At 33.4% G+C, this 234,770-nt stretch overlaps 25 protein-coding genes, 1 non-coding gene and 1 pseudogene across 43 annotated transcripts; 16 read left to right on the top strand and 11 right to left on the bottom strand.

The window, feature by feature from the left end:
* The first annotated feature begins 6,606 nt into the window (after positions 1-6,606).
* On the top strand, positions 6,607-10,249 carry LOC101210906 (39S ribosomal protein L47, mitochondrial). Its single transcript, XM_004138073.3, has 4 exons — positions 6,607-6,798; positions 7,768-7,946; positions 9,410-9,567; positions 9,754-10,249. Exons 2-4 carry the CDS (start codon positions 7,781-7,783, stop codon positions 9,859-9,861), a joined length of 432 nt encoding a protein of 143 aa, XP_004138121.1. The 5' UTR covers positions 6,607-6,798; positions 7,768-7,780; the 3' UTR covers positions 9,862-10,249.
* A 667-nt stretch (positions 10,250-10,916) lies between these two features.
* Positions 10,917-18,305, top strand: LOC101210258. The gene is made up of 5 exons (XM_011659954.2): positions 10,917-11,400; positions 11,546-11,747; positions 12,753-13,124; positions 13,200-17,571; positions 17,762-18,305. Exons 2-4 carry the CDS (start codon positions 11,616-11,618, stop codon positions 17,541-17,543), a joined length of 4,848 nt encoding a protein of 1,615 aa, XP_011658256.1. The 5' UTR covers positions 10,917-11,400; positions 11,546-11,615; the 3' UTR covers positions 17,544-17,571; positions 17,762-18,305.
* Positions 18,306-18,694: 389 nt separating this feature from the next.
* Positions 18,695-22,146, bottom strand: LOC101210663 (rac-like GTP-binding protein ARAC8). The gene is made up of 8 exons (XM_004138072.3): positions 21,516-22,146; positions 21,042-21,129; positions 20,820-20,929; positions 20,622-20,685; positions 19,591-19,655; positions 19,426-19,491; positions 19,131-19,225; positions 18,695-19,050 (listed from the first exon to the last, which is right to left on the bottom strand). The coding sequence occupies exons 1-8, from the start codon at positions 21,618-21,620 to the stop codon at positions 19,011-19,013; spliced, it is 633 nt and encodes a 210-aa protein (XP_004138120.1). The 5' UTR covers positions 21,621-22,146; the 3' UTR covers positions 18,695-19,010.
* Positions 22,147-25,641: 3,495 nt separating this feature from the next.
* On the bottom strand, positions 25,642-27,786 carry LOC101210170 (annotated as a pseudogene). The gene has a single exon (XR_969918.2). The product of XR_969918.2 is annotated as an aminoacylase-1 pseudogene (transcript).
* A 491-nt stretch (positions 27,787-28,277) lies between these two features.
* On the top strand, positions 28,278-32,347 carry LOC101210421 (ubiquitin-conjugating enzyme E2 4). Of its 2 annotated transcripts, none has more exons than XM_031880388.1 (7): positions 28,278-28,727; positions 29,834-29,905; positions 30,314-30,393; positions 31,004-31,118; positions 31,224-31,276; positions 31,542-31,670; positions 31,984-32,347. In XM_031880388.1, the coding sequence occupies exons 2-7, from the start codon at positions 29,862-29,864 to the stop codon at positions 32,079-32,081; spliced, it is 519 nt and encodes a 172-aa protein (XP_031736248.1). In that variant the 5' UTR covers positions 28,278-28,727; positions 29,834-29,861; the 3' UTR covers positions 32,082-32,347. The 2 variants fall into 2 exon arrangements, with proteins under 2 accessions (XP_031736248.1, XP_004138119.1); XM_004138071.3 differs by having other exon boundaries at positions 28,290-28,727; positions 31,936-32,347.
* Positions 32,348-33,065: 718 nt separating this feature from the next.
* Positions 33,066-37,393, top strand: LOC101209921 (RNA-dependent RNA polymerase 2-like). The gene is made up of 4 exons (NM_001280679.1): positions 33,066-33,599; positions 33,969-35,869; positions 36,377-36,527; positions 36,626-37,393. Exons 1-4 carry the CDS (start codon positions 33,066-33,068, stop codon positions 37,391-37,393), a joined length of 3,354 nt encoding a protein of 1,117 aa, NP_001267608.1.
* A 526-nt stretch (positions 37,394-37,919) lies between these two features.
* On the bottom strand, positions 37,920-38,875 carry LOC105435925 (hypothetical protein). The gene has a single exon (XM_011659685.2). The coding sequence runs from the start codon at positions 38,760-38,762 to the stop codon at positions 38,235-38,237; it is 528 nt and encodes a 175-aa protein (XP_011657987.1). The 5' UTR covers positions 38,763-38,875; the 3' UTR covers positions 37,920-38,234.
* A 2,703-nt stretch (positions 38,876-41,578) lies between these two features.
* Positions 41,579-46,329, bottom strand: LOC101209676 (probable alpha,alpha-trehalose-phosphate synthase [UDP-forming] 10). The gene is made up of 5 exons (XM_004138068.3): positions 45,961-46,329; positions 45,770-45,856; positions 42,858-44,949; positions 42,479-42,752; positions 41,579-42,374 (listed from the first exon to the last, which is right to left on the bottom strand). The coding sequence occupies exons 3-5, from the start codon at positions 44,825-44,827 to the stop codon at positions 42,051-42,053; spliced, it is 2,568 nt and encodes an 855-aa protein (XP_004138116.1). The 5' UTR covers positions 44,828-44,949; positions 45,770-45,856; positions 45,961-46,329; the 3' UTR covers positions 41,579-42,050.
* Positions 46,330-56,264: 9,935 nt separating this feature from the next.
* Positions 56,265-60,876, bottom strand: LOC101210007 (spermidine synthase 2). 3 transcript variants are annotated; one of them, XR_004214871.1, is made up of 9 exons: positions 60,540-60,876; positions 59,174-59,250; positions 58,385-58,507; positions 58,153-58,257; positions 58,002-58,074; positions 57,840-57,911; positions 57,114-57,309; positions 56,859-56,956; positions 56,265-56,631 (listed from the first exon to the last, which is right to left on the bottom strand). XR_004214871.1 is itself a non-coding variant. In XM_011659551.2 (9 exons), exons 1-9 carry the CDS (start codon positions 60,781-60,783, stop codon positions 56,563-56,565), a joined length of 1,092 nt encoding a protein of 363 aa, XP_011657853.1. In that variant the 5' UTR covers positions 60,784-60,875; the 3' UTR covers positions 56,265-56,562. The 3 variants fall into 3 exon arrangements, 2 of the variants coding, with proteins under 2 accessions (XP_011657853.1, XP_031737628.1); XM_011659551.2 differs by having other exon boundaries at positions 56,859-56,991; positions 60,540-60,875; XM_031881768.1 differs by lacking the exon at positions 57,840-57,911 and having other exon boundaries at positions 56,859-56,991; positions 60,540-60,875.
* Positions 60,877-64,370: 3,494 nt separating this feature from the next.
* LOC101209760 (probable cyclic nucleotide-gated ion channel 16) lies at positions 64,371-68,081 on the top strand. Its single transcript, XM_004138236.3, has 6 exons — positions 64,371-64,864; positions 65,004-65,216; positions 65,444-65,757; positions 66,124-66,235; positions 66,325-66,561; positions 67,023-68,081. Exons 1-6 carry the CDS (start codon positions 64,436-64,438, stop codon positions 67,824-67,826), a joined length of 2,109 nt encoding a protein of 702 aa, XP_004138284.1. The 5' UTR covers positions 64,371-64,435; the 3' UTR covers positions 67,827-68,081.
* A 3,120-nt stretch (positions 68,082-71,201) lies between these two features.
* LOC101209430 (aldehyde dehydrogenase family 2 member B4, mitochondrial) lies at positions 71,202-74,717 on the top strand. The gene is made up of 11 exons (XM_004138067.3): positions 71,202-71,638; positions 71,925-72,062; positions 72,313-72,455; positions 72,554-72,707; positions 72,800-73,029; positions 73,148-73,237; positions 73,413-73,586; positions 73,667-73,804; positions 73,896-74,033; positions 74,125-74,186; positions 74,273-74,717. The coding sequence occupies exons 1-11, from the start codon at positions 71,533-71,535 to the stop codon at positions 74,544-74,546; spliced, it is 1,647 nt and encodes a 548-aa protein (XP_004138115.1). The 5' UTR covers positions 71,202-71,532; the 3' UTR covers positions 74,547-74,717.
* A 1,681-nt stretch (positions 74,718-76,398) lies between these two features.
* Positions 76,399-80,262, bottom strand: LOC101209182 (serine/threonine-protein kinase STY13). Its single transcript, XM_004138066.3, has 6 exons — positions 79,588-80,262; positions 78,683-78,804; positions 77,668-77,864; positions 77,384-77,558; positions 77,043-77,177; positions 76,399-76,906 (listed from the first exon to the last, which is right to left on the bottom strand). Exons 1-6 carry the CDS (start codon positions 79,889-79,891, stop codon positions 76,700-76,702), a joined length of 1,140 nt encoding a protein of 379 aa, XP_004138114.1. The 5' UTR covers positions 79,892-80,262; the 3' UTR covers positions 76,399-76,699.
* Positions 80,263-85,953: 5,691 nt separating this feature from the next.
* LOC101209517 (polygalacturonase 1 beta-like protein 3) lies at positions 85,954-88,262 on the bottom strand. Its single transcript, XM_004138235.3, has one exon. It carries the CDS (start codon positions 88,162-88,164, stop codon positions 86,227-86,229), a length of 1,938 nt encoding a protein of 645 aa, XP_004138283.1. The 5' UTR covers positions 88,165-88,262; the 3' UTR covers positions 85,954-86,226.
* Positions 88,263-95,040: 6,778 nt separating this feature from the next.
* LOC101208939 (E3 ubiquitin-protein ligase SIS3) lies at positions 95,041-99,226 on the top strand. The gene is made up of 10 exons (XM_004138065.3): positions 95,041-95,312; positions 95,442-95,480; positions 95,734-95,800; positions 95,911-95,984; positions 96,763-96,901; positions 96,993-97,085; positions 97,263-97,328; positions 97,853-97,972; positions 98,327-98,440; positions 98,635-99,226. The coding sequence occupies exons 1-10, from the start codon at positions 95,284-95,286 to the stop codon at positions 99,025-99,027; spliced, it is 1,134 nt and encodes a 377-aa protein (XP_004138113.1). The 5' UTR covers positions 95,041-95,283; the 3' UTR covers positions 99,028-99,226.
* Positions 99,227-102,418: 3,192 nt separating this feature from the next.
* On the top strand, positions 102,419-107,947 carry LOC101209272 (protein EXECUTER 2, chloroplastic). The gene is made up of 11 exons (XM_011659180.2): positions 102,419-102,991; positions 103,565-103,681; positions 103,763-103,828; positions 104,318-104,424; positions 104,505-104,586; positions 105,024-105,722; positions 106,087-106,213; positions 106,405-106,574; positions 106,705-106,779; positions 107,263-107,355; positions 107,440-107,947. Exons 1-11 carry the CDS (start codon positions 102,656-102,658, stop codon positions 107,539-107,541), a joined length of 1,974 nt encoding a protein of 657 aa, XP_011657482.1. The 5' UTR covers positions 102,419-102,655; the 3' UTR covers positions 107,542-107,947.
* Positions 107,948-110,438: 2,491 nt separating this feature from the next.
* Positions 110,439-113,292, top strand: LOC101208694 (CASP-like protein 4A2). The gene is made up of 3 exons (XM_031890180.1): positions 110,439-111,191; positions 112,180-112,315; positions 112,866-113,292. The coding sequence occupies exons 1-3, from the start codon at positions 110,521-110,523 to the stop codon at positions 113,058-113,060; spliced, it is 1,002 nt and encodes a 333-aa protein (XP_031746040.1). The 5' UTR covers positions 110,439-110,520; the 3' UTR covers positions 113,061-113,292.
* A 1,889-nt stretch (positions 113,293-115,181) lies between these two features.
* On the top strand, positions 115,182-115,261 carry TRNAL-UAG. The gene has a single exon. It is a non-coding gene; the product is annotated as a tRNA-Leu (tRNA).
* A 6,175-nt stretch (positions 115,262-121,436) lies between these two features.
* Positions 121,437-125,250, top strand: LOC101208453 (protein KINESIN LIGHT CHAIN-RELATED 3). Of its 4 annotated transcripts, none has more exons than XM_004138063.3 (3): positions 121,437-121,827; positions 122,341-124,380; positions 124,725-125,250. In XM_004138063.3, exons 2-3 carry the CDS (start codon positions 122,381-122,383, stop codon positions 124,933-124,935), a joined length of 2,211 nt encoding a protein of 736 aa, XP_004138111.1. In that variant the 5' UTR covers positions 121,437-121,827; positions 122,341-122,380; the 3' UTR covers positions 124,936-125,250. The 4 variants fall into 4 exon arrangements, with proteins under 4 accessions (XP_004138111.1, XP_031746038.1, XP_031746036.1 ...); XM_031890178.1 differs by having other exon boundaries at positions 121,445-121,827; positions 122,345-124,380; XM_031890176.1 differs by having other exon boundaries at positions 121,445-121,849; positions 122,345-124,380.
* Positions 125,251-126,043: 793 nt separating this feature from the next.
* Positions 126,044-129,950, top strand: LOC101208208 (putative exosome complex component rrp40). 2 transcript variants are annotated; one of them, XM_004138062.3, is made up of 9 exons: positions 126,055-126,341; positions 126,437-126,511; positions 126,656-126,742; positions 126,912-126,968; positions 127,977-128,069; positions 128,188-128,260; positions 128,471-128,546; positions 128,639-128,729; positions 129,566-129,950. In XM_004138062.3, exons 1-9 carry the CDS (start codon positions 126,291-126,293, stop codon positions 129,692-129,694), a joined length of 732 nt encoding a protein of 243 aa, XP_004138110.1. In that variant the 5' UTR covers positions 126,055-126,290; the 3' UTR covers positions 129,695-129,950. The 2 variants fall into 2 exon arrangements, with proteins under 2 accessions (XP_031746041.1, XP_004138110.1); XM_031890181.1 differs by lacking the exon at positions 126,912-126,968 and having other exon boundaries at positions 126,044-126,341.
* An 894-nt stretch (positions 129,951-130,844) lies between these two features.
* LOC101207964 (peroxisomal membrane protein PEX14) lies at positions 130,845-135,404 on the top strand. 2 transcript variants are annotated; one of them, XM_004138061.3, is made up of 12 exons: positions 130,845-131,117; positions 131,279-131,523; positions 131,669-131,711; positions 131,859-132,049; positions 132,255-132,441; positions 132,536-132,625; positions 132,981-133,048; positions 133,176-133,218; positions 133,310-133,368; positions 133,780-133,824; positions 134,238-134,306; positions 134,715-135,404. In XM_004138061.3, the coding sequence occupies exons 1-12, from the start codon at positions 131,060-131,062 to the stop codon at positions 135,180-135,182; spliced, it is 1,566 nt and encodes a 521-aa protein (XP_004138109.1). In that variant the 5' UTR covers positions 130,845-131,059; the 3' UTR covers positions 135,183-135,404. The 2 variants fall into 2 exon arrangements, with proteins under 2 accessions (XP_004138109.1, XP_031746039.1); XM_031890179.1 differs by lacking the exon at positions 134,238-134,306.
* Positions 135,405-139,224: 3,820 nt separating this feature from the next.
* LOC101207716 (1-deoxy-D-xylulose 5-phosphate reductoisomerase, chloroplastic) lies at positions 139,225-146,668 on the top strand. Of its 4 annotated transcripts, none has more exons than XM_031883817.1 (13): positions 139,225-139,548; positions 140,205-140,377; positions 140,571-140,657; positions 140,976-141,101; positions 141,187-141,249; positions 141,528-141,677; positions 141,884-141,951; positions 142,362-142,473; positions 142,578-142,682; positions 142,771-142,892; positions 142,986-143,132; positions 143,251-143,443; positions 146,523-146,668. In XM_031883817.1, exons 1-12 carry the CDS (start codon positions 139,461-139,463, stop codon positions 143,417-143,419), a joined length of 1,410 nt encoding a protein of 469 aa, XP_031739677.1. In that variant the 5' UTR covers positions 139,225-139,460; the 3' UTR covers positions 143,420-143,443; positions 146,523-146,668. The 4 variants fall into 4 exon arrangements, with proteins under 4 accessions (XP_031739677.1, XP_011657140.1, XP_004138108.1 ...); XM_011658838.2 differs by lacking the exon at positions 146,523-146,668 and adding an exon at positions 145,927-146,294; XM_004138060.3 differs by lacking the exon at positions 146,523-146,668 and having other exon boundaries at positions 143,251-143,774.
* LOC105435813 lies at positions 144,425-150,258 on the bottom strand. The gene is made up of 3 exons (XM_031883820.1): positions 148,990-150,258; positions 148,311-148,375; positions 144,425-145,735 (listed from the first exon to the last, which is right to left on the bottom strand). Exon 1 carries the CDS (start codon positions 149,985-149,987, stop codon positions 149,100-149,102), a length of 888 nt encoding a protein of 295 aa, XP_031739680.1. The 5' UTR covers positions 149,988-150,258; the 3' UTR covers positions 144,425-145,735; positions 148,311-148,375; positions 148,990-149,099.
* A 4,272-nt stretch (positions 150,259-154,530) lies between these two features.
* On the top strand, positions 154,531-156,368 carry LOC101207325 (prohibitin-3, mitochondrial). 4 transcript variants are annotated; one of them, XM_011658711.2, is made up of 2 exons: positions 154,531-155,491; positions 156,049-156,368. In XM_011658711.2, exon 1 carries the CDS (start codon positions 154,644-154,646, stop codon positions 155,481-155,483), a length of 840 nt encoding a protein of 279 aa, XP_011657013.1. In that variant the 5' UTR covers positions 154,531-154,643; the 3' UTR covers positions 155,484-155,491; positions 156,049-156,368. The 4 variants fall into 4 exon arrangements, with proteins under 4 accessions (XP_011657013.1, XP_031735964.1, XP_011657055.1 ...); XM_031880104.1 differs by having other exon boundaries at positions 156,028-156,368; XM_011658753.2 differs by having other exon boundaries at positions 154,531-155,496; positions 156,028-156,368.
* Positions 156,369-157,375: 1,007 nt separating this feature from the next.
* LOC101208785 (serine/threonine-protein kinase ATM) lies at positions 157,376-221,795 on the bottom strand. 3 transcript variants are annotated; one of them, XM_011658584.2, is made up of 79 exons: positions 221,524-221,791; positions 221,072-221,180; positions 220,836-220,979; positions 219,562-219,723; positions 219,220-219,415; positions 218,926-219,082; positions 218,699-218,838; positions 218,497-218,584; positions 217,683-217,786; positions 217,492-217,590; positions 213,814-213,870; positions 213,554-213,623; positions 211,574-211,648; positions 209,351-209,392; positions 209,148-209,218; positions 207,993-208,041; positions 206,779-206,850; positions 204,476-204,601; positions 204,306-204,392; positions 204,033-204,220; positions 201,920-202,520; positions 201,769-201,840; positions 201,506-201,664; positions 199,394-199,519; positions 198,765-198,892; positions 196,447-196,603; positions 195,330-195,376; positions 195,185-195,248; positions 193,723-193,797; positions 193,017-193,136; positions 191,048-191,233; positions 190,200-190,321; positions 190,021-190,090; positions 189,669-189,796; positions 188,875-189,016; positions 188,660-188,800; positions 188,169-188,267; positions 188,002-188,048; positions 187,482-187,659; positions 187,174-187,395; positions 184,254-184,325; positions 183,400-183,469; positions 182,802-182,919; positions 182,569-182,692; positions 181,555-181,689; positions 180,293-180,403; positions 180,169-180,216; positions 179,961-180,065; positions 179,706-179,792; positions 178,675-178,989; positions 177,558-177,673; positions 176,008-176,074; positions 175,860-175,934; positions 174,652-174,768; positions 173,093-173,257; positions 172,908-173,006; positions 172,608-172,759; positions 172,276-172,477; positions 172,135-172,182; positions 165,241-165,324; positions 164,342-164,425; positions 164,169-164,249; positions 163,893-163,982; positions 163,753-163,815; positions 163,289-163,429; positions 163,142-163,198; positions 162,947-163,006; positions 162,068-162,162; positions 161,843-161,951; positions 161,686-161,775; positions 160,796-160,875; positions 160,641-160,719; positions 159,809-159,855; positions 159,632-159,731; positions 158,937-159,068; positions 158,692-158,826; positions 158,536-158,601; positions 157,982-158,125; positions 157,376-157,812 (listed from the first exon to the last, which is right to left on the bottom strand). In XM_011658584.2, the coding sequence occupies exons 1-79, from the start codon at positions 221,590-221,592 to the stop codon at positions 157,735-157,737; spliced, it is 9,030 nt and encodes a 3,009-aa protein (XP_011656886.1). In that variant the 5' UTR covers positions 221,593-221,791; the 3' UTR covers positions 157,376-157,734. The 3 variants fall into 3 exon arrangements, 2 of the variants coding, with proteins under 2 accessions (XP_011656886.1, XP_031735963.1); XM_031880103.1 differs by having other exon boundaries at positions 160,641-160,713; XR_004214017.1 differs by lacking the exons at positions 157,376-157,812; positions 157,982-158,125; positions 158,536-158,601; ... (10 more) ...; positions 163,142-163,198; positions 163,289-163,429 and having other exon boundaries at positions 163,764-163,815; positions 164,169-164,236; positions 221,524-221,795.
* On the bottom strand, positions 215,023-217,483 carry LOC116401691. The gene is made up of 2 exons (XM_031880105.1): positions 216,039-217,483; positions 215,023-215,832 (listed from the first exon to the last, which is right to left on the bottom strand). Exons 1-2 carry the CDS (start codon positions 216,090-216,092, stop codon positions 215,377-215,379), a joined length of 510 nt encoding a protein of 169 aa, XP_031735965.1. The 5' UTR covers positions 216,093-217,483; the 3' UTR covers positions 215,023-215,376.
* Positions 221,796-225,063: 3,268 nt separating the features above from the next.
* LOC101208546 (transcription factor MYB98) lies at positions 225,064-227,434 on the top strand. The gene is made up of 3 exons (XM_031881002.1): positions 225,064-225,671; positions 225,790-225,922; positions 226,721-227,434. The coding sequence occupies exons 1-3, from the start codon at positions 225,064-225,066 to the stop codon at positions 227,399-227,401; spliced, it is 1,422 nt and encodes a 473-aa protein (XP_031736862.1). The 3' UTR covers positions 227,402-227,434.
* Positions 227,435-228,366: 932 nt separating this feature from the next.
* Positions 228,367-234,454, bottom strand: LOC101208306. Its single transcript, XM_004138230.3, has 5 exons — positions 232,242-234,454; positions 230,856-231,851; positions 229,991-230,216; positions 229,710-229,852; positions 228,367-228,817 (listed from the first exon to the last, which is right to left on the bottom strand). Exons 1-5 carry the CDS (start codon positions 233,907-233,909, stop codon positions 228,497-228,499), a joined length of 3,354 nt encoding a protein of 1,117 aa, XP_004138278.1. The 5' UTR covers positions 233,910-234,454; the 3' UTR covers positions 228,367-228,496.
* Positions 234,455-234,770: the final 316 nt, after the last annotated feature.

Here is a 234,770-nt window from a genome sequence, read left to right as displayed (position 1 = left end):
CTATCCGAATTTTATTCATGGAGTATAAATAAAATGCAATGCATTATTAGAATTTAGAATATGAATTTCATATAAATAATCACCCATTCAATGTCTATTCAATAATTCTTTAGATCATATAAAAAAACAATATAGTTGGACCATAATTTTTGCCTTCTAGTAGATGAATTGTTATTTTCAAAGTGGTCAACATTATAAACCACAAATCAATCATCTATATGTATATATCAGTTCAATTCTCTCTTGATTTTTGTTTGCTTGGAAAGTATAATTTTAAAACTAAATCAAAGGAGATATTTAAATAGCAAAATTTAGAGACTATTTACGGTGATGATCGTAGATATATTATAGTGATAGAATACTATATTATAACCTGTAGATATTTTAATTTATTTTACTATTTTTAAAAATGTTCCAATAATAATAATTTGCATAAAAGAAAAGAGAAATTGCATAATTTTTGTTCTTCAAAATTATATATATATATATATATATAAAATAGAAAATGGGTGTAGTGAGTAGTGGTATGGCAATGCTCAACTGACACAGCGGGGTACGCTAGTACGGTGAAAGACCAATCAAGAACATTCATTACCCAACCAATGTTGTGTTATTTTGTTGTTTCATATTTTCCTTCTCTTTTTTTTCATTTCTATTTCTTTTTTTCTTTTTGGAAAATGAAAAAGAAAAGAAAAGCATATTTAAATCGATTTTGATGCATTCAACTTTTAATAGCTTTTATTAGATAAAATTTTGATTTACATTTTGTATCCGTTTAAATCACCAATATTGCTTAAATTTTGTAGGAGTTTACAAGTATAGCAAAAAAAAAAAAAAAAAAATGATAATAAAGTTTATGTCACTACATTTTCAAAATTGCAAAAATAGTAAATTTTAAAAATGATTACCGTCATATTTGACAAAAAGATGTATTATGAGCTTTTTTTTTTTTTTTTTTTGGTCATCTAACGTAACATATCTATTCTTTTTTATTATCGTCCTTTGTTTAGATTAAAAAAAACATCGTGGAATTAATAATTTTATAGATGAAACTTTTATATTTTTGAAAATGAATCAATTTAAAATGTTAATATTTTAAGAAGCCTACACACGTATAAGAATTTTGCAAATAGAAGTGTTATAAAATGATTCATTTGTAACAATTTCAAAATTGTTGAGAAGTGTGTAAATTGATACATTTGTAAACGTCTATAACATAAATCAATATAAACATTAGTTTAAGGTTGAACTTGATAAATTAAATACATGGTAGGTTTTATTTTAGCCTATTTAGACTAATTTTGTTCGTATATTGATAAAAAGTTTATTTTATAGGTATATAACGACCATTTTTTTTAAATTGGTTCAATTACAACTATGCATCTACCAACGTTGAAATTATAGCTAACAATTTCAAAATTAGGTGTTAAAACGAGTATTTTTTAGTTCAATAATATAATAGTATGACTATTTTTCATAGTTAATAATCTTCATATCAACTCAATCGTCGACATGCCAACAAACTTCGTAATTAGAGAGAACAGTCAGATTTTCACTTAAAATGGAGAAGCTAAATTTAATCCCTCCATCATAGCTTGGGATGGATTTTAATATTTTAGTATTTAAGTTTAATAGAACAAAAGAGTAGTTTGTTGGTCATAAAGTTCATCACATTTATGAAAGTAATTAACAGCCTTTTAACTTGTATTTATACATATAAATTAAAAAGTATGTTTAATTACAATAATTGAAAAGATAAATTAAGTGTTAAAGTGACACGTGTCACTGTTTGATTTGGCAGGGAGGAAAAATAAAATAAAATAAAATAAAGACAAAAGTAGGACTAGAAAAGTGATTCTAACAATGTCTTTATGGTTTTCAATGGAAACTTCTTTTTTAATTTATCCTTTTGCCATATTTGATATTCCCCTAAATTTTTGTTCCTTTTAATTAATTTCTTATTGTTATTATTATTCTTTTAAGGAATTCAATAACTTTAGCAAACCACTTCCACTTGTCATGAACGTAGAATGATTTTGGTTCTGATTTCGACTCACGCCTTTTGTATGTTTTATTGTTTATTTTACGATGTGTTGTTTCAGCTTTATAGATTATAAGAACAAGAGAGGATGAGCTTTTAAATTTGGATTGTTGATATTCTTTCTATACCAGTGGTATTTAACCTTTCCAAAAAGTATGAATATCGAAAAAAAAGAAACAAAAAGGAAATAATGCATAAGAAAAATGTTATGTTTGGAGTTGTAATGAATTAAGTCTTTGTGGATTTTAAATACTATGTTATTGCTGGCTCTTAAATAGATACATACAAATTAAATTATTACGAGTAGTGATATTTAATGAGTTTGAACATAACACTTTGATGTTTAGATTTAAGCACTTGCTCGTAACATATGGTTTATATCTAACAATAGTCGATGAACACACAAATTTTGATAGTTAAAACTGAACGTTAGACTTTAAAGACAATAATAAAATTATAAGAATAAATTACTAAACAACTTTTACGATTCAAATAAGAGATGATGTCATTATTACCTAAAAGGACAAATGGAAAAGAGATGCAATTATTTGAGCCACTTGCCCATGAGCTTGTGGTCAAAATGAAATCATAATCACTTCCAAAATTTAAATAAAAATAATATATTTTTCTAATGAAACGGAAATGATTGTCTAATACTAGCAATTCTCCATCTAACAACTTCTTCATACTTGGTATCCCGTATAGCCTGATTCATTTTATGAGAGTCTGATTTAAAAGATAAATAAAGCTTGAACGATTATCTTAAAAGAACGAACAAAGAAACTTGTTATAACCACGATGTTATAAACTAACTGAAACGTTAGAGTAATGTGACAAAACATCACACATGTGCATTCTATCTCTTAGATCAAGATAAAAATGCACCGCTAGAGTTGGTCATACTGTCTAGTGTCATCTCTTTTTTCCAAATGAACGTTCAAACAACGGATCACATGTTTTCTATATGTACCATTCAAGTTGTACTAAACAAATTCAAAGAGTGAGTTGATATAATGATCACTCTAGTAAATGAAAATGGTCAAATGTTGCAAATATAATAAGTTTGAATTATGTACCCTATGGTCTAATATTTAGATAAAAAGAAAAGTAAAGGTGAAATTATTAATTTTCAAATAAAGACAATGAATAACGAGGTTCTCCAAACACAGTGAAACGAGCAAATGTATTATTATTATTATTTAAACTAAGGCATAATACCACATAAATCATCCAGCAGCAATAAACACCACAAAGATCGACCCCTATTAAGAACGCAGACAAAATAGCAGAAGTATATACCTCTTCTCGAGACTTTGATGACCTAAAAGGAATATGGCAAAGTTGTATACTAATTAAAACGTTCATAAACCCTTCCTAAACTTAGACGGTTAAATCCATAACATTTACTAATAGGGTCTAATTATTTGTGTTGAACTTGAAATAACCTAAAGAGAATGGAGTAGCAAATAAGTTTCCAACTTCCACATGACCATTGTTTGAATTATAGGAGCTTGAGAATTAAATATTACTTAAGACAAATTGATTGGCTCTACAAACCACTTTTGTCAATATGTGTAAAAGCTTCCCTTTGAGAATATACACATCACCTCTTTCTTAATAAATACTTTACCTACTTAACTTTGTCCTTTTCTTTATTATTATTATTGTCATTTGCCTTTTTTTCTTTTTGTGACCCCACTCCCAATTCCAATTTAATATTGTAATTATTTCAAAATTGATTTTACTTTGTGGACTTTCAAATCAAAATCACATCTTAAATTATGAGTTTTAAGATTAGGATCAAGATTTTCCAAATTTTCATTAGTGTTGTAATTAGTGTCATCATAATGATGTAATTATCTTGTCTTTCTGTCTATCTTAGGAGAGTTGAGAATGATCAAAATTATTATCTAAATTATAGTATTGTTTAGTTAATTAAAAAAGAAAAAGAAAGATATATGCATAATAATAATAAGTGTTGCCATCTGTTTGATTTTTCTCATTATCTTATTTTTATACGATGTTATTATAACTATCTTTTGTGATGACTCGATGAGTTAGTGTATTTTATCTTTTCACATCTCTTTCAAGAAATCATGCAAAGCACAAACAATTCTAGAATATGAAAAACTAAATCAAATTGCATTCTTGAACCAACTTAAGTAAACATTAATTATAAAAATCGACTTAGATATAGAATTCCAGCCTCTCTAAAGTTGATAGAACACTTACTTGTCAAGATTCAATTCGATCTAATCCGTTTGAGTTGAATCTTCTTACATCTTTATTAAGCGGTTGGTCGAAGATCCAGATTAGGTATGTTTTAGTTTAGAAAAAAAAAACCAAACAGACAAACATTACAACAAATTCCAAAGGCTTGAAACAGATCAATGGCTAGTTTTCACTGTTTCACAATTGAAATCTAAATTGACTATAGTTATTGAGTTAGAAAACCGTGTTGGATCGACCGATGGAAACCCTAATTAGAAGTTTGAAGTGAATGATGAGTGTAATGTATAGATGGGGAAGTAGAGGAAATAATGGGAGAAGAAATGAAAGAATAAAAAAAATGAAAAAGGTGGGAGTGGAAGTAGCTTTCAAATTCATAGAAGAAGAAAGGGCACAGAGCCCAAAGCCAAAAATCCCACCTAAAGGAAAAGAAAAGGGACCATTCTACTTTTGCAAATTCTGTGCCTCTTTTTTAGGGCTCATTCTTTTCCACTTTTGCCCTTTTTTCTAATCCAAAAGTTCATTCCTTTGCCTTTGCCTTTCCCCCCTTTACTTTAGTGGGATAGGGGATATACTCCCAAATATTTTTAGGGTTTTCAAGGAATCTAACTTTACCTTCAAATTCCATCCCTTTTTTTTTCTTCCTTTCCTTTCATATCTACTCCTAAATCCTTTGGATAAGTATGATGTAGTGAGAAATTGAGTCGGTTGGCAAAAACTAACTCATTGGAAGGTAGTTAGTCGAGAAGATGAGAGACTCGATTGACATTGGTTTGGAAAGATCCTAATCAATGTTTTAAGAAAATCGACTGAACAATGGATGGCTGGTTTGCACTTCTCTTTGTTTTTTGGAGTTCTACAAATATTTAAACATGTTTGGTAATGATTTTGTTTTCCAAAAAGAGTTTTTTTAAAAAAATTTATAACTATAATTTTGTTTTTCTTTTTAGTATATAATAAGCGTTATTTTTTTAAAAAATAAAAAATAAAAAATAATAGAGATTTAGAAGTGGAATAAATGATTATAAGTTTAATTTTGGAAATTAAAAAAAAAATCAAACGATTATCTAACACAACCTTAACTATATTTTTAAAACTTTAACAATTTTTTTTAAAGAGAGAAATTCGTAAAAGCTCACCTCGAAAAGAAAAAGAAACCCGTAAGTCACCAACAATGACATCCAAATTTCAACTTGAAAAGTCGAAAGTCCAAATTAGACCCGACATCCTCCAAAATGGAATATCATTAAAACCAACATAATTTGAAAAACGAGCAACAACCGAATTAAAACTACTTTGGTCTGTAACTTTACAAAAAGTTTCAACTATACATCTTGTAAACGGTCAAACTTTGAATTATGATTCAATCTAGTAATTGTTGTTGACAACATTAAAAAAAATAAAATAATAAAACGTGACCATATCTAAAACTATTGAAAAACCTAAAGTCTTACACTGCATTTTATTAACCCAAAAACAAAATAGAAACCGAGTTTGAGTTACAGTAATTTGTACAACCTTCCATCTTAGAGATTAGAGGTTCGATTCTCCATCTCTATAATTATCGTAAAAGAAACATGAAAGCATTACCTAAAACGTAATGATGTAACTACAACTTTTCAAATCTCAATTGTTTGTTTATCATATTGTAGAAGAAAACTTTGAATTGATGAAATTTTGGGAATGAATAAACGAAGAAAGGTGTTTATTTGAGAAGGAAAGCCGAACTCATGTGAGAAGGAAATGGGCCTACATAATATGAGAAGGAAAGCCCACTAGCTGCAACAACTAATTTACAAGTAAAGCCCATTGAGTTTTACCAAAAAGGCCTACATCAACTCAAATTTATGGGCCTCATGGATCTTGGTGGGGTTGGATATATCGGGAAAACAAACCCTTCTAATCAAAGGTAATTATAACTCATGACTAAGAATATAACAAAATCATGCTTACGATAGACGTTGGTTGGTAGATATTTACGTATTGTAATGTTAATCCTACATTTTAAACTTTGTTATAGTTTTAATCTCTAATCAGTCATTTCTTTCACGCATTGTGAAATTGACAAAAATATAAAGGAAAACTATATATAAAGATTTTTTTTACAATAGTTAAATTTTTAGTCAAATTTTAAAAACTTAAAATACTAAAATTATTTACAAAATGTAGCCAAATACGTTTCATTATCTAAATCCTTATTTAAGTTTTTTTCTTCTTTTTTTTTTTTGCAATATTTTTAAAAAATAATTTCATTTAAGTTCTAAATTTCCAATTTCCAATTTTATGACAAATTTCAAATTTAGGTAAAAACTGATTAATTTTCCTAATAAAAAGCTGTCGGCGTCTCACCCTCTCGTCTCAAGTCCCTCACGCTTCGTAGACTTCCGTCGCCACTGCTTCCTCGTTCGCCGCGGGAGCTCAGATCGTTGCAGCTTGGCGGAGACAGGCCTTGTGTGAGCTTACCTGCTCCTTCTGTGTTCAGCCCGTCGTTCGGTTCAGTAGTACGACCACTACCTGCAGAATTAGAGGTGAGTGACCTAGTTTTCGTGTTGTTTTGGGGTCGAAGTAGTTTTTCTTTTTTTGTTCTTCAGCGTCTGTTACTGATGGTTAAGCCTCTGATGCTTTTTGGTTGATGATTAAACCCCTTTCCAGTTTGTGATTACTGATTACTGATTACGGACTTATTTGCTCTTCTCTACTGAGATTAGATATGCATTTTTTATTTTATGCGAGATTCATCGTTGCATAACTGTAACTTTTAGGACCTTTGTGTCGTTTATTCGAAATGGAACGATCTGAATTTGTATCGTTATTTTTCTTGTTCCATTTCGCTCATCCTTTTGGTGATTCTTTTGGTAGAAAAAATGAAGGTCGAATAATTTGTGAAATTATTTTCTCAGAAAGAGCAGGAGAGAGTAATTGGAATGTGTGAGAGAGCTGGGTCCAGTAGGATATGTTGTTTTGTGGTTATTAGTTCTCTTGGTCTCTATGTATCAATCTTAGATTCGGGTCATGATAATTAGTTGCATTGCATGCATGACTTGTTACTTGTTAAATGAGAGGCGGGGCTTAAGAGCTAGTGTTGAGACTCTTGTTTTGGTCACTCTATTTCAAATCAATCGATTATAAGGTTTTTATTGGAAATGAGCAAAACTAAAACAATGTTTGATAACCATTTTGGTTTTTCCAAATCAAACCTGTAACATTTCTTTCATGAATTGGTTTCTGTATTTTGTTTTCTAGATTTTAATAGTGTTTTACAAAATCAAAACGAAAATTTCAAAAGTTTACATTGGACCACAACTAAGAAATTGTGAGAAAACAAGTACAATGTTCAAAAACCAAATGGATATCAGGTGAGGCCTAAACTTGTACACAATTTCTTTAATGGTCTAGAATCATAAATTTATGGCTGGCATTTCATCTTCAGATTATTTACTTTTGTTGTTTTTGAAAAGTATTTAGTCTCACAGTTTCTAGTCTTTCAATTCAAGCAGCATTAGTGCAGCCATGTTTTTGACACGAGTGTTTGGGAGAACATTTCTAGCTGCTGCTAGATCAGAAACTTCTTCTGCCACAGCTGCTGCTGCTGCCACAGCTAGGACGGGCTATAACCCGCTTGAGGAGTTTTTCGAGGCAGATAGAAGTCCAGATGATGGCAAACCTGTTGTATATGGTATACTCTTACATTGCCGTGGAACTTTTGGTCTTCTTTAACAACCCATAAATTTGTATATTGGTTCATTCATTCTGTAGAATTTCAAGGTACTGTTCTTCTGGGTACGCAAATTTATACCCCGTATCTGGTCTGATGTAGTAAAATTTGAAACTTGAAGTCATGGAGGGTTCCCCAACTCATGAAAATGAATACAAATTGATCAGATACAGCCACTGCACTAAAAGAAAATACCCTCATTGTCAGGCATAGGGTTGGAATGCATCTTTTAAGATAACAAAGATTTGAATTGGTTAGAGTACTTAAATTGGTCACTGTGGAATATGGATTCTTCTGCTTCATTGATAAAATATCACAAATGTCATATGTTTTATATTTCTGAATTTCATACGTCATAATAGGTGAAATGTGTAATTACCAATACATTAGTTGTAGACCTACGAAGTCTTAACTCTTTGGATACACCAAATTACACCAAAAAAATATAGATTTAATTTTATTATAGTTTCACTAGTGTAGGTTCTTCCTTCCTCGATTACTTTGATAACGTGGCTGTTTATAAAGATACCTGAGCGGTTGCAAGGTGAAGATAGGATCAAGGACATTAAATAGGTGTAGGCAGCCATAATTATGTCTGGTCTATCTTCTATACCTGTCAGTGCTTTCTTATTGCTGAAATGGTGTTATGTGTGCCATGTGATCATTCCTTTAAAGTTTTATGTGCGCTTTTGGGCTTTTTAGAAATTGTTCTCTTTATCGCTGCACATGCGATGCAAATTTTATGTTAATGTTTTAGCATGGTATCTGTTTGTGCGGTGCGATTAATCTTTTTGAACAAATTTAGCTTGCTCGTTGTCAAGAGGCTATTTTGTTTAAGGATTTTAGGTGCATATTTTTCTCATATAAGTACAGACTTGATCTTTGTATAAAGTTGCTACTTCTTAGGAATAAAGAAGTCTCTTGAAAAATCCAAAATCGAAGTATGATCTATGATGTAATAGAAAATTTTATGAGATTTGAACACTCTCCTGGTGGCCACCCACCTATACTATAAAGGATAGGAATATCCTTAAAGTTGTTTGACTCTAACTTTATAGTCTTAGTCTCTTAGACAGTTATGTGAGACCCAAATACTCATCTTCCCAGTTTGGTGACCACCCCATATGAGATGATATTAGTATTCAAAGAATTTTGCAATATATAATTCTGTAGGATGATTTCGTTGACATACATATTGTTCTGGATGCTTGCAAATACAAAAAGTCTGTGTTGCCATGATTGAAATCTATATAATAAGCAGCCGTGGGCCAAAGGACAAAACTCATCTTTTTTGCAAAATGGAAGGAGAGAAAAGCCCCTTCGTTAGAAGTTAGAAAAAAAATCTTGTAGAATTTTATGGCTGGAATTTTTCGCTTTGTTCAAAATACCTTATTGAGATTCTCATTGTAATTATATACTGTTAGGTCGAAGTTGGAAGGCTTCGGAACTACGGCTCAAGTCTTGGGACGATCTTAATAAACTATGGTATGTTCTTTTGAAGGAGAAGAATATGTTGATGACACAACGCCAGATGCTGAATGCACAAAATCTAAAGTTTCCTAATCCAGAACGCATTCCCAAGGTAGAAGTAGACACAGATTTAGTATTATTTTCAAATTGTAAATATAAGTTCAATTTGCTTTCTCTTTTATATTGGATCTGTTTCCTTCTCCTCCTTCAGTCGTGTAATCTTAAGCCTGACAATGGCTCTCCTTCCACTACTTTTCTATTCTAATGTTAATGCCCGTTGTTGATACTTGTAATTTAGGTGAGGAAGTCAATGTGTCGAATCAAGCACGTACTTACCGAGAGAGCCATCGACGAACCAGATCCTCGGAGATCTGCAGAGATGAAGAGGATGATAAACGCTCTGTGATGACCGCAAGTGTTTCAAAATTTAGTACGCCGTAGATCTTATCATCTCAGAGACCAAAGGATAAAGAGTTAGCAAGATAATATGCACGTCTAATGCAAAGTCAGTTCAAATTCATTCTGTAATAGAAGATCTCATTAGAACCCTAGAAGAAACTGTTTTGATGATTTCTAATCTTGTTTTTATCTTTACACTAATCAAAAGTTTGAAGATTTTGTTTATTTGTGCCAAGATAAAAAAAAAAAAAAAAACATTGGCCAAGTTTATTCTTAGAAGATTTGGAACACACGTGTGTATGTGTGAGGAACAAGTTGAAAATGAAAAAGTTGACAAAAGAAAAAAAAGAAAGAAAAAGAAAAGGATGCTTTGATTTGGTGTTGGGAAAATGAAAGTATTGTCATGAATGTTAGGAGGACCATAAACAACACAAAGGTAGAATGTGTGTTGATGCTTTGGCTTTGATAATCCTATGCAGCTGCTCATTCCAATTCTATTCCCTACACAAGGGGGCAAACCCACATGATTGGATTAGACAATGTTGCTTTCCCCCCCCATCCCCCATTAGCTTCTTAATCAAGATTGCTTACTCATGAGGAGAAAAAAACAGAGGGACCCCTCCTTTACCTCTTCTTCTCTCCCCCACTTTCTAGTACTGCCACATGGCATGATCTCATTGAAACACACCACGTGGCGCAATCTCATTGGAAGGAAGTAAAAAAGAGGAATGATTTCCAATTGTATTACATTTGAAAATAGTAATGTGGGTTGGAATTGGAACAGGTGAAGACAACCTTAACCTCAAAAAAAAAAAAAAAAAATTTACAAAAATGGATTTTGCTGACAGATAGAGGGCCAAAGCGTCACCGGCTGGGTAAGCTAATCACTCCCCGGAGGGAAAAAAAAAAAGCCCGAAACGGAAAGGAAAGAGTAGGACCCATTTAATGACGAAATGAAGCCCTCTTGGATTGAATGTCAGACTCAAAGCCACCAAAATTAAAAAAAAGAAAATAAAAGAATAAAAAAACCCAGTTGAGTAATTAAAATGAAAAGTCAAAATTGAAGAAATGAAAATTAAAAAGAAAAAAAAAAAGAAAAAAAAAGAGAGAAAAGCATTTAGGGGCACGTTCTACAAAATCACTTGGGGCCATTGCATCACCGCCATGTTTATTTATCATTTACTAAGACCGAACGGCCCGATCTGCCCAAGAACTGCCCAAAACTGCCCGAAGGTCTCGGGTTGTATAGGGAAGTACCAAGTACAACATTTCCTTTCTGCCGTCTGGCTCTTTCTTTCTCTCTCACAAAACTCCACCCCCCTCTCCTCCCTAAAAAAAAAAAAAAGAGGGAAAAAAAGAAAAAAAACCTTCCTTCTTCTCTTCTGTGTGCGCGTTCGATTTTCTCACTCTAGATTCTCGCACTTCTCTCTCTCTCTCTCTATTTCTCTCTCTAGGTTTGAAAGGCGGCTCGAAAATCTTTTAATCATCTCTTTGCGTGTGGGTTGGATCTGGATTTTAATTCGATCACTCTTCAGTTTTAGATAAGGTAAACCCTAGAATTCGTGGTACGCCGGTGAACGGGATTTTTATGCAGAAATCCCTTCTTGTGTTTTTTTATTATGGATTGATCTAGGGTTTTTTCTCCGGTTAAGTCGATACGTTTGAATTGGGTTTCCTCTGTCCAATTTTAGGGTTAGGATTGATGGTACTCGTTCGGCGTGAAGGTGGGATCGTGCCTGGAATTGGGGAAAATGCTAGGCTATGCATGGGCGTCGAGGTGAGGACTGGAAACGGATTCGGCACATGTGGACAGTCCCCACACCTGCTACTCAGATCCTAGAAGCAGATGGTTCTTCGTCATCGTCTTCGTCTGCACCTAATTCCTTTTGCAAGGTTATGTTTTTTTTTCTTTTTTTTTTTGTTTCATTTTTTCATTTTTCTGTTTCGTTTTCTTCTGATTGTTTGTTTGTTTTTTTTCTTCTTTACATAACGCTTCGTGGTTGTTTTAGACGAAATGGAAAGGCTGAAGATATGTTTTGTTGCGTCAATGTTGGAGGGGGAAGGGGAGGGGGGAATTGTTTTTAGTTCTTATGGAGGAATTTAGTGAATTGTCTCCAAAGCATTGGATGAGGTTTGGAATATTTGTTTTTATTGTAGGAATTTGGCTTTTCTTTATCCCGTTGAGGATCTTGGCATTGGATGAGCGGTCTGTAGGCTTCAGGAAAGGTCTCATATTCAGTACAGAAAACTATATGGCTTTTTTCTGCTTGGCATTACCAAATGCTATTGTAGATTCTTGCCTATTAGGGGATCGGGGTTTATGTCGTTTGTGACCAGCTAATGAAATATCTTTTATTTTTTCTCCATCCCCGTCAACGGATGTTTTTCTTTTGAGTCGTCTGTTTTGGGTTTGTTACCTAGTCTCTTGGTGTGTTTGCCTCACTAGGGAAGGATGGTTACGAAACTCACTTCAGGTCCTCGGGGGTTTCTTAATTACCTTGCTATTTTGAAATTGGATTTGTATATGGGGATTGAGTATGACATCTTATTGACTAGTTTGAATGAAGAAGCAATTCAATGTGTCTAAACTAAATATTTATATGAAAATACTGTTTGAACATACATTTGTTGATATAAGTGAATTCACGTCTGCTGATGTATGGGTGACCTCATTTTTTGCTGTTTATTCTCATGGAGAAACATTTTATTTTTAGAAGGTGCAAGAAATTTTCCCCTCCTGGTTTTTTCTTGGAGCTGTGAGAATACATCATGTGGTTTAATTATCGTGTAGCTTCTTGTAATCTTGCTCAGATTTGTTAGTTCCTCTTTAATTTTCTAGTTCTTATTGATAGTCACTTATCTTTTGACACCTAACAGTCCTCTACTCTCTTTGAACAGGGTGGACGTAGGATTAGTGTTGGTGATTGTGCTCTTTTCAAACCCCCCCAAGATTCCCCTCCTTTTATTGGCATAATCCGGTGGTTGTCGGCTGGTAAGGAGAATAAGTTGAAGTTAGGTGTAAATTGGCTTTATCGATCTTCTGAACTAAGGCTCGGCAAAGGCATCCTTTTGGAAGCTGCGCCGAACGAAGTCTTCTATTCCTTTCATAAGGATGAAATTCCTGCTGCATCTTTACTCCATCCGTGTAAAGTTGCATTCCTTCCAAAGGACGTTGAACTTCCATCAGGGATTTCGTCGTTTGTGTGTCGAAGAGTGTATGACATAACAAATAAGTGTTTATGGTGGCTAACTGATCAGGATTATATTCATGTAAGTTCTTGATGCTTTTGTCATTTCTCTCCCCTAAATACTGTAATTTTTGGCTAATCTTATTCTTTTTGTCAGGAACGTCAAGAAGAAGTAGATCAATTGTTATACAAGACAAGATTAGAAATGCATGCTTCAGTGCAACCCGGTGGCCGATCACCTAAGCCCACAAGTGGTCCTACATCGACATCTCAGTTAAAAGCTAATTCAGATAGTGTTCAAACCACTGCCTTTCCTTCTCACACAAAAGGCAAGAAAAGAGAAAGGAGTGACCAAGGATTAGAATCTGTCAAACGAGAACGTATCATCAAAGCTGATGAAGGGGATTCTGCTAACTGCAGATTGGAAAATATTTTGAAGTCAGAGATTGCAAAATTTGCTGAAAAAGGAGGCCTAGTTGATTCTGAAGCCGTCGAGAAATTGGTGCAGCTTATGCTGACGGATAGAAATGACAAAAAAATTGATTTGGCTGGCAGATCAGCACTTGCAGGTGTTATAGCTGCTACAGATAAGGTTGAGTGCCTTAGTCAGTTTGTGCACCTTAAGGGTTTACCTGTACTTGATGAATGGCTTCAAGAGGTTCACAAGGGAAAAATTGGCAGTGGTGGTAGCCCCAAGGATAGCGACAAATCAGTTGAGGAATTTCTCCTGGTTTTGCTTCGTGCCCTTGATAAACTGCCTGTAAATCTTCCTGCTTTACAAATGTGCAACATTGGAAAGTCTGTGAATCATTTACGCTCGCATAAGAATTTGGAAATTCAGAAGAAAGCAAGGAGCTTAGTGGACACATGGAAAAAACGTGTTGAAGCTGAAATGAACATTAATGATGCGAAGTCTGGTTCAAACCAAGCTGTTGCATGGAGTGCAAGAACTCGTCCATCTGATGTTTCTCATGGAGGGAGAAATCAGGATGCATCCTCTGAAGTGGCCATGAAGAGCTCGGTTTCTCAGTTTTCTACGTCCAAATCTGCTTCAGTTAAGCTTGCCCAGGATGATAGTGTTACAAGATCTGCATCTGCCTCTCCTGGTTCTATGAAACCAGTTTTATCACCTGCAACAGCAAGCATTAACTCGAAAGATGGTTCTTCCAGAAATCCGGGTGTTTGTGGCACAACCGATCATGTTCAAACTATTGCCAGGGATGAAAAGAGTAGCAGTTCCAGTCAGTCACACAACAATAGTCAATCATGTTCTAGCGAACATGGTAAAAGTGGTGGTTTAGGGAAAGAGGATGCAAGAAGCTCTACTGCTGGTTCAATGAGTGTGAATAAGATCTCGGGTGGTGGATCTCGCCAGCGCAAGTCAGTTAATGGATTTCCTGGTCCTGTTCTCTCAGGGGGTCAACGTGATGTAGGGTCGGGTAAAAGTTCTTTGCATAGAAACACAGTTTTGGAGAGATCATCACAATCTGGAATGACCTTTGAAAAGGCATCTGATGGCCTTATTGGTGAGGGGAACAGTCCTAAATTGATAGTGAAGATCACCAATCGTGGCCGGAGTCCTGCACAGAGTGCTAGTGGAGGATCTTTTGAAGATCCTTCAACAATAAATAGCAGGGCGTCTTCTCCTCCACTTTCAGAGAAACATGATCAACTTGATCACAGTAAGAGCGATACTTGTCAACCTAATATTACTGGAGATGTGAATGCAGAGCCCTGGCAGAATAGTGATGTAAAGGATATGGTGATTGGCGCTGATGGTGACGATGGATCTCCTACTGCTGTAAATGGTGAAGAGCGCTGTCGAGCTGCAGAAGATGTAACAGTTTCAAAGGCTACTCCATTATCATTGGCGAATGATCATAAGAATGGAAAGTTACATGAGGCTTCTTTCAGCTCCATAAATGCTTTAATTGAGAGCTGCATTAAATGCTCTGAACCTAGTATGCCTACCTCACTCACGGATAATGTTGGAATGAACTTACTCGCAAGTGTAGCAGCAGTTGAAATGTCGAAGTCTGATTTTGTTTTGCCGTCCGATACACAAGGAAATCTCACTGCAACGGACCGTTCTTCTAGAGGTAGTGATTGTAAGATCAAGGCATCTTGTCCTGAAGAGGATGCTAGAGATATAGATGGTACCGAGCAGGGTGTAATCACCAGTTCCTTGGGAGGTAAAAATGTGGAAGGAAGGTCTGGTTCACAATCTGAAGAGAAAGTTGTTGGAGATCTGAATGGTCATTTAAAATCTCCTGGTGTAAACTTGCAGCAAACTGCTGCGCCGTTGGCAGATGGGTGTATGAAAATAAACGACCCTGGAGGTCCTGCCTCTCCTGCTAGGGTACCAGAGAAGGGCTTTGAGAGCAAGGGGGTTAAACCAGTTAAGGGCAGAAAGACAGCTGATGTAGTTGATGGAGATAGCAGCCCAGAATCAAAACCAAAACCGAGCAGTTCTTTTCCTGATGGTGGCATGGTTGGTGATGGTATCTCGAATCGGGAAGTTGAAATGGATGTTCTCGATGAGTCTTTGCATCGGCGGCAAGAAGTTGAGGGCAATACAAATAATAGACTGAATGGTATTAATACAGCAGATCAAAGGTTATCTTCCAAGTTGAACAGTGATTCTGCTAAATTAAGGAATGACGGACTACTTCAGGCTTCAGGCTCTTCAAGTGATCTGGTTTCTGTAAATGCAAGTGGGATGAAGGGCGAGAAGGATGATGAAACCACAGCTGATGTCAAACTTGAAAAACATCAAAGTGATTTAGATTCCATGCCTTCTGAGTCCCGAGGTTTAGGTGTCTTGTGTTCAGCTACCAACCATGAGGATGAGCATGTGGAGGAGAATTTGGAGCCTAAAGAGAACACAGAGAGAAGTGGAGGGCAGACACATCATGGGCAGTCTATTATTTCTCCTGTTCACGAAACGGAGCACCCTAAGCCATCCAAGAGATCCAAATTAGCTGGTGTTGAATCAGAAGAGGCAGAGGAGTCTACATCCACTGCTGCAGATGCTGGTTCCATGTCTGCTGTGGGGGTGTCAGATATGGATGCTAAGTTGGAATTTGATTTGAATGAAGGCTTTAATGTAGATGATGGAAAATGCAGTGAGCCAAGCAGCTTCACACCGTCTGGTTGTTTAACAACTGTTCAGTTAATTAGTCCGTTGCCCCTTACAGTATCTAATGTGGCGAACAACCTTCCTGCTTCAATTACAGTTGCAGCTGCGGCGAAAGGAGGTTTCGTACCACCTGATGATCTATTGAGGAGCAAAGGGGAACTTGGTTGGAAAGGATCAGCAGCCACAAGTGCTTTTCGACCTGCTGAACCTAGAAAAGTTCTAGAAATGCCTCTAGGTCTTGCAACCACTCCACTTGCTGATGTTTCAGCCAGCAAAATTTCTCGACCCCCATTGGATATTGATTTGAACATTCCCGATGAAAGGATTCTTGAGGACATGAATGCTCAGATGTCTACTCAGGAGGTGGCTTCTAAGTCTGACCTGGGACATGGTATAGGCACCACACAAGGACGTTGTTCTGGAGGACTAGATCTTGACTTGAACCGAGTTGATGATGCTCCTGATCCAAGCAACTTCTCCTTGAACAATTGTCGTAGAATAGAGGCTCCTCTTAGTGTTAAATCATCTACTGTTCCTCTCAGTGACAAGGTGAATTTTCGTAGGGACTTTGATTTAAATGGTCCTATTGTCGATGAGGCCACTACTGAACCATCGATATTTCCTCAGCATGCCAGAAGCAGTATGCCAGCCCAGCCATCAGTTTCTGGCCTTTGGATGAACAATGCAGAAATGGGAAATTTCCCATCATGGTTTCCTCCCGGGAATGCCTATTCAGCTGTTGCAATTCCATCGATTTTGCCTGATAGAGCAGAACAGTCGTTTCCAGTTGTTGCAACAAATGGACCACCCAGGATTTTGGGACCCACAAGTGGTAGCAGTCCATATAGCCCTGATGTCTTTAGAGGGCCAGTATTATCATCTTCTCCGGCAGTGCCGTTTCCTTCTGCACCTTTTCAATATCCTGTCCTGTCTTTTGGAAATAGCTTTCCTCTATCTTCAGCCACGTTTTCAGGTAATGCAACAGCATACGTTGATTCATCATCCGCTAGCAGGCTTTGCTTCCCAGCAGTCCCTTCACAATTTTTAGGTCCTCCTGGTACAGTTTCAACCCCATATCCAAGACCTTATGTTGTCAGTCACTCAGATGGCGGCAACAATACTAGTTCTGATAGTAGTCGAAAGTGGGGAAGACAAGGTTTAGATCTAAATGCCGGTCCTGTAGTTCCAGACATTGAAGGAAGAGAGGAATCGTCATCCTTGGTACCAAGGCAACTATCTGTTGCTAGTTCGCAGGCCACAGCCGAAGAGCATATGAGGGTTTACCAGCCAGCAATTGGCATAATGAAAAGAAAGGAGCCAGAGGGAGGATGGGATGGGTACAAACAGTCATCATGGTCGTAGGAAGATCCCTGTTGAATCCTGATAGCTGGTGAGTTCTTGTTTATGTCTGTCTTATATCACTTGTGACTTCAGGCTTCAACCTCCACCCTGTGTCTGAAAGAGGTAGGGTGGGGGTGGGTATTTCCCATTTTTAACTTGAATATATATCTATATACATATATTTGTATTTCAGGATTTATCTTCTAATTTAAAAAATTGTTAATTACATGTTTTTTCAGTGGTTAGAGGGATTTGCATTGAGCTGACTTCCACTGGTTGTCATCTAACTTTGTGTGCTTTTCGGAGGAGGTGGTGAGTAGTATCTCATGTTCTTCATGGTCTCCAATCCCACACCTTTTCTCTGTATCAGTTGTAACTTTATTAGAAAAAAAATGAAAAAAAAGAATGTCTGGGGCCTTTCAAAGCTTCTTCTTGTCACTTGAATTTGTTCTGGGTGGCTGCAGATAATTTCTTCTTTGTAGATATTTAACTGTTGGGAAAGCATGCACTATCTGTTGCCCAGACACTTTGATAATTGGTGCCGATACAGGTGTTTTCCAGTGCATCAATTTAAATATACTGTTGAACTCAAAACCACCGCTCTTTCCATCCTTTTTGCTGCACAGCTCTCTCTCACCACATATGAACCGGTGAATTGCTTTGCTTTGGTTTGAGCATATTTATAATCTTCATTTTTTCCCTTCAGGATGAAAGCAGTGGGTGCAAACCTGATTCTGACTCATCATGCATCATTTCAATTCATTTAATTTCCCTTCCCTTTCATCTCTCTCTCTCTCTCTCTCTCTCTCTCTCGTTTCTACCTTCTGTTTTTGCTAAATAATCAATGTGTTCCCTCATTTTCCTATGCCGGAACTAGCACTCTTTAAATCTTCATGGAGTTTTTGTAGTACTTCTCCTTCTCTCTTTAGTTCTTTCCATCGTTTCGCTAAGTGGTTTACCTTTAACTAACACTTGGGTTCAATTTTGTTTTGTTTGACATGGTTGTGAAATGTTCAGGCGCCCCAGGTGGTAGAATTTTGTTGGTTTTCTATTTCCAATTAATGTTTTTCTTTCTTTCTTAGGAAAAACTGTAAATGCATTCTAATTCAACAACACATTTCCATGTTGAACTGTAAATTCCCCCCTTTTCCCACTGACTTGAATCCAACACATAACACATTCTTTTTTCTGATTATTTTCCTTTTGGAATAGTGTTTGTTAAAAATGAATGTAACATCTTTGAGTTATAATCCTACAGAGTATGCCAAATGGAGAAAGAGAAACCATGAGTTTACGCCATTTCCTTCCCCCCAAAATAATTGTATACAAACAGAAGCACTAAAAACAAACTATAAAACTGAATACAAATCAGACGTAGTAAAAAAGAAAACGAAAAACAGTTTCTAATATTACAAGCAAATTTTCTCCTAGTTTCGCTTCATTTTTCTCCCCCAAACAACCCTCTGTTGTTTTATTATAAAGCTCCTCTCAACTTTGCCTCGTAAGGTTTCTTCCACAGAACACATTTCTGCATACAAAAACACCCAAAGCATAAGTTGATTGTGTGCATTTATTCAATTATTTAGAGGGTTCTACAAGAAAACTCACAAGAGACACCCACGGTGTGGCCGTTTCTTCTCTTTTTGTTTCTGTGGTGGCTTGATAACCACCTTGATTGCTGCATCAAAAACTGATTTCACATTCTGCAACGGAAATTAAACAATCAAAGGGGATAAAAACTACTAGTGAATTCCATACTAGAACTAAATTATATGAATTCTATATCTACACATTTATGTTGGGAGATGAAACTTTCTATTAGCATTTTTTATGACTCATTACCACAACTTTAACAAGAAGAATTTGCTATATGGAACGTAAAAAAATGTTGTGAATGAAGGACCTGCTGGGTTTTTGAGCTGCATTCGACGTAATATGTCGCACCTATCTGTTTACGGAGTTCCTCACCCTGATTTATTGAACCATCAATACTAGGAGTTAAAATTCATCTTAACCATCAGGCCTACTTTCACCTCCTTTTAGCATATAAAAAATGGAAAACAATCACCTGCAAAGTGGTTACGGGCACCAATCCAGGATGATCAGCCAAATAGAATTTGTCCTCTCGAAGATCTAGGAAACGAGAATAATCATAAGTTAAATAAATCATAGCATCTACAGTATAGGAACAGTAAATCATTTAGATCATAACAGAAAAATGGATGTTTGCGTCAAATTGTAGTAAAGTTGCTTTAGAACCGAGTTGGGTTTCGCGTGGAAAGCGATTATTTCGGCTATGGAGGAAGGGAATGTCAAAAGAGAAGAAACACATTGTCCAAACATTGAGCTGGGGAGTTAGGCAACCTGGTCAAGCTGACTATTTGGGGTTCATTTGGAGAATGAGTCTGGTCTCAAAAGGAATCAACCAATCAAGTAAAAAACAGGCCCTGCTTCAATTCTCATCAGTGGCTCGTAAAAGAGCAATTTTCCAAAAATCCGAGTACCTCTCTTCTCATGCTTTGCTGCACCTATTAGTGTCTAGTTGTATTATTATTTGGCTTCCTGCAAAACCTTTAACTCTTCTGCAAGTACATAGTGCTGGTCCTCTCAATAATTCAAACAATAAAAGCACCTTTTCATAAATATATATTGGTATCTGCCCTATCTCACGAGTGAACGAGCGAACGAAAGGACTTCGTACATCCTAACACGAGCGCCTATAGACCATGAAGTTTCTTCTCTAATTAAGTAGCAATTCAGGGCCTCAATCCAAACTCAGATCTATAACGACAAGGTCCCGCCCTTTGGAAACAGTACAAACAAAAACAACAGTGGTTTCTCTAGTTATGGACTTCCCTGTTTGCAAGCATTCCTACTTTAGAAAATCTCTTTCCTTCCAAATCCCACCTTCTTTTCAACAAATTCAAAAGGAAGAATAATAATAAAAAAAGGATTAGGGAGATACTATTTGCTTTGGTTATATCTATAATGTACTTCATCTTAACTGCTTATATTAAAGAAAGAATGGAAAAAATAAAAAAAGAAACAAATGCAACTAATATATCTTGAGTCAACAACAATCAGAAATAGATGGCCTACCCAATTTGGTGCCAACCAACACCACCGGGACTCCAGGTGCATAATGTTGAAGCTCCGGAATCCACTGACCAAGGAACCAAACCATTAGAAATTACAAGTACCAAAACATGAAGATGATGGAGATTTCACACATTTATCACGTCGACTTGTTAAAGAAAAGGAGAAAAAAGAAAAAAGAAAAAGCTTATATTGCTTCACCTTCTTAAGTACGTTTTCGTAACTCGCTCGGCTAACTAACGAAAAAGCAAGGATGAAAACATCAGCTCCTCTGTAGCTTAATGGCCTTAATCTATTGTAATCTTCTTGACCTATATGACATTACAACCAAAATCCAAGTTTTCATAGTCTAGAATTTCTATGAACAGTTAATACATACAACTTCAAGGGTTGTTCTAAGGTAAAAAAGGGGTTATGTTATACCTGCGGTATCCCACAGGCCTAAATTGACCGTGGTGCCTTCAACCACAACATTTGCACTGAAGTTATCAAACACAGTGGGTATATAATCCTGTTAAACACAAATGATTATGTTTTCTGTTGAAAAAACACAAGCAATTATGATAACAACACTAATGCCAAACAAAAAAAACCTCTCCAAGCAAGGAGAGGAAGCAAGAACCATTATCAATTAGACTAAAATCTAAAGATTAGAATCACCTATGTACAAGAAAATAAAAGAACCCTTCAAGAAAGGAAAGAGAGGAATTGGAATTTGGAAACAGAAATCATGAGATGTACAGAAAAAAAATAAAATAAAACACATCAATAGCAACAGAGAAGATCAGAAAATGGAACTACAGAACAAAAACAACACAGAAAAGGTAAGAAACATTAATTAAAAAACGTTAAAATTGAGAGACCCAGATGAATTTTTTGATTAAAAGAAGAACATACAGTGGGGAATTTATTACTGGTATAACATATGAGCATGCAGGTCTTCCCAACAGCTCCATCTCCAACCGTAACGCACTTGATGAACCTTGAAGCACTGGAAGCCATTGAACAAAAAAAACAAACAAAATCCAGATGGGAAGAACAACCTCTTGACTCTAAAACCGTTTAGAAAAGGAAATTGCTACACACACAAAGAAAAATCAAACAAACAAAATGGGTTTTTTCGTTTGGTGTTTATGGAATCGTTTATGGGTATTAATTGAAGAAGAAAAGAGAGAAAAAGAGAGAAATGAGAGAAAAGAGAAAGAGGGTTGCAGCAAGGCAAAGTATGGTAAATCACATGATTCTCACTAATTCACTCTTTCCTCTCCGCTCTCTTCTTTTCAGTTTTAGCTGTGAATTTGGGGGTTGGGATTTCATGACGAGTTTATATCGCAATTCACATAATCACATCAGATCGTATCAGTTTTTCATTATTATTTACCTGTTTCTTTCCCTCCCTTTGTTTAGGTGTGAGAGTTTTTTCAGAAAAAAAAAAAGTCATAATTTTTATATATTTCTTCGAATTATTTCCATCAAACAAGAAATCCCCTTTTGGTTTTCATTACCCAATCAAAAAAAATTCTGCTTCCTACAATTCCACCCAATTCCCCCCCCCCCAAAAAAAAAACCCATTTCTTTCTATCCAAACAGAATGCTTTTTAGCCATAAGAAAATGCCATTCAAGATGTAAAAATTGAATCTTTATCTTCTTTTTCATTCTGTTTAACTTATATGAACCTGAATTTTAATGTAAAATGCAATTGGGTGTTGAAATCTATTTTTAAAATAGATAAAAGTTCAAATCTTGAAATGTGACATTTTATTTTCATTTCTTTGTAATTACACACAATACATTAATATTAAATTTGGCTCAAAAAGAAAGGAAAAGAAACAAAAAAAAAAGTTAAAGTGAAATGGTGGAAAAGTCTAAGGACCACAGCACAAAATTTCTAAATTTCTAAAAGGACTTTAATTTAATTTAATTTTTTTATTAAAAAAAAATCTTTTTTTCAAAAGAAGGAAAAGGAAAGGGCAATATGGTCCAAGTCAGCTCCAAAGCTAATATAGTTTATTGTTTTAGTTTTGACTTAAAAAAAGTTCATTAATAAAGCTTATTAGTTATTACTAATTACTTCAATTTATTATTATTCTTTTTTCTAATTCAACGATCGTCCTCATAGAAAATCAAACTATCCATTTTTTAAATGCATGTTTTGATTCTAACTTAAAGGAAAGATATAAAATCTTTAACGAACTCAAAATTTTGTTTCTTTTTACTTTTCTTAATTTACATCTCTATCTTTTTAAGAACGATCATAGCTAAATTGACATAAAACATGTACTATCAACCTTAGGGTAGACGTTAGATTTCTCCCTCTCATATTCTCAAAAGAAAAAGAGAATCAAATATGTTATAGAAATAAAAATAAAGTGAAACAAAATAAATTAATTTAGATAGAAAAACCATTTTTCAAGGTTAAAAAACAAATCATAGTCTTTTTTTTTTAACTAGAAGAAGAATAAATTATTTCACTTAATAAAATCACAAATACAAAAAGAAAAATACAAAAAAAGAAAAGAATATGATATTTTTTCATCAAATAAAAATCAACCCATAATTTCTTTTCCTCATTTTAATTGACAAAAATAACAATATAAAATCTTTGCTATAAAAAGAATCAAATCCATGCATAACATTACATTATAGTATATAGTACACATCATAGGTAAATATTAAATCCCCAATCATGTAATAAGTCAAAATACAACTATATATATGTATACATATATATATATATGTATGTATACATATATATATATATATGTATATATATATATATATATATATATATATATATATATATATATATATATATATATATATATATATATATAAATTGGTTGAAGAAAGAATAGAAGAAAAAAGAAGAAAAAAGGAAAATAGGGATGTAAGCTATTTTGTATTATTAGAATTAAAATTTGAAGGCTAAAAAGAGAAGTCTAAGAAATTTTTTTTTGGAATTATTGGAGACTTTCGGTTGAAGGAATAAGTAAAGATTAAGTAAACATAATAACTACGAACCAACCGAAATTTAAAAAAAAAAAAAAGAATAAAAATTAATTCATTAATTAATCAATTAATTTAATTTTAAGAAAACACTAAACCTTAAGGATTAATCATTGTAAGTGTGGCCCTTTGGATGAGTTGTGATGCCTAAGTTTTCATTTTTATTTTCATCTAATCATTGTGAGTGGAAAACACTAATATTATAACTATTTTCATTTACCAAATAGATTCTATCAATAATAGATACTGATATACTTTTATCTTATTTATAGTTGACATTCATAAGATAATTGATAGAAGTTTAGCTATCAGTGATATTGATATAAATCTATCGATATCTATTATTTATGGGTGATCATCGATTGATCGGAATAGTAAGTCTTTTGATAAAAACCGACTTTGAATCATACTCAATTAAGTAAAGTGTCAAACTGATCTCGACGACAATGAGTAAGGGTTGATTGGTTGGTTTAACACTTAAAATACTTTTTGAAAATTCTCGATTTGAAATTTTTTGAGATCGACCCTGATCGACCCTCTCGTTTTCCTACCAACTGACTTCGGTTTGATCGGTCAACTTGGTTTCTCGATCTATCATATTCATCCCTACTATTCTTGATAGAATTTAAAATTTTGTTATATTTTTGTAAATATTTTCAACACCTTTGTCATTTATAGTGATTTCTCTTTAAACAATCATTTTGATTGTTTTTTTAATTCAACAATATACGGATTTAAAAATTAAATATTTTATAAGTGTCGACTTATTAGCTCGAGCCAAAAAACAAATTAAGAAAATTGTAGTTTACAAAAATTGAAGTTAAAAAGCACATATAAAGTAGTGATTGTTGTGTGGTTATTGCCACTAAATATTTGATGGTAGGTATAAAATTATAATAATTGCAACTAATCAAAGTCTAAATTATAAAAACTTAACCATTACTAAACAAATAAGTGTACACTGATTACGTTTTGTGAAGAAAATTAGTAGCAAATATTATAGGGCCAATTTCAAAACCCTAAATTGGTTGTTGTTGAATATGGACGAATGGGTTTCGATTTAGTTTTGGTTCAATGTTTCGTTACATTTTAAATTGTTTTTAGTTTCTTAGAACGTGTACATATCTACATAGAAAGGAAGATATATACAAGACGGTTTAAGTTTTTAATATTTACAATAGAAAGATATCGATTTGTTTATGAGTCGATATATACTTATTATTTTAAATTATTCCACTAAGACGTATGATATGAAATCGATGCTTATTAATGTTAGAACGAGTTTAAAAATTGATCAAACTTTTTGGAGAGAATTGATTTGTTTCTCTTTATGACAACGAGAGCACCACGATATGGTTGCACTTCAAAATTTATCATTCCTACTAATCAAGAGAGATATTTCCCTTATACATTTAACAACAATGCTTGCCATTGTCCATTTGATTTATTAGAATAAATGAACCCCTTCCGATGGGTTTGCATCTAACTTTCATTTTCATGATAGAAATAAATTGTGTTAATACGAACATTTGAAAGGTTAATGATTCCGAAGGGTATTTAGTGACTTGTAATAGGAAGAGTTTGCAATGTAATTCAAAATCCATGTTTAGATAGAGTATTTTGGACATGATTTGTAATACATAATTCATTACTCTTTTCATGCTTCACGATCCAATATTAATTCGATTACTCACACTTAAAGTAAAGGAATCTATGTACCATTTAAGTTCTCACTCTGAGTATGTTTGGAATGAAGCTTTCAAGTGTTACACTTTCGCTTTTGTAAGCACTTGGAAAATATTCTATGAACAATCAATCGTTTTTGTGTACATGGGCAGGATCAAACCGAACGACTTCATGGTACTGTTCATTGAAAAAATTAGTTGTTTGTTTACTACTGCAGCCTGGCCTCCATTCATTTTGTTTGGTTTATCAATACAATTTTAAAGGTAACTTTGAACAACTCTTGTAATGAATGAGTTGTTCCTTAACCACAAAGCTATTTAACAAACTCCATCAAAAGAAACTTCAAGGTTTGATTCTCCATAACAATGATGGGTGGAGGAGTATTTAAGTTCCTCAACCATAACAGTCTTATTCAACAATATAAACTCAAACTCAATGAAAATATGGTACAAAGTTTCATATATCATTGAGATTTATCATTTATACGACTCTTTTTCCGTGAAAGTATCCGAAGACCCATGAAATGAAAAGCATTCTAAACAACTATTTAAAGTTTAAAGACCAAATAGACACGAACAGTGAATTGGGTCGGGTTGGGAAGAAAGCTTACTTTTGCATAAAGCTATGCCTTTGAGATTGTCCTTCTGAATGGATACTTTACAGTGTTGATTCCCATGAGAATTCTGAAGGATGAGCAATGCTTATTATTGGGAAGAAACATCCTCTTGGAAGGAACTCAAAGCACTGATTAAGGATTCATAAACCTTGATTCCCCTTATGAACACAGAATCACTCAAGAACTCATTGTGATCATGCAATAAGATTGGAGTGTTAATCATTGGAGAGAAACCAAGAACAGGAATCCTCATCTGTCTCATGAATCGAGCATCCGTAGTTGTAGCCAAGATTTCGGGCTTAGAAAGCTTCCCTCCAGCGTCGGAAATGGCTGCCTTGAAAACAGCCCACCATGGATTTGAAGCATTTGTCATCGTCATTAATGGACTTCCCAAGTAATCTCTTATGGGCCCTTTCTCAAGTATCTGATAAGTCATGTTCCGCCGTGCCGGAGCCCATTCCTCAGCTATTCTTCTTCTCATAGCATCTGGGTCGGCGGTCGGCGGTAATCTGAGATCAAACCCAGCCTCCGCCTCTGACGGTTGCATGTTCATCACAAATCCTGTGGGGGAAGGAGTTCCGGCATTGACAAAAACAGGATTCACAGAGATGACTTCTGAATTAGCAGCTTCACCTGCTTTAACTATTTCAAATTGGCTCTCTCTGAATCTAGTCATAATCTCAACGCTCTTCATCAAATTCTCCATTGCGCTGTTATCGTACATTCTAGATCCATGGCCAGGGCTTCCTTTAGCCTTGATTATCAACGACCATGGCGATCTATCGGCGTAAAAAACCCTAAACTCATCTCCCGGTGAAGCTTGTCCTTCATCCATCATAAACCCCACATTCAACTCCTTGAACTCCTTCGACTGAACGAACTTCGCAGCTCCATCGGAACCCCCAATCTCCTCATCCGGTACATACGAGATATGAATCGTACGAACAGGGACGAAATCCCGATTTCTGAGATTCCGAATGGCTTCCAAATACTGGATGGCGATACACTTGTCATCTTGAGAACCACGGGCGAAGATTTTACCATCAGAGGTTCGGACAGCGGAGAATGGAGGATGAACCCACTTAGAAGGCTCGGCGGGGACAGAGTCCATATGAGAGTTGAGTAAAATCGAAGGCAAAGAAGGGTCTAATCCATACCAGGTCACAAGAAGAAGAGGCTTACCTGTAACGAACTCGAGTATCTGCGTATGGAGACCGATTTCTTGTGCTTGAGATCTGAGGAAGGCGACAGCTGAGGCGTAATCGGGATCTGGATGAGCGGTTTTGATTCTGAGGTAGCGTTGAAAGCGAGAGACCGGAGAATCTTGATCGGGTTCATCATCAACGTACTGTGATTGGCTGAAAGAGAGAGGAAATGAGAGTAGAAGAAGAAGAAGATAAAGAGTGACTGAAAAGAGACGATAGTGAAGATGGAAGTTCGACATAGTCAAGTAGTCTCAGTAAGTGGGAGAGCTGCCGATCGGAAAGATAGCCGCCGATCGAACCTAGGGTCGGAAGAAAAAAACAATCTTGAACAGTCTCGAAATACAACAGAACACACCAATTCTTTTTTAACTCTTAGCTAAATTATATAAAACTTTATACATTCTTTGAATCATACCCTAAATTAATCATATAAAACTTTGTGTATATGTATATATATTTGTGTATTTGGTTTGTTCTTCCCTATTCATCTTAACTCTAGAGGCTTGATGATACAAGTTATATTTGGATTTGTAATATACTAATCTAAGGATTTGTCATAGAGGGTTGTAAACTGTAATCTAAGCTTGATATGTGGTTGGATTTGACCGTTATGATTAGCTTCTGTATTTCTTTCATTTCCAAAGATATGTTAGCTGTGAAAGATTTTATGTAAAAGAAATTCAAGAATACCTTTTAACTTTTGCTTTTTTCTTTGTAAGTTTTTGTGATCTTTGTAATATTACTTTTGAAACACTGTGGTGATAAACTTGAGGAATGTCCAATCACAATTTGGTCACTGTGGCATCATTTCAAGATTCCATTTTTTATCAAACATTTTTTCATGAATGTTAACATTCAAAATAGCTTTTAAATGAAACGGGTAAAAAAAGGTGAATTGCAAAAAACCACTTATTTCACTCTCAAACTTATAGAAGTATTGAAACCAAACTCTTAAAAATACGTTGTGAATTTAATAGTCAATTTTTAACCTTTGTACAAATTTTAAAAGCTTGAGTTTTACCGTGAAAAGTTTGAGAGCTACACTTGGGTCCTTTATTTTTGCAAATTAAGAAAAGAAAAAAGGGTGTAATTTTTATTCAAAATTGATCTAGAGTACACATGCAAATGCATAGACAGATAGCAAAATGAATCATGGGAATGTAGCTTTGTTCCATGAAAATTGAAATTATGGCTCATTGGGAAAACACAATGCGGTCATAATGGGTAAAGTGAAGAATACGGTGATGGATGGAAGCTTTGAACAGGACGGCCATGGATAGGATCAAGCAACAAGAAAATGGGAAATCCCCCATTTTCATTCTCAAGATCTTGATTCTCTTCTCTTATTCTAACGATAACCATAACCCCACAAACACAAACACAAACCTTTACCTTTGCCACGTAGCTGACTCCTTTTTCCAACATCTGCGTCTCATTTCCTCCTTCCCCCATTTCCCCATTCTTTGCTCTCTCTCTCTATATATTCTCTCTTCCCCTTTCCTTCTTTTCGTTCGGTTCACGGGACTCTCCATTACCCATTTGTTCAATTCAGCCACCGTCCTGTGAAACGGGCTAATTTCTTTGCTTCTTCTAAGGTACGTTTATTTGATTTTCTCTTAATTTTTGGGTTTCATGTATCTTTATTCCATAGATCTTCATGTTTCTTTCTTTTGATCGTTGCTCAGACTCTTGATTCTTCTCTTTGTGTTGCTTAACTAGTGACCGGTTCTTGTTTGGTACTTTGATGAATAGATGAAACTTATTGAAATGATGAGGAAAAATGAGATCTTGCAAATTGGGTTTGTTAGTGGTGGATATAGCTTTCATGTGGAGACTTTAGCTGTTTGGTGTGGATCGTATTCATACCCACTAGACATTTCTTTGTCTGATCATATTCTTATCACCCACCAGACCTTTTGTATTTGATTTTATTAGTTTCTTATTAGGTAGTTGAATTCAGATTCCAATTCTTTGTTCCTGATCATGGTTAGTTGCATGCTTAGTATGGCTTTTTTTGTTTAGTGGTGAGTGATTATGAATCAGAACAATGTGGTAATTGTTGAGCAGTTTGTTGAATCTTCATTTTCACATTTTTGGTGATTGATGTTTGAAGACATGAACTTCCGAGGCAGGCTTATTTTGGATTAGAGATGCAATATCTGAACGATATCAGCTCATGGATACTCTCTACTATTTATTGTTAGTGATGCAATCAAATCGATATGAGTGAAGACTTGCAAATCTTGAATATTTTCATTTATCATTCCTTCGGTGTTATTTCTAATTGGAAACTATCATTTTGGGTGTAGCTTGTAGAAATACATAGAAATATGACAATCTGATAAAGAGCTTTAAGCCTGTGTATCAACTTCCTAGGCCATAACGATGCTCATACTCTGTCAAAATGGAAAATGAAAACAAAATATCATATTAATATAAGTTCGACTTTAGATAAGTAGAACCTTACATGTTTGTCTGTATTAGTGGTGGGGGATTCATTCGCTGCTAATGGTTACGCATTCGCTTTAGTATTTTGAAATTTATTCGTAATCATTTCCGTCCCCTTTAAAAGATTTCAATCTTTGGCTAATGGAAAACTTGGTTGCAGCTGCCCCAAGTCTTTTTCACTTAATTTTTTTTCACATCTAAAAAGTGTATGCATTAGTAACTTCTAATGTTCGAGAATATGAGTCCGTTGCAGATTTTGGAAGCGCAGCAGCTTATTCACGATGTCTTCTCCAAGCAAAAGGAGAGAAATGGATGTCATGAAATTGTAAGATAGACACCCTTGTTATTTATAATTTTGGTTGTTCTATGTAATCTTTATGAACGGCTGTTATGAGCCTTCCAACAACCAAGAAAATGTTATTTTGAGAATGAAAAGTATATACTAGAGAGAGCCTCAGAGGAAAGTAACATGTGTTAATAATGCCCACACAGATCTTCTACTCCATATACTTCGTCGCCCATATTCTTAGGCATGCTGGCTTAGAACTGGCCCAATATTTGGGTGGTTTTAGGTTTGAGTTTGACTATTGTTCCCAATTACACCTGCCAACCATTGTAATATTGTATGATTATCTCTGCAATTTGATCACTAACTCATCTAATGATGGTGGCCATAAATTTCTTTCTGTTGTTTTATCTTGTGGTTCATTTGACATGGGCTTATGTTGTCCAGGATGATGAGTGACTACAATGTGGAGATGATAAATGATGGACTCAGTGAATTCAATGTGGAGTTCCATGGTCCCAAAGAAAGTATTGCTCGACTTTCACCTCTGTCCAATATGCATTTCATAGTCGTTGATGGAATAGCAATTATTCGTTTGTGGGTGTGTATTGAGCATTATTGGATTGCAAATGAACAATTTAGCAAACTTGCCGGCAGTCTAAAGCCAATTCTTTTATCTTGTTTGGAGTCTCCTGAAAATTTATCCTTGAAGTGAGTTGTTTCTACTGCTTTCTTGTGTAATTTATGGACACTTGATGCTGTTTACTGTTTCACTTAACATTGGTGAGTAAGAGCTGCAGCCTGTTCCTAAAGAGTTTTAATCCATGAAGAAAACTGTGCTTTTGGCTGTTCAAAAGATTGTGAAAGTACTTCAGCATGTGGTTTAGTTACTATTCGGATTCCACTTAGCTCTAAAAGGTATAAAGTTTGGATCATAGATGACTTCAAACTCTAACTAGAAATGAACTTTTTGGTTTTATTCACAAGGAAATGTGAACTGGAAACATAATATGCATCTAGTTTAGCTGCATGTTTTCATTTCATGAACTATTTTTCACCACATTTGGGTCTTGAGCTGCAATAAGTTAATTATCTTTCAATAAGTATTTTCTTAATCAAGTTTCATTATCCTTGCAGGCTTATATGAAGCTGGCGTTTGGAAAATCCGTGTTGAGCTACCTGATGCGTATCCTTATAAGTCTCCTTCAATTGGTTTTGTGAACAAGATATTCCACCCAAATGTTGATGAACTGTAAGAACGTGTACTTTTCATTTTTAAACCATCAAATGAAATGGATTGAATGAATGGTTCACCTGTTCATAGCATAAGTATTTAACGTGCAACTTTTACTTGCAGATCGGGTTCTGTGTGCTTGGATGTGATTAATCAGTCTTGGAGTCCGATGTTTGGTAATAATCTCCCACCCCCATCCTCACTAAATACTAAATCTTTGTTGACATTGTACTAGATTCCATGGCATTTTCTGCTCGAGTTCTGTGATAAGATGTTATTGCATAGTTTTTTATGTGTTTGGAAATATAATTTAATATCCATGGGACCATATATTGTATCGAGAACTCTCAAATTAGAGGACTAAACACAAACACTTTACTACATATGTTTGGGTTTGCATAAGTTGTTTATTTTTACCCCTTTCTGTTGTTTATTTTGCAGATCTCTTAAACGTTTTTGAGGTTTTTCTTCCCCAGCTTCTCCTTTATCCCAATCCTTCAGATCCCCTTAATGGTGACGCCGCATCACTTATGATGAAGGACCCGAAGCAGTATGATGAGAAAGTTAAAGGTAAATATTTCTCTTTGAACAACTTCTCTAACTCAACTTTCTCCATTTAATTTAGAATGAATTTTCCCTCTGAAAACCATCAAAGTTGGAATCCTAATTCCCTATGTGAGTGGATACACTTCCTTGTAAACTTTGTCAACTACCATTTCTCCCAATCTAAATTACAAATGTTAGTCTGCTTCTTAAAGTGTTAAGATGACAGATTTTTGCCCTTTTTTGTCCTAACAATCACTTTCTTAAATGATAACTTAACATCGGCACACAGAATATTGCGAACGATATGCGAAGAAGGATAACGACATTAAATGCACAGGAGAAGATGAGAGTGAAGAGGATGAAATCAGTGATAACGAAAGTGGTTCAAGCGGCAAAGACGACGACGACGACGTTGCTGGACATGCTGATCCCTAACTGGAAACAAGGAATTATTATATCATTTAGCAGCAACAACTGAATTTACATCTTTGTTTTATTTTTCTATATTTTTACTGGTTGTGAACATCATATTGAAAAAAAATTACCCAACAAAGTCTTAGATGATTCATAGATTGTGATGGCAGTGTGTTTGTATTGAATGACATGAAATTTACAAGCCGTCCAGTAGGGGGCATAAAGCAAGGTGACAATATTTTATGAGTTAATGAAATAGATTACATCAAAATGAAATTGTTTCTCAATGACTGCCCAATTCATAACTCTGTTTCTGCTGTTTCTTCTGTTTGTTCATCTGTAAAGTCAGTAACAATATGAGAAGAAGCTTCATGGCTAGTTTTTCTTCTATTTTACTACAACTCTGAGAGGTTTTTGGTTTTTTGTTTTGGATTACAAGTTCTAGGATTTCCTTTTAATATAATATGTATGTCACATGTACCGTTCAGAAAATTATGATACTAATGCTGTCGATAGGAGTGCATTAATGCTGTCGATAGGAGTGCATTTGTATCAGATTATACCTACAAAGTTTAAGAGATCATTTAGAAATACTCAATGATAGACCTAAATCTAAAAGTTGATAGAGATACATATGTTCCTAACATGAAATTGTGGATCCATCACATTGTGATAGCTAATAGTAACAATATAGTAATGGAAAGAACGGCTAATGCCATCATTGTCGTACAAAAGAAGATATATTTTCACTAACTAACTAGGACGTTATGAGTTGGACATTGTGATTTTCATTTAATTTATTTATGAAAGTTTGAGTATAATTGTAAATAATACATTTTTGCAATTTGCACATTTAATTAATTAAATTAGAAAAAATAGAAGAAAAGAAAAAAACTTGAAGAGAGAAGAAAGCTATTGACTGACACTCCCCCGACTCCCTTCCTTTCTTCCTTCTAAGAATCTCTTCACTTTACTAAGCCTCATCGGCGGGAACATCTTCCGCCAATGGCTCAGCCGGAGAGATCCACTTTAAGGGTCTCAAACGTGCCGGAATCCGCCATAGCTCAAGACCTCTTAAACTTTCTTAACTCCAAATTAGGCCCTGACTCCGTTTTCGCCATCGAAATCTTCACCGAGCGGAAGAACTGGAAGTCGCGCGGCTCCGGTCGCGTACAGTTCACCACACTGGAAGCGAAAGCCAAAGCCATGTCCCTATCTGTTCAAAACAGCCTCGTCTTCGGCACCCAAAACCTTAGATTCTCTTTGATCAACGATGACATTGTTGTGAGGCCAGTACATGCCACAAACAGGACAGAGAATGGGGTTTTGCATGTGGGTTTTATGCTGAAAGAGGAACGGATGAGTGTTTTGGAATCTTGGGAGGGTGTGAAAGCTTGGATTATGCCGGAGAGGAGAAGGATTGAATTCTGGATATGGCATGAACAAGAGTGTTATAAGCTTGAAGTTATGTTTGAGGAAATTCTGGAAACTACTGGGCATTGTTTGGGAGAAGAGAAATTGAATGCACTTCTCTTAAAGGTAAATTTCAACAACGCCTAAGCTGATTATTTGATTTCTATGCTCGTGTTTTTTATTGTTCCATCTTTAGGGAGAGTAAGAATAGGGTGTTTCATCTGTGAATAGTGTGGATAGGTACTCTGGTATGGTTCCATTTTTCACTTCTGGCTTCGGTTCCAAAGACTTCTTTCGGAAAGCAATTGTTTCTTTAGGAAGAAAATGTTTCTTCAAAAGGGGTTTTGTCTATTGAATGAAGGAGAAGAGAGAAATAAGCGAGGAATGAGAGAAACTTTTGGGTGAAAGCTTATCATTCTAAACTAGCTAGCTATCTACTTAGATATTGCCCTGAAAATATCTTATGATGAATCAAATTGTTGTTTCCTCTTGCAGCTCAAATATGCGCCAAGAATATATAAAAAGATTTCTGGATCAAATATGGCTTCCAGATTCAGCAGTACTCGCTACCGTCTTTGCATAGAAGATTATGACTATCTTTGGGTTCGAACAACAGAGTTTTCTCCTATGAGATCAGTAGGTCAGTCAACTTCCTTTTGTTGGGAAGTTGAAGAAGATTTGCAGGCTTCAGATATTTTTTCCTGTTTCCCATTTTACAAAGAAACCCAGAAAGATATTGTTTTAGAGGACGGCGAGGAATTTTGCTCTACCTCAGAGATTGTGCCTCTGATTAAATCTGGATTAGGTTCTAATCTAGCCTATGAGGTTGAATATCAGCTCAATTCTTTAGTTCATATGCAAAAAATTAGCCTTTCTGCAGCCAACCAGGATCTGATTGACTTCCTTTGCACTTTAGATATCGATACTGCTTTGAATGTACTTCAAAGGTTACACCAGCTGAAGTTCGTTTGTTATGATCCCTTGTCGTTTCTAAAGACCCAATTACATGTTTACAAAAGGAACTGCAAAAGTCTTCCTCCGTCATCTCAGAAGAGGTTGTCGAATAACGTGATGAATTGTTATAGAGTCCTTGTCACTCCATCAAGAATTTATTGTTTGGGACCTGAGCTTGAAACTTCAAATTATGTTGTAAAAAACTTTTCATCATATGCTTCAGATTTTATGAGGGTTACTTTTGTTGAAGAGGACTGGAGTAAGCTTCCTGCAGGTGCTGTTACCACAAGTATACAGCGTGGCATACTCTCGAAACCTTATAGAACTGAGATCTATCATCGAATAATGACTGTTCTTCGAGATGGAATTGTTATTGGAGCCAAAAGGTTTGAGTTCTTGGCGTTCTCAGCTAGTCAGCTCCGATCAAATTCTGTTTGGATGTTTGCTTCCAGTGACAATTTGAAAGCAGAAGAAATTAGACAGTGGATGGGATGCTTTGAAAAGATTCGTAGTATCTCCAAATGTGCAGCTAGGATGGGTCAATTGTTCAGTTCCTCCACTCAAACTCTTGTTGTTCCTACACGAGATGTTGAGATTATACCTGATATTGAAGTGAATACTGACGGTATTGACTACTGCTTCTCGGATGGTATAGGAAAGATTTCACTTTCATTCGCAAGGCAAGTAGCTGATAAGTGTGGAGTGAATCACATCCCTTCAGCATTTCAAATTCGATACGGTGGATACAAAGGTGTCATTGCTGTTGATCGTAATTCCTTCCGTAAACTATCTTTGCGTGACAGCATGCTTAAATTTGAATCGAAGAACAAGATGCTCAACGTTACCAAGTGCTGTGACTCCATGCCCTGCTATTTGAATCGAGAGATTGCCACTCTTTTGTCAACTTTGGGAGTGAAGGATGAAAGCTTCGAGGCATTGCAGCAAGAACAACTACATCTTCTGAAGAGAATGCTGACTGATAAAGATGTTGCCTTGAATGTCTTAGAAAATTTTCATGGGGCCGATTCTAATAACATTCTGGTGCAGATGTTAAACCACGGTTATGAGCCAAATATCGAGCCTTATCTCTCAATGATGCTTCAAGCACACTATTGGAACTTGTTTTCTGATTTAAGAAGCAGATGTAGAATATTTGTTCCAAAGGGCAGGATCCTCCTGGGCTGCTTGGATGAAACTGGTATTTTAAATTATGGTCAAGTGTATGCCTGCATAACCTTGACCAAATCGGAGCTTCAGAGCAGGAATCAGAACTACTTTCATACGATAGATGAAACAAAATCTATACTGCTTGGAAAGGTAGTTGTTACAAAAAATCCATGTCTTCACCCAGGAGATGTGAGGGTTCTTGAAGCCATTTTCCATGTAGAACTAGAGGAGAAGGGATTGGTGGACTGTCTTATATTTCCTCAGAAAGGAGCAAGGTATGTTTCTGTAGACTGAAGTTGTTGTCTAGTTCATCTTGTGGATTAGCTCTATAGATATTATCTTCTATCAGTATGATATGCGGGCAGTTATAAGTATAACTTGGAAACATCCTTTTCTTTAATAATGACCCGTCTTGATGCCATTTTTTATAGGAATTTTAGTTCTTTAAGTTAGTTGTTCAGGAACCAACATACCTCAATGGTAATTGACATCTACTCCTTCCTTTAAGATCAGAGGTTCAATTTGTTCTAAAAGGATATCTGCATGTTTATTTCTTGCAGTTAATAATTGCATTTCTAAATGAATGACTGACATGGAGCAAGTGTTGGAAATGTTTGCTCCCACTTTAAAGTTTGTTGTTTTGAATTGATTTTCTAAGTACTAGGTAGGATCTAACTGGTTGTTTTTCTAATAGTTTCAATATTTTAAAAGGCAGTAGAGTTCTAAAGCTAAAGCATTAGTCAGGGCTGGAATTTTACTCGATACTTGAGTTTTTTTTGCAGGCCACATACTAATGAATGTTCGGGCGGTGATCTTGATGGAGATTTATATTTCATAAGTTGGGATGAGAATCTGATTCCTCCCAAAACTGAAGCACCTATGGACTATACAGGACGAAGACCACGTATAATGGATCACGATGTAAAACTAGAGGTATTTTTAATTATCAAATAATAAAATTATACCATTTTAAACTTAAAAATGTGATTAACATTTGTCCTCTCGATTCGTTGGATTGTTGAAATTTGCAGGAAATTCAAAAGTTTTTTGTTGATTATATGATCAACGACACATTAGGTGCCATTTCTACTGCTCATTTAGTTCATGCTGACCGTGAACCGAAAAAAGCCCTAAGCGCAAAATGTTTAGAGCTGGCAGCACTGCATTCCATGGCAGTCGATTTTGCAAAAACCGGAGCACCAGCAGAGATGCCTCGAGTTTTAAAACCGAGGGAGTTCCCAGATTTCATGGAGAGATTTGATAAGCCAATGTACATATCCAGTAATGTATTAGGTAAACTCTACAGGGCTGCTGTTAAGTCCATTGAGCAAGAAAGGTCAAGACTAGTATGGTCAGAAGAGGCTGCTAGAGCAATTTACGATTATGATCTTGAAGTCGATGGCTTCGAAGCATTCCTTGAAATAGCTGAAACTTACAAAGAAATGTACATCGAAAAAATGAGCATTTTGATGAACTACTACGGTGCAGAGTATGAAGATGAGATATTGATGGGCGATCTTCGAAGTCGAGCATCTTATCTACAACGTGACAATCGCAAGTACGGCGATATGAAGGATCGGATTTTGCTTTCGGTAAAGAACCTACGTAAGGAAGTCAAAGAATGGTTCGAGAATAGCTGCGACCCACTCAATCGCAGGATGATGGCTTCTGCATGGTATCATGTAACTTATCATCCTTCTTACTTCAAAGAAGACATGTTCTACTTTAGCTTCCCATGGGCTGTATCTGATGTTTTACTCAACATAAAGGCAATGAACTCCAAAAGACATCAAGCATAAAAGGAACTGCTAGCTCTAGCTGTGCGTTGTTAGCCAAACATGTCATTTATTCCTTTACCTGTTTTAACACTGACTAACCCTAATCCATGTTACTCACTACCCATTTTCAAGCCTCTATGAAGGTAGAAACTATCTTGAAGCAAACAACCATTGTCATAACTTTCTATTTTCTTGTTTATATTCTGGGTGGGTGGTTGAGTTAACTTACGTAGACATAGACTAGTTGCAAAGAACAATTCACTTGACCTAAAATGTAGCCTTGTTTATCAAACTCATGGTTTCTTTGTGGGGATTTTCCTATTTACTTCACATGGAGAAGATTGTGAAAAGACAGGCCACCCATATAAAGCAACTTTCTCTAAGTATTGTGCCTCCACAAAAACCCAATCTCATTGCAGAACAGTAGAAAGAAAGAAAGAGAATTTTCAGAAAAGTGTTATTAACCATTTTCCAATTCATACAAGGACAATACATATACAAACATTATATGACCTTTTTATTTAACCCCCACATAAAACAAAGCAAGTCCCCCAATCAGTATTATTATATACTATTAGGATATAATTTAATGTAAAAGAATAGTTTTTTAAAGAAAAAGACCCACTCTTATCGTATTGTACATTGATCCTGATGTGCCACCAATACCATAAGGAAGAAAGAGAAAGGAAAGTCCAAAATTAACTCAAACATGTATTTACTTTTGAGAATTAAAAAAGAAAACAAGAAAAATCTAACGGAGGAGGTGGTGGTGGCGGCGGTGGCGGCGGTGATGTCAGCCAGCCCAAATGTGTGGACAATAACAACACTAAACACGGCGTATTTTATTAAACACAGCGCACCTTTACGCGACGGCAGAAACATTCTTAGTTCCTCCCGTCTTCAACGGCGCCGGAATCGAAGCATAACGAGCAGAGAAGTTTCGATAACCATTGAAATCATCTATATCATCATCCAATTCACCAATCTGTCTCGAACCTTCATCGAAATTCATAGCGTAACTCAAGGGATCATATTGAAATTTCCCAGCCCTAACACCACTTCCACCACCACCACCACTACCACAACCACCACAACCACCACTCCGATTCCGATTAAATCGACGAATGAAAGTCTTCCATCTCGGTCCAGCAACAATCTCCGACCACTCACGGAGCTTCAAAAGAACCCTAACCCCTCTGGTCCACCACCGTCCCTCGTTATGAACTTGCGATGCCCTAATCCGCTCCCACCACGATGGTCCAACAGTGGCTACACGACGGGATCCAAAACACGATAGCCGAAAACAACCGCACCGGGCAGTCGGCAACAAAGAATTGGATTTATCAGCGTCACAACAAGGAGACTCTTCTTCTACATCAGTAAACGCCATAATCGGATTTCACTATGAGTTATTCTCATTACCAACTTTATACACCAAAAAGCAAAAATGAAACAGAAAACCATCTATGACCTGTGTGACTGGCTACTTCCGGTTCCCCCAAACGGGATCTCATCCAAATTCCACCGGGAGTTACCGGTCATTTGAGTCTATCTAGTGGCGTAAGACGTTCGAGCTGTTCTTTGGAGGGAAGCGCGGGTTTTGTTCCGCTGTTTCGGGTTTTACCGTAACGGTGGGACCCTTCCATCGCTGTAACCAATCAAACTAAATTACGGTGGGTCCCACGTTCTATATATATTTATATATTTTTTTTTTGACTCTTTGGTCAAATCTATTGTCCGTACATAGAGATTTGGGATTTTAAATGGCCGACATGTCGTCCTCCTCCTCCTTGCTAGCTTAGCTTGGTTGAAACGATTTGACGTTTTGTAGTTACAAAAGGTTTTTGGTTATATTGATGTATTTTAATTTACCTAGATGTAGAAATTGATCATGTAATGTAACAGGAGACATGCGCAATCAAAAAATGATCAAATTTTACTTTAGATGCAACTAAAGAATTTAGAGTTAGCATCCAAAATCTATCATAATTAAATGAAATTAGAGTTAGAAGAAAACTTACCCTTGAAGTTTTTCGTTTCTTGTAATCTCTTCACGAATTTGAATTGAAATGTTTAACAGCTATTCTTCGGACTAAGAACCAAATTGTGAAACCCAAAAGGCGGAGGGAATATAAAAGTATGGAAATTTGAGAAGGGAATTACGATGGAGATTTGGGAGAGAAAAAAACATTTGGTATAATTTTGTAAGAAGAAAAAAAACCAATATTTCAAAAATTCTTTCAATTTTGAAAAATTGAAAAATGACACCTAATTAGTTCATTCAAATTCGACACCTCACTTTCCACCGTAAAAGTAATCACCATTGTATTTTCTCTTAGTGCACTTGATATCGATTAAGTTAAATTTTTGTTTTTTTTTTCTCCTTATAATTTAATTTTAAAGTTATGGACAATTTATTGAATTTAGATTTTAAAATATAAACTTGAATGCTTTGATTTTTTTAAATGAGTTTCAAAAATAAACTCACTCTAAACCTTAAACATGAAAATAATAATCAAATGTGATTTAGAAAATGACATATTTAATATGATATGTCTATGATCCTTTCAAAAAGGAATGTTACATCTTTGTTTTCTTTTAAAAGAATGTTAATCATTTTCACTTCTTTTAGAAAAAAAAATGTTATAAAAAGAAACTATGAGGTAAGATGACGAAATAGGAATTTCATTAATATTTTTCAAATGTCAAAAGTTAGATCTCTTCTACTTTATAACTATTTGATTTTGCAATTAAAGATATCTACAATAACTAAAAGTATCTTTAATATGTTTAATGTTCGAATCAAGTATAAGAAATTTAATTAAGAAATCAAATATTTAGTAGAAAACGATTATAGTTTTCAAAAGCCTAAAACCAAAATGTGTTAGAATCTCAAAAACATTTTTTAAAAAAGAAATATATTAACCAAATGAACTCTAAGTTCGTAACCGAACTTAGAATACTATGGTGATTAGTGAATCTTTGAACTTTAAAAAATATTTTAACCTAACACGTATTGAAACACTCGATCTACTTTTAAGTAAATTATAAATAAACCTTCGAAGTAGTAATAAATTTAGAAGAAAGAAGAAAGAAAGAAAAGAAGAAGAGGATGATATTAATGGATTGAAAACAAAAGAAAAGAAAGGTGAGAAAGTTACTCAAAGCATATAGAAAGCAAAGGATCACCAACTTTGAAGGCTCCACACCAGAAGGCAGGCCTTGTGTTGTGTTGTAGTTTTTAAACAAACAACAAGAAGAAGAAAAAACACCTTCAACTAACAAATCATTACATTCTTATTATATAATTCAAACACATTATTATTATTTTTAGTTCATTTATATCAAATGAATACTACAAAGATAATAATAATGCACTTCAATTATGAACCAAATTGGTGGTTGTTAGAGTGTTAATCCCACTTCCACAACCACTTTCCTAAAACCAAAAATATTTTTCTTATCTTCAAAGATACTTCTGATATTTATGTTCACTTTGAATTACTTCTGATATCATTCCAACCATGCAATGCATGAACCAATGCCACATGATCCAAGTTTCTGGTATCACTGTATTGACATGTATTATATGAACGAATGAATTTTTCGTACTACGGTAGTATTAGATATTTTAGAGTTGGTGCTTTCAACGAATATGCAAACAGAGAATAATCAGAATTTATTTTGAGAGCAGATAGGATTGATCGATCAAGCAATGCTTCACAAATAAAAGGAAGAATAAAAATTATTCAATCTAGATTACAAATTCATTCGAATAAATGATGATGTTCATACCTAAGATCCAAAAGCCATCTTGTTCTCATCAATGGAGGAGAGTCGGAATTCCACCTGCTCTGTTATTCTCTTGGAAAAGGGGAAATGGAAAACAATGGCCCTAGAAGGCGTAAGCATATTGAGAAGGAGAAGAAGATGATGATGTTCCGTAACGGAGACGCCTTGCCTCCTTTGCTAAAGGAATGGAGAAAGAGATACAGAGAAGGAATTAACTGAACTCGATTTCCAAGTGGTTTCTAAGCACTTCAAAAATGGCAACATGGAGAGGGAACAAATGTCATTTAACAAAAGATCAACAAGAATTTCTTATACAGTGTTTGCTTCAATAAAGTTGGCTGGGAATTCTTTGGTCTAAACTATGAAATGAAAGTAAAAAGAAAGGTAAGCCTAAAAGAATAATGAATCATTAAATTGAACTAAAGAAAGCATTTGTAAGAACATGAACACCTTGGTAAAAAGAATGGTTATCCTGTAAGAACTAAACAAGTTCAATTGTACAAACCTATGTGGCTAATTGTAATTTGTATCTAAAACCTGTTCACTATATCTGTCAAAAACGAAAAATAAAAAGAACAAAAAGAACAAAAGAAAGAAAAAAAGAAACTAGAAACAAGAACAAAAAGAACAACTTTATACCATTCCTAGGTTGCAATGGATCTTGTTCTGCAGACTCTTGAATCCGGGAGAAGAGAAGAACGAAAGAAGTTATTTACACGACCAAACCAACTTGTTCTAGCCGCAATTATCTTCCTGAAGTCAATCCATTGGCAACAGAGACTGTGGGAAAGTGAAGGATGGAATAAGGGAATCAACTGAAAGAAGCATTCCCATCATGAAAACACTTGCTCGATCAAGTGCAGAACGACAGATTGGATCTTCTGCATCAAATATCATCCTCAAACAAAACACGAGTTTCAAAACTCGGCCTCAGTTTACGGGTAGAAGGGGTGGCCAGGCTTTGAAGCAGGGTCAAAACATCGGTGGTATCATCTAAATAGTATTTGGCTTTGCTAGGCTTTTGCCCCACAGTACAGGCAAATATCTTTGGGGGGCCAGCAAGTGATGAGCTATAGCTTTTGCTCGATATGCTCTCGAACATGTCTTCGTCTGATCGATCATCTCCAATGCACAGCACAAAGTCAGGTGCTTTATTAGAATTTATCATTGTGGAAAGAACTCTTTCAGCAACTAGTCCTTTAGTCACACCCTGCAAACAATAACGTAGTAGTAGTGATGAAGACAATAGCTCAGCCTCCATGAGAACCAAAACGGTAAAAAGCTGAGGAAGAAGTGACAAGAAGTAGTAGATACCTGAGGTTTAACTTCAACGATCTGCTGACCTCTTTTAACAACAACGGGTTCATTGGCAAGGACATTTTCAAGGTGGTCCAAAAGCTCCATGGCCTGACATGAACCGAAATAAGGGTCAGCATCTTGATGGTGCCATACCAATGCGCTGTCTTTGGTCTCTATGTATGAGCCATCTGTTGCCTCAGTGTATAGTTTCATCACAGGTTCTGCAATCCTTTTCCAATCGAAGTTTTCAGCTAATGGACTAACTTCCCAATCAGAGTCCCTCTTCCACCTACAGATCAATCAAGAATGCATATGAGAATCAAACCTATTTGATTTGACAATGCTGTATGGATAACAAAGCTGGGGAAGTAATTAGTAAGTTTAAATTTGATACCTCAAGTAGAATCCATGTTCGGCAGCAATACCTAGATTCTTACAAGAAGCGAACCATGCACCAAGAGAATCTTTCCCCCTGCCACTAACAATGAAAACGGTGTTCTTTGAATCCATGCAAAGGTTGTTGATGATAGAAATAACTTCAGGTGATGGAGACTTAATCAACGAAGTTTCAGAAACCACAGTCCCATCATAATCCAAAAATATTGCCCTCCTAGAGGCACTCCTATAAGCAGAGCCAATGTGTTCAATAGAAAGCTTCCTGAAACTTGGAGAAAGTGACAAGATTCTAAACCCTAAACCAAAACCAATGCCCCAGCAACGTTTACTGTAATGTTCTCGGCATGCTCGCTCCAAATCTTGTGAGAAGCTGCGAGCCCAGTAAGCAACATCGTGAGAGCTAACGTATCGGTAATGCTTTTCGTGCCTCAGTTGCTTCTCTAAAGCAGGCATGGAGACAGCTGCATAAAGTGCATCAGCTACAGCATCAAAATCCCAGGGATTTACCCTGACAGCACCACTTAGAGATGGTGAACAACCTATAAATTCCGATACCACAATTGTGCTGGTACGAGGTGAATCCGGGGAGACTTCCAAGACTTCATCCATTTTTGAAGTTCCTTGTCGACAAACAATGTACTCATAGGGAACTAAGTTCATACCATCCCTGAGAGCATTTACAATGCAGCACTCTGCTAATACATAATATGCGATCTTCTCATGAGGAGAAATGGGTTGATCAATCAAGATTACAGGTTCATATCCTGGAGAACCGAAAACCTTGTTAATCCTTTTGGTGATTTCATAAGTTTCCCGTTTTGCTTCCTGGACGTCATTCCCATTACTCCGTGCCGGATTTAGAATTTGCACAAGAACAATATTGCCCCTTAATTCTGGATGCTGGTTCAAGAGCTGTTCCATAGCCAATAGCTTCAGACCAATACCTTTAAATATGTCTATGTCATCAACACCAAGAATAAGTTTTTTTCCTTTGAGATTTTCTTTGATTTCCTTGACTTTGATTGAAGTGTGTGGTTGATTTAATGCAGATTCAAGTCGACCCATATGAACTCCAACAGGTAAAATCTTGATGTATATTGTACGGCCAAAATACTCAAGCGTGAGATATCCACGTTTAGATTCATACTCTAAACCAAGTAGTCTACTACAACAAGATAGAAAGTGGCGAGCATAATCGAATGTATGGAAACCGATTAGGTCTGCATTAAGTAATGCTCTCAGAATCTCGTCTCTAACAGGGAGAGTTCGATAGATTTCTGATGAGGGAAACAGACTATGAAGGAAGAATCCAAGCTTAATTCGACTATAGCGTTTTCTCAAAAAAGTAGGGAGAACCATAAGGTGGTAATCGTGAATCCAGACATAATCTTCTTCTAAATTGATTACCTCCATCACTTTATCTGCAAACCTTTTGTTGGCTGAAAGGTATGCTTGCCAAAGATGTCGATCAAAGCGAGATCCATGATAAGGGGAAATTGGCATCATGTAGTGAAAAAGTGGCCACAAATGTTGCTTGCAGAATCCATGATAGAATTGTTTCTGAAGGTATGTAGGAATGAAAGTCGGTGCACAGTTGAATTCCTCCAGCAATTTCTGAGAAACCTCATCTTGCTCTCGGATATCAACATCAACCTTTAACGATCCAACATATATAACATCTACATCAGGTGAGAATCCATCCTTCAGCTGAAGCAAAAGCGAATCCTCATCAAAACTGAAGTTCCATTTTCCAGAATCTGGATCCTTTTTAGAATGAAGAGGGAGAAAATTTGCCACGATAATTTTTCTCCCTCGGCATTTAGAGGAGGAAACTTCCGAATCTCTGTCCTTATCCGAAAATATTCCTGAAGCAGTCATCACCCGTGGTACCGTTCTCGGTGTAGGAGGAAAATCCAACATATCCGTAGATGATAACTCTAACAAACTTAAGCAAGAACTTGACAGCATGACAGTAAACAATCAGATCTTTCCCACTGTCAATTATCAATCGATGGATAAACGCAGAATAATTAACAAATTACTGCTTTGACCTTTTCCAACGTACAACAGAAGAACAGATAACCAAAAACCTGAAGAAAAATCAAAATGTAGGAAAAATCAAACCTCTATTTATCTCTTTATAACAATAAGTTATTAATACAAACAAGTGTTCTATAACTACTCATAACCACAGCCAAGCAACTTTGAAGATCAGTCTATACAATGTATTTCAAAGTTTTTAATAAATTGTTGAACCAAGAAACCAACAACTTAACAATAACAAAGGTTGGTTTCAAATTCCAATATATATACACAGACATGTACACATATATTCTTTAAACAAGTCAACTAAACATAAGAGATTATGGTAATATCCACCTGATATATGAAAGGCTAATCTTAAACTAACAGTAAAATTGAATCTTCAAAAGACGCAATTGGAGTGCAAGAAGATCTAGAGAAAAGAAATAAAAAAATAATTAAAAACAAATTGGTCGTTATCCGATCAACTTTTTAAAAATCTATACCATACCGACAAGATGAATTTAAAATTCAAACCCAAGATAAGGACAAATGTCAAATGGTTATGCACTTATCCTTATCTTTAAGTTACTGAAATCTTCACTCAACAAAAGTGTATAATAATTGCAATTTCACTTTTTTTCCATCACTTTTAATCTTAAACAATAAACAAATCCTTAATCTTGGATTTCCAGATCATTCATTCACAACCCAACCCAACCGACCCAAAACAACCCATCAGTTTGTTTCCTTAGAAAATAACAACAGAGATGGAAGAAAAAAGAAAAAAGAAATTCACAGCCTTTCACCAAGCTAATGAACAGAAAAACGCCTTCATAAACAAAAGAGATAACAAAACAAAACAAACAAACAAACAAACAACGATACCTGAAACGAGAACAGAGGAATCAAATCAAATCAGAACAGAAAGCAGAACGTCTCTGTTTTGAATCATCTGGGAATGGTGCGATTATCCTGAAGATAAAACAAAAACGTAAAAAACAAGTTAAGACCCAGAAGAGAAAGAGGAAAAGGGTATTCATAAATAGAGTTAATAAAGGGAATGGAAGAACACAAACTTGAATCTAATTTGATAGTCTTTGAGAAGAAGCGGCATTACAGAGAGAAGGAAGGAATAAGGGGGAAGGCGGGTTTGGAAAGTGAAATACATGAGAGGGTTAGGTTGGAAAGTAGGAGAAGATTTGAGAGAGATTTTGTGGGTAAGAAAAAGAAAAAGGGGGGGTTGGATTAAAATGGAGAAATGGGAAATGGATAAAAGGGAATTTAATTAGAAAAATGGGACAAAGTTTTGTTTTATTATTTTCCAAAATATGTTTATTTGTTCAACGATGGAAGGTGGGTTTAAAAGGATTAAGAATGAGACCCACAAAGTCAAAAAGGAGAGAGAAGGAAGGAAGATGAAGAAGCAGAAGGAGAAGGAGAAGGAGAAGGAGAAGGGACAGTTGGATTGCAACCAAGCTTGGTCGTACGTTATGGACTCTCCCTTCCCCCCCCCTTTCGTTATTTCCTTTTCATCTTACACCCTTCCTTTCTATTTTAATTACTATTTTACCCTTTTCTCTCTTTCTTTTTGTTTTTTTTTTCTTTATGATTTAAAAAAGGAAAATTGATTTAGACAAAAAAAAAAAAAAAAAGTGCTCATAACCCATTTTTTTCTTTATATTAATAATCTACTTTTAAATTTATAAGATGACATGAACTCCATCATCGTAAAAAAATTGCAAACTCTCCTTTAAAATACATGTTCGAAATCAAACTTTTGATCTTTAAATATGATTTTCGATCTTATACTTATGACTATGGTTCATCGGATAGTTTATACATAGGACTTGTTTATAACGACTTAAATAAAATAGGAAAATTTTCAAAAATATCAAATTTGACAAAATATTTACAACTTATAGCAAATTATATCAATAATAGTCATTGATATGTTATAGTAATATAAAACTATCAAACATATAATACAAATTTTTGTGGTAAATATTTTAATTTATTTTGTTATTTTTAAAAGTACTTCATAAAATATTTATTTAAAAAAATAAGCTTATTTTTTTATCCTTTGTAGACGAAAATTTAATTTAATGATAAAACCATTTATACTAATGATATGAAACAATAAGTTTATAGGGAATATATGATGATTTAAATGGATATTTATCCAATTTACATTTATGAGATAAGAAGTAAGTAAGTGAGTGGGTAACAATATTGGATTAGGTTGATTAGGATTTGTTTCCATCAAGAGGAAGAAAAAATGTGTTTGATCAAATCAAGGGAGGCAACAAGTTGGTGGTGAGTTTGGTTTAGGTCTTTGTAACTAAAATTCAACATTTTTCTATTAATAATTCAATTCTTTTCAAAAATAATTCAACTCTCAATTGTATCTATTGTCTAGACAAAAATAAAATATTTTTAAACGTAACAAAATGTCATTATCGATCATTGATCATCTATGACTCGTTGAACAATAGCAGACACTAATAGTCATTTATTCATAAACTCTAAGCGACCATGTTTTGTTTACACTTTTTATGTTTAAAAATAACACTTTTATTATTTAAACTACCATGTATTGAGATTATTAAATCTATCAAATTTTAGGAATCTTAATAATCTTAAAAAAATTTAATGAAATTTATGGTGGGTAATCATGTAAATAAAAATATAAATTTTTGTATCAATTATTTAGTTTTGAATTTATCAAATTAGTATCGAGAAGACTTATAAAAAAAATGAACGTTTTTAAATATAATAAAATATATAATTTTTTACATATTAAGTAATTAATATGCATAATTTTTTTTATGCTAAATGAATTAAAATTATTTAAATGGAAATAAAATCACTTGAATTTACAAACAATTTGACCTAAATAATTTTATAAATCAAGTTGATTGAACTTTTCAAGTCATCATATATATATATATATATATTAAATACACATACTACCACTGCCACTTTAATTTGAAGAATAATGACATGAATCACATGATTTAATTTAAAACATTATTTTCATGAAAAAGCAATATTTCCATTGTGATTTTAGTTTGAAATTAATGATAAGACTTTGAATTAAATCAATCCTTAAATTGTATAAGAAAACAAAATAGAGAAATTGAATGCTACCAATAATCAACCTTTTCATTGTTAAATTATCATTTTAATCTCTACAATCCAAACTATTTGTTTAAATAAAATAATTTGGAATAATTTTGTTATATTTTATAATTTTGAAATAATAATTTTACCTCAAATTTTAATTTATCTTATTATTTTTCATCAACAATTATCTAACAATAGAATAATTTAAATCCATTAAGTCCAACATCAATCCAACGAAATCTTCAACATTTATTTTAAATTAATTTAAAAACTTTATTTTTTATAATTTCCAGTAAAAAAAACGAACGAAGAATTAATTATTTATTTTGTTGCAAAATTCAAGAAAAAAATGTATTTAAAATTATGACTAAGATATGCTCTCCTTTAGTAATTATCAATAATATAAATTAAAGTTTAGTCACTCCACTTCTAAACAAAATCTAAAATTTAGTTCTTTAACACTTTTTTTCAAAAGGGTTTGTGCTATTTATTTATTTATTATCATCCTCCATCTAAATAAATTTAAAATATTTTCGTTATTATTAATTTCTAAATTAGAAGAAAATTTTCCATTATTATTATTATTAAAAAAAGTAGTCAAAAATGGTGTGAAAATGCGTTCACATTAAGAAGGAAGCTGCCGGGGAAAAGGAGAAATGAATGAGAACCGAACTCCCCTTTTAATTTTTCCAATAAAGTTTGATTTTTCTTTAAATATTCAAAAATAATTAAACAATATTATCTGTTTTTAGAAAATAAATAAAAGAAAGAAATTATTTGATCCTATCCTTCAAATATTTTGACCTCTGTTTGTTTCCCAAGAAAATAAAAATTTGGAACTATTTTATTCAAACATTCAAACCAAAGACCTTACCTAATTTTAATCCTCTCTTTACATACACTAAGACGACTCTTCATTATTTCCACTTTTTTTAATCTCAATCTTTATCTTTTTCTTTTTAATTAATTATATTAATTATCATGTGTAATATCATTTATGTATAATTTGGATTTTAAATATATTTGTTAACTTATTTAATGATGATTGAATAAATAGAATGTGTATTGTATTTTAAATGAATAAATAAATTCAACATATGCTTATCCAACAAAAATGTTTTAGTCTACTATACATAATATTATATATTGTTCACATGGCTTGATCTATCTATATATATATGATGGTTTTGTGGAAGTATTTTTTTGTTGGTCTAATTATAAATTTATATTATGTAAATAATGTCACTATCTTTGAATTTGGCATTGATCAAATACTATGTTGTGTGACAATTGTTTAGGTTTCATTTTATAAAATCAATAAACAATAAGTGTAAAAAATTTCAATAACCTTTTAACATTTTTATCAATGTTTCAAATATAACAAAAAACGAATCAAAGTATTTACAAAATATAATAAAATAAGAGACAACGTTCGATAAACTTCTAGAAAATCTAAAGACTTTGTTATACATTTCATAAATATTTATTATAGAAGTATGAATTCTAATAAGTTTACTTAAAAAATTTAAAAATTCGAAAAACTATTTACATCTCATACAACAAAACCACTTAAATACAAAATTCACTACACTTAATTAATTTTTGTATGAATTATAATTTTTATTAGTTAAAAATGTGTTTGCAAAAATAGAAAAAAAAATGATAATAAGATTCATGACATTATATTTTCTAAATTATAAAAATAATAAATTTAAAAGTGGATAACTCTCTAACATTATTTGGAAATGGTATATCTAATTTTATTTTATATATATTGTTACAAACTCCAAAACTAATTGCTTTTTTAAAGTTTTGGGACCTATTCCCTAATTTAACGTAATTAACATATAACATACATATATATAATGTATATATATTAATGAATAAAAAGGGGATTATTGGGAAGGGAAAGATTAGGTGGGAAGCGATGATGATAATGATGATGATAAGGAGGAGGTGAGAAGGCTTTACTACACTTTCACATTTTAATTAATTCATTCATTCATTAAAATCAAACCCTAAGTTTGTAATGAGGCCGACGAATGGTGCACGCGGCTACTCGACCCCTTCCCTCTTATTTACCAAACTATCCTTCTCTCTTTTCTCTCTTTTCTCTCTTTTCCTTTGTCTCCTTAAATACATTTTCTTCTTCCCTCTTCCACCCTTTTTACTATTTATTTATAACACCTTTTCATCCTTTCTTTTCTTTTTTCACATCTTATCTATAATCCCACTTTTCCTTTCCCTCTTTCTTATACATATTTGGTGCTCTCTTCTTGTTCATTTCTGATTGCTTACCTTTATTCAAACCCTAATCCCTTCCCCCTTTCTCTCTCTTTCACATACCAATATCAATTCCTATGCAGAGAAAATGGTGAACCTTTTTCTAACCTACTACTACTACTCCCCTTCTACAAAGAATTTACTATATTCGATCTTATCTATCAAACTACCGTCTACTTTAAAACTAGTGTCATATAACAAAAGTTATTCGAAGTTATTCCATAGATATGAAACGTTTCATCTTTAATGTTAATGGATAGTGAAAGGAGTAGCTTGTATGTCTTCTAAATAACGTAGGATCATATCTTTCAATTTCTTCACTGTTTTTGGGTTTTATGAGTTCTTGTACTAAGATAAACCTAAGCTAAGGCTACGTTTTGACTCAAAACTAATTAACAATGAGGGAAACTGGAGAAGATTTTTAGTACTATGGTAGTATGAAAATTTGTGAGTGTATGAAGTTTCGATCTCTAGTATTAATTGACAATGGAATGAGTGATTATTTACATATCTTTTAAATACAATAGGCTAGCGGGATGTTTTTGGATTTTATGAACGTTGATTACATCTTTTTTTTTTAAATAGAGAAACATAATTATTATTTGAAGAAAACAATCAATGATATTATCCTTTATTTTGTTGTGTGTATCATATGCATGTTGAAAAACAGTGATGTATATATATCATTTAAAGTTATTAATGTCATTTCGTTATATTTACCCTATATATCGTTCATGTTGATATAAGGAATCTTTCACTTTTAAGATAAGTCAACAAGTCTTAGCTAGCAAAACCCACTTTTTCAATTAAAGGGTATTCCCTATATATGACTATATGTATTGGTTCGACATGTAGGAAGCACAAAACTTGGTATAAGCATTTTTTTTTTCTCCTCAAATATATATATCTTAGTTCAATGGTTCAATCTAGCTTACATTATTAGAAATTAAGATATACGTCTTACTTTAACTAAGAAAAATAAATATCTATACACACAAAATTAGACCAAATAAATCATTTAAATTTTCAATTGGATCTTACCCCGTGATGGAAATGTTATTAAAGATGATTTAATTAATCAATCTCCAACCTTTAGGAATAATGACTTTGGATATACACATATATATGAATAATTATTGTATCAATTTTTGCTAGTAATAATAATGTTTGACTTTAACAAAGTTGAACAACATATGCATCAACATTTGCTTTTAACTTTGCTGTCCATTGACATGTGGTGAAACAATCGAACTTTTGACCAAAAAAAAAAGAAAAAAATACGTTTATATCAATTCAATATATTGTTTTACGAGGGTAACAACCCAAATATATATAGAGAGAGCATTTCTCTATTATTGAGGACAAAAAACGAGGAAAACTGATTACATTTGATTGGATGAGTTAGAGTAAAAGCCTATAGATCAAAAGTAATTTCGAAGCATCAGGGATAAATTTTTTACATTGCCACAATGGTACACTTTGCTACTTTGTTTTCCTTCCCATATTGATAATCTTCTGTAACAAAAATACTATCTGTTATGAAAGTCGAAATGTAAAAATATGGAAGAAGATGTCAGTACAACGACGATAAAGAAGTTGAACATCCAACCTCTAGTGAGTGTTGAATCTGAATCTAAAGAAATTTAGATGACAGAGTTATATACATATAAAATTTACTAAATGTATGCGATGAGAAGGAGGGAGAGGAATATTGAATAGCATGAAAGCAATGGAAGATTGTATAAGAGGGAGTGGCAAAATTGTAAATAAAAGGGAAAAAGGAGGGTGGGATAATGGGAAGAAGAAATAAAAGGAAAGAGGGGGAAATGGATGAGGATGAGGATAGAATGTAAAAAGGGCCAAGGGGACAATGATCTTCAATGCCTTTTTTCAACACTTCTCTCTCTCTTTCTTTGGAAATGTGAGATTATAATCTCGTACGTCTTTTTAATACACGCAAACCAATTTTCATTGCTTTTCTTCTTTTTATATATATATATCAAAACACTCACACAATTATCCTAAAACAAAATGCCATCCCCATCCCACGTGGCCCCACTCTCTCCTCTACACCTCATTCCCCACGTCATTTCCTCTTCCTTTTATCCCTCTCTCGCCACCTCATCATCCCTTCCCTTTATAATCTCACCTCTCCCTCCTATTTTTTCTTTATGTAAAACCCAGCTCCATGGAAATCGATGGTATTAAATATAAATAACATGAGTATCTTCAAATATAATCAAATAAATTAAAATATTTACAAATTACATGAAAATCTTAAATTATATATAGAAACTAATATAATTTAAAATTTTGCTATACTTTATTAATAGTTTGTCAAATTCATCCTTTTTTATAATTCTCCTAAATAAAATTTTATTTTATATACACCTCACGTAAAAATATAAATTAATTTGTAAATAATTTTTCAATCTATTAAGCTGTATTTGTAAATATTAAAAAATATTTAAAAAGAGCCCAAATTTGAACGTAATGTTATTCTTTTTCCTAAAGGAAAATTTTGTTGTAAAAAGAGGGAGAAGAAATATTCTTTTTACATGGGCTTCTCGAAATAAAAGAAAAAATATTGATTTTTTATTGACCTAGTTTAAAAATTAATATTTGATTATTTTCAATTCACGTCCCATATATTTTCTGATTACCAATTTTCCACAATACTTTATCCACCACCACCATCATCATCATCATCAACATCATTATTATTAATTGCAGAGGATTCTTCAAAATTGGTAATTATGACTTTTATCCGATATATACTAATTAAAAGAGAAAAGAGGTTTAAGTCAGGCTTAATTAGGGGATTTTATTTCATTAATTACTAAAATCGTTAGAAAATAGAATTACAAATAATAATAATAACCAATACTTTCTTTTATTATTTTAATTTAATGAAAAAGAAAGAAAGAGGCGATGGGATGATGTGGCGGAAACTTAAATAAGAAAGCGTGAGGTGGAAATATATATTAAAGAAAGAAGGTAATTGGGAAAATGGAAGAAGCACGTGGAATGTGGAGGCCGTGTCATCGGGGAAGGTTGTGGAGCGTGAGATGGTGTGGAACGGGAAAGCGCGTAGGGGAGTAGCACATTAATGCGAAATTTGAATATTTATTTTTTTAAAGAAAGAAAGGGAAAAAAAGAGTTGAAATAAAAAAATGTGATTTATTGAAAAAAGAAAGGAATTTTGGGGAGAGAAATTAGGTATTGAGTCCTTATCCGTTAAAAGGAAAGAAAGGGAGAGGGCCCATTTACTTTTTGATTTGATGGGATAATCGAATGTTCCTCTCTTATCCTTTCTTCCCTTCTTTTGTTTACAACGGTTATAAACTATGCTATTGTAGTGTAATTTTACGAAAATGTCTATCAAAATATTGATAAGTTGTAACATGTGTTACGATTAGGATTTGGAAATTCCGATTCCTCATATTTTCTTCCTTCAATCCCATATGCCATAACCTAATGATTGTGATGGTTGTGAGAGTGAGGGCAGATCTACGGTAACACAAAATAAAACATTAGTTAATATATATATTTGTCAATATGTGCGACTAAAATATATTAATTTACTTTTAGGAATATTTTATATAGATTTGAAAGGTTATATTTTGTATTTGGTCAATATGAACATTGGTAAAAGTTATGGAAATGATGGTTTATATTTTGAACAAAATTAAGTTTATAATGTGACCAAGTTGTTTGTATATGGTTGGATTAAATTAATTAACACATGGGTTGTATTTGTTTGAAGTAAGAATAAAGAGAATTTCCATTGTGTACAATATGTGGTTGGTGATTGTGACATGAAAAGAAAAACTTTTTAAATTCCTTACGTGCAATTTTTGGAAACTCCTATTTGGGTTTGATCAAATCCATTTTGTTTTTCTTTTCTACCATATTTGAGATTGGTTTTATTTTATACATTTGTATATATTTAGTTCATTCTATTTTTAAAAACGACTTCTCACCTCAACTCAACAATTTGACAATCCTTTAGTTTGACTATTTGGAAAATTGATCTTGTGGAAATGATTGCTCGGTCTCACACGGATATCAAACATGGTTGTATTTGCCATTTTAGAGATATTTTTCTAGTACGTTATTATTTATCATATTTGAAGAAAGCATTTCCTTTGTGTTTCATCAATTTTCTTGTGTTTAAGGCTTCTGTTGAGAAATAACCGATGAATAGTAGTTTTTTTCATTTGAATTTGTTTTTCTAAGTAGGGATGTTCAATGAACTTTACCAAGTAATTACTGAACCTAAAGTATAAGGGTCGGACTGAGTTAGAATTGAAATTAGGTTAGGATCGATGCAGTTTGGACCTCAAGTCCAATAAAAACAATTTTCGTTTTAACGTGAACTCAATCAACCCTAGTTGATTTTTCTCTTCCACACAACGCAACTCCCAATTTAGCGTGAAATTTAATTTAAGGAATCAAATAATTATATTGATTAGTAATAGAGTTTGTCAATCGAAACCTTATCACTTATTAACATCCGTCAAACCATCAAACTTATATGATTAGAAGAAGGGTAAGAATGGTATAAATATGAGAATTCAAGTTTTTTTTTCCACCTAGAGTTTAATTTCTAGATTTTTATAAGTTTAAAATTTTCAATTTTAACTATTTAATTTGTACAAATTTTACTGAATTTGTAACGAAGCATTTTAAAGTCTACTGACTAACCAACAAATAACAATGCTTACAATATTTCAAAAGTGGGCCAAAATAATTGGGCCGGCCCATAACCTAATTGCCAATTTGTCGAACGCTTTAACGGCAGGAAATTGGGAAATTGCAAAAAAATGGTTATAACTATTTCCCTATTTTGAAAAATAGCTCAAAAGAATCTTACTCGAAAATGACCGACGAGAATTCATAATGCTTTGCTTTCTCCATTTTACCCCTAAGGATATTTCAAGCTAATGTCCCAAAATCTTGAAAATAAATGTTAGGTATGAGATTTTTTTATTTGTTGTTCTAAGTGGTATTGTTTCTGCACTTGTAATAGAGTTGAAATGGAATGTAATCCAAAATTTTATGTTTGGACTGTGCATTTTGTGCGTTTGAATAGTAATTTTAAACTCATTTTGTTGTAACAGTTTATGATTAAATCTTATTTTTCACTGTTTTTACGTTTTACGATCTTATATGTTTGTTTCACCCTTAATTTAACATGCATTTTCAACACCTTTATGATTCTAAGGGATCTTGATTACATTATTCCAGCTCTGTGAGCAACTCTAAAAAGCATGCTTGGAAATAATTACAAAATAATTAAAACCATGTTTTCAACGAATTTTTAATTTAATGTTATGAAAAATGTACTAACGCTTATGCTCAACCACATCTTGACAAATAACTCCCTTGTTACTGAATTCCAAAGTCGAGCCGACCATCGTCTAGCTAGGTCAAATACTAGATGACCTTGCCCAAGAACACAATTCAACTCAAAGACTTAACATGATAGAGAGAAAAAAAAAGTCATAAGTCTTAAGTATAGATAAAAATACGAGGCTCCATCCTAACGAAACCCTAATCTTTGCTATCGAACAAATAGTTTTTGGTGAAAAACATATAGACATGTAGGGTGTCATTTTATAGGTACAAATCTTCTATTGTTTATTGAGATGTTGGTTTTGTATGCTAAATTATATCATTAGAAGAAATTGGTCCATATGTATCATCATGAAAACAAGAACTTTTATGTGAATTTTAATTATTATATGTATGGATTTAAAGATTACATTTCTTTTTAGTAATAATAGCTTTATAGAAATGATCAAATTTAAAATTGATTTAGCTAAAAGTAAGGAATTAATTTATAAAAACAAGACTTAAATTAAAAATTACTGTATATATAATAGATAAAGACGGAAAATAATCAATGACGCTAGAGATATAAAAGTCGACGAGTCTAAAAATATAATAGGAACTTGAACGTATACATATATAGAGCAACAAAATAACATTCAAAACCATGATGATTCGAAGATGAATAAAGTTTTAGAGTCAATACAAGATAGGTTTATGGTGCAAACCAATACTCATAGAAAATAAAAACTACAACAAACCCAAGCTCAATTATTATATATATCAAATGGAGAACCAAATAATATATCAAGTGGGAAATTGAAAAAGATTTTGATATTGGAGAAATGTTTCTTTCTAAAGTTGTGTGGTTGCACATAAAAAAAGAAGAAAGAAAAATCTCAATCTAAATGTCTATCAATTTTATCCCTTCTTTTCCTTTAGTTATTGCTTCTTAATCCTTTCGCTTTCTTTGCAAATGATGGCAAACAAAATGCTGCTGAATGCACCTGAATAAAAAAGACGTGACGGACAAAAAACGATGTTAATAATTATTATCTCAAAAGCCTACGATATTCGATATTTCTTTAAACTAAACTAATATATATATATATATATATATATATATATATATATATATATATATATATATATATATATATATATTATATATAATATATTATATATATATATATATATATAACTATATATATATATATATATAGTTATAGCTTGCCTCTGAGTTGTAAAACTTCAATGGTTGGGTTGCAACTCCAAAGTTCGTGTTTGAGTCAATGGGATTGATCGGATTTTTGAAGTCAACGTCTTTTGGCCCTTGAGTCGAACACAACAAGAAACCAATTACTCCACTGATCACGAAAACACAATGTATGTATTTTGATTAGATGTCTTCCTTTTTTCCTTGCAAAAGCTTAAATTGATAGGTTACAGGAGAACTATTATAAAATTTTGAAATCAATATATATATTACCTAGGGTAAGCCGGAACAATGGTCCAAGCATATTGAACCGAGCCTTTGAAAACTTGTTTGCATTTGGAGATCAAAATTTGAATGTCAAGAGAGTGAAACCAAAGACTTTCTGCTTGAATACAAAGTACTCCTCCTTCTTTAAGTGCTTTTGCTACCTTCTCAAACAACTTACTTCTCATCACCTCATCATCGGGCTCTAATCACATGCACGATTAAAAGAAGAAATAAACGTCAATTACTATTGAACTAATTAGGTCACTTTTTAATTTTGATAATTTTGATCATGTTCGATCACCTTCAATAAATTAATAAACAATTATAATTTAAAAAAATGGATTAATTTTAATAAAATAAGTAAAACATAAGTTGACTATAATTAATTTAATTCTTTTCATTATAATATGGATAAAAATATGTGTATTTTGTGACAAAAATATAATTCTTGAAATCTACTTAATCTCATTCGGTAAATATTTTGTATTTTATTTTTAAATTTTAAAAATTATATGCATATAAACAGCTCTTGCACGTCTAAATCTCTTTATTTATATATACACTTTCTTAGAAAAATTTGACTAAGAATAATGTAACTAAATAAAAAAGTGATTCAAATCATAGTAAGAAAAAAGAAAGAAAATAAATTTGATTTTCAAAAGCTAGTTAGAGAAATAGTTTCAAATAGTATAGTAATTAGATTCAAAATAATTAAGCATATAACAACATTACTTATTGGATCGAAAGCGTCGACTATGATTGCATCGTAGCTTCCTGGTGGAACAGAACTCAGAAAAACATTTCCTTCAAATCACACACCAAAACAACAAAAACTTTATAATAATAATAAATAAACAAAACATTAACATTGAATTGAATCGAATCGAATCAAACCATCAATTATATGAAGATTCACTCGATAATCTTTGTATCCAACTGCAATTTCGGGAAAGTACTTCTTGTATACCTTCAAAATAAAGTATAAATAATCAAGAATAATAAAATTAAATAAAAGAAAAATGAGGAAAAGTAGTATAATTATTACATCAATGAGCATGGTGTCTATTTCACAAATGTCAATATGTTCAATGGAAGAATGCCTCGAAATCTCTCTTAGAATGCCACCATCTCCTCCCCCAATCACCAATACCTAATGGTCAAAAATTAAAACTCTATTCTTAGTAATTAGTTCAACTGATACTTATACGTACATATAAACAAACGGAAGATCGCGTACAAAAACGAGAAAGAGAAAGAGAAAGGATATATCAAATTACCTTTTTAGGGTTTGGGATAGAGCAAAGAGGAAGGTGGGTAATCATTTCTTGGTAAGCACATTCATCTTTCTCAGTGAGTTGGAGTGCTCCATCCAACACAAATACCTTTCCATATGCTGATGTCTACACACACATTTAATTATATGATCTAACTCATTATTAAATCTAATTAATTAGGCTTCACCCTAACTAATGTTATTATTACTAATTTTTATCTCTCCTTGTTGGGTGGGTAATTTTGAAATCAATTCTTTAAAAAGTTGAAAGGATTTCACATTAATTTGTTGTTTAATTAATTTCACTTTTTCTTCCTTAAAAACAAATTAGTGTGTCAAATTTATAGTTACTAAAGAATATTTTGTCGAATTTTTTGGTGAATAAAAAAAAAAGTTACATAGAATAAAGAGTTATGTGTTTAAAGTGGACAATATAATATCGATGCAAGTTGAGCTAAACTAATCTTATTAGTTTATGAAGATAATTTAAATGACATAATAATTACAAAAAGAAAAAGAAAAAAGAACGAGCATGGTTAAAAAATAACATCAAGTATATATGTGTGCTATTAATCTCAAAGTTATTGGAAATTAAAGAAAACCCAACATAATGATGGTGTACTATATCAAACCATTTTGACGTTAATTAGGTTAAAAGTCCGTTTCTTTCACCCATATTTATCTTTTTATTGAAAATAAAAAGAGTAAAAATACAAAAATTTATGAACTAAAACGAAAATTAAACTCGAAACTTAACAATAAAAATGTTATATATATATTATTGTGTATATACCTGAAAGACCAACATGGATTGATAGGCAGAGTTTCCTTGAAACAAAACTTTATCCACCTTTAAGAAGTGTGCTTGACCTGTTCATCAACTTTCACTTCATTTTTCTTTAATTTTATCATACATCTCATCAAATTAATGTTTGTGTTTGTTTTAATTATTGGGCAACCTTTTCCCTCTTATTTAATTAACAAATTAAACATGTTTTCTTAAAAGTGATTTTGCTTTGTGTTTCATAATTAACAATTAACAATGTCTATGCATGTGCTGTCTCTCACAGTAGGATCATTTCTCTCCTTTTTGCTACTCCTTTTTAATGTGTATATATCAATTTTAAAAGTCAAAAAGTCGAATGTTTGATTCTTTATCTACTTAATAGTCATATTTTGAAAAAAAAAAAAAAAAGACACTTTATTAATTAGTATCAAACTCAGAAAAAGTAAATGATTTTAGAATATAATGGTTAAAGATCCTTTTGATCTTATTAAAATCATTCTAATAGACATTTAGCTCTAATCACTCCAAACCAATTTAAATCAATTTAAATGTTTGATTTTATGCATCTAAAAATCATTATATTTTTAACTCTTCAAATTGATTTTAAATTTTAAAATCACTTTTGACAAAGTTATTTTTGCCTCTAAAGGAACAACAAAAAAGAATTTGGTCTTCTCTTTGTTACTAAACATGATTTAAATCTTCTTGATTTTCTTATTTATCTTCTCTGGTTACTAAACATGATTTAAATCTTCTTGATTCTTTAATAAAAAGGGTTAAGGATTAATTTTAAAAATAGCAAAAATAAATTAAAATGTTTATCAATTATAGCAATATATATATATATATATATATATTCAGTTAGTGATAGACTTCTATACTATCAATGTTACACATGTTTGATAGGAATAAAATCTAAAATTTTACTGTAATTTATAAATATTTTGTCAAATTTATTATTTTTGACCGTTTTCAAAAATTACTTCAACTTAAAAGCAATAACAAAAGTGATTCCTGAGAGCATATTTGACTTACACACTTAAAGATCTTTTGGTAGAGAGATTCTTCCAAATAGAAATTTAGAATATCAAACACATGATATCATGTATGTGTTTGATAATAGATTAATAAATTATATTTTTTTAAAAAAATTAACTAATTATAAATCAATCTTAGTTATCTAATAAATTATCGTTAAAAAAATTATAGATAGGAAAAAATTGAAAAAAAAAAAAGAAACTTAAAATAAAGTCTAGAAAATTGGATAAATTGTGTAAATAGTTTTAATTTTGTTTTCAAACGTTAACGCAAAAAGAAAAGAAAACTAAAGGAAAGAAATTTGAAAAAGAAGAAGAAAATTAAGAAAACCCACCTGGCCATTGCGGGCAGTGCTCAGAAAACCAACCAGGAATGGTTGGATAATTGAGAGGATCATCACCATTGATTATAATGGAGTTATCTTCTTCTTCTTCTTCTTTATCTTTTTTGTCTTCCATAACTTCAGAAACTTGCACATGATCAGAGCATCCATTATTGTTGATCAAAACCTCATCTTTCTTCTGCTTAAACACCAGATCATCTGAAAAAGAAAGAACCCCATTGGCATCCATGGCCATATTATTATTGAATCAACTTTTAAAAAAAGAGAAGAAAAAAGCTATATTTTTCTAAAAGAATATATATAAGGCTTTTTACTGATGGGGGGTTGGGTTTTAGGGTTTATATAGAATGAAATTTGGTGTCAAAAAAGTGGGGCCTTAGACAAAATCTTCCATATGCTTTGATAATAGAATTTAGGTCTATATTTTGTTTATTATTAATTATTGTATTTGAAAACAAAAATGTCTCAATATAATACTCATTCATATGTATATATATATATATATATATTTATTTATTGTATTAGGTTTTCTCTTTTCTCATCATTGTGATACAAATAAGTGAGATTTACCATCATGAGTAGTTTTAGTGGTCAATAAGGATCATGAGTTTGATTTAAACAACTTTTATAGAGAGAATGAGATTAATTCATAGTGACCATGAATCTATGAATCTACTAATTAAGTTTAGGTGATTTGTCTTTGCAGAGCGTGTCGAGAGATCGCTGCAAGCTGCCTCAAACAATCAATAATATAAAAAAAAAAACTTATTGTGTTGATCACAACCAAATTATCTCAATAGGGCCATAGCAACACAATAAATTAAATCAATTTATTTATGTTAAGGAAACAAAAGATAATCTATACATAAGAAAGTATCTATGTGCATAGCTTAGTGAATGTCACACTCCTCTTCAATGCTAGCTTGAGTTGGAAAACAAGTATATATTAAACTATAACTCAAAAAAAATTGGAGATCTCATGGACTCGTTACCTAAACCCTTTTGGCCGGTTTGGTTTCAAAGTTATTTTAGGATTATGTTCTACAACTTGGTTAGGTTTTGAGACATACCCTAAACCCTCTTGACCGACATGATCTTACCATCTCCCCTTGGACCTAGAATACTATTTTTGGTCCAAACCTTGTTATTTTCTCGTTATATAAAACAATAATTCTTCAATCTAAAATTATGCCCACAAATACATTTGGGAAGATTTTACATTCAGCTTCTCTCTTTTTAGTTTTTATTTATTTATTTATTTCTTCCATGTTCCTTTCAAGTTAATGAATCTAAACTTTCATCCACATCTTATCATACATTTATACGTATATCTTAAGTTCTTGGCCAAACCCTAAATGACTTTATGGATCCAACACACTTTGTCTGCATTAAACAACTCTTATATATATATATATATGATATATATCTTTTATATATCTTTGAATTTGGCATGAAACATGATGATGGGGTTCTTTTTATCCTTTATATATGTATGTATATATATTACATGGAGCTCAAGTTGAGATTAAACTTAGAAGTAGAAATCAATATAATGGAAATCTACTCAAATTAAGTCCAAATCAAATCATATTCACCACATGTTACACGAAGCACCTTCTAATAATTATAACGACGAGAAAACTATATATTTTTTATTCTCACAAATCGAAAAATGTTTGAATTTGTAAATATTTTAGGTTAGATAACTAATTCACATATGACAAAGATTGGGATTAGTCAAATTTGATACAAATTTAAAATACACACTTTGTTGTATATATTATTTATAATTAAGATTGTGATGATGATTTTTTAAAAAACTTTTAAATTTGGGTGCCTTTTTGTTTGAAGTGGGTAGAGATTTGTGTTATCAACTCCAAAATGGGGTGATCACTAACCCCAAATGCACTTTGTCATATCCATATATATATATATCTTTAAATTGTAACATCATGAAAATTAAGTTTCATATCTTACCATATAATACAATTCTACCTTTCTTCTTTCTAATTCAAAACTTTTATCATTTTTAATCATTAACTCTTCAAATACGATGTATTATATTCACACGCGTTTATATATAGTACTTTAGTATATAATTCTTCGTATACTTTTATCCATGTGTATTTTTAATATGGACAAAATAACATTAAGAATCACAATAAATTAAAAGCTCTCAGGTACATATAAATCCAAAATCGTCAATCGATTTAAATATCGAATAATTTGAAGGATACAACTTAATTATGCTTGGTTTGAAATGTCTTTTTTTTATTATTAAAATCATCATTTTGATCTTTATACTTTGACGATTTTGTTCAATTTTAGTCCCTTATATTTTCATGTGTTCAATTTTAGCTCATGTACTTTTAATAAACCATAGATTTTGCATGTGAACTTAATTTTGATTAAAATTGTATAAATACTTTTGAAATTTTTAAAAAAAAAGTTGATACAAACAAACAAATAATAGTTAAAATATTAAAGTGTATTGCGTGTTATAATTAAACAAACTCAAAATTACAAAGAATAAAACAATATTTATTTTTTTATTAGTTATTGTTTTATGATATTTTATATGATTTGAAGTAGGTAACATAATTACTATTTTCAAATGTAAGTAAAATGAACCAAAATATTTACGAAATATAGCAAAATAAAATCATCATCTATTTATGATGAACTGCGACGGACCAAAATAGACTATTATTTGTATCTATTTGAATCTACTCAGGATTATAAAATTAATAATAGATGGTGATATTAATTTATATATATATATATATATATATATATATATTAAAACGAATGAAAAAGGAAGAAAAATTGAAAAGTAAAAGTAAGTATATTCAAATGTAAAGGAAATCATCTATGGGTAATGGGTTTGGCCTTTACTTATATTGAAAATCCAAATTCCTTAATTAAAATATGTATACTTTCAATTAGTAGGACCAAAGTTAAGCTTTAATTTCTTAAATCTAATAGTTCCAACCCTTCATTTTGCTTTTGGGTCCTTTTTCACTTTATAATCATAATTTCTTTTATATATTCTATATTGTTTCAAAATATAAAATTAATATTTTAATTCACAATGTATTAATATGAAGAAAAAAAATCACAATCTATTAAAGTTAAGATATATATGTTAATTAATTACATTTTTTTTACAAAAATGGAAAAACGTCATTGTGTAATTTATATTAAAAATGGTAAAAACATGTTCATCGTCAAATATAGCAAAATAAACCAATTATAGATCTATAGATCTGAAATTTTACAATATTTTGTTAATATTTTCAACACTTTTGATATTTACAATAATTTTTCTCAAAAAAACATTTTGATCTATAAATTTTTATTTAAATAATAACAATTTTGGTCCATAAATTATATTTGGTAACAATTTAGTCATTGTATTTTAAACAATTTATACCTAAACTTTAATAAGTAACAATTTAATTCATATACTTTATCATACTTTTTCTTCAACGTTATTTGACAACAATCAACGATCATCACAATCCATAGATAAATTGATTTCCAATCACTTGGTCGTCGTACATGCATATGCATGTGTTAAAAAAATTATTAAAATCTCATTTAATTCTTCTTAATAAGAACAAAGCTATCGTGCAGTCGAAAGACTAAATTGTTACAAATTTTAAAAAATAAGAACGACTAAATTGTTTATTACTCTTATTATTATTATTTACTAAAGATTAATTAAATGGTTAATTTGATTAAAGTTTTCAAAATCTAAATTTGAAAGTTAGGTAAAGTAGTTAAAAATGGAGGGCAAGAAAAAAGGGAATGACAAAAAGGGAAGTTGGGAAGAAAAAAAGGGTTGGAATGGAAGAAGAAGAAGACGAAGAAGAAGAAGAAAGGATATGCATAACATAGCGTATTCTCGATTAGGTGGACTTCAGAAATCTCTTACTCTATACAGAAAAGTTCCATGGTGGGATAAAATCTTAGAACCCGATTCCGAGTTTGTTGTTCGATGGAATCTCATTTTTCTCGTTACCTGTTTGTTTGCTCTCTTCATCGACCCTCTTTACTTTTACCTTATCATCATCGGCGGCCCTGGTTGTATGCGTTTCAACACTCGCCTTGGTATCGTCATCACTTTCTTCCGCACCATTGTCGATTTCTTCTCTCTGTTTCACATTTCTATGAAGTTTCGCACCGCTTTTGTCGCCCCTAATTCTAGAGTTTTTGGCCGTGGTGATCTCGTTATGGACCCTTCTGCCATTGCTATGCGCTACCTCAAGAAGGATTTTCTCATTGATCTTGCTGCTACACTGCCTCTGCCTCAGGTCAGTCAATCTTCTAATTTCCCTTTAGTATTGATATTTACGTGTATTAGTTTAAGCTGCAAAAACAACCCATGAAAAATTGTTGTGGTTACAATTACATCTAAATGGGTGATTTGAATATTGTTTTGTGATTTGGCAGATTGTGATTTGGTTTGTTCTTCCAGCATTGAAAAACCCATCAGCATCCCATGCAAACCACACTCTTGCATTGATTGTCCTCATTCAGTATGCACCCAGGCTGTTTGTTATATTTCCTCTGAACAGACAGATCAATAAAACCACTGGTGCGATTGCCAAAACTGCTTGGGCTGGTGCTGCCTACAATCTCCTTCTCTATTTGCTTGCTAGCCATGTACTTCCTTTCATCCATTTAATTTTTTCTTACCATGTTCGAATGTGATTCTAAAACAGTTGAAATCAATGATACTTTTTTCCGTTGCATCAGAATTGTTTTTGAGTGATTAAAGGGCTGTTTATTAAACATGAAGAAATTGGTTTTCATCATTTCAAAATCACTCCCAAACACGAACTATGTTCTCGTGTTGCCGTTGCTTATTTGTATGTGGTTTGTTAGTGCAGGTTATAGGAGCTGCATGGTATGTAGCATCAATTCAACGTCAAGACGAGTGTTGGAAATTAGAATGTAGGAAGGAGATGAATAAAACTCACTCTCCTTCTTGTAAGCCTATTTTTCTTGATTGTGAAAGTTTGGATAAGCCTGAAAGAAAAGCTTGGCTAAGATCTACTCATGTTCTTACAAATTGTGATGCATTCAATGATGAAAAGAACTTTGAGTTTGGAATGTTTGCTGATGCGTTTACTGATGAAGTTGCTTCTGCAGTATTTTATGAGAAGTACTTCTACTGCCTTTGGTTTGGTTTAAAGAGTTTGAGGTATGGCTTTTGTTTGTCTCTCATATGTGTTCTGTTTAAGAAGCACGGATACTTTAGTTTGTTACCAACTCAGTGTTTGCAAAATAAATTAAAGGAATTAGACTTAGGTTTGAAAAACTAAAAACCAAAAACGTGAAATGGTTAAGCCTAAAATTACAACAATGAAGATTCTTGCATGCTAAAAGACTGGTTTCTTCATAATCTATGTTTGAATCAAGAAGTGTAAAGTGTTTACAACACTTTTTTAATTCTTACAACCTTACTTTATAATATTGTCATCAAACCATATAATAAAGAAACAAACCAGTCGTCTACGTATAAACTTACTGTCTTCCTGATTTTTTTTTTCATGATAATTTTCTGCAGTGCATATGGACAAAATTTAACGACAAGCACTTATAGTGGAGAAATTTTGTTTAGCATTGTGATTTGCTCCATGGGATTGGTTCTGTTTTCACATCTCATAGGCCAAGTTCAGGTACTTTATAAGGGTTGATTTAATGTTTCATTTTGGTATTAAAAGGTTTGGATGTAATTATATCTTCCTTATCTTTGTGTTCTTGTAAGAGTTACCTGCAATCCACAACTGCTAGACTTGAACAGTGGAGAGTAAAACGAAGAGACACAGAGGAATGGATGACGCATAGACAGTTACCGCTTCATTTGCAAGAACGAGTTCGTCGATTTGTTCAATATAAATGGATTGCAACTCGAGGTGTAGATGAAGAGTCGATCTTGCGCTCGTTACCTTTGGATCTTCGTCGTCAAATTCAAAGACATCTTTCTCTTGCACTCGTTCGCCGTGTAAGTTCTCTTCAAACTATCTATCATCTTACTGAGTTCCCACCTCCAATATCATTCACAAATGTTGTTTGGGGTGTAAGGTGAGTTATAAAATATGAAGTTAATATGTGTTTGGGGGTGTGGGGTTGTTCCATCTGGAGTTAGGAACCATTAGAGAGAGAGAGAATGAGTCGTTAAACATGCAACCTTCGATAATAGTGAACACTGATAAAGTTTGTGGAGTTGAGTTATGAAATGGGTGGGCCAAAAACCCACTAATGAATTGTTTACACTTAAAAATATTGTTATGTTACTTTTAAATTACGGATTCACCTAAAACCTTAATGGAGACTTGGTAGAAAAAACCAATATTAGGGCTTAAACACACAACCTCTCGTTACCATTGAGAGACTGAAAATCTTAAGGTTATGAGTGAAGTTATATTAAATATTATATCATCTAATAGTTACTATATGTCTCAGGTACCCTTTTTTGCACAAATGGATGCACAGCTATTGGACGCCATTTGCGAGCGTCTCGTCTCGTCCTTGAATACCAAAGACACATTCTTAACCAGAGAGGGAGATCCCGTAAATGAGATGCTCTTCATCATCAGAGGTCAACTAGAGAGCTCCACCACCAATGGTGGCAGGTCAGGATTCTTCAACTCCATCACTCTAAGACCCGGCGACTTCTGCGGTGAAGAACTACTAACATGGGCCCTAGTCCCAACCCCTAGCTTAAACTTCCCTTCCTCAACCCGAACCGTGAAATCACTAACCGAAGTCGAGGCATTCGCACTTCGAGCCGAAGATCTAAAGTTTGTAGCCAGTCAGTTCAAGAGGCTCCATAGCAAGAAACTCCAACATGCTTTTAGATATTACTCCCATCAATGGAGGACTTGGGGATCTTGTTTCATACAAGCTGCTTGGAGAAGATATGTGAAAAGAAAGTTAGCTATGGAATTGGCAAGACAAGAAGAGCTTTATTACACAAACATTTTGGACCAAGATCATCATAGCAGCCATGGCAATGAAATGATGGTGGGAAGTGAAGGAGTTGGTGAAACCAGTAGTACTCATGGGTCGTCTAAAACTACGATTACTACAAATAACAAAAAACAAAATCTTGGAATAACAATGTTGGCTTCAAAATTTGCAGCAAATACAAGAAGAGGAGTTCATCAAAAGTTGGCTGCACTTGGTCCTGATGCTGCTAGCTTGAAAATGCCTAAGCTGTTTAAGCCTGATGAACCTGACTTCTCTGCTTTCCAAGATGATAATTGAGTTTAACAACTATGCCACCCATCAAGTTTTGTTCTCTTTTTTTTTTTCTTTTTTTCCCCACAAAAGTTAGAGATTAGACAAACAAAAACTATTTACATTTTACACCGACCAATGACAATGTCAATGTATTGATAGATATATATATACACTTAGAAAAGCTAATTTAAATTCTAAATCTGTGCAAATACCATCTTAAAGTAAGATGTACCGAGAAATATTTTTGTTAATACTTCGATATTTCTTTTTCACTTGTAATTTTGAAAATTTGTAAACCCAATAGGTGGTCGAAAATGATGTTGCAAAGTTCAAACACAGAACGTTCTCACTTCTCATCGAGCATTCCACCTTTTTGAGTTAATCTCACTTCTATTCTAAATACTGCGTGTACTAATCAACTCAAAATTTTTACTCAAAATTGTAAGTTAACTGACTAATAGTGAAGTTGAAGTATGCTTAATTTAGTTATATCAACAGTGGAATATGTTTATATACTTTTAGATCTTATATGGACTGCAAATTTTACATTAAGGAATTAGAATTAGTTGATTGGACCAAACCCTATTGAACATGTTTTAATTGTCTATTAATGGGTAGCAATAATTAGTTCTCCAAGTGGGTAATTACACAGTTAGGCTTGAATTCAATTTGGATGTTTAAGTTTTAACCTATAAACTTAGATTTTTTTTTTTTTTTCTTCCTTTAATATGGTAAACTTTTATTTATTGAAATAATAAATAAAAGTTGACATAACTAACACGGCCAAAAATTAAGACATTTTATATAGTAGTTGATTTTGGGATCAATCAAGAACCAACAACTAAATTGATCGTTTTTTATAAAAAAATGAGTCCAAACCGATGTCTATATCGACCAATACATTGGTTTGGGTTTTTTCAAATTTCAATTTTTTTTTTTTTTTTGTTAAACACCTTGTATGTATTAAGATTTTTTAGAACATATATTGCAAGTCAATGGATCATTAAAAGAAGAGAGTGATAGGATGCTAACAAAACTATCATTATTATCGTTAAAACGAACTTGGTTAAATTATAATTGATATAATCTTCTTTTCTAAACATGAGGTTCATGTTGAGTTTTTGTGAAATATTAGAAGGGCATTTTATCTTACATCTATTAAATTGAAGAATAAGAGCATATGCCCCGTCCCAGTTGGAAACACTATAAGTTCAGTGTATGAACTCTATTTTTGTTTATGGAAAAAAGATATGAATAGTCAAAAGTTTTGAGAGAGCGCTTTTGTAATCGAGGTGGGAAGAGAGAAAATCATTAATTAATTCACGTGTTTCTAGTTTTAGTGCTTTCTTTTGCATTTTCTCTCCTTTTTTCTAATTGTTTGATCCCAAAATTTTATCATTATTATTGTAACGTAACAATGAATCAATTGATTAATAGAATTATTGGTCTTAATAATAATAAATCACTAAGAAAGAAAAACCAAAAGTAAACAAAAAAAAAAAAAAAGGAAAATATCTTAAATTTGATTTTGTTGAGTGAAATAATTATTGTAAGTCGCTCTCAAAAAAAATAGAAATAAATAAGAACAATCAGTTTAGATATTTGGAGGAGAAATGTCCAAATCTTTTATGGTTATACTTATCAAATCACAGGGCTAAATGATTCCAATTTGAATATCAATTCTCAAATACTTTATTTTAAAAATATCTTTCGACTTTTCTTAATCTGAACTATACCCATATTAGTTTTTAATTATTTAAATTTTATAGAAACGATTGTTGTCGGTCTTAGGGTTAATAGTCTTTTCAAGAGATGCAGTCAGAGAATTCTAGGTAGAAGATTTAAGTATCGATCTTATTAATTGTAATGAGTTAATTTATGTCAAGAAGTGATACGTTATTGTCATTTTGAAACGAATCAAAGTAATGTATGAACTCAGTAATTCACCTAAATGTTTTATCTTAGAATAAGAATTTTTTTTATTGTCTCTATAAAACTAATAATCGTTGGTTTTATAAATTTAATTTCAGATGATATCTTATCCATTGAATTATTAAGGTTGATCGAGATAAGAGAAATAACAAAAACTCATCTTTTCATTTGTTTCCATTTCATCATATATATATATATATATTTGGCATCATGTGAACCACAAATGTATTCTTATTATGATGGTCGTCACAATCTAAATATTTTACATCTTTCTATATATTAAAAATATCTAAATATCATACATTCCTAAATTATTATACAATATCCTTACCTATCAATGTCCATTAGTATCTAGAATCTGAAATTCGATTGATAATAATTTTTCTTTCAATATTAAAAAGTTTCTAACTTTGAATTTTGTGGCTAAATTGATTTTTCATGAACAAAATTTACTAACCTAACTAATTACTAAACATAATTTTATAATGACTAATTATTTTGCTTTTAGTTCAATACTATATTTGAGAAGTGAAACAATTTAAACATCTTCATCGCTTGTTCTAAAACAGAGTAATTTTAATAGAGCGTTAATTGTTGGAAACAAATATATGGCTGTGCTAAATTGCATATGTTAACACAACTTCTTAGATTTAAACGTATAAAGTTAGCGTATTAAAATATAACAATATTACGATAATACGGTTACGATATCCTTGTAACTACCAAAATAATAATAATTGTTACTTTCTAATTGAAACATTAACTATGAATCGAGTCATTTTTTCAAGCTAAGTTAGGTGAATGTTAAATTTTAATTTTATATCAAATATTTAATTTTTATTTACCTTTAAAGAAAATAAATATACAATTAACCCAATTTATTATAAACTTTTTCTTTCTTTCTTTCTTTTAGACATTTTCTATATAAATCTATAATTTGACAAAACAAAATTCAAGAATTCAAATCAGCCCTCATCCCAAGATTCATACATCCAAACTCCAAAATTAAGAAACGAAAATAATAAATTCAAATCCAAACCAAAATGAACATCAATCTCAAATTTTACTTTTTAAGAAAATTTAAAGAAAAAAACAACTCAAACAAGTGCATGAACTCTCTTGTTAAATTTTTAAACAATGATTAGGTGCTAAGGGTAGAAACGGTTCGGTTGGATTCGGTTGGGTAAATATGGAATGAAAATAGTGTAGAGTGCTTTTTCTGGAAAAAGTAGATTGAGTAATAGTTCATTTTGTTAGACCCCTAGACCAGACAAATTATACACCTCAACACTTGTCTTTTAGTTTCAAAAATCAATCCTTTAGCCAAGTTTTTTGAGGTGGAGGTCTCAAAGAATAGAGTGAGGTATCCAGCAATGAATCAAACAAACAACTTTTATCATCTCATCCTTTTGTTGTTTGTCTCGTTTGAAAATTTTAATAAAAGAAAAAAGTCTGTAAAAAATGGAAGGAAAAATATATATATATACAGTTTTGGTTAATAATTTATAAGCTCATGAATTTGGTTTCTTCAATCTACTTTATGTACATCCAAATAGCACCACCATGTGATGTAATGGAAGAAAAAGGAAAATGAAAATGATTTGGAAACAACCCATCTTAATTGGATTATAACTTATTGTCTTTAAATTCTTTTATTTTGTGGCCTATAATGGCATTCTTTGGCTAAATCTTGTTCTCTACTTAACCAATCTTACCGTGCTTCTGCTTCAAGTGTGTGAAAAAACAAAAAAGCACAAAAGGGGTCTTCTTGTTGTTAAGCATTTTGTGTTTTGTGGCCATGGCTGCTGCTCGTAGAGGAATCTCTTCTTTACTCTCTCGTTCTATCTTAGCTTCTTCTTCTTCTTCTACTGTTAATGGGTTTGGTTCTCTTCTTCAATCTCATGGTGAGTTTCTTCCTGCTATGGTGGTGTTCTGCTTTTTCTTTGGGTGTATGTTTACTGATTGTTTTGTTGTTTTCTTACCTTTTAGTCAAGAAAGCATCTGAGTTTTTTTTTTTTTTTTTTTGCAAAATTCCAAAAACCGTCAAAACGCGTTTTTTAAATATTACCTTTTGTTTTTGTTCTTGTTTTCAAAAGTTGTTTAGGTGGGAACACTGAACAGTGTTTATAAGCTTAATTTTTTAAGGTGAAAGTATTGAATAATGAAAATATGTGATTGTGTGCTTTTCAGGAAGAGTTTCAAGGTTCCTTGGAAGAGGATATGGATTTAGCACATCCGCTTTGGCAGAGGAGGAACTTATCACTCCTCCTGTTCAGATAAACTACACTCAAAATCTGATCAATGGCCAGTTTGTTGATTCTGCATCCGGTGAATTTTTTTTCTTCATCTAACAGAATTGTTTGTGCTGTTACTGTTTTAGCTTTCTTAGATGTCTGGAAAATTGTGTTCAAAGTGTATGAAACCGAATATTAAATGAAGATATGAAAATCACTTTCAATGAATCACTCCCAAGCATGTCGTTATGGAATTGTTTTGTTTTTGTCATAATCTTACCTTTCAAAAGTCATCTGATGGATAGAGATAAAAGGCTGAATTTGATATGATCTGTTCATCATAGGAAAAACGTTTCCAACTTACGATCCTCGCACTGGGGAAGTGATTGCTCATGTTGCCGAGGGTGATGCTGAGGATGTCAACCGTGCAGTATCAGCTGCACGAAAGGCTTTCGACGAGGGGCCATGGCCGAGAATGTCTGCTTATGTAATACTTTCCTACAAGCTGCAACTCTGACTGTTTCCTCCACCTCTTTCCTTTATTTGAATTGCTATATCCACTGTTTATTTTGCGTCGATTTTCAGGAACGATCGAGGATATTGTTACGGTTTGCAGATTTGATTGAGAAACATACTCCTGAACTTTCAGCATTGGAAACATGGAACAATGGGAAACCTTACGAACAATCGCTTAAATCTGAATTACCATTACTCGTGCGCTTGTTTCACTATTATGCAGGTTAGTTTGGTACGGCATTGTAGCAATCAGCTTTTATCCTCCTGTTTTTTTTAGATTTCTAACTGCTGTTGGTTTCTTCACAAACTATCCAGGCTGGGCAGACAAAATTCATGGATTAACAGTTCCAGCTGATGGAAATCATCATGTTCAAGTATTGCATGAACCAATTGGAGTTGCAGGACAAATAATTCCATGGAACTTTCCTCTTATTATGTTTGCTTGGAAAGTTGGTCCTGCTTTAGCTTGTGGCAACACCGTTGTCCTAAAAACTGCAGAGCAAACACCTCTGACTGCTCTTTATGTGGCTAAGTTATTACACGAGGTAGTGTCTTCGAAGTCATGTTTGTTCCCGAGTCGCTCTTTTGATCGATGCATGGATATAATGTTCGAATATTCTTTATCTATGATCCAACTAATCTTCATTCTTATCAATCGAACAGGCAGGTCTTCCTCCAGGGGTTCTAAATATCGTTTCAGGCTATGGTCCAACCGCAGGTGCTGCCCTTGCTAGCCATATGGATGTGGACAAGGTGATCAATCTTGAATTCATCTTGCTATTGTTTGAAACTCAAATCTATCATGTTCTATCATTCGGTTCATATTTAATTAGGTGTGAATGCAGTCATGTTTACAGCTTTGTTTCCATAATTAGCATATTATCACGAACTAAACTACAAACTTCGTGGCACAATAATCTGTTTGCAGCTAGCTTTCACCGGATCAACAAGCACGGGAAAAGTTGTACTCGAATTGGCAGCAAAGAGCAATTTGAAGCCAGTGACACTAGAGCTTGGAGGGAAATCACCTTTCATTGTTTGTGAGGATGCAGATGTTGATAAGGCTGTGGAGCTTGCTCATTTTGCTCTTTTTTTCAATCAGGTTTGTCTCTACACTCTCACTTTTGTCATGGATTTGTAGCACTTAAACTCATTTGTTTGTCAAATCTTGTTCGTTTTCAGGGGCAATGTTGTTGTGCCGGGTCTCGTACTTTTGTGCACGAGCGTGTACACGAGGAATTTGTCGAAAAGTCGAAGGCACGTGCCCAAAGACGTGTTGTTGGTGACCCTTTCAAGAAGGGTGTTGAACAGGGTCCTCAGGTAACACTCCCCCTATTGAAGCATTTGCTTTCCCCATCTAATCCATGCGAAGAATAATCGACATACCATACAACGTTACGTTTCTTTTTAGATTGACTCGGATCAATTTGAAAAAGTCCTAAGATATATCAAATCTGGCATTGAAAGCAATGCTACTTTGGAATGTGGAGGTGGTAGACTTGGGTCCAAGGGGTACTTCATCGAGCCAACAGTTTTCTCAAATGTTAAGGTGCATTCTCTATCGTATTATCTAGCTTCCTTATACACTCTAAAGAACGTAAATTAACATCTCGATTCACTTCTCTCATCAATTTGATCAGGACGATATGTTGATAGCAAAGGATGAAATCTTTGGTCCAGTACAATCCATCCTGAAATTCAAGCAAGTTATTTACATCTCAAACTTATCATATCACTCTTTGATCGCACACTATCTAACATGTTCTATTTGAATTTTGTCAACATCAGGGACATTGATGAAGTAATTCATAGAGCAAACTCAACTCGTTACGGTCTAGCATCAGGAATTTTCACATCGAACATCGACACAGCCAACACATTAATACGAGGATTGAGAACGGGGACCGTGTGGGTGAATTGCTTCGACATCTTCGACGCCGCAATACCATTCGGCGGGTATAAGATGAGTGGAATAGGAAGGGAGAAGGGAATTTACAGCCTCCAAAACTACTTACAAGTAAAGGCTGTTGTTACACCTCTCAAGAATCCAGCATGGTTGTGAGAATCTCACCAATGCAGGTGAAGTACAAAAATGTTTAATTTTGCAAAATCAGTTTTTCTTTTTCTTCTCTCTTTCTCAAGAATAAAGCAGGGCCTTGCTTCTGTTCTGTTGGTGTAGAAAAGTTCAAACTTTTATAATAATATCTACCTCTTCATATGTGATTCTGAGCTATCCCTTTTTGGATGATTTTGATTGAACATCAACTTTTCTTAATGATTAAAAAAGATATCATTGAGTTTTCTATTTTATGAATATCAAATCTTATTGAGTAGAATAATGAATGATTGCTGATAGAATGAAAAACAGAGAATTATATTTTAGATCAAATGATGAAATATACAAAGCATTAGATTCAGAATCACTTTCTGTTGTTATCAAAACGATGTGATGTTTTACTAATTTGACACTAACATTTGAAATATATTGTGGACATTATGTTTGAACTAAGTTTTTTATCCAATTAAATAACTAATGAAAACTTTGTATCTTTATATATATATTGAAAAAACGAACTTTTATTGCGAAAAGATAAAAAAAAAAATACAATATCGAACAAATAAACAAGCCAACTTTTTTCTATGGAAGGAGGACCTAAAAAGTAAAATGTTATCTAAAGAGTAATTACAACAAGAAGTATTTAAAATCGAAGCTCAAACGGAAACTTGAAATTTCATCGATGTGGCGATGTCCAAACATCCTTAGGGTCTCTTTAACCCCTTTAAAAACTTAATTGTTTCTCTCTGCACAAAATTCATAACGAAGTACACACCATTGCTAGCCTCAAGAAAGGAGACGACCCCTCTTGAAAAGATGGATGGAGAAGGAGCTTTCCAATCAAACTCAAACTATCAACGTTCCATTCGATGAGTCAGCAAAAATCAATTCCTAGAAGAAGTGGTCTTACATTGTCCCCACAAACTCACAATCTCACACCACCAGAGAAGTTATTCAGATTTTTTTTGCGTCGGAATATAAAGAATCGAATAAGGCAACTTCCTCGATATATGATTCAAAGTATCCACTCAACGAAGTAAAACTTGTCCAAAAAGAAACTTAACTTTGTTTGAAATCTTAGTCCTCCACAAAGTATCAAAGACAACTCTCTAACGAGAAAATGATCCAACGAGTGTCAAAATTATGATTGGTATAAACCTTCTAAAGGGTCAGCACTTTGTAACGAACATCCCTCCATCCAAACCTGAAGGCAAATTCTTATGTCAATGACGTGATTTCCCCCTTGGTTCCATTGTATCGAGTATAACTTTAAGTGTAAACGGATTTATTTAATTATAATTTGTATGTTTTTATTTATTAGAAAGAAATTGTCTATTTCGAATTTTCGTTTATAATGATTTCAGTTATGACCTTATTTGCACGTTACAAAATGAATATAGTTCAACTAAAAGTCTCTCTAGTACCGACTTCGAAGTTAGAGATTCAATTTTTTATAGAAAAAATAATTTCCTCCTCTCTTTTTTTTCCATATATTCTTCTCGGTAGTATTTTAAAATAATAAGAAAATTTTAAGAACGAAAGAAACAGTCTCTGGAGAAATAATTTCTTATCAAATTTGCTTGAAAATCATTAAAAAAAATGTAAACAAACCAAATATTGAGAAATAAACTACTGAAAAGTAATCTGTGTTTGCTATCTCTCTCACTCATAAGTTGATATTTGGATCTTCATACCAAATTTTCTAAAGAAGAAGCTGTTTCATTTTTCGAAAGAATAATTAGAAATTTGTAATTTTTTTCAATAACCCGAAGAAGATAATGAATACGATGAAGACAGTAACCTAACGACGATCCTTCGAGGCTTTAGGTTTTTTCGAGTTGGGAAACCATTCATGAAGTAGAAGCCAAAGAGGAAGAAGATACCATTTCAATCTTACAATTCATTCAATTTAATGTCATTACAAAAGGCTTACATCCAATGGCAAAGTGAAAGGCAGCAAAGTCCCTGGTTTATGTACCCACCACCATCATCTATTTTACTACTAGCCTCACCCTCAATATATATAAATATATAGATATTTTTCTTTTCCTACTTCTTCTATTTGTCATTACCACAATCACATTATGGTTTTTTCCCTTTCATCTTCAAAATAATTTTTATCAGATTTTCGTATCCAATTCAAACATACAAACAAATCTTTAGGGCCCTCTATATTTTCGAAAGCATAGACAACCCTGAGCTTGATCAACAGGAATCATACCTCCACCCTTGGAAGTGTCAATGGCCTCCAACATGGAAACTACTTCATCCATCTCGGGTCGCTTGTCTGGGGTTGCATCCCAGCAACGCTTCATTACATTTGCTAGAGAGCTTGGGCAACATCTCGGTATCTCTGGCCTCAGATTCTGTAGTGTTTTGAGATTAATGTTGTCAGTTGAGTTAGTGATAAGTTGAAAACAATGAAGTGGTTTCTTCTCAAATGCACATCGTCCTGCAGTCTGCAGATATGAAGATGAAAGGGTGAAAGAATTGGAAGTTTACCTGACGAACCACGGCAGAGGTTACTTCAGAGAAACTAAGGTCGGGATATGGCATGTCACAGCAATAAATTTCCCACAGGCAGATACCGAAGCTGTACACATCACATTTCCTGTTATATGGGTTGCCATTGAGAACCTGTAAAACCAGATAGACGGATATAAATTTAGCAAAACCATCATTGGGATGTTTTTGATAGCTATATTCTGCCACAAAGGGTTTCCAATTCCAGTTTCCATGTAATGAATGAGGAACACAACTATGGAATCAAAGTGAAACATTTTATGGACGATGCCCCTCTCCTAATTGTCGTGTGAGTTGGCTACAAGAAAAGAACTGCATACCTCTGGAGCCATGTAACCAAGTGTCCCGGTCTCCCCAGTCATGTCATTGGGATTTGAGGCCTCAACTCTAGCAACACCAAAATCAGCAATTTTGACTGTACGTGTTTTGTCCAATAGCATGTTTTCGGTCTTTACATCTCTGTGAACGATTTTCTGCGAATGAAGGTAACTCAACCTGCAAAATAAATGGAACAATTTCTAAGAGCCAAATACGTCAAGTACACTACATACTATTCTCAAGCACAAAGAACTAGTGAACAGAAGAAATCGTGTGAGCACGGTACCCTCTAGCAAGATCAAGGGCCAGCTGGACAACCACCTTGAAAGCTAGCTTTCTTCTCCTGTTTTTTATGAGATAAGATTTAAGAGCACCCCCGGCAAGATATTCCACCACAACACAACATATGTTGCTTGGCATGCCTATTAGACCATTTTCAGTTTGAATCTGTAACTCTGCTGAGCCCATTGTTGCCCCTATAAACTGAAAATCAGGAAAACCGTGAAAAATCAAAAACTAGAAACCAAAGTTACAAACAAAAGAAAAAAATGACAACGTGGCCCATTAATTATTGAATAAGCACATCAAGATATATCGTTATCTGAATGATAAAATATAATTCCCCTCCCACGCGGATAGGTAAGAAGGGGAAGGGAAAAAGAAGGAAAGATGATAAGTTAGGAGTCAGGATAAAGACGCTAGTTTTTCCACTATCAAAGATGTCAACACTTCTTTGATCTGATTGAAGCCCTCCAAGTGAGCAACATGCTTTTTGGCCCTATCTCTATTCTAGCAAGGATAAGATTTAATTTAGTTGACTTATTTTCCCTATCTACCAAAGTACAATGGTGGAGAGAGATTTAGACTCGAGATGGAATCCTGCAACATGATTGAAGTTTATTGGGTGAGCTACCAGTAGAAGAGATTTAATTGAATTCTGAAGTTCATGCAAAAAGAGCTTTCAATGGCCTGTACAGAAGACTCGAGGGAGTAAAAAGCAAACCTTTTTGTCATAAAATTAATTATGACAAAAAGAAATAAAAATAAGGAAACATGAGGAGGAAAAAAGAACAGTTTCTCGTAATCGGATCATTAATCATTCTGGGTCTTATTGATCCTCTACTGTCTATAATGTCAGCATCTTCTAAAAGACTAACAACTATTAGAATTGCATTCAATTGAGACAATGTGAACAAGTCCAGAAAATAGAGTTGAGGGTTGGAACGAGCGTCTAACAAGACATCCATTTCATGTTTCAGAATCACAGCAAGTAGGCAAATACACAATGAAGTTGTAGTGACCTTCGTAACATTTGGATGCTCTAGTTTATGCCAAACAGCAACTTCTTGTTTAAAAGCCGCCCTCAGTGAAGCAATTTCAGCTTCTGTCCTGTGACCTTCTTCTCCCCAATCCAGCAACTTGACTAATGCATTAAAAAAGTCAAAAGAAAACTTCAGTGGATGGTAACAACCAACTGAAACCCAGTAACCTTTACAAACTACAAACTAAGATAATATTTTTAAAAAATAATATATGAGCAAGTGAGTGATTGAATGAGGGAGTGAATAGATCTTAAAATAATTGAATGATAATGATCCCATTAAAAAAAGCAAACGATAATGATGATAAAGACAGAAATTAATACAAATCAGTAGAAGTTAGCAGAAATGGCCAATTTCATTATAATAGCTTTCCTAAGTCAAATTTTATCCAACAGCTGGAATCACATGAAAGTTCAAAACTTTTATTTACAACAAAGTCATTCAGGACATCGTTGTCATAAACAAATTCAACTCAATCTCGTGTATGCATCACGGATCATCTAAAAGAGAGTTCAAATGGCCAATCACCACTTCATGGTAGTGGCAAAATGTCTTCAAAATAAAACGTCAGCCTAAACTCAAACAAGTCTAAACAATTACTTACCGGGATCCAATAAGAAGGTTCCTAAATTATGAGATTTCAAGGAACTACCCATAAGTAAACAAACAAAATTCAGCAGTAAAGATTAAAAAAAATGATAATGATGAACATTTAATTAAGACGATTAAAACAACAAAACTTCAAAACAAGCTAAAGGAAATTCACAAAATAAAACAAAACCAAGACATAAACTGTAGTGTATGATCGTGTAACCATTCTAAAAGATCAGGTCAGAGAGTAATTAAACTAAAAATAGGGTAAAAAGTAGAAATCGGAGACTAACCGGCAACATCTAGTCCGTCATAAACGCCGCGGTGGACAGTGCCAAAAGTACCACGAGCAATGACGCTCTTGATAATCAATTTAGAGGGATCGATCTCCCACTCTTGCCGGTCCTTAGCAGCGACTTTAGTAGACCTACTACGAGCGATAGGAGCAGAAGTGAGAAAGCTATTGCCGGTATCTTCATCTTTCTTCTTGTTCTTCTCCATAGTCAAAGCTCTACTAAGATGCCTCTCAAGCTGTTCATCTAAGCTCTTGAGATCAATCTGATCCGCACGAACAAACCCATCATTGTTCTCTTTCATTTTTTACCGATTTAGCAACAGAAATCAAAAGGGGGGAAAACGAGAAATTGTGGGTTGGAATGGAGGGAAGAAATTGGGATGGAAATTTCAAATCAAATCAGAAAATAAGAGAAAATTGGGAATTGGTGATTGTTGTTGTTGTTTCTTTGTTGTAGTCGTTGTTGTTGTTCTTCTTCTTCTTCTTCGTTTCCACAAAATCTGCAATGGCTTCTCCAATCATCCATGTGGCCACATGAATTTGCCTGCTCATAACGTGTGCTTCTGACCCACTTCGGTCTCCTTCTCTATTTATTATTTCTTTCTTTTTTCCTTTCTTTTTTCTTCTTTTCTTTCTTTTTTTATTTTTTCTTTTTCTTTTTCTTCAGTTCCCATCCAATTAACAGATCAGACCTTATAATATATATACATATATATATAAAGATTGTTTACGTGAGATGATAACTTAGCTTTGTCACATTATTGGGTTTCTTAATCCTTTAATTATTTTAATTTAATTTATTAAACTTTCTTATAAACTACGTGTGTGTTCGGTTCTTGAGTTTACAATATAGATAGCAAATGTTCTTGAACTAAAGAAAACAAGGGGTTTAACATCACGGGTTGATCTAGTAGTAAAAGGGAGATATGGTCGTCTCAAAATTATTTGACGAATTTCAATCATGTGGGTTGTCAAAATGTTTCGACTAGTTTTAATAGTGATGAAAATACGGTGAAACTTAGTTGATTGTTTTTTAATTAGTTTATAGGTATTAACTTAAATAATAAAATTGGGTATTTTTATTTTTTTAAAAAAATAAGGTAAAAAGCGTTAATTGTTGAAACTTGGGAATCGAATTAGAACAAGCTTGGAGAGTAAAATTGTAATATTTTTTAATCGTAATGACTAAGTTGAAATAGAACTCAAAAGTTAAAGACCGAAGGTGTAAATTTTGAAAATTTATGACATTCTTGAAGCAAAAACAAAAGGAGGAGGGGACTGATTTTAAAATAATGACTAAAAGTTAAATGAAGATTAATTTAATTAGCGCTCGTAGAGGTGTAGTATTGAGTCTGGGCGAAATGATGAGAATAGGTTCCAGATACTATAAAATGAGTCGATGTCTTTGGTTTCATATCGTCCCAGTTATAAGTATCTAAGTTTTGGTGTGCTAAACTATAGTCAAATGCTCTTCTATATTATCTAGTTTGAAAGCGAGACCGAAGTGTGCGAGTAATATAAAATCATTGAGAGAATATTATTGTAATTACGATCGAGAATAAAATAATAAAATAATAATCTAGTGTGATTTAGCAATTATTCACTTAATGGGTTTCTATTCGATGGTCACACTTTTTCTTCAAGTTCAGTGTTTTCTAGTTTTATTGTTATCTTTCGATTTTCGTTGCAACTCTTTTACTTATTCACGTATTAAAGGATGGAAGGTGCATGGCACATGCACGTGGTGAGTATGGGACGTGCCGCAGGTGAAGCTGAGTAGACAATGACAAACGAACGCATGGGGTGATTGGATGAACACGACAATATGCACAAGGTGCATGCCTAAACCAAACCTCGATACAAAGTCACACCCAGAAACAAAATACCAATTATTACAACATTTCAAAGGTGAAATATAATTGTTTGTGTTTGTTGGGTGTTTTAAATAATTGCTTTTCTTGATTTAAAGATCTAATTAACCAGTATTCAATATTGACATTTCCCAAAGTGGAGAACATATCATTAAATGAGTTGAGATCATATGAAGACTATTGATAATTCTTTTCTTTTCATAAGTAGGGGTAAAGGTTTTGATATTATAAGTCAAATTATGGAGCATATGTAGTAGCTTAATATAGAAAGATTTTAATCCATTACAATTTAATCAAAAGCATGTGCTAAAACAATAATTAAGTTATATGCTTAAGTTATTAAATAAATACAAACTATAATTATTATGCACAAGTTTATAATTTTAAATTTAGATGAAAGACAAGTAAAATAGGTGATATCTAAGTTAGGTTATACCTCAAACCTCTTTCGATCAAAGTTTGTCGCGTGGCAATTTGTTAAAAGATTGGTCTTTTTGTATTGTTTTCTAAATGCATTATGTCTATAAACAAATATCAACCATCTTGGTATTATTGTTAAAAGATTATGCTAATTCGACACACGTTGGGAGAGATTAGACTCGCGAACAGTCAAATAATTTTTTTTAATTTGTTGAAATAGGTTGATGTTAGTCGTCACTTAAAATTTTAAAAGATTGCATCATGACATTGGTTGAAATTAATAGATAAAAGAGTTTAATATATATATATATATATATATATATAAGTCTTTCAAAATCACATAAAGAAATATTTCATGCGCATGGAAAGATGAAATTATTTGGGAATTGAAAGTGATGTCAAATTTAATTATTAAGAAATCAAAAGAATATTAAATAATTTGGTTTAACACTTACGTTAATGAAGTCCAATTATTATTAAACAAAAAGGTTAGAGTTCTAAAAAATTCTTAATTAACAAATTAACTTTAGTTTGAAAGACTGTCTCTCTCTCTCTCTGCTTTTAATTACACTTTAAAAGTTAGTCTAATAATGCCATTTAGTCACCTTTTTGTATCCAATCTATAAATTGTTATCAATTTTTTCCTCTTCTTTAAAAAAAATGTTAAATTTAGTTTTTAGTGTTATTAATAGAAAAATAAGCTATAATTTATTAGGCCATATATGATTTTTTTGTAGGAAGATTAGATTATATGACAAAATAATTTTTTAAAAAAAGTTGTTCATAGCTCCTCTTTTTGACATGTTCCGTGTACGGCAAATATGACAAATAATTAATTATATCATAAAGATATATGAGAGTTATCCGTTTTTAAATTTGCTACTTTTGTAATTTAAAATACGTAATTTTATCATAATTTTTTTGATATTTTTGTGATCTCCCAAGTTATTTGCATAAATAATGAATGTTTCGTCAAAAAAAAAACTTTAAAAATATTGTAAATAAAACATATAATTTAGGAGCATTTTTAAATATAGTATGATGATCAAAATATTTATAAAATATATCAAACTTTCAACAACAAATATCCATAGATTTTTATAACCGTTTATCATTGACAAAATTTTACATTTTATTATATTTTGTAAATATTTTTTTAGGTGCTTTTTTATTTTAAATAATTTCCCTGTAATTTAACTCAACTTGTAAAAAAAATAATAAATACTAAAAATTAGGAGCGTAATACTAGACATTTGGGCCTAGGCCCAAACATTTTGACCCTTTATGGGCCTCTTGAGTTGGTAAAGATACGGGAAACCGTTGGATAATATAATAATTTAATAATTTAGTATAATTTTTCAAATCATTTATTTAATTCAATTGTGTTTATCATATAATTAGGGATAATTGGATTTTTGTTACTCGTTAATATCTTTTTTATTAAAAAAATGATGGTTGTGATTTGAGTTACATGTGTAGCCATAATTATCCAAATTTGAACCTTGAAACATATGTATAAGGACCAATTTTAGAGCAAAAATATCACTAAATGATTGGTTGGGTGATGTATATTGATAATTAGTAGGGTTTTTCGATGGTTGAATTTCCAAGAAAGTCAATACTTTAAGGGACCTCCCAACACAAAATAGGTCTACTTCTGTTCGTTAGAGGTAAGTAATGAGATACGAGTACAGTTTTGTTAGAATATATGATCACTCTCTTTTGTAATACAAGGATGAAAAAAAAAATGAATTGTAGGAGAGGTAAGGTAAGTAGGTAGCGAATAGTCTAAGTGTGGTTGAGTGAAGTGACTTTTAATTTTTTCTTGCTTGCGTTTCGATGTTGTAACACACGCCTATTGAACTCAGTAAATCTTGTTTGGTATAGAAATGCCGTAAAATAAAACATATACATGTGTGTGTGTGTCTGATGAATAAAAAATAAAGATGTGCTTAAATTGTTATGAGAGATATCTCGCCAAATTTTGTATATCATCAGCATAAGTTAAATACTATTACTATCAACAAAACAAAACTCTTGAAAAATAACAAAAGTTCAATCCTAACAACGAGAATCTTCTATTAGGTCGTTCATCATAATACTTCAGTAGAATGAAGATATTGTTTTTGAAGAAAACAAATAAAGAACGACAACTCTATATAAATGATGTAGATGTAAACTTACTCATTAATTTGTACTTAAAAATAAATTAATTAATTGCAAATGTAATCACCAAATAGAAAGTTCAAAAGTTGAAAAACAAACAATAATCCATCATAAATCATATCAAAACCAAAAGATTAGAAAATAAATGTGTTTGATTTGAACTCTGGTTCATAGGATAATTTCAAAGTTTTCATAATATTTATTGTTCCAACCTTTTGAATTTTGATGTAAAAGCATCCCATCTGAAAAGTTGTTAGACAATTCTGAATGAGTCATGATTGGACATCTTCTGCTGCTCATATGGAAACATTTATTTTTAAAAAAATGTGAACTTGACATAAGTAAAAAAAAAAAAAAAAAGCTATTTTATAAATAAATAAATAAAAAGATAAATAATATATTTGGAAATTATATGATGAGAATAATCACAAATTCTTTTAAAATATCAACAAAAATGAAGTGAAAATTGTTACCAAATACCATAAAATTTCATATACATGAGTGTTGTAAGTGTTCATCAGTAATCATATCAATGAATATGAATATCAACAAAGAGAGTTTAATTAGTGTAATTTATTCCTTACCCATTTGTGAAGAGAGTTTCTCATTTATTTTCATCAATTGTAATAATGATTATTGAGTGAAGAAAAAGAAAAAAAAAATTATATAAACAAACAGTCAAACAAATACATTTGAAATTCATATTTCGGTATCAAATATATGACAAGTTTATTTTAAGTTACTTTCTTTTAACTGGATAATAAAAAATTTGAAACAATTAAAAAATTCTATTTTCTCATAAAATCACTTCAAAATTTGTTGAGTGAATTTGAATAAAATGTGACACAAATAAAAATAATGTTTAAATGTGTAAAATTAAAACAAAATTTTTTTCTAATACTAACTATAACTTGTCGTTCATAAATTTTAAAAAATTGATATTTCATTTATTTCGTAGTTCCTATATAATTAATTCTTAAATGACGGAGGTCAGCCTATGAAATTTTTCATACTATACTATATGATAATGTTTAGTATTCTCATGGGTGGAAAATATTTAGAAGCATTGTGATTAAAAGAGTATTGAAAACCCCAAATGAGAATCTAGTATAATTAATAGAAGTGTTGACTAAAGTGCATTTAGAAAAAACCACTCCCAAAATCCCATCCATAAATATCCAAAATACTTAATTACAAATTAGTCTAATCAGATTAGGGGGTTGTTTAATTAATATAATTAATCAAGTAGGGTTATCTGAATCAACCTAATCTAATCCAAACTTAAACTGTCAAATTAATTTTTAAAATGATCAAACTTTCTGAACAGTGTGGGCTACTAATTTTATATACGTGTAAATAAAAGTTAAACTAAAGCAAATGACGTGGAAAATCTAATTTAAAATTTAAAAAGAAAAAGTAATAATAAAAGAGAAAAAGAAATGTAAAACGACATGACGACTGAAATAGGAGAGGAATAATTAGGTTTGGTCTTGGGAGTCACTTTGCTTTAGAACTGAAAAAGGTAAGAAAAGGGAACTTAGTAGCGAGGAGACAGTTCGATTAAAACCAAACAAACTTCTTCATTTACTTTCAACCTAAAGTAAATGAATGCATAGGTAAAAAAGTTCGTCTTGTGCACCTTCTCACAACTATTATTTTGCTCCAACCTCTACTCTATCCTGTTTCAATGTTTAATTTCTAAACATTTTAAGGAAGGTTGTACTATAAAATTTGCAATGACCTACTTCCTACTAGATTTGACGAGATTCAACTTAATATTTTTACAAATACAGAGTATAAATCACAATATAATAAAATTTTACTCCTAATGATGCCTAGATTCTAAAATGTTTTTTTAATTTTTTTATAAAATATATATATAGTTGGGTGGGGGAAAGGGATAATAATTAAAAATAATTTTGAGGGTGATTTTTACTCTGAATGTACTAAAAAAGCCTGGACTCACCACTCTGCACACCGCATACTCTCAAACCCACCCCACTTTTTTTGTCCCTTTTCTTTTTCCTTTTACTATTGCTCTTTTGTGTCAGACCCAAGGAAAAAAAAAACCACTAATTTTGACTAAACCTACCCAAATTAAAAACATTGAATTAAATTAAAATAAACCATGGTTTGGTAACAATAATATTAGCAAAATAAAAATAAAAATAAAAATTCATTCAATCAGCAACATTCCACGACATGTCGTTCTCGAATATCCAATGGCAGACTTCTATTTGACCCGGACCCGAACCAAGTGCCACGAATGCACCGTGCTCTGGACCCCACGATGATGTGTCAATGTGACAGATGGCAACCCCACGATTGATCTTTTCCTTCGTTTCCATCTTCAAGATATCAGCTTCGTAAATACGGACCTTCGGTACTGAGTGGCAGTAATACAGTAAGTAAGGGTACAAACTCTGATGGCATGATACCGATCGAGTCAAATCCCCACCGTTGATTCCTTTGACTCTTCCTATCTCTATCTTCTCCTTTGACCCATTCACATTTGCTGTCGTCCTCACCACAACGCGCTGCCCCAACACCGTCGTGGCGAAGTCTATCATGTCTTCAGCTGAGCCCACGCACCGCTTCGTCTCGCCACGGCTCGGTGCACGTTCGCACTCCGCTAGCGCGTTGGTTATTACCGATTCCATTGTGGAACCATCTCGTGCGTGGAACATTTCCTTGGCTTCTGAGATTCTTGAGGAGGAGAAGGGGAGGTTTACCAATATAGACCTCGGAAGGAATGATCTCGGTGGCATTTTGTCTTTAATGTCCGGCATCACCATGACATTCCCCTGCTTCAATTCAGACTCTCTAAAGAATTTGCCCGGTTCTACGTGACTATTTGCATGAATGCCACTTCCCGTCGCCGTCGTGAAATTATTGTATACCGAAAACGATACGCCGTTCTTTGCGTACGTCGTGAAGTTCCGATCAACACTGTAGCTTTTGAATCCCACTGTCGTTTTCCCCATCGATCCTTTCCCGTATTCTGTGAATGAATCGTTTCCATGGTTGAAGGATTTTCCGTAATTCGCAAAGTTTACTCTCCCGGAATTCGAATTCTTCGCGTACGACTGAAAGCTATCATCTCCGACGTTTGCTCCGTTTCTGTAATTCGAGAATGTATCGATCTCTGAGTTTCCACCCTTGCCGTAGTTCTTGAAATTCGTATGTGGGTTGTTGCCGGAGATACCGTACTCCTTGAACGAATCGTTCGCCGTCTTACCTGACTCACCGTAGCCAGTGAATGTCGATGTGAGAATATTTGAACCATCAGAGTAGCTACTGAAGTCCTGCGGAACGCCATTGCCATTCTTTCCATAGCTCGTAAACGACTGACTCCCTGAATTCGTCTCGTTCCCATAACTCGTGAACGAAAGCTTATGACTTCTCGAGTTCAAATCGTAAGCCGTGAATCGGAGATTTGGTACGTTAACGAGTTTATCATAGTTCGTGAACTCACCAGAACCGCTCTTTGACCCAGCACCGTAACTAACAAAATTAGAGTTCGCAACATTACCATCCTCCGCATAGCTCGTGAATCCTTCCTTATGATTACTCGAGTTCCCACCATATCGTTTAAACGAGTGCTCCGCCGTGTTCAACCCATCAGAATAATTCTTGAACGAATCAGTGCCACCAAGTCGGCTCCCACCATAGTTGACGAAATTCTTGTTGCCATAGAGTTTAAAATCGGCGTCCTTGGAACGCGGAACAGAAGTTTCCGATTGGGAATCAAAGGAACAGAACAAATTAGCAGAAAAACAAAACGACTCCAAACGAGAAGATAATGAGGCTCCGGCGGCGTGGGTGGCGAGGGCGGCGGCATCAACGGCGGAGAGAGGGGAGGCTTTGGAGAGGAAAAAATCAGGGGTTGGGAGGTCGGTAGAGACATGGGTTTTCCAGTAACGAACCAAGGAAGCTTTGGGTGTGAAGGGATTTGAAGAAGCAGAGGAAATCTGTGGGAAAAAGGACAAGAAGAAGATGAATGGGAGAAGGAATAAAAACAGAAATTTGAATGAAATTTGTTTGTTTGTTGTTAGATGGAAGAAAGAGAGGGACAGTTGGGAGAGGAAGAAGATCAAGAAGGAGAAGATATGGACCATTGTCGATGGGAGAGAGATGAGAAACGGACAGAAAAATGGAGGACTGATTCCTATTTAAATCCAAAAACAAGGAAACGAAAATCGGAAACTGGTGAAGCCTTTCCTTTCCTTTTCCCAAGCAAAGGAATTTCAATTTCATATATAAATTCTCGTTTTTTTAGATTTCAAAAAACATGGTTTTTAATTTTAATGGTAATGAACATTTATTTAATTGAAAAATCATTGGTTAACTAAATAGTATATATTTTTCATCAATGAGTTTAAAGCATTTGATTCCATAATAATCTACAAGTTATAAGACTTAATATATCATTCACATGGTTGTGTAATTAATTATTGATCAATGCTTCTATAATTAATACCAAGGTCAATTGTGATGAAAATTGTGGTTTTTCTTACTATACTACATGGGTATTGAATATAAGTATTTTCTTTCTAATTGATAATTTTCAATAATAACCCATTTGTTGGAAGAATATATGTGTTATGAATCACTGTTATTATGAGAAATTTCTATTTTCCTCCTAATTGTCAAAAGTTGGGGAAAATATTGAAATTGTGATCAAATATTTTAGGATAATGATAACGGATAACAATTTTATGAATAACAAATTAATGTATAGCATATACTTTTTAAAAAAATTGTAAATATAGTAAAGTCAGTCTATAGGTGATATGTCATCAACGATACAAGGGTCTATGAGCAAAAAAAAGTATATTTTTTATAAACTTTGCTATATTTGCAAATATTTTAAAATGTTGCTCTATATGTTATTCTTTTGATTATGATTGCTATATTTGTAAATGTTCCAAAATTTTACTTCCGAACAACTGGTATGTTGGGTAATTTTAACATGAACCTATATGTGTTTTATTTCACTGTATAGATCTTCATTTATTATTTTAGCTTTAGGTCCATTTTTTTCATCCGTTCGTAAGCAATTTCTCTTCAAAATTACAAATTTGTTGTTGTGGTCGCATTAGTAGCATATACATTTTCTTTTTTTTATGGTAAGCAATGGATTTATAAATGGTATGAAAGATACCATTTTAACCCAATAAGCTCAAAATACATTCTACAAACATACTTAAAAATTAGGAACTAAATTTATAATTGAACCCAATAAATTAAATCGGTTCTTAACCTTTTGTTTCTTTGTTTTGATTGAGCAAGTTCAAAATCATTACTTTCCAAACTAGTGTACATAGGTAAAGTATTTAACCAATAATCACTAACAACTTTATATACCAATTCATTCTTTACTCAGTTAGATTACAACAAAAGAAATGAATAAAAGTTATATTTTAATTAATATAAATTATTCCTTGACCCTTAGTGAAGGGAGTTTGTTTTTTCCTCAATTACAGTAATAATCATAGAGGTAAGAAGAAGAGGAAGAAATTATTGATTTGGACAAATTGTCAAACGAATACATTTGAAATTCAAACTCTTTTATATATATATATAAAAAGAGAATTCCGTTGCAAATAAAGACAAAATAGAACTAAATTAAGGTTCTTGGCATGACATGGTCTCCTTTAAACAGTTTTGGGGAAAAAAGTGGTTTTAGAATATATGATTTTCATCCGCTAATTTTTAAAAATAGCAAATTTTTACCAAATATTTAAATTCTATAACTTACCGTCATTAATATACTAATTTGCTATAGTTAGTAAATATTTTAATTTATTTTGTTATTTTTAAAAATACCTCATTTTGATAAGTGAGTTTTAAATTTTGATTTTTTAGTTGTTTATAGCAATAATGTCGACGAGTTTTAAAAATTAGGTTTATAAGGTTCTATGAATAGCGGATTTTTAAAAACAATTGTATGATATTTAAAAATTTTAAAAATAGTTATAGAGAGGATGTAAATTTTAGAAGTTGTTTTTTTTAATGTAAATGTCATCTAATTATTTGAAGTAGAATTATAAAGTTGTTTGAGGGGTCTTTTGGTGGGGCATTTGTTATTGATGAAATTTAAAATTTTGTTACAGTTTGTAAATATTTGGTCAAATTTGTTATTTTAAACAATTTTTCTCTTTTAAACCTATTTTAAAAAACTTGCAAATTCTGAAAAAACTCACGGACCAAATTAGTCTATTCTTATAAATTGTGGGACTAAAAATGTTTATTTTAAAAACTTAAGTCCAAACTCACCTACTCCATACTAAAATTGTAATTTTCTAAAAAAATCTTATACAAATTTTAATGCAGCATTTTTAAAAAAGATAATTTTTTAAAATAGAAGAATCGACAAACTATTTACGACCATAGCAAAATTTTAATTGAAACCTAAAATGAATAACCAAAATTTTAATCTAAACTTATTTTTTTTTTCAACACAATGTAAAATTAGTAAAATGTATTAAAATATTTAAAAATATAATAAAATTTTAGATTTTAGGATAGTTATTAGTTATTGATAGACTTGTTATAATTTAAAATTTGTACAATAAATTATAAATATTTTATAAAATTTGTTTGTTCGATTTCAATAGAATTTGAAATTGTATGTTTTGAATGGATTCTTAAAGTAATTTATTTGTTTAATTACTATTTACTAACTATTCCAACTGCCTCATCCTATATAAAGACTAAGAAAGCTAAATTGCTTTTAAAAGGAAAAGAAAAATATGAATGAAGTTTTAATTTCATGTCAGACAGAGGTATTAATAATTTTACTAAAGAAATCAAATGTATTTAAATCATTTATTAAACTTCTGCTTAAACTTTTTTACTTATTTTGTGAAAGCCACACATACTATTCCTAAACTTAGTCCCTTACATTAATGTGAGCTTGTTGTTTTTTAGTTCCAAAATTAAATGTGACCAAATCAAAATATAAATATCAGTTTTCACGTATATTAGATTTTTATTGTTAGTAGGTTTAATTTCTTCAATTATTAAGTTGAAGATCTAATTTTAACGATTTAAAAAAAATAAATGATGGTAAATATAGCAATCATATTAAAAATAATTAAGTATATAACAACATTTTTAAAAAGTTATAAATATAACAAAACACGTTAAAGTTTGTCGGTGATAAACTACGTTGAAAATACTGGTCTATCACTCATAAACCATTAAAGTCTATCAGTGATAGAAGTCTGGTACTGATAGACTTTGATATGTTTGCAATTTTTTAAAAACGTTGTATATTTAATTGTTATTACTTAAATTGAGACATGTTATAATTACGCTTTTAAATTTAAGAGTTTAATTGTTGTCATTGAAAGTAGGATGATTTCAATTACTAACGTGGTTTTTGCCTTTTAATCCCTCGTTTTCATATCTTTCTGTTTATGATTTTGATTTTAAAAGGTTTAAAATTAGTATTTTTTTTTTATGTTTTTTAAAATATAAAAAAAAATATATTTACAAGCTATAACAAAATTTTAAATTATATAAATGATAGTGACTAATAGACTTTTATCACTATCTATTAATGTCACTGATATAAGCATATACATGGATATCAATATCTATTATTGACATAATTTTAAAATTTTGTTATATTTTGTAAATATTTTTTGTCAAATTTATTATTTTCTTTTTACAATTCCTCCTTCTTCTTCCTGTTCACATTCACTACAAAAGCAGTATATTTTAATGGCATTAAAGTTGCATATAAAAGTGTAAAATAATACATTAAGCTGATGGTAAATTATTAAAAGTACTAGAATGATTTATTTTACCATGGGTACTATCTTTTATCACCATAAATTTGTCTCCGTACAAATTAATGGACCACGCACATTAATATCGTCTATTAGTAACACTCTATCGGAAAACAATGAGTGGAGGTAACGTCCATTTATTATTCTTTTATTTCGTGAATTTCAAATAATTCTTAAATTATACTTTTTATGGTAAGCAATAAATTCAGATAACATAAAAAAAATTCATGATACAAACATATTATATATTTTTTTCCGAACTCTATTTATAAAATCATGATTACCTGACTCACAATAAATGAAACTAGTATTGAATTTTTAAAAAATATAATGATATAAAATATTGTTTAATTATAAGGATTGAAGAAACACTCATGGGAATCTAAAGTGTTTTATACATGAGTGATTTTAGAAAAACCACTACCAAAGACCTATGCATAAATACCCAAACAGTTAATTACAAGTTAAATTGTGGTTTTTTTTAATCGATTGATTTTAATAAAAACCACAAATCCTCACGCATACTTTATTAATCTAATGTAATCCAAAATGAAAGAATTTATTTTATAATTATCCAACTTCATGCACAATGTGGGCTACTAATCTTATGAAAGGAACAAATTGCAAAATTTCTAATGATGTGAAATTAAATCTCAAAAGTTTAATTATAAAAATCGAATTTATATAGAAGATTTAAAAAAAAAAAGAAAAATAGAAAAAATATAAACTATTTATATTTGATGGATTAAAATTATTAAAAAATAAAACTTATTACATTTGATTTGATTTTATATGCGAACGATAAATATTTTGTCAAATATCTTGATTTTGACAATTTTTCTAACCCGTTTAAACACGAACCTTTAAAATTATAAAAACTCATCTAAAATTTAATTACTTTATTATTTTTTTTTTCATTTTGGTCACTCTCTACTTTTTTAAATGTTCATCTTCATAAATTTCAATCAATTATAATCTCTTTAAAACATAATATGTGAACTAAAACAAATATTTTAAAATGAAACTATACATAAAATATAAGTATGATAGGAAAAGAATGACAAAAATAGACAGAGATTAATTTATTTTGTAAATAGTTTCCACTATTTTGCTATTTTAAAAAGTAGTTGTTCCAATATAACAAAACGAATCAAAATATTTATAAAAGTACAACAAATTTTTTAAAATTTATACTACTAAACTAACTTCTATTGATGTCAATCAATCTCAGATATAGAAATTTATGATCGATAAATTATGATTCTTCTTATATTAATAAATATTTTTATCCATTTTGTGGTCTACAAAGTAAAAATAAATTAAAACAAAGAAAAAGAAATAAAGTAAAGTAGTGTTTTTGAAAAACATAATTATTGAACTTTATGCAGAGTGTGGGTATAATAATTATATATATATATATAGAAAAGTTAAATTAAAGGGAATGATGTGGACAGTGTAATTTAAATGAAAATAAAAAAAGGAATAAAAGAAGAAAATGTAAAACGACATGACGAAAGGATACAGAGTGGGAATAATTAGGTTGGGGCGTCGTCGCTTTGCTTGAAACTGAAAAAGGTAAAGAAAAAAGAAAAAAGAAAAAAGAAAAGCAAAACGTTTCGTTTTATTTGGTTGGTTAGCAAAATAAAGTAAATTAATGAATACCTGAAAAAGCTTCCACAAGGTGTTTCCCTTTCCTTCCCCACTTCTCTCTTTTTGCAGTTTGCACCTTCGTCCTTCCCCATTATTATTTTGCTCCCTCCCCCACTATCATTATTATAATAGTTAATTTGCCAAAACTTTTTCGAAAATATGTACCTCTTCTTTAACGCCTTTGTTCTTACTCGTTGAGGATGGTAAATGTACGATAAGATGAGCTCAGTTCAACTGTGATTGATATGACTTTATGTTGTAGAAGTAATGAATCTGATTAAAAAGCACACTTCGTCGAACTTGATATCAGTATTGAATTTTCTGATTTACGGATAGATATTTTAGTTATTATATTTAGATATGTGTTTTTTTTATTGGATAAGTATAAGTGTGACATAATATTTGTATCTTTTTCATATTTGAAATTTATTTTAAAAAACAAGTTCTCTGTTAAAATAAATAATAGTTATGACATATACGAATGAAATGATACGTAATATTATTTACAACATATAACCAGTTTATTTCATTTCGAAATATTGTAGATACTAAATTTTAGTCATTGCTTAACAAACAAGGGTTGGGCTCTCCACTATGCCTTGACTTTAAGAAGAAGTATGTTTGAATCTCAATCAGAAAATGAAGCAATGCTAGTTGTAGGAAATATGGGATTTGAGAAAAGTGAGTGAAAATGATGGGCAAGAGTTCGCTTTTGGGGTAGGAGAGTACTTAGAACAATGATGAATAGAGTAACGTTGAAGAACAAGAATAATAATAAAATATAAATAAGCAAAATACAATACAAACCAATCATTAATTGCTATAATAACATTTGACATGTTCTATCCTATTTCTCAAAGACACGATTAGCACTATCATACACTTTTTTAGACCTTTTTGGTTTTTTCAGCGTGTGATTCTCAACACGTTCCTTTAAGATGATGTCTCTTTTAGGTTCATCAATTTTATTTTATTAGACCAAACAACCGTTTGAATTTTATACATCAAACTCGTCTATCAATTCACTTCTTCTAATATTTATCTTCTCTTATCGTGGAGATATAATTTCATATTTGCAAAATCGGTAAAAACTTCTAATAAATACTTAAAATTTAACATTTATGTTACAAAATACACGTTATTTATGGCTTTGTCAAACAAAATCTTTTGAAAATTCGAAAAGAAACTTTTGAAATGGTAGTTCCACATTAACTTTTTAATATTTTACCAATTCTTAAGACTATATATATATAATTATTTTTATTTTTATATTTTTTCTAGATACGTAATTATTATTTATTTATTTGGGCTCAAGTGCTATTTGTGCATCTGGCCCAATATAGAAAGTAGAACGAGGATTGGGCTTATTAGCTATACTTACGGCCCACTAAAACGGAAGTAGGATCGGACATATGGGTCGACGACCCCAAAAGAACAGTTTGCTAAAAACAATGCCACGTGTTGTAGCAACGTGTAAGAGAATTAACGCCGTGGAGAAACGGCGCGCCACGGCTTGTAAAATCCGTTCATGAACAGTCGTACACTTCCCGCTTCCGTCCCTTTCCCGTTTCTCTCGGCTTTGCTCTACTGCTCACATTTCTCCTTCCCCCCTCTTCTTCTCCCCAACAAAATTTCGCTCCTGTTTTTCTCCCCATGATCTTACAAGAACCATCTCCAGTTCTTGTGATTGTTTCCGATTCATTGCCATCAAGTTCGATCAAGTTCCTGCACCGTCTTATGGCGGCTCGTGATTCTCTATCCACCTTGTTCTTGTGAATTCTCCCATCCATGGCTGCTCGAGGCGTCGATTTCAAGTGGTCAGTATTCTATACCTCACTCTTTAATTCAATGAATTGATGGATGTTTCAGTATGACAGTATCGAACCAGTACTTTGTAATTTGTACTTAGCTTCATAGGTTTTCCTCAACGTATTTGATTCTTGCAGGTATGACGGGTTTTTCTTGTCGATGCTCGCGACTAGTGTGTATCCTTCAGTGTTTTCGGGAATTTTTGAATTTTTTCCATGGAATTCTCTTATATCTCTTACAATGGTTGAGTGATGACTCATGAACTGATGCATTTACTTTCGTGGACTACTTTTCAACTTTTTGTGTAGCCACGCTTTGAAGTCTTGAGTGAATTTTCTCTTTAAATTATATGCTTTAAAATCAACCGCAGTGTATTTATCTTAACGTTTTTTTTATTTGTGTATATTCTTTAACTATTTTGCTCGATAGAGTAATAGTTTCAATCAATTGGAAGCGGTATCACACTTGTGTACATCCCTTGCATATATGGATCGTGGTAAGTTCTACCTAACTTCGGACGAGTATGGGATGTTATTACTATTTAGTTGTTCCTCTCGTGGGATTTTTGGGGCCCAATGATAATTCACTCTTGTTATTTGCGCACAGGTTGATTATACTACCGTCTTTGTTTTTCGCCTGCTGATGTTTGTGGATAATGGACTTGCCGCTGGAATGGGTTTGTAAGGCTTTCAACTTTTGGATTTAAGTCAATTTTGGTAGCAAAATATTCCAGTTCTTTTTATTAATTCAACGTGAACAAAAACCTTTATAGAGATATTGTATTATCCAAAAATAAATTAAAGGAAAAAATGTTCCTCCGATACCTTTATTGGTGGGGTAAAGATCAACACATAGATGGATTCTGATTGCAAAGATTTGTCGACATTTGACTCGTAATCAGAAGCATGGCTGCTGATTTAAGGAGTTGTGTTCTGTTTGCTAGTTTTATTTATTTCTCATGGGACAGTAATTATGTAGCTTCAAACCATGGTTGTGTAGACTTACTATAAACCTTACTTCCATATAGGCTGAACACGTTTTGCCAAATAAGTTAGTCACTTTAGACCAAGAGGTCTTGAACTGAGAATTTTTTGCCCCTGAACTAATTGTTTGGTTATTTATTAATTATATAGCTTCAAGTGATGGAAAATGTTTATTAGCTGCTGTTTTAAATAAGTGAAAGTTGTGATCTTATAATTTGTCAAGTTTGAATTCCATTTTTGTTTCATCTTATGTACTTTGAGCATTAAACTCATTCAGTTTTCCAATGAAAAGTATTGTTTCTGTTTAGAAAAAAAGATTTTATTACTTGTCACTTTAGGATTGATTTATCATCTTAATGATTGCTCTAAATCTTAATTGACAAAACATTTTTCTTGCTCTATTTTCTTTTCCAATATTTCTGGTGTAGTTGATGCCATTCAAGATTTTCTTATCTTGTAAATTTGTGTCTCATAGGGACTTTGGGTGGCAGCAGAGGTATGCTCGATTTTGTGGAAGAATTGTGGTCCTTTCGGTTCTTGCAGTTTTGCTATATCCGTTTCTTTGGGCCTGGACGGCCATTGGTACTATATGGTTTAGGGAAGCCCATAAATGTGTATGTTACTTTCTATTTCAATTCTCATCACCACCGTCAGAATCTTTATATTTCTTCAAATACTTATGGAGGTTTGGTTTAAACGTGTCAGCTTCCTGAGCAAGGCCAGAAATGGGGGTTCCTAATTTGGTTACTTTTTAGCTACTGTGCACTCGTATGCATTGCTTGCATGTCATTGGGAAAGGTCAGTTTTATTATACTATGCAGACTTATGTCAAGACTCTAATAATTTGTAGCTTTTAGCAATCCGTTGTTTTTCTGTCTTACTTTTACATTTTTTTCAAGCTCTTGTTGAAAATTCAAATGTTTTTCTGTATTTATACACGAACTTCATGTATTTTTCTTTGAAACCTCTGTGTAGTGGTTAACTCGTAGACAAGCACTCTTGTTTCGGGCACAACAAGGGATCCCTGTATCAGAATATGGGGTAAGACATTAAGCTTCCTGCATCTTAGATATGCATTGATTTTCATTCTATGCTATCAATTTCTCTCCCTTATGTTTCCAATGGCATCATATATCACCGTATGTTGTATGTATATCAATATCTTTTTCAATATTTTTCTACAGTACATTCTCTGCTTTCAATTAAAATTCAATTTTTTTGCCCTGGCAATCGGAATTCTTTAAAATGCAAACACATGATGAATTGATCATGAAGAAAGTTGAAATCAGGGTAAAAGATTTGAACTGGGTTACTATCCAATGAAATTCATAAATATATCTATTCTTACTATCTTTTTTAAGTTTTTTTTTCAATACTTCGTTTTATTATTAAAAATAAGGATTTGAAAATTTGATTTTCTTGTATTAGATTCCAAGCATGGCATATTTAGGGACAATACGCTTCTTGAGCAATCAAATGAACACTTCAATGTATTTTAATTTTTTTTTCCTCAATGGTTTTGCTCATGTGATGAAACTGATAGTGACAACAATTTTTTATTACAGGTCTTGGTTGACATGGTCCGAGTACCTGATTGGGCTTTTGAAGCCGCTGGACAAGAAACAAGGGTAATGGGCCAAGATGCTGCTGCATACCATCCTGGACTTTACTTGACTCCTGCTCAGGCAAGTCGTTTGCGCTTGAATTGACTTTTTGTCATCTATCTTTTTGAGCTTTACCCAACACTTGTCTGGTAATATATTTTTGTGCTGTTTTTACTATCCTCTCTTAGTGGCTGTACAAATAATTCGTTAAAAAATTAGAGGGGGAAATTCATTCACAACATAGTAGCATTGTGTATGTTGAAGTTTTTTACGCAAAGAGGGATCGGCATCTTAGGTTCTTGTCTTTTAACTTTTCACAAGAGATCTTGTCCAAATCTAAAGGAAATCTGTGTGAACCATCGTATGGGTCAAATTTAGGATTGAATCTTTTGTTTTGAACTCTGATAGTCAAGCTATTTGTTGATGCTTGGACAGAGGGAAGCTGTGGAAGCACTTATTGAGGAACTTCCCAAATTTAGGTTAAAGGCTGTTCCAACGGATTGCAGTGAATGCCCTATCTGCTTAGAAGAGTTTCATGTAGGGAATGAGGTAATTGATTCTTCACTTCTTGCCATTTCTCATTTATAGAAGTTCAAAAACCTTGGGTGTAATAAACTTGCATTATTTCATGCTTTCTGGGACCCTTGAGCTACGGAAGGTGGTGGAATCTCATGCTTTATAATACACGAAAGTATGAACCTTTTGTTATTGAATAAAGTTGCGGGCGCTGTAAATTGGTGCAGGTTCGTGGCCTCCCTTGTGCTCATAATTTCCACGTAGGATGCATTGATGAGTGGCTTCGACTAAACGTGAAATGCCCTAGATGTCGTTGCTCGGTCTTCCCAAACCTTGATCTCAGTGCTCTGTCCAATCTTCGTTCTGATACTGATAGACCATCTGCAAGTGTTCTTACGGCCAACCGTTATGTGGGATCTCAACCTTCCAGCCAAAGTTATCTGGTGAGATTGCAAGGTCTGCTTCGACCTGTTCGCACCGAAGAAAATGATGCACACGGTGATTTAGGGCCTGCTAGTGCTTTAGAAGCTGCTGAGAATGGGTCTGCACATGAACAAACCATACCAGAACGGTCTCCTGTAAGACCGATGTCTTTGATTCAGTCCACATCACAACTCTAGGTAGCTGGGGATGTTTTTTTCCCTTTATACTTTGACTGCTTCTAACTGCTACTGTAAAAGCTAAACGATTGGTGTCCACCTCTCTCCATTTACAAATCCCGATAACTGTGTAATAGTAAAGCCCAAATGTTTGTTTTTTTGGTATCCAAGGAATCTTCTTACTTTCTAGAAAAATTCAATATTCCTCTGTTCATCTTTAGCTGTATCGCTTTCATCAAAATTAATTTTAGATCTCAATACTCGCCTATTCAGCCGCCTGTGAAGGAAGATTATTGGACATGTGCCTTTTGCAGAACAAATCTTGCAATTCTTTCGAGAATCCTTTATGCTGACAGGTTGGTTTTTTAACTGTTCCAACTGTTGATCGATGTTTCTCACCCCTTTTATCTAGTTGATGCAGGTTCTTACTATGGGGAACAGGACGGGGTCAACTCAAGGTATAAATAATATTCTAAACTTTATAAAAGAATATCTTGCACTAACTTGAAGTGAACAAAGCATGTGGCACATAAGGGGGCGGTGGTATTAAATATCAGTTGATAATTTACATTGTTCATTTGTCTGTCTCTGCTTGCTTCTTCAGGTGGGGTCATAAATTAAAAATGTCTTTGGTTTGGATGCACACTCCATTCTCCACCAGCAATGTGGCAACTACCGAGTGGAGCAACCTCTACGAACAAATGTGGTGACTAAAGTCCTCCCATTTTCTCCCTTCCATCTTATAAAAATTATACATGAATTGAACTCTTAGAGTGGTTTTAAAATTGATGGTTAAAATCACGTTTGTCCTAATTAAAATCCCTCCGAAACATATTTTTATTAATTCACTGTCATGTTATGTTTGATTTTACTCGTTCAAACGTTATTTTCATACTATCAATATTGATTTTGAATTACAAAAAATATGTTTTGGAGGGATTTTAAACATTAAAAAAAATTCAAGCATGCCCTTAGCGAGAATATGATCCTTATAAGTATTTTGAAAAAGCTACATAGTCAAATAATTAAAACGCATGTAACAAAACAACTTTCAAATTTTGAGTTGTTTTCTAATGTTGACAGCTCTATTATTATGTATTCGCGTTTTTTTGTGAAATAACTAAGGAAACCGTGACTAGGGTGGACCAAAATGCTCTTGCCTCTTCTTTGGAGGTTGGAAATTCAATCCTTTCTACCTCGTCTTTGTTGCAAAAAGAAGGAAAAAGATAAATTTAGGAGAAGATTAAATAAAACTTATGTTCCTGCTACTAATAATAACAATATTATTGGCTTTGTGTTGTACATGGAATTAGGTCATATTGGAGAAAATGATTGGTATGGTTTGTATGGCTTCCAATTTTGGCCACAACCATCTACAAGGAGCCCCACCACCATAAATTACCTTGGAGAATGTCTATCCATTCCAGGTTTGCTGGTCGTTTTCTTTTCTTTGATTTAAACTTTTGGTTTCCTCTTCTGATTTGGAATTATAGTTTTTAGTTGCCCTCGCTTGTTTCTAAAGATCCTTGTTGATTTTTGGTTTCAAAAAGACCATTTTAAGATTTTAAAAACCCCATTATTAGTTGGATGATAAGTAGTGATAACCCATTCTTCCCTCAGCCCCTAGATAAAAATTTGTTAAATTATTAGTAATTGATTTAAATGAGTGTGGGGTTTAAAAATAAAAATTGATTTTTATTAATTGATAAAGACTTGAATTAAACATTTGAGCTATTATAGAAATCAAGAAATAAAATAAATTTAATCATAAGGTTTGGAAACTCATTCTTTATTTAAACATTTGGCCTATGGTCACAGAAAAAGGAGAAACACAAAATCCGAAAAAAGCATCTTTCCGGATCCGTAAATTCCCGAAGATAACATTTTTAAACGTAATATTAAAGATTGCGTTCAACTTTGTTCTCTTTTTGAGGAATTTAAACGGACTTGATTTTGCAGCTTAGTTTAGTGTAGAATTTGAATTCCATTTCTGGTAGTGAATTATCATTATATATTTGTTTTTAGAAACTGTTTTCGGATCCATCGGATTCTAAAATAAATACATTTTATTATTATCGTTTTTGTATATTTTAAATTTGAAAATTCCAGATATTTTTTTACTTCTTTTTTTGAGAAGATATTCATGATAATTATTGATTTGATAAAGTGGCAGAACACTTGTCCATTTGTAGAAGTAGAATCATGGAAATGGGTTCGTCAAAAAAGAAAAAAAAAAGGGAATAAAAGAAATGGGTATATTCCATTTTAAACCCTGTTCTAAGACAGTGCATTTAAAGAACCAATCGGGAGGGTATCAATACATTCGCATTTGTAAAAATAACGTTTTAGTGAAATGGTTTAAACTATTAACGTTTTAGTGAAATGGTTTAAACTATTAAGTTATCTATAAATATTAAATACTTTTTAAAAATATATTATATAAATATGATTTAGTTGGGGTTTGAGTTTTAAATCTATACTAAATTCGTGGGTGGTCGGTGGTCGTTGATAATTCTTATTAGTTGTCTTTTTATTAGTTGTCTTAAATCATTGATAAACTTCTATTAGGGTTAGTTCTTTTTATTAGTTGTCTTAAATCATTGATAAACTTCTATTAGGGTTAGTAATATGGTAATTAGTGATAATTAGTGATAGGCTGTGAGTATTGAATTTAAATTTTATTATATTTATGGTTTTTTTTGGCACCATGTTATATTTATCCATAATTTGAGTCTATTTGCTAATATATATATATAAATAAATAAAAGAAATTATAAAATGTTACCATTTTTCTTATATAAAATACATGAAAATAAAATTGAACATATCCTTAGTCTTGACTTTTGAATTCCACGTGATATTTTTCTTGATTTTTTTAGCTAAACAAAAGAATACTTTATACATTATAGTTGTAAAATAATTAAATGGGTTGCAATCTTCATAGTTCTTTTGTTTATTATAACTATTCAAGGAAATCAAACACTGACAAAATCAGCCATTTTCAACCGTACAAGTCAAAATACTAAGTGAAGACTTCAAAGTAAATGATAAGAAAACTCAAGCTTTGTTAACAAGAGTACCCATTGGTTGAAAATAATTGAAGAATCTTATAAATTAATTGGGATAAATCAAACTATTGACATTATGAACATAAAATACCTATTTCCTTTTTTCAAATACTATTTCTTATATTTTAATCCTCACATGATATATTTTAAATTATTTATAAATATTAAATTATTTATAAATATAACAAAATATATATCCAACATGTTAACGAGATATTTTTATCTTTATAGGTTTGAATATTATCGAAAAAAAAAGTTAAAATAAGAAAAAAATATTAAAAGACAAAAAAATCATTTATTTGGAAACGTATTTTATTCTTTTGGGTTCGGTGGTGTTAGTAGGAAAAAAAGCTTTTTATTTTTCATGGGGGTGCGGAAGAAACCAACAAATCTGAAATGGGCCTTCTTCGTCATAGAAATATTGGCTAAAAAGTTATCCGAGGCTGAAACGATTCTATCCTTTCATCGATCACAAGAACTTCTCTCTCTTCATCTTTCCCTCTCTCAACTACACGAGAAAATTCTCAAAATCTAACGCCAACCCAATCACAGCAAGAACAAGGAACTGTGAAATCTTCGAGATGGGTGTTGCTGGGCAAGCAATTCCCATGCTTCAATTCACTCCCTTTTGTTCTTTCGATTTATCTCCCAAGAAATCCAATGATTCGAGGCTGATTATGAGTTGGGGTTGTGCTATTCATATTAATAATCCCAAGCTCTCTGTTATTTCTACTAGACATCCAAGAAATTCTGCCTTGTTTTGTCGTTGTAGTGCAAATGGCGGTACTAGCGAGAGTAATAGCAACTTGTCTTCTTCTTCTTCTTCTTCTTCCTCGTCTTTGGAATGGGATTGGGTTAGGTGGAACCGATATTTCTCCGAAATCGAGCAGGCTGAAAACTTTGCCTCTGTTCTAAAGGTGCGCTGTTTTCTGTTATGATTTGTTTGTGTTTGTGGGAGATTGGGATGATTTTGGATTTTAGCAAGTGGGGTTTCATCTGTTTCTTGATGATTATGGTTCAGTTTTATTGCCTCATAATGGAATATAAGGGTCATGCAATGAAATTTTGTGTTCATTCTCTAAGGTAATAGTTTTTTTTTTTTTGGGTCTCATTTTCAGTTGTCTTTTCACCCGTTTTGCTTTTTCCATATTTCAATTCTTTAACATAACTCAATTGGGTAATTTTGAACAACCATGTTTATGAGCAATAGTTTAAACAATTAGTCTCTACATGTGTACTTCCTTACTTTTATTTACATTTCTTCTGTGAATTCTCCTCCTTTGTTAATTAAGCTGGTGTTCTGCTTGTTAAACAGACATGTTTGTGGGCAGTAGTTTAACCAGCTGCTCTCTACATATGTATTTCCTTACTTTTTATTACATTAATTTTGTAAGTCTTTTTCATGCTCTTATGTAGAATTCTACTTCTTTGTTAATTTAGTTGGTGTTTTACTTGTTATTGGCTCATGAGTTCTAGCCGGTGTGCTGCAGTTTCAACTTGAAGAGGCTGTTGAGAAAGAAGACTTTGAAGAAGCTGCAAAATTAAAGCTGGTTATTGCTGAAACTGCACGAAAGGACAGTGTTACTGAAATTATGCACCAGCTGAAGGTCATAGCAAGATTTACATTACATTCCAAGATCGTCAACTTTATGGTCACCTCTTAATGTAATTTTTCAATACATTTGCAGAGTGCAATAGAGGAGGAGCGATACCAAGATGCCTCGATGTTGTGTAAATGCACAGGAAGTGGATTGGTAATTTTGCAGGATTCTACCCAAAAACATTTTGGGGCTAGTTTAGAATGACTTTTGAAGTGCTTAAAAACACATTTTTAAAGTATTTAGAAAGCTATTCTTAACAAGCCCTTTATTTCTTGATTATTTTTATCTTTATATGCTGAATCAGGATACTTTTTCTCCCACATCTTAGTTTGTTGCCAAAAATTACCGGTAGTAGCTAATGAACAATGGAATAGAAGTGGTTCTTAGTTATCTACTTATCAGGTGAAAAACATGGGAAGTTGGGCTTTTAATTTGAGCTAGTTGGTCGTCTCTCAGGGCCTTCTTAGATAAACATTCGACTTTTCTTCTCACTGTCTGATACGGTTTGTGTATGAAATATCACCATGTCCTTACTGCCAATTTTAATATAACGGGAGACTGGGGCATGATATTTGCTAAAGTCAAATCTATCTTCTTTGTAATGAGATTTTGTTAACGTTTTTTGAACCATTTTTTGAGCAGGTGGGATGGTGGGTGGGGTACTCTCAAGATTCAGACGATCCCTTTGGCAGATTAATACGTATAACACCTGGAGTTGGCAGATTTATTGGTAGGGGTTACAGTCCAAGGTAAGTTCTTTGTCTCATTTGTGAAAGTGGACATCATTATTATTTAGGAAACTCTCACTCATAATTATTGTCTGTCACAGACAGTTGGTTACTGCATCGCCGGGAACTCCACTGTTTGAGATTTTTATTGTCAAAGATGATGAAGAGAGATATGTCATGCAGGTGCCCTCACTTGAAAACTTACCCATTTTCTGTGAAAATATTGTTCTGTATCTATCATCTAAGCCTTCTCATGTTCTCTTTCACATTTGAGGTTTTTGCTGCTTACTTGTTTTCAGAGTTCAAATGAATAGAACGTAAATAACTTGCACTGAGGTTTTGCTTTTAGAATTGGAACTCAAGGGTTTTCAGTTTGCTAAGGAATTAAATTATGTTTAACCCATAATTTAATGCTTATTCTCTATCTCTAATCCAATATCTTTTTGCTTTATTGCATCATGAGAAACCCAGGCTAAATATTCTTTTATTTGGTACGTGGGCTAACAAAAGAATGCATTTATGTTTAATTTTTCTTAAGTAGGAATTGATTATTGGTCTATTGCCATGCATTTGACGTTAAAATTTAGTGAACAGATCATTTCAATTTGCATATGTTGCAGGTAGTGTACATGCAACGATCCAAAGGAAATTCTAAAATTTCAACAAGTTCACCATCAGAGCCTTCAAATAGTCCGTCCACATCTGGAGTCAAGAATCAAACTGCTGTAGACATTCCAGAGAATGTGGTCACGAAGGAGGAAAGTGAGGAAAAGGGTGTTACTATGGAAGAAGCTACTGAAGAGGGAATAAAGGGGGTGATAAATTTTTTGAAAGATAAAATTCCGGGATTGAAAGTTAAAGTAATGAATACCAATGTTCCCGAGGAAGTCATTGATGACGCTAACTCTGTCAAGCAACTGATGCAAGAAGATAGTGAGAAGACAGGGACTAGTGGGAATTCTGATGATGAAATGGATAGGTTAGATGAGATTCAGCCTGAGGCAGTTTCATTAGGTGAGAATAGTGATGCTAGTGATGATGAAAAGGATTTAGATGTGAAGCTTTATATTGGTGGGGTTGTACATAACAGTGAAGAGACTCCTACAAAGGATGAGTTTGTACGCCATCCAGCTTTTATTCAGAATATGGACAGGGATTCTTTTGTGCTGCATATTCCCGAGAGAAGCCTAGATCTTGATGCTGCAGAAAATAAAGTCTCAAAGGTCAAAGTTGCAGCTTTAGCGGCCCAAGGTGTTTCCGAGCTTATGCCAGCTGATGTCGCCAAAGTATTTTGGGGTGTTGATAAGGTTTCTCCCAAGGTGAGCTTGATTTCAATGCCATGGATTTAGGAATTACTTCTCTCCCTCCCCCTCTAGGAAGCAAAATAAGTTACATAGAATTACTAATCAGACTGACATAAAAGCTTAGATTTGGTGTAGATGATAATGAGATTTGTTATTGAATTGTATATTAAGTATTTTATAACTTTAACCCTGTACAGTAGGAGGGGAGTTTTGAATTGACTGCCTTATTGGTAATATTGTTTGTACTACTTAATTTAGGGTTTTCTGTAAAGGTAACAATGGGTAAGACAAACTCCGCAGTGTCCTCCACCGTGGGCTGTGACTTCTATCTGTTATAATTTATTTTTTATGGCAAAATCACTGAACCACTTCATTCCAGATTTCAAGGAATGTTCGAGAGATAGTCAAACGGGCAGTCAGTCAAGCACAGAAGCGGAGTAAACTATCTGAATATACTACCTTCAATCGGATTACTACAGCGAGTGGAGACCTAGATCCATTTGATGGTAAGTTGATTGTTCTTGTTTTGACATGAGTTGCAACCATGAGCATGGCCTCTTTTCATTTTATGAATCAGAAATTTGTTTCTATTTAAAAAAAAAAAAGATGTTAGTCAAACCCATGCTTAGATGGTGAGATCACTTGTTAATTGAGTTGCACCAACGTTTGGATGGTGATAACACTCGTTGTGGAGCAGGTCTCTATGTTGGTGCATTTGGCCCTTATGGCACTGAGGTGGTGCAGTTGAGACGAAAATTTGGACACTGGAATGATTTGGACAACAAGGACGACACTTCAGATATAGAGTTCTTTGAGTATGTAGAGGCAGTAAAGCTGACTGGTGACCTTAATCTTCCGGCTGGCCAGGTCTAAATTGAATTCTAATACTGTTATGATTTTACATGTTTAGTGCAGTGACAAATTTTCTGTTTGCATGTATTGAATCTGTAAGCAATGATGTTATGATGTTCTAGACCTGATGTTTTTATAAATTTAGGTTACTTTTCGGGCTAAAATTGGGAGAGGAATCCGCAATGCCAACCGTGGAATATATCCAGATGAACTGGGAGTGGTATTTACCATATGTCCTTTCTACTTTCGTCGTTGCTAACTTATGCTTTCTAGTTTGCAGTGTGTTACATCTTCACTCGGTCGTGGGAGTAGTATGGTGTTATGGAGTTCCACTTCCACTAATTAAGGGTTTCAGATTAAGAAATACCACACTGCACGTCCTCGACCAAATGACATTATATTATACTATACCACGTAGTTGTACTTTTAAAAGTATCTAACAAAAGAAAATAGCTGAGAAAGATTAATCTATAAAATGATATTCAAAACTAATATTTAGAGAATGGACCCAAAATGGTTTCTAACTAGTTTAATTTCAAATATAAGCTTCTCAATTAAAATTAAAAAATGGGCTTTTTACTCTGAGTGAAATAAAACTTGTCGAGAGGTTTTTGTGTACATGCTTACTTTAAGTTTTGTTAAAATGTTATGCTCAGCCCATCTTTCTAGACAGCGAGACTAACTAAAAAATCTGTGTATTCAGGTTGCAAGTTATAAAGGCCAAGGTAGAATAGCTGAATTTGGGTTCAGAAATCCCCAGTGGATTGATGGAGAACTTCTCCAATTAAATGGCAGGGTAAGTCAACTGATAAGAACTTCACCAAGAATAAGAACCATATTTTTTGTATCAGTATATATAATTTCATCTCCAATTCTTCAGGGTATTGGGCCATATGTCAAAGGTGCAGATCTCGGGTTTCTCTATGTAGTTCCTGAGCACAGTTTCCTAGTACTCTTCAACCGTTTGAAGTTACCCGAATGATATATGCTCGTTTCTTGCCTCACATCTTGGTTCAATCCTTTTTGAATCTGATGAATGACAGTGGCTGGCTTCAAACAGGAAGAAAGTTCTAATCTCTGTAACGAAAGGTTCAAGCAAAGAAGACTCTTCCAGCTACGTATTTCCCATTGCATTTCCTCTTTCAGGCAAAATTTTGGTCTTTAATATAGTTCAAAATATCTTCTACTCCCTTTTCCCCCGAGGTATATATCAAATTTTGATGATTCAACATATAATGGTGTGATTCTGGAAGAGTATCTGTGAGCACCCTGTTGTTTGCATGTGAAAATATTTGACATCTACTTAATAATATGTGAAACATAGGCCATGACCTTTTATAGTACCACCTAACCTGAATATTCAATGAAAGCCTTGAAACTATAGCTCATTGTGTTGCTTCACATACCTTTTATGCTATTATTAACAAAATCACTCAACTTTTGCTTTAGGAAGCCTTTTGATTTCATTGCTAAAATACAAGGGGGGGGGGGGGGGGGGGGGGGGGGGGGGGGGGGGGGGGGGGGGGGGGGGGGGTTATGCAGAAAATGATAAGTTTGATTGGGAATGAAAAGCAAACAAGTAGCCTTAAAGCAAAAAAAAAAAAAAAAGGAAGAAAGGTATTACTAGTGGCTCTTCTTTTTGTTGGTCAGAAAGAAATGCTATGCTTTGTTAAGTATATTCTTTGGTGTAAAGGAAGTGGGTAAGTAAGTAAAGTCCACTTCATAACATTACAAAATGATGCCTTTATATATTATGGATGAAGGAGTCTACTTTATGACTTACTTTCATAGTTTTGATGCCATGGAGAAGCAAATAAAAAGGAGGAAGAGAAGGGATCATAAAGTTGGTGTTTCAAATTGGAATCTTTCTTTGCTTTTCTTGGGGTGAATGAAATTTTATATAGCTATCGTTTTTCTTTCCACTTTTTGTACATGAAAATGAGGCGTCCACAATAATTTTTTTAAAAAAAGAAGGTATAGCTTCAATTATTATGTGTTGTTCTATTAGACTATATTTTGAACTGGGTTTTGTTGGTTTTACTAAATTATTTAACGTGGTTTTCTCTTAATAACTTGTAAATCAAAATATTTCGAAGAAGACAAAAAGTTAATTTGTTAGATGACAAATTGGTAGGATGTGTAAAGATAGGTGAAGCACTAGATATGCATACTTGGACGTTTCTTTTAACAGGGTGGGGTAAATTTGAGATACTTCTCTCATACATAGTGAAGTATTGTCAAATCATTGATGACCTTGTCTTGACTTCATTATTGTTCTGCGGAACAAACTTTACCATGTATAATTGTCAAATTCCTTTTTGCAAGCAATGCAAATATTCTCTAAAATATTGTTACTCATTTGTTCTTTTGTGTTATGTTCACATGGTTTTTTCTTCTTCTTTGTTATTAAGTTTTAATACCATTCGAACTTCAACTACCTCTTAAGTTATTGAAATTCCTCAAGTTTTTAATGACTAAACATCGTCGAAGTGGACAATTGTATAGAAAGATTTATACTTACTGATAACTTGGGATTAAAATATTCACCTTGATATCGATATCAAGATTAATATTGATTTTGATAGATATTTTTGAAGTTTGTTTTTTCCTTCCAAAGTAAGTTGATTAATATTGATTTCCATAGATACTTTTTAAGTTTGTTTTTCCGTCCAATGTAAGTTTTAAATATTGCTGAGTATTTATATTCATAATAGGCTAGGTTGTCCTATATTTTACAAATATTTTATAAAAGATATAGTAAGTTGATTAATATTGATTTCGATAGATATTTTTTAAGTTTGTTTTTCCGGCCAATGTAAGTTTTAAATATTGCTGAGTATTTATATTCTTAATAGGCTAGGTTGTCCTATATTTTACAAATATTTTACAAAAGATATAAGAAATATGTACACTATTTCTAAAAGCAATGCTTGAACCTTCGATCTTATCTCTACAATAATCATTACTATAATAGTCTTGTTACAATAAATGATGTTCATAGGACGGTAAGAGTGACAATATCGGACTCTTTGAGTCCAGTAATTGGAATGAGTACAATCTAAATTCCTTAACTGTGGTAAGTAGTTATAAGTTTGAGTTCGAGCGGTTGCAGATGATTGATTATTGCATCAATACCTCACGCGATGAAAGCGTTGCATCTGGTCAAATTGTGTTTCGATTATCTTTTAAAGTGCTTAAATTAAAAAATACATATTTAATTTCTTTCGGGTGTTTAGTAACTTTTTCAAATGCATTCTTAAAGAACGAGATTGAAAAATAATCTATTTTAAAGAAACAAACTCAAAACTAAAATTTGATAAAATAGATTTTCAAACACAAATATATATATAAACACTTATAAAAAAACTAATTATTAATCAATCATATGGATGTTTAAATTTTAAACTAAGAAAACATGTATTCTTGATGAACAATATAATCAAAAAGCACTCTCAAATTAAAATTTATATATTGCTGACATTAAAATTGGATTCTCAAATTTATACCTAAATTAATTAATTTAAAATTCCGTGGTTACATTGCAATTTGTTCTAAAATAAACAAAACGATTTTGAAAATAAATAAATAAAAAGGAATCGTAGGATTGGGCTCTCGCTTTACTTTGTCGGAGAGACTCTAAAATACGATAACACCCACTGTTCTCAATCCTCTCTCGTCAATAACATTCTTCCACGTCACACTTAAACCTTACGTGTAATCAGAGTCTTTATCATTATTCCCAAAACATTCTACACTGTGCCGCACCCGAATATATTCTCGACTTACTTTACTACCATTAATAAAACGATGCCACGTGGCTTCATTTATACAAAAAACGCGAACTTAGAGACGAGACGGAGTCCCACTAAAGTCCTTCGCTTTCCCTTTTTCTTCCTTTTTTTTCTTATTTCGAAATTTTTAGTTTCAATAAAATCCCTCAAATTTCTCACCAAAGAAAGAAATGATTGAAACTAAATTGAGAGCTCAAAGATCGAACGATTCGTCGTCTTCCATGAAGAAATCGTCGTCAAGAAATTCCGATTCCTCGGTTCACAGTCATATGGAGTCTCCTCATTCACCGCTGCGTTTTCATTCTCCGCTTCGATCCGACGCTGGTGACCCTATGGAAACCCCTCCTTACGCCTCTCCCGATACTTCACCTGAGAAGCTGCCGGATAACTCTAAGGCGATTGTTGTTGTTGATGTTGTTGATAAGAGTACTCAGTTTTCTCCTCTTCCGTCTCCTTATGCTGCTTCTCGGAAGCCTTTGGAGAATGTGAACTTTGTTGGTGATAGGTCGACTTCTTCTAAGATTATGTTTAATCGTGCAATGAAAGAGGAAGTGCCGCAGTCTGTTACTAAAGTAGGGCCGGTTGGTGTTGGAGGTGAGGAGAATGGTGGTGGTGGTGGTGGTGGAGGTGGTGCTGGTGCTGGTGGAGGTGGAGGTGGAAGATCGCCGGTGAAGCAAATGGCGCCGATGTCGAGGAGGTCGAAGGATGATGCGTTGGTGAAGGCGGCTTTAGGTTTTAGAGTGTGTGAAGTGGCAGTTTGTTTGATTTCTTTTTCGGTTATGGCGTCTGATAAAACGCAGGGTTGGAGTGGCGATTCATTTGATCGGTACAAGGAATACAGGTTTTTCTTCTTTTTCTTTTTCGATTCTTCACTCCTGTTTTCTATCTGAGTGCGATTGAAGTATAGAATCAAGTGAATTGGAGTGTGCTTTTGGCTGTAGTGGAGTTTGAACATTTTCATTTTGTTATCTTCTTCCTGAATTGACGAAATGTCTCGTTTGTTCAATTCTTTCTGTTTAATCTGTGCAGACTTAATTTTTTTAGTTCATTGTTCAGTTAGCATTGACTAGATATCCATCCTTAATCTTTAACGTGTAGTATACCCAGTGGGACCTCATAGATTTTTACCGTACCAATTCATTTTTTGGATGCTATAAATTTCCTTCCAAGCAGAATCAAAGCTTGAAACAATTATTGTGATGAATTGTTTTGTCATTCTTCTGTTCTTTGCATATCACATTATCATCACATGATTTGGTGCTTTAATTGCAGTCTTCAATTTGAAGGCACCTCTTATTTTCAATGACGAGTGCCATGTTAAAAATGGAGCTGTCACCTTCATTCCAACCTATTGGTTGTCGAGTTTTCAATGATATCACAGTCCAAATGAATCCTTTTACTACTCTATTTAATTCAGTCTGACCCACAACTTTTTAAGACACGTTCCAACGCTCTGACATAACAACTTTTATATGTCCTTCCTCCAGTTGATTTCTGCTTTAAGTTACAAATCTTTTATTCTCAATTCCCATGTTGGTTTTCGGTATAATTTCAATTGTGTGTACTGTGAGTGAAGGATTGTGGTGGAAGCAATCTCAGTGTTAAGGGTTGTTTCTTAATTTACATGCCTTTTTGCGATCAATCATGTGTGCCATTATTCTTAGCTTCCCTTGTATTTCAAGAATACATCATTTTTCCATGCTATAACGTGAATGTTTTACTTAAAGGATATAGTTCTTATTCATTTTGTTCAAATTTTTTTCAATTTTCTAGAAATCTTTATGTTTTTTTCCTGCCATATATTATTAATCAAGTTTATTTGTCAACAGGTACTGCCTTACTGTGAATATAATTGCATTCGTGTATGCCGCATTTCAAGCATTTGACCTTGTCTTTACTCTAATCAAGAAGAACCATATGATACGCCATCAATTTCGTTGTTATTTTGACTTCTTCATGGATCAGGTTAGTTGTGCAAATACGTAGAGCTGAATGAATATTATTTCATACGTACTTTCATTGCTAGTCTGCTTCGATGAATGTGTTTCTATGCTCAAACTGATAGGATTGTTTAGTACAGTACTATTACCTGATGAATAACATACTTAGCCTAGAATACTTAAAAGAATTGTTAGATGATATAATATTAAATTTGTCATCATCCATTAACTTAAGCTTTTGAGTCAATTGAAGGTTTATGCAATTTGAAATGACCATTCCATCCAAGATGAACTATCTGCTGATCATTTGTCTCTTTTAACAATTGATTGTGTCGTATAGATTGTAAGCCTCAAACATTTAGGGGACTTATTTGGACTGTATTTAAGCTAATCACTTGGAAAATCAATTCAAACAAGCTATAAATCAATCAACGAGATAAAATAACAGTGGTTAATTATTAAGTCTTCACACTCACGAGTCTCAACGTAAACTTTCTTGATATCTCTAGATACTCTGCTTGCTTCGGTTCTGCATCAACTACTGATGTAATCCTTGCATTGATTGTATTTGACAGGTATTGGCATATCTTCTCATATCATCATCTTCCTCGGCTGCCACACGTGTTGACGACTGGCAATCGAATTGGGGAAAAGACGAGTTCACGCAGCTAGCGAGCGCATCGGTCAGCATGTCCTTCCTTGCCTTTGTTGCATTTGCTGTTAGTTCACTTATCTCTGGTTACAACCTTTGCACCCGCGATCCTGCATGATATTAAAATCTCAAGCATGTTCGTTTTTTTTTTTCAAAAAAGAGAAAAATTTCATATTGATTGTCAATCCAAAATTAATTTTTTTTTTCTCTCTTTTATGTTGTACAAAGATAAGATATCATAGCTAGATTTGACCTTACAATAAAGAGGATACCAAATTGTATAATTATTGGATTGTTTTTATTGCATATTTTTAATATATAATATATAAAATTAAGCTTCTTTTGCTCTATCAACTAATTCATTATAAACACATTGATCCCTTTCATGGTCACTTCATTTAGGATTTTTTTTCATTGTTTTTGCTGTTTTCTTTCTTTTTTTCTTTAGATGTGATTTTCTTTTGTTTTGAATGTTTAATTTCGTCCAAGTTAATTGAAAAATATATAATATTTGTAGATTAAAATCAAATGTGTACTATTAATTTCTAAAGAAAAACTAGCAAAAGAAAATTTTCCAAACATAAAGAATTTAATATATATATAGTTTTGGTTGTTCCAAAGTAATTATAATAATTAGATATCATTTTTAGTCTTAAAGTTTAAAGTCTGTTTAGTTGTAGTCCTTTAAATTTCAATTTCTTCTCATTTTTTTTCACTTTTATTTCAATAATTCTTAAATTCTTAAATTTATTCCTAAATTTTTTTTATTTATTAAAAATTAAAATTTAGGTTTTTTTAAAAAAACCATAATTATATATTATATTTCTCTGCAAAAAAAAACTATTGTTCTTATTCAACCAACTTCGTTTAAAAAATACTTAGGTCAGACCAAAGTACAAAAAAACTTCCTTTCATATTTTGATGTTTTAAATATTGAGTTTTTTTGGTTGCACAACCAATTATTAGTTGAGACATCCATAATTAAGACATAAATTTGAATGGAGTTGCTCTCTCCCTTAATCACAATTTAGTCTAAACTCCAACTTCTCTCAATTTTATGATTATTATAAATATATATAAAACGTCGTATGATAAATTAGTCTTTTCGTCTTCATCAAATACGTGTTGAAGTCTCACTTTTTACATTTTTTTTATTAATTTATGAAGCATCATGAACAAAGTTGTTGATGGATGTGTCACTTACCTTCAATCATATAAAAGAGTGGAACTTTGGTTTGGTAAAGTATGCTTTCTAGCTGTCAAAATGTCACTCATTTTTAATTATAAAACTTAATCATGAAGATAATAATGTTCAATTCCCTTTTTTTTTCTCTCTCTAATAAAACAAAAGTCAAATAATTCAAACAAAAAAAAATAGAGATGATATAAATATTAATTCATAAACTCAATTCAATTAGCAATCTTCCAATGTGATTGTTATTAATCTATTACCACATTTTTTTTTGTCTGGTTTTCTTACGTTTGTTTATTGTTTTTTCATTAAACCTTATTCTAAACTCATTTTAGGTAAATAATTATGTTTTTTATTTTATTTTAAGAATGATGTTTAATATATTTTTATTTATTTGAAGTAAATTTTTAAAGGGTCGTCTTCAAACATAACATAATAAATAAATTTACAAAATATTGAAATATATCAGAGCTTATCTTCGATAGACCACACTATACTGTTGTTGGTATATATTTGTATATGATAAATACATTTAATAATTTTAACCTACAATAATCTATTTCATATACGTTATCATATTTTACTATATTTGTAAATCATTTCAAAAATTTTATTATTTAAAATAAAATTTTGTACATAATTACTTATAAACTAAAATGTCAAACTCAAACTCAAGCATGTGCTATATTTTGACTACATTTTGCTCATTGAAATATACTTTTTAACCTCCCTCCATATCTGTTGCATTGATAAAATAAATTATATAAACATAAACCATTAGGTACTAATGAAAAAAACAATTATTTATAAGCTCTATAGTAAGATGTCAAAAAAAAAAAAAACTTAGCTCAACTGATATGGATGTTAATAAAATAAATTATATAAATATAAATCGTTTGGTAATAATGAGAAAATATTATTTATAAGCTCTGTAGTAAGATGTCAAAAAAACTTAGTTCAAATTAATATCGATATTAGTTGAAAATCAAAAGCTATAATATCATCTAATTAAAATATTAAAAATATTAGAGATTAAGTTTTCAAGAAGACAGTTTGGCCGAGTGGTCTAAGGCGCCAGATTTAGGCTCTGGTCCGAAAGGGCGTGGGTTCAAATCCCACAGCTGTCAAAAGTTTTAATTTTTTTTCTGCGGCCCAGTTAAATGCCCTCTTCTTCTACGGCCCAGTTAAATGGAAGTCCATTACATAAGGCCCAATCTTTATCATGATAAAGACACCGACAGCCATAAATAGATGAGGAGAGTCATGCAAGCCCATTACCCAAGGCCCTTCGTTCTTGATATCGGGTTTATAATGGGCCTGAAAATATATTGCGAGTTTTAATTTTTGCTTCCCGGTGAAATGCAAGCCCATTACATAAGGCCTTCTTTTTCTGCTGACCAGTTAAATGCAAGCCCATTACATAAGGCCCTTCGTTATTGAATATCGGGCTTATAATGGGTTTGAAAATATATTGTGGTTTTATATTATGCGGGCCAGTGAAATGCAAGCCCATTACATAAGGCCCAATCTTTGTCATAATAAAAGAACCGACAGCCATAAATTGATGAGGAGAGAGTGATGCAAGCCCATTACATAAGGCCCTTCGTTCTTGAATATCAGGCTTATAATGGGTTTGAAAATATATTGTGTTTTAATTTATGCGGGCCAGTGAAATGCAAGCGCATTACATAAGGCCCTCTTTTTCTTCGGCCCAGTGAAATGCAAGCCCATTACCTAAAGCCCAATCTTTATCATAATAAAGACACCGCACGCATAAATAGATGAGAAGAGTGATTCAATCGTTCTTGATTATCGGGCTTATAATGGGCCTGAAAATATATTGTGAGTTTTAATTTATGCGGGCCAGTAAAATGCAAGCCCATTACATAAGGTCCTTTTTTATGCGGCCCCGTAGAATACAAGCCCATTACATTAGGCTCAATCTTTATCATAATAAAGACACCAACAGCCATAAATAGATGAGGAGAGTGATGCAAGCCCATTATATAAGGCCCTGCGTTCTTGAATATCGGGCTTATAATGGGCCTGAAAATATATCGTTGAGTTTTAATTTCTACTTCCCAGTGAAATGCAGGCCCATTACATAAGTCTCTTCGTTCTTGAATATTGGTGTTATAGTGGGCCTGGAAATCTTTCATCATAAAGATATCGACAGCCATAAATAGAAGAGGAGAGTGAAATGCATGCCCATTACATAAGGCCCTTCGTTCTTGAATGTTGGGCTTATAATGGGCCTGAAAATCTTTGTCATAATAAAGACACCGACAGCCATAAATAGTAGAGGAGAGAGATAAAAGGTGGGCAGTTGAGGTGGGTCCATTGGGCCGACCCATACAATAAACCCATACTTCGCTTTACGATTTGTCAAATCCGTCTGCCTCACTTCACTCTTATCTTTTCCGTTGACCTATCGTCTCTTATTTGGATATTTTCTTTATTTTTCAATAATTGTATCAATTTAAAAATTGAACGTTCTTTTTTAAAATATTGTGAGGGAATTACAAATATTTAGAAAAAAAAAAAAAACAAACAAAAATCAATACACAAACACACCCAAAAAAAAAGAAACAAAAATCAAATTCAAATTGGTTTGTTTACTAGAGTTTAGATGTTTAATTAATAAAAATAAAAAGTATATTCTCAAACTATATTTAAATTAAAAGAATTGGGGTTTAGCTCGATCGAATGGTAAATGGTTAATGAAACTCTAATTCTTTTTTTTTTCTCTAACACAATTCAAGCATCCCTTCAAGGAGCTGAGTAAATACACCCCTATCCCCCAAAAGTATGAAGAAAAAGCAAAATCAAAGTATGAAGGCGAAAAAAGAAGAACAAGGCAGCCGGATGTATGGATCGATATCCCTGAAAGATGGAAAAGCCGGACCTTAGGCCGGACCTCTTAGTTAGCCCTATTAGTTAGCGAGGAAAAGGACTCAAGGCAATAGCGACCTGTCCGTAAAAGTACTCAAAAGGTACTCAAAACGTAGGAAAAAGGTTTGAATACCGACTTGCATGTGTTAAGCAATGAAAGAGGAAATCAAGTCATAGGATTAACTCTCCATGACTGTTTGAGTATTTCCATATTTTCATTGATCTAATATACAAGTAAATATTGAATTAAATGGATGTTATCATACAAAAAAAATCCAAATTATAAAATATTTAATTATATTTAAAATAAAAAATCATATTTAAAATATCGATTACATGCGATAAAATATAAACACATATACATGTGTGAGGCCTTTTAAAAAATATAAAAATTTAACCAACTATATAAACTTCATTAAACAAAACCAATTCAACATACGAGAGAACCTTCCATAACCATCATAGTTAGAAAAGTCGATAAAGGATCACCCTATCATAAACTTTTCTTTCATAAAAATCTTCCTTGGAAGAGCCATTAATCACAGCGAAGAACATCAGATACAAAATCGATCCAAAAAATTTATTTACAGAAGCGTTGGATTATCATAATTTCTACAACTTTAATGCATTTTTAATATATATATATATATATATATATATAATTTTCCAAACACTATATATTTAATTATATTTAAAATATTAAATGAGAAAATGAGAAGACAATGATACCACCAAACTGAAAGCATGGGAGGAGGCTCAGTTTGAAAAGACGCTTTCAGATAGAAACAGAAATTTTTTACACTTTTCAAGAGTAATCCCATTAAGAAACGTGGCCCAATCACCGCAAACCTCAGGGCTTTCTTATTCTTATCTCCACACCTTCTTTCTTTAATAATAATTAATAAAACACTACATTCCCCTAAAAACCTTTTATTATTTCAAATCTCTTCTTCTTCTTTTCTTTCTTTTTATTTTTTTCTATATGTTTTGTGTGTGATTAATTAATTATTAAATCTCCATTAACATCTTATTTTAATGATTGCTTTGCCATTAACTCATTCCTCCATCCCATAAACTTCCACCCTATAGCACTTTGTTGCAAAAAGGTTCATAAAAATATTGTTTCCCAAACTACCCTTCTACCTATCCAAAGTGTGGCCTTGTAAATTATCCTACAACTAATGCTATGTATAACCTCTCTATATGCTATAACTTTGAATTATTGTCTTTGCTTTTGTATTTGAATGTGAGACATTTTTTCCCTTTTAATTTCAGCTAGAATAGTTTTGAATTGAAAATAGAACTTTCAATCTTAAAGAAAAAATAATTATTTGCTAAATCAAAGAAGATCGATTAGAGATAAGGAGGAGGAGTTCAGGGTCGATTAAACCAGTTTGAACATTTACAAAAAAGATAAATTCTAGTCAATGCATACCCCTGTAAAGAAGGTTGTGTCATTTACCACTTAACTAAACCTCACGATACTATTTTTCTTTTAACTACAATTGTTTGTAAAATTCACCATAGGTAAAAGATTAAGAAATAATTTAAAAAGAATGTAATTTAATCTATGGTTTGATGCATGTGCGTGTATATATATATAGTCATCATTTCCCTCTTGATAAGAGTGATGTGATACAATTTAATAATTATTGATTTCTAATATCATAGGAATCATTATATCAAAATAAAGTACAACAACTAATATTTAATCAATTACTAAGTGGTGCTTGCAATGGAAGGGGTAAAATGGTTAAAAAAAGAAGAAGGGTAATATTGGAATTAAATAAGATAGGATAGGACCATCCCTACGTCTACTTAGTGCCTCACGTGGATATGTGAGGTGAGGTGAGGTTTTCAATTTTATCAATTTTAATTCTTTTCTTTATTTTTGGGGTACTCGTGTTGCCCACACACTCGACAGTGATAATACAAGCGTGAACGACATGGTAATTTACTTATACTCTCTCCCCCTCCCTCTCTTGTAGAATGAAAAATGAGTTTCTTTCTTTACATAAATTTAATGTACACTATTACGACTTTACCCTCGTATCTAATGTTGTTAATTAAGTTTGTAGTTAACTTTAGGGTTGATGTCGAGATTTGAAGTAAGGGAATAATGATCGTTTGTTTTGTTTGTATGAAAATGGCAATGCTCGTGTAGGAAATTAGTGAACGTTAGGTTAAAGTTATGTACATTAGTCAATTGACGAATTAAAAGAGAATTGAAAAAAGCTTTACCTCTAAGAATACTTTTTCTTATCAAAGAGTAAATAGTCTTTATGGTGCATTTATAATTTTTATTGTCCTAATCTAACGACGAATTTAATTTTGGCTTTAATTTGTTGCTTAAAGTTGTTTTTTTTTTTCTTTATTGTGTGTTTGTATTTATAACTTCTAACTCGTTAATTTCTTGTTCTATAGGTTTGCTTTGGGGGTTTGTGTCGTTTTTGTTTTTGGCTTTTATTTCGGAATTAAAATAATGTCTACAGTGTTTATTGAGACAAGTTTCCTCGGTTCAAAATTACCTACAATATCTAAAAACAACTACTGTTAGCTACTATTGTTGTCACTTTAACGTTGTTATTTGTTGATGATAACGTGCCTTTGTTATAATTACTTTAAACCTAACATCTCACTCTTCGTTTGAACAAAACCTAACACGTTATTAGTAAATCATGTAAATCTTTTTTTAATGTCTACTGTTTATTTCACTCGCTTTATTAGGTTGTAAACTTTGACAACCAATCTTGACTACAACTACGATCACACCCCTTGAGGACTCGTTTCTCTTTTCTATACAATTATTTACATGTGTGTAGTGTTCATTGAATTAAGTATCATGATTCAAATGATCCATTCACGTATTAGTATTTCATCCTAAAAGATAATTATTCGTGAAATAGCTAAATCTTGTAACTCTATTGAAAGAATAAATTTGTCCTTACAAACAACGTATATGTTTGATTCAAACTAAATTAACTTATTCCGTTTTCATTACTTGTCTTTTACTTTATAATCACACTCAAAAGACTTTGTGCACTAAAAATGATTGAGAAAAAAACAAAGTGTAAACATCATGAACAAAATTATAAATTAAACTTGTAAAATAATTTATTAAGAGAAATCACACATCAACCTTATGGAGCACAAAAAGATTGGTGAAACAAAATTGTCAATGATCTACATGAACGCCATAACATCTTAAATGAAAGACGAAGACATTTGGCCAAAAGGATCAAATAAAATAAAACAATAAACTTAAAGTACAAAAAAAGTAAAACAATTTTACATCGTAGAAGAAATAAATTTGATAGGAAAATTAAAAAAAAAACAAAAAAAAAACAAACAATTTAGTATCTATGCAATTGGAAGAAGATTGTATTGCTAAGAAATTGTTTAGATGGATACATTTTAACACCTTTCTAGTTGGCCTATTAACATCGTTTGGAACTTTTTTTTTTTTTTTTTTTATAAATAGTTTAATATTGTAATTTTAATCTCTAGGATTTGAATTTTGATTTGAACATTGATCCATAACCTAGATTTAAAATAACATGTTAATCACAAAATATATCACAATGTTTTTAATTTTGAAGTTGACACATTTTTTTCTAACCACGACTACAAAATTGACTTTTCTCCAACGACTAAAGTGATATTATAAGTTTAGTATTATAAGGAAGGAAACGTGTATACTTCATAACCATGACATGCTGTTTGCATAGAACGACATTTTTCGTCAAATCAATCCCTCAAATTTATGATATGTTAACTTTATAGTAAAAATAAAATATAAAAGCTCCTAAGAATGCACAACGAGACTTTATAAAATTACATACGAGGTTAGCAGAACACATGTGTCACGTGTTGGCAACCATGAAATTAGTGATTCGTATTTCCAATCTCTTCGAAGTCAATATGAACATAAACATATAACTCAACTTCTTAAGACTACACTTTCAACAAATGATTCATCAACTTTCAATAATAATAATGGAACTCTCAAACTGACAATGATAATAAAATATGAACCTAGAAGTGAAAAAAATAGAGTAATCAAACTTATATAGTTAGTACAGTTTATACAATTATGTATGTTTGATAGCCTAATTTTAAAGATTTGGATAAATTGAAGGACTTAATTTATAAATTTAAAATTTTAAGAGTATAATTGCGACAACTTAAACTACTTTTGGGTGGTTTTTTGCAAAATTGTAAATTATTTGGGTTTGCAGGCAACAATAGATAGTTAAAAGTTTTTTTTTTTTTTGAGTATAATAATATAGTTAGATATTTAGAAAAGAAGAAAAAGAAAAAGGTATTGGGAAGGGCAAAATGGTCAATTCAGAGGGAGGTAGATGGGGATGCCACGTTGAATTCTCCAGCGGAGACAGAACAGAATGTGTAATAAAGGAAGCTTTTTCCAAACAGAAAAAAAAGGGGAAAATCGGCGGTTGCAGTTGCGGACCTCGCCGGTGGGAGAGAGGTCGCCGTCGCCCTCTTCCTTTCTTTGCAGGCCGTCCCCGGTGGGCGATCAGTCACTTCCCATTTTCATCCTTTCCGATCATTTTTCTTCTTCAATCCAATCCCCTTATTTCCCTCGCTTTCTTCCCTCTTCTTCTCCTTATATATCCCTTCTACCCACCTATAAAACGCCCCATTTTTCTTCTCTCTCTCTCTCTCTCTCTCTCTCCTATTTATATATTGCCATCTCTCTCTCTTTCTCTCTTTATATCTCTGCTATTCCACCCAGAGACCGTAATATTTAGGCGTTTCTTCGTGATGGGTTTCTCTTGAGGTGCGGGGTTTTTATTCTATTTGTGAGTTTTTCTTGATCTGTTTCTATTTTATTTTTTTACCCAATTATGTTGGCTTTGATTTGATTGTTTGTTCTTTTGTTGTTTGATTGTATTTATTGCCTGCAAGCTGTTTGTGGGTTTGTTTTTGGTTATAAAGTTAATGATTATTATAATTTATAAGTTTCCCTGTGTTCGTTGGGGGAATTTATTTGCGGTAATCGCGCATCGAATTTGGATGATCGATCTTTGTTTTATTTGTCCTTTCTCTTACTTTTTGTATCTAATTTGACGGCTTTGATTGGGTGGTTTTTATTTGATATAAGACGTGTGTATAATTGAGCTGCTTTGGTTGTCATTTTGCTTAACTATTGAATCGGATGGTCGTTATTTTATGCTTTATATTGCTTCTGGGCTATATTGGAAATGTATATGAACTCTTTTCTGGGTGTGCAGATATATATGTGTTTTGTATTTGTTATGAGTTTTGTTGCTGTTGCCTGTTGAATGTGTAGTTAGATTCTGGGTTCTCTACTGATTTTGAACAATTGTGAGATGCCGGGAATTGTCATGGATGAAATCAATGAAGAAAGGGCTGTGAATAAACATAATGGTTCTTCGATTCATATTGAAGAGTCGTATGGAAACAAGTCGCCGAGGAGCGGGTTGAGTCTTCAGAGCCCTGGAAGTGTTCATGTTGATTTCCCTGTTGATGGCTTGGTTGACACCTCTATTGAGAAGCTTTATGAGAATGTTTGTGATATGCAAAGTTCGGATCAGTCACCTTCAAGGCGTAGCTTTGGTTCTGATGGTGAGGAATCAAGGATTGATTCTGAACTGAATCATCTTGTAGGAGGAGAGATGAGGGAGGTAGAGATAATAAAGGAGGAAGAAGATATTGCTGAGAAGCATGAACATGATTTTCCTGTTGATTCCATGAATCATTCACCGTCTGCAGATAAGAAGGAGAAAGCTGAAAATAGCCAACCTGGTAGCTCAAAACGTCCGTCTGGAAGAAAATCTCCTCACCTGCAATTGGAACACGAGACATCTCCAAAATCAAGTCCCAGGGGCAAGGGCTTGATGGATAAACCCCCTATTAGCAGAAAGAATGAAAAGAATTCGAAAAAAAATAGTCCGGGTGCTGCTCAATTAAAGAAACAGAAAGATTCACCTTTGAGGGGCTCGAAAATGCAGAATGGAAGTGAGGATTTCGAGGAATTAATGTTGGATAATCCAGATCTAGGGCCCTTTCTACTTAAGCAAGCAAGGAATTTAGTTTCGTCAGGGGAGAATCTGCAGAAAGCTCTTTTAATAGCACTTCGTGCTGCAAAAGCTTTTGAACTATCTGCAAATGGCAAACCCAACTTAGAACTTGTTATGTGTTTGCACGTCACAGCAGCAATATACTGCAGCTTAGGCCAGTACAGTGAGGCTATACCTCTATTGGAGCATTCAATTGAGATTCCTGCCATCGAGGAAGGCCACGAGCATGCACTGGCTAAATTTGCAGGCCACATGCAGTTGGGTGATACGTATGCAATGCTGGGTCAGCTGGAAAATTCTCTAGTCTGTTATACAACTGGGTTAGAGGTCCAGAAACAAGTCCTAGGAGAAACAGACCCAAGAGTTGGGGAGACCTATAGGTATTTAGCTGAAGCCCATGTTCAAGCCTTGCGATTTGACGAGGCCGAGAAATTTTGTCAAATGGCTCTCGATATTCACAAAAAGAATGTTGGCCCTGCTTCTCTTGAGGAGGCTGGAGATAGGAGGCTTATGGGCCTCATATGTGAAACAAAAGGAGATCATGAAGCTGCGCTTGAGCATTTAGTTTTAGCCAGCATGGCCATGGTAGCAAATGGCCAAGAGACTGATGTGGCTGCAGTTGATTGCAGTATTGGAGATTCATACTTATCCTTGTCCCGTTACGACGAGGCTGTTTTTGCTTATCAGAAAGCCCTCACTGTTTTCAAAACCACCAAGGGAGAAAACCATCCAGCAGTTGGTTCAGTATTTGTTCGTCTTGCTGATTTGTACAACAAGACTGGAAAAATGAGGGAGTCAGTATCATACTGTGAAAACGCCCTTCGAATTTATGAAAAGCCTGTCCCTGGAATTCCTCCGGAGGAGATTGCTAGTGGTCTTACTGATATTGCAGCTATTTATGAATCAATGAACGAAGTTGAGCAAGCAGTCAAATTATTGCACAAGGCCTTGAAGATATATAATGATGCTCCGGGACAGCAAAACACCATTGCTGGAATAGAAGCCCAGATGGGTGTCTTGTATTATATGCTGGGGAACTATTCTGAATCTTACAACTCCTTCAATAATGCAATTCCAAAGCTTCGCAACAGCGGAGAGAAAAAATCTGCTTTCTTTGGTATAGCCCTTAATCAAATGGGGCTTGTGTGTGTTCAGAAATACGCTATAAACGAAGCTGTAGAGTTATTTGAAGAAGCCAAGAGCATACTAGAGCAAGAATATGGACCTTATCATCCTGATACTCTCGGGGTATATAGCAACCTTGCTGGAACATACGATGCAATTGGCAGGTAATGCAATCATCCTTCTATTATGATAACACATGATCAGTAGTGCAATTGAAGTTGTCCATTTCCCTTGATCTCTTTCTGGAACTGTGGGGATCTCCATAACCAATTCATTTTTGTTATCATGTCACCAGTTTTTGTTGTCCTCATTAAGAGGCGGCTAGGACTCTGGTCTTGTTTTTCATCAGGCATCATTCTGTTTTTGTCACTTTCTACTTTTAGGATTTACTTTTCCACGTTTTCCTTTCATAATTCATGGTTTACGTTTAGAGTAGGAAGTCGCTGAAAGTTTTCTTTGAGCAGCGAATGATGCAATTGATTAGTTCTCCTCTCATGACTCTAAACAGGTTGGATGATGCAATTGAAATCTTGGAGTATGTTGTTGGCATGCGAGAGGAAAAACTTGGGACAGCCAATCCTGACGTTGACGATGAGAAGAGAAGATTGTCCGAGTTGTTGAAAGAAGCTGGTAGAGTTCGGAGCCGAAAGGCGAGATCACTCGAGACTCTTCTTGATGCCAATGCTCATACTGTAAACAGTAAAGGAATTCAGGTTTGATAAAAGATTAAATCACACATGACCGACCGTCGTCGCATAGTTTAGAACCGATTCTCACAAACACGGCTAGTTGCGCGAGTAAATTCCTGATTCTTTAGGTTGTTGAAATTCAAATACTAGAATTTGGCGTTTTGTTTGCATTGTCGATTAAGTTATCTTGTATTTGTGTATGAAGTTTGTATTGTTCTGTATATTTTTACACGTAAGCGATGGCGTTGTCATTTTGTATATCACATTGTTCTGGAATTACAAGATTGTTTGAAGCAGTTTTGAATGAAAACTACAAGAATGAGGTTCCTGCTTTTGTACCATAAATATAAGCTGATTACCTTCCTGCATTAACCAGACATCGCTTTATATCTTATTTCAGGTGTTTGAATTTAGTTGAGCGATGTTCGGTAACCGATAACCAAACTTGGATGGTCGTATGAGAGAAGCCAGAGAGGGGATCTGGTGACCTTTATATACCATTGGAGGATGGAAAGTTAATTAGTTACAAACAAAAATAGCAATGTTTGGTACGAAATTGAAAATTAAAAGCACAACTAAATCTTATATATTTTAAATATTAAAAATACAATTAAACATGTAAAATATTTACCAAATAAGAAATTATATAGTTTTAACAATTTTGTCCCTTCATTCTAAAAGACTATAAAAATATAAAGTTTTGTAAAGAATATAACAAAGTGGTAAAATTTTCAAAAATTGAAAAAGCTCACACTAAAAAATATTATTTGGCTAAACGATTTTTTTAGGTAAGATTCTTGATTTGTTTATTCGTGAGGACACGATCGCGAGTAATTAAATATAAATTATTTTTTTAAAAAAATGGATATATTTTTTCAAAATTTTAGATTTTTAAATATAAAAAGATTTAAAGAAAAAATAGTAACGAAAGGAAATGAAATATTCAAAAAGGGCAGTTTCTGCATTCTTATTTTCTTACCCGATTATATTTAGAAAGGACAGTTTCTGTATTCTTATTTTCTTACCCGATTTGTTTTATATTTATGAAAGTTAGTTTTAAATATTTTTAAATTTAAAATGTGTATAAAATTTACTAAAGTTTAAAAATATAATTGAAGCAATTTGAATTGTAAATATTTTTATTATTGTATACATTTTTTTTATAATTTTTATTAAAGCAAAGCAACATTTTGGATTTGAGTATAACGGAAAGCTTAGGTTAAAAAAGTGACCACGTGAAATTTGATTTTCCCCTAATAAATTCTCTAAACAATTCGTTCCGCACTTGTTCGCGCGTATACTTCCTTCTCTTTCGTGTTCATCGCTCACCATTCTTCCGATCGTCGCTTGCAAGTACAAGATTTTTCTTACTTGTATCTGCAACAATGGTTGAAAAGCCTTCTAGTTCGTCGTCTACTCTCGTTGATCAGCCAGTTGTAAGCTTGAAATCAATCTCGTCTGTTCGATGTTCTGCAGTTTCTTAATGAATTGGAGTATTCAGGCATTTTTGTTGGAATGTAAAATTGTTTAGGTTCCAGGAGATGTGGTTCTTGACCTCTCAAACATGGCCAACGAGACCATCAAGCTTGGAGGCGGTCTTCGACAGGTGCCTCTTAGGGTTTTCTTTCTTTCAATGTTTATGCTTCTATTATATGTTTCTGCTTTTCAACACCCATTAGTTTTCATTTGCAGTTGTGTTGTTTACAAGATTGCTTAATTTCATGTTTTTTTTAAAAAAATAATCTTTCAGGACCAAGATGCTATTTCTGTCTCCAAAGTTGGAAAACTGAGGTTCTCGAAACCAAACAAATATTGGGTTGAAAGCTCACAGAAAAGGGTAGGTAAATGACATTGTTCAAATTGGCATTGAGGATCCTTATATTGTTTGTTCTTTCAGCTATCTTTTGAATTATGATCTTCAACGCTAGTTTCGGGGGTTTTCTTTAATCGAATTGCTAGCATTATCATCCTGACGTTTACTTTTTATATAAATTGCTGTTTTCCAGTACGTGCCATGTGCGGAAGATTGTGTCCTTGGAATCGTACTTGACTCTAGAGCCGACGTAAGTGCTGCTTTATTGTTAACACATGTATATGTTCAATTATGAAATAATTGGCCCATGCTGTTTCCGATTGTGGTGTGTGGATGGTTATGGTTTGACTGGTATCCACATACGCTATCGTTGAGGGAAATAAAAGAATATATAAGTGAAAGAGTGCCTGGCCCTAGCTACAGAAAAAGACACCAAACCGAAAGAACAATACCAAGCTCGTAATTACAAAAAAATAGGTGCTAAACTTAGCTTCCTCCCAAACTTTCTTACCAGACCGCCCAATCTCTCTACAAATCTAATATGCATTTCACTCAAATGTCACAAAATTACAAAGAAAGTAGCAGCCCACAAAATTTTGCCCTTCTCTTTGAAGGGAGGAGGATTTAGAAGCACTTCCTTCAGCAAAACCTTGCCATATGGCTCATATCTAATTTGAACCGGATAAACACTAAATAATTTTATTCAGTGACTCCGAAGGTAGTGAGCAAACTAATCCCATAACAAATGATCTAGGTCCTTTTCCTACCTTCTGCAAAGAATGCATTGCAAGGGTATCCATGTCTAATTAGTCCTGTGATACTAGGGAAGATTTAGGTAAACATCAATTTGTTTTTATCAGCGATTCAGCGGTCTGTGTTAATAGCCAATGCAGATTATTCAAGAGCTCTCCTCTGTGAGAACCCTCGAAATAAATATGAGTCCCAAATCAAAATACCAAGTGCATACCCTTTCCTCTCTCAGACTTGCCCTTAGAGTTCTATCCACTTGCACAGAGCACTCAGTGCACTCTCTACCTAACTCTAACTGTAACACCTAGGCTCCACGAAGTCACAGCAGACATGCACCACAAAGATGCTCATTTCTCCACTACAACAATATCTTTAGGCTTCTCTATTTCCTCTTTTTCATTTCTATGTGTATAAACCTTGGGAAGTTGGAGTCTTAGATTTTTGTTCGATTACCTTTTAAGTTATCATCATTTAATCATTTCTTTATTATTTCTTTTCTCGTTTGCAGAATTTTCTTGTTGACATAAAAGGTCCATCGTTAGCCTTTCTTCCTGTTCTTGCATTTGAAGGAGGAACAAGGCGAAACATACCCAAATTTGAGGTATGCATAATTTTGTTATTTTCACTATATGACCTTTCAATATAGTTGCTCCTCTGTCTTCCTTTTAGGTAAGCATCAATTTGTTTTTATCATGTCCTATTGATTCTCTGTTTCGTAGATGGGTGCCCTGCTTTATGTGCGGGTAGTGAAGGTAAACCCTGGAATGAATCCCGAGTTGGCATGCACCGATGGTTAGTTAACTTCTCCATATCTCCACGTCCAATAAATTTTTTGAAGGTTTAAAACAGTCTCCACCAAAGAAATATATTGATGTTCCTGTAAACTTATCCTCTGAAGAGGGGTGGACAGCATCTGCGTTCTCCATGCAAGTTCATGTTTCTTTTCGGTTTTTGGTTGTTGTGATAATGTGTCTCACGTGAGTATCATTTTGTTTTGTGTAGCGAGTGGGAAAGCAGCTGGATTTGGCCTCCTGAAAGATGGCTACATGTTTGAGTGTTCAACTGGCTTATCAAGAATGTAAGCTAAATTGCTTTTCTTAGTTTCTCTTCCTTTTTTAAGTCATTCTTCCGATCATTCATTCTCATTGTTGATTTTATCCTCTCATCTAGGCTTCTAAGTTCTCCCTCATGTCCAGTTCTTGAATCTCTTGGGAAGAAGCTTTCATTCGAGACAGCAGTTGGTTTAAATGGCCGCGTTTGGGTACTTTTCTTCAAATCCTTACATTTTCATTGCTAAACTTTATGGGTTTACCATGCATAATTCTCTTCCTATGCTTCCTTCTATCACATATTAACCTTCTTTTTATTGAAGAAAAAATTTCCTCGTCCGACAGTTATATCTGGTTGTTGGTAACTTGGGATTATTACTCTCCATTCTTCAGCTTCCGCTTTTACTCTCTAACATAACTCTTCTTTAAAACTTGAAGATCTAATTCTTGGGTAAAAAAAAAACAATTTTGGTCCTGAATTTTCATGGAAGCAACAATTTAATCCTTAAACTTAATAACAATTTAGTTCCTAAACTTTAACAAGAAACCAGTGAAATTTACGATTGAAGTTCAAGAGCTTCCCTATCTCTCTGCAAGGAGACCTAATACAAGATAATTTCCAAAAAGCTGCCCTCCCCAAATAACCAAAACAGTATTTTTACTTATACGTAAAGAGTCACGGCCCCCTAACTACAATATTCTCGGGGCCCACATTTACCACTTCCTTACCTTCTCTCTTCTCATGCCTACAAGCATACCTTTGTACTATGGGTGGCCTAACAAAATATAAGTAAGATTTAATAAAATTGGGAATCAAACTTATGTATAAACTATAATAAGTAAGTTATGTAATAAATATCGACAATTTTCACGAAGTCTTTTATGATAATGGACTAAATCTGGTAAAGTATAGGGACTAAATCACTCTTTACTTTGTTATTTTCATGAAAGTTAGGATGGAAAGTGTTTTTTTTAACCAAATTTCTTCTACCAACCTTACTAATAAATAGCCCTTTATTACTTTTGGCTTCTCCATTTCTTCTCCCAGGTCAATGCTGATTCTCCATCTACAATCATTGTTGTTTCGAATGCAATATTGAACTCCGAAACACTCTCTGGTGTTCAACAGAGAATCATGGTGGACAAACTCCTTGCCAATTTAAAGCTGTCAAGTTAGAATTCTAATTTGTAGTCATGTATTATTTAGCTCAAGTCTTACGAGAACAGTAATTAGCCAAATCTTTTCTTCTCTTTGGAATTGAGAAAGATTCATGATTTTCTTATATTCATTAACTCTCAAGTTCAATGGCTATCTGGTCCACTTGTTAAGGAGTTATTGGCCTTGAAAAAGAATTAAAGATAGTGAGTGGATTAAATTTTCATAATTCTATTTGTTTAGCAAATATACCCGAAGGGAAAGAAGAGCAGACCTACTCCAAATTTAATACCACTAATTTAGTTTTGTTAAATTGTTCAATATCAATTGTATCCGAATATTGGGTCTGTTTTAGGACCTATGGGACGTCCCAAAATTTTATAATTGGAAAGGAAATCTTGTCGAAAATGGTTGATAAGATAGACTATCAAATTTTTAATAAACTCTAGTAGCTACTCATGAGGTTTTCTCGTGCTATAGAGATTGAAGTCTAATTTTTAGATTGGATTAAATTCTCTCTTTAACCCAATTTGTAATTTAAACTTTGTTTTAAAAGAGGCGATTTATATATAAAAAATAAGTTTGAGTGTGGTGATCAATATGAAATATTAAAATTGTAATTTTTTTTCTAATTTCGAGCAATTAAACATGATAACATCTATGATATTAAAAAGTAAAGAGATTGTTTTATCAAATTTCTAAGGGTTACTTATAAATCGAAATTAGAGCATATTTACGATGATTTTCATTCACACAATCAATGCGAAAATGTGAAAGAGTTTCATATTGCCAATTTTTTAGCCCTAATACTAACACTATGAATATTAGAAAACTAATGACAATTACCACTGATTAATTAATTAATTCGTCAATAAATCTAAAGAGTAGTCAATCAAATATGCATTTTATAATGTTTTGGGTAAAAAAAAATCCAAAAAGAAAAGTAAATTTAAAAAATTAAATTACAATTAAAATTGATGTAATTTTCGTAGGAAACCTACACGAAAACATCTATCTATATATATATTATATAAACTTTTCAAAAAAAAAAAAAAGAATCGGAAATTATTCAAAAATTAAATTCTATAAATTTCTATTTGGTGATGCAAAAATAATGATATTTATCCAATTATTTTATATTTCTCTTCAATTTTCCACCCCCAAATTTACAAAAATAAATAATGAATAATGAATAAATAATTTGTTCTTCGAAATGCGGAAAAATCCAGCATCCGTCTCTACCTCTACCCGCAGCTTTCTTTTGATATTTCCTCATTATTATCCTTCAAATTATCTTCCTCTTTATCCCTCAATTTCTTCGATCGAGTTTTTCCTTTCTCAGCTGTAAGCTTTGATGTGCAAGACTTGAAGAAGGAGCTTCCTTCCATGGCGGCAACTCAATCTGCTCCTCCTTCTTCCGATGACGACAACTCCCACAATTCTGGTTTGGATTTTATTCCATTTCTTGATTTATTTTCCAATTTAGCCTCCACTGTTTAGTGATGTGCTACGAATAAGTTGGAATCTCCAGTTATGGTATCGGTTTCCAATTGTCTTCTTCTTATGTTAGTATTGACTGAAGGTTGGTGTTTTTAATTGTATCAGCTTCAGCTCCTGCACGAGCTACGGTTGAGGATCATGGGGATGCGAAGGTGGAGGTTGAGAAGCAAACCTCTCCACCATCGGTGTTTGTGAACACTGAACCTATGAGAGAGGATCAAGTGCAAAATGCTGTGAAATTTCTTCAACATCCTAGAGTAAGAGGCTCTCCTGTTGTGTATAGACGATCGTTTTTAGAAAGAAAGGGTCTTACGAAGGAAGAGATTGATGAGGCATTCAGGCGTGTGCCCGTAAGCTAATTAATTTTCCATTCAATTTTTTTTATAGATTGATGGGTTATTGTCGATTTTTTTTTCTTTTATTTGTATGCTGTTCCTAACTGCTGTTCACTCTTCATTTTTCTTTTATCTTTGGGCGTTGGGGACGTCAAAATAGGACCCTCCTAATGCTCAGACTACTACTGCGACTGCGAGTCAAGGTGATGATTAGTTCGAGGAGTAAAGTAGAACTCTCATAGTTTATTCAGTCCGTTTTCATTATTTGTTTTTCTTCCTCTTATTGTTATGTCTTGAAAATTCTTGAGTTGTTCAAATTCATTAGGTTTTATGTGCTTATTTGTGAATAGATGGACAAGTGAACACAGTTCAGCCACAGCCCTCTACGCAATCTCTTCAACCAGTTGCTGCGGTCTCTCCTCCTGCTGGTGGTGAATCTCGTGTGGGTACTATCGCACGGTCGAGATTCCATTGGTCACACGCCATCCTTGCAATAGGAATATTGGCTGTTTCAGGGGCTGGAACAGTTGTATTAATCAAGGTAACTTCTGTATTACTCGCTATTCTTTGAAGGGCCAGACGTTTTATGACTATGGGTGTTGTTTCTGTAGTTAGAAGATCTATGGAATTTGTATGTTTTGACTGAGGGCTGAGTGCATTTTTAAATATGACCCCATTTTGTCGGGACTAAGATAAACTCTATTTAGACGTTTCTGTGAATTTTAATAAAAAAATCACTGTTTCAGAATTCTATTATTCCTCGGTTGAAATCTTGGGTGCGTAAAGTTGTATTAGAAGATGATGACGTTGAGAAGAAAATTGATTCAAAACCAAGTGCAGCTGAGGAAGCTGCGGCTGCTGCCAAAGCAGCAGCAGCAGCAGCATCTGATGTGGCAAAGGCGAGTCAAGAGATGATGTTTTCAAAAAATGAAGGTGGTCTTAGCTATATTCTCTTCTGCTGATTCTTAGTTAAGTTGTTACTTTGGACTGAAAAATTGGTAACACTAGGTTTTTCAATACCTTTCAGAGAAAAAAAAGTTTGAGGACTGTGTCGACTTGTTGGCTGCTCAGCTTGGACAGATGAAGTTGATGCTGAATGCCATTCAGAAATTGGAAGGTATAACAGATTAAGTTATCTGAAAGAAGAGTTTTTAATGAAGAAAAATGAAAAAATTGTCAGATATGCAAGTTTTATAATCCTTTACTTGGATGGAAATGGCATTGATATTTAGGTTTTAAGTTAATGTGATATGCAACATGTTTGATTTGTACATTTCAGTTTCGAAAAATCATGTGATTGTGTTTCTTATTCCTTTTGAATCATCAGCAAAGAGCACAAATAGAAGAACTTTTTTGGTAATGGGGAAAATGAATTTAGCACTATGAAATATATCTGCAAATGAGAGTTCAGTTATCAGAAATATATTGACTAACCAATGATTGCTCCTAATTCCTTTACAAAATATTGGTAGCAACCACGTATGGAAGAACATCTACTGTTGATCAAGAAGATTATCGAATAACTCCCATGAGTTCAAAGGTGAGCAATAGTGGTCATTGAATGGGCAACATTTGTTTGGCATGAGATGATATTTTGGTTTTATGGTATTTGGTCTCCAATCTCCATTACTGAAATTTGACCTTCAATTCATTTTAATACTTTTCAGCAACCATATTCCAATGGCAAGGTGGACCCTAGCTTGCAGCCAGGTTGTTATTAGCAGTTTAAGTGCTCTTGTATGGTGTTTTTTGTTTTGAAACACTAGCATCATTGTGAAATGCCTAAATTTTTTATATGCAGCTACATTTGCCACACCTGCCGAACCCTCAGTAGCACCACATCCCAAGTCTTACATGGAGGTAATGTAATTTCCCATGTCACTTCTGGACAATGACTTTATTTTGTTGAAAAGTATATTACCGCGTCAAAGCATGCTGTCTGGTAGGTAGATTTGTAAACTTACATGATCTAATACTTTATGAGAAAACTCACTACTATTGACTGTTTTTCATGATTATAAACACTTGTCTACAATATAAATAGACAATTCAACTGAGAAAATTGACCTCGTATGTTAGAATTTTATTGAACAATCTGCAGTTTGCCACACCCTGGTTTGACCTACGTTAACAAGCTGCTGATTTCTTATATGGTGCAGTTAATTATTTATTCATAGTAAATTGTTGCTGCTGGTTGCTGATGTGTTCTATAGTATCTTGGTTAAGTTTTCTAATATTGATTCATATCTTCTTGTTATTATTTATGTACAGATCATGGCCATGATCCAGAGAGGAGAAAAGCCATCTAATATTCGAGTAAGCTATTAATTCGTTTTTCTAGGTAGAATAGAGCTTGGCTTTCAAATTGGTTCCTTAGACACTCACACACGTACATGATTGGTATCAAGTCTTACTTTTCTTTTGGGTTTTAATATTTGTAATTTCACCTGCAAGGCGCTGTTGGTATATAATTGGTCATATTGGATTTATTGGAAATGGCATTATAGTTGAATGGTTGTGTCAGTGGATCAAATTAATGCTGAAAACAGGGTTTCTCCACCTATTTTTCCTTTTTCACTCTCTTTTTATCTTTTAAAGAAATAAGAGAAATCAAATTGATATCTTACTTCGAGGACTAAAATTGTAGTTATGCATGTTTTTTTTCTTCGTAAACTCCTGAGCTCCTTGTGAGGTTTGTTTTAAGTCTCTCAATACTGGCTTCACTGCAGGACATAGATGATTTACCTCCCAACCCGAATCAGCCACCAACAAATCCTCGCCTAGCACCTAGAGCCAAGGTTTTCTAAATGAAAGTTTTTCTTCAGCTTTTCCTTGTCTCTGATATCATTTTTATTTCTAGCACATTTCATTGCAAAGAAAAAAAATGAAGAATGATACTGAGTCATTCCTCACTAAACTAAGGAAGCATCGGAAATCATCTATATCGATCGATTTCTCTTAGTGGTGGGGAGTGATTACCTATTCATCTCTGTAAATGTCACAAATCTTCTTATTTTATTTCTTGTCTTATAGAAAACATGTATTAATTCCATCATAAATCCAAACTGGCTATGCTTTACCCAAGAAGGATCTAGATTAACCATAAGTAGAGACTTCTGGTACATATATGTTTTAACTGATCTCGTGTGAACTAAAGCAAAGGAAATATTTACTAATTTCTCTTTTATGTCTGCATGTAATAATAGCCTTGGGAGGTTGGTACGCAAAACAATCCTGGCTTTTTCCCTCAGTCTCAAGAAGATACCAGTTTGAATTCCTTGGTACAAAACAATGGTGTGACTTATGAAAACGATAACGGTTCAGTGCCTTGGTGGCAGAAAAGAAATGTTAATACTACAGAGATTGATAATAATGAGTTGAAGGCAGGCTCTTCCAATGGTCTCTCTGCTGAGAAACCCGTTCAACGTGCATGGGTTCCTCCTCAGCCACCTCCTGTTGCATTGCCAGAAGCAGCTGAAGCCATCCGAAGGCCAAAACCAACTATTCAGAAAGAGCAGTTTACTGATGAACAGTTAGCAACAACACCAAATGTAACCGATGAGTTGCAGAAGGCCACAAAAATTTCTGAATCTGGGGGAGCAATCAATTATGAGAACTCGGGATTGAGCTCTAGTGAGATACAAGTGGAAGATAATGGTACTCGAGGGCAATGAGATGGCACTGAAGTATTATAAACACCACGTCTTATCTGGAGGTATAGTTTCAAAACTTTTTCTTTCTAAATTCATAGAAATAGATGTTTGAACGCTATCTGATTTCCTGAAAAGTTTTTGTGTATTTTATTGAATATGCTGAACAAATACTGGTCTTATTTTCCCTTTATAGAATAAAGCTATTACACAACGTATTTGATAGTACATTGTTTTTCTTTTCAACTCTGTGCGCCATTTCTGGATGGATACTAACTGGTGTTGAATCCTGTTACGAGAATCTGCTTTAAACTGTTAAACCTATATTCTATGTAGATTTCTTCGTCTTTTTTGTATCTGTGCTTTTCCATACTGCAGAACTCTAAGAACCTGAAAATATTAACTACTCTAGTTCTCAACAGCCATACCCCTAGATATTGTGATGCTCCATTCCATTCAGCTACTATAATTTGACTTGAAGATGTTTCTATCTCTTTTGTCCACAAATGTAGCTTTTGAAATTTATAATACTTCCTAAAGGGTTGTTTGGAGTGCTGAGTTAGTTAGTGGTTACTATAGTTTGTACGTGAAGTGTAAACTATTGTAGTCTAGGTTACAAACGATGCCCGCCTAAACAACACACCCCCAAAACTAGAGGTAAAAAATCTCCAATAGGCTACCAGCCAGTAGATTTCATCTTAAACAATAGTTACAACAAGCGAAGATAAGTCCATAGACGCAGGATCAGAAAGAGACCTAAAATGAAACTAATGAGATATAGAGGAAAGTTACTGTGCTAACATGAAATACAATTATTGAAAACATCTTCCTTCTGAGAAAGATCTCACAAGTTGGGGGGTCATCATTGCTAACTATCAATCCTTCGCTAAGAAAATGCAAGACCTTCATGAAAACAGGGAAACCTTATGAAATGACTTTGTACAGGCTTCTCAAAAGGCCTACAATTACATCATCACATAAGTATCTCACTTGGATGAGTAACACTTAAATCATCATCGACTGCCATGATCTTATGGCAAAATGTACTAGACTATAAAGCCAGCTTTTTGCTAAGTTCTTGACACCTAGCCATCCCTCATCGCACGACCACCTCGCTAGATGAAGACCCACTGCTCGTTTCAGAAGGTTTCCTTGCCTAAGCCCTTTATTCATCTAGCTCTTCCCTAAATTTTTAGGGAATTAAAATGTGTTACATGTGTCACAATATTCTTAAACTTTAGTCATACGACCAAGAACAAAGGGTTGTGCTATTAGCGAGTAAATAATTTTGTAATGATTAAAGAATAATATTTGTAGGGTCATATTTTGTTGGATTGGAGACGGATTTTAAAGGGAAAATATGCAAAATACGTACGTGTTGCATCCCTTTGACACGACACATCTAAAAACATAAGACAACAAATATCATACCAAATCGTTGATTTAAGTCCTTTCTAGATTACATGCCAAATTGTTTGTTTAATTTCTCACTATTCCTATTCTTTTTACAATCGGTCTAATTCAAACTTAGACTAAGAAAATTGTGTTGTGCAGTCCCATTCTTCAATCTTCACAGACTTAGACTTTAGACTTTTAGCACATAATTGTTACAGCTTATGTTTGTCAATTCTCTAACAATATCTCTCTTCTCTATTTGTTAAATTTATTGAAAACAATAAAAATATTAACAACAAAAACCATGAGTTTAGATGGAAAAAATATTTCAAATCACTAAAACGTTAAAAATATTAGTAAAATTTCTAAATCTATCCATATTTTTCATAGATTTCTATCGACGTTTTTTTTTGTTATATTTGAAAACAACCATTTCTAGTATTCCAACCTTTTCAAACCACAAATTTTAGGTTGTTCGATTTTGTCCCACACTTTTCACAGTTATTATCTGAATATAAATCCATTCAATTTAAATTGGTAGATAAAAAACGAAAAAAACGTGATATGCATATTTATTTATTTTTAAAATGAAAGAAAAAGAATTGAAACTTCACATCGCATTTAATTAATTAATTTGTATGACCAATACTTCTGTCCTTATCGGAAAAACTAAAAGGCCATTTATCTTTTTTTCCTTTTCAAACACAAACCAACTTCTCCCACTCCAATCCAATATAATAAATTAAAGACTCATAGTCTGTCTACTTTCACTACTCCTTCCTTTATAACTTTAAATGTGATATGTACTATTGTTATTTTTTAAGTTATCCTTTCTCGTTTTAATTATGACAATTGCTCTATGCTTATTTGACATTATATGTATAATCGGTTATTATTGATGATGAAAGTTTGATTGACATATCCATAAACTTGAAAGTTAGATATCCATATTTTGTTTTTTGATTACCGTAGAATTATTTTCTTGTTAATTATCTAACAAATTTATTACGTTAGTTTTAGAGTGTTGGTGTCAAATAGTTAATTAAACTTTTAAAATTTTGGAAGAAGTTTGTGGACTTTTAACTTCAATTAAATAGAGTAAAATTGGATCGAATGAGTCTACACATTACATAACGATGGAATGTTTGGTTTTCTTAATTGAAAAAAAAATTATAGTACCACATATTACATATTACATACTACCTCTATTTATTATTTGATACGTCGTTAAATAATTTATTATTAAATATCATATACTACTTAAAAGCTTCTTTCACGTAATAAAACAAATGACATTGAGAATGAAAAACATCATTTTCCATCTACCTTGTGTTTCTAACCAAACAAGAATGTCAATGACATAGCCTTATACTTACAAGACAACAATAATAAAAAAGAAAGAATAAAACCAATTTCTCCTTCAACAATTTTGATAATTTTATGGTTCTTTTTCTATATAATTTGAGCTACATATTTCTTATTCACGATTTATTTAAAAAGTTAAAATATATTCATAATTACTAAAATTAGAAAAGTGCTTAAAAAGGAGAGTAATCCAAAATTGAACTAGAAATAAGATCTCAAAACATAGTAACAATAATAAAAAAAAAAGAGTTGGATTCAACATTCTCATAATAGAAAGAATTTTATATTATAAATGAGAAAAAAATTAAAAATTTGATGGTTTTACTTTAAAAAAAAAAATCTTCTAAGTTAGTTTAATTATATATTTAGAAGATTATATTTTATAAAAAGAAGTCAAGTTCTAACAAATTAAAACATGAACATATGTTTTTTCAAGGTTAGAATGAAGACTATGTTTATTGTATTACATTCTAGAAATGGTAGTAAGCTTAATAAGGGAAGTTTACCAGTACTTTTTGTTAATATTATTCTAATCACATGTTTGTTCAAAATCTACCATCCAAATATGGAGAGTTACCAACATACCATCTTTTCCCCCAAAAGAAGAATTTTTTTTTTTTTTCTTTTCATTTTTTAAATAAAAAACAAGAGTATTAAAATTAACAAAATACAATTTTCTAAAAACGAAAACTAAAATATTATACAATTAGATATATCATCGTCCAAACATTAAAATAATTATAAAAAAACCATATTTTATCAAAGGTTTGAGCATGTTATATAAGATTTACGTCTCTTAATTTGATCTATAAATTTCAATATATGGTTATTTATTATCAAATATCTGTATTGTCTAATGTCTATTGTTTAATTCATTTGATAAAATATTTATACTTCATATTCTCAAACACTGTAATTAGTTTGTCAAACTTTTTTAAAATTCTTAAAAAATAGTAAAATAAATTAAAATATTTACAAATAAAATTTCAGATTTTATCAAAGAAATAAATTGATAGAAACATGTCAATGTCTAATATAAATATTTTATCAAATTTGCTATTATAGACCATTTTTCTTCTATTAATAATAAACATAGTGATTAACAAGTGTTTTGAGGGTTAATTAATTAACTAAGGGGGAGTTGAATATATGGAGGGAAGAAGGGAATATTACAACTAAACAAATTCAAGTGCTGAGCGTTGATTCCATTTTGGTCATATTCTAATTTCCAATTCCACTTATCTTCTTTTTATTAAATAAATAAAATTAAATTAGAAAACCAAAAAATAAAAATGATAAATGAGTTTTTTCATTTTTCATTTTCATTCTTTTGCCGTCTCCTCCACCACACATATTCCGGCACAAAGGACTGTGGGGCTTGGGCTCTTCATCGGAAGAAGAACTAAACCTTTGTCCTTTTCTCCATTTTCCTCAATTCTTTGCTTCTTCTTCTTCTTCTTCTTCTTCTTCATTTTCTTCTTTGTATGCAAGAGCTTTTTGCCGGATCTTTTCCTTCCATTTCTTCTTTAATTCACAGTTGTAATGGCGTTGAATGTTCTTGCTCCGCCTGAAATCAAGGCACTCTCCTTCTTGGAATCCTCTCGCTCCAGACACTTCACCAAACTTCAAGGTTTTTTTTCACTTTTCGTCTTTCTTCTCTCTCTCTGTTTTTCCTTGCTTCACGATTTTCTGTTTGCTGTTGTTGTTGTCTTTTGATGTGCTGAACAATTTGAGGAAAACAGATAGATGATTTTTTTTTTTTTTCCTTTTGAGAATCAGTTTCATGTACTGGAGTTCTGGACTGGTTAGCTGCTGCATTGCTACCTATATCGACAGATCGCCAGTAGTTTATTCTTGATTTTTTAGGTTTTATCTTGGTAACAACAGGGATTATTTTCGGTTTGAGTTTAATTATTTTGAATTTTTTGGAAGTGTTTTAGAATTTTGATTATCTGAGTTTTTTTTCTTTCTGTTTTTGTCTCCTAAAATTTGACTGACTGATTCATCAGAATACTCTGTTGAAATTCGTGAATAAGAAATTGTAGTTGAGTTTGATTCGTTATTTAAGATTGGAATATGTTCGGAGTGTGACGCAATCGTTTATTATTTTAGTTGTTTTATTGTTTCGTGAAAAGATTCAGGAGTGGTTGAATAAATTTGAACCTGGAGAATGGGCTCTCAGGGCCGTCGATCTCTAGGTTGATTCCAACACCTTTAAATATGCAGATGGACTGTTGTTTTATTCAATTTAAACAGCGTTTGAATCTTAAACTTTTTTATTCTCAGGTGGATCCTCCATTAAGGAGTGTAGAACTATAGTTCATAAAAGAATTCACTGTTCTTCACAGCCTCCTCCTCCAGCTTGGCCTGGACAAGCGGTCGTACCGCCGGGGTATAAGAAATGGGACGGCCGGAAGCCTATCTCCATTCTAGGATCCACGGGTTCCATTGGAACTCAAGTATGTTGGATTTGACATCTACTAGAGCAAGACAAAACTCTTTTCTTCTGTCCACAATTAATATTTTTTTGTCTCAAGAGAGTAGTAGACTTGTCTCTTTCAGGAAGAAGATTGAACGAATCAACAATTTTTTATTTTCAATTTATTTTTTAGTCCCTCAACGGTTTCTTATTTCCAATTTTTTGTTCTACAGACATTGGATATTGTGGCAGAGAACCCCGAGAAATTTAAAGTTGTCGGACTTGCAGCCGGCTCTAATATAACTCTCCTTGCAGATCAGGTAGTCATTTATGATGTCATTCTGTGGAGCTAGTTGTTTCAGCTTGGTTAAAACACATCTTGGATATGTAACCACCATCTAACAACTGTACAGTGGCGATTTTGATAATCAATTCTAAACAAAAGACTACATACCAAACCATAGCAATATAGCATAATCAAAAGTAGATAACTTCTTATATGGATGATGTGATTCTTTATCTCTAATGGGAAAGGATGAAAAGGACTATCAAAGCCAAGAAAGATCTACCTAATTTATTTAACGTTGACCTTGAAGGCTGAATTTATTTGCTTATTAGCATGATATTCTATGGCTCAGGTGAAAACATTTAAACCTCAATTAGTTGCTGTTAGAAATGAGTCCTTAATTGACGAGCTCAAAGAGGCTTTGGCTGATCTTGATGAAAAGCCTGAGATTATTCCTGGTGAGCAGGGAGTAATTGAGGTATTCTTCCCTGTCTAGTCTTTGTAAAAAGCCTAACTATGAAAGCTATTTGGATCCTTTAAACCATGTTCTTGAAAACATTCAGGTTGCAAGACACCCGGATGCAGTCACTGTTGTTACAGGAATAGTAGGCTGTGCTGGACTAAAGGTACTCCGTCTTTTCTAAAAGTTCAAGGAATATAGTTACACCTACACGCACATCTATATTTCACAAAAGAACATACCACCCAAATTTCCTAAATCTTAGTAGTAGGAATAACATTGGTTCGTTTGGGGCCATCTCTTTAGAAGATTAAGTACATGATATCATAATTGTATGTTTAGCACATTGAGAATCCTGTCTGGTTGTTAGCACCTCTTGTTGTTAGTTGGGTACTTATTGATAAACAACAGTGCCTAGAAGCTGAACTTAGTGTCTTTCTTTAGCCTACTGTTGCTGCAATTGAAGCTGGGAAAGACATAGCCTTGGCCAATAAAGAGACTCTTATTGCTGGTGGTCCCTTTGTTCTTCCCCTTGCCCACAAGCACAATGTAAAGATCCTTCCCGCTGATTCAGAACATTCAGCTATATTCCAGGTATGTAATGAATTCGTTCCCGGAAACTTCTGTTAACAAAGTATCTTTCCTTCTATAAACTATCGAGTGATGTTGCTTTGATATTTAGAGGTTTATTTAGATCTCTGCTTATCCTACGTCAATTGGCTAACCTACTGCCATGTATATACACAACACAATCGCATCTTACAATTCTCTGGGAGGATCTTAAAGATGTCTTTCTACAGTGTATTCAGGGATTGCCCGAGGGTGCACTTCGCCGCATTATTTTGACCGCATCTGGTGGGGCTTTCAGGTATTCATTTATATAATATTTTGGTATTAGTTACTGAGTTGAATAAATGAAGAATATCAAAACGGACTTTTCCTTTTTATTCCTTTTAATTTCTTCTATTGTTTTTCTTAATGATTTTTTCTTATACGCAATGTCAGACGTGCATTTTCTTTCCCCTCGAATATGTTACCATATGAATTCTTTGTTTATATTTATAGATTACAAGGTTTGGAGAGATCAGTTGAAATTAGTATGAAAAAAATTGGAGAAATGGAAATTTGAAGAAGTTTTGTTGGGTTCAAATTTCGATTATCAATCAACCTTTTACAATATGAACCTTAAGACACATTGTATATGTCTATATATATATATATATAAATTCTCCAACTTGATGCTACAAAGAGATCGTCTATTGAGGCTATTAATGACAGGGACTTGCCAGTTGAAAAGTTGAAGGACGTTAAAGTTGCAGATGCTTTAAAGCACCCTAACTGGAGCATGGGAAAAAAGATCACTGTCGACTCCGCCACTCTTTTCAACAAGGTATAGTTCAAATTCTCCCTTGTAATTCAAGTTGCAAATAAGAAACACTCACATATCTGTTGTTTAAGTTTGCATGTAACAAGATAAGTTTCATTTTTGGACAGGGTCTAGAAGTCATTGAAGCACACTATTTATTTGGAGCTGAATACGATGACATTGAGATTGTAATCCACCCGCAGTCCATCATACATTCAATGATAGAAACACAGGTCTGTACAATTCTACAGTAACGATCAATTTCAATAAAAATCGGACGAGGCAGCTAAAATCTTGAGCATCTTCTCTTTCTGTCTACAGGATTCATCTGTTTTAGCACAATTGGGTTGGCCTGATATGCGCTTGCCCATAGCATACACTATAACATGGCCAGAAAGATTATACTGCTCTGAAGTAACTTGGCCTCGCCTTGATCTTTGCAAGTACGTTTTTCATGAAGTTGTCATCGTAAAGCTCTTGTTTTTCTACGTCCTTAAGTGACCTCATGATCATCTACACCCTATTTGATGATGCAGGCTAGGTTCGCTCACATTCAAAACTCCAGACAATGTAAAATACCCATCCATGGATCTGGCATATGCTGCTGGACGGGCAGGTGGAACCATGACTGGAGTCCTTAGTGCAGCTAACGAGAAGGCGGTGGAAATGTTCATTGATGAAAAGTATGTATTCAACTCCATACCCCATATACTCCATTGACATTATATTACTACCCAATGTTACGTCCAGAATAGGACGACTAGAATTCCGAGGATAATCCTTAGTTTTATTTGTTTACAGAATCAGCTACTTGGATATTTTTAAGGTTGTGGAGCTAACATGTGACAAGCATCAAAACGAATTGATCACTGCACCTTCTCTTGAGGAGATCGTACATTACGACCTATGGGCTAGGGATTACGCTGCAAATTTGCAGTCGTCTTCCTCTTTTAGTCCTGTAGCTGCATAACCGTTCGTATCGGCATGCAACAAGGTAAATCTTGTACTGATGCTTTGATGAGAGCTTTGGTTGTGTCTTTATAAAATGGCCTAAGCAGAAAGAAGGTAGCTTTTAAGGAATCAGTTAGGAATTAAGAAAATAATAATAGTAATGAAAAGAAAGGAAGAAACCACAGCTCAAAACTATAAATCAATTGTGATATTACAGTTTATGGGGGAAATGAAGGTGAAATTGATTTTATGGGATAAGTGAAAGGCCATTCGTTTTTCATTTTTAAGGTTAAAAAGTCTATTGTACAGAATACATAATTGTTTGTTTGAGGAACAAGTGAAAATAATAGGAGGTCTTAAGGTTAATTGATAAATGCAGAAAAAGTAAACTTTTCCATTAAAGAAAATTAAAATTATTTTACTGGACAATTTTTTTTAATATTTATATATACAACAAAACATCACAATCAACCATATCTTAGTTGATGACTATATTTTAACTCATTTTGTTATGTTAAAAATAGCTTTTATTTTTTAATTTTTGTCCTTTGTTGAGATGAAAATTAAATTCCATTTTTCTCAATTATTACATATTTAAAAAAGATTATATAACAAAACTTATAACAACAATTAGACATATAGCAGAATTTTATCATCGTTTATAGTGGTAGAGTGAAAGTGATAGACACATCTATCAAACAGTAACAATTTGAGGAGCTTTATAATTTAGTAAAAATATTATATATATACATTAACTTTCATAACTATTATTACTTTTTTAAAAAACATTTCCAAACATTTCCAACCAGTTTAATTAAGATTCCTAAATTATTTTAAGAATAAATAAAATGAATATAAAACAAATGAACTATAAAATAAATTAAACTTATAAATTAGACTTACCGAAGTTAAGAGACATTGAATAAGAAATTTTCAAAACTAAAAAAAAAGAAAAAGAAAAAAGTTAAAATATTAAAATGAAGGTCTATAAATAAAATAACTTACAAACAAAAAGAAAAACAAATAAGTTACAAACAAAAAGAAAAACAAATAAATGAAAACTTACCTTCCATGTTTTGAGAAGATGTTGAAGAAGCAGAAAAAATCGTTGAAGTTTTATAAAAATAAAAAATAATAAAATAAATATAGTTGAATAGATTTATGGTAGGTGCATAAAATGTATAATTATTATTTCTTGATGGAAATCGAAAAGTTGTAAAGTTGTAATTTGAATAGAAAAGAAAGTTTTGAAAAATAAATTATACAAATATTAAGAATTAAATAGTTTATATATTTATATATATTATAAAAACGATAGAGTTGAGAGGATCTCGAGTCTATACCAAATCTTGTGTCTATCAATACTACTATCAATACTATATGATAGTAATTTATTAGTGTCTATTAGCATCTACTAATGATATTTTACTATATTTGAAAACATGGTATATTCATTTTCAAACAACTCCCAAACATGTATAAAATGACCAATCAAGACAAATAAGCAAAGCTATTAGTAATCTCCATGATAACAAAAAATTTCTAATCATGGTCTCAATTCAACCCCACCCCCACCTTTTATAACGTGGTAAAGTGCTAAAAATATAATAATAATAATAGTAAAAGATTATTGTCAAAGTGATTAGTAGTATTTCAGTTTCTTCTTCCTTGACGTGTTAGGAGGTTTCCTTATTAAAATATTTTGTAATAAAATTAACAATAACTTGCATTAGGCACCAATGCAGTTTTGAAATAGCAATTTCCTTCATTGATCTTTTATGAAAAAAGAAATTTAGGAATCTCTTAATCTAATCCTAAGACTAAAAACAAGCATTTCTTTTCCCTTCTTTTTAGTTTTCAAAACTTGCTTTTGTTTTTGTAAAGGTAGACTACAAAAAGGACTATCAAACAAGTTTTAATTCAAAATTTAAACCACACAATTCCACTTTCTGTTGAATATCACTAGTAGGAAAAAAGAAAGGAAGAAAACCATCAAATACTAGTTGAACAGTAAAAAGAATAGAATATCAAAACATAGAAATATTAGAAAAGGTCAAAAAAAAAAAAAAAAGGATTCAGATAAAAGGAAATATTCTGCTGAGTCTGAAAGTATGGCTACTTAGCTTTATATTTATAATATCTAATCTAACACTAACACACCCACTCAAGTTCTTAACAAGCAACTTTTCCCACTACAAAAGGTAAGAATTTCTAAATCAAAATTCTTCCCTCCAATTTTTCTCTCTTCTTTTTTCCCTAAAAATCCCATTTGCTCATTTCTCTTTCTTTTTTGTGAAATGTTGTTCTAAAGCATGACACCTGGCCCAATCATTTCCTGAATTTCCATTACAAAGTATAAGATGAAGGAATAATTATAAACTACTTGGTATTGATATCAAACAATATCTTGATAGGGATTAAGCAGTATCTTTTTTGTGAAATATTCTAAAGCATAACACCTAGACCAATCATTTCCTAAATTTCTTTTTGATTTCTTTTTGTTCTTTTACAAAACATATTATGAAGGGAATATTGTCCAAAAAGTGCTCGAGTCCAATGTCGAAGCTTTAGAATGATGCTTGGAAAATCTAGCCAGGAATAATAAAGTTTTCACATCAACTTGAAAGGGAAGTTTCAGTAACGTTAAACAACAACTTTTATTGATCTCACGGGACAACTTGTTTAACCCTACAATATTTCTTGGTTAGATAGTCACTGTAAATTGAACTCGTGATTTCTAGTTAAATATTGAAACAATGTCTCATTTTGACCATTAAACATTCATGATGGTTATAATTTTAAACTACTTTGGTATCAACAAAGGGCAATTAGTCCTTGTTAATGGTTAGCTCACACTGACATAAAGTGGAGTCAAGGGCTTGAAAATTTTATAATTTTCTTTCTAAAGTTAGAAGCAGATTTTCACAAGTTTCTCCCTCAATTTAATGGTTCCTTTCATGTCTCTTTAACAAAGTTGCTTTCAGTCTTCTGCCCCACAACTATAAATTCTTTGACTATTATGAGATGCAGAAAACAGTCCATAATTCCCAGTTATTTCTTCTTTAATTATCAAAGAATAACTTTTCTAAAAGAGATTTAAATGGTTTGCTCTATTCATGTAGATGGGGTCTAATGTGTGGGCCAAAGTTGCAGCAAATCCCTTAGTTTCCCATGTTTACTTAAGTCTTTTTTCCACGTCTAGGAGTTGTAAATTTTCGGAGTCTACGCTATGAAGCTTTAATAAAACATAAAATTGAAATTTTCTTTTTGTTGTGAGGATCTATAAACTTCTTAGGCCAATCAAACAAGACGTGAAATTCACGACTCTACTCTCCCTAACTTATTGGGTCAAACACTCCCTTAAATATTTCAATACTATTAACTTTGCTATCAAGAAGCATACGAAAGTAGGAGTATTGAGTTACAACTAAAGAGAGAAATCCTTATTTCAATACTATTAACTTTGCTATCAAGAAGCATACGAAAGTAGGAGTATTGAGTTACAACTAAAGAGAGAAATCCTTAAAGTCCTAGCCGATAATGACTACACTTTTAGTTATAGTTTTTGAAATTCAATTTTTTAAGAGCGTTAAATTAGTATTTAGAAGCTTAATTAAAAGAAAAAAAAAGGTTGAAACTGAAAAGCACAGTTATGTCTAAAGTGAATTTCCTATAGAAGCTGTGGAATAATTACTTTGAGGCTCCAGTGGATAACAACTGAATGAAAGAGCTTCTCAGCAGTAGGATTGTGTTGGAAAATGACAAAAATAATGGACCATGACCAAAGACATCGATCATAGATATAGTTTACACACATGAACCTAACTCACATGCTTGCTTCAAAGTTTTCATCATTTCATGCAATAATATCCAATGAGTCCCAATACAGAGGACAGAGAATGACACCGACTTCCCTCTAATGATGAGACAGGATGGTAAAAACCCTTTGCATCTCATCTCGATCCAAAAAAATAATTCTCATAACCTTTTGTTATAGCTTGATACATAATTTAAACCATTCATACGTATCCTAAAAAGAAATACTCGTAAAAAATTAATTTATAGGTAGGTGAGATTTGAACCACTATAACTTTCAAAACAAATCATACAATCTTGTAAGACTCCAAAATGAGGACTATAGTACACAAGTTGTGATGGGTATTTTGTTAAAAACTTAGAACAAATTAATTGCCTTTGCATTCTTTAACATGAACGAACATGGAGGACAAGAAGTGAAGACTATTTGTACATGTGGTATTATAGCTCCAAAATTGTTAAAATCACAAGTCATTTTCAAAATTGCTTTTGAAAAGAAACATTTAAAACCCATTTTGATTATATGAGAATTGTATTTATAAGTGTAAACTAAAATAAAATATTAAAGTAAATTTGAGTGATTAAAGACACGTTTTAGAGTGACTTTGAATGGAACGAATTCATGTTGATTTCTTTTCTAGACAAACCCTTTGTCTAGGACATCTATGTCCCACAGAAGTGCATTCTGATTCCCTTGGTTTTCACAACTAAAAGAACTATTTAGTAACAATTCTTTACCTTCTTTTCTTTCCATTTGAGTAAAAAAATCTGAATGAAAATTGATAACTTATTTATCATATTCACAAGACGTATGGAATTTTTATTCCCCCTCTTTGGAAAGAGGAAAAAGAAGTAAATTCATACATTTCACAGACTTCTTGTGGGTGTGGTTGTTTCTCTCAACGTAGACGGTGAAGGGGGCGGTATCTTAGTTCAACTACCTTAGAGCTAAAGAAATTCAATTTTATGACCATTTTATCGACTATATAGAATTAACTAATGCGCAACTTATGATAGATAAAATATAATATAAGATTTGACAAAGTGTGAAAGTAAAACAAAATTTAAAAGCAAAAAGTAAAAGAGAAACTTACTTGGAAGATGGAAGATCTTTATTCTTTATTCTCTCCAGATAAATGGCGCTTAGATTAAATACCAACTGCATCACCACAATTGGTAGGAAAGTTTATTAGGTATGATTTAACTATCAATCAATCAAGATAACAATATTTAATAAAAATGGATTATATGTAAATTCAGTGGAAAAACAGACGCATTATTCATGTTAATCATGTTTACTAATTATAAATTTGACCAGATTAAATAAGTTAATCACTATTCTTATGCAATATTCCAAAGAAAAAGAAAGAACTATTCTAATATGATGGGCTACACTTGAATAGACGACCTGTGGTTCTTTACATAATTATAAAGTCGTTGAATAAATAGCATATCCCATCGAACTATTTTTTTAAACGCTTTAGATTACTTGCCGACTTCCAACAAATAGAAAGCAGAAGATGATATGAAAAATGAATCAGCCATTAGCAACAGGAACAATTAATCATCAGAAACTTGCAAGTGGAGGGAATTGGAGAAGGTCATCAAGAGAAAGATGAAACGCATTGCGAATCATCTTCATTCAAAGGAAGATTGGATACAATCACAAGCAACTTGTAATTTGTGTAATACACAGCACAACAAAAGGAAACGGCATTTTCAATCAGAAAAAGAATTGATGAGATATATAAAATTATAGAGACGAGAACAAACCTAATTTAAACCTGATTGGAAACTACACAATTTTTCAGTTCTTTTTGAATCACAGTTATGTGCTTCAGAAATTCATCCACAAACAAATCTTCACAAATTGGAAGCAAATTCTATATTCTTCCTTTGGCATCAGCCACACAGCCTACTAAATGTTCTCTGTATGGCAAGTAGGATCTTCTCTTTTCCGGTTCTTTCACCGATCTGTTCCTTCCATAATGACTGTTCTGTGCAGAGAAAGATGTGAAGAAACCAGATCTATAATCTTCCTTTTCCTTCGATACATTTCCAGTTTCATTGTTCTTCATAATACTCGACTTCCTCTTCGTAAGTTTATCCTCTCTTTCACTTTTACTTCGACTGTTATTGTATAGAAGATCCCTAAATTTCCACCTGTTTGACGATGCTGTAGAAATTGTTTTATTTCTTTTTCCTGTGGATTTTTTCTCAGGGCTTGGAGACCAAACGCAATACGTATCCAATGGAACGCCTCCTAGATCGTCCGCTCCAGATGAGGAGAACGACGTTAGTTTACGCTCCTCGTTCATCAATTTCCTCAACGGTAAACGACGCACAGCCGGTTTCTTCTTCAACTTCTCCAATCCGTTGTCTACCGGCGAGCCGTTGTCTAGCAGTAAGTCCATGTTGAATACCGGATAAACCGGCTTGATTTGTCCATTATAAAAGATTTCATGAGCAGAACTCGTAGGCGCATCTGGTTCTCTGAGAACAGCAAACTCGAATTCTTCATCATCATCACCATTTTTACCACCGTCATTACTTCTAACTCCTTCCGACACAGAGCCGTTGGACAAGTTTTCTCGGAAACGGTAAACCGAACCTTGAGCCTCCCAGCCGTAATTATCAGCATCTGCAAACGGTTCTTCTCCAACTTCTCGAACAACTCTAGCAGCAATTTCAGCAAGGCTACAACTACCTGAAGAATAGCTACTAAAAGTCGGCGACATTGAGAGACGCGCCGGACCTTCACCTGGTTCCATTGTTAGAAAATTCACAGTCGCGATTCTCACCAGGTTTAGAGAGAAAATTAAGGTGTGTGAAAATGGCGGAAAGTTTAGGGGAAATGGAAGGTTTGGATTATGGTTTTATAGTTGGAAGTGAAAAGGGGGGAAGGCGCCACAGGGGAAAGATGAAACGAACGGCCTCAACTACTGACGCGCTTTAATTGATTAATTTGGCACTGCTTTATTTATATTTGGAGGTAACACGTGTCAGGAATGCAAATTAAGACCGAGGGGATTTTTCACACATGCGAAGGAGATGGAGTCAATGCGTAGCGTTTGGTATTTCCTTTGATATTTGAACAAATTTGCGGGCTGCGGAAGTGGACCGTGACGTTAGCATAATACTGGCCCACTGGGCTGGGCCCACTCTTACAAACCCTTCTTTTTTCCTTTCCCTTTCTCTTTTTCCTTTTTCTTTATTGAAAAAATAAAAAATAAAACAGTTTGAAAATTGCAAATTTCAAAGAATCTTACGATTATTTAGTTCTTACTTAGGTATAGTCATTTATCGGGCAAAAAATCATAAAGACTAAATTCTAGTTTGAAGCTATAAAAGTGTAAGTGCCAAATATAGCAATTAGATTTAAAATAATTAAATACATAGCAACATTTTAATTTTTGTTGTAATTATAGTAAAATTTGTCAAAGTCTATAATTGTTGGACTATGTTGTAAATATTGGTCTTATTGATAAACCATAAGAGTCTATCAACGACACAAGTCTATCATTGATAGATTTGGCTATATTTGTAGTTTTTTTAAAATATTTGCTATATACTTAATTATTATTCATTATGTCATCAATTATAATTTTATAATTATTCGAAATCTAATTTGTAATTTATTATTATAAATTAATTGAAGTTGTGGATGTTGAATCTTGTCTCTATGTATCTGTACATTTTAAACTTTATCATAGTTAACTTTCACATATTTTTAAAATTTTGAATTAACAAGGTGCAACATGTTTGCATATATCTGTATGCATATATATATATATGAAAGTCTTATTTTTCTAGAAGTTAAGACTTCAACTAATGAATTTATTATTATTAATCTTTGGATAAATAGAGAGTTTAGGTTAAAAAGAAAAAGTATGGAATGATGAACAATGGGAAACAACCAACTTATACTTTTGATAATGAGTTGTTTTTGGGTGCCAAGTGGATATGGTCTAATTCATTTCCATATCAAACCCATAGGAAAAGAGAATGGTAGGAAAGAATTTGAATAAGCCAATGTCTTTCCACCACTTCTTATTTTAATACTACAAATCAGCTTTGACAAATCAATTTTTTATTCAACAACCTATGTGTTTTCAACAACTATAACTTAAAAACTCTGTTTTTTTAAATAATATCTAAAAGTAATATAGATTCTAAGTTGGCTATCGTAATATCTTAGGTAAGGAAAAGAACAAAAGAAAAATCTCGAGAATTGTTTATACTACTTCAATTCATTAGTTGTTATGATAGCATCATTTAAAAATAATGACAAAATAAATTGATTTGTAATTTAATAACGTGTAAAATTATGAATGAGAGTAATAGGTACTATGATAGCATTATAAAAAATATCCATTATTAATTATATAGGTATTATGTATATAACGTAGGGAATGAAATATAATAATACAAAATTGCAAATTGAGGGTTGAGAGATTAGAACTAACCAATCATGTCAATTGAGCTAAGTTTTTGTAGGCTAGTCAAACATCCTAACATTTCGGACATGTGTCATTGATTGATTAGCGAAACCGTCAAATAACAAATTGAAGGAATTTTAACACCAATCATACATTGAAAAGATGAGTAAAAAGTTTATATCATGCAATAAACTATAATCGGACAATTTAGTGAAATTATAAATATATATGGAACAAGTATGAGTTAAAAACGTCGTTTCTATATGCTCGTCCCTACCTCTATTGAACCATTTGCCACCATCAAACTTTTCATTTAATTTTGTAGAGAACAATTTGAGATTCGTCATAGAAATTGAACGATATGAGTGAGTTTTCTGTAAAATTATTTTTCTGTTAAAGAAATAATGTCAACCAAAATATAATTAATTTTCTGAAATACTTAAATATTTGAATGAGAAATGATGACTTAATTATTTATTTTGAAAATATGATGAGTTGAAATTTTAGGGCAACTTGCTTCCAATGGTATTGAAGTAATACTTTTCTTTGATTATGGTTGCCTTCTTAATTCCCATTTTGTCAAATCTAAGAAAATTGTTTTTTTCTTTCTTTTTCCTTAGAGAAAATAGGCTTGCTGTTCAAGACTGCCACGTGCGCTCCAAGTCCAAACAAGAAGGGCCCTTCTTAAATCTACAAGAATATGCAAATATAGCTCATTAAATGGATAAATATATATGATTTGAGCAATTGAATCAATATTAATATTTAACGGGTATATTTTTAAATATACAGTAGCTAGATGAATCAAAATATAACAAAATTTCATATATGTGAATGATATTGATAAAACTAAAAGAAGTCTAGCATTTGTTTATTAATATATATATCATTGATAGAATCTACTACTTAGTTATATTTTGTAAATATTTTTAACAGTAATTATTCTATTGATTATACAAATATTAACTCTATTATACAAATTATACTTATCGATGTATAAATTGGATCATAAGAAAAAATGTTGTATGTAAAAGATAAAACATGCATATCAGTGTGGTACTTACTCCAAACATACACTATAGATTTTTATAATAGGATTTATCTTGGTAGTTATATATGGATCTACGAACATATATTAATAAAGGAGATTGTCTTAACTCTTCTCGTATTCTCTTCTCAAATTCGATTATTATAATTTATGATTATTTGTTGTGAGGATAATAAAATTACGTGATTACATATATATTTTGACTTGAGACCCACTTTCCCAAAGTATAGCAAATCTAAATACAATAAATAGAAACAAATTGGCAGTCAATGATTTAAAATTATGGGAACTTAGTAGTCATAAATATGAGGTGAGAAATGACGTGGAAATTTTAAAGAATATGGTACTTATGAGGGAAAATGCAAAGACTAGAAAAATATAATAGAATGGAGATGGTCATAGACTCAAATCTATTGAATCAACATGTTTTCAATTGAGATAACAATTGTCTATTTGATTTCAATTACTTCCAAGGCACCACCACTCTCTTTAACACAATCAATTGATTGGATTTGAAGTAATTTCTATACTTGTATCGATTTCGATATTATGTGTACAATCTATGATAAGCGGTCATTCGATGCTTTCTCTCGGAAAGTAAAATTTGTCTTGATGATTTTACAATTTATATATTATTCTAGATGTTGATTTATCTTGAGGGCTTTGCAACTTATTCTCAATGTTGATTAGTGTTGAAGCCTTTGTAGCTTGCTTACATATTGATCATGTATGGTGGGTTCGAGGAAACGAAACATGTGATGTTCTTGAATTTGAAGTCTTGAAAAATGTTTGTATTCTCGAAAAACTTTTGTTTCATGTGTGATTTGGACTTCAAGAGCTTAGAGAGTTCCGCGTTGAAAAATAACTCCTATGTTTATAGAATTTCAATGTGGACTTGGGAATTTCATGTGTGATCTAGGTTTTAGTCGCTTTTGGGACCTATTTTTATGCTCAATTGGACATTGCCCAAATAATAACATCAAATTTAACCAAAATATTTTATACAATCCCATAGTCACTCTAAGCCATTTTCAGTCTAGGACACATGTTAATATTTAATTAGTCATAAATTCAATCATTTTGTAATTTCTTTCTCAATTTGAAAAATAACTATCCAAAATTTTTCTCAATAGTTATAAAATACAAGATATTTTTGAAAAATTTCTAAACTTGAGAAAATCCAAGACCAATTAGAAAGAAATCTAGTACATGAAAAATTATGATAAAGGGTATTTAACCTCTAAAGTTTGAAACCGATACTTTAATCACATGTCACCTTCTAATGAACTCATCTCAATACTCTAATAAGACCAAGTGGATTATCTGTATGTTTTATATCATTGTGGAGCTATTGAAAGTTTCTATTTTACCATGCACATTTGTAACTCTATGGCTCACAAGCTTACTTCTCATACAAGAAATCTCGACATCATCAATTTAGCTTGAAGACCATCCTAACGAGTGGATTCCTTTTCTTAAAGGTTGATAGTTATTTTTCTTAATTTTTGTTTGTATCATATACACTCCAAGAAAGTGTCACTAAACATAAAAAAAAAAAGTTAAATTTTTACCATTTGAACTTTGAAATTATTCCAAAGTACACAATTTTACTTCAAAGCAAACAGATGATGGAAACCGATTAGTAATTATTAGGGTCAGAATACAAATCACTGAGGCAGAAAAAAAATCGAACCGAACAGATGCAAATGAATATATTCGGTTTTGAGCAAAATAGTGGACAGGTCGGTTTGAAGTTGAAAGAGACCGATTACAATCTACAAACCGAACCGAATCGAACCAAACCAAGTATATAAATATCCGTATATAAACCCTAAATCTCGTGTTCTGTTTCCTTTCGGACCCTAAAACCCTCTTCTCCATCGTCTCTACTGTGAATTCTTCACCGCCATTTCCATTGTGTTCTCCATTTTCTCTTCAGGATGGGTAGCAGCCAAGCCGCTGTATCATTTCTCACCAATGTTGCTCGTGCTGCTTTCGGCCTCGGCGCTGCCGCATCGGTTCTGAATGCCTCCCTTTACACTGTCGATGGTGGTGAAAGAGCTGTCCTCTTCGATCGATTTCGGGGTGTAATCGACGAGACTGTTGGTGAGGGAACACATTTCTTGATTCCATGGCTTCAAAAGCCCTTTATATTTGATATTCGTACGAGACCGCACACTTTCTCGTCTGTTTCCGGTACCAAAGATCTTCAGATGGTAAATCTGAGCCTTCGTGTTCTCTCTCGTCCTGAGATTTCTCGACTTTCCGATATTTTCAAAACCTTAGGTCTAGAGTACGACGAGAAGGTCCTCCCTTCCATTGGAAATGAGGTTCTGAAAGCCGTCGTCGCTCAGTTCAACGCCGATCAGCTTTTGACTGAGCGGCCTCACGTTTCAGCTCTTGTACGTGAGAGCTTGGTTCGGAGAGCTAAGGACTTCAACATTGTGCTGGATGACGTTGCTATCACTCATTTGTCTTATAGCCCGGAGTTCTCCAAGGCAGTTGAGCAGAAGCAAGTAGCTCAACAAGAGGCTGAGCGTTCAAAATTTGTTGTGGCCAAGGCTGAACAAGAAAGAAGGGCTGCAATTATTAGGGCTGAGGGTGAAAGCGAGTCAGCTAAGTTGATTTCTGATGCTACATCGGCTGCTGGTATGGGTTTGATCGAGCTGAGGAGAATTGAAGCATCAAGGGAGATCGCATCCACCCTCTCCAAGTCGCCGAATGTTGCCTACTTGCCCGGTGGTCAGAACATGCTTTTGGCTCTGAACCCGAGCCGTTGAATGCATTGGTAAGGTAATGAACTCGTATCACGTTATTGATCATAAGTCCATATTTCTCTTCTTGCTTTAGTATGTGTTTGATTTCTTCTTGAAACTATTGATGAACTTGTCACTTTGCATCTCTTTAGTATCACAATTCAATGTGATTCCAACATAGAAGTCCGTCCCATGTTTTATCTCTGATTATTTCTTATTATTATTCTAGTTTAATTATTAAGCAGCGGGATTGCCATGTTCATTAACTATGGATGTCAGTTGAAGAGCCTAGAAAATGACCTTACTGATTATTGTTATCCCTCAAGGCCCACCAGCACAGGAAGAAAAACAAGTTCTTTGTACTACCATAGATGGTGGTTGTGGGGGGGATGGAAAGTATGGCAGGCCTGGATTTTTGAATTATCCAAATTATTTTTCAACTTTCTTCCTTACGGACTATTTCGGTGTGAGAAAAACACTTTATAATTCCCTCCAGTTGGTCGAGTTGAAGTTATTCTAGAATTCACCTTATTGAGCAATAATCCCTCGTTTAAACTTGGTTTTACAGAAAACTCTTGTCCTCTTGCAGTGTTTCTTGAAGAGGTGCTCCGAACATAAAGATGATCTGCTGAATGACTTGTCTCACACTTTGAGTTCTCCCCATCGTATGCGTAGTGGTAAATGAACATCATAGAATAAGAAACTTTTAGCATTTTTTTTCTTCTGTTATTCTCGTAAAAATTAGTTTGATGAGCGAGAACCTATTATTGATTAAGTAACAATCTTCACTGAGTTTTTGCCTGGTTGAGGGAACTCCCTCTTCCATTACGAGACATCTTCATTTGAACATGGGGTCTCTTTCATTTGGTATTCATAATGGAGTTAAATGGTTGTTTTTATTTTCTTTCATCATTCCTTGTTGCATCACAGTATGAATTATAAATATATCTCACGGGATAGATAACCTGCTTGGGTGTCGAGGAGACCTAGAAAGTTAATTCTTAGGAAGGTGTTCATCATAGATTGAATTAGATTGAATTAATGAATTACAAATAGATATATGAAAAACTAGTTTCTTGTACATTTCTCTCTTTTTTTTTTTAAGAAAACCTGAACTTAACTGGAAATTCCAAACTTATTTTAAAGAAAAATAACTTTCAAGAGATGTTAATAGCGCTTTAAAGAATATTGGTTTTTATTGAATCATGTGTAAGATATTTGTGTGAAATAATTGTACACCAAATTCTGAGTTCGAAATGGTACACTGTTGGTTGAAATTATTGTTATGACCTTCTGGCTACACATTAAACTATTTCCTCCCTCACCTGTGCTGCTAGAGCAAGAGAAAATAGGTTGCAAGGAGTAGAAAGAAAACTTAACACAAAGGATCAAGAGACACAAGAGCAACATAAAATTTAGTAAAAAAATGTAGAAAAAAGAATTGAGACTTCAACTAGCATGGTACCTACGATGTATCATAAGCTCTCATTATAAAATAGAACTATAAAACTATAAAATATGCTCTCGTTATGTTTTCTAAATTATAAGTATATACAGACATCAAGTCTTATTACCAACATATTATTTTAATTAAGTTTTTGTTTACCTATTCTAATATAAGACCTGCAATTGATGTTTTATTCATAGTGTCACGTAAACGATTAAGATCCATTTCCTAATAGCAATGAAGAAGTCATCTTTTTACTTGTACCTCATGAAAATGAAATGAAAGCTAAAACGATCTTAGTTTGTTTAAGAATAGCTGTAAAAGACAATCTTGGAGAAAAACAAGTGAATATTCTCTTTTATTTTTGAGCTATGTTTGCATTAGTCTACAAAAAAAAGTTAAATTCATATTGATCTAGCGATAAATAAAAAAAATTCAATGCAGAAACTAAAAAGTAGGCAAAATGATGTAAAAACAATGAGAATTAGGAAGTTTTAACATATGATGATGGTAAGAGTTTATGAACATTTCCTTGGTATTAAACCTCCATCAACCATTAGTCAAGTTGAGTTGGTTTAGACTGTCCTACTTCTTGATTAAAAGTTCCTAAATATAAAAAATCAACATCCAGAAAAGATCTCAGTATTTGAAATAAATTTCTTGAGAAAAGATTGTTGACGACCACTAAAGAAGGTTATTGACATCATATTTCATTTTGGGGTGGGAGAGAATGTACATGTGAAATATACAAACAGAGCAAGAAGAAAGATCCGCCTGTACAAGATATAGGGTGGCTCAATTGGGGATTTCGATATGTAAATAAGATAATCACAACCATGCTCCCCAGCCAGGAAACATGTGACACAAACGATCTGGGTCGATAGCATCCTGTATCAGCTGTTGTACCTGTTGTTTTGGTGGAGGGATCAAAGTTACTTACAACTATCGTCTCAGAAGACATAGAAGCAAATTAAAACAATGCAATATCCTCAACATATTATAATAAATGAACTTAGAATGTGAAGAAACTATGCCAATGTTCATGCATTGTTGATGAAGACAGATATGAAGTTACCTGTCCATGGACACTTCTCATTTCGCCATCTTCATATCCATCTAGTTTTTGTTTGACTCGCAACAGTGCACGTGCAGCATCCTTATTCCCTTCATATTCATCTTCTGAGCCTTCGAGACTAGTTTCCAAGTCATCATCGGTTTCCTATCAATATATACAGGTAAGTATTTGTAATATTCTGTACAAGAAAGCACATTCACGAGAAGTAGAAAGGATCAAAGACTTTGTTCCTTTGCATTTACAAGATCCAAATGCCTTCCTACTATGGCATGACTGATGGAGCCTGAGTCGTGACCATATGAAACTATTAATACTTTTGCTGTTGTGACCTTAAAAGCATTGAAGACACAAAATTATTCTATAACTCAATCCTACAAATGACAATAGGAGTGAGGTTAAAGAAATAATTTTCAGAATTTTTGTTTATGTGGTTAGTATTACGTTTAGCTATACTGAATCATACCAAGGATCTGTATAATGTTTTCAGCCTATGCTTCCTACCGCCTTTTACATTCTACTATAGTACCCTACGGTCTAAGGAATTCATGTACTACCTTTTGACGCTGCAATGCCTTAAGAGGGGATAAAGCCCATTTGTAAAGGGGATCATGGATGAAAACCTGCACAGAATTCATTTTGGATGTATAGAGGGGAAAAAAGACTGTTCAAAATTAATGTGTTTTTTTTTCTTCGGAAAAATGAATAAATACTTCAACAATGGTTAGCAGCGCCTCTTTATTTGTCCGCATAACAGAGAGAGTTTCCTCGCAACATCTTCTGAAAACCCCTTCCACCCCAGCAACACCCATACCGTCAATCACATCCCTCGTAAGTCTAAACGGAACCTAAGATAATTGATTGAAGCAACAAATGAAGAATGAAGATCATGGTATATGTCAGTTGTGACAGTACAAAGGCAAGAAAAAGTGGGATAGATTTTAGTAGCATAACATACTCGCTCAGGTGTCTTAAGCATCAAGCCTTGTTCAAAGGCAACTCCCAGATCAATGTGAACGACCTCGGCTGTAGCTTGATCGATTAGAATATTCATGGAATGTCGATCTCCTAAGCCAACAATATAACCAACCTGAACCATTGAATTTTTCTGTTCTTCAGTTTTGCAACCAAATTATTTTTCGACCGACTACAGAGGAACATCGTTTCCAATCAAATATCAAATACAATTTTGTAACTAGATTTCCTCCCTATAATTTGCAACAATAGAAGTATGGTAGTCTTATCTATTTTGGGTAGGTCCATTTTCCTGTTTGGTAATTACATCCATGATCCACTTGTTCTGGTTAAATTTAAATCAAAACATTCAAACCCAATTTGGTTGAAGTTAGCTTTCAAATAGTTCTAAATGGTCACAAAAAAAAAAAAAAAAAAAAGAAAAAAAAAAAAAAAAAAAAAAAAGAAAAGGAAAAAGAAAAAGAAAAACAGATAAACTAAGAATTTGGATTTTAAAATAATTGTAAATATTGGTTGTCAATATTCAATAACCATATTATCTTAATTTTTTTTTTCTTTTCCTTTATAATGAGGCGTTCTTTTATATAACAAAAACCTAGCTGCATACATACTAGAATAAGGGTATTCCATTTATCTTGAAATTAAGTTAAACTTAGCAATGTTACGGCGAAAGCTCACCATTGAACTAGCAGCCACACTACGAGTGTAGGCAAGCCTCTTCTCAAACCAATCAGCTGGTTGTAAGAATCTCTCCAAGAAAAAGTAATGCATGACGGGCCTGTACGAGTTCTATCAGTTTCAAATATTGGATAAACTGCAAAATCTATGGCTCATAGTCCAAGAAAGAAAGGAAACCTGAAATTCTCAGAAACTTCTTGGAATGCTTTACGCTTGTCCTTCTCCTAATAGAATGCGGAATCACTTTTAGAATAGAAATAGACTAGATAATCGTCTATATACAAACATCCATATGAAAATCCTAAAGCTCAGACATGAATATGTTTGATCCAAGTAAAAATCGCTAATTACTCCAAAAGAAAATAAGAACAAAATACACATACACACAAAAAGGAATGAAAAAGAAAAAAAAAATGCAGAAGGAAAAATTTAAATCATTTATGGAAAATTGGAAATGATTACGTTTTAAATTTACTGTGGATAATTTTGAGATGATATCTTTTAAAATGGGACGAAAACACTGATTCAATTATTTTTAATATTCTTGTTCTCTTTATCCTAATAGAACATAATAGAAAAATTATTGTAAATGACAAAAACGGCTGAAAATATTTATAAAATATACCAAAATTTCAGATTCTGATAGACTTCTATTAGTGTCTACCATGTTTATATTTTGTAAATATTTTGATTCATTTTGATATATTTAAAATGTCCCTAAAAGATAGAATAATAGTTTTAAATAACAATTGGTGAAAATATTTTCAAAATATAGCAAAATGTCATTGTCTATTATTATAGACTGATTATGATAAACATTGATGGACATTTATCCGTGTCAGATTCTGACACTTGTGCAATGAAAAAATGAAATTTCATCTGAAAGTTCTTTAGTCAATTGAATATTATAAAAGAGGAAGATGTGACAAAATGAATATATTAAAGAGATAATGAGATAAGTGCTATGACATAATGGCATAAATAAAGAAACTAAGTATAGGGTACATACTTTTGCGATGTAATCTCTGCATTCAAGAAATGACCAATCTCCTATTCCGTAGCGACCATGCGCTCCTCCATTTCTGGTGCTGGGATTTATTTGGAGGCTTTAATACTAACAGAACCAATCCCACGGAGGAACAAAAACCACTGAAATTTACTAACCTTCCTATAAGATATTCTCCAAGAGGAATAGTTCCATCAACCCATTCAAGAACACCAGCACTTGGAGTAAAGGGAACGACCTAAGAGATATAAAATCAATATGCACCAAAGTAAAAGACAAATCCATTTTATCAAATATAAAAACATTATTGGATTATTTTAAATGTTCAAAATTTTGCAAGATCAATTTGCTATTAGTATTTTCGAAGCGCAGGCACAATCTAAGGAGACCAGAAAACGCCGCTTGCGTGAAGCAAGATGAACTTGATAAAACACTAAATAAATATCATAAATAACTAGTTAGTGATATATAATTAAATTTGGCTTTACCTATTAACTTAAGCTTTTGGGTTAAGTTGGTGATTCAAGATGGTATTAGAGCCGGTGGCTTAGGGAGGTTTTGTACTCAAACTCATGCATTGTTGTTTACTTCTCAATTAAAGTTGATTTTCACTTTTTGGATTTTTCGAGATATTTCAAGCTCACAAGTGAGGGGAAGTTTAAGTGATAATTAACTTTGTCTTTAACCACCAGCTTAAATTTTTGGGTTGAGTTGGTGATCTAATATAGCTATTTTATAATTTTTGAAACCAATTTGAAAAAGGTAATTATTCCAGAAAAGAAAGTTGAGATTGAGAGTTTATTTTGTAATTAGGGTAAAATGTCCAATGCTCTTGAAGACAAGTTTTAGAACTACGCCATGTGATGTATCAATTATCCAAGATTATAATAAGAATTCATTAGTCAAATAACAAGATCCAATCCGTCCATTTATACAGAACCAACTAACCAAAAACTGTCCATTCCAACTAGCTTTTGGTTAGAAGTTAGATTATAAAGAGTTAGATGGAAAACCATAAATAACAAATAACCATATATGCTTAAATCACCTTGTACGTCCGTATTCCTAATCTCCGCCTTTTTGCATCCTGATAGTTTTGGAGAAAGGTGTTGACTAATCCAAAAAATTGTTCCATAACCTGCAAATGATAAAAGGTCTTACTTAGGGATTCCAATGGTACCATCATTTCATCACTGAAATCTTACAGCATCTTGTCGCAAATCATCATTTCCTGATTTTGCAAGTTGTCGGTATCTGTGGCCGTCAGAACCTTCACATTCAATAACTTTTGGAGCGTTTATGCCATTCATAATCCTGCATAATTGTTATTAATTTTAAAAATCACTCGATGATTTTTTCCAGATAACACAAAGAACTTCCAAATCAAAATTCATTAAGAAAGTCTGTAAAACAGAATAACAATCAAGTACCTTACTGTATCACCTAAGCCTTTGAAATACGGGAAGGAGCCTTCCTGATATTGACAACTTCGGTCAACTGGAAAGGTAGCCGTCACTACAGGTACCTAATGAACAAATACAAGGTGAAAAACGAGTTCATAGTTTTTACTACAAAGAATAGAGAGTATTAGAATTGTCAATCGAACATAACTCAACTAGAAGATATGACCTATATACAATGTCAACTAGAAAACATATAAACTTGAAGATGTGAGGTTTGAGAAGGGTGTACTAAAATGCCATGTATAGAAAGGCTATTAGGAAAACATGACTACGAGCTTTAACCTATATACAAAAAGAAATGTTTTGCATTTTTCCAGTTCTACAAAAATGAGAACATTATTTCATTAGTCAACTCTTCTGTATTTCAAGAATATAAGATAAAAAAATTACGTATAAAATTTTAGTTTTGATGCTATCACATAGGGTGGGATGTATCATTAAAGCCTCAAAGGAAAGAATTGGTACTTAATAATTCTTCATTCAAAATTAAACGTAGAAAATTAGAAACAATATTTATTATCATGTTACCAAACTTCCCAGCCTAGGATTAATTGCAAGGGTACAATACAATGGAGAAACTAAAACAGATAATTCAATGGAAATTAAGATATGCATATCTATGTATGCAGACAAATGTATAGTGAATAGGCAAGGTGTCAGGACCTTAGTTGACACGAGGCCTAAAGGTCTACATATAGATAAAATTTTACCAGCTAAACCACAAAGAAAAATCCCCTGATTTCCAGAAAAGGTAATTAGATTACTGTCAGGATCAAAGAAACAAATAAACTACGTGCATTAACCTATCAACCTACGAGCCTAAGAAATGGAGAAAGAAGCACCCACAAGTTCCAATGGCTGAAGACTACGCAGTTCTCTTGGAAGCATCATCCTTTTATTAGTATCCTGCTTTTGCAATTAAGTCAAGTAAATCATTACTGTTTCTTCACAGAAGGTCGTAGATAAATATCAAAAAGAGAACCAAGTAGGACTTCTTAACCCAAGGCGGAAAGAAGCATAGTCCAAATTTTCGTGACATACCTCTCTCCTTGTCTCCAGTTCTGCAAGCTTGATATAGATTTCTACCATTTGCTTGACCTATGTTAATAGCTTAATTTATATAAATATGCGCATCAAGTTTCAAGCAGAACCATATACTGAAGAAAAAGTTACAGTTTTAAGACATACTTGTCTAATCAAAGCACCATGGTTGGATGACAATTCCTCTAATAGATACTCTGCAGCAAATTTTTTGTCCATATCCACAATAAATGAGTTTCTGCTGCGTTGTTTATCTTTGACACGATCACCGTTTGCCAGGGCAAGAAGCTGCAAAAATTAGAGGGAAATGTTTTTGTTTGTGTTAGAGTTAATGGACTTAGCCCATTGGGAAATTTTCCCTAATTTGCCACAAACATGTTTTTCCTTTTTTTTTTTTCTTTTATCTCTTTGTACTATTCTATTTATTCTCCCTCTTATTGTATTTTATTTGAAAACGATACAAACAAAAATATTGTGGTTTTTCTCCTAGTACTCAGATTTCCATGTTTTGTGTTTTATTGCTTTCAATAATTTGTTTGTTCTTCTTTTCTGTATTTTTCCCACTAGAAAGCAATGTGAAAAACATAGGTAGTAAAAATTGAATCAAATACCTGAAATATAGTGTGGTATGGATGGTCTATTGCCATTTTTTTCACGAGAGAAACCAAGGCTACCTGCAAAATTTGAAGGTCTTTTCAGAATAAACCCAAACAACGATTGCCAAAAGAGACTTAACCACTCCCTCAAGAACCTGAAAATTGTTTGGCCCTTGACCATCCTTTGCGCAGCCCATTCTTGAAGCAATTTGGTAAACCAGAGGTATAAACTTGTACGACTGAACCTACAGGATGTTCTAATTTTATTAAACACAGTCCTTTCTTTTCTTGGGATATGACATATGAATTAAATTGTCAAGATGACAGGAAAAACTGTTTTAACTACTTGCAGCTTATGTTTCATATAAAAAACTGTGAGAATTGAGTAGTGAACTGTAATAATGCATCTAACCAAAGATTTATCGATATACCTCAGCAATGGTGCTCAGCATGTTGTTTATGACATTTGGCCTAGAAGAAAGGCTGAACCACAATGAAACTAGTCGAAACACCTGGAGTCAGTATGTCAAATTGATGATGAAAGAAAACCTTGGTTAACCTATTGATTTTGTCTTGAATTGAGAACTGTGGAAGTAGTACATACCACTCTCACGTCATATTTGTCACCAACCTCCAAGCATCGTTTATATCCTTCTAATGCTAGGTTGAGAAAATTGTCTCGGTCATCCTGACACAAATTGCAGGGGAAAAAAAAGACTTTGTGGGAGTTGTCTATCTTTTGAGATGGTAACAAATATATTAATATATTTTGATATGTGCAATATAGTTTTTATATTCTAGACGAGATACACAATACAGACAATGGAGTCAAAGAGAAGTAGTGACAATGAATATTTAAGAAATGTTCCTAAATAACAGAAATTCCAACGGCATAGAAAAACAAAAAAGCCAGAAGTTCCATAGAAACATGAAGACGTGAAGCATGGACTACTGCTTAAGGCTTAACCTACACCTAGTCTAACACGCTCATTGACCACAAAGAGTTCTTATCATTAAATATTAAAAAAACATTACAAAAAGATAAAACAATTATCAGTAAATTAGATAAACATAGATTCCTCCAGAAAGAGAAACAAAAAAATAATTGCCAAAAACTGTCTAAATTCTAAAATCTTTACATACATGCCTATGAATGTATATAGTATATACATGTCAATGGATATATAAAGAGAACAACAACAATGATTTTTCGAGTAATTAATTTATTTCATGTCTAACTATACTGAATTATTAGTTTTTTTATACGGAAACAAGCCTCTTCACTAACATAATGAGTGAGATATCAGCTAAAACATCATGATCTCGTCCATGCTTCGAAAATGGAAAAAAAACACAAAACATCATACCTGCAGTAAGTTATGGAACAAGGTTATGTTTATATTAGAAAATTCCAATATTTCATACAATCAAATCACATAGTGAACGTAAAGTATGAAGGGAAGCTTAATTAGGATAAATTTCGAATGCAAAATGTCAAAATACCTGCAATTTGTCAGCCTCTTCCCTGTCCATGGAAAGTTGCTTTTGTAATTCTTGTATTTTCACTGTAAAGTCAGTCTTCTCGCCCTATATCAAAGTACGGATACAATATTGTTATATAAAGGTCTAACTTTGAAAGGAACATCATATTTGTATTCCTGTAGTATAAATAAAAAAAAAAGAAAGAAAAAGGAAAGAAACCAACTTATTCTAGGGGTACACCCCGGTACAAGAAATAAAAGAAGAATATAAGGATAAAATGAACAATAGATTATTACAGCTGACACAAATATTCACCACTAACATGTTAGATACCTAGAGGGTATAAAGGTAATCAGATTTGTTGGTAGTTAGTGGATTATAGATAGGAAGTTGGGGAGGGAAGAAGGGCATGAAGAATTTGGTGAAGAATTAGGGCTGCAACATTCCTTGAAAGAGAGGAAGGGCAGAGAGTTAGGGTTCTTTTACTTTTCTTTTACTGCTTTTATATTATAATTCTGTTGAAGGTATCAATAAAATAGAAACACTATATCAGTGTTATATCATAACATTTACTGAATAAATCCTACTAGTCCCCTCAAAGCCCCCAACTTTCAAGATGATTTTAATAACTCTCTTGATTGTTTGAGAGTAAGAGAAGTCATGCTTGATGAAGACATTGATTCCTCCTCCTTTCCATTAGTCCACAAAATCCCGAAATCCATGTTTGCAACTCTCCCTAGAAGCAGAAATCAATTAGAAATTCTGAAGAATTTTCCGACCATCCCACCGGCACCAGAAACGAAGACAGTGGCTGGCAGTCAGGTTGAAGACGAATTGAATGTGCGGGTGACTGAACAGGCCCCATTTTTTTATTTTGCTGAACCCAAGTCAGACTGTTGCAAAAAGGCAGTGGGGTCCGCTTTTAATGATCCTGGTTTTAATATTCCTGTAACTGAAGAGCCCTTTTGTGAATCATTAAATGATGGGAATAAAGGAAAAAGAGCCCACTTCAATAACTCTTTGAGTAATAACTATTTTTGCCCAAGTAATTCGGATGCTGCTCAGCAGATTCATTACAAAAAAAGTTTCAGAATGTTTCAGATCCTTATTCTTCACTTTCTGTTAGTGCAGGGGCCAATTTTCTTCAGAATTCGGTATTTCCAATCGTTCCAAGAGTGTCAAAGAGTAATTCTTCTCATATTCCAAAAATACTTGAGCATTATATCTGCAAGCAAACCTCCTTCAACAATGTGTGGACTGCCCTTCTAAAATCTGAATTAAATGGGATTTGCAACCTTAAAATTCCCCCTTTGGACTCTTTTCTGAACAACACCATCAAGCACTCAGTTTCTATCAATAACCCAGATCTTTTGGAAGTTTACAGCTCTAAAATACAGGTAAGGCTCCCTTGCAAAGTTGATTTTACTCCTAAAGACCAGCTTGAAATTTCTCTCAGTGTTAGTAGTGAAGAATCAGCTGAATTCAGTGAAGTTGATCCTAAATTAGACACAGAAATTGAAGGGGCGGATTTAAGTGTTTTGTTTAATGAGGGCTTTCCCCCAAATAAATATCCACTAGATTTGCCTAAAGAATTGCTGTCTATTGACAGTGATTGTTGAATTATTCTGGCCTAATTTAGAAGTGCAGCCATCCCTTTCATTCTCTCAGCCATAATGAAGATTGTCTCATGGAACACTAGGGGCTTAAATGATTCCTCCAAACGTGCAGCACTCAAAAAGTTCACCATAAATTGTAGTCCAGATGCGGTCATGATTCAAGAGTCTAAGAAAGTTTGAATTCGGTTTTCATAAAATCACTGTGGAGCTCCAAGGATATTGGCGGGGAATTTGTGGTATCTGTCAGGTCTTCTAGGGAATTCTTACCATGTGGGACAGTAGCAAGATCTCGATAACTGAAGTTATTAAAAGAAGGTTCTCTCTGTCTATCAAATGCCTCACCTTGTGCAAAAAGGTATGCTGGATTACAAATGTCTATGCTCCTTGTGGATACAGAGAAAGGAAATTGGTTTGGCTAGAATTGTCTTCCTTAGATGCTTGTTCAAGTGGGGCTTGGTGTGTAGGTGGGGATTTTAATATTACTGGTTGGGTCCATGAAAGATTTCCCTTCAGTAGGAGCACTAAAGGAATGTCATTGTTCAATAAGTTCATTGATATTGTTAATCTCATAGAAATTCCACTGCAAAATGGATGGTTCACTTGGTCTAGAGAAGGTATTTCTCCTTCCAGATCATTATTGGACAGATTCTTCATTAATCAGGAGTGGGATGTTCTTTTGGAAAATTCTCGGGTGTCACGCAAAGAACGTATTTTCTCGGATCACTTTCCTTTGATGTTGGAGGCTGGAACTTTTCTTTGGGACCCCTCTACTTTTTGGTTTTGTAACAGCTGGTTGCAGTCCAATGAATGTAATCAGATTATTATTGAAACAATTTATAGATCAAACTTCGATGGTTGGGCCGGTTTCAGTTTACACGAGCAGTTGAGATCAGTTAAAATGGCAGGAAAAGCATGGTATAGGTAAAAGAAAGAGAAAAAAGTTTGTTATTGAAATTAAAAAAATATGATTTTGTGGCAGAAATGATTGGGCTAAATGAAGAGGAGTTGGGTACTAGAACAGCTCTGCAAGCTGAATTGTTCAGTATTTACCAAAGTGAAGAGCACAACTGCATCCAAAAAAGCAAACTTAATTGGTTTTGGTTGTCTTTGGGTGATGAGAACATGGGTTTCTTCCACCGCATCTTAAATGCAAATAAAAGAAGGAATCTCTTTGACAACTGGAGTAATATGTTGAAGGCAGTGCTGAAAAGATTTTGTGGACTAGTAGACTGATTCGAGTTCCACTAGGCATTGGTTTACATTGGCAAGACAGTTTTGTCATGGCTGGTTGCATCTTCTTTGTTGTCTCTTTTCTGTTCATCTTGAAGATTTGGGTGTGCAAAATTTTAGTTTCGAGTGGGTTAATTTTGAGAGAGTTTAAATTTTGCTTTGTATTTAGCTTTTTCTACTAATGTATTGTCTTTGAGTGGCTTTGATTAGCTTGTTATTTTCTGCTCGAATTCTTTTTTACATTTCATTTTTATGTTTCCTGAGTATAGTCTTTGTTCTAGTTTTAGCTTGTTTTTTTCCTTCAGTTCTTTTTGCTCTTAGTATAATTTTCTTGTACTTTATGCTTTAGTCTCATTATCATTAATAAAGAGTCTTGTTTCTGTTTCAAAAAAAAAAAGAATTAAAAGATGATAATGGGATTGTATCATTTCGTTCCGCCATATTGAAAGGCTTGTGCTAGATTTCTTCAACACACTTATAAAAGAATTTCGAGGGGACAGATTCATTCCTATTAAAGTGTTTGGCCTTGTTTCTCCTCAATTCAGAATGTACCTCTTGTTGCTCAATTTTTAGTGGAGGAAATTTTTAAAACTTTAAAGGCACTTGGCAGCAATAAAGCTCCGAGCCCGGATGGATTCACAGCGGAGTTCCTACTCAAACACTGGTCTATTTTCAAGGATACTTTCAAATCCTTAATGGATGATTTCCACATAAATGGAAGATTAAACACTTGCATTCAAGAAAATTTCATTTGTTTAGTGCAAAAAAAAGAGAATGCGACTCTAGTCAAGGATTTCTTCCCAATCAGCCTTGCTACCTTAACATACAAGATAGTTTCAAAAGTTCTCTCCGAATGTTTGAAACAAATTATGGATGCAATTATAAGTCCTTCCCAAAGTGCTTTTATCAAGGTAGGCAGATTCTTGACCCTATATTAATTGCTAACGAGGCCGTGGAAGACTACTGGGCAAAATGGAAAAAAGGCTGGATTTTGAAACTTGATCTTGAAAAAGCCTTTGATTTTTCTAGAAAAGATATTCTCTTTTAAAAAATTCAGCACCACGGGGATTTCATGGATAATGGGCTACATAAGAAGTCCAAAATTTTCAGTATTCATTAACGGTAAGCCAAGAGGCCGAATTGCAGCATCTCGAGGTATCCCAAGGGGACCCCCCTCCCCCTTCCTATTTCTCTTAGTGAGTGAGGTTCTAGGAGAAATCATAAGCAAGCTTCATAGCAGCGGTCAATTTGAAAGTTTCCTTGTTGGCAAAGACATGATCCACCTCTCTTTGCTTCAATTTGCCGATGACACTCTTCTATTTTGCAAGTATAATGTGAAGATGCTTTTTAAGCTTAAGGAAGCCATAAGTGGTGTTAATGTGGAAGAGGATGATTTGATTCAAACAGCAAATATACTAGACTAGGGGTGCAAGGCAGAAAAGTTGCCGAACTTATATTTAGGTCTCCCTTTGGGAGGCTACCCTCGAAAAAAGGTGTTTTGGCAACCAGTCATTGGTTGAATTCACAAGAAATTAGATAGGTGGAAGACATACCTTGTGCAAGCTCAGTTTTGGTTAGTTTTCCCACTTATTACCTATCTTTATTTTCAATAACTGAAAGTGTGGCTGCCTCCTTGGAGAGAATTATGCAGAACTTCTTTTGGGAAGGTCATGCCAGTAGCAAAATCGATCACCTTGTTAATTGGAACGAGGTTTCATCTCCTCTAAAAGATGGGGGTCTCAGCCTAGGAGGAATTAAAATTCATAACACTGCTTTGCTCACTAAATGGGATTGGAGCTACTCGAAAAAAGAGTCAGCTCTTTGGAGGATAATAATTAGAAGCATCCATGGTAAGGAGGTTTTTGATTGGTTCACTCAAAAGAAGTCCGGTAACAGCCTAAGAAGCCCTTGGGTCAACATTGCTAGAGTTTGAAGGTTCGTTGACTCTTTAGCCTCCTTTAATCTTGGTAACGGTCTTAGAATTGGTTTTTGGTCAGATTCTTGGGTGGGTAACATGCCATCAAGGAGCAGTTTTCTAGACTCCATAGAATTGCTCTTTTGCCCTCCGGTTCAGTAGTAGCACATTGGGACCATGATACTTCATCTTGGTCATTGGCCTTCAGAAGAAACTTGAAAGATGAAGAAATCGCAGAATTTCAATCACGTTTATCCCTCCTCTCAACTGAAAAAGTGATTAATTCCAATGGCTTTAGATCATGGTCCATTGACCCCCATGGACGGTTTTCCGTTAAGTCTCTTTTAGCTCACCTACTGCCTCCCCGATGGATAAATGTCTTTTTTCAGCAATCGGGAAATCTGGCAGCCCTTGAAGAATTAATATTTTGATCTGGATTATGGTCTTTAGGTCCCTCAATAGTTCAGAAATTTTGCAAAAGAAATCCCCCAATAAATGTCTCTCTCTCTCTCTCGATCTGTCCTCTTTGCTTGAAGGCTAGTGAGACCCTTTATCACATTTTCTTGTTTTGTCCCTCTCTTCCTTTGGCAGGGAAAGGATTTTCTCCGTGTTCAATTTAGTTTGGACTTTCAATCACGTTTATCCCTCCTCTCAACTGAAAAAGTGATTAATTCCAATGGCTTTAGATCATGGTCCATTGACCCCCATGGACGGTTTTCCGTTAAGTCTCTTTTAGCTCACCTACTGCCTCCCCGATGGATAAATGTCTTTTTTCAGCAATCGGGAAATCTGGCAGCCCTTGAAGAATTAATATTTTGATCTGGATTATGGTCTTTAGGTCCCTCAATAGTTCAGAAATTTTGCAAAAGAAATCCCCCAATAAATGTCTCTCTCTCTCTCTCTCGATCTGTCCTCTTTGCTTGAAGGCTAGTGAGACCCTTTATCACATTTTCTTGTTTTGTCCCTCTCTTCCTTTGGCAGGGAAAGGATTTTCTCCGTGTTCAATTTAGTTTGGACTTTTGATCGTCTCTAAGCGCTAGTGTGGTTCAACTGCTATCGGGTCTGATTTTACCAAAAAATCTCACATTATATGGGAAAGTTTGTCAAAAGCTTTACTAACAGAATTATAGTTCGAGCGAAATCAACCTATCTTCCATGATAAAGCAAGACAAAGGGCAGAAATATGCGTGCAGTAGATCTTAATGCTGAAGCTTGGAGTTACTTAAAAAAAAGAGTTCGCTAATTATTCCATTCTAGATATTACCTCAACTGGAATGCCTATCTTAATGAAGCCTAACCATTGCTGCATCAATTTCTATGCATTGCAGTTTTCACACTCTGAAGCCTTGAAGCCTTAAAGATTTGGCCTTGCTTAAATTTTAATTTTGAGATTGCATTTTTGGGTTTTTTCTGCATTTTCTGGTCATGTTTTCCAGTTTTTCTGGTCTCTTGTAATAGGCTGAATGTTACTATGTTGTTCTTCTGTTGGTTTGTTTGCATTGATGTTTTTCTTTGGGATATAATGCTTGGCACTGCAAGGGTGTTAACCTAGTTAAGATGTCCAGGTGCGCCTCTTGATTCCTAGGACTCCCCTGCTTACATCTTCTTTATTGCTTTCTTTGTATAAATCTCTTGTACTTAGAGTTCTATTAATAAAGAAGTTTTGTCTCCATTTCAGAAAAAAAAAAAACATTGACTGAAAAAACCAACGAAAGGTAATATATCTATGCAAATAGATAAGCATCTTGCAGTTAGTTGTTAGAGCATATATGTCAATATAGAAGCTTATTACTCTTTTATCCTTCATTGTCATTTAACTAAGTTCAGGGCTTCCATGTGTACTCATATATTGAGCTCTAATGTACAGAATCAATGTGAAGTTTGCTAATATTCTGGTCTAACATTATCAATTTTCACAAGATTTCACAAAAAAAATAAATAATAATAATAATAATAATAATAATAATAATAACAACAACAATCATTATCAGACTTCTAAAGATGATTTAACATGGTTGGTACCGAATGCATATAAGTGAAATGACAAAATAAGACAAAAAATATGTATACACATTAGAGAGCAAGTCCTAAAAACCCAAGCCAAGTAATATAGTGGCCCAATAGTTACAAGAATGAGAAAAAGGACAGACGAACCTTTGTTGAACTTTTTAGTCGTCTAATGAGTGCTTCCAACTCCATTGTCTGCAAGGCCATAAGATGTTGGTAAAAATGATAAATAATAGTACATTAAAAACTCCGTTTATGTTCAATTCCATATTATACTTCAGTCACTACCTTATGCTTCCTCAAATGCATTGCTGCTTGCCATTCATTAGAGCTGAGTCTTTCCTCATAACTCCTAAACAACGCATCAGCATAATGTGCAAGATGAAAATTAGTTTGGCTCTGTCTCTCAAGTGATTTCTTATTAAGGAACTCCTGACCCTCAGCAAGAGATACGGCTGGTTTTAGGTACTTCTCCAAAATAGTTCTTGAACTGTACTTGACGACACACAGAATGAGCTTACAGTTAAATGACGATACTGGTACAAAAGGTTTCTCTGGTTTTTTATCACCAAAATAATAGAAAGATGTAACCTCCTTAATTCATGGAAAGAATATATTACTTGCTCGATCTAGTTTCAGCTAGCCACTTCCCAACCAAGCGTAATACATCTGAAGTTTCCTCACTGGATTGGAAGTATTGAGAAACATGTTCTGCAAGGCTAATTGCCATTGAGTGCCGACCTTGGGCACGCAACAGCTTTGCTTCTTCGAGCTGCTAGCGCAAACAAGGGAATTGTTTAGTATTTCTTTTGTATCCCGTGAAAAGAAAACCGCCCTGACTTTAGTATCTTGGCATGAATGAACAGAATATTGGATACTGCCAAGTTCAACAACATTGAAGAGGAACAAAGGTCACGTACCCTTCCAAGCCAATACAATGGCGTGTTCTCTTCTGCTTCCTGAAGAGAGAGAGACTTAAACTCATGCAAAGCGGCAGCTGCTTGAGAATATCTGGATCCCTGAAAATTATAAAACTATAAATCAAAAAAGGAAAAAAGAGGGAGAAAAGAAAATTGAATGCAGCTTCTAGATGGTATTGTATCACCTTGCGAAGGGTGGAAGCAGATTGCAAAAGATGTTCCACCATACATTCCTTACTTCTCAAAACCTGAAGTAGAACTCGACGAAATGCTATAAAGGGTTCTAATAAATCCATATGTAGCTGAGTACTTTTCAGAATGCAGCTCCAATCAGAATTCAGCAAAGATAACTAGATCAACAGTTAGACTATGTTAAACAACAATCCTCAATTTCTGATAGGTGTACAGGTATCTTGAAACGCAGAAAAAATTAAATTAAATTAAAATTATATAAAATAAAAAATAAAAAGTTATACATATAAAGAAGCAATCCTTATATATGTTTATCAGGTAAACAAACATTGAAGCACTATAATGTAAGATGATATATAATTAAATTTACCATCATCCACCAACTTAAGCTTTTAGGTTAAATGGTGATTTAAGACACAATTATGTCAGGCAATGGCGTTTTTTATATGAATAAAATAGAGGTTAACAGTCCAGTTAATGCACAAGGAGCAGGAACAACCCCTCAGTACATACGCATTTTGTCTCCTTAATCTAGACACAACTTTGGGCCCATGGGCACAAAACAAACTCAAAAAGGAAAGGAAGAAGGAATATATTTCTTCATTGTTCATTTACCTACTTTGCATGAAATAAACTGTCAACTTTTGAAATTGAGCTAGAGGCCCGTCACTCTCATTGTGATCTTTGAAAAAATAGTGACAGTAACTGTACCATCATGGTGAATCTTTGGGACTTTCAAATGGTAAAAAATAAAGAATTTCAAACAATTATATGAAATGAATTCTCTTTGAAACTTGAACAGAATATTGCTGGCAAACAGTGTATTTTCTTTCTTCTTTAGGGTTGAATGAGCAGGATTGTGCTCCATTTTTCTTAAATGAAACACTGAAGTTTTTCTCAATAAAATTCTCTTTTTGTTTATCAACAAAAGTGATGAAAAACAGATGAAAAACACATACGAAAACAGATGAAAAACATATGATCTTACGTGTAACCAATAACCATTATCAAAGGGAACCTCACTTTATTATGAAAAAAATAGCATGAGAATGGATTTATGTAAAAACCCTAATAGATCAACATTGTGGGCACCAAGTACAAATTTACAATTCATCTTTGAGTCGAGCGGAAAAGAAACACTGCCGGAACATTATAAATAGTATTCAAGGATTGGGATAAAAGGAGATAATGGAGACAAGGATGAAGGATAGAGAAGGTAAGAGTTTTGTTTTGGTTTTTCAAAATGTTTAACAGTTTTTTGTGTTTCTTATTTTATATTCTAATGTTTTTGTTATTCAAGTTTTTAATTATTTTATTACTTTTGCTTAAAATAAAAAAAAAAAACATTTATATTTTTTTTATAAAGCAATGTCACATCATACTCATAATTTAATAAATTTAAGCAACATCACATCAACCTGAAAGTAATAAAAGTGTACCCGAAATTGGGAATGTACCCAATCGTATTATAGATAAGAATATACAAAGAACAATTGCACATATTAACATATATATTATAAACAAAGAATGCCCACTCAGATTGAGTGATTACCTGGTCCATTGTGGGAATCACATGATCTGATAACACTTTTGGATTCCCATTGAAAAAAGTTGAATATTCAGAATCCGCCCAACGTAATCCCCAAGCCAGGCCAAGATGATAAAAAATCTGCATAGGCAGACAGAAAATGGGACAAAATCTTTTGCTTTTCATTTCTGTTTTTTCTAAAAGGAGACGGTCTCTTTATGAATATAATAACATTGAGACAAAAGCTCATAGTACAAGAGAATTATACAATAAGCATGTAACCATGGATCAGGAGGTGCACCTAAGCATCTCAACAAGGTTGACACTCCATAGCACCCTCATCATATCCAAACAAGCTAAAAACCAAAATAAAGGAGTAATGTCCAAAAAGCAAAACAAAACCAAAAGAAGTACAAATAAATACAAATACAAATAAAAAGACTATATCAAGCTTTTCATTTCTGTTTATTGTTGAGATACAATATTAGTCAAAAGCAATCCTCTGGAAAAGGGACTGAAGGCCTGTTTGACATCCTTCACCTAAGATCTCCGGTTGATAAGGTGATTAATAATTGTAATTGAGACCCATAAGTAGACATACATAGAGATAACTCAAAGATAGCAAATATTGGATGAAATGGCAGGAATAATGCCTTCTACCAACCAAAGAAAAGTAAAAACCAATCCTCCCCACATTTTGTTCTACCTCTACTTACCCAAAGAAAACACAAACTTGTTAATCATATAAATAGAAAATTAGTCACATATTCAATTTGGCAACCGCAAGAATAATTTGTAAGATTTGATCAAAGTATAGGAATCAAATAAAACCTTTTGGAATCATAGGAATCAAATTGAAATTAATCCCAAAAGCCAAACTAAAAATGAACCCTAAATTAATAATGATTTTCATTTGCCTTTCACAAAGTGAAGGGAAGCACTAAACTGAGTACTAAAGTATTGATAGAACTAAATTTATGAAACCAATCAAGTGGGTTGACTGGTGCCTAAACAAAATCAGCCCAAATCACATGAACCAATGTGCGCAAATTAAAAAATCAGGAATCCATTCAATGTGCTATAAATCATGATGGAGAATAGTTCAAACTTCAAATCTAATATCTAGTGAGGATCAAACACTCGATCCAAGAAAATCTTTGTTCTCACGGTCCTGGGCATGGACTCACCTTCATGGGTCATTTAACAAATAAAGCAAGACATAAGTTACGCACCTGAAGCTTAATTATAGTTGAATATATATATTCGGTGCTTTCTTCACTTGCATGAGTTATGGACCACACTAACTCCTACAATAAATTACGAGTGAGTACACAAACAATTCTGATCTCAGTCAATGCGGAAAGAGGAGACAAATATTACCCGCTTTGAATCTTTGAACTTCTTATAAAATTCATCGAAGTCTCCTTCTTGCAATGCCCGCAAACAACTAATATTCAGCATGCAGAACCCAGAAAAGTTGTCATTGTGAAATACAAAATAATAGCACTACTACTAGGTATAATTTACCATCCTTCTAGTAAATCTTTGATTGGATTTATCAAGTGGGTTTATTAGACAATGTTTGGGTTGTGGGAAGTCAGAAGTGCATGTAGAATTTGGGTTAGTATAACATTATGGCAGTGGGTTCTCTAAACTGTTCCAAGACTATGCAAAGGAAGCTTTCACGTGTTTGCTGCCTTCAGTGTGCCCCCTTTGTTTGGAAAACAGTGAGCTATTAATTCACTTATTCATTCTCTGTCCCTTCTCATCAAATTGTTGGTTTAGCATATTTTCTATGCTCAAATCAGTTTGGGTCTTTGATGGTTCGTTTAGCGCCAATGTGCGTCAATTACTGAGGGGGGCTTATTTATAAAAAAAAAACCTTTTCTAATTTGGGCTAGTTTGATAAAAGCGATTCTAGCTGAGATTTGGTTTGAACGTTAACCAACGCATCTTCCATGATAAAAAAAAGGAATTGAGTTGAGATCGTAGAGATTTCTAAAAGAAACGCAACAGCTTGGTGTTCTTCAAATGCAAAATTCCAAAGATTACTCCATTCAAGACATTTCCCTCAATTGGACCGCCTTCATCGGGGATGAGTTTCAATGTAGTTTCCCCCGATTTCCAGTTCAAAATTAGTGCTTTTGTAGTATGGATGGGTTTTATATGTATTTCTGCCGTTAGGTTTACTTTGACCTTTTCATGACCTTAGTATTGTTCTTGTACTTTGGTCTTTTCTTTGTATTTTGGATATGACGAAGGTGCTATGGGGTGTCAATCTAGTTGAGATGTTCGGGTGCACTTACTGATCCTATCTCTATCTATCTATCTCTCTCTCTCCCTTTTTTTTGGCTTCCCAATTATTCTCATTGTATAGCTCTCTTGTACATTGAGTTTATTAATAATAAAAAAGCTTGTCTACTCTTCAAAAAGAAAACATGTGTTAAAATTGTAGAAAGGAATGATTTGATCCACTCTAATACATAAAACATAGATTGAAGTTGGGTGGTCAGGGAAGTCTTCTAGCTCGGTTGCACACTAACACAAAACAAGACTTGACAGAGCAGAAACTTGAATCCTGTATCACAGAGAATAAAAGCTAGATATCATCCAGTCCTAAGCCAACATATTATGTAAATATGTAAAGGCCTGAGGGATAGGATACTAATTCTAGGACGTTATTTCATGGACTCTCTTCAGTTTGGCTGATAGCCCCATAACTTCGAAGTTGATATTGGTTAAATTCAAATTTTAGTGAGAAATTCTCAACTTCTGTGCTCCACTGACATCATTGGCACAAGTTGTTGCAGAGTTCTATTAAAAATTTGAAGTAGATTGATGTCTTGGGATCTCAAATGATAAAAATGCCTAATGATAGAGACTGAAAAATGGGTTGCTGGATTAGAAACTTTGGTTTTTGCATCAAATACCTATGCAGGTTTTCGTTGAAATGAATATTCTTGGTCTGATAACTTGATGAACCAGAATCAGGTCCTGCATATAGCAAAGAAAAATCCCAGTTTCCTGCACGCCAGGCAGCTTCATACTGTGCCCATACAATCACACAATATTCAGCTTGATAAAAAATTATACAATTATGGACACAGTAAACAATGAATCAAGGTTATAATATAAAATCTCATAGAGTATGACAAACACAGAGTTATAACCAAGGAATATCACATCCCTTGTTATATTAGTAAATTGAAGGATTCCCATCAATATTATGGATTAATCGATATCTTCGACATATTTTGTAACTCAGCATAAAACACAAAATGCCATTATTAATACCAATATGAATCTGATGTAGAACATCTCCCTTCTTGATGTTTCTTGAGTTTTATCCTAGAGGAGGGGTTTGAATTACCATTTTTAAAGTTTAGGATTAGTTATTTGAATTACCAATTTTGTATCTTGAGTTAGTTATAACTAACTCAACTCCAAGTTAAACTAACTCAACCCCAAGTTAGTTTAACAACTCTTGTAATCTCTAGCCTATAAAAAGGCTTCTCATTTTCATTAATAAGACATCACAAAAAAAGAGGCATTATACATAAAGATTTCTAGCTTTGCAATTACTGCATCAGAATCTAATTACTAATAATGTTGGTAAAGTTGGAATAGTATTGAATAATTCATTCTTTACTTTACATTAAAACAATGGTCAATCTTAGATAGAAGGAAAACCTAAAACTTAAAGGAAAAAAATCATACCACAATAAATATAATATAACTACAGCAAATAACTAAGGCATAAATAAGATATAATAAGATCTATAACTTAGTTTGAAAGTAAAAACATATTTTTGGAAAATTTTCAGTTTACACCCCTAATCTTTTGAAGGTTGATCAATTTAAACTTTAAACTAATAATTATATCAATTTAAACATCAGGGGAGTAAAGTGAAGCATTTAAAAAAGTTCAGGTTTTAAATTGATACAATTTTAAGTTTGGGGTTTAAATTGAAATTATGTTAGCCATATCAATATTTTAATCTTTGGTTACAACACAACAAAACACCCTTGGAAGGTTGGAAGATAAACCTGCAGTTCCATGAACTCTAAATCATGCTGAACATGGTCATCCCGGAATGTTAAACCCTGGCAATATAAATCCAGAACGTGTGCACAACCAATTTTCTGCAGAGATCTAATAACCCCTTTGTAAGGTTTCCAGTGTCCTGAGGCATCTTCCAAGGCAGAAATTGACTGATGACGTTGTGGTTGCTTATCCATATAAATGTTTTTAACAACACCATTCTCTTGAACCAGGGAATCTGATCGTACTCGCAAGTCATAGTATTCAAGGGCCTTACTCCAATTTCCCTCGTGCTCAAAGGTGATGATTTGTGACGACAACTTCAACAGTCACCAACGTACATGCAGATAAAAAGAAATGAGCAAACTTTTCCAAACTGTTTGAATCTACGTCTGTTAATTCATATGGGATTGAACAGCCAACTTTTCTATGGCTTACTGAGTGGGGGAGAAAATGAAATAGACATCAGTATGTTAAACCTCTTGCAACTAGTAGATACAAGCAGTTATATTTTTTTAAAAATGTTTGTGAGTATCCAAGCCAACTTACTCGTACCTCAACTGATCTCATGGGACAACCCACTTGACCTTACAACATTAGGAGTCAAAGAAACTCGTAAGATAATTCCTAGGTAGGTGGCAACCATAAATTGAACTCATGACCTCTTATTTAGTTATTGAGACTATGACTCATTTTTACCACTAGACCAACCTATGATGGTTTGTAGTTGCTTGAAGTATTATGTTAAATCACTAATTGACTTTAAAGCTTAAGCTAATAGGTTTGAAAATTTATAATTATAGCGACGTTCTAACACAATCACTCATTTGTGAGGTAGAAAATTTGTAAAAGACCCAACAAGTAAAAATCAATATTAGTACACCATCTTTGATGCTATGTTGAATCACCTATTGATTTTAACGCTGTGGGATATAGTGAACTTAATTCTATCAACGCTTTAAAATATTATACCATTTAGAATAAAACTACCTCTCTAAGATACACTCAAGCTACTAGCAAGCACATACTAGCTCACCTTGTGAGAACGTATAATTCCATACAAGCTGTCGGGTTCATTAATTTGAGTGACTGCTGAGACAAGTATTTCAATATGACGTGGCATCTGATGCATGAAAGAAGCAGAGAGAGCAATAAGAATAACAGATAAACATTGTGGGAACTGGCAATTTCAAATGTTTCTAGAGCCTCCCCACATTTACTGATTACATAATTAGTAAAAAGTTGTAGATCTCTCTACTATTTACAAATGCACTTTTTGCACACAACTTACTGTTTCCACGTAAGAAAAATCTGGGGTCCCCAGGGAAAGGCATCCAAAATGCTCTTCACACCAATGCTCAACGTACATGACAGATGTAAAGTATGAACCAGAATACTACAAAAGATACTGAATTAATGAAAAACTGACATGAATACCAAACACTTAACGTTAAAGGTTGTTTTTTTTAGACAATGAGAAAAATGCCGAAATCACTAACAATTGCAGCTTTAGCAACAATAAGGTAGTCAATAGAAAGCCAATAAACCTGCAAAAACATATAGCTTGTCAGATATTTAAGCAATAGCTAATTCTTATTTTTACACATGACAAGTGAATCATACTTTGTCCCAGGAGACTGGTGGCATCACAGAAGAATTAGATGCAGCCACTGGATCTCTACAATTAACAGAGGTGGAACGGGATCTAGAACTCTTACTTGATCCCTTAGAAGGCTGAAGGAGCAAATATGTTCTATTAGCTTTAGAAATAATGTTAGTGGGACAAAATGTTTAAAAATACTGTTCAATGAACAGAATAAAATAATGAATACAGAAAAAATTAAGACTCACAATAACCACATCAAAGATCCAAGTTCGTTATGTCAAACCGTTTATATACCAATAATCATTATTAATTTTATAGCAAATGTTTTTGTGTCTCATCGTGAGAACATAAACACCCGCTAGGGCCATTTGGTTTAAGATTCCACCGATACCGAAGAATAAAGCATGCTTGGGAATAAGATTATTGAGATACCCAAGATGACATTTTGTTTCTATTTCGTTTAAAGAACTAATCATAAAAACATTATATAATTTTAATAGATTAATTAATAAAAAATTCAAAATATTGAAAAAAAATTAAGTATAAAAATCTAACGATAATTTTAATTGAATAATTAGTTATGAGTATTAAAAAAATGAACAATTATACAGAGTAATTTATTAAAATCCTTGTATTCATCCAAAACTTTTAATTTAATTTATAGTGATGTTTGAGGTCCATCTAAAGTATCCTATTGCAAACTACCTTTCTTACCATAGATTGTCTGTATTTATCCCAAAAAAGTATCCTATTGCAAACTTTTAACTACCTTTCTTACCATAGATTGTCTCTATTTATGGAACAAATGAGTGCTTTGAAAGAGAATGAATTCCACTTTCCTAAGGAATGAGGCAAACAAAAGTATTGCTTATACTTTTCTCTTGGGAATTTGTTTGTAGGTGGTTGTCAGACCAGCATTTATCATCCAAAAATCCCAACAACAATGAGATGATAGATGAATGTACAAATAAACTACTTCTGAAGGCTAGCAAGAAAACATTATTTTTAGTCAACCTTAGACCCAATTCCTCACTGCACTTTTCAATTGTGAAATGGCATCAGAGTCACTCTTCAACAGGGAAAAAAAAAAAAACAGTCGATGTCTCATGTATTTCTAGGTATAAATCATGATAAACAATTCATGTAGATAAAAATCGGCAGCAACATTTTCTGTTCCATCCATCAAGGATTGATAAACAGCATCAAATAAATTATGAGGTAGTATCTCATCTAACATACCATCGATGTACTAGTAGAATTTTAATATAGTATAATTAACCTTAGAATTATCTTTCCTCAAAGATACAAAAGATCGCTCCATGACATGATATAGCCGAAGTTCATTGAGGGTATTCAAAAGTACTTGAATTGACTTGATCAACTTGTTTGATTCTACAAATATGTGTTCTTGCACCTGCAAATTAACCATAGGTAACAAAACTGACGCAAAGAACCTAGTATCATTGCAAGGTTAAGTAAGCCCAATACATCAACTGTTCTCTTCCAACAAATACTGAACCAATTTCATTCCATTTTAGGTTAAGAAAAGTAAATAAATAAAATCAAACTATGTAACTAATAGAGATTCAAATTAAAACAAGATGAACTGAAAACACTATAACTGGAGTTGGGATTATTCCCTAAAAGTACAACCTATGGTCTATTCTGAATAAAGTGCTTCATTTTTTTCATATTTTTTCTATAAAGTAAGACTTTTGTGGTTTAAGAAATATTCAGTAATTAAAGATACTATTAACAAGGAGTATGATGGCACTGGGCACCACTAAAACTCTCCTCTGATTAAGTGAAATTGTTGATTCACTGGATGGATACAGCTTGGATGAAAGAATTTTTAGTCAAACGGATTCTCCCTTTTTACAAACAAATGGCCCTTTATATAGGGAACAAAATTTGTTAACCGCCTAACTACCCAACTAATCAGCTGAAATAAAAACTAAAGAACAAGAACTATAGACTAAAGAATACAGAAACGGTTGTTGGAACTGAGTCAACTAAACTACAAAAAGAAACCAGCAGCCGCTGCACCTTAAAAATAGCCAATAAAACTTGACAAAAAGAAAGTTTATACAGGGGTCAAGTCTAATGCTCATAGTAAAAAGAAACAAACAGTGAAAAAAGAAAATAAATCCCAAAAACTGAGGACAAACAACAATCAGTATCATAGTAATAAATATTAAAAGTAAATTTACTTAAGTATGATTAAACCTACAAAACAGAGCAACATTGAAGAATAGAACACCAATAAGCTCATGACAAATAAACAATACAAAACCTGAACTGAAATTAGCTTTTGTAGATCAATATCTAAATCCTTTGTTCCAGCTAGATTGACAACTACAGTGGGTAAAAGCAGCTCGGCAATCTCAGCTTTTAGCAACACAATATCTAGACATAATCTGAAAGCAGACAATTAGAATCAATAAATTTATTGATGAATAGTGGGCAACACAACCCTAAAACCTAAACCCTCAAAAAGAAAGAAAATGAAAAAAAGAGAAAAAAAACCTTAGAATCACATCATTTGAGTGTCCAATTAGTGAGTACACTAACGGACAAATCCACCTCTCAAATGTTTTACCATTGGTCTCCCACACGGTGGAACTTTCCACTGAAATAGCCTCCGCTGTTATAAAAGTTAAGTTGATTATACGCAGACAAGGAGACTATCAGCGTTAGTGCATTACAATAAACAGAATAGCTTAATGCAAGCTATTCTTGAGCCAATGGTCATCGATCATAATTGTAGATTTTCTGGTTATGTATGAAAATGAAAAATGTAAGAATTGATTTTGTACTGATATATGAAAATGAAAAATGCAAAACTCACAAAAGACGCCAGCAATCAAGAATGAAGTATAATAAACCTTTGTCTTATGCAGCAATTAGTGACCAGTCCAACCAATAGCAACCAATAAAATATAAGAGGTGAATTCTAGCATTCTATAGGCTTTTGCATCATCTGCCAAGAAAATCTAAAAAATCATGACCCTAAATGACAATAACTTTAAATGTCTTTTATGTACGACAGAAATTTAACCAAATGCTTAATTTGATTGAATTAACATTGTTAAGAAGTGTCAGTTAAAGAAGTAGACATCAATACCTTTAAATCTGCTTTCAAGGTCCAACAAGTACCCATCCACCAGCTTAATATTAAGCCCTCTCGAGTGAACCTAAGTTATGTAACAAAAGAAATGAATAATAGATATATCCTACATATTAAAAATTGTTAGTCGGATTGAATGGAACAAACCAAGATTTTAGAATCAAGCAACTTTTTCCCATAGCAATAGTTAGTACCCTTTCCTTGTCATGCATTGAAACCACCGACATTACATTTCTTTTAGGGATAAGAAAGAATTTCATTGATTGAATGAAATATCCAAGGATATTCAGTCACAAAAGAGCCAGTATTATAGGGAGTACAAATGATGTTTTCAATTAGTAGTGAAGAAAGAAAATTAGAAAAACTGTAGCTTTGCAAAACAGACATATCCTTACACCAAAAAAATGCATAAAGATGCTCAAACTTCAGTATTACGGTAAATTGATGAATTTTTAGGCATTACATTTCAGTTCCAAATCATTTGTGTTGCCTCCAAATTTTTAGGCCGAGGTCAACTTAAAACTGGCTGTCATACATGGAAAGACTGCAGCATATTTGAGATGAATATTGGCAGTACAATTAATGCTATGAGCACTTTTCTTAAATAAAATCATTTTTACCACATTCCCCATTATGCTACGAAATGGGGCACAGAATGGAACCACTACAAAGAACCTCCAGTAGTTACTTCCTATTTCTAAACATTATAAGTAATGTAATTATAAGACTATTCAGCTTTGTCTATAGTATATATGTAATAAATCTTAAGAAATGAGTACTATCAGTTATGAACGAGAACTATGACCATTCCATAACTAAGTATTGATCAGAATAGAAGGATTAAAACTTGCCTCTAAAAGTGATCTCTCATAAGAATCAAACTTGAGTAGAGTACTTTGACCTTTTTCAGTGGAGAGGATCGCCTGGTCGAGAAGGGTGAGAAAAAAAATTAATTAAACATGAATAAAGTTTCTGATGATTCAGAGTAAAAGGAAGCACAAAACAGATGTAATAAAAACTATGTTAAATTACAAGTTTAGTCCTGAATTTTAAGGTCTACATCTATTTTGTACTTGAACTTTCAAAGTGTCTAAGAGATCCCTATAATTTTAATAGGTCCCCGAATTTCAAAAACAAACAAAAAAAAAATCGAAGCTCAAGGAATAAATTTTTAATTTTGTTAGTCCACAAATCAAATAACACAAGTCTCTAAGATAAGAGAATAGATATATAAAGGCACCTAAATAATAATAATCCTACTAATCTTTATGTATTCTTGTATTACAGAGGGGAACTTTATTTTTCCATTCATTTAAATGGTCTTTTTTAGATTCTTACTTTTTTTTTAAAAAAAAAAAGGAAACGATCTTAGATTTTTACACTTAATAAATATCACTATTTTCTCCCAAAAGATTCCCTGTTTTTATTTCTTAGATCATTTAAACTATTACTTTGATTTTTTTTTTTAAAGTTGTTTCTTCTTTTGATGATGATGAGGAATATATTTGCAGAAGTCTCTGGATGGTCATTTGAGAAATCCATTGACAAACAGAACCACCAACATGGATCAGTTCAATAAATTCATTGATGATTGTCCTATCATCCCCCCCCCCCCCCGCCCCCCCCCAAAAAAAAAAAAAAAACACACACTCCCACTTTCATGAAAATCTTGTTATGTCTCTTATAGAATGGTCTCCTATATCCAATCAATGCAATGTTATATCTCAAAGTGGCATCATCAAATGTCTTTCACGGCTTACCTCTGATCATTATCTGATACATTTGTCACTTGGAATACAGAAATGTTGTTATCTTGTTATTTTTAATTCAAAAAGATGTGGATGGAACATCGCACTTGCTTTAGAGAACAAGTGGAGTCGAAATCAGATAACTGGGTGGGCTAAAGTTATGAAACAAAGACATTTTTGGATGCACTTCAACCATAAAAACCAACTTGCTTACAGAGATCATTCGAGGTGATGACTTCGAGAAAAAGCTTGGACATGATTTGAATAAAGTTCACAGAGAAGGAAAGATACCAAAGCTGAGATTATGGAGCTACCCTTTCAAGAATAAATCTAGTGGAGACGAAAATGTAAGATCAAATAGACAAAGGATGCGAATGAAAGCAACAAATTCTTTCACAGATTCATGTCTTATTGGAAAAGAAAAAAAAAAATCTATGGTCGAAATTCTCTCCAGACAAGGCCAAAGCTTGCTCAACGATGATGACATCGAAGCTGAATTCATTGACTTCTACAAGGGTAGTTACACAAAAAGAGATGGTAATCATACTCTTTCTATTATTGACAACTGGAATCCATGGACCATTGAACAAGCACAAGCTCTTTAATTATTGAGCAAGAGATTTTGCGTGTTGTTTCTGACTAAAGAAACAGTAAGTCCCCTAGCCCAGATGACTTTACATCAAAAAATTTTAGAAAGTATTGGAACACTAAAATCCAATATCAAAAAGCTGTTCCAAGACTTTTTGAGAAGGCCATTGTCAATGCCAATCTTAATGAAACCTAAATTTGCCTCATCCTAAAAAAGACACATGCGAAAATGGTTTGTGATTACAGACCAAACAATCTTACCACATGCCTCTAAGAGGTCACTACTAGAGTAATCTGAAAGACTTGAGAGTGTTCACCCTTACATTATTTCAGAGAACCAATTTCCTTTTGTGGCCAACTGAAAATCATCGATACATCCTTGATAGCGAATGAGCTGATTGATTATTATCAGACAGAGATCTAAGTTTTCCGGAGCAGGCTTGTATCTCATCTACAAACTACTACATCGTTTTCAATGGAAGACCAAGATTAATCAGGGCCAATAGAGATCTTAGATGGAGAGACCCTCTCTCCCCCTTTCTTTTCACCATGGTGGTGGATTGCCTGAGTCGGATGCTCACAAAGGGGACCAACCAACATAATTAAGGTTTTTGTTATCAGAAACTCAGGTCCCTCCATAGTCCACCTACAATTTGCAAATGATTAATTACTATTCTCCTCTCCAAATATATAAAAGCTTACAAGTTATTTTGAGATCATCCATTCATTTAGACTGGTATCAGGGCTTGACATAAATCAATCAAAATCTGACATGTTGGGCATTAGCATGGAAAACAATACAGTTAACTGTTAGTGATATATAATTAAATTTGCCTTCAACCACTAGCTTAAGCTTTTAGGTGAATTGGTAGTTTAATATGGTATCTGAGCAGGTGGTCCTCCCCACATTGTCGTTTCCTCCCCAATTAAAATTGATAAAACTTGTTGGGCCTTTCAAATATTTCAAGCTCACAACCGAGGGGGAATGTTAGTGATGTATAACTAAATTTGCCTTCAACCACTAGCTTAAGCTTTTGGGTGAATTGGTAGTTTAATATTAATTAACTGGTCCAAGCTTTTGGCTACAAGATTAGCTTGTGTCCATCTACATACCTCACCCTTCCCCTAAACGTCAAGCCTTTCAAAACCACCTTCTGGGAGGCCATTATGGAAAAGATTGAGAGGAGATTAAAAGGCTAGAGTGGTACCAATATCTTCAAAGGTTGAAGGTTAACATTGATCCAGCCCACCTTATATAACCTTCCCACATACTTTCTAGAGATCTTGGGAACATATTTCCCCGATATTTTCAAGAACATAGTTCCATCACATAAGAATTAAAATTCACAAACCCAATGAAATGAGCATCTTATTACGCCATTTTCCAGTTCAAGAAAGAGAAGAGAGAACCGTAAACGGGTCTTCATAGACTAACCTGGAGAACTTGGGACGTCATATCTACTATTTTAACAGAATCATCCATCAGGTACCTTTTCAAACGTTTTAGAAGTTCAACCAGAAGATCTTTACATATCCCAGTTTCAATTTTCAAGTCTATTTCTGAAGCATTGCCATTAACAACTGGGCGAAAAATGTGAATGGTCTTAGAGTCCCCAGGTAGATGGAAAACAACACAGTGTGGGTCACCTATACCAACCTGCGAAACCAATGAAAGGACAAAATTATTTCAGAACTCAAAAGAAATAATGTACTCCGAAGTAGAACAATGTAGAAAATTAATACCCTAGATACAAAATCTGACACCAGCTCCCTTATACAACTCGTATCATCTGAACTACACATTCGCATAAGTTTCCAGACTGCAAGTTCCACTTCATGATCATTGTGCCAATCAACACTCTGGATCTTCTCAGAGTGAAAAACTCGACCCCCAATCAACTTCTTGTGCAATGCTTTTAAACTGCAAGGTAAGCAAGGTTGTAAAAGACATATCAGAAGCAACTCAAAAGAAATAGCACCATCTTCATCATATACAGGCTGGAATAACCAATTCAAAATAAAAAATAGAACACCAGTTCAGCATGTTGATATCGAGAAACAGTAGTAGAGAAGAAAAATCTGAGTATGGTATGCAACAAGTTCTTAACACAGTTAAAAATAAAAATAAAAAGTAATAACAAGTTCTTTAATATTGCATATTCTCTATACTGACCTGAGCACAACCTAATAAGAGATCCTAGACGGCTAGACCCATGGCAAACAAAATACTGTGTTTAAAGGTATGCAACAAAATGAAATTTACCTCCATAGTAGTAATCTTGGCGGTAGGTTGCCAGAACGGTTGACTAACTGAAAAGAAGATGAGAAGTGGGACATGAGGAATTACTTAAAATACACCATTAGGGATCTAATCTAATCCTTCGATTGAAGAAAAAAATGATCTCAAACCAAAAGCTTAAAACACGTTACTCTCAATAAATGATCCCTTGGAGAATACCCTCTGCATAGTTCCTGATGGAATTTTCGAATATCATCAAATATATCCATCTCGGGAAAGGGCTCCAGTTCCTGCACCATCAGCAAAATAAAAATAAATAATCAGGATCCTAAAACCATATGGCACAATATAACATTAGATGTAAAGAGATGTATGCCATCTGATTCATAGAATACATAGACAAATTTTTTACTTACGAAACTGAAACATTTTCTAAAAAAAAGAATTACAACAAGATGAAAAGGGTATTAAGGAATCCTTTACAATGTAGAATGTGCTGCAGTAATTCAGTTTCCGTTCAACTAAACATGGGGATTAAGGTTGACCAAATGGGGAAAACTGCAATCCCAGTTTGGAAAATTTGTCCACATCGAAAACATAGATCTATAATTGCAAAGCAACTTGGGAAAAATAAATAAAACCAATCGATAGAGTTCACATTTTGACAATGGGAGAAACTTACTTTTATGTAATCATGGAGCGATGAATCAGAATCCACTGTGAGTTGGCGAATCAAAGATATGAGGTGAGATGTTCTATTGTCAAGAGAATCTCCATCAGGTTCAGAGGGGATGTAACATGCCACCAGCTTTGAGATCAAGAACTATGGTCCCAATGAATTAGAAGCCAGCCCAACCAACGAGGTACTCAAGAAAATAGTGAGCAGATTGTACATACCTGAAGTTGTTCTCCGAGGACTCTACTAATTTCTTTGCCAGGACTAGATTTGAAAGATTTCAACAGGATTGAAAAGATGTGACAACTTTGGTCTTGTAACGACTTATTGCCAATGAATTGCCCAATCAAATTGAATAGGTAGCTGCATTAACTTAATAAGGTCTAACTAAGATTTATGATTTTGATGAGCAGAGCATTAGCAAAAGTCACTCTAACATCTATTTATATAACGTGAAAGAACCTCTAAAAAGACAAGGGGAATAAAGCAAAGGAAAAATTGAAGTAACCAACCACAAGACAAATTTTGCTCTAAAGCAAAGGAAAAATGGCTTTTCCTTGAATCAATGAATACAGTCTAGTACTCAAAATTCAATGAAACAAAATAAAACATAACACACCTAGAAAAATACAAATGATTTAAGTTGGAAAAATAAAGGCATTCCAAATTAAACATAGTGTCGAACTTTTCTATAAGAAACTTCATCTTAGTTAAGACTTATTAACACATTAACAATATACTTTTAATAAGAGAATCTTCATTCAAGAGCCCTTGTTTTCCGTTCTAGGTTGTATTTCTTTTAGCTTTACCTTTCTGGACAAGACTAGTCATGGGATTCTTTTGGTTATATTGGCTTCTTTTTACTTATTATGTTTCACTGTAATTTGAGCATTATTATGTTTCACTGTATTTGCTTCTGTTTTGGTAGTATTGACAATAAAAAGTTGTTTCCTTTTTTAAAAAATAATAATAATAAAAATAAAAATAGAATGTTATGCACAAAAAATGCACTCACTTTGAAGTGCTAGAAACAACAGCTCTGTGACCAAGAATGTTGATCAGCGCTTCAATTGATGCCAATCGATGAGATTTATGCCTGTGATGAATTGCTTCTGTGATTTTGTAGTGCATCTCTACTATAAACTGCACGAATACAACAGAGATTTATTTGGTAAAAAGATGAAATAAAATCAAAGAAAATAAGGGAAAACAAGATGAGTTTTCCCAATGTAACTGAAATTTCTCTATAATTTGAAGAAGCGGAAGGACGTGCCAGGCTATATGACTTTCCTGAAGTGAACCAATAAAAGGCAAAAGGCTACAAGCTATGTAATATTTTTCTATCTAATATAAACATATAAGAATACCGTGAATACTCTATCTGGACGGAAAACATTGATTCTGTCAATAACACCACTTAATGTTTCTCTGCTCTCCCTTGAAGAATCAAGTTAACAATAAAGATAGTCACTTCTGCAAAACAGGAACAACAAAAAACTACGAAAGAAAATATGTAAAGAAAAGCAGGAGCAAGATAAGAACTCACATTTCCAAGAAACCATCAACAACTGTTTGAACAGCAAGCACAACAGTATCCTTTGGAAAGAATGGATCCATAGGTTCTGATGTACATGATGCTAAAGCTAAGATCTGACTGATAATGGACACCTACAAGCAGGTAATAACAAGTAAAAATGATTGTTGAACATCTTGCCAAACTCTGCTTTCTTCTTCTTCTTCTATTCTTAGCAAGCGAACTCTATTTTTTTTTAGACCAGAAATTAACATTGCTTTCAAAGTCTTTATCACATCAGATCCAAATTAAGCAAATTCTGTTTTCTTTTTTAGACCAAAAGGATTGTGCAAAGGAGTACATGAAGGTTGTGGGTTTCCAATCCCCTATTACACATAATTCAACAGGAAAGCAAAGATGGTATACTTGGAGAAGTACGTTGAAGCTTATTATAAGTTTATTTCTCAAGCAGATAAAAACAAAACAAAAGAAACAAAACACAGACACTTCCAAAACAGACATGCATTACAAAGCAGAACCACCAACCAATTATTTACCGAGAAAAAGATACATATTGTTAATAGTTAAAAGCTACAACCCAAATTGAGTTTGGCTCAGTGCTAATCGCCATAGTCTTCCCTCCTAAAGGTGGGAGGTTTGATCCCCATCCCCATCCCCGACAAAGTAAAATGTCACGATATTTTTCTTTCCTTATGAAAAGATATAAATAAGATAAGAACTAATAACTGATGATACATCAATATAGGTGGCATGAAGAGCAAATAATTCGTGAGCATTCTCATCTGACATAAAGCTGGGCGATTGCAAAGAGAAGGTGGACGTGTTTAATCTTAAATATTAAAGGAAAGAAAGGATCAAACCATATGTTTCTTTATAAGTATATCTCTTTCGCTCTCGGTTATTCTAGCAAAATGCAACATCGAACTTTGAAGGACTATAGCTCCCTTTTCATATCCAGATCTCTTGCTGCAATGCAGTGCCATACAATAGGAAAATATTGGCACAAAATAGCTTCTAATTAGAGCTTCCACTGGTTCACCAGCAACCTGTTCGTTTTTTTAAACAAGCAACACACTTTTCATTAATGAAAAGGCCAAAATGTTCTATGATACAAAGTCCCCGGGAGTAAAAAGGATACAGAAAATACAATTATAAACAATGAAAATAAAAAGTATGAAGAGTGAATAAAAGAACCTCAATTAATACAAATACGACAGGAGAATTAAGTCCTTAAGTATGCATACAGTACATAACACATTAAATAAAAAATCAACATTCAAATCTATTAAACTGCCAATTCACCCAAAAGCTTATGCTGGTGGTTGAAGGCAAATTTAATTATATATCACCAGCACTCCCCCTCACTTGTGGGCTTGAAATATTTGAAAGGCCCAACAAGTAGAAATCGATTTTAATTAGGGAGAAAACGACAATGCAGGGGCTTGAACACAGGACCTCTCTGAACCACCTACTCTGATAGTGGTTGAAAGCAAATTTAATTATATATCATCAACAAAATCTGTTAGAAACAGTAAGCTTGGGTCATGTTGAAAGCCCAAGGGTAGTATAGATTTATTTTGTCCTAATTTTTTATTATTTTAATTAGGCTTGTGTTGCCTATACCATGGTTTTTCTCTCTATACTAGGTTTTCACTTGACACTTGATGGAACTCGAACGGAGGAAACAACCACCGGGATCAGCGCCGCCGTCACCACCGTCGTCAATGCTCGGATCAGTGCCGCAATGGAGGATCTATTTTGCCGCTTACAAAAACTTCCGACCAACCCTTCCCTTCAGCCACAACACTTGACAAACTTCCTCCTCCAACTAAAAGAGGTCCGGCCACCACCACCCTTCAGCCTCAGCTCACCAACCAACCTCCCTCCCTGCCACACGGGACGCACGCGTGCTGCAACACCACCCAACAGTAACCTAGTCGCAATCGAATCTTGGGTTTCCTACACACGCCACAGAAGTTGTGGCTTGAAGCAGCTAAAGGCGAATACAGAGTTACGAATTTAGGAATCTGTGAAGAAATCTGGCCCCAGAAGGTGTTGTCTGATCTTCGTCAAGACTATGAGGTGCCTATGAGACTATTTTGCGATAACAAGGCAGTCATTAGCATTGCCAATAACTCGGTCCAACATGACAGAACCAAACATGCTAGCATCTGCATCTCTTACATACACTCGAGCCAACAGATTGTGGTAGCATCTGCATCTCTAACATACACTCGAGCCAACAGATTGTGGTAGCATCTGCATCTCTTACATACACTCAAGCCAACAGATTGTGGTAGCATCTGCATCTCTTACATACACTCGAGCCAACAGATTGTTGATATACTCATAAAGGGGCTCCTCAAACAAAACTTTGATTCATGTGTTAGCAAGTTGGATCTTTCCAACATTTACATACCAACTTAAGGGGGAGTGTTAGAAATAGTGGGCTTGGGTCATGTTGAAAGCCAGAGTGTAGTTTAGATTTACTTTGCCCTAATTTTTTATTATTTTAATTAAGCTTGTGTTGCATATAAATATTTCCTCTTTGTATCTTTATTATCATCGAAAGATAACAAAAAACATCTATACCATGGTTTTTCTCCCCGTACTAGGGTTTCCACATAGACCTTGTGTTCTTTCTTCGTCTCTATTTTTCCATAAAATTCATAGTATTCAAACATTTAGCTATACTTCTTGAGCACTAAATCTTTTAATGTATTGAATGACTTTAACCAAAAATCTTCCGTTTAATGTTTTTGTTGAATCTGTTATGATGCTAATACAGAAACTGGGATAAAAAATAATGTTTCCACACATTAAACTTACACTAGCAATCCAGCCAAGGTTGGAATTATCGCCATGTAAAATAACAGCAGGAAGAAGCCAATGGCAACAATACTGAATAAAGTAACTGGGTTCAGAATCCAAGACAAAAAGTTGCCTTATCTGCACGCATAGTAAAAAAAAATCAATTATCGACAATATAAAATAAAATTAAAAAACAGAAGCCTCACAGAAATTTAAACGCGTTAGAAAGACAAACCAAGTGAACCACCAAAGCAAGAATGCTTATATTTCAATTCCTATTTTTAATATTTTTTTATTCTTTCATATCAAGTCAAGCATTTCTGTAGAAGGACAAATAGGTTATACAATTGTTATTTCAAATTAAAATATTTCCTGCAATACAGTCCCTGCTCCATGGGTTAGTGATACAAATGCTCATATTTCAGTCCTTGCTGGATGCAGGTAAACAAAACGCAAAAATAAAGCTAGAGCATGACAAGAATGTATTGCAGGAATTAAAAAATCACAGCGTGAGACTAGTCAATATCTAAAGAGTAAATACTAATCGGTAAAAAAAAATTCAGATTTTACCCGGGAGAACGTTTTTCTTTAGTAGTAACAGTAATAAGTTTTTCAAAACAATCAAAAAACGGAAGGGAAAAAGAGGAAGTCAATTTACCCTGTGCTACCATTGGAGTGAATAAAAGGAATCCAATTGTTCGAGCACATAAGATCAGATCCATACCTCAATAAGTGCAGCTAAGCTCACACCACAAGTAACCCAACAAAAGAGAAGTGATCCCATGAGTTCCTCCAAGTACTGCAAAAACATTTTAGAATCTCTGATATGCAATATAAAAAAATTCAGAATTTCACAATTATTGAAACTAAGGTAGTATGTATTTTGTTTGTTGATGATTGTACGGCTAGTTGACTTGACTATGTATCAGATGCTTGAGAAAGGTGGTAAGGGTGAAGGTCAGCACCATTAAAGAAAGGATTGACGTGTGAAGATCAGAAGGCAATTTGATGTAATAGGATTAAGATAAACAGGAGGTAAGTCATAGATTTCGGCAGTGCGGTGGGTAACTCCACTTATTTTTAGGAGATGTTGGCTGAAGTAACCAATTTGGTGTAGACCAAATAGAAAAGTTCTATACAAAAATGAAGATGACCCAACAATGTACAAATGATCTAAAATATATAAGTTGAGTACCAGTTACCAATGACCTAGAAAATCGATAATAAAGCCTAAAGATTAAAGTACCAAAACTAACCAGCAACAAACAATCCCAACTAGTAAACAACTCAAAATCTGACAAATAAAAAGATAAAAGCATTTAAGAACCCTCCAAATCACATAATTATGTAATCACATTTTGTGAGGATGTGGGATATCCTCTGCCTAAGGTCCTTGCTTACAGAAGTCTCTTTCCCCTTCTATGTGCTGTCTTTATCTTAGGGAGATGGAAACCATGGAAAACTTGTTTTTACATTATGAGTTTGCTTCCAAGGGGTAGAGTATGATGACGATAAGATGATGGATGGTCTGAAAGGTGGAAGCTTTTGTGGAAAAAGAAAAATTCTTTGCAAATGTGCTACCGATACACTTTTGTGTCGTCTTTGGAAAGAAAGAAGTTGGAGAATGTTTGAAGATAAATTTACTTCTTTTGATTCTTTTTGGGTTCTTGTTCAGCATACTACCTCTTGCTGGTGTACAAATTAACAAATTTCTTTATAATTATAGTCTTTACAATTATTAACAATTGGAGGACTTTTCTAGCTTAATTTCGTTATTTTTTGGGGGGAGGGAGGGTCCTCACTCTCTCTTTCACAGGAAGGGAAGAGATTAATTGATGTATTTTTTTTTATTGGATTTGGAACGCTGTTTCATTATAAACTCTCTTGATTAATTTATCCTCTGTTTCGTTATAAAAATTTATATAGAAAAAAATGTTCCATGGTTTATTACCATGGAACAAAGTGATACGTAACCTTTTTCTAAGGGAACAAACTTTCCATGAATCAAACAAAGTGATGAGTAACCCCGTTCCCACTACCACCATGTACCCTAAACCTTAAACCCTTTTAATTGAATTTCACAATTCTTATTTCAAAAAGTTATCAATGATAAATAAGAATTTGGAATGATAACTGAAAAATGTGTCAAAAATTTTAAGCATAAAGGTCTAAGCTATAGATATCACCTTCTGTCTTCCTGAATAATTGAGCTCTCTGGACAGGTTATCAAGCATAGCAGAGACCATTTCCCTGAAGAGGAACAAAGAAACTATAAACGGAAAAATATAAACCACAATAAATTTCATGTTTGGAACAAGTTAGATAAAGCACCTTTGACTAGGATCAATGCCCGAGATTGCACACATCATGAAAACAGCCTGCAGTGCCATATAATATAAATAAAGGGAAAAACAGAGCTTTCATGGAGAAAATTAGGAGTACGAAAAAGGGAGTACAAAAAAATCCATAAAACATCAAATTAACGAGTCAAAAAGCTACTAGAAAGAGTGTTTTTGCTTATTTATTTAATAAATGTAAAGCCAAGTAATGAAACTGTAGACAAAATAATCTTATAGAAAAGAAAGAAACCGTAGACAAAATATAATTGAAAGACCAGCTATGTACTTTGGCATACTCGTTACTTCAAAATGAATAGTTAATATCAACCCAGACTGTTCTTCTGCCATTATTCAAGTGAAACAAAATGTTTTGTGGTTTTGCCAGCTGTTAACGAAACAAAGGATGAATCTAAAAGGGTTTTATCCATCCATTTGCATAATATCCAGTCCTTAGATGCCCCAAGATCGTCGACGAACAAAGTAACTTCAAGAGAAGAGCTGACAAATCCACTAAAAGGTTACAATTACTTTCCATTTAGAATACAAATAGGCGTGGAAAAATAAAACACAAAGTGCCTTAATGTTGACCAATGCGTAAGTTGGAAAAAGTTCATCTATTTATTTCAACATAAAACTGAAAGCTATAAAATTCCAAAAATAACGAATAAATATGAAGAGAAACTGGTCAATATGATGACGCTCAATCCATAAGCAAAGAACATCTATGTTCCAACAGCACTCTTGTTTTGACCTTTCAAGAGTCTTAAATCACAAATTCAACCCAAAAGCTTAAACTTATGGGTAAATGCAAATTTAATATAATATCTAACACTCCCTCTCACTTGTTGGCTTGAAATGTCAAGAAAGACCCAACAAGTGGAAATCAATATTAAATGGAGGAAACAAGAATAAAGGGGCTTGAAGCCAGGACATTCTGCAGTAACCTGTTCTAATACCATCTTAACTTACCAATTCTCACCAATTCAACTCACAAGCTTAAGCTTGTGGGAGAAGACAAATTTAATATAATATCTAACAAAGAGATATCCAGAAAGAAAATACCTCCAACTTAGTCTATTTGAAACAAAACTATTTAAATGAACACTAACCTCCAACTCCATTGCATCACTATGCAAAGCAAGATGTCCAAGTGTAACAATAATAGTTTCCATTGTAGGACCAAGCTCCAAACCAGCATCTAGGACTTCCTTTGCTGTTACAACTTTTTGTTTTGAGCACAACACTAATGGAACACCAAAACTGGAACTGGATTTGAGAAGGGGAAATATTTAGTTTAAAAAAAACAAAAGTTTCATTGATAATGAAAAGAGACAAGTGCTCAGAGAACAATGAAACTGAAATAAGAATAGAACTATTGAGAATACAGAATAATCATCCAAAAGTGTACAAAATAAAACTAATCAAAGAAAATAAAAGCACATCAAATCAAACATGTATCTTGCACCAAGAGTAAAAAAGTCGTGCAAATTTGTAACGCTCTAGTGACATGAGATATTTGTCTTGAAAGACCCTTTGGTTTCTTTCTACCCAATTTTGACCGACTAGGATATGCATTCTCCTGGAAGGAATTACCAAACACCTAGTGGATATGAAATATAGTGAACAACTTCTTACAGAAAGTCATAGAGAAACAGCAGCCAAAAGACAAATGGTTGAGCTCTTCACTTGCAGCATGACAAATAGAACAAAATGGTGGGAGATAAATAAAGTAGAAGAATCCACTTTTGAAGGGTTGAGGCACAATTATTCAGTATCAATGCATTAGAACTTCCAATAATGTTGGAAAATGGAAAAATGCAATATACAATCCAGAGTGACATGAAAGTTTAAAGGATTTACGTTGATGCTGAACATTGGTTAGGTCACTAACAAGAAGGCCCGTCATTATCTTCCTATTGGGTTCAAGAAGTTTGTTGTTCATAATGTCAAGGAGCTCAAACTCTTGCTGATGCACAACAGAACTTATTGTGCTAAGATTACCCACGATGTTTCAACAAAGAAGAGGAAAGAGATAGTGAGAGGGCGGCTCAACTTGATGTTATAGTCACCAACAAGCTTGCAAGGTTGCACAGCCAAGAGGATGAATGAACAATTTAGATCCCTAAATGCAGTTTTTTTCATCATGGTTTATAGTGAGATATCGTTAATATATATCCTTTTTTGGTTCAAGAGATTTTGATATTTAACAACTGTCTGAACTTTTACTTAATAGAAAACATACAATCCGAAATAAGAGTCACGCCTATGATCTAACCATCTCTAGAAAGGGCACCACTCAAGTCCCAACGCAAGTGAAAAGCAACAGTTACATGCAAGAATCTAATTAATCGTGAATTTTAAGATTGTCTAATAGCAATAACCAGTTCCTAAAACTTCCTAATGTAACCCTTTCATACATCCCTTATGTTGGGTTTTATGTCCTAAAAACTCGTGGTTTGTAAATATTAAACATTTTTTATTATTTCAATAAAGTTGCTATTGAGATATTGTTCGATAAAGAGTTATTGAATATACGATGTGCATTTTATAATTCTGAATCCAATAAACTAAGGTTCCTTAACTATAATATGAACACTTTAACTTTATATAGTGACATAAAAGACAATAATTCAGGTTTATAGTCTATAGGAATTTTGAACAAAGTCAAATACTTGACTTTTGACCCTAGGAAGCCAAAGTTTGACGTTGACCTTCAGCTGGTGGAAAAATCCACATTTAGTGGAGATTCCCCAAAGTTAGTGTTATTGTGACTAAGGTGCTAGTTTGATTTGTTGTTCATGGTAAATTTAGCCACCAAATCCACTTATTCAGTGCCAAATTAAAATGCAAAATAGGTTTGAGTGTGAAATGGCTATAGATACATAGAGAACAATTGAATTAAGGCGAATGATTCACTGTGGATTTTGCTGAAAATTCTTCTTGGCTCAAAACCCTCTCTCAACCCAAGGTTCTCTCAAACTGATCATAATTTAGATCCCACCATCTAGTTCTAAGTCCTGAGATTAGTAGCAAAGACTTTTGGAAAATTTGAGCTACAAAGGTGAGAGTTCTTAAATTATGTTATAAAACTTTTTTTATCTAGCGTGTTAATCTTCAAAATTGAAGCATTTAGGATGATATTTGATCCAATTCCTTCCACCACATGTTAGTACACTCTTTCACTGTATAAAATACCTATAAAATACACGATATCATCTCAATCTTTGGATTCCTTTTAAATTTTTCATCAGAACGCCCACAAAATTCTCTGTGCTTAATGTTTCAAATCTAATCAATAATTTCGAGTTCGAAAGGAATGAATAAGGAGATATTTAAATCTTTTTAACATGATGAAACAATAAATGACAAGGAAAATTGATACAAGAAAAGAATTAATATAATTTTAAAAAATAACAGAAAAACCCACCATATATCCTGGAAAAGTTCCTCATGGCCATCCCATGTCTGGAAGAGAACGCCCATTTGTTTCGCCAGGGAATACCTAACTCGATATTCAGGATCCCGCAGCATTACAAATAACCTTTCAATCATTGTCTAGATAGATCCCATCATAACATCAATTGTTAGGAAATACAGTTCATTGTACAAGAATGTAAGTGTTAAAAAATAAATAAATAAAATAAGAAGAAAAAAAGAGCAAGATTTGAAACACATGAAAGTAAAATTCTATAAAATTGAAGTTCAGAGAAAAATAAGACAGAACACATCAAAGTATAGACAATAAATAAAATTTACAAACAAGAAATTGCTTGGGAAACCTAGTAAAGCCCATGTTGTGGGCTGAGGAATAATGGTTGGAACGAAAGAATTAGAAAGCAAGGAAAAGGTAGGATAAAGTTGAAAAGCTAGGTTTGTTTAGGTGCATTTTGAAATTTGGCGTCAGACCTTTCTTTGTATTCTATTCTATTGTTTTGTAGTATAATGAGAAAGAACTCCATAAAATGTTCGGGCACTCCATAAAATGTTTGGGCATCTTGTAGTTTGCCAGGAATATAAAAAACAAGGATATGTATTCCCATGCATCAAAATGATTACCTGACCAATTTCTGGACTGATTAAAATAAAGCTACAAATGCAATCAATAAGCTTAACACGCCCCGACCAGTCAAGAAGGTGAGTTTCAGCAATCCTGTTCACTAATTTTCCAATCTGAAGCAAGTTCTGCAATTATAAATTAGCAATTTTTAAAAAAGAAACATAACTTTTCATTATTGAAAAGAGAATATTGCTCAAATTACAACAAAATAGAAACAAGCATAACAATAGCAGAAATACAAAAAACGGAGCCAAAATGTGAAAATATAAAGCTAATGGAAGGAAATAAAAGCACCCCAATTCAACATATGTCATCATCTTGCACTGAAAACAAGATTATCTTGAAAACATTCAAGCCACTAAAGAGATTTGTCTTGATAGATCCTTTGGTTTCTTTCAAACAAAATTTCAGCAAGCAAGGATTTGATTGCATTGACCAAAGTAAATTTGATTGAGGCTTGAATGGCAGGCCCACTAGGATTTGAACAACATTATACTTGAACGAATTGCCAAACAGCCACTGAATTGCCAAACTTTATCCAACAAGCCATAGAGGAATATCCCAAAAAAAAAAGATTAAGCTCCTCGCTTGCAGCTTGACAAAGAGGGCAGATTGATGGAGACAAATAATGTAGAGGTAGTTTCCTTTGAAGGATTGAGGCACATTTTAATGTTCCAAAATTTATTGCCCACACAAGAATATTACTTCTTTTTGGACTATTGGTCTTCCACAAACATTAAGGAGTGTTTGGAGTAAGGGGAGGAACAGTGAAATCCAGAAAGTTAGTGAAATCTAGAGAGTTGTATACACTTATAGCCCACGATGTAAGAGGTTAATATGGTATAACATGAAATTTTAGTTGTGGAATCCACAAACTCCATGAGTCAAACAAAGAGTAAAGTTCACAACTCCACGCTTCCCAACTCCTTACTCCAAACACCTCCTTACTCCAAACACCCCTTAAAGACTTTCTTAATAATAGTAATTATTGAAAGTAGTTGATATGTCTGAGTGCACCTACAGATCCCGCTTGCTTTTTGCTCTTTAGGCTTCTTTATTCGCCATTGTATATCTCTCTTGTACTTTGAGTTTCTATTATTAATAAAGAAGATTGTCTCCCTTTCGGAAAAAAAAAGTAATTATTGAAAGTAGAGGCGAGGAACAAACACAAGTTTTACGTGGAAACCCTAGTTTAGGGAGAAAAACCACGATGCAAATCTTTCTTATTATTTTCTTATATTAACAAATGATACAAAGGGGAGAAATAAATAAACTACAGTGAGGAATAAAAAAAGGAAAGAATATTAGGTCAAATCTTCTCGAGGGCGATTTAGTAATCAAAGTAGCAAAATATTGAGACAAGGATCAAATTGAATGACTTCTAGAGACATCTAACATCCGTCTACAAGAAGGAGCACTATGCTCCACTTTCTTCTCCAATAAAGCATGAAGAAGTTGCTCAAAATACAGAATTTCAATCTCTTTCAGCAACCTTCTGAACAAAATTTCCCACAACACAATAACTCTATCCCAATGATCAAAGACAGACCCAAAAAGATGATAGGACCCTCCTTCTATACATGTTTGACTGATCTATTTGCTTGCCCAGACAAAACGATGACCGGCTTCTTGAGGTTGCCAGCTTAAAGTAAAAGTTGTTATCATCAGAGTCTGTTATAGATACAACGCTGTTGTAGGTGCTTTGGTTTGGGAGGCACTACAGAACTTTTGGAGACATATCTACCAACCTCTTTTGTGGAAGAATGATCGGATCACAACAACTTAATGGGGCCAAAGTTATAATCTTCTTTCGTAGTTACCCTTTTTTTCATTTTTAATTGACATATACATATATATATATAGCTCCAATGTTCTTAGATCTCTACCCCACGTTGGTAGAATCCATAACATTTGATGGAAGAGCAACCAAAAAACAAAAACAAGATTTGGGCATTTATCATCAAGTCATTCAATTCTTTACAGAAGTTGTCAATACATTTGTACGGAACCATTTTAAAAATTGGAGAAAATTTAGTGTAAAAAATACTAGATAAAATTTAGTATGTTTATTTTACCATGGGATTTCAAATTGAACAAGCTCCAACAATTACCTTCTCAAATTGTGCATCCTTAGGAAATCGATAACCAATCTTACTAACCCCATGCAAGGATGAAAGGTTCCTAAGTAAACCACCAGCAGCATCTAGTGTGCTATACAAATCCAGCTTAAGATTTACCTTTGTACTAATCATGTTATCCATTACAATCATCTGCATAGAAAACAAAAAGAAAATACTGTCATCAATAACACTTGCAATATTTTCAACTTCTTAGCAAATTTGAACAGTATCATCCATTGGCTGATTAGCTCTACCATGTTCAGAACTTTTTCCGAAGATGACCACAAGATGTTTTGACTGAGATGATACATAATCTGTTCGCATACCTAAGAAATAATAAATAAACGAGTAAGAAACCCCGATAATGGAAAAGCATGATAAATTTATCAGTGAATCTTCTGACACCTTTGAATCACATTCATTCTCAAAGAGTACAAACAGAACCTCCCATGTAGCTTCAAGCAAAACTGAGGAAAAACTTGAAATAAGAGATATCATCTTCAACTTCCAAACTGTTGCTGAAAGCATTCCAGGCATCATACTTCTTTTAATATCCATGTCATTGGAGTCATTATTCACATCCAATTCCATATCCAAAATTCTACTCACTTCAGCATCAGCTGAGGGGGAATTCGCCAAAGGAGAAACAGGTGCATCAAAATCTCTCAAGTTTGCCTCAGAATGGAGATTCTTATTGGATATAGAATATTCTTGATAGAGGTGAGAAAGTGCTTTCAAAAGATTTTCCATCGAAAGATTGAATGCACCAGACAGATCAACATCCGGAGCTTTATGGCATGTTTCCATGTTGAAAATAAAACTGGAAGCAAAACTTCTAAAGGATGTGACAACAGAGCTCGTTGTCTCAAGGAATGAGTCAGAGCCAAAGAAATTGAGATGTTTAATATCCCCGCAGTACCCTTGGATTACATTAACAGCATGATTCATCATTTCTAAAATGTAACCACCCAATCTGGAAATGAACAAAGATGCTTTCTCCCATTGCCTGTTGATGCAAGTAAAACAAACGTAAGAGAAGTACAAATATGTGAGAACCTAGAAAAGAAAACGCTGCCCAGGGAAGTAAAAGGAGATTTTTTTAACATTTCTGGCGCCTTAAAGATCCCAACTCCCGAAGTTAAACTTAGTTGGATACTAGGAAGCTTTCTTTGATTCCACTAACTAAATGATACTGATCCTTTTTTAAAAAAATGACTTTTTATTGATATAATGAACAGAGCAAGATACAAGTAATACAAATAGTGACGAAACAAAATTTAAACCAAGAAAATAATAGCATGCCAACTCAAACAACATATGCAAGTTGGGTAATAGATGCATAAATTTGGTATTATAGAGAGGTTTATTTCTTATAAAAAATATACGTACTGTATATAAAACAACCTAAGGGTGGGTTAGAGAAAACCACATCCCAACTAACTAAACTAACAAAGTCTTTCAATCATTATAATCATGGAGAGGTTGTAATTACAAATGAATTTCTTGTGATTGAATGCTACGAAGGGAATTTATGCGAGATATAAATAAATACGAAATAGATTATGTTTTGTCTCAAACTCAAGTGGGAGTCAAACTAGTAATCGGTCATAAGAGCGGGAAAAAGAAAGAAGAACGACACAAAAAAGAAATATTGGTTCATCCCAAACTCAAGACTACGTCCAGTCTTCTACAACTACAGATTCTGCTATGATATGATAGAGATTGAAAAAGACACCCTCGAACACACTCACAAATCTCTCTTCCACCCATCCAGAACTATTTGAATTCAAGTACCACAACTCGGTAACTTGAAATAAACCAATTCCTCATGCCACACTAAAATAACACACTGGAATAAAATTTCATCTAGTGTATTGTTCTTCTCTTCAACGATGAGGAGGCTCAACACACTGTTTTTCTTCTTCCAACATAGGCACACAGCCTTGTGCCTTTAACAGCACAATCTCTCGTGCACACCTTTCTTCTTCCATAAACACACATTTATAGGTATGTGTTTAGCCAAATGGGCCAAAGCCCATTGACCTCCAGCTACTTAATTTTCTTCTTTGTTAAGTAAACCCTCCATTATTGCCCTATAGAAGATTTTTACTCACTTCCTTTAGCAATAATACACTAATTGTGTTTTCTCCACCGCCTAGTTTCTTATTTTGATAACCCACCTTTGATATTAACCAATAAAAAAAACATAATTAGTGTCTTATTGCTTAAAGGAAGTGAGTAAAAATCTTCTATAGGTTAGCAAGATTTGTATGTAGGTTTGCACGTGTAATCTCATATCAAAGGAAAAAAACTTCATAATTGGGAGTAACTTATCTTCATAGCTTCATGAAAATGTAATTTGTAGTCTTATTTTTGGTGATTTATTTACTGGTGTAACTTTTTAAGTCTTAATGGAAATTGTCTGTTCTCTTTTCAAACAAAAAAAATCCCTTTCACAAAAAGTGTATAAGAACAAAAAGTGGATAAGAAAGATTTAAATGTAGAGGATGATGAAAACCTTATCAAAGTTGAACCATCAATGAAGTTTGCCAATAAAGCACATAAAATAAAGATACTCGATGGAAGCAGCTTTTCCCTCTCCATATCAATCAATGCTCCAAGAACAGTAGCCACCATTTCTTCCAACAACGGATCTCTTATATGACGAGGCAGATGAATAGCTTTATGGCCTCGGGTTGGGCATATCTGAACCAACAATTATAGACGAAGTGAGAAACTACATAGATAATTAGATATGGTTTTAAAAAAAGGAAAAACAATAAAACCCCACCTTAACACTAGAACCAAGATGTATTTTGGCGACAATTTCCACAGAACACTCGAAAATTTCTTGCGACCAATCTCGATAAGTTTCTTTCTGCAAATATAATCAATTTTCTATTACCAAGAAAATCCTCTAATTTATCTTTAATTCATAGGGGAAAGATACTATTATCAAACCACATCTTTCTTCAAACATTCATCTGAAACCCCTGTAACATCCCTTGAAGGAGCACAACCCGCACAAAGAGCATAAACAGCAGCAGGCAACAAGAATATCAACTGCTCGTTGAAACTAGCAACATCCTACGTAAAGCAGAAGCAGTTGTCAGCGAAACATTGTTCAAAATATCCTTAGCAAGAGTATCCAATCTCGTATATGGTATATCTTTTTTTTTAAACGGAGACAAGCTTCTTTATTAAAAATGAGACTAATGCTCAAAGTACAAGAGAATTATACTAAGAGAAAAAAGAAAAAAAACAATCAAACAAACTGCCAATACAAGGGAAAAACGACCAAAACAAACAAACACAAGGAACAAGCTAAAAATGCAAAAACCAACAGAAAAAATGAAACTAAAACAGAACCAAAACAAGAGATCTGAAAACAAAGCAAAACGAAATAACTCTCTCAAAAGGAAAACATTTGAAACTAGAGACTGGCAAGAAGAAGCAACAGGCGAGCACAAAGCTAACATGCCAAAGTAGTCCAAAACCTAGAAGAGGCATGAAAAAATCTTTCCAAAAACCAGCAACAGCTAAAGGTTGTACTGCCATTTGCAACACCTCAACACGACATGTTGAATCTTCAAAGACAAAGATTGATGTTCCAAATGAAAACACATCCCCCAAGCGAGTAGAAGAATTAAAAATATTCACCAAATTATTTCTCCCGTAAGCCACTCTAATAGATTCCAGCACCTTTTTCGACTATAACACGATTCATGATGAACAAGATAATCTCATAGAATAAACTTGAGAAACATTAGGAGAGCAGCCATAGTTTCTGCAATGAAGATTTCCAAGGAAGAGTAGCATGAAACATTAAAATTCTCACCAACTTCTCTTTCTGAGTTCTCTTACTATATTGAAATAATGTTGGAGGTCTAACAAAATGGGAGGCTGAACTGCTAATTTAAGCCAATATTTGCCTTCTTTGCTTTTCAGAAATGCTATGAAAGGTTCCTTCACCTCTTTATCCACTAGATGACCCTCTCCAACAAAACAATCTCTCCCAAGCATTATATTCGAAAGCAAATATTTGTGTTTACTTTAGTAATGTTCATGCCCAACCAAGCAAGTATATGGAAAAAGGGTGGGAGACAATATCCAACCTAGTTAATTCAATTTCTCTTCATGTGTGGTCTGTTTCAAATTTTCAGAATAGGAAACTATTCTATTGACACAATTTTTTTTCAAGTATTTGGTGAGTTTTTGTCCTGCATTAAATTGAGTTTGCTTGGCTGTCTCAAATCTGTACTACATTTTATCCCTGTATTCATTCTTGGTTTTACTCGCCAAGTATTACTTGCTCTCTAAGAAGTGCACACTTGAGCCCTTGGAGAGGTAAAAAAAAGTTGTGCATGGTTAAGTTTTACCATCATTATTTCCACATTTCTAGCATCAAAAAGGCCATAGGATGCAAGTACTTAAGGACCAAAATGTAAATTATCATAATATATGTTATTATGTATAGTTGTCTTTTATTATAATTGTGCATTTCTTTACTCTAGGGTCATCTATATACCAAGATATTATATTAAATTCGCTTTCACCCATCAAGCTTAACATTTTGGGTCAATTAGATATTTAAAATGGTATCAGAGCAAGTGGTCCAAGGTGGTCTTGCGTTCAAGTCCTTGCAATGCTATTTCCACCCTATAAAATTGATTTCCACTTGTTGGGTCTTCTTTATATATCGAGCCCTCGAGTGAGGGAAAGTGTTAAATAATTATTAAATTCACCTTCACCCATGAAGCTTATGCTTTTGGGTCAATAACGATTTAAGAATATGTCTCTCTAATCCCTTTTTTCTGAAAGTTTTTTTTAAAAAAAACCTTTTATTGATATAATGGAAGAGTTTCATATTCAACTTACAATAAAACAAAAAGAGGATAAAGACTTAAAAGAGTACAAAAATAGGGCGATCCAAAACAAGAACACAATACTAATCAAAGAAAACAAATGCAATCAAATCTAAAATACAGTTAAGCATTTGATGTAGTATGATCAGGGTTTATTGTAGTATTTGATGTAGTCTGATTAGGGTGAATTGGAGCATCTTAACAAAATCTATGATTGATTAGGATTTTTTATGAAGGCGACAACTTTTATTGACATGTAAAGGGTCCACCCAATAGAAATACTACCAATCAATAAGTTTAATGGTTGTCTTATTAGCTGTTTAGCTGCTACATATTTACAAAATATTGAAAAAGTTCCAATATTCAAAACTCAGAAATCAGAAAGTCAGATGAACAAACCTTCAAGTTAAGAAGACCTAAAACTGCTCTCAGAAGATTTTTCCTAAGATGGAAAATGTCTCGAAGGTCACCCTAGATGACATTAATACATAAAATAATAATAATAAGGGAAATTATGTCAAATGGTAAAACTTCTGAAAAAATTAACAAAATATATCAAAAATTCGAAAAAAATCCATGATAGACATAGTAAGTTCATTCCTCAATTGAATCTCGTATATAGAAACACACAGAACAACATGGCACATCTTTCAAACGGTTAACACAATATTAAGAAAAAATAGAAATAAAAGAACCTCCAGGAGAGGAAAATTTATACTACATGAACGGTAAATGCATCCACCCATTATGCAGCTTAGGTATATCTGTCTGCTCTAGATATCTTGACTAATCAACAGAGAAGAGAATTGTAGAATTGTTAACCTAACTACTTGCTTAGGATTTCTCTACCTATTATTTTCCCATCGGAAGGTTATATCGGAGAAGATGAGATGGCTAAGTCTAAGAATACTGTGCTAATAGAAAAACTACCATTTTGATTGACTTCTTAATTATATATATTGTTAACGATACTGTAAAGGGGTAGGTCCAATTCCTGGTCCCAAGACCCAAGAGTGAGTACTTTATTTACAGAAACAGAAACTGTTTAATTGATTAAAACAAAAAGAAAACAGAAAAAAAAAGTCTTACTAGTAGATATAGTGATATAACTAAATTTCACTGTAACCCATCAGCCAAAGTTTTTGGGTTCAATAGTTTAATATTGATATTTACTTGTTTGACCTTCTATAGATTTTCAAATCCACTAAAGTATGAACACTCTGTTGTTGGTATTTCTTTCCAACAAAAAAATCCTTATTGTTGACTTGGTAGACACCAAACTTTTTCAATATATTCTCCCCCTTAAGAAACCGAAATATGTTGCAAACTAAAAGACAGAGCAATCACATTTACTGGACAAATGAAAAATTGACAGTCTGGGCATTACAAAGTAAATAGTGATCAAGATGACATATGCAGAAACAAAAACTCCAGCTAAAGCAACTTGATTAAAACCATTTTCTTAGGAGATTTAAATACATTGAAAACCCAAAGATAGAGCAATTACAGCTACTGGACAAACGGAGAATTGACAGTCTGAGCATTGAAAGGTAAATAGTGCTCAAGTGGCATATGCAGACTGCAGAGCTGAAATTCCAGCAAAAGCAACTTACTTGAGACCCTTTTCTCGAGAAGTAACAGGATATTAAGTACAAAGCAGATCTGCAAGACAACCATAATCACATAATTAGATGGCACTCTACCCAGAATCCTGTCAAATATGACTTGCACAGAGTCTAGTCTCAACTTCTCTTGATGGCATCATTTTCGTACCCAACTAAGCAGAATAACATTATGAACATGCAAAGTTTGATCGCAATGATGAAAACCAATCTCTTACGCACCAGATTCTGTGTCCTCATTTCAACCAAACATATTTCACATCTTTGATTAACTTCCAGAAAAATCATTCGATAACATGGGATTCCATCTCAGAACTAATTGGCGACGAGAGGAGTAATCTACATATCAAAGAAACATTGCGAGATCCATTGATTTTTCAAATGTGGGATCCCCAACGTGTCCTCTCAATAAGGTCTCTCTTTGGGTTCTATCATTCTTGGACCGGAAACCCGTTTGGACTTCATGGCCTCTAATACCATTTTAGATAGCATGGGATTCCATCTGAAAACTAGTTGTCAATAGAGAAATAACCCATCTATCCTATAAAAATTATGAGGTTCATTAATCTTTCTAAAGTGAGATCCTCAACAAATAAAAATGAACATTTGAACTTCAAATTAAAATTAAAATTATTTCATTCCAGATATTTAACAAGATAATATCATGGAAACATGGGGTCAATGATGCAAAAAGTTTGGATTCATTCCAAAGATAAAAAATGCAGCTGCCACCGATGCTCCCCCATTCTCACAACGGAACCCTGCAGCTTTGGTTGTATTTGCACTAATTTTTTTCGTCAAGTCCAGCTTTGGGTTATTTGTAGTTGTGTTTGCTTAATCTTCTTATCTAGTTTATTTTGTCTCAGTATACTTTGAGCATTAGTCTCATTTTTATTTATTAATAAAGAAGCTTGTCTCCGTTTCAAAAAAAAAAAAAAAACTTCAACTTTGCTTCATGGTAATGTAAGGACAGTTCTTATGAAATCTTTCAGCTGTGTTAGTTTCTTATAACAAGAAACAAAGTTTTTCCATTTATAGTCATAACTTTAATCTTAAATAATATGTTGATTTGAAAAAGGTCGAAATACTAGCGGATTCAAACGGTCTCCAACACGACTAAAAAGGGTAAAAAAAATGAGAACTCACATTGACGGCATTCGTTTGAAAAATAAATGTTCCCAAACATCTTGAGGAATCACACACATCTTCATGGAATCCTGAACAAAGAAGCTGCTACATAAGGGACACTGAGCCAACTAGAATGCTCTAGAATGTAAACAATTCAGTAGAAAGACTCAACCTAACTACTCAACAGAAAAAACAAGAAAGTAAATTCTTCAGCAACTCACTCGTTCAATTATTTTTCCTAGAAGCAACAAAGCAGCTTCCGCCTGCATTGATTCTCAAATACCGTGAACTTCAATATACATTAACATGTATGCATATAAACACTTTTTATGATCAAACTAACACTTAGCTAAGCTTTCATTAAGAAAATAAAAGCACATTGAGTACAAAAAAAGTCCTAAAATCTTTAAAAAAATACTAAGAAATGGACTCCAATCAAAAAGTAAATGCCCACCAGCCCACGTAGTGTAATCAAAGAATATCTCACATCTCATTTAGAAACCTCTCCAGTCTCCACACCCCTAAAAATCCATCTATTTCTCTCGAGCCATAACCCCAATAAACTGCAAAAAGACAAGCTTGCCTTACTTTACCTAGATCTTCGAAAGGAGGATACAAGGCTGTCGAGAAAAAAAAAGAGTTAAAATTGTTAATATCATAAGAAGGTCATAATTAACAAGTTCTTTGGGACGTTCTAACAATTAAACCCTACAAGAAATAGGCTAGGGTTGAGGACCTCCAACAAGAAGAGTCCTTCAATTGTTAATAATCATAAGAAGGCCGTAATTATGAAAGAACTTGTTGTAGTTTGTGCACCACCAAGAGGTTGCATGCTGAACAAGAGCCCAAAAAGAATCAAATGGAATGAACTTATCTTCAAACATCCTACCGTTCACATAAGCACATGAGTAGCACATCTCCAAAGAATCTTTCCTTCTCCATAGAAACTTCCACAGTCGAAACCATCCATCATTCAATCATCAATCTTCTTAAGCAGGCAACTAGCCAACCCAAAACTCAAAAGTGCTAAGAATACCCCACTTTAGAAGCAAACTCACAATGTAAAAATAAGTGATCCACAGTTTCCATCTCTCTAAGACAAAGACAGCAAATGGAGGAGGAGAGACCAATTTGGGAATTTCTTTTCAAGCTTCTCATGATTATTTAGACTACTATAAGCAAGGGAACTTGTTATCCGCAAATCACTTGGTCAAGTTTAAGAATGTGAACTTGGTAGAGAACTTGCCTGACGAATCATTCTTCCAACATAATTTGTCTCTATTTCTGTTCACAATTCACCACCCAAAAATTCTGCTACTGAGTAAGAGAAATGGAGCTTCCAGCTTCTCAAGTTTCTGCTAAACCCAAGATCCCAAGCTTGGTTTAGATGATTCGAACAATCTACAACAACTTTTTTAGTGGAAATAACATACATATTTTGAAATAAAGTCGCAAGAGGTTGAGGAACACAACACCAATCTTCCTAAAACTTTATTTTCTACCATTTCCCACAACTCGACAAAATTAAAGAAAAGCTCCTTTTTTTCAAAACGGAAATAAGACTTTTTCATTGAATTAATGAAATGGATCTAAAACAAGGAAAAAGTAAAATACAACATAGAAAACGATGCTGCAAGAACAAAATGAAAGATAAAAGAGACCAATTCTTAAAATAACACCCAATAAACAAAAATTTCCAAATGAGCAATCTTCTAGCAAAGCACAAGACTTGTTGAGTGCCATAAAGCTTTGAAAGCTGAGGAGACTTGAAAAGGAGCTCAAAACCAGACTGACTTGCAAGTTGCCAACCTAGCTAGCCAATCAACAACTACCATAACCACCATCCGAAAAAAAGATAATGGATGGTGGAGAGCACCAGATTCCGAAAAACAATATAATGCATCGGAGACTTGCACCACATATCCAAAATACTATAAGAACTCCAGGGCTGAAACTGACCAAAATAAAATTCTCCAAACGTAACACTGTAAGAGAAACCACAACCCCATCAAAACCACCTTACAACTAACGAAAGGCGTCGACCAAATGGCCACAACTCTTCTATATCTCTTGAAACAAAGCTGCAACAGAAAATTTTCTTTAGGAAAGGAAGGACTGCTTACCCAAGAATCAAACCACATTCTTCATTCAAGAAGGAGAATTTTGATGAGATTTTATCATATTCTAAATTAAAGAAATACTCCTTTGGCTGCATGATTCCAACCCATATTCCCTTTTGTCTCTAGGCACCAAGGAACTCCTACCCAAATCATTCGCCTATTCACAACTCGACAAAATTAAAGAATGCTCCTTTTGGTTCTATTCACTCATATGACCTTGATGTCTAAAATAGAAAATATTTCATAGGTATTCTCTGTCTTCAAAACTGAATAGTTGGAGATCTTTTTTGGTAACTCTTTCAGTCTATCAGTACATGAACTTACCACCACAAACACATGAGTAAACATGGGCAGTCCATGCATCAAACAGCTCCATATTGATTGCCACCCCTGATACAACTGCAATCCAAGTCAAATACATTCAATCAATTTTCAATAGGCAGTTACTTGTTCACACTCAAAAAGGAAATGGTCATATTAATGTACTCAATACTATACTTAAATATCTTTAAACTTTGAAGCAGATTAAAATAACTTTGAATAGATTCATCTTACTTTGGAATTGTAAAGAAGGTTAAAATCACTGTTACCGTTCATTTGAATTCAAAAGATATAGTTGACATCACATGGGACATCACTTACATAATCAATTTTCGCACAATAGCTAGCACATCAACTTTTTTTAAAACGAGAAACAAGAATTTCATTGATATAATGAAAAAGATACAATTTACAGAAAAGATTTAGAGAAAATGGAATCAACTCTTGAAACTATTAAACCACCAATTCATCCAAAAGCTTAAGCTAGTGGTTGAAGGCAAATTTAATTATATATCACCAACACTCCCCCTCACTTGTGGGCTTGAAATATTTGAAAGGCCCAACAAGTGGAAATTGATTTTAATTGAGGAGAAAACGACAATGCAGGGGCTTGAACACAGGACCTCCCTGGACCACCTGCTCTAATACCATATTAAACCACCAATTCATCCAAAAGCTTAAGCTAGTGGTTGAAGGCAAATTTAATTATATATCACCAACAGAAACCATTATGGACACCTGCATGCATTTTAAAATTAAGATAAGAAATAGCGCCATCATGGTCAACCGTTTGGGTTGAAATTAGATGAATTTGGCAGTTTCCTAGATATACAGCCATCATGATTGGATTTCACTCCCTCTGAACTTTTTATTAGATCATGGATGGGCCTATATCATCACCAAGCCAACCCATGATAGTGACCCTTTTTTTCAGTTCCCACTCCTTTATATATTGGTTCTTCACAAAATGAACTTTTTTCCTTCCAACTCCTTCCATGTTTCCTTGTGGAAGCTAAACATCGGTAGGAAGATTTGACTCATTATTTGGCTCATTGTCCTAAGAAACATCGACATCACTGACAATATCCTTCAAGACATCCTCCTCTATTGTTTTAGCCCAAGTTGTTTTTTCAATAAGATACTCAATGATACAAGCTCCAATAAGAGCGAAAAAGAAAAGGTTGTTTAAACCAAAGTCGAAGTGCTTTATGTAAGAGTACAGAAGAAAACATTGACCATTGCTATTGCTACAGTTGAGCCATTTACTTTTAAATTGTTTAATCAGTGATCACATGGGATAAATTTTAGGTTATTGTCATAAAAAAGGTAAGCCTTCATGATATCGAGGAGGAAGTTGTTCAAGCCCTTGCTTGTGAATCATCTTCAAGAACCTTCCTTCATGATATCCAGAAGGATGTTGCACTTCTTGCTTGTGAATCTTCTTCTAATTTTCCTTGTTTCTCACATTTGTGGAGTTTGGAATCTATTGAGCCTCTTTCTTCATTTAATCAATAAAAAGTTTGGTCACTTGTCATAAAAAAAATTATTAGAAAAATAATGATAATAACCCTTACTTTAAGGGAAACATCATACGCCCACATGCTCTTGCATATAGGTTTCTTCATGGCTATGAGGTTTATCTGGTTGAAAAAAATATATGAGAATGTTTTTTGGAGGAAGTAAATCATTTTTACGAAGATGTTTGAACTTTCTTTGGGTTCTTAACTAAAATTCATTTTAAAACTATCATTTTTTATAACCAAAAGTTGGAAATTTTTCGAGCAAGATGTCTTTTTGATGAGAAGTTTCAATTTCTTCAAATCATCTTTTCTTGTAAGTTTTTCAATCCCCTCTGTAAGCTTTTGCTCTTTATCTTCGTATGCTTCTTTTCAGTCCAAGTTTTTCATTTACCGCATAAAAATTTGGTTTCCCATATGAAACAATATATACATATATATGAATACTATGAAAAGAGAAGCAAACCTTATCCTCAGACGAACTTTCTGACCGTTCAGTGGAATCCAATAACACTACAGAAAGTTCTTGCAAACTCCTTCAAACTCATGTGAATATACAGAAAAATGAGCTCAATGGAAAAGGGAATTGAATGTACATTCTTTCACTCATAAAAATAAATGATCAGCCATGTGAATGAGCCAAGCAGTTAAATTGTGGAATTAAATTAACTACAAATTCGAGTATTCCAAAAATTTACATAAACCTGAAAAGCTATATTAGCTTACCGTAATGTCCACAATAAACCATCATAAGAATGGCCCACATTTGCATCCTTCAATATTCTGCAACATGCTCAGAAAATCAAGTTGATTGAAATTATATCCCTTCCTTCTTTTCACGTGTATGAACATTATGATTGTGTTGTGTATCGTATCTTTGGTTACCATTACTACGATTGAGCCTTCTAGTTTTAATTAGTATCTTATCTTTGTTTACCATTACTTCAACGTAGCTTTCTAGTTTTAATTAGTATGTATCATGCCGTATCATGACTAAGGACGTTAAAAGAATTGACCTTGGAATTATCTAGGATTAAAAGGGATTAGCTGAGGAATTGCTCAAGAATAAGCAATATTCCTAGAACTTCAACATGCAATGAGCAACTTAATGTCAAACACAAATAGAACAAAACTTAAAATATTAACAGATCATAAATTCTCTTGTGAAAGTGACTATGTGCAAGAGTCATCTAGTCTGGATAGTATCTCTCATAGGTCATTAGCGATGAAATTTTATTTTTAGTACATCAATTGTAGAAATAAGAGATCGAACCCTCCCACCTCTAGAATGGAAGGTACTGTGAATTATCAATGAGCTAAGCTCACTTAGGCTATCTGCCTATCCCTCATAGGTCAAACCAATAATCTCTCACAGGTCATATCGAACTAAATAAGGTGCCTTGTCCCAATCAAATTTTAACATGATATTGTTGGAGAATTCCCGCCAAATGCAACATGATATTGTTGGAACATGCATTGCTGTAGAACTTATAAGACTTGATATAAGGATTGAACAGCCGACACAGGCAACATTAAAGCCTTGGGCGTAGGGAAAATTTACATTTGATAGTTTTGCGTGTGTGTGGTGTGGGGCCAAAGACAATATGAATTTAGTTTCATACATTTTAATCGCTCATTTGGAGTAATTGTCAAACGTAGAACAAAAATAAGGGTTAAAGAGATTTAAGATGGTTCTTTTCAATTTTATAAACTAATAGGACTTTATGGGTTTTTTTCCTTTCGAGATGACAGTTTTATCCCATCCAAAAAAAATAACTCATTATATTCTAAAACCCCAACTTTTTCATTCCACTTTCATCTCTCTAGTTTCTCTCAACCTCTCTCGAGCTCAGCTGTCATGTATCACTCTCTATCTTCCAAGTTTTCTAACTTCCTCAAGGTAGGGGGGGTTAAGAAAGAACAAGAGACAACAAATTTCGTTTTTTTTAAAGCGAAACAGAACTTTTCATTCATAAAATGAAAAGAAATACATAGAAAGGAACAAGGGGCGCACCCAGGAATCTCAACTAGAGAGATATCCAAAAGCACCCCCAACAGAATCGGGTTAAAAGTTGAAGTACAAAGAGACAGAAACAACCGAGGGAACGGTAAGATCTGGACAAGGAGCAAATCAAAACTGCCTAGAACCAAACAACAAAAGAAAGCCGAATACAAAATAAATTTGAGAGAACTTTCAAAAAGGAGCCCAAATGAGACTGAAAGCTTGCACACTAAAGGCTTCAAATTAGAAATGGAGGGAACACCAAGAAGAAACATTCAGCCTCGCTGCTACAAATCTGTCCTGTCAATGCAATTCTTTGCCCAGGAAGACTCACACAAGTCTTTCAACCCACAGATTCGAAAACAAGTCTTGTTAATATTCCAGTTGAGTGAAATGACACAATCAACCAAAGACCAGAGAGACCAGACCGCAAGCTTCAACCAAAGACCACATTTGGAAACATGTCTTACAGAATCAACCAAAGACCAGACCGCAAGCTTCCACAATGTGGACCAGCTGAGGGGGAATATTAACCTCATTAAAAGGAGTAATGTTGGAAGGACCAAAACTGCCAGAAAGATGTTGCTCTTCTGATCGGAATAAATTGTGGAGGTCAGCTCCAAAATCCTTTTCAAACTCAGTCTCTTCAAGCTCATCCACTCTGTCCAAATTTCGAAACCTTCCTCACTAGCACTCACAACTGAGTCTACGTCAGAATCTTGATGAATGGGATGACGCATCCTCTGTCCGAGACAAAATTTTCCATTGAATAAATGAAAAAGAGAATAGATACAAAACTCCACGAAGGAGAGAAATAAGTAAGAAAACAGAAACAAGAAAACTAGAATAAGTTCCACAAGCAAGAATAAGTGCAACATCATGAAATGAACAGGTAACCAAAAACCAAACTAAGCTGGCAATAAAAAAGCTGGCCAAATGGAATTAATACCTTGAGAAGAGTAGCTGGCAAAGGATGTAGAAAGAGAACACAAAAGTGAGGCATTGAAACAAACTGAGACAAGGATTAGAACTAAATTTCTCGTCAAAGATTTGCGAGTTTCTCTCTGACCACAAACCAAAAAGTAGAGGAAAGAAAGGACCCTCAAGCTGCTGAGGAACATAATTTTTAACACTTGAATCAAAAACCCACAATAACCTAATAAGTAATAACCTAAAGAGATTGAGAAGTTTGAACCAGCACTTTGAGCGAAATGGACATGCAAAAAGAACATGGCTGAAGCCTTTCACATTCAAATGGCAAAGAAAACAAATTGAGGGTTGTAAGCACAAATCAGCTAATTTTTCTCTAAAGAACATCTGCAGTGTTAAGGCTACTATGCAATAAAATCCAAGAAAAAATAGAAATTCTCGGGGGGCTACCAGACTGCCCTAAAGCAAAGTAAATGCCTTTTGATAGAGGAGATTACGCATTTAATTTGCAAGAGAGGAACTTGACTGAGAATGAGATGGAGGACTTCAAGATCCAAATTCTACAGCCAAGCCGCCAACAGAAACTGTTGAAAATACTTTAAGGAGAGCATCAAAATCTGAAATTTCTTTTTATTGAACAAGTCTCCTAGAGACAACGTGCCACCATGAGCAAGAATGGTCCCAAAAATCACACACAGCCCCATCTGGCAAAGAAGAGAATGGGAAAAGCCAAGAAAATTGATCATTCAACACCACAGAACCAATCCAATGATGATGCCTAAGAATGATTCTTGAACCAGAGCTTAAAGAGAAGGTAGCATACAGTTCCACGAGCTTCCAAGCTCAAGAAATACCAATCCATGGACTGCGGAGACTAGAGTGTTGTTTGGCAAGTGTATACTCATCAAAAGTATCAGAGCCATGAATTCTAGAGACCGCCAATTTCCATTGAGAAAGAGGCTCCTTAAAATAACACCAATCCCATTTTGCAAGCAATTTCAAGTTCGAGGGGTAAGCAAGGTTTACAATTTTGTTACAGATTCTGGGTTTTCTTACCTATTTTCCCCCAATGTTTTTTTTTCAACCTCATCCTCTTCCACTTATACTGTTGTTCCAACTTACATAGTGGATTTTTTTACATTTTTTATATAGATTTTGAGTTTTCTTACTTATTTTCCAATCAACACTTTTTTCAGCCTCATTCGCTAACGTTTTCTGCAACTTTTAGGTGTTATGTCAATCTACATTTACTTTGAGGTTCACAATTTTATTATAGTCTAGTCTAGCATAAGGTAATATGTGGCTTTGGAAGAAAATAAATCTCTCTCAAGTTACAAAGCCTAAAGCAACATAGCATTTGATTAAATCTAAAATGGGAATTATGGTTAAAAAATAATCAAAATAAAGGTGGCAATAAGACAAATAATTTTATAACATAGAATGATAGATCAACAACAGTAAATCCCAGATACCTCTCAAAACCTAAGCAAATTGCCTCGAACCAGTAGGTGAAAAGATCCTTACTGATGCGGGAATGGTAATTTTGGATAAGATAACAGAAAGCCGCATTCCTACAAGACAATCAATCCAATCACAAAAATAATGTTCCATGCCAAATGACAAACTAACCAGGGAATGCAAGACCCTGTTTCCATAGATTTACCATAACCATTTCCCTTCACCAAGTGCCTCTTTAAGATGAACACTAGCAGGGTCTCTTTTAACCCGCTTTTCAGTTGATATTGCTTTTGTAGAAGTAACACATGCCTAAATAAATAAGACCAGTGTGCAAACAATCAGGCCCATTTCTAGTGCCCATAAACTACAACCAGTCAAACAACTAAATATAATCCTAAGAATTCTGCAGTATAAAAAGTACCACAAAGCAACAGGATCTCAATAACTCTAACTAAAATTAAAAGATATTAGTCATGATAAGAGAAACATTAAAGTGGAATATAAGAAAATCTAAAAGGATTAATGGATGAGTAGTGGATACAATTTACTAAATACTTTTAACAAATTATTTTGGATATATTATTGTTTCTAATTGTTGGTGATATATAATTAAATTTGCCTTCCAACCACTAGCTTAAACTTTTGTATGAATTGGTGGTTTAATATGGTATCAGAGCAAGTGGTTCAGGGAGGTCCCGTGTTCAAGCCTCTGCATTGTCGTTTCCTCCCAAATTAAAATCGATTTCCACCTAAGGGGGAGTATTGGTGATATATAATTAAATTTGTCTTTCAACCACTAACTTAAGCTTTTGGATGAATTGGTAGTTTAATACTAATCAATAGATATATATGTATGTACGTATCTGTGCGTGTGTGTGTGTGAACATACGTATACATATATATGGATAGAGGAATACTTTCTAATTGTACATTAAGTGATTGAGTCAAAAATCAAAATAACAACTTCCTGTCAATGAAGCGTGGTAAATAAATAAGAAAATACAGTATGTTTGGAGTACCCGATAGAGCACAGCTGCAGCAAGTTCTACCAACCCGCAATGTGAGCTACTCAAAGTTCCAAATTTATCATCTTTATTTGCATCAGACCTGAAAATTCTTCAAATAGTTCCAATTACCATACATTATCAGATGATAAACAAACTTCAACGTAAATGAAATATAACAAAAAGGGATAAATCAAGCGAGTAAGGGAATACAGACCAAGGCACCCCAACACTAAATATACTGCTTTGATCTAGTTCCTTATAAAGTACATCGAGGAGCTGTTCTATCAAAATGCTCTCATCATCAGCTCCTCTCGTTAAACTTATTTGTAACCGTCCATAGAGGACAAGAGCATCCTGCAAAAGTAACAAGTCAGGAAAATGTTCTAACAATAATTCTTTTAAAATCAACTAATAGTTAAGTCTGTCCAACTTATTTCATACCTTAAGAGCTCGATCATGAGTCACCATCCAACATCGAAATACAAATGTTTGCACAGAATTATGGATCTCCAATAAGCTACTTCCTAGATTAGGACCATCCTTTAACAAGTATGTATTTACACACTCAATGAGTTTGCGTGATACCTTTCCTTCATCCCTAACAAAGAAAGAAAAATAATTCGTTCTTTCACTAAAAAAAGACCAACAAAAATGCAAAGATCAAGTTAAAAATTCATAGGGGACAAGCAAGAATCAGAACAATGAAGACTGGGTTAAAAACAATTATTATCATACCTCACAAGAGAGAAAATCTTAGCAATCCCATTCACAATTTCCTGCCTAATACTATCCGGGAAGTCGCCAGGAGGATTTTCCAAAAGTGAATGGAGTGTTAAGATGCAACGGAAAAGCTCCTCTTTAGGAGTATAAAGATTGTCATTCTTCCCGACTAAACTTCCTTCCACCTTCTCCAAGTACAGAAGCATGAGATCTTTCCACAAGGAAGAGAGAGAGTTAAGATGAAATTAAACATCATATAGCAATCCAAATCATATTTAATTGTAGAGATGAAATTAAGCATCGAACATACAACATAATAATAAACATTTCTCAGATTGAAGTAATGGCAGAACTTACTGCAATATATGCGCTTCCTCAAATGAAAACGATAATCTCTTACGGCTACTAGATGCCTAATAATGATGCCATACTCGGATTGAAAGCATGGGGTAGTACTCAAGACGTCCCATACATGACTAAAGAGCACCTTGACCACAGATATAAGGGGTAATGCATTGCCTGAGACAAGAAAAACAATCATCAGAAGTATAATTTTGAGATATCCTGTCAAAAAAACTTCAGCAACATTTACGGATGAAGGAGTTCCATTGCTGACAACAATCGAAAGACTACACTCTAAAAGAAAAAATTTAAAACGGAAACAAAGACTTCTTTATTAATAAAAACTATAAGTACAAGAGATTTATACAAATAGAGCAATAAAGAAAAAAAAAAAAGAAAGGGGGAACCTATAGGATCAGGAGGCGCATCCGAACATCTCAACTAGATTTTAAAATGGAACCAATAACGAACCACAACTAACAACCAAAAGTAATTGACAGTATGAATGTTTTTTTACTAAAAGATTTTAAGTAGGAATGCTAAACCGTGTGGTTCATGTATGTCCCTCATCAAGAACGTGGCTCATTGAGATTTATGCACTTTCTTAAACACAATCACCAATCTTGCACCTCCTCCAACATTTTTCTAATTTTTAGTGCATGCCACGAATTTCAACAGAAAAATCAATTACAAAAAGGACTGCGGGAGTGGCAATGAAAATCTTTCAGAAATATGCAGACGTGAAAGTTCTCTTTTCATTTTATTAATGGAGAGTCTTTGTTTTCTTTTTTTTTTAAATGTAGCAAAAAAAAGGAAGTTATAAAAGCATTAAGAAGAAAAGTATAATTTTCAGGCTAGTAAAAGGCAACAGATACTTTAAGGTATCAATCTCAATGTTCTATTGGCTAATAAGCAAACTTCATTGCAACCAACAAATTAAACAAACAGAACACAGAAAATAACCAACACAACAGTCACAAAAACTCAGAAAATAAACCCAGCTTATTTGAGAAAGCCAGTAAACCTACTCCTACTCTACACTCGGCTACCAACTTTCACAATGATCCTTCCATCCCTCCCCTCTATAACAAAAATGAACAGGGATAAATTTCCCTTTTTACTCTTTGAAGAATGGGTCATCACGATGGGAAGCCTCACACGGGGAAACTTTACAACCAAAGACTGCCCTTTAGAAAGAAATACAACCGTTACAGGGGGGAAAAAACATTGTAGAGAGACGTGTAAGCTCGCAACAAAAGTAACAATTATGACATATTTCAATTACTCACCAGAAAACTTATTAGCTTCTGCTTTTTGAACGACACCCCTAAGTGTCTTCGCAAACATTAACTTTGGTAATCGCCGCTTGCTTGAAGATATCTCCATAGACACACATTGAATCAACAGTTTTGTGATGAAAGGCCACGTTTCAGCTGAAGAGAAAACAATATTAATTATTTTCTTAACACGTTATTTAAGGAATAGCAGGAATACATGCACAAGTCAAATTGACAGTTGAACGTACGAGATGGAATTTCTTCTGGCTTGAGCTTAGCAGTGTTCTGTCCAATAAATTTACAGAAATCTATTGCTTTTTCTCCCTCTAGCCATGTATTCAACAACTTTATCCCTTCCTGTAAGCACCCAAAAGAACATTAACACGATAATCACTTGAACTAAGATGAATATTGATCTACTGGACCATGCAATCGTCTGACTACGCTAGATTAATTTTCAGGATACAATTTGTAAGAACTGGATATTGAGAAGTATAATCTTCAGCATTCCCTCAGGGTAACTACTTGGATACTGAAAAGGCATTTCGAACTCCCTTTTGATTGAATACAGCAAAAACACAAAAATATAACATCTCGGAGCTCAGAAACTACAGATTATGCACTCAATAAGTTTTCTGCATCATGCATGTCTTGAACCCAGATGAAAAGTACATAGGAAATACAAGAAAATGGCTCTTACCTCGCGAGTTTTAGCTTTATCAGAAGATAGCTTTGAAATGATATCTTGGACATCTCTGGAGGTGATCATGCCGGCGTTGGGTGCTCCGATTGCTATAGTATGATGTCAGTAATGGATGGGAGAGCTCAAACTGGCGGTTGAAGACATTGTAATGGCGGGAAAAAGAGAGGGAAAGGTCTGGCAGTGAAAAGGGGCTATGACTCTTGAGAAGTGGTGCGAGTCTGGGGACTTGTGACGTTTCGGCTACACGAAGACTATTATGGCCGATGGGTTTGTTTTTGAGTTTGGGTTAGCTTTTTTAAAATTCGAATTTTCTAATATTATTAAATTATATATATAACTTATAAATATTAGTTATAATTTTGGATTAGTTTCATGAAATTTTATTTGTTGACACATGTTGTCAACGGATTTAAATGTTTTAAGTTAATAAAAATATACTTAAACAAAAATATAGATAAATAACTCGACCATCCCAATTCGAATACAAGGGACAGGTCCATGATTTTTATGTAGAAGCATTGTATAACAAAAAAAAATTATCGTAGTAAACAAGGGTACCGCCACTATAGTCGAGGCAAAATTTAATAATAAAAAAATATTATTCAACGTGTATTGTAATATAACACTTCAAACTTAATATTAAAATACAAAACCCGATAATGTGAAATAGGCATGTCCCCTTACCCTTTAATAAATTTGTCCCTGGTTGAATATGTTATACGAGTGACTTGGGTTGTTAATTTAACTCGACTCAACCCATTTATTCAAATAGGATCGTAACTGTGGGGTTATTAATTGGAGTTTCAAAGTTGTCTATATTTTCTTTTGTCATTTTCAAAATTAAAAAAATAAAAATAAAATAGTTTAAACTAAGTTTTATCTTAGTAATACATACCAATTGAACCATGTTGGTTCAAATCTCTCCTAAATTTATACTTTTGTTATAAAATATTTCTCTTTTAGTTTTTAACTTGTTATAAGTGTTTCTTAATTCTAATATTAGAACCACTATTTAACAATATTAAAGGATAAAAAATATTGATTATCATTTAACCTATTTTTATCAATGAGCACTTGCAAAAATAGCAAAACAAGTTATAATAATTAAGTTCATAACACACACATTTTATTATTTGCGAAAATGGCAAAAACGAAGCCCAGCTCACACATCAATGGTCAAATGTCACAAATGCTCTTGTTATTAATATACGTTTAATACAACTTATACACGTTGATACACCTAATACACCAATTGATACACTTGATACATCTAATACTTCTTGATACACCCAATACATTTGATTGATACACTTGATGCACCTAATACTCTTTGATACACTCGATACCTTTTGATACACACCTAAAACATTACCAATATATGTTTGATACACATGATATACTGCAAATACAATTAGTATTATTCATTTGTACAATTGATTGATTAAATGCATTTGATATGCTTGAAGTCGTACTTATACAATTGATATACACTTATAAATTTTATTCATATACTTGATAATGATTCACTTTACCGATATGCTTTAACAATATATTGTTGATATACTTGATAATGATACACTGAATTACATCATTCATATACTTAATAATATTTTAATTAACTGCATAAAATTTGAAAAAATGAAAATCAAGTAATAAGTATATTAACCAACTAATACATATAATATAAGTATATCACAATACTGATATACGAAACTGAGACAAAGTAAAACAAAAAAAATAATGTAAAAAAAAAAAAACAAAATCATTTGGAATCAAATTCAACTCAAAATACACATCGAAAAAAGTAAGAAAAAATCACAAATGAAATTAAATTACTCCAATCAACAACCATTATATTATATTTTATATTACAATTATTGTACTATTGATGTTTTAAAATTAAGATTAAGACAGAAATAATGAATAATTTTTATAGTATAAGAATAAACAAATAATTATGGTATTAAAAAGTGGGAGAATAAATAAATAATGGGTAGGATATTAAAAAGATGAAGATAAATAAGCCATTAAAGGTAGTTTAGGAATAATAACAAATTTAAGATGAAGAAGTTAAAATTTTGCTATATTTGTAAAATTATAAAATAATGTGCTAAATTGCTATATTATATTATTAAAATGTTACCCTATGCAATTTCCATTTTATTAATGGGTCATGTTAAATTCTATCGTTTTATTTAAAATTAAAGACATTTTTTTAGATTAAATGTTGCTTTAATCCTATTACATTGAGATTCATTTGAGCGTAGCTATGATACTTTTAAACGTCCAATTTTAGTTAATTTATTTTTAATATGTCTTTAAATATTTTCAAATCTTAGAGTGAATATGATGTTAAATAAAAAAAAAAAAAAAAAAAAGGACTATTTGGAAAAATCAACAACAGGCAAGCATGGAGTATATTAAGACCAGTTAAAGATCTAAAATATAATTAAAATCACTACAAATCAAATGTGTGTTGATGTGTGTAGAGATCAAAGATGCAGCGAAAATATGATCTTAAACGTGTAAATGATAGAAAAGTGGCTAAATTTATTTTGTAAAAACAAAATGAGTTTGATATTACAATTCATACGCAACACTCAATCAAAAATTATCCTTTAAGTTCCATTTTCAATCTCCACAAACACGGGTCACATCGTCATAACCTAACATTTGTGTTCTAAAGTTTTTTAAGTGCGACCACATCATTATGGACATTCACACAACTATTATAGAATACAATGACATACCATCAACTTTCTTTTGTTTTGTTTGGAGATCTTCATTCTCAAACAACGTTTCACATTCCCTTCAACTAGCTAAATTAAACACAATTGACCCCTAATTTAATTTTGTCTTCGCTCTATGAGTTCCAAAACATGAAAAAACAAGTATAAAAACACTGGAATGAGATATAAAAACTCAAAGTAATATCTATAAACTTTGTTTAAAATATTAAATCTTACTTTTTTCCACCAAGCTTCAAATTCACTTGAAACTATTCCTAATCTACATTCTACATATTTTGCACAAGATTTTGCCTCCACTGTTCTTATAACCAAACATAAATATACATACAAACAAACTTTTTTAGGTTACTACTAAAAGAAACTAATATATTTACATTGAGTAATAATGATTTGAACTTATGTCACTTGTGGTCAAAGACACAAATAAGTTCATATTAATTCATTATGTCCAAATGTAACATAAAAGTTTAGCATAATTATGACACTCAATTTATTTTGGTCGGTTTCTAATTGGGGCTGCTTAAATTGCTGAAAGTTTGAACAAATTTATTTTAATATTTTAATTAAAATTAATGCTTTTATTACACCATATAAAGATTAAAAAAGAAAAAAAGAGAAAACTCACCTCTTGTATGTGTAATTCTCCAACAAATTAACAGTAATAAATGTGATTTAATAAGTACAATGAAGAATGAAACCTCCAAATAAAGTTATAATATAAATTTGATGAACACAAACCAATTTCAAATTTCCAGCCAAGAAAGTTGTGGTGATTTCTCTTGCACTAATGGAGTTGGAGTCAAATCTTAGAGAAGAAAACCTCAGCACCGAAATCTGCAAGAAAGATGAATTGTTATCATCATTTGAAAATTTTGCATCAGCAAAAGGTAATAATTATCTACAAGAATTTCATCACTTGGATCATCAACTTCATCCCATTGCTAATTCATCCTCAAATAATCATGTCATGGAAGACGAAAATCTGTGTAGTAATTTCGATTCTTTGAACAATAATCAATACTCACATGGTATTGATCAAGAAATGTACGAGTTTAACTATAAAGGAAATGCTGCAGCAGATCAAGTGATGGACAATTTCCAAAACTGTGGAGATTATTATTACTATTGCAACAATTTTCATCAAAGGAACCATCAAATTGAAATAATGGGATTGGAAAGAAACTCCATTAACATTCCATTGAATTTCCCAGAAATAAAACCTGTAAATTTCATGGTACCTGATGAAGTTTCCAGCATAGATTCAGCAAGAAATGGGCATATTCAGAAAGGTATTATCAATAATAAGAATGTTAATTTTTCATCTTTGTTAAGAACATCTAAAGGTCGAAAGAAGCCAAATGTGATCAAAGGCCAATGGACAGTTGAAGAAGATAGGTAAGAATTTTATTACTCAAACAAAAAGAAAAGAAAAGAAAACTTTCTCAACTTTATCACAGTAAACTATTTTCATATATTAATGTGTGGTTTTGGGTTTGATGTTTATGTAAAATGAAAACAGGCTTTTGATTCAATTGGTTGAACAATATGGAGTGAGAAAATGGTCTCATATTGCACGCATGTTGCCAGGGAGAATAGGAAAACAGTGTAGAGAAAGATGGCATAACCATCTCAGGCCTGACATTAAGGTATTTCAACTCAAATTTTATCTTTGGAGATCTGAAATTTTCAAAAGGCGATATATTTGGTTTCTGATATACATTGAAGTGAAGTTTTATTTGAGAATCTGAATTTAGATTATAACAAGGTTTTAAGTTTGATGACATGTTTGGTGTTCATTATTGGTTCAACTTATGAAGTACAGAATTGTTTCTATTCAGTAATGTATGTAGTAAAGTAGGTTGCTAGCTTCTTCTTTTCTTCATTACAGGTGATAGGATAAGTATTGTATTAGTTGAGCTATACTGTCTTCGGGAATGACAACAATCAAAATAATGAACTTTGCTCTCTTTTTTCTTCTTAATATTATCAGGCACCGTTCAATAATCATTTCGTTTGTGTTTTCCTGTTGTGAAAACCAAACTTACAAGTGATAACTTATGGTTTTCTCGCTTTACTACCTACTTTTAAACGTATTTTCAAAAGCCAAGTTACATTCTTTAACATTAAAACAAGTCTTCATGATTTTGTTTTTGTAGTCTTATTTAGAGTTCAATCTTATTTTTTAACAACACGAAAAACTTCCTAAGTGACAGCCAACATAAAAACAATGTTATCAAACGAGGTCATAGATTTCTAAAGTTTGACTGGATTTGACCATTAACACCTAATGTAACAGTCCAAATCGCAAGGTAAACATATATCGTAACTAGTTGATTTATACGTAACAACTTAACCAATTGAATTGTAGTTATGCTTGGTTAGGAAATAGAATATGACATTTCTAGTCTGTGAAATTAACCAATATTGATTGAAAACAAATACAGAAAGATACATGGAGTGAAGAAGAGGACAGGGTATTGATTGAAGCACATTCAGAAATAGGGAACAAATGGGCAGAAATTGCAAAGAGATTACCTGGAAGAACTGAAAACTCGATCAAAAACCATTGGAATGCAACGAAGAGAAGGCAATACTCGAAGCGAAAATGCCGATCCAAATATCCCAGATGCTCTCTTCTACAGGATTACATTAAGAGCCTGAATCTGGACTCCAATACCGCCGTTCGCCACCAGAAGAAAAGCTCTGCCGCCATCTCCTCCGCCGTCAACAATAATAACAAATCAAAATCGGCTGATCATCACTATCACCATCAAGTACAAACCACTGATTTTTGCCCGAACGATTGGACGGTTCCGGATTTCGATTTCAAGGAAGAACCAGAGTTTTACCTCGACGATAGTTTCTTTCCGGAAGGATGTAGCATTAACTCGCTCATGGAGGATATTGTTGGCGCTTCTGTTGATGAAGCTAATAATTATGATCGGAAAAGATACAACGACAATAACGATGAATCGGTTGAGCTTCGTTGCGTTGAAATGAATAAATTACAGTATTATGCTCCGGTGAGTACGGCGGTGGCGGGGATGGAGTTTGAAGTGAAGAAAGAACTCGACTTAGTAGAAATGATGACTCAAGTCAATGAAGTGAACAGCATGATGAAATAATGAATCAATGTGTGGGAACAAAATCTAAATAGCAAGACTTTCTTTTTTTTCTTTATATATACTTTTGGAATTTATCATTTCCAAAAATATCTGCTTTCCATGTCGTTAACTTGTAAGAAAAATGTTCAAATGGAACTTTATTCCATTATCGACTTCCAAAGTTTGTTACTTGTACATAATCTTAGTTCGAGATTAGTAGGAGATTCGAACTATAGCTAACATACACAACTATGTGATTTATATGCATTTTTAAAGAGTCGTCTTTTAATATCACAATTATAAATTTGATCAAGAAATCAAATCTCTTACCTTAAGAAAATTGTGCATGTTAATCATTGTTGCTTAATCTTAACAAATTTTCAAGTGGCTAAATGTTGATGGAAGACAAATACATTAACTTATATTAAACAAGATACACAAGTATGTATACATACAAACTAAACTGTGGTTTATAGATATTGTTAATAATAAAATGTTCTTGTCTATCTGCCATTATAGGATAATGCAAATGTGCTCATTTAGCTATGACCATCTAACCACAGTTTTACGTGTTAAAAGTCAATGCTAAACTATTGACAAATATCTTTTTGGTTTTCAAAATAAAGCAATAAAGAGTTCACGTGATACATGTCATTGTCGACAAGAAATTCAATATGTCAGGTAGTAAAGTTTAGATACATGGTTACTAAATTCTTGACAAATTGCTTAATGCTAGCATGCCTAGGACTTGTCTACTACTACAAAATCTAAAACAATCTCAACGTTTGACTAAATCTCCTAAGTTGGCGTGAATGAGAATAGAGTCCAATGTCTAGGTACTTTAATTATTGAATGCATATTAGGTGTTAATAAGAAAAGAACAGCTATATCAAGTGTATCTATCTACTTGTTTCAATAAAAAATATTACAAACAAAGGGTAACTGTAATTTCTCAAAAAAAAAAAAAAAAAGTTGTTGTAAATGGCTGGCGAAAATTATTAAAATATACATCTCATTGATTAGCAAACATGTTTATTAATAACACATCTCCAACAGATTGGCAAATGGGCTTTGGAATGATTGAAAAAATGGTAACTTACACACAAAAATAGGCGTTCAAAGGGACCCGGTGGGCAGAGAGCCCATCAAGATGATATTTTCACTGTCTTTATGTTCTTTTGTTGTATGAATTGATTTTACAAATAGGCCTGATAGAGATCTCAAAGGCGAAATGGAAGTTGATTTTCCCAGAAATGAGTACACAGCTCCATTTTCCTCACCATCCGAATCCGTCCCTAATCCATGGCTTACCTTTCTCGAGAGCCTTCCGGTTTCATCAGCTCTAAGGCGCGATCCACAGTGGCACTTGGTGAGCTTTGCAAAACAAGGTTTGTGGAATAGAGATTCACATGATGGACATCTCTCCATCTCAGTTTCCTGAAGGTTTTAAACCAAAAGGGTCATGGATCCATGCTTTCAAGGTCAAATAAAATCAATCACAGACCTACCACTCTTTGGTTACATTCAAAAGCTTAAACCACACATTAGGTTATTATGGTTTGGAGAAAGAGTTTAGTTTTTATGGTTTATAGTTAGTGTTTAACCTATGATTTAATAAAAGATTCATAAACAATAAACAAGATCCTACCACATACAAGGACTATTTACGAGGTTTTATTAAATCATGAGAGGATCAAACTCCAGTTTTAAAATCATAGGAACAAAATTTGAACCTTCTTCAAATTTTAGGCACTAAATTTTCCATTTAACCCATATAAAAAGTGGAAATGTGAATCACAAAATAACAGAAAGTACAGACAATTGCCAATTGGGGAGAGTCGAAAACCTCTCCTCCCTGCTAATCTGTTACTCAAAATGATGAGAAAACCAACCCTCACCAGATAGGCGCTAATATAGTCGCACTCCACGGTTCATAAACAAAAAAATAAACACGTCCAACTAGATGCTTTGTCGAGTGGTCTTGTCCCATACAACTCCTCCTAACATAAGTAAGTTGGACGTCTAATCTAACATAACGTTTGGGAGAATTTTAAAATAATTTATATTTATATTCGAAAAATATTTTGATCATAAGCACTTGAAAAAAATGTGTTAGTTGACAAATCATTTTGATATTTGGTTCAAAAGAGCAGACCTGGGTGGCACATGTAATACATCCCAGTGGTCACACGTTCAATTTCTCATGCTGGCTAATTGTAAGAAATGTTCGAACATTTGATGACCTAAGACATAACGTGGTGCTAAAACAAGACACGGCAGTACAGATTAATTACTAACGGATGCAAATTCTGCGTGGGGGAGTGCTTACCTGAAAAGGAAAAATGAGAGACAATGGAGCACTACAGGCTTGTCGTGCACCACATGAAACACCGGCATCACAACACACAAGGCATTTCTCCTCTATGTGCTCCAAGATTTTCCTTGAGACGGTCTCCAGGATTGTAGGTAATACTGCAAGAATAATTTGTGCGTACGGTGGAAAATAAAAGATGTTAGCAGACTCCCAGACGGATTACAAGAATTGACATGAACTTGAACATGACACAATAATGATAAACCAAAACTAGCATAACTAAGTCAAGAGCTAACCTGCAAACGCCCCTTTTGAAAGATCAACGAGATCTCTAAGAGCAAAAAAGTCACTGCTTTCGACAAGATATCTACGAAATCCAAGTCCTCTGTTAATTGACCTACGAAATGGGCAGCGAACGTATGAAATCATATCTCCTATTTTTTTCCTCACACCCATAACATGAAGCAAAGCTGGGACCTTTGAGAAGAGAGAAGGATTAACCGCACTGACACAAAGCATGGGCTGCCAAAGGAAGTTCAATAAGATGAAATAAACACTTACTTTCGTTCGGTAGAGTTTCTACCTACTAGCCAACCATAAAATGACAACAAATCATATCCGAATGCCATTGACTATCAACTGAACAGTGCAGCATGTATTCATTTCAGGAGAAAGAAGTAATGAAGAACTCTTCGCAAATTATCTCTCTCTAGATCATAAATGTCTTTATCTTTTGTTCTTGTTTGTCCGTTTTTCATCAGAATTCTATATCTAATACACCCAAACAAAAAGTTAAGATATTTAGTCAACCAACTGGACAGTTCACCTTCACCCCAAGAGATGGCCCTCGAATTAACCAAGGACAAACAATTTTAATAACGCTCTCCCCTCCACTTAGCTAGAGAAAACAAAATTGAATGGCATACAAGACCTCACCCAGCAGAACACAACTATCTGTTCCGCAGAGCAAAGGCTGTACACAGTTTTTCACTAGTGCTTTTTTCTTTTTTCCGTCCTTTCGCACCCTGTCTGATGCATCCTTTTAAAACCCTTATTATTTCAATAACTCAAATTCCTAAAAAATATTATCTCAACTAAAGAGAATCACAAAGACAATACAGTTAGAAATGAATAAATGGAACTTTTTTCTAAGTAGAATACCTGATCATGTATCGAATCCAAGTACGACTTAGCTAACTGAGAAACTGGGTAGAGAGTGAAGTCCCAATGATGTAAAACTCTTGCTGGTATGACTGCCATCTCATTTGTATGGCATGAAGAACAAAACATCTGAGAGGTGTAATCACAGAGTCGTGGTTTGCCCCATCCAAAACTCTGTACAAAGCCTTTCATCAAAGTTTTCTGATCATCAAATTGTCTGTAACATCCAGCACATGTATAATGCTGCAGCTCCAGTATTTGCTTTGTAGATTTGTATGGTCGAATTTCAACAATTAGTGATATGGAATTCCCCAAAGAGGACAATTTTTGTGAGTCAGATGCACTTGAATTGGCATTTGAATGAGGTACTACAGTATCTGATGTAGGAGAACTGGAGTTCGATTCTTGAGAGGACAAAAACCAAACTAACGGACTTGGATTTGTTGGTGAAAATCTTGATTCAAGAATAGAACATAAACACTCTTGAATTAAAACGCTTCTTTCAGCAACAATATCTGGAGATGCACTGCCAAATAACTTTCTTGATCTATTATCAACCGAGGACCAGGGAGAAGGTAAACTCCAGCCACGATCAGCAAATGATGATTTCAATTGACAATATAGAGAATAGAAATCTCGGTAGCGGCGTTCAACCTCCCACTGTTTCTTGCCACTCCATACCCTAATTTTGTATACAGTGTACTCCTTCACCCCAACCAGTCTTTCACTAAATGATACATCCCCTCTCTTTTGTCTAGCCCCTATCACTTCAACCCCATCAATTTTCAAGTTTTCAGGGTTATTTGGATCAGAACAGTTAATGCCTGAAATAGATGCAGTTGATCCTCCATCTCTTAATGGTAAAGATGGTATAGATTGAGACAACTTATATCTATTAGTAAATCTAGCCCTTGGAGAATCAGAAGATTCAAGCAGTATTTCCTCCATTTCATTAACCACTTCATCATAGAAATCATTTAGCTCAAGTTTTGCTAACTGCAAGTAAAAATAAATGCAAGAAAGTAAGTGCCACAAGATGGCTATTCATTTCGAAGCCACAATTGCAAAATAAATAATGGGCAGATGCAGTAAGTGAAAATATTAGATTGATGGCTCCTCTTATGTTTAACAGCTTAGTGCATTACAGTCCTTTCATCCTCTTACGTACTAATACACTCGCGTCTTAAAATGTTTGTTCAATATTTCCAACGATTCATTGGACATAATCTTGTAGCTAAGGGAGCATTAGTGGTACAGAGATAATTTGGCAATCAGTAACTAGGTGATGATTTAAGAATTTGCACGATTGGATGCAATTTTCAAGGCAAGAAAGAAGTGATGGCCAATGATAAACTCAACATCATAAACATAGAAGCGTATACTGACCTCAACTGGCAAAAGATGACCTTTTGATTCAGGTATGCAAGTAGAATGTGACATGTCCTCACAACAGTCACTACCATGAGTAGAAAGTCGATTGGTTAAAATATCACCAAGAGGGTCCACTTTTGCTATCACATTTCCTAGTCCTTGGCTATCTAAGCCTTGGTTTACAGTTCCACTGTTATCCTCGGTCTCTGGAGTACGAGGTTGCTCTACGGAGTTACCATCCACTGCACACATCTGCGGCTTCAATGTAAATTTCTCTGCTCCTGTACCAATTTCAGTAATATTACTAACAAGACATTCACTATTATATGCAGTTTCATTAGCATCTCCTGCTTGATTATTAACAACAAATATATCCTTCGTGTCTCGATCTAACTCAACACCATATGAGGAATCAGCTTCAGTTAAAAATGTACTGTTTGCAATGTCCTCCAAATCCTCAAAAGACTGGACTTTGCACATGGGAATGTCCCGTACTTGAATCATTTCCTTTGGTCTTTCAATAGTTGGAACAGTGGCACAATCCCCAAGACTACTGTTGACTTTTTTTGGAAAATTTGTGCTTGCCCGATCTTTTTGGCAGTCTAAGAGCATCTGTGTCCCGTCTGTTCTCATCATTCCGTTACCAATGGGATTACCATTCAAAATCAGAGCAAAGGAATTCAGATTGTGCTGTTTCCTTTCCTGGATTGAGTCCTCAGTCGAGGATTTCAGAGATAATCCCTTAGTTTCACACTCAAAATCATTCCAATCATCGGAACCAAAAGCTACAGATGAATTGATAAGCAATGGATTTTCATTCGTCAAGTTAGGTTCTGACATAACGCGTGCATTATTGTGCATGAAATTATATATTGAATCCTCACTCCCTGAGTACTCATTCTCGGACCTATCATCTTCCATTTCCAACTCACCGTCAGACTCGTTCTCAACCATGCAAGGTAGAAGAGGTTCTTCAAACCTTTGCCCTGATTTCATGTCATTCTCAACCGTACATCCTTCTAAACAGCCAGCATGAACTGCTTCGTTGGTTACTTCTCCAAGAACAGCATCCACCTCCGTTCCCAATTCACAGACTTCTTTCTTCATAATGAAGCCTTCTTTTCCATTTTTGCTGCCCTCGCCCTTCTCCAATCGGTTTGTCATATCGACGCCGCATAATAAACCCGATGAGCTCTCCACCTTCCAACACAAAACTTCGCCATTAGCTTCAAGTGAATCAATAAGCTCATCCGCTCCATACAAATCCAACCCATTGGACCTATATTTCGTACTCGGCTCTTCACTAGTAGCTTCATCGCGCAGTTCTATCTTTCTATAGTCTACTACATTCGTATCCAGCGAATTCCTCTCACTCCCTCCCAAACTGAAGTTCTCCAGGCCACCATCATCACTGAAGCCAAAGTTCCTCCCATACCCAAATTCGGAATCGGTGCAGTCGTTAAAAACTGTAATTGTGCTACGCATACTTGGCGTTCCCATTGCCGAATTCGCGCTGCAATACCTCTCGAACTCGGATTCTCCGCAGGACGAATACCTGGAAGAAGCCGGTGAACCAATAGAGCTACCATCGACATTCTGAATACCCCAGGGTGACGACGAATCCAACGGATCGGAAGTGGCAACTTCCGATAAACCCTTACAATCACCGTCTCCGTTGGTCATTGAAAACCATTAAAAATGAAGAAAAACAAAACCACAATAGCAAAATGCCAAGAACAAAATATAAAAACAAAAATTCCTCCAAAATCAACAAAGAAAACCTCCGATCAACTGTAACATACTCATTAAAACCCAGATTCCCCACACAATTTCAAGCCGAACCTAAGATTTGGAGAATAATAGCCAATCGTGGAATCAAGAGATTCACAAAAGAAAAAAAAAATCAATTCATCATCAACACGACCATAAATGAACTAGAGAGATCAAAAATCATCCAGAGGATTCAAACGAGATACGAGAACAAGAATTGGGCGGAAGAATTTCTTTCAGGGTCGGATACGTTGTTCGTAAATGAAGTTTTTCTGTCTTTTCTTTGTTCTTTTTTTTTTTCCTTTATTTCATTGCATAGAAAAATAGTATGGCCACGTCATCAAACTCCATAAAAAGTAAAACCCCAAACTCAACAATACAAAACCAGCCTATCCATAAGATTCCACGCATGGAAATCGCTGTTTGTCCCCGCGGTTTTGCGGCAAGAAAATCGAGCTTAACAATCTGGGTTTCCTTTCCCGCCTTAAAGTGAAAGGATAACATTTTTATGCCATTTGCTATATGATTTCTCATTTCAAATAATATTCATAAAATCACTATTTTAGCAGTTTATTGTTGATTTTTAAAAAAACAGATTACATTTTCTTCCTAAATTGATAATGTATGTTTGCTTTGCATGATGATATAATAGGAGAAATTGTATCACGTCACAATTTTAAAAGAAAAGTTATACCATTTTTTTTATATTACAAATATAACAAATAATCAAATATATCAAATAGTTATATATCTTTAAATTTGTTACTTTTATAA

Source organism: Cucumis sativus, chromosome 1 (genome assembly GCF_000004075.3).
Source record: "Cucumis sativus cultivar 9930 chromosome 1, Cucumber_9930_V3, whole genome shotgun sequence".
Lineage (NCBI taxonomy): Eukaryota > Viridiplantae > Streptophyta > Magnoliopsida > Cucurbitales > Cucurbitaceae > Cucumis > Cucumis sativus.
This window is presented reverse-complemented; position numbering and strand designations above follow the sequence as displayed.

Coding starts and splice junctions, on each gene's coding strand:
- LOC101210906 (XM_004138073.3), top strand. CDS start 7,781: ATGTTTTTGACACGAGTGTTTGGGAGAACATTTCTAGCTGCTGCTAGA. Junction 7,947..9,409: donor TGGCAAACCTGTTGTATATG/GTATACTCTTAC, acceptor ATATACTGTTAG/GTCGAAGTTGGAAGGCTTCG. Junction 9,568..9,753: donor ATCCAGAACGCATTCCCAAG/GTAGAAGTAGAC, acceptor CTTGTAATTTAG/GTGAGGAAGTCAATGTGTCG.
- LOC101210258 (XM_011659954.2), top strand. CDS start 11,616: ATGCATGGGCGTCGAGGTGAGGACTGGAAACGGATTCGGCACATGTGG. Junction 11,748..12,752: donor CACCTAATTCCTTTTGCAAG/GTTATGTTTTTT, acceptor CTCTTTGAACAG/GGTGGACGTAGGATTAGTGT. Junction 13,125..13,199: donor CTGATCAGGATTATATTCAT/GTAAGTTCTTGA, acceptor TCTTTTTGTCAG/GAACGTCAAGAAGAAGTAGA.
- LOC101210663 (XM_004138072.3), bottom strand. CDS start 21,620: ATGGCTTCCAGTGCTTCAAGGTTCATCAAGTGCGTTACGGTTGGAGAT. Junction 19,656..20,621: donor GTTGGTTGGCACCAAATTGG/GTAGGCCATCTA, acceptor CTCGTTTCCTAG/ATCTTCGAGAGGACAAATTC. Junction 19,226..19,425: donor GCAGCTCAAAAACCCAGCAG/GTCCTTCATTCA, acceptor TTTCCGTTGCAG/AATGTGAAATCAGTTTTTGA.
- LOC101210421 (XM_004138071.3), top strand. CDS start 29,862: ATGTCTTCTCCAAGCAAAAGGAGAGAAATGGATGTCATGAAATT. Junction 29,906..30,313: donor GAAATGGATGTCATGAAATT/GTAAGATAGACA, acceptor TATGTTGTCCAG/GATGATGAGTGACTACAATG. Junction 30,394..31,003: donor GTTCCATGGTCCCAAAGAAA/GTATTGCTCGAC, acceptor TTATCCTTGCAG/GCTTATATGAAGCTGGCGTT.
- LOC101209921 (NM_001280679.1), top strand. CDS start 33,066: ATGGCTCAGCCGGAGAGATCCACTTTAAGGGTCTCAAACGTGCCGGAA. Junction 33,600..33,968: donor TGAATGCACTTCTCTTAAAG/GTAAATTTCAAC, acceptor TTCCTCTTGCAG/CTCAAATATGCGCCAAGAAT. Junction 36,528..36,625: donor ATCACGATGTAAAACTAGAG/GTATTTTTAATT, acceptor TGAAATTTGCAG/GAAATTCAAAAGTTTTTTGT.
- LOC105435925 (XM_011659685.2), bottom strand. CDS start 38,762: ATGGCGTTTACTGATGTAGAAGAAGAGTCTCCTTGTTGTGACGCTGAT.
- LOC101209676 (XM_004138068.3), bottom strand. CDS start 44,827: ATGCTGTCAAGTTCTTGCTTAAGTTTGTTAGAGTTATCATCTACGGAT. Junction 42,753..42,857: donor GAACATGGATTCTACTTGAG/GTATCAAATTTA, acceptor ATTGATCTGTAG/GTGGAAGAGGGACTCTGATT. Junction 42,375..42,478: donor TCGTTGAAGTTAAACCTCAG/GTATCTACTACT, acceptor TATTGTTTGCAG/GGTGTGACTAAAGGACTAGT.
- LOC101210007 (XM_011659551.2), bottom strand. CDS start 60,783: ATGGCCATGGATGCCAATGGGGTTCTTTCTTTTTCAGATGATCTGGTG. Junction 58,508..59,173: donor AATCCATGTTGGTCTTTCAG/GTATATACACAA, acceptor ATGTGTGTGTAG/ACATCAGCATATGGAAAGGT. Junction 57,310..57,839: donor CGACGCTTTCGATCCAATAA/GTAATGTTGTTA, acceptor GCATGTGATTAG/AGCCCGATGATGAGGTGATG.
- LOC101209760 (XM_004138236.3), top strand. CDS start 64,436: ATGCATAACATAGCGTATTCTCGATTAGGTGGACTTCAGAAATCTCTT. Junction 64,865..65,003: donor CTACACTGCCTCTGCCTCAG/GTCAGTCAATCT, acceptor GTGATTTGGCAG/ATTGTGATTTGGTTTGTTCT. Junction 65,758..66,123: donor TTTGGTTTAAAGAGTTTGAG/GTATGGCTTTTG, acceptor AATTTTCTGCAG/TGCATATGGACAAAATTTAA.
- LOC101209430 (XM_004138067.3), top strand. CDS start 71,533: ATGGCTGCTGCTCGTAGAGGAATCTCTTCTTTACTCTCTCGTTCTATC. Junction 73,030..73,147: donor TGGCTAAGTTATTACACGAG/GTAGTGTCTTCG, acceptor TCAATCGAACAG/GCAGGTCTTCCTCCAGGGGT. Junction 74,034..74,124: donor CAGTTTTCTCAAATGTTAAG/GTGCATTCTCTA, acceptor CAATTTGATCAG/GACGATATGTTGATAGCAAA.
- LOC101209182 (XM_004138066.3), bottom strand. CDS start 79,891: ATGAAAGAGAACAATGATGGGTTTGTTCGTGCGGATCAGATTGATCTC. Junction 78,805..79,587: donor TGACGGACTAGATGTTGCCG/GTTAGTCTCCGA, acceptor TTAATGCATTAG/TCAAGTTGCTGGATTGGGGA. Junction 76,907..77,042: donor CCTCTGCCGTGGTTCGTCAG/GTAAACTTCCAA, acceptor AAAACACTACAG/AATCTGAGGCCAGAGATACC.
- LOC101209517 (XM_004138235.3), bottom strand. CDS start 88,164: ATGGTCCATATCTTCTCCTTCTTGATCTTCTTCCTCTCCCAACTGTCC.
- LOC101208939 (XM_004138065.3), top strand. CDS start 95,284: ATGGCTGCTCGAGGCGTCGATTTCAAGTG. Junction 95,801..95,910: donor CCTTGCATATATGGATCGTG/GTAAGTTCTACC, acceptor ATTTGCGCACAG/GTTGATTATACTACCGTCTT. Junction 95,985..96,762: donor CTTGCCGCTGGAATGGGTTT/GTAAGGCTTTCA, acceptor TGTGTCTCATAG/GGACTTTGGGTGGCAGCAGA.
- LOC101209272 (XM_011659180.2), top strand. CDS start 102,656: ATGGGTGTTGCTGGGCAAGCAATTCCCATGCTTCAATTCACTCCCTTT. Junction 106,575..106,704: donor TTAATCTTCCGGCTGGCCAG/GTCTAAATTGAA, acceptor TTATAAATTTAG/GTTACTTTTCGGGCTAAAAT. Junction 106,780..107,262: donor ATCCAGATGAACTGGGAGTG/GTATTTACCATA, acceptor CTGTGTATTCAG/GTTGCAAGTTATAAAGGCCA.
- LOC101208694 (XM_031890180.1), top strand. CDS start 110,521: ATGATTGAAACTAAATTGAGAGCTCAAAGATCGAACGATTCGTCGTCT. Junction 111,192..112,179: donor GATCGGTACAAGGAATACAG/GTTTTTCTTCTT, acceptor ATTTGTCAACAG/GTACTGCCTTACTGTGAATA. Junction 112,316..112,865: donor TTGACTTCTTCATGGATCAG/GTTAGTTGTGCA, acceptor TGTATTTGACAG/GTATTGGCATATCTTCTCAT.
- LOC101208453 (XM_004138063.3), top strand. CDS start 122,381: ATGCCGGGAATTGTCATGGATGAAATCAATGAAGAAAGGGCTGTGAAT. Junction 124,381..124,724: donor ACATACGATGCAATTGGCAG/GTAATGCAATCA, acceptor GACTCTAAACAG/GTTGGATGATGCAATTGAAA.
- LOC101208208 (XM_004138062.3), top strand. CDS start 126,291: ATGGTTGAAAAGCCTTCTAGTTCGTCGTCTACTCTCGTTGATCAGCCA. Junction 126,512..126,655: donor TTGGAGGCGGTCTTCGACAG/GTGCCTCTTAGG, acceptor ATAATCTTTCAG/GACCAAGATGCTATTTCTGT. Junction 128,070..128,187: donor GAAACATACCCAAATTTGAG/GTATGCATAATT, acceptor TCTGTTTCGTAG/ATGGGTGCCCTGCTTTATGT.
- LOC101207964 (XM_004138061.3), top strand. CDS start 131,060: ATGGCGGCAACTCAATCTGCTCCTCCTTCTTCCGATGACGACAACTCC. Junction 131,712..131,858: donor TACTGCGACTGCGAGTCAAG/GTGATGATTAGT, acceptor ATTTGTGAATAG/ATGGACAAGTGAACACAGTT. Junction 133,825..134,237: donor AAAAGCCATCTAATATTCGA/GTAAGCTATTAA, acceptor GCTTCACTGCAG/GACATAGATGATTTACCTCC.
- LOC101207716 (XM_031883817.1), top strand. CDS start 139,461: ATGGCGTTGAATGTTCTTGCTCCGCCTGAAATCAAGGCACTCTCCTTC. Junction 139,549..140,204: donor ACACTTCACCAAACTTCAAG/GTTTTTTTTCAC, acceptor TTTTATTCTCAG/GTGGATCCTCCATTAAGGAG. Junction 140,378..140,570: donor CGGGTTCCATTGGAACTCAA/GTATGTTGGATT, acceptor TTTGTTCTACAG/ACATTGGATATTGTGGCAGA.
- LOC105435813 (XM_031883820.1), bottom strand. CDS start 149,987: ATGGAACCAGGTGAAGGTCCGGCGCGTCTCTCAATGTCGCCGACTTTT.
- LOC101207325 (XM_011658711.2), top strand. CDS start 154,644: ATGGGTAGCAGCCAAGCCGCTGTATCATTTCTCACCAATGTTGCTCGT.
- LOC116401691 (XM_031880105.1), bottom strand. CDS start 216,092: ATGCCTCACTTTTGTGTTCTCTTTCTACATCCTTTGCCAGCTACTCTT. Junction 215,833..216,038: donor TGCCAGCTACTCTTCTCAAG/GTATTAATTCCA, acceptor TGTCTCGGACAG/AGGATGCGTCATCCCATTCA.
- LOC101208785 (XM_011658584.2), bottom strand. CDS start 221,592: ATGATCACCTCCAGAGATGTCCAAGATATCATTTCAAAGCTATCTTCT. Junction 189,797..190,020: donor GTCCAGATAGAGTATTCACG/GTATTCTTATAT, acceptor GTATTCGTGCAG/TTTATAGTAGAGATGCACTA. Junction 184,326..187,173: donor TGACGTCCCAAGTTCTCCAG/GTTAGTCTATGA, acceptor CTTCTCGACCAG/GCGATCCTCTCCACTGAAAA.
- LOC101208546 (XM_031881002.1), top strand. CDS start 225,064: ATGGAGTTGGAGTCAAATCTTAGAGAAGAAAACCTCAGCACCGAAATC. Junction 225,672..225,789: donor TGGACAGTTGAAGAAGATAG/GTAAGAATTTTA, acceptor TATGTAAAATGA/AAACAGGCTTTTGATTCAAT. Junction 225,923..226,720: donor ATCTCAGGCCTGACATTAAG/GTATTTCAACTC, acceptor AAACAAATACAG/AAAGATACATGGAGTGAAGA.
- LOC101208306 (XM_004138230.3), bottom strand. CDS start 233,909: ATGACCAACGGAGACGGTGATTGTAAGGGTTTATCGGAAGTTGCCACT. Junction 230,217..230,855: donor TGGATTCGATACATGATCAG/GTATTCTACTTA, acceptor TTCCTTTGGCAG/CCCATGCTTTGTGTCAGTGC. Junction 228,818..229,709: donor CTCTCATTTTTCCTTTTCAG/GTAAGCACTCCC, acceptor TAAAACCTTCAG/GAAACTGAGATGGAGAGATG.